Genomic DNA, 243891 nt, shown 5'->3' with positions numbered 1-243891 from the left:
GGTAATCCAGAATAATTTCTCCATCTCAAAAGAATTTTAGTATAAAGGAAATAATAAAAGTAATTTTCATTCTTGAGTGCCTACTATATGTTAGTCACTTTTTAAACATGATCTTATGTACCTGCTGTTTGGCTGTGGTACCTCTGTGCCTTGGCTTTCTCATCCTTAAAACAACAGTTTATAATTTTAAGGGGTACACCCTGCTCCACAGCACTCAGTAAATATTTTATATGTGATATAGAAATCATTCTGGGTTCTGCAGCCTGTTACTGTCTCCCTTTTGCTTAAAATATTAGAAGAGGGGTGGCATCTGCCAGATGGGGGAATAGAAAGTCCCAGTCCTCATTCACTGCAGAAACACCAGCTTATCAGTAATATATGGACTAAAATAACTTTATCAGAACTCCAGAACCAGTTAAAAAGTTGCAATACCCAAGGCAAGCAAAAGTTAAAAATGGCTGCATTGAAACAGGTAAGAAGAGCTGTCTCATTTTACCCACAATTGCCCCTCTGCCAAGCTGACAACTCAGCATAATTGGGCAAAAACCATCAGCTCACAGCTTCTGGGTGGGTGGAAGAGCAGAGAAGCGTGGAATGTGCATCCAACATTCTGGCTTATTGGAGGGCTGCTGGAGGACTGGTTTCTGTCTCAACTGACTTGGGGTGCTGATGAAATTGACATAGTTTAGATGGCTCAAACCACGAAAAGCAAGGGAGAGCAGGAGTGGCTTGCTGCAGCAACAGAGCACCTGCAGTGCTGCAGACAGGCCTGTGCAGCTCTGCCCAAGTGGGAGAAGGCACCCAACTTGCAGCTTCTCCCTCAGGAAGGAAAGAATGAATTGTGGATCCAGCATTCCAACTTTTCAGAGGGCTGCCTGGAGGAATGCTATCTGTCTCACCTGACTCAGTGCAGACTGGGAGCCAGCATACCCTGGATGCTTGGGGATCACTGAGAACAACAGAAAGTGTGGCATCTTGCTGCTGCAATACCAGAGAACCAGCAGTGCCATGAACAGACACCACAGAGATAATGAACTCCTGAAAAAGAAACTTGCCAATCTCTAATTGGGAAATTTTACTCACAAGCCCAGAGAAATTGTATCCTCCAAAGAGGGTTTTAGAGGTCCCCAGAGTTTCTAGCTAGGCCGATTGGTGAAGGTCTTCCCTGTGAGAAGACAGAGAGGTGGGTGTTTCATCAAATGAGTAAAACTCAGCAAAGAGATCACAAGGCACAAGAAGAGCAGAACCATGGCTCAAAGGAACAAAGTAAATCTCCGCAAACCCATCCCAAGGAAACAGATTTATGAATTATATGACAAAGAATTCAAATTAGTTGTCTTAAAGAAGCTCAATGATGTACAAGAGAACACATACAACTATGAAATCAGGACAATGAATGAACAAAATGAGAATATCAACAAGGAGAAACTTAAAAACCCATACAGAAATTCTGTAGCTGAACAATACAATAACTGGGGCCAGCCCTGGTGGCTTAGTGGTTAAGTTCAGCATGCTCTGCTTCAATAGCCTGGGTTCAGTTCCCAGGTGTGGACCTAAACCACTCTTCTACCAGTGGCCATGCTGTGGTGGTGGCTCACATAGAAGATAGCAAAAGACTGGCAGCAGATGTTAGCTAAGGGCGAGTCTTCTTCACCAAATAAAAAAAGAAGAAGAAGATTGGCAACAGATGTTAGCTCAGGGTGAATCTTCCTCAGCGGGGGAAAAGAAAAAAATACAATAACCAAGTTGGAAAATTCACTACAGGGGTTCAACAGTGGTCTTGATCAAGCAGAAGAAAGAATCCACAATTGTAATAATTGAAATTATCATCACAGGAATAAAATGAAAAAAATGGAGAAAGCCCAGGAGACCTAGAAAACAGCATAAAATGGACCAATATATGCATCATGAGAGTTTGAGGAAGTGAACAGAGAGAAAGGGACAGAGCTTATTAGATGAAATAATGGCTGAAAACTTCTCTACTCTCAGGAAGGAAATGGACGTCCAAATTTGAGAAGCTCAAAGGGCTCCAATAGAATGAATCTGAGCAGCCCCACACCCAAGACACATTATAATAAAAAAAGCTGTCCATTTCAGAGACAAAGAATCTCGAAAGCAGCAAGAGAAAAGTGACTCATCACATACAAGTGAGCTCCCATAAGATTAATCAGCAAGTTCTTCAGCAGAAACCTTAGAGGCCAGAAAGGAGTGGAATGGTATATTCAAAGTGCTGAAAGGAAAAAAACCCTGCCAATTGAGAATACTATCCAGAAAAACTGTCCTTCAGAAATGAAGAAGAAATACTTTCTGAGATGAACAAAAGCTGAGGGAGTTCATCACCACTAGATGTGCCTTACAATGCTAAAGGGAGTCCTACAAGTTAAAACAAAAAATGGTAGACAATAACATGAAAACATACAAAAATATAAAGCTCTGTGGTAAAGGTGAATAGACAAATACAGAATCCTGTGATGCTGTAATCGTTGTGTAAAGCATTTTAAATTCTGGTATAAGAATTTAAAACACAAAAGCATGAAAATAACTAAAAGTATGTTAATGGATACATAATACATAAAGATGTAATTTGTGAATCAATAAAGTGAGGGATGTAAAAGAGAGATTTTGTATATGATTGAAGTTATCAGCATGCAGTATATTATCGTAGCTTGGAGGTATCTTATGTAAACCCCACAGTAACCACAAAATAAACACCTATAAAAGACATACAAAAGAAAATTTGAGGAAAACACCAAAGCATGTCAACACAAGAATCAAAGAAACACCGCAACAGGAAAAGAGAGACCAAAAAAACAAAAACGAAACCAGACAGAAAACAATTAACGAAATGGCAATAGTAAGTGGTTGGTCTGAATGTTTATGTCCCCAGAATTCATATGCTCAAGCCCTAATACTCAAAGTAATGCTATTAGGAGGTGGAGCCTTTGGGAGGTGCTTAGGTCATGAGGGCAGAGCCCTCATGAATGGGATTAGTCCCCTTATAAAAGAGACCTCAGAGAGCCAGCTTGCCCCTTCCACCATGTGAGGACACACTGAGAAGGCACTGTCTATGAGGAAGTGGGCTCTCACCAGACACCAAATCTGCCAATGCCATGATCTTGGGCTTCTCAGCTTCCAGAACTGTGAGAAAGAAATGTTGTGTATAAGCCGTATAGTTTATGGTGGTGGTGTTATAGGTGCCCAAACAAAGTAAGTTCTTTGTCAGTAATTACTTTAAATGTAAATATATTAAATTCCTCAATCAAAAGACATAGAATGGGTAAATGGATTTAAAAAAAACAAACAAACAAGATGCAATTGTGTGCTGTCTACAAGAGACAAACTTAGGAAAAAAAATAGACTGAAAATGAAAGGATAGAAAAATATATTCCATGCAAATATAAGGAAAAGAAAGCAGGGGTGGCTATACTAATTTCAGATCAATTAGACTTTCAGTCAAAACTGTCACCAAAGAAAAAGAGGAAAATTATATAAGATAAAAGTGTCAATACACCAGGCCAATACAACAATTATATATGCACCCAACATCAGAGCACCCAGATAAATAAAGCAAATATTGACAGAATTGAAGATAGTAGGAGATTTCAATGCTCCACTTTCAATAATGGATAGAACAACCACATAGAAGATCAATAAGGAAACCGAGGACTTGAACAACACTGTAGACCAATGGGACCTAACAGACACATACAGTACACTCCACCCAACAGCAGCAGTATACACATTCTTCTCAAGTGTACAGTGAACATTCTCTGGGATAGATCACATATTAGGCCACAGAGAAGTCAACAAATTTAAGAACATCGAAATCACACCAATTATCTTTTCTGACCAATATGGAATGGAACTAGAAATCAACAGCTGCAGGAAAACTGGAAAATTCACAAATAAGTGAAAATTAAACAACACACTCTTGAACAACCAATGGGTCAAAGAACAACTCACAAGTGAAACTAGAAACATCTTAAGACAAATAAAAATGAAAGACCAACATCCCAAAACGTATGAGATGCAGCAAAAGCAGTACTATGAGAGCAGCTTATAGCAGTAAACACCTACATTAAAATAGAAGAAATTTCTCAGGTCAACAACCTAACTTTACACCTCAAGGAACTAGGAAAAGAACAACTTAAAACCAAAGGTAGCAGAAAGAAGAAAACAAAGATTAGAGAAGAAATAAACAAAATAGAGAATAGAAAATATCAATGAAAATAAGAATTGTTTGTTTTGAAGAGATCAACAAAATTGACAAAACCTTAGCTAGAGTAAGAAAAAAGAGAAGACTCAAATAATTAAAATCAGAAATGAAAGACATTACAACTAATGCAATAGAAATGCAACAGATTATGAGATTACTATGAACAATTATTTGCCAATGAATTGGATAATCTAGAAAAAATGGATAAATTGCTAGAAACATACAATCTAGTAAGACTAAATCATGAAGAAATAGAAAATCTGGACGGACCTATAACTAGTAATGTGATTGGATCAGTAATCGAAACCCCCCCGACAAAGAAAAGCTCAGGACTAGATGACTTCATTGGAGTATTCTACCAAATATTTAAAGAAGAATTATCAATACTTCTCAGACTCGTCCTAAAATTTGAAGAGGATGGAACACTTCCTAACACATTTTATGAGTCCAGCATTACTCTGATACCAAAGCCAGACAAAGATACTACAAAAACCAACAGACCAATATCCCTGCAATGCTCAACAAAACACTAGTAAACTGAATTCAACAGCACTTTAGAAGTATTATATACCATGCACAAGTGTGATTTATCCCTGGAATTCAAGGATGGTTCAACATAAGAAAATTTAAAAATGTAATACACTAGGGGCTGGCTCCATGGCCGAGTGGTTAAGTTCACGCACTCTGCTGCAGTGGCCCAGGGTTTGGATCCTGGGCGTGGACACGGCACCGCTCGTCAGGCCATGTTGAGGTGGCATCCCACATCCCACAAGTAGAAGGACCTGCAACTAAGATATACAACTGTGCATGGAGTGGGGGGGGGGGGGGGTGTTGGGGGAGATAAAGCAGAAAAAAAAAAGTAATACACTACATCAACAAAAGGACAAAACTCACATGATCATCTTAATAGATGCAGGAAAGGCTTTTGACAAAATTCAACACCCTTTCATGATAAACACACTCAAGAAATTCGAACAAAAGGAAATTACCTAAACATAATAAAAGCCCTTTATGAAAAGCCCACAGTTGACATCAGAGTTAATGGTGAAAAACTGAAAGCTTTTCCTCTAATGTCAGTAAGAAGGCAAAGATGCTCACTCTAGCCACTTGCATTCAACATAGTCCTGGAATATCTAGCCAGAGCACTTGAGCAAGAAAAAGAAATAAAAGACATCAAAACTGGAAAGGAAGAAGTAAAATTATCTATTAGCAGATGACATGATCTTGCATGTAGAAAACCCAAAAGATTCCACATATAAACTGTTAGAACTAATAAATTAGTTAAGCAAAGTCACAAGATACAAAACCAACATTCAAAAATCAGTTGCATTTATGTACACTAACAATGAACAACGAAAAAAGGAAACTAACAAAACAATTCCATTTACAATAGCATCAAAAACAAATAAAATACTTAGTGATAAACTTAACCAAGGAGGCAAAAGACTTGTTCAGTGAAAGCTATAAAACATTACTGAAAGAAATTTAAAAAGTCATAAATAAATGGAAAGACATCCTGTGTTCATGGATTGAAAGATTTATCAAAATGTCCCTATTACCCAAACCAATCTTCAGATTCAATGCAATCCCTATGAAAACCCCAATTACACTTTTTTCAGAAATAAAAATAATCCTCAAATTGTTATTGAATCTCAAAGCAACTTGAATAACCAAAACAATTTTTTTTTATTAATGTTATGATAGATTACAACCTTGTGAGATTTCAGTTGTACATTTTTGTTAGTCATGTTGTGGGTACACCACTTGCCCCTCCGTACCCTCCCCCCAGCCCCCTTTTCCCTGGTAACCACCGATCAGATCTCCTTATCAATATGCTAATTTCCACCTATGAGTGGAGTCATATAGAGTTCGTCTTTCTCTGACTGACTTATTTCGCTTAACATAATGCCCTCGAGGTCCATCCACATTGTTGTGAATGGGCCAATTTCGTCTTTTTTTATGGCTGAGTAGTATTCCATTGTGTATATATACCACATCTTCTTTATCCAATCATCAGTTTCTGGGCATGTAGGCTGGTTCCACGTCTTGGCTATTGTAAATAATGCTGCGATGAACATAGGGGTGCAACGGACTCTTGAGATTTCTGATATCAGGTTCTTAGGATAGATACCCAGTAATGGGATGGCTGGGTCATAGGGTATTTCTATTTTTAACTTTTTGAGAAATCTCCATACTGTTTTCCATAGTGGCTGTACCAGTTTGCATTCCCACCAACAGTGTATGAGGGTTCCTCTTTCTCCACAACCTCTCCAACATTTGTCGTTCTTGGTTTTGGATGTTTTTGCCAATCTAACGGGGGTAAGGTGATATCTTAGTGTAGTTTTGATTTGCATTTCCCTGATGATTAGCGATGATGAACATCTTTTCATGTGTCTATTGGCCATATTCATATCTTCTTTTGAGAAATGTCTGTTCATGTCCTCTGCCCATTTTTTGATCGGGTTGTTTGTTTTTTTGTTGTTAAGCAGTGTGAGTTCTTTGTATATTATGGAGATTAACCCTTTGTCGGATAAGTGGCTTGTAAATATTTTTTCCCAATTAGTGAGCTGTTTTCTTTGTTTCAATCCTGTTTTCCCTTGCCTTGAAGAAGCTCTTTAGTCTGATGAAGTCCCATTTGTTTATTCTTTCTATTGTTTCCCTCAACTGAGGAGTTACAGTGTCCGAAAAGATTCTTTTGAAACTGATGTCAAAGAGTGTACTGCCTATATTCTCTTCCAAAAGACTTATTGTCTCAGGCCTAATCTTTAGGTCTTTGATCCATTTTGAGTTTATTTTGGTGTGTGGTGAAAAAGACTGATCAATTTTCAATCTTTTGCATGTGGCTGTCCAGTTTTCCCAGCACCATTTGTTGAAGAGACTTTCTTTTCTCCATTGTAGGCCCTCTGCTCCTTTGTCGAAGATTAGCTGTCCATAGATGTGTGGTTTTATCTCTGGGCTTTCAATTCTGTTCCATTGATCTGTGGACCTGTTTTTGTACCAGTACCATGCTGTTTTGATCACTGTAGCTTTGTAGTATGTTTTGAAATCGGGGATTGTGATTCCGCCGGCTTTGTTTTTCTTGCTCAGGATTGCTTTAGCAATTCGCGGTCTTTTGTTGCCCCATATGAATTTTAGGATTGTTTGTTCAATTTCTGTGAAGAATGTTCTTGGGATTCTGATTGGGATAGCATTGAATCTGTATATTGCTTTAGGTAGTATGGACATTTTAACTATGTTTATTCTTCCAATCCACGTGCAAGGAATGTCTTTCCATCTCTTTATGTCATCGTCAATTTCTTTCAAGAAAGTCTTGTAGTTTTCATTGTATAGATCCTTCACTTCCTTGGTTAAGTTTATCCCAAGGTATTTTATTCTTTTCGTTGCGATTGTGAATGGGATTGAGTTCTTGAGTTCTTTTTCTGTTAGTTCATTGTTAGTGTATAGAAATGCTACTGATTTATGCACGTTAATTTTATATCCTGCTACTTTGCTGTAGTTGTTGATTATTTCTAATAGTTTTTCTGTGGATTCTTTGGGGTTTTCTATATATAAGATCATGTCGTCTGCAAACAACAAGAGTTTTACTTCTTCGTTACCTATTTGAATTCCTTTTATTTCTTTTTCCTGCCGAATTGCTCTGGCCAGCACCTCCAGTACTATGTTGAATAGTAGTGGTGAAAGTGGGCACCCTTGTCTTGTTCCTGTCCTCAGAGGGATGGCTTTCAGCTTTTGTCCATTGAGTATGATGTTGGCTGTGGGTCTATCATATATGGCCTTTATTATGTTGAGGTACTTTCCTTCTATACCCATTTTATTGAGGGTTTTTATCATAAATGGGTGTTGGATCTTGTCGAATGCCTTCTCTGCATCTATTGAGATGAGCATGTGGTTTTTGTTTTTCATTTTGCTGATGTAGTGTATCACGTTGATTGACTTGCGGATGTTGAACCATCCCTGTGTCCCTGGTATAAATCCCACTTGATCATGGTGTATAATCTTTTTGATGTATTGCTGTGATCGGTTTGCCAAAATTTTGTTGAGGATTTTGCATCTATGTTCATCAGTGATATCGGCCTGTAGTTCTCCTTCTTTGTGTTGTCCTTGTCAGGTTTGGGGATCAGAGTGATGTTGGCTTCATAGAATGTGTTAGGGAGTTCTCCATCTTTCTCAATTTTCTGGAACAGTTTGAGGAGAATAGGTATTAAGTCTTCTTTGAATGTTTGGTAGAATTCTCCAGAGAAGCCGTCTGGTCCTGGACTCTTATTTTTGGGGAGGTTTTTGATTACCGTTTCTATTTCCTTACTTGTGATTGGCCTATTCAGATTCTCCATTTCTTCCTGATTCAGTTTGGGGAGATTGTAGGAGTCTAGGAATTTGTCCATTTCTTCCAGGTTGTTCAATTTGTTGGCATATAGTTTTTCATAGTATTCTCTTATGATCTCTTGTATTTCATTGGTATCTGTTGTGATTTCTCCTCTGTCATTCCTAATTTTATTAATTTGCGATTTCTCTCTTCTTTTCTTGGTGAGTCTGGCTAGGGGTTTGTCAATTTTGTTAATTCTTTCGAAGAACCAACTCTTTGTTTCATTGATCCTTTCTATTGTCTTTTTTGTTTCAATATCGTTTATTTCTGCTCTTATTTTTATTATTTCCCTCCTTCTACTGACTCTGGGCTTTGTTTGTTCTTCTTTTTCTAGTTCTGTTAGGCGTTGTTTGAGGTTGCTTACGTGAGCTTTTTCTTGTTTAGTGAGGTGAGCCTGTATTGCGATGAATTTCCCTCTTAGGACTGCTTTTGCTGCATCCCAAATGATTTGGTATGTCGTGTTCTCATTTTCATTAGTCTCCAGATAAAATTTGATTTCTTCTTTAATTTCTTCAATGATCCATTGTTTGTTGAGAAGCGTGTTGTTTAGTCTCCACATTTTTGCACCTTTCTCTGCTTTTTTCTTGTAGTTGATTTCTAGTTTAATAGCGTTATGATCAGAAAAGATGCTTGATATTATTTCAACTCTCTTGTATTTATTGATGTTTGCTTTGGTTCCCAAAATATGGTCAATCCTTGAGAATGTTCCATGTGCACTTGAGAAGAATGTGTAACCTGCTGTTTTTGGATGAAGTGTTCTATATATATCTATTAAGTCCATCTGGTCTAATTTTTCATTTAATTCTATTATTTCCTTGTTGATTTTCTGTCTGGATGTTCTGTCCATTGGTGTTAATGGTGTGTTGAGGTCCCCTACTATTATTGTATTGTTGTTGATGTCTTCTTTTAGTTCTATTAAGAGTTGCTTTACAAATTTTGGTGCTCCTGTGTTGGGTGCGTATATATTTATAAGTGTTATGTCTTCTTGGTGGAGAGTCCCTTTTATCATTATATACTGTCCCTCTTTGTCTTTCTTTATCTGTTTTGCTTTGAAATCTACCTTGTCTGATATTAGTATAGCGACACCTGCTTTCTTTTGTTCATTATTAGCTTGGAGTATTGTTCTCCATCCCTTCACTCTGAGTCTGTGTTTGTCTTTGGGGCTGAGGTGTGTTTCCTGGAGGCAGCATATTGTTGGATCTTGTTCTTTGATCCATCCTGCCACTCTGTGTCTTTTGATTGGGGAGTTCAATCCATTTACATTTAGAGTGATTATTGAGACGTGGGGGCCTACCACTACCATTTTGTGTCTTGTTTTCCGGTTTTCTTCAGTTTCCTTTGTTTCTCGTCCCATGGTTTAATCTGTTCTGATGTAGAGCTGCTACTCTCTGTTGTTGTCCTTCTACTTATCTCCTCTGCTCTTGGTTTTGTAGCCCCTTTCCTTTTTTGGATTTTTCAGGAATGAGGGTTTTCCTGAGGATTTCCTGAAGAGGAGGTTTTGTGGCAATGAACTCCCTTAATTTTTGTTTATCTGGGAAAGTTTTTATTTCTCCATCGTATTTGAAGGATATTTTCGCTGGGTAGAGAATTCTCGGCTGTAGGTTTTTGTCCTTCAGATTTTTGAATATATCATTCCACTCTCTTCTAGCCTGTAAAGTTTCTGCTGAGAAATCTGCTGATAGCCTGATGGGGGTTCCTTTGTAGGTTAGTTTCTTTTGCCTGGCTGTCCTTAATATTTTCTCCTTGTCGTTGACTTTTGCTAGCTTCACTACTATATGCCGTGGAGTTGGTCTTCTTGCATTGATAAAGTTTGGAGATCTATTGGCTTCTGTCACCTGAAGATCCATCTCCCTCACCAGATTTGGGAAGTTCTCAGCCATTATTTCTTTGAATAGGTTTTCTGCCCCTTTCTCCTTCTCTTCTCCCTCTGGTATACCTATAATCCTTACGTTGCATCTCCTAATTGTGTCTGATAATTCTCCGAGAGTTTCTTCATTTCTTTTTAGTCTTGCTTCTCTCTCCTCCTCTGCCTGCAGCAATTCTATATTGCCATCTTCCAAATTGCTAATTCTTTCCTCCATATTATCGGCCCTACTGTTCAGAGCATCTAGATTTTTCTTAATCTCCTCTATTGTGTTCTTCATTTCCAATATTTCTGTTTGGTTCTTCTTTATCGTATCAAACTCTTTTGTGACATAGCTCCTGAACTCGTTGAGTTGTCGGTCAGAATTCTCTCTTAACTCATTGAGAATTTTAATGATGGCTGTTTTGAAGTCATCATCATTTGGGTTATATATCTCATTTTCTTTGGGATTGTTTTCTGCGTATTTGTTACTTTCTCTCTGTTCTGGAGATTTAATGTATTTTTTCATATTGCTTAATGTTGTTGATTTGCGCCTCCGCATGGAGATAGAGTTTAGTTGCTCCTTTCACTTGTTTCAGCTGCTGCGGTAGGGGAGCAGCTGTTTATACTGCACCAACCAGGAACCCTGTCCGCAGTTGCTAACTGGGCCTGGGCCCCTCCTCGTAGCCACAGTGGCCCTTTGGATTCCCTCCTCTGCCGTGGGGGCCGTCACAGGGGGGCTTCAGGCTGCTGGTGCCTACTGTTGCAGCCCACCTAGATGTGCTCTCTCCTTGGGGTCTGCAACGGTGTTATGGGCTTTTCCAGCGGCCAGGGGTGTGATCACTTATATTTGTCGCTCCGTTGCTGTCGGCACCCACAAAGTCTCACTTGTCCTCTATGGGTCGCAGGAGAGCTATTGGCATCTTCTACAGTCTGTGGTTAGTTCACCTAGCTATGCTGCTTTTGCCCTGGGGTCTTCCAGCCTTATGGCTGGCGGCTGGGTGCCTTCTACTGGTGCTGAGCAGAGGCTTTCCCTAAGGCTGCTGTGAGCCTGTAGGGTTTCCCCCTAGGCTACGAAGCTGGGTCTCTGGAACTCCCCCCAGCCCCAGTCCTCTCTGAGATCTCCGGCTATACCTAGTCCCACGGGGCGGGCAACAGCTGGGGGTCGCCCCACCCTCTGGGATTCTCTCCGGGCCTCTCCCGGAGCCTTGAATGCTGGGCGTGGCCCCTCTGCTAATGGCAGACAGAGAGTTTTGTCTGCTGCCCGGGCGGAACTCCGGCGCTTCCCCTCCGGGTCGCAGAGCCAGCCTTTGAAACTTCCCCCAGCCCCGGTCCTCTCCGAGATCTCCGGCAATCCCTAGTCCCACGGGGCGGGCAACGGCAGCTGGGAGACCTCCGTACCCTCAGCGACTCTCTCTGGGACCCTCCGGGTGCCGCGAACACCAGGCGGGGTCTCCCCGCCAATGGCGGGGAGAGACTCTCCCCGTGGGCTCAGGTGTGCAACTCCAAAGTTTCCCTCTGCGTTTAGGAGTAATTGTGGGGGGTTTAGGTAGGGTTCTGGTCGCCTGTTTCCACTGTCGCTCCTCTGTTGTGTGCTCGCTCCTGCCCTAGATGTGTGTAGATCCTCTGGGGGCGTCCGTTGGAAGAAAGCCGCTTGCGGGTACTAGGCTGCTCGTCGGGGTCGGAGAGTTTTCACCTATTTCCATATCCTCCCGGAGGAAAGTCCGTCCGCCTTCCAATGTATAGTCGCGTGGGTATCTCAGACGTCCTGAGATGCTGTCTGGATATCCTTTGTCAAGCGATAAGTGTCCAAATAATTGTAGACTCGAAGGGGGAGAGACAAAGAGGACTACTCATGGCGCCATCTTGGATCTTCCTCCTAACTAAAACAATTTTGAGAAAGAACAAAGTGGAAATTCTCACACTTCCTGAGAAGAGTTCCTGGACCCAGTTCCAGTGTGTGTGTGTGGAGGCTTCCAAGCACCAAAAGCAGTTCTTGGATGCCAGCAGGATGTCTGAGAATTCACCTCAGCTCTGGCACTATCTACCTGGAGATAGAATCAGATTCCACAGGTAAAGGGCTCAGTCCCACAAGACTGCCCTCTACTTCAGACACCCTGTGCTTGTTACCTGTGCTTCTGACTGACCAGCTCCAAATTGGATGTTCCAATGACCCCATCCAACTCAGGATGCCAATGCAATTCCAGGTTGTTTACTTGTACTTCTGACTGGCTGACTATATATCAGAAGTTCCCACGACTCCCTCCTTGGGTTTGATTAATTTGCTAGAATTGCTGATGGAACTCAAGAAAACCTGTTTACTCACTCAATTACCAATCTATTACAAAAGATATTAAAGGATACAAATCAACAGCAAGGTGAAGAGATATATAGGAGCTTCTGTGCTCATGGAGCTTGGGGCCCAGTACCTTGGAATTGTTCTGGTTCCCCAACATGGAAGCTCTACAGCAAAGAAAAGAGCCAACGAGCTGTGCTTTTGTGTTTTTATGGAGGCTACATTACGTAGTCATGACTGATTGTATCATTGGCCAATGGCAATTGATTCAACCTCAAGCCGCCCTACATGTCCCTGACCCCAGAAATCAGGAGCTAGGACTGAAAATTCCAATCCTCTGACCACATGGCTGGTTCTCCTGGCAACCAGCCCTCCACTCTCAGATAGGGTCCACAAGTCACCGTCATTAACACAAACAAGGTACCCATTTCTCCTTTATCACCCTGAAGCATTTTCCGGAACTAAGGATAAGAGACCAAATATTGTAACAAAAGATGTTCTCACTGCTCTTATCACTCATGAAATTTCAAGAGTTTGGGGAGTTGTGAGCTAGGAACTGTGGATGAAGACCAAATATATCTGAGAAATACATTTCAGTCATTGAATGGCCATATATATATATATATATATATATATATCTTATAAATCACAATATCACAAAAGCATATTACAAAACTACAATAATCAAAACAGTATGTTATGGGCATGAGGACAGACATATAGACCAATGGAACAGAACAGAGTGCCCAGATATTAATCTACACATTTGTGACCAAATGATCTTCAATGAGGGTGCCAAGACTACACAACAGGGAAAGAATAGTCTCTTCAACAAATGGTGTTGGGAAAACTGGACATTCACATATGAAAAAATAAAGATAGACCCTTATGTAACACCATATACAAAAATTAACTCAAAATAGATTAAAGAACCAAAACTAAGACCTAAGACTATAATAATCTTAGAAGAAAATGTAGCAGAAAATCATCATGACATTGGAATGGGTAGTGATTTACTGGATATGACACAAAAGGCACAGGCAACAAAAGCAAAAATACACAAATGGGACTGTATGAAGCTTAAAAACTTCTGTGCAACAAGGGAAACAATCACAGAGTGAAAGGCAATGTATGGAATAAGAGAAATATTTGCAAACCATGTATTAGATAAGAGGTTAATATGCAGAATGTATAAGGAACTCCTGCAACTCAATATCAAAAGAACAAATAGCTTGATTTAAAAATGAGCAAAGTATTTGAATAGACATTTCTCCAAAGAAGATGCACAAATAACCAAAAAGCATATGAAAAAATGCTCAACATCTCTAATCATCAGGGAAATGAAAATCAAGACCACAATGAGATAACAATTCACACTCAATTGGATGGCCACTATAAAAAAAAAAAAAGAAGAAAAGAAGTTTCTGTGAAAATATAGAGAAGTTGGAATACTTTTGCACTGTTGGTAGCATTGTAACATGGTGCATCCAGTATGGAAAATAGTATGGAAGTTCCTAACAATATTAAAAATGGAGCTACCAGAGGGGTGATGTCAGCATCATGGAGGAGTGAGTTATTCCTTTAGTCTCTCCCTGCTGAGACACAACAGAAAGGACATTCATAAGCCAACAGAAGACATTCACACAACACAACAGATGACTGAGAGATCCACACAGCCATAAGTCTGAAGGTGGGTGTGCTGGAACCCCCTGGGAGGAAGTGGAAGGAGGTAAGTGGAAGGAAGGATCTACTCTCCCTCCCGTGCAGCAGTGATCAAGGGTGCAAGACCTCACATGGCAGCTGGTGTGTGACTATGAGAGGAGAAGAGGGAAAAGGCAGCCCTCTGCGGGAACAATTGCACACTCGGAATTGCCTCCAAGCCTGTAGGAACTCTCCATAACAAGGTAGCTAAGCAATGGTGGGGGCGTACAGACCAAACCAGGTAGCCCAGCCAGGTAGACAGCGAAAGCAGAGCAGGAGTGTGCAAGATTGTGCATGTGAAAGAAAGCACCCCTCTCCCCCTGCCTAGTACACCAGTTCAGCCGGTCAGCCAGAGCAGGGGATCCCCAGCAGAACACCTGCACCTACAGGTGTAAAGCAGCAGTGGCCAGCAGGGAAACACAGGCAGGCCCTGTCAACACAGCTTTCAAAGATCAGGCACATCTGCCAGGGGTCATAGCAGGCTCAGAAAACACAGCTGCTGCTTGCCTCAGTAGTGGCAGGTGGAATTTTCAACCAGATACCACCACTATGCGATGGCAAAAGTCCACTCCATCAAATAGCATGAAGAAGTATATGAACACTAGACCAGAAGGAAACTGACAAGTACCCAGAAATCAATTCTGAAGTCACAGAAATTCTCAATCTAAATGAAAGAGAGTTCAAAATACTTATCATAAAGAAACTCATCAAGTTACAAGAAAACTCAGAAAGACAGTTTAGTGATCTCAGGAATAAAATTAATGAACAGAAGGAATTCTCCGTGAAAGATATTGAAACTACAAACAAAAAACTAATCAGAAATGTTGGAGATGAAAAACACAATGACTGAGATAAAGAAAAATCTGGAATGCTTAAAAAACAGAGCTGACATTATGGAGAACAGAATTAGTAATTTAGAGGACAGAAATATAGAAACCTCACAGTAACCATGGCAGAAGAGGAGAGAGAACTAAGGCTGAAAAGAAATAAAGAAATTCTCTGAGAAATATTGATTTGATTAGGAAATGCAACATAAGGATTATAAGTATTCAAGAGGGAGAAGGGAGAGAGAAAGGAGCAGAGGGCTGGGTCAAAGAAATAATAGCTGAGAACTTCCTAAACCTGGGGAAGGAGCTGGAAGTACATGTAAACAAAGCTAAAGAACTCCTAATATCATCAATGTAAAAAGACCTTCTCCAAGGCACATATTAGTAAAACAGGCAAAAGTCAATGACAAAGAAAAAGTATTAAGGGCAGCAAGGCAAAAGAAAATAACCTACAAAGAAACTTGTACTGGAATTTCAGCAGAATTCTCAGCAGAAACCTTACAGGCTAGGAGACAGTGGAATGATATATTCAAAATTCTGAAAGACAAAAACTTTCAGCCAAGAACACTCAATCCAGTGAAACTATCTTTTAGTTATGATGGAGAAATAAAATCTTTCCCAGATAACAGCTGAGGGAGTTCATTGCCACAAGACACTTCTTGATAAATAATCAAGAAGGCCCTTATACCTGAAAATAAAAGGAAAGGGCTCACAAGCCTTGAGGAAGAAAGTAAATAGATGGAGAAAATCAGAAAATTGCAGCTCTCTAACAGAACAGGTTAGCAAAGAGTTAATTATAACATTAAAAATAAAGGGAAAGAAAGCATCAAAAATAACTATAATCACTTCATTTTAATCACGAACTTACAACACCAAATGGTATAAGTTGTGACGACAATAACTTAGACAGGGAAGAGCAAAGGGATGAAAACCACTTACACTAATGAAATAAGAGGCTAGCAGAAAATGGACTGTCTCATCTACGAGGTCTTTTATATAAACCTCACAGTAACCACTAAACAAAAAATCAGAACAGAGACACAAATGATAAAGAGAAAATGATCATAGAAATAGATCAAACTGGAATGGCGGTCAGAAATACACAGGGTAAGAAACAAGGGGACTATAGAACAACTAGAAAACAAGTGGTAAAATGGCAGTATTATGCCCTTGTATATCAATAATCACTCTAAATGTAAATGGACTGAATTCCCCAATCAAAAGACAGAGAGTGGCTGGATGGATTAAAAAACAAGACCCAACATTATGCTGCCTCCAGGAAACACAGCTCTAAAGAAAAACACCTGCTCGGACTAGAGGGAAGGAAGATGATGCTCCAAGCTAATGGAAAACAAAAGAAAGCAGGTGTTCCCATGCAAATATCAGATAAAACAGACTTCTGGATTAAAAAGGTAATGAGAGACAAAGAGGGCCATTATATAATGATAAAAGGGACACTCCACTAGGAGGACATAACACTTATAATTATATATGCACCTAACACAGGAATACCAAAGTACATAAAGGAAGTATTACCAGGCCTAAAAGGAGAAATCAAAAGCAACACAATAATAGTTGTGGGACCCCACCACCCTACTTACATCAATTGATAAGTCTTCCAGACAGGAAGTCAACAAAGAAATAGTGGAATTAAACAAACTACACCAGATGGACTTGATGGATATGTATAGAACATTCCACCCCAAATCAGCAGAATACACATTCTTCTCAAGTGCACATGGAACATTCTCAAAAATAGACCATATGTTAGGAAATAAGGCAAGCCTCAATAAATTTTAGAAGATTGAAATCATATCATGCATCTTTTCTGGCATTAATGCTATGAAACTAGAAATCAACTACAAGAAAAAAGCTGAGAAAGTGACAAATATGTGGAGACTGAACAACCAATGGATCATTGAAGAAATTAAAGGAGACATCAAAAAATACCTGGAGACAAACAAAAATGAAAATACACCATAGCAACTCATATGGGATCCAGCAAAAGCAGTCCTAAAAGGGAAATTCATAGCAATACAGGCCCACCTTAACAAGCAAGAAAAATCTCAAATGAGCAATCTTAAACTACATTTAACAAAATTAGAAAAAGAACAAAGAAAGCCCGAGTTCAGCAGAAGGAGGGAAGTAACAAAAATTAGAGCAGAAATAAATGAAATTGAAACCAAACAAACAGTAGAAAGGATGAATGAAACAAAGAGCTGGTTGTTTGAGGAGATACACAAAATTGACAAACCCTTAGCCAGACTCACTAAGAAAAAAAGAGAGAAGGCTCAAATAAAATCAGAAGTGAAAGAGGAGAAATTACAACAGATACCACAGAAATATAAAGGATTGTAAGAGAATACTATGAAAGACTATATGCCAACAAATTAGACAATCTAGAAGAAATTGACAAATTCTTAGACTCATACAACCTCTGAAAACTGAATTAAGAAGAAACAGAAAATCTGAATAGACCAATCACAAGGAAAAAGATTGAAACAGTAATCAAAAACCTCCCCAAAAATAAAAGTCCAACCAGATGGCTTCTCTGGAGAATTCTACCAAACATTCAAAGAAGATTGAATACCTATCCTTGTCAAACTATTTCAAAAGTTGAAGAAGACAGAACACTTTCTAACACATTTTACGAGGCTGACATTTCTCTGATCCAAAAGCCAGACAAGGTCAACACAAAGAAGGACAATTACGGGCCAAAAATACTGATGAACATAGATGCAAAAATCCTCAAGAAAATATTGGGAAACCAAATACAACAATACATTATAAAGATCATACACCATGATCAAGTGGGATTTATACAAGGAATGCAGGGATGGTTCAACATCCGCAAGTCAATCAATGTGATACACTACATTAACAAAATGAGGACTAAAACCAGACGATCATCTCAATAGATGCAGAGAAAACATTTGACAGATCCAACATGGATTTATGACAAAAACTCTCAGTAAAATGGGTATAGAAGGAGAGTACCTCAACATAATAAAGGCCATATAAGACAAATCCACAGCAAACATCATACTCAGTTGGGAAAAACTGAAAGACATCCCTCTGAGAACAGGAACAAGACAAAGGTGCTTACTCTCACCACTCTTATTCAACATAGTACTGGAAGTTTTGTCCAGGGCAATTAGGCAAGAAAAAGAAATAAAAGGAATCCAAATAGGCAATGAAGAAGTGAAACTCTCACTGTTTGCAGAAGACATGATTTTATAGATACACAATCCTAAAAAATCCTTTGGAAAACTACTAGAAATAATCAACAACTACAGCACGGTTGTAGGGCACAAAATCAACTTACAAAAATCAGTTGCATTTCTATACTCTAATAGCAAACTAACAGAGAGAGAACTCAAGGATACAATCCCATTTACAGCTGCAACAAAAAGAATAAAATATCTAGGAATAAATTTAACCAAGGAGGTGAAAGACCTATACAATGAAAACTATAAGACATTATTGTAAGAAATCTGTGATGACATAAATAAATGGAAAGATATTCTATGCACATGGATTGGAAGAATAAATATAGTTCAAATGTCCATACTACCTAAAGCAATCTACAGATTCAATGCAATCCCAATCAGAATCCCAATGACATTCTTCATGGAAATAGAACAATAAATCCTAAAATTCATATGGGGCAACAAAAGATCCCAAAAAGCTAAAGCAATCCTCAGAAAAAAAGAACAAAGCTGGAGGCATCACAATCTGAGACTTCAAAATATACTACAAAGCTATAGTGATCAAAACAGGATGGTACCGGCACAAAAACAGACACACAGATCAATGGAACAGAATTGAAAGCCCAGAAATAAAACCACGCATCCATGGACAGCTATTCTTCAACAAAGGAGCCAAGAACATACAATGGAGAAAGGAAAGTCTCTGCAATAAATGGTGTTGGGAAAACTGGACAGCCATACATAAAAATTAACTGGAAGTGCATCAAAGACTTGAAGGTAAGACCTGAAACCATAAAGCTCCTGGAAGAAAATAATAGGCAGTACACGCTTTGACGTCAGTCTTAGAAGGATTTTTCAAATACCATGTCAACTCGGACAAGGGAAACAAAAGAAAAAAATAAATGAGTATGACTTCATCAGACTAAAGAGCTTCTGCAAGGCAAAGGAAACCAGGAACAAAAGGAAAAGACAATTCACCAACTGGGAGAAAATATTTTCAAATCATATATCCAACAAGGAGTTAATCTCCAAAATATATAAAGAACTCATACAACTCAACAAGAGAAAATCAAACAAACTGATCAAAAAAATCTCAGAGGATCTGAAGAGACATTTTTCCAAAGAAGTTATACAGATAGCCAATAGGCACATGAAAAGATGTTCAACATCACTAATCATCAGGGAAATAAAAGTCAAAACTACACCAAGACATCATCTTATACCCATTAGAATGGCTATAATTATCAAGATAAAAAATAACAAATTTTGGAGAAGACGTGGAGAAGAGGGAACCCTCACACACTGTTGGTGGAAATGCAAACTGGTGTGGCCACTATGGAAAACACTTTGGAGATTTCTCAAAAATTAAAAATGGAAATACCATATGATGCAGCTATCCCACTACTGGGTATTTATCCAAAGCAGTTGAAATCAACAATTCAAAGAGATTTATGCATCCTTATGTCCATTGTAGCATTATTCACAATAGCCCAAACATGGAAACAACCCAAGTGCCCATCGTCTGATGAATGGATAAAGAAGATGTGGTATATATATATACAATAGAATACTACTCAGCCATAAAAAAGACAAAGTCATCCCATTTCCAACAACATGGATGGATTTTGAGGGTATTTGTTAAGCGAAATAAGCCAGACAGAGAAAGACAAACAAATGATTTCACTCATATGTGGTACATAAACTAACACATGGACAAAGAGAACATATTAGTGGTTGCCAGAGGGGAAGTGGGTTGGGAGGTGGGCATAATGGGTAAAGGGACACATATATATCGTCACTGACAAATAATAATGTACAGTTGAAATTTCACAATGTTATAAACTATTAATACCTCAATAAAATAAAAATTAAAAAATAGAACTACCATATGATCTAGCAACCTCACTTCTGGGTACGTATCTAGAAGAATTGAAAATAGAATCTCCAAGAGATATTTGTCCACTCATGTTCATTGCAGCATTATTCACAATAGCCAAGATGTGGAAGCAACCTAAATGACCATGGATATAAGAAAATGTGGTATATGTACCATGGAATAGTATTCAGCCTTAAAAGAGAGAGAAATCCTGTCACATGCTACAATATGGATGAAACTTGAGGACCTTACGCTAAGTGAAACAATCCAATCACAAAAAGATGTATACTGCATGATACCACTTATTTGAGGTATCCAAAGTAATCAAACTCATCAAAACAGAAAACAGAAGGTGGCTGCTTTCTGCTGAGGGGAGGGGGACCAAGGAAGTGTTCCTCAATACGGATAGAGTTTCAGTCATGCAAGATGAAAAAGTTCTAGATATCTGTTGTATTACAATATGCATATAGTTAACAATCCTATACTACCCACTTAGCTATTGTTAAAAGGGTAAATTTACGTTATGTGTTTTTTTTTACCACAATAAAATAAAGTTCTGAGGGAAAATGAAAAATAATAATTACCAAAAAAAAGGGTGGGATATAACAAATGCCTTGTATGCACACCCAAATTTTTAAAATAAAACATATGATTACCAAAAAAATAGTTGAAGAACCACAGAAGCTTTTCAAATCTAGTGAAATGCCTCTTTTTTACCTAAGGATTTCCCTTTCTAGTATATTCACTTTTTTATCCTTCTTTTGATATCTGTCAGAGAGATACTTAGATGTACATATACCACATTTTCTTATATCCATGGTCATTTAGGTTGCTTCCACATCTTGGCTATTGTGAATAATGCTGGAGCGAACATGAGTGTGCAAATATCTCTTGGAGATCCCATTTTCAGTTCTTCTAGATATGTACCCAGAAGTAGGGTTGCTAGATCATATGGTAGTTCTATTTTTTTATTTTTATTTTATTGAGGTATTACTAGTTTACAACATTGAGATTTACATGATGGTTAGCATTTTTAGCAATAAATTATTTTTTAAATTAAGGTCTTTACATCATTTTTTAGACATAATGCTGTGGTACACTTAGTAGACTATGGTATAATGTAAACAGAACTTTTTTTTTGAGGAAGATGAGCCCTGTGCCAACATCTGCCACCAATCCTCCTCTTTTTGCTGAGGAAGACTGGCCCTGAGCTAACATCCGTGCCCATCTTCCTCCATTTTATTTGAGATGCCTGCCACAGCATGGCTTTGACAAGGGGTGCGTATGTCCGCACCTAGGATCCAAACCAGCGAATCCCAGGCCAGGGAAGTGGAACGTATGAACCCAACCACACAGGCCGGCCCCTAAACATAACTTTTATATGCACAGGGAAACCAAAAATTATGTGACTCGTTTTATTGAAATATTCGTTTTGTTACAGTTGTCTGGAACTGAACCCACCATATTTCCAAGGTATGCCTGTAGCTTGCTAGAAACTATGTGTGTGTGTCTGTGTGAGGAAGATTGGCCCTGAGCTAACATCTGTCGCCAAACTTCCCCTTTTTCGTTTGAGGAAGATCGTCACTGGGCTATCATCGGTGCCAATCTTCCTCTAATTTACATGAGATGCTGCCACAGTGTGGCTTGATGAGCGGTGCCAGGTCCGCACCCAGGATCTGAGCCTGCAAACCCTGGGCCACTGAAGTGGAGCAAGCGAACTTAACCACTATGCCACCAGGCCGGCCCCTGGAAACATTTTTGTAAGAAGTGTCTTTAAACCCTTCACTAGTGCATTACAGAGTGGGTCTTTATTCTGTTAACTGAGATAACACTGTTTAACACGTCTTTAAAGTAACTTGTTAGAAACGCCTTTATAAGCAGTGTTCTTAACTTCACTACATGCATTACAAGTGTGTTTACTGTGTTTACTTCTGTTCACTGAAATAGCTGCTCTGCTCAACTCATACTGCAAGTAGCTAATTAGAAACATCTTGTTTAAATGTATTTCTAATAACTTTAGTACATGCATTTCAGAGTGGCTGTTACTTTCATTCACTGAAATAACAGTGTGCTGAACACATCCTGCAAATAGCTTGATAGAAACGTCTTGTTGAAATGTGTTGCTAATAACCTCAGTACATGCATTCTGGGGTGGCTATTACTTCCATTCACTGAAATAACATTCTAGTGACCACATCTTGCATGTAGCTTGTTAGGAACATCTTTATGAGAAGTATCTTTAAACATTTCACTGCATGCATTACGAAGTGGGTATTAATTCTGTTCACTGAAATAATACTGTGTCTAAGATATCTTTAAAGTAGTTTGTTAGAAACATAATGATAAGAAATGTCTTTAAACCCTTCTCTACCTAGGCAGAACCAACCTCTGAAGAAAGACTACAACTTTAATAAACAATCTGAAGTTGATTTTTTTTTTAAAGATTTTATTTTTTTCCTTTTTCTCCCCAAAGCCCCGCAGTACATAGTTGTATATTCTTCGTAGTGGGTCCTTCTAGTTGTGGCATGTGGGACGCTGCCTCAGCGTGGTTTGATGAGCAGTGCCATGTCCGCGCCCAGGATTCGAACCAACAAAACACTGGGCCGCCTGCAGCGGAGCGCGTGAACTTAACCACTCGGCCACGGGGCCAGCCCCTGAAGTTGATTTTTAACAGTCACGAACGGATTCATCAGGTTTTTGTGCACGAGCCTGAATTTGTTCCAATCAACAGGCTTTGGGAAAGCCCTCGGAATTGCCCGATGAAGTCGTCCAGCAGTCGCCTGAGCCTGATGGTAGAGCAGGTCAGCAGGGTGGTCTCCAGGTTGTAATTCTAGAGACTTTCAGGATTTCCCATCAGCAGTTTTCATCCTTGCGGGGCCTGGCCTTCGCTGACAAGCATGTGCACTAGCTGATGTCAGTCAGAGACACCGGGCGGATAAGTTGAAGGACTGTATTAAACTCCTCAGCAAATCTCTGAGGATCTTTGATTACGTTGGGAAAATCTTTGACCACAGCTTGCACTCAAGCTTTAGTCCAGGGAGTATGAGAAATTAAGGGCTTAGCCTATGGGCCCTCAGAAGGCTTAATTTAAAGGGACAGGTTCTGCTGGGTTCAGAGGAAGAGGGAGTGGGGAGAGGTCCAGGGAAAAGGGCATTTCGGTGAGAGAGTTAGTGTCGGGGAACAGAGTATAGAGGAGGTGTGGGCAGTATAGAACGGAAGGAGGAGGATGGCGCTGAAGAAGGGGCCTGAGAGTGAGGAGCTGGAGGAGAGGAACATGAGGCTTCAGAAGCCATTTTATCTTTCTTTAATTGTTTGTTTGCCTCAGTGAATCTTAAAATCTTATTTTGCATAGACGCAATTTTAGACTCTTGGTTACGTTTGAAAGCCTCAAAATGCCAATCACAAATAAGCTTATCAAAATAAGCATTCTATTCAGTTTTGAAAATTACAGAAATATGGTTGTCCAATTCAGTTTTAAGAAAAATAAGTTTGGGGAGTTCAGATGTTCCCCCCCCAGTGGCCATTGGTGCTCTAAATTACTTTTGGTTGAATTGGTCCACTTAGAAACGTGCATGAAGAACCACCATGGCTTCTAAACATAAAATTGGCTGGGGTCCCTGTAGAGGGGAGCACCTTCAAAATATTTAGATAACTCGTATCCCATTTTTAGAGATTTTTTCTCTAGAAAAAAGGAATAATTTTCAAACAGCTAAATAGCTAGAACAGTTCACTACTGAAACAGCTTGAACAGCTTAAATGGGCCGCAGGCTTAATACCAGCCACTTCTAATAGGAACAGTCTGATTTCAGTAAGGTAGACCAAAGGTTGATCACCAGTCCCAATGAAACAGCCTGATCCCAAGGGAGTCAGACTGAAGGCTGGATCAGCACAGTTTCAGCTGGAACAGCCTTCTCCCAAAGAAGTCAGGCTGAAGTGCCAGCTCTCTTCCAAGTAGGAGCAGTCTGGTTCCAAAGGAAGTGGACCAAAGGCTTTGCACAGTTTTGGTAGAAACAGCATGATTTCAAAAGAATCAGGCCAAAGTACTGAGTACTCACAGACAAATAAGGTCTTAACTAGAAAAGAATGAAGCCTTAAAACACATCTCTAATAAAGCCTGGAGAGCCTCAAAGTCAAAGAGGGCAGAAGCTCAGATCCGGGCACAAGACTGGCTCTCAAACTCCAGTGTCAGCAAGAAAAGCAGCAAGCTCAATGGGCTCTGTTGTGGGTACTGCACCTGTTTGCTCTCCAGCCTTGGAGTTGTAGGGGTCTTCTCTGCATCCCTGAATGGGCCACCAAAATGTTGACCTTAAACAAATAGCCAATTGTTTCTTCAGCAAAAAATTGGTTTATTTGAGATAAGCAAAGAATTGCAATTTGGGGTCTGCAAACATGGTGAACCTTGTGCAAGGCCGCAGCAGCAAGGAGAGGAGAAACTTTTTTATAGAGCGAAGAGGAAGTTGGGAGGGCTACTGTAAACACAGAGTCCACTGGAGGAGCCTGGGGGTTTGCAGGGTAGTCACTCATCATTGGCTGAGATGTGACGGTCTCATTGTCTGAACTTGCTGGTCAAGAAGAGGAAGTCTTGCTTCTTCCTGTTGGGCTCTGCTATCAATGGAGGGCATGAGAGCTCCACCTTTTGGCCTCTTGACTCCAGTTTAGTGAGGTTTCTGTTTATTCATTTCCACAATTGGTTTTACTTTGGTTATTTCTGAACACTTGACATTATATGTCAGTAAGATTATATGTTACAGTGATTATATGTCATGTAATCAGAAGTGCAATCTGAAGGAGACAAATCCCTGAGGAACTAATGACCCCCAGAACTGGTGTATGATACCCCCTTGAGCCTCTTGCATTCTCTTCTTCCATGAATCATCTCTTTCTTTTTGGTGAGTCTCCCATCAGATTCAAGCTCCCTCCCTGGCTGAGCCTCTCCAACTTTATTATGCACAGTTGCTTTCTGTTTCTGTTTTGCTTTCTCATATGTTTTTATTTGTTGAAGCTTCCTGGTAAGTCACCCATTCTATTCAAAAGAGGGGAAAACACGTGATACCTAGTGTTTTAGAACAACTGTTAGAAAATAGGGCCCCTCATAGTTACTACATTTTAGGGAATCCAAAGGCAAGATAGGTTCCACCTGGTCCCCGGACAGGGATCTTGTGCCTCTCTGGCAAAATGAATAAACTTTGGATAATTTGGAATTACGATGGCCATTTTGGGGAATCTTTGTTTTAGATAAGTCCACCTTAAGCAGAACTCTTAAAGAGAGGATTCTAAACCTCTCAGAGACAATGGAATGCATTCTTTGATATGCAGAAACTTCTAAAAAACAAAATGACACCGAAAACAGCTCTAAAAGGATCCTTGTAACATGCAAATAAAAAATCTTTACTAAAAAACTCTTTGGCCATCTGAGCCAGCAACCTTAACTTATCTTATCTGCCAGAAATACGACTTGGATCCAGCTATTGTTTTAAGTTTCGTATTATTCTACCTGAGACATAGCTAGAGTTTTAAGTTGAAAGCTGTCAGATCTCTGTCTGCGTTCATCTGCATGCTATACATGCCTGCGTATGTATGTTATAGATATGTGGTATTTTCAGTATCTCTGGATGGCATTGCCAAAATTAATATGTAAAGCTCTATTTAATTGGCTTAAAAATAAGTGCTTATGTAAATTAAGTAAACTAACCCAAATGTTTTTCAAGTTCACATAATCTGGGATAATCTTTGAAAAAAAAAAAGCAAATTTAAGTTTATTGGTTTAAAAAAAGTCATGTCTTCAAAATTTGTTGACAAGAAAAATAACTTAAAATGATGGCTAACTGTTTTAATGCCACATGAAATCTTCAGGAGTAATATAAATATGATTGTTAAAAATAAATGATTTAAATATATATAAATGGAATAAGAGTTTCTAAGTGAACTTCTCAGCAAATAATTTCCAAATCTTTTGGTCACTTGAAACCTTAAAATTTTGCTTAGTTAAGTTAAATGATAAATTGAGTCACATTCATTGGATATCTAGATCGTCTCCAAATAAAATAAAACATTGAAATATTACTAAAAATAGGTTTATCCACTTGTGGCTTCTTTTTACAGAGGGACAAAACATATTTGGGTCTATTAATAAACATGTTTTGTGCCAAACTGAAAAACTTGCTATGAGGAAGAGCTGAAATTAGAGAAGGGCGTGCAGTCATCCACTACTGTGCCAGCTTTGAGGCTGTCACACAAGGTTGGAGAGTAACATAATAAGTTAGAGAACTTCGTGTGCAATTTTGCAAAGGTGAGAGGGCACAAGGCACCATGGATTAAGATTCAGGTGCTGGTGACAAAGCCTGAGTAGGATGCTAAGAGATGGAATCTCTGGCAAAGTGAGGAGAGCAAAGGAGAGGATGTTATGGTGGTTGACAATGAAACAGGTGGAGTGTCCCATGCCATCTGACCCCTAAAACAAGGGAAAAATTTAAGCAGTAATTACCCTAGACTTCTGGTAATAGAAAAATATACCCCAAACTCTTAGGGGAAAACTTGCATTCCTTCTCTATCTCTTGAAGTTGTAAATCTTATGTCTGTGAAATGTAAACATTACCCATAAAGACTGTAGGAGAAAATGGGAGAGGAATAAGCTTTTAAAATACAGACTGCTGTAGAAGTTGCTTTGCAAAAATTGATTTGTAAAAGATTTAAGCTTTTTTACAAAACTACTAGAAATAATGAGGATGAAAGAAAATGACTGTATATGAAAAGTAGGATTGTGCTTTTAGTAGAAGAAGGTTTGCAGAAGACGTGGAAGGTTTATGGAAGTTGCAGAAGGTTTGTGGAAAAAGAAGCTTGAGAGAGGAATTTTATGTTTAGTTAAACTGACTAATATTGAAATGCATTTAAGTTATAAAGAGAAAAAAGGAAAGTTTTAATATCAAAAGCACACTGGTGTAAAATTAGAATCTAATTTTCTCTCTGTTAAAAGGACAAAGTGTTTTTAGATTTATTGGGCTGCTCTTAACAAGAAATGATGCTAAACTTTCTTTAGGTTATATTTGTATGAAATTCCTAAAAATCTGATAAATCCTGGTATAATGTTATCAGTCACAATTTTAAAATGTATATCACAAAAATAACCAAATTTACTTGTCAATTGCATCTTTTTTTTTTTGTATGTATATATATGAACTCTGACCAGATCTTTAACCATGGCTATTTTTAAGTCTTTTGTCACTTACAGACAGTTATTTTTTCCTCTTGATTCATCTTTGAAAACATTTGCAATCATCTACAGGCAAAACCCCTTAATTTATTAATTTCATACAACTAAATGAAATGATGAAGATGATTGTAGTTTTCATGACTTCAGTTAAAACATTGCTGGTTCTTCCATGTTTTGTTTTCCATATCTAAAGGACTCCTTTTTCTCCTCTCTTTGAAACTATCTATAATTTAAAGCATATTGGTAAAGTGTATCAATGAAACAAAAGTTGAAACAGTATCTTTTCCTCCTTACCTGATCCCTCCAGAATGCTGAAACTCTTATTAAATATTCTTATTTTTCATGACAATGTATTCATTTGCGTAAATTCAATAAGAGTCTCCTCTCTTGGGGCTGGTCTGGTGGTGTATTAAGTTCCTGTGCTCCACTTTGGTGGCCTGGAATTCACAGGTTCAGATCCCAGGCACAGACCTACACACCACTCATCAAGCCATGTTGTGGCAGCATCCCACATACAAAATAGAGGAAGATTGGTGTGGATGTTAGCTCAGGGACAATCTTCTTCACACGCACACACACAAATCTGTTTTCCTTATAACATGACACAACTGGATGAGTCTTTAGCATGTTTCTTAGCCTAAAGAGACTTTAAAACTCTAATCTGAGATTCCTTATGAAAAGTTCCAGTAAAGCAGATATAAAAGAGCCTACATGATCGATCACTATTCTTGCTGCACTTGTATAAACAATAAGGCCAAGTTTATTGAAACTAGACTTAATTTGCAAGCAAATTAGTCTTCCTGTGGTTATCTTAGGTAGAAATGAGAATAATTATAAAGAAAAAAATTATGTTTCAGTAATACACCTTTATGGATAACAGATTCTAGTACTATTAGTGTCTTCAAGGTTTGTTTTCTGCCTATAAACCAGACTGGACCCTGAACTTTTCTAGTTTCCTCCAGTATTTGGCTAGAACTCTCCAAGCAAACATTTCCAATTTTCTCCCACTCATTTGACTTAGAATCACTATGAAAGTAAAACTGCCCTTTCCCCAAAGCCAAGCAAGCTAAAACTGGACAACTTAACATAATCTTCAGAGATGTCACCACAACAGTTCATATGTGGGCAATCTTCATACCTGTTGCTATGTGGCCACTGAGAAAGATCACTGGAGACATTCAGACCAAAGCAGGAAAATCTATCAGATTGCCACTGCTGGCCCTCACTCCATCTGAAAATGCTTTGAACCTGATAGTAGAAATTTTCTCAATCGGCTCCTCTCCAAACTCACAAACTGAATTTATAATTTGCTCAAACTATTAACTTTGTTTTTCTTTCGTTTCCATAGAAATGTCTCTCATTAAAGTACCGGATTGCTCACATAACATAGAGGCCTAGTTTAGATGAAAGCCCACCTTTAATACCACCTCCTAAAATGTAACACCTTCAGGCTTGTCCTGTTCTGAGTAGTCATTAGGATACCTGTTTTGCTAATACATCATGTTGTGCCAATGTAAATAAACTTTAAAAAGCATAACCCTTTTGAGTTATTTAATTAGTTAAATCTTGACTCCTGGGAATTTCTGCTCTGGGGAACTTTTCCATCTTTGGCTATTATCCTCCTTATGGTCATCATATTAACCTCTCTAGTGTGTTGTATACTCTCAAGGGTTTTAAATGCCTGTTGGCAGGCACTCACATGCCAAATGGTGTCCATAAGCATCCAACAACTGGATGAAATCAACAATAAGCAGGCTGAGAGAATGACCAAAAGAGGGATATTGTCAAAATCAAAAACAGAGACCAACGTTGATGGAAAGTTTCCTGGGCAGACAGAATCAATATAGTTACACAAACAAAGCTTAATTTAGCTTATTTTGCAAGACAAACTTGACCTGGATCATTTCTTGCTTCTTCCTCTAGAAATCATAAGCAAAACTTGTTTCCCAAGGTTGTTATGAGGTAATGAAAATTCTAATATAGTCAATCACTGAGAAGAATAAACAGTCATTGCTTTCTCACTATACAAGCAGCTTTAGAACAATATACCCCTGAGACTCATTCCGTGTTTTGGTTTGAGTGCTCCTGGTTTGCAGTCTGTCTTTTTGGTACGTGCACAATAAACTTTTACTAATTATTACATCAGGGAGTCATTGGTTTCACTTTGGCTATTTCTGAACCCATTGTCCTGAAGATGAGAATTTATGTTTTTTCCAGTTTGGAGTTATTGTGAATAAAACTGCTATATTTTCTGTTACAAGTTTTTCTGTGGACACATATTTAAATTTCTTTTGGATAAATACCTAGGAGTGTAGTTGCTGGGTTAAAGGATAAGTAAATGTTTAAGTTTATAAAATAAAATTACAGAACTGTTTCCTAAAATGGTTGGACCATTGTACTTTCCCACTTGAAAGTGTTCTTGTTTCTCCACATTCTCACCAACACTTGATGTTGAGTGTCTTTTTAATTTGAGCCATTTTAGTAGATGTCGTCTTAATCCGCATTTGGCTGATGACTAAAGATGTTGATCACTGCTTCATTTGCTTATTGGCCAATCATATCTTCCTTCATGGAGTGTCTGTTCAAGTATTTCACACATTTTTGACTTGTCTTATTTTTGTTGGTTTGTGGGAGTTCATTGTCAATATATGTATTGTAAATACTTTCTGTCTACTCATTTTGATAGTATCTTTTTATGAGCAGTTTTTAATTTTATGAAATCAAATTTGTCAGTTTTTAATTTATGTTTATTTTTTCTGTGTCCTTCTCAAGAAATCTTTGTCTATCCCCATGTCATAAAGATATCCACTTGTGTTTTCTTCTACCAGTTTTATAGCTTTAGATATTATAGTTAAGTCTGTGTTCAATCCCAATTCTTTTTTGTTTATGGTGTGAGGTAGAGGACAGGTCCATTTTTTTCTAATGTGGACATCCAGTTGTTTCATCACTATTTGTTGGAAAAAATTTCTTTCATTAAATTTTGGCACCTTTGTTGAAACCCAATAGACCATGTAATTGTGGGTCTATTTCTGCTCTCAGTATTCTATTTCGTTGATCTATTTGCCTGTCCGTATGAAACACACTATCTGGATTACTGTGACTTTACAGTGAGTTTTGAAGAAAGATAGTATAAGTCCTCCAGCTTTAGTCTTCTTTACCAAGATTCCTTTGGCTATTCTAGGTCATTTATATTTCCATATAAATTTTAGAATCAGCTTATTAACTTCTATGAAAATGGCTTCTGGGATGACAAGTGATATTGCATTGAACTATACATTGATCTGAGGGAAATGTGCACCCTAACAATACTGAGTCTTTCATGTTATACCTTTCCATTTATTTAGGTCTTTAATTTCTTTCAGCAACGTTTTGTAGCTCTCAGTATAGAGGTTTTTCATATATTTTATCAAATTTATTCCTAAGAATTTTGTGGTTTGGGATTCTATTGTAGATGAAAACTTTAATTTTCATGTTCCAATTGTGTTGTTGTTATTCTTAATATATAGTAATATAATTTATTTTTGTATATTGGCCTTGTATTCCAAGACCTGGCTAAACTCACACATTAGTTCTAGAATGCTTTTAAGGTCATTCCCTAGTATTTTCTACATAAACAATTATGTCATTTGGGAAAACAAACCATTTTACTTTTTCCTTTTCAGTCTTTATACTTTCCTTTTCTTGCCTTATTGCAATGGCTAGGACCTCAAATGTAATGTTGACTAGAAATGGTGAGAGCAGACATCCTTGTCTTGTGACCAACATTAGGAGGGACGTTTTCAGTGTTTCATCCTTAATTATGATGTTAGCTGCAGGATTTTAATGAATGTCCCATTTTCAGAAGTTTATTTCTATTCCTAGTTTGTTAAAAGTTGGGTTTTTTCCCCCACAAACCACTATTAAATTATTTCAAACATTTTATTGCATCTATTGAGGTGATTATACCATTTTTCTTTAACATGTTAATATGGTTAATTGCATTGATTATCAAATGTTAAATCAACCTTGCATTATGGGAATAAATCTCACTTGATCATGGTGTATTATTATTTTTCTACATTGCTGGCTAGTATTTTTAAAGATTTTTGCTTCTACATTCCTGAGAAATATTGGCCTAGAATTTCCTGGTTTTATATTTTATCTGTCAAGTTTTTGAAGACAAGTCACAGAGTTGTTTTTCCCCCCTTATACTCTGAAAGAGCTTGTATATGATTGTTACTATCATCTTCCTTAAATATTTTATAAAATTCACCAGTAAAGTCATCAAACCTGGAGTTTTCTTTGTGGGGACACTTTTAGTAACAATTTCCATTTATTTGCTCAATGTACCTCTGTTCAGATTTTCTGTTTCTTCTTGTGTAAGTTTTGGAAAAGTATGTTTTTCAAGTCCATTCCATCTAAGATATCAAATGTGTTAATATGAAGTTGTTCATAATATTTCCATTTATAATTTTGAAGTATGTAGTCACTGTAACAGTATTCCCTCTTTTATACCTGATATTGGAAACTGGAATTTTCATTTTTTTTTTTTTTTGAGGACATTTAGCCCTGAGCTAACATCTGCTGCCAATCCTCCTATTTTTGCTGAGGAAGACTGGCCTTGAGCTAACATCTGTGCCCATCTTCCTCTACTTTATACATGAGATGCCTGCCACAGCATGGCCTTCCAAGCCGTGTGTAGGTCTGTACCCGGGATCTGAACTGGTGAACCCCAGGCCGCCGAAGTGGAACGTGCGAACTTAACCACTGCACCACCGGGCTGGCCCAGAAATTTCTCTATTTCTTGGTAGGAATTTATTAATTTTTTAAAACTTTTCAAAGAATCGGGATTATTTAGAAGATTGTTGTTTAACTTACAAATATTTGGGGATTTTCTAAATACTTTATTGTCATTGTAACTTAATTTCATCATGGTCAGAAAGCATACTCTATAAGATTTAAATGTTTTATAATTTTTTGAGATTTTTTTGGCCCAAGATCTGTTCTATCTTGGTGGACATTCCACTTGAACTTGCAAAGAGCATTTTGCGTTAGTTGGGTATAATGTTCTATAAATACTAGGTATATTTAGTATATATAGTACCTACCTATACCTAGGTTAAGTAGAGGTGGCTTGTAGTGTCATTCAGACCTTCTAGTTTTTCTGTTAGTGAGACAAGCCTGTTAAAAGATCCAGCTAAGATTACGGGTTTCTTTGCTTCTCCTTTAAGTTCTGCCATTTATTACTTCATGTAATTTGAAAGATTTTTTATTTTTTCCTTTTTCTCCCCAAAGCCCCCCGGTACATAGTTGTGTATTCTTCGTTGTGGGTTCCTCTAGTTGTGGCATGTGGGACGCTGCCTCAGCGTGGTCTGACGAGCAGTGCCATGTCCGCGCCCAGGATTCAAACCGACGAAACACTGGGCCGCCTGCAGCGGAGCGCGCGAACTTAACCACTCGGCCACGGGGCCAGCCCCTTACTTCATGTACTTTGAAGCTCTGTATACACATTTATATTTGTTATATCCTCCTGATGTGCTGACTCTTTCATCATGATGAAATAGTCCTCTTTATTTCCAGTAAATCTCCTTACCTTGAAGTCTACATTGCTTGATGTTAATATAGCCATTCCAAGTTTCTCGTGATTAATGTTTCCATGTATAGTGGGTTAAATAGTGTCTCCCAAAAATTTATGTCCACCTGGAACCTTATTTGGAAATAGAATCTTTACAGACTGTAATTAAAGTAAGGATAGAGATGAGATCATATTGGATTAGGGTGGGCTCTAAATCCAATGAGACTGTGTTTATCAGAAACAGAAAAGGACACACAGATTCACAGGGAAGAAGGCAAGTGAAGACAGAGGAAGAGATTGGAGTGATGCTGCCACAAGCCAATGAACACCAGGAGCCACCAGGAGCCACCAGAAGCTGGAAGCGGCAAGGAAGGATACTCCCCTGAGCTTCCAGAGGGAATATGGTCCTACCAACACCTTGATTTTGACTTCTGGCTTCCAGAACTGTTAGAGAATGAATATCTGTTGTTTTAAGCTTGCTAGACTAAGGTAATTTGTTACTGCACCACTAGGAAACTAACACATCATCATACATATTTTTCCTTCTTTTTACTATCAACCTATTTGTGTCTGTATTTAAAGTATATTCCTTATAAACAGCATAAAGTTTGGTCTTTTCTTTTTTATCCACTCCGACATTCTCTGCCTTTTAATTGGAAGGTTTAGTCCATTTACATTTAATTATTAAAATGGTTGGATTTAAATCAGCAAATTTGCTATGTTTTCTATTTGATTCATTTGTTTGTTTCCCTCTGTTCCTTCTTTCTTTGGGCGTATTGGAATATTTTTTGGTATTTCAGTTTTATTCCCCTATCAGCTTTTTAGGTATTCTACTTTTCATTATTTTTAAGTCGTTGCTCTAGGGCTGCATTGTACAAAATGGTAGCCACTAGCCACGGGTGGCTATTTAAATTTAAATTTTAGTTAACTAAAATTAAATGAAATTAAAATTTAGTTCTTCAGTCACAATACTCATATTTCAAGTGCTCAAAAAGTACATGTGACTAGTGGCTACCTTATAGGACAATGCAGATATAGAACATGTCCATCATGCAAAAAATTCTATTGGTAATATCACAACCCAGTTATAGTTAATATTAAAGTACTTTACACAAAATATTGGAACTTTGTGAGTTTATAATTCTTTTACTCCACCCGCATCCTTTTAACATTTTCATATATGTTTCACATATATTTCATCTGCACACATTATAAACCCACAATACACTATTACCATTTTTCCTTAAATAGGCATATGTTTTTAAAAGAAATTTTAAAAAGAAAAAATATATATAGTCTTTATATTTACCCACATCTTTACCATTTCTGCTGATCTTTATTTTTTCTCTAGATCTGAGTTACCATCTGATGTCATACCCCTTCAGCCTGAAGAGTTTCATTTAGCATTTTTCATAGTGAAGGTCAGCTGATGCCCAATTCTCTCATATTTTCTCTAAGCTTTATTTTTTTCACCTTTATACTTGAAATATAGCTTTACAAGATATAAAATTCTGGGTTGATAGCTTTTTTCTGTATTTCAGCACTTCAGCTGTGTTGTTCTGTGGCTTTTTAGCCTCTCTTGTTTCTGATGAAAAGACAACATTCTTCACATGTTGCTTTCTGTGCATAATGTCTCTTTTTTCTTTGGTTACTTTTACAATTTTCTCTTCATATTTGAAGTTCAGTAGTTTTATATATGTGCCCATGCATGTTTTTCTGTGTATTAATCCTGCCTGTCGTTCATTGCATTTCTTGGATCTGTAAGGTAATGTCTTTCATCAAATTTCAGAAATTTGAGGCCACTATTTCTTCAAATATTACTTCTACCCCATTTTCTTTCTAATCTCTTTCTAAGGCTCTAATTACAGTAATTTTAGATCAGATAATATTGATCAACAGGCCTCTGAGAACCTGTCCATTTTCCTTCAATTGTTTTTTTTTCTCTCTCTTCTTCAGATTGGGTCATTTCTATTGCTCTATTTTTAAATCCATCAATTTGTTCTTCTATCTTCAGCATACTATTAAGCACATGCAGTGAATTTTATATTTCAGTTATTGTACTTTTCAGTTTTATTAATTCCATTTGCTTCTCTTTTACAGTTTCAATTTCTCTGCTGAGATTCTGTTCATTCATTATGTGTACATCTTCTTTTAAATCTTTGAGCCTATTTGTAATAGCTGCTTTAAAGTCCTTGTCTGCTAATTGTTACATCTGGTTCATCTGGGCATCAATTTATATAATTGCTTTTTTTCTTATCTATGGGTCACATTTTCCTGTCTCTGTGCATGTCTAATAATTTTTTATTGGACACTGAACATTATGAACTATATGTTGTAGAGACTTTATTTTCTGTTACATTTCTCTGAGTGATTTTTATTTTGTTTTGTTTTGTTCTATAAACCCGTTAACTTGGCTGGACTCAAACTATGTCTCTTCTGAAGGGAGAAAACCCTGAAATCTTTGCTCTATTCTTTTAACTTTTTTAGGTGTTTTTGTCGGGCTACCAGGGTCTTCCCCATACATTCTTGTTTAGTAGTCAGCCAAACATTTGACTAGGTTTTATACACAGATTTATGGGGCTTACACTTCTAAACTTCCCTCCCTTCTGGATTTCACTGCTAACTTTCTGGCTGTTCCTCCAGCTCCAAATTCTATTCTCTGACATCTCAAGCCAGTAAGCAGGGCGAGCTTCATGGCATGTGAGCTGCAAAGTCGCACAGGGACCCATGCCTCGTTTAACATTCTGCTATCTTTGTCTTGAAATTCTTAATTTTTTGACAAGGGGCTAGGATTTTCCTTTGCACTGGGCCCCACAAATTATGTAGCCAGTCTTGCCAGTAATACTGTGGCTTTATGCTGCCCACTGATTGCAGATTAGGGAATGTTCTCAGGCAAAAAGCCATAAACTCACGAATCTTATCCATTGTACTTATCTTTCAAGGGTAGACTCACTCTGGTTGCTCTCAAGTGCGTTCAAATAGGAAATAAAAACATCAGATTTTTAAATTGATCAGTCCAACCGAGCTACTCTGCCAATCTATTGCCGCCATGGTTCTCAATTGGGGGCAATTTTGCCTAAGGGGACATTTGACATACCTGGAGACATTTTTCTCTTGTCACCTTTGAGGAAGGGTGCTACTGGCATCTACTGGCTGGAGGCCAAGGATGCTGGTAAACATCCTGCAACACACAGGACAGACCCCGGCCAAAACAAATTATCCAGCCTCCAAGGTCAATAGTGCCAAAGTTGAGAAATCCAGCATGATGGAAATCAGCCCTCCTTCTTCATTTTTAATAGCTATATTATTATTGCAGTCTTGAGGATGTATCGTTATTTGATAAATCCTCTGTGACTCCATATCTTAGTAATCACCTATAGCTCCAATTTTGTGGAGGAAGAAGCCAAATTGGTCTTAATGCCTTTCTATAATTTTACTTAAGTTTCCAATGGAACAGTGTCAAAATGTGCCCAAATGTGCAATAATAAAGTGCCACTTTCATCAATTAAGCAAGGTTTCCATACAAAGACCTTAGACATAAACTTTCACTGTGTCATAATTCTGTTTGCTCTTAGAAAGGAAGTTCAGAGGAAGATGGATTCAGAATGAAACAGTTGCATTGGCAGCAGTTAAGATTAAATATAAAATTACACCTTGAATTAACATGTTATAATTTTACAGTTTAGAATCTCTTCATGATTTTTATGTTCAGATTCATAATCATTCTTTGACATTAGAAATTGCTTAGTTATATGACCCAACAATTTGGAAATTAAAAATCACTCTTTATTTTTTTTTGAGGAAGTTTTAGCCATGAGCTAACTGCTGCCAATCCTCCTCTTTTTGCTGAGGAAGACTGGCCCTGAGCTAACATCCGTTCCCATCTTCCTCTACTTTGTATGTGGGGTGCCTACCACAGCATGGCTTTTTTGCCGAGTGGTGCCATGTCCGCACCCGGGATCCGAACCGGCGAACCCCAAGCCGCCAAAGCAGAACGTGCACACTTCACCACTGCGCCACCAGGCCCGCCCCAAAAATCATTCTTGAGTAAAGAGAAAATTTTAAATTTAACTAACAGTGATATATAAATATTAAATATTTTATTCTAACTTATCCTATGGCTATACCACATAATCCAATTTTTTAATAATAGGTATGTAATTAAAAGTGTTTGAAAGAAACTGAAATGTGGGCAAACGGTCAGAGCATTTTTTTCCCTAGAATTCTTTTAATAGGATTTTAAGAGTTTTTTTTAGTTTATTATGTAGGGTACCAACAGAGAACATTGTCTTCTATTTCTTCTTCTAAGTAAATTCCTAAATGTGAGTGAATTCTCATTTAGATACACTTTAATTTATGTACTTAAAAATTCCACACTATGTTTCTATTTCCAGCTGGATTCAATATATAAACAAAATGTTATCCACCTCATATGATGCTAGTTGATAAAGTTTAGCTAATAAGTTATAACAGAAAAGGAATTGGTATGGGTCCCTCGGGTCTCAGTGGAAACTGGACCTTTCCTTATTATTTCTCAGAAACCCTATTTTTTCTCTTCACGGCACCTGGGTAATTTGCAATATATAATAAATATATTGACGTGTTTATATGATTGGACATATTTCTACCTCACTAGTGTATAAACTCCACAAGGACCAATGTCTTTTGCCTCACCCAATACCAACCAAATAGCACATTGTAGGTGGTTGATAAATATTACATAAATGAATGGATAAATGGAGGATGGGTGAATGAACGAATGTGGAAATGACAGTGATATTTAGTAACTTTTTCTGTTTTCCCAAGTTAGATTTTCTATAGTCCTCCTTTTTTCTACTACTCAAAGATAGAAAGCACAGCATAATGTTGGCAACAATTTTGGGAGAGAGTTAGGTCCAAAACATTGCATGGTGGATGCATTTGTTGTTAACACGGCTCTAAAATAAATGTGAATTATGACTCTCCAACTTCTTTATTTAAAAATTTAATCTAGTGTAATGTTTACACCAAGTGCCAAGTGGTAAAGTGTACACTGTTCTGTGCTGTGTTGCATTAAACAGCCCAATCTGCTGTATGAATGGGATTTATGTTAGATATATTCATCTATCTGTTATAATATTCCATGTCATTTTGCTTCAAATTAAGGAACATGTGTTATAGCAGATTTCTTAAAAGCTATGTTGAAATTTTCATCTGTTGCTAAAGCTCTATGATGATGGATGTTAAGTGGGAACCAACCAAGAAAGTGGGGCTTTCTGGTGGGTTGGTAGCCAATAGGAAGCCTGGAGAGAGGGCACTCAGTCTGAATACACCTTTGTTCCTCTCTGCGCTATATTGTGGATTAAAAATAGGATACAGTGTGCAATTTCATATTCTCGTCTTGTAAATATAAATAGTATATAATAATTATTTGTGTTCGTTTTCAATTTTTTAACGTGTGGAATTGTTGAAAATGATGTCATGGACCTCCCGATTTGGAGATTTTGTTGAGATCAAAGGTATAATAGTATTAAGGTCAGGATCAAAAGTGTGTGGACGTATGTACGTGTGTGTAAGATGTAAGTGAGCAGAAAAAGGAGCAGCAAGGCGCAGAGATCTCTGCAGATGTACATTCGGGAATTCAAAATCTTAAAGCTAGTATCTCTAGCCCTTCACTCGGCTTTCCTTTCTTATTTACCACTGTCCAAGATCAAAGCCATGGTGGTTTTTTAAGTGTTGCAATGGCATCACTGGGTGGCGACGGCACTGCTACCGCCACTGCGGCACTGGCCGCAGCTGCGCCCCGGGCTCTGGCAGTGGTATTTACGGTATCAAAGACCCGCACGCGCGGCCGTGTCTACCGTCTTGGGCTTCGACCCAAGAGGCGATATTTACGGTAACTAGAGCTGGACCAGGAGCCAGTATTTACAGTAGCGGGGACCAGCCAAGGCTGCGGTATTTACGGTAACGGAAGCCAGCCCTGGAGGCGGTATTTACGGTAGTGAGTGCCGGCTTGGGCGGCGGTATTTACGGTAAGGGGGGCTGGGCAGGCGGAGGCCCGTCGGCGCGGCCGGCTCTCCGCGTTATCAGGTGATCTCCAGACCAAGCGGCCGCCACCCCCTGCACCCAGCGGAAAATGCAAAATGGCCCTCCGGGCCAGTGAGAGGTGGGCCTCGGCCGGGGCCCGCCGCACCCGCGCCCCGCAGCCTGCGGGCGGTCGCGCCGCGCCGGAGCACGGGGCAGCCTCCTGCCCCTCCGCCGGGGCCCCGGCCTGAGCCCGGCGCCCGGCCCGTCCCGCGTCCCGCCGCGCCCCCCGCGCCCGCGCCGAGCCCACATGGGTCTGTGCTACAGTCTGCGGCCGCTGCTCTTCGGGGGCCCGGAGGACGCCCCCCGCGCGGCCTCGGAAGCGCCCGTGGAGGGCGCGCAGCCCTGCCCAGCTCCGGCCCCGGCTCCGGCGGCCGGGCCCCTGCTCCCTCGGGGCGCCGGCGGGAGCCCGGCGTGCACGCGGCCCAAAGCCGACCCGAAGAAGGAGAGTCGGCGGCGTCCGGAGCAGCTGCGCGCCGAAGAGCGCGAGGCCGAGCGGGAGGCGCGGAAAGTGAGCAGGAGCATCGACCGCATGCTGCGCGAGCAGAAGCGGGACCTGCAGCAGACGCACCGGCTCCTGCTGCTGGGTAGGTGCCGTCGGCGCGTCCCCGCCCCGCGCGCGAGCCCCGAGCGGGGCCCCGCGCGCCGCGCCCTTCTCTGCGGGCCGTCCCCAGGCTGAGGGCCCCTGGTGCTCGCACGGGGGGCGACGGCCGCGGACGTGACCCAGCGCGGCTTGTCAGGCTTACATCCTCAGTGGAATGATTTTAACCCGACAGTATTTACTTCGGCGATTTGGCCGAAAACACACTACCAGGTGATTTCGCTCTTTTCCACACCTTGTGATTTGGGCCAGTTGCACATTTATTACTAATTAATGAGCTTTTCTGGGAATTTTTCCCCCTCAATTGATTTATTTCCATAGTACATAATCCACAGGGATGGCTAACTCGAGCATCTCATTTCCTGCAACAGTAGTGTCGTGCTGCCCTTTGTTTTAAGAACACAAATGAGAGGAAATTTATACGGTCTTTCAGCTGGACCACAAAGCTTTTATTCTAATCACAGAATAATAGCAGAGTTATTCGTAGGTGTGGCTTGTTCTCTTGAGAAACAACTTCAGCAGCTGAGGATACGGCACTTCTGTTTCACTGAGTTTACCCTGGGGCTCTCAGAATGCGTGCTCCTTTTTCTGAAGCAAGAATGGCTGGCAAGCTCCCTAGAGCTGTTCGCTGTGCTGACTGCGTGCAGGAAGGAGAGCGCAAAATCACCAGCGTTTTAAAGTAATAAGCCACATGGTTTGCTGGTATTTTCTCAGAGCTTTGGCTGTACAAAGCATAACAGTGCTTCTACAAGTTAACAACCGGAAGACATTTTCTATGCACTCTACTGTAGAATCAAAGAAAATAAGCATGAATTCCTGATGCTACTTGTTGCTTTTTAAATTTTAAGGCAAAAAAAAAAATTTGTGTTTAGGATGTGGGCCTTTGACCCAAATTTTGTGAAATAAGGAAGAATAGTTGTTCAGTTCTGTGCTCTGCTATGCATTAGGAAATAACCTATTCCATGATTTGAGTAAGATACCTGCTTATAAATGAATGTGACTTTTATTTAAACTCTATAGAGCAATTAGGTTTTCAGTTTGAAAGAGCTCACCCACGGCAAGAATGTATAATTAAAACAACACAAACCTAGCTGCTGTATCCTGGTGAAATATCTGAATTCTGAGATAAAGGAAAATTTGGGGGGAGAAACAAAGAAAAAAAAATAAACAGGTTACCTGAAAACAGAAGAGGACTGAATCATGAGCAGCGTTCTCGCCTGCAGTGCTAACTTCTAGAAGATGACAGAGCAGTGTTTCCAGAAGTCTGAAAATACAGAATTGTAATACTGCAATTTCATACCTTGTGAAACCATTGTGTGTGAGGGTAAAACAGATTGTCAGATATACAAGCGCCTGACGTATACCCCATTCACTTATTTTTCTTGAAAGAAATTAATTAGAAATTACTCCAGCCAAAGTTTTTTTAATGTATCAGATTAAAGTAACTCAAAAAGGAGAGGATTGTGGTGTCAAGAAATAAGTGAAGAATAAAATAAATAAGGTCTAGAGTTCTGGCAGTGTAATGTTGTTTTAATGTGATTGTGTGGCTGAACAGAAATATTGAAAAACAACCGATATGTGAAGCAGAACATGCTTGATATATCTAAACATTAATAAACTTAGGATTCTGTGAAGGGAACTGGAAGATCAGATCTAAACGGAATGATGGGCTCTAAAGAACCGGCTTCTGGTACCACATGTTGAATGTCCTCTTCAGACGTTTTTTCATAGCCTAATATAGCTTGTAGATCAGCATCATATCTGAAATAACATTGAATCAGAGACTCACACTTTAGGGGGAAGGCGTATTGTATCTTCCACCCAATGATACCAACGGTAAAACACATATCGTTATATCAGTTGACATTGTTTATCGGATTTTGTGTAGATTTGAATTAAACACAGAAAGGTTCTTGGTTTTGCTAGGATTTAGAATGGATTAAGCTAGAAAGCTTTGAATCAGAAGCATGATTTACTGACCATTAATATCCTCAAATGCTTGCTTCTGCTGCCATTGTGTTTAATAGCCATTTATCTTGCTCACTGACCTTATCATTTATTTATTCTGGAAATGTGCACTGAGGGCCTGGCATTGGGGGCAGAGAACTGGCAGGCTCAGGAAGGACACATCGCTTCTGGGCCCTCCCTTACTCCATGCCCACTAGCTGGAGGCTAGTCCCATCTCCACGATGATGTCTTCTCAGGAGACCTGCCCAGAGTCCTCTGGTGGGAATAAACATTTAACTCCCTTGTGCCCGTATTGAATTCTATTTGCACCTCTCATATAGCACTTTGTTACAGCCTGCAGAGCTTCATGGCGGCCTTGATGTCCTCTGACTCCCCCATGGGTCCATCCCAATGACCTGAGCTTTGTTTCCTGTGCAGGCCATGGTACCCCACACAGTGCTAAGAGCACAAGAGTCTGGGAGCCACCATGACAATGCGAGATTAATAGCAAAAGTGATAGGGCCCCATTTTAATTTTCAGATGGAGCATTCTTTCAGGCATGGAGTGGCTGAATTTTAAGGAGGTGCAGAGGTGGGGTGGAGATGAGATGAACGTTCCAGTTAGAAACCAGCAGATCCAGATGGGATCGTGGAGTTGGAACTAGAGCAGTGTAGTGGGAATGGGGAGGGAATGTGCTTGGAGAAGTGGTCAGATGACAGATGTGGAGGACGCACCACAGGGAGGAATTCTCAGATAGCTCACATCTGGAGCATGAGCTGTGCATTAGTCACCTTGAGCTGCCAGAACAAAATGCCACAGACTTAACAGGCTTAAACAACACACATTTATTTTCTCACAGTTCTGGAGGCTGGAAGTCCAAGATCAAGGTCCAGCAGGATTGGTTTCTGGTGAGACCTCTCTTCCTGGCTTGCAGGCAGCCGCCTTCTTGCTCTGACCCCACATGGCCTTTCCTCTGTGCAAGTGTGCACAGGGGGAGGAAGGAGAGATGGAGTTAGGGCCCGACCCTTATGACCTCATTTAATCTTAATTACCTCCATAAAGGCCTCATCTCCAAATACAATTATATTGGAGATTAGAGCTTCAACATCTGAATTAGGGGGAAGGGGGCACAGTTCAATCCACAACAGGTATAAGAAGGAGAGTACATGCCCTGTCAAAAGGGGACAGTTGCTTTCTAGCTTCATCCCATTGTTGCCTCTTGAGAACGCAGGCCCAATGTTGCCAGGTCTTCTGAATTTTGAGAATAAGATGGAAATGCCCATTTTCATCTGAAACCTACTTATTTTTAAGCATTGGCTCAAGTTAATAAAGCACAAGCTATGTGCCTGATTGGTCCACTGGCTGTTGATTCTTATCTCTGATCTATCCCAAGCCACAGACACTTCTGCAGGCTGTGTGCTGGGCTCCAGGGGCGGCAGCCCTGGGTCAATGCCACTTAAAAGCAGAACTGACAAGACTGGGTGTGGGATCCCAATGTTTCATCTGTCCAAACACATCGAGCAAGCGAAGCTACATTTACCATTCTTCAAGTGAATTTTTCTGCCACTGAGTTCATGGAGTTATAATGTAGTAGATGCCATTGATGTGACTATGATGTCAATTCCCTGTCCACTGCATTCTGATTGGGGAAGAGTCATCATCCACCCACTAACCATTCATTTGATATTATCCTTTTTCCAGATAATTATTCAAATGTAAAATGGCCAATTGTGGGTAAGATTCATGTTTTCTGCTTTATTCACTTGTTTCCTGTTGTATTTTGTGTGTTTGATATTGCTCTGCCAGGAATACTCTTCTGAGAAGGAAGCAGTCTCTTGGGGACATTTACTGCTTTTCTTTTGTATTTGGCTATTAGTATAAACCGGAATGCTGGCATGGTCTCCATCTGTTCTTTAGTCCTCAAAGAGGAAGTACTTGGGACAGTTACAAAAAAAATGGAATAGTCTCCACTGTGGGATTTTGATCACTTTATTTTTCAAATAAATGTCTTTTTCTCTTAATTAATGGTAGTGCATACAGTGACCAGGACAGCTGTTTTTGAGTTGCGCAGTAGACTTGAGCAGGGTTGACATGTGGGACACATCCATATCAATTTACTGCCTTTGTCTTGCCACAGCCTCCTGTAGTACCATGGCTTCTAAAGTCAGTAGGAATTCCAGATACTCTGGCTATGCCTTAAATTTTCTTTCTTTTTTTTTTTTTTAAAGATTGGCGCCTGAGCTAACAACTGTCGCCAGTCTTCTTTTTTTTTTTCCTGCTTTTTCTCCCCAAAACCCCCAGTCCATAGTTGTATCTTCTAGCTGTGGGTCCTTCTAGTTGTGGCATGTGGGACGCCACCTCAACATGGCCTGATGAGTGGTGCCATGTCCGTGCCCAGGATCCGAACCAGCGAAACCCTGGGCCACCGAAGCAGAGCGCATGAACTTAACCACTCGGCCACGGGGCCAGCCCCTAAATTTTCTAAACTCACAAAAGCATAACATTTCCTTACAGCATTGGAAGAGGATGTGGGCAGTTGTTGCATTTTAGTCACCACTTCTGTATCATTCTATTGTATAAACTATTATCCACAATTTTGTAGACTTGAGGCTGCCATTGTTTACATGAAATCGAATTTCAGGCCAGGAATTCAGGTTGTTCTTTGACCTGTTAAAACACCGAAAGTTTAGAGCGCTCTGTCAAGGCTGCTGTCTTTGACCTGTGTCTTAGGCAGCTCAGGCTGCAGTAACAAAATACCACAGACTTCATGGCTTAAACAATGATATTTATTTTTTCACAGTTCTGGAGGCTAGAAAGTCCAAGATTAAGGTCCAGTAGGGTTTGGTCTCTGTGGAGAGCTCCTTTCCTGGCTTGCAGACCGCCACCTTCTCATGCATCCTCTCATAGTGGAAAGAGAGAGCTCTGGTCTCTCTTCCTCTTCTTATGAGGACACCAATCCTGTTGGATCAGGGCCCCACCTTTGGCTTCATTAACCTTAATTACCTCCTAAAGACCCTATTTTCAAATACAGTTACATTTGGGATCAGGGCTTCAACTTATGAATTTTCAGGGGACCCAACTCAGTCTATAGCAACTTGCAAACCCATTCATGATTATACAGATGATTATTACTGGCCCTGAAAACAGACTCAAGCTGGATGTCAACTACTGGTGGCTAAGTGTGTCACTGGAATATATAATCATTTTATGAATACTCTCAAAATTTGGGGATGTACCTGTGACCCACTAAAAGATGCAAAAGGAGCATGGGGTTAGGAATATGGCACTGGAGTCTGACAGACCTTATTTGAAATCCCAGCACCCCCATTTACCAGCTACAGGACCTTAGGTAAACTCTCTGAGCTTCAGTTTCCATATCAACAATAATCCTGATGCCACGTGCTTACTGAGAAGAGTAACTGAAATTAATTGAAATAATGGATATAAACTTACTTAGCATAGAGTTTTAGTACATGGTAAACACTTAGTAAGTTGTTACGGTTTCTGAATCCTGTATTCAACTAAACCACTTCTCTCTGTGATACCCATGCTCCGAATTGTAAACTAAATGGTTACAAGAGATCACACAATCTTAAGAAGCTAATCCCAGTCTAGTCTTACAACCACTCTGTGATGGAGCCAGGATTCAAACACAGGCAGTCTGGCTTCGCTGCACAAAATTGGCAAATGACTGAGTGGCCAGCTGGAGACAGCTGCAATGGTCAAGTCAAAAGATAGGGAGAAAAAGAAGAATTGGGGTAGGGGGTTGGGGAGAGAAAGTCTTAGTGAACTCTTAGCTTTCTTGCTTAGGTAAAATGATGATGACATTCCCTAAAATAAAGAATTTAAGAGGACGAGGCAGGTGGAGTGAGAGGAGAACAGTGAGTTCAATTTTGGAATTGTTGAATGTGAGACACCCATGAGAATCCAGTGGGCAAAGTCTGGAAGTGGTTGGGTGTCTGCTGGGGGCCTGGAGCTCAGGGAGCTTACTGAACTGGACATGTACCCGTAGGAATAACCCACTGGCAACGGGTGCTGGGGGAATGGAAGGGCACCCCGGGAGAATGTGCAGAGTGAGAAGAGAAGAGGACCTAGAACACGGAACCCCAACCTTGCAGAAGAGTGTTGAAGGAAGAAGAGTATGAAGAATATTAAGATAGCTGGGAGAAACCAAGAAGGGGAAGAGTTTTGGGGAGATGGGAGTGGTCAGCAGTTTCAGCCAGGAGTTCAAGGATAATAAGGACTGAAAAGAAATCCATTGGGTTTTCCAGTTCAGGGAATGGCAGGTGCAAGAGGCTGAAGATTGAAAAGCATGTGGAAACAGTGAAGCAATCATGGTTCCTAGTCTTGGGAGGACTTCGGCTGTGAGAGGACAAAACAGCTGTGATCACACCTTTCAAACTGGGCCTCAAGGAAGCAGTTTGCAGGGATACAAATGAAACTGTAGAAAGTGTAATGGTGGTTGCCTCCTGGCCGTGAAGAGAAGAGATTGGGAGCGGAATTATCAAATCTTTCCACTCACACGGGTTCCTGGTAAAGCACTGGCTTGTTTGACACTTGTCTTGAATCCGCTCTCTAAGCATTCAGATGTGTGGACTCAACCTCAGTCCCTCTACTGCAAGTAACTTTCCTGTTGACAAGGTCAGACAAATTGGTAATTTAGAGTGAAATTCTTCAGTGGCAAGCAGACTTTTTAAGTTGAGACCAAGAGATCTAGCAAATTCTCTAGCTAATTCAGTTAGTCTATGAAAAGTTTGCAGGCATAGGCATTTTCAAAGATAAGACCCAACTACTAGGGCCTTGAATCAGCTCATGACACTGAAAGTGATAATCAGGAGATTGTCAAAACCCCACTACATACATACATACGTAAATAGGAATAAACAAAGAAGCCGAAATGATTGTTCCTTACCTCACAGCACCCAGGATAGTTTACTTCATGTCTACATTTGTTAATATTTAGTTATTTTTTTAGTTGTTTCAAACTGAAACTCTAACTGAAAAAGAAAGGGGAATTAGACCCGTCAGTTGAAGCAGTATCTCTGTGCTTAGGGGTCAGGTGAAAACTGTCCCCTTTTGTTTTAAAATTCCCTGACTAAGTTAGTGATGGGAGAATGGGCAAAGCACAGAGGACGTGTAGGGCAGTGAAACTACTCCGCATGGTACTAGAAAGGTGGCTCTGTGTCATACATTTGTCCAGATCTATAGGATGAACCACACCAAGAGTGAACCCTAAGGTGAGCTGTGGATTTGGGCTGTCAGTGTAGGTTCATCAATTATAACAAATGCACCACTCTGGTGGGGGCGTTGATAGTGGGGGAGGCTAGAAGGGAGGCCAGAATGCTTATGGGAAATCCTTGTACTCTCCACTCAATTTTGCCATGAACCTAAAATTGCTCTAAAAAAATTGTCTGTTTTTAAAAATAATCCCTTACTAGGAAAAGAGGCGAATTTTTATCCCGAGAGGAGGAGCTGGTGGGAAGAAGGGTGTTGGGTTCCTCTCTGAGCAGATCTCAGGGCTGCAGGCATCAGCCCTTCCTCTTAAAAAGCCCAGGAAAGTTGAGCAAAGCAGGAAAAGTAGTGCCCATTATCGAAAGCTGTGGTTTATAAATAAAAAAGCATCACTTAACGACGTTTCCAACTGTAGTTCTGAGAGGTAGATTACTCACGATCAAGAAGGCTTTTAGACTCGCACTGCCAGACTAGCACCTCTCCAGTGCTGGTGAGGGGCTGGCTGTCTCTGTTCCTCCAGGCTGCCCCTGCATCTGTCCTGTAGGGCCGCCCGGTCTCTGCACCTTCATCAGGAGGAGTCACTGCATCGTCGCACTGCTGCTGTTATAAGGGCTCATAGCTAATGCCACTGAAGACGAGACATTGCCCCCCACCTCCCTGCCCCGTCGGTTCTTCCTGCTACTGTCATTTCACTTGCCCTTCTGGGGGAAATGATGATGCAAGTGTCAGAAAGTAAGTGTGGGCCATGGATACAGCTGCTGACCAAGAGAGGATAAAAGAAGCATGCAAGACCACCGCCGGCACAGCTCTCCTTTACTCCTAACAGCAGACGCAGGGAAGGCCCACGTCTCCACGCCTTGGAGTAGCGTTCGCTTGGTGTGTTCTTCTGCAGTTGAAAAGTGAGCTTTCACTCCGGGGAAGTGAAATACGACCTAAAAGTCTCCCGGGAAAAGCTCAGGAAGATGATATTTGGCATAACAGGAAAATAAAGAGCAATTATATCCATACCCTGAGCTACAAGGGAAAAGGTTATTCATTGAATCATTTGTACTGCTCACCAGCCACAAACATTTCTTTGAGAGTCTGCTGTGTGCCAGGTGCTTCTCTGGGTCATACGGAGAGTCCAAGGGGAAGAGGACACATCTCAGCTCTGGAGAAGTTTACAGCGTAGTCGAAGAGAAATGACATGAACCTAAAAAAGAAACAGCAGTGTGAGTGTGCCTGTGTGATGTGGAGAATGGCAACAGTACAGGCCAATACTGTTATTACAAGGGTCCACGGAGAAATCTCTTAATCACGTGACATCACCTCTCTTAATGTTCCTTGGGATGTGTTATTAGTGAGGGAGTACAGGGAAGCTAGGAACTTAATCGTTTAGAGGAATTTTGACGTTTGCACATAAATGCCTCTCTTGATCCTGGGTGCAAACCATCAGCAGAAGCATTGTGAAACCTGCTGGAGGCACACCCGGCAGCCTGCTTTCCCTGTTCAGCAGGGAGCCTCGAAGGAACCCAGAAGTGCTCACAGCTCCCAGGATGTAGCAGAGCCCTGGGGTGCTTTGAATGAAAGGTTCTAGAAGATCAGAAGAGTGTGAGTGACAGTATCTAGCGGCATGAAATGGGAAGGAGATTGCTCCTTTTGTCTCCAGCCATCGGAGTGCTTCACAAATCAATATTAGAAGCTGCATTTTATAAATTATGCCATCATGGGAGATTACTGTAAATTGGCATGAAGAAAAAAATAAAAGTTTATCTTTTTTTTAAGAAATATATTCATTGTGAAATTCAGGAGCTGTTATCTGACCCTCCCCCCAAAACCGTCCACATTATAGCAGGGAACACTGTGTATTCGCTACTGTCAGAGGAACAGCATCAGATTTTTAAGTTTTGATGAAAGTAGTTTTAAAACATTTGGGGGTGGAGGGAAGAGCTAATCCGGAATCCAGGCGTCAGCTGTTCTTCCGTGGACAGCAGTGCAGAAGGAGTTTTTGATGGTAAGAATTCTACACTCTTGTTTTGTATTCCAAAAGGAACTAATTGTGAGAAAGGTAGGCAGTGAAAAGTGCCAAGCCACCCCCGGGACCTTGACCTTGACTGCAGAGGAGCGACTGTGTTTTACAGGAACCTCAAGGCGCATCTAGAAAGTGCAATTTTGCATCTCCCAGCTGGGAGGCCAAGCACCACATTTCTGACTCTTTTTTCCCCACAAATGGGTTCTCGGTAAGAGGTGTCGGCTCAGACCAGAATCATAAGGCACACGTGAACCTGGACTCAAGCTGCACCTCCTCTTCAGGGAAAGATGGTTCACTGGAGCCGGGCAGCTACCAAAATCCGTGGACACTAAGCTCTCCATTTTGAATCAGCAGAGCAGGACTAGGAAAGCAGGTATGGCCCGAGGGATGGAGCAGGACAGGATGGGAAGGTGGGCGCTGATCCCTGGGAGTGCTGAGGCCCCAAGTGCTAGTCAGCCTCAGAGGCCAGTGTAGACGAATGGTAAGCCCACAGCTCTCCTGAGAAGGAGCCTAGAACGAAGCCAGCGCCAGCATACCCCAGCAGAGTATATGGTGCAGATCACTCAGCTGTTTGATTTGGGGAGCAATTTGTATGCTCAGAAGGATGCTGTGTTACCAGCTATGAATGACGTCTGCTCTGTGCCAGGTTCTGCCTGGGTGTCAGTATAGGAGGATGTCCTCAGGAACTCGTGGCCTGTGGAGAGTCAAGGGCATAAAGCAGCTGCCACGACACAGCGTGGACTAGCACCCACACTACACACAGGACAGAGGGGCCAGGGGCCTGGAAAAGATGGGGAGGCGGCACACAAGCCTTGAGGGGGAGGTTGGCTCCTCCACACAGCTTCCTCACTGAAAATCAAAATACATTTGTGGAATACATGTCAGTTTTTAAAGTTGTCAAGTTTTTTTTTTCCATTTTGAGGGGTTTATTGGAAAACAACATATTAAGGTTTCGCTTAGAGCAAATGAAAAGCAAAACACTCACACCTTTTCCCTAGTTGCCTCAAAAGTCTGCATCTGCGGTAAGCCCGCTTCCGAAGCCCAGTGCAGATATGCCTGACTGACGGACGTGTTTCTGTGCGATGCGAGGGAGCATCCTTCTTCTTTTGGTTATTATAGGTTTTCATTGTACAAAGAAATTCAATGTGCTGAACAGAACCCGTAAAATGCCGGGGAGGAAACCCGCCGTTTAGTCTCTTTCTTTCCTTCCCATGCCAATAAGGGAGAGTCACGTAATTCTGAAATTGTTTTAACTGGTACTCTCTTTTAGAATTATTCTTTAATGTAACAACATTCTGCGTTATCAATTGTGGATGAGTGCTACATAGAACTAAAAAGCGTGCGCAGATGCAGCTGGTTTAATATACTTCGCTGTGCCTAATGGAGAATGCCTACTGACTACTCAGATCCACTCCCCTCTTCCGGTCTAATGGTATCTTCTCAGAAGAAACCTCTCCCATTTGGGCTTGGGTACCGTAATGAGCTCATAATGGGGTGCGGGAGGGCCAGGTTGATGGCCTCGCTCCTGTGCAGAGCGCCAGAGCTCGGTGCCGAGTTAGCCCCTGCTGCCTGTGGATGGAGGAGAGGGGTTATCTGGTGAGTGAGCCCCCAAAGTAGATACAGGGAGGTGCGCTTCACCGGATCCTGTCGCCTCCCCAGGACAGCCTTTTATTTCTGCCTCAGCCTCTCCCTTTACCTAAATTCCTATAAATTATCCTAAGTGCAAACAGTCCTTGATTTTCATCAAGTATAGCCAAATGTTCACTTAGGAAAGTAGATGATGAATTTCTAGAGTAACTTCAAAATCCTGTTAGTCAACCCACAATGGAAAAGAAGCAGCATAGTCATCCTTCAATAAAACCTGAACACCGGGATCACAGTAGGTCACATGGTGGGTCACAGCTGGATCCCATGGTGGATCACACAGTGGGCCACGCAGTGGGTCACAGCTGGATCACACGGTGTATTTGGAGTTATAGCTTGGAGTACCAGGAACAGTATTTCCCCTCCCCATACAACTAACCCCCCATCAGAGCCCTTGGCTGGTCCCACTATACCCTGAGGCTCAGTAGGGGTGCAGGCCGTAGGGCAGAGGGTGGGAGCAGTGAGGAACAGGTCTAGGGATGACCAATGAGCAGTAACAACAGGCGCCCCCCACATTAATATGCCCCTACTGCTAACCCACAGATGCAGAGGGATACTGCAGGACCAGTGTGGCCGGAGGTGCCCAGGGAGGAGCTCCAGCTGCCTGGCCCACTTACTAGCTCCGTGCCCCGTTCCCAGAACCAGCCACGTGGCCTGCTATGTGGTCTTTGGATTCCATGTCCTGCATTTTTGTCTCTGCTCCTCTTAATATTTTCTTTCAGTTTCTGCTTATAAAGGCTTGCTCTGAAATGGGGCACTGTAGTTATTCCTGTAACATTAAATGAGGTGAAGGTTAAATCCATTACCAAAAATAACATTTTATTATTAGATAATATTTAATTCAAATGGAGGCCAAAGGATGGTACAAGGACACTTGTAATTTTTTTCTGTAGAGGTACCAGTCCACTTGGAAATCTGGTCTCCTTCCCTGGTCTGTGTTTTACCCCTTGCCCTCATCAGCTGTGCTGGCCCTCACTCCCTGGCTTTCCCTAGTCGAGGCTCTGGAGAAACCCATAAGCGGGTGAACAGCCTTCCAGGGCCGACAATACCAGCGTCTTTTAGAGGCTGCATTCCCGTGTCATTCACTCAACAGTCTCTGTTTTCTCCGTCCCACCTGAAGCCCCGTCCTGTCGGGGATAGATAGGTGGGAAGAAAGAGGGAGGAGGAAGGCCCGTCCCAGGCTGCTGAGAGCAGCCCCTCTGACGTTCCTAGCCCACGGTGCCCTGGGACTCGGCGTGGCACTCCACGTGACCACTGTGCCTCCTCCAAACGCTGAAACCCTGATATATATTACTCCTGCATGCTAACCAGGAGCAATTTTATCAACCACGAGCATCCACAAGCTTTTGTACACACCAGGCAGTTGCTTCAGTGGGCACGCTGTGGGAAGACACGAGGACCCCCCGGATGAGAACAGGCAGAGGCCGTTCGTTCAGAGCTGGTGACAGCAGCACCGTCACTTGATCTGGTGGACGGTCGCGAAGGCAGGTGGCGGGGCGGGAAGCTTCGGAGTGGAAAAAGGAGAGTGCTCAGGCGTGCCCTCCTTGGGGGTGGCGGGCGTGGGCAGGCCGTAGGCGGCTGATAGAAGGCTCCTGTTTGATGGTTGGGGTTGTGTGTTTGCCTTCTCCAGTTGGTCCTAAGTTGGAGGTGGGGGCACAAACTAGGGAAGCCGTCAGTTGTTTGTCCAGTCCTGAACGTGTGGGGCCAATTGTTATGGGGGTTGCTGTTTGGCTTCCAGGACAGGTTGCTGGAGATCGTGGTCTCACTTCCCGGGCGGGTTACTGCAGAGAGTGGGTTGGCCTCCGGGGCTGGCTGCTGCGGGTTGTGGGTCCGAGTGCGATTTTTAACATGCTAGAGCTTTGTGTGTTTATATGTTCAGTGTCTCCGCACGTGTCCCTCGAGAAAGCAGCCACTGTCTGAACTGGCAGGGAGCCCCTGCTGTGCAGGCTCCAAGGCCAGGACCTGTTTGGAATTCTGGCTCTCCCTCCTCTGGAAGGTCATCTAGCTCCTCTGAGCTCCCTTTCCCTGAGTATAACAGGAAGTGAGAGTACTTTCCAGAAGGATCATTATGAAGACTGGGTGAGGCGAAGCACCATGACACAGAGCGGGGGCTGGTGACTGCGTTTTCCTGCCTGCCTGTTCCTGTCATGACCCGTTCACACTGAGGCGTGAGGGGAAGGTCCCACACGCTCTCCTTCCAGGACCTGCTGCGCTTTAGCGGGACAAAGCCAGGGTTTGATCTGAAGGAAGATCTCAGAGTTGTGAGGTTTTTTTGGGGGGGCACTTCCAGTGCTAGCAACTAAACAACTCAAAAAATAAGTGAAGCTAGGATATTAGTTCCTCCCAGCCTTTCTGTAAACACCTCTCTTCCCAGGGATCCGCCGGCTAGGTACATCTGTCGTGTTCCATCATTGCTGCCAGCTAAAGGATCACTAATGAGCACAGGGATCACTGAGGGGGTTGAAGTTTTAAATAACTTGGTCAGGAAGGTTTCATTGAGAAGGTGGACATTTGTGCCAAGGCCTGAGGAAAGAAAAGAGAAGAGCAGATAACCATCTAGAGAAGACAATAGGATATGGAGAGGCAAGTACAAAGGCCCTGAGGTTTGCATGAGCCTAGTGTGTTTGAGAAATAAGCTGAGGGCCAGTGGCCAAACACATAGGAACAGATAAGGCACTGAAAAGTCCTTGAGTTTTACTCTGACTGTTTGTAATAAACCAAATAGCCAGTGGAGGCTTGGGTCAGGGCGGTAGCAATGAAGTGATGAGAGGTGGTCAGTTTCTAGATAGATTTTGAAGGCAGGTTAACAGTTTGAATTGGATGTAGATGGAGAGAAGGTGAGGAGTCAGAGGTTATTGTTACTCCTGGGGCAGAGGTGGGCTAAAGTTTACTGAGCGCCTCCTGTGCCTACTTTAAGTTCTCAAAATAAAACTTTGTAACAGAATACATGAGGCTGTTGTATCTGAATGTAGAATTACTGAGAAGAAGTATCCTCACCATTTAAACTGAGATACCAGTCACTTGATTGTGGAAGGTTGAAAGAGCGGAGGTGTTTGATTTAGATTTTTTGAAATCTATCTTCTTTACATACTTGAGAGAAGACAGACAGCAGCAAAGCTGTGTTGCAAAACCCCATGGGGTGACCAGAGTCATGTCATTACAGAAGGTACCCAGGACTGCTGAATGTGAGTCTATACTGCTCTTCTTCCTAAACAATCGGGCGAGGACCCCATGGGGACCAAGACAGCTGGCTGGTGCACCAATGCTAGTGTGAGAGGAGAAGCAGGAAAACCTGGATTTCCCTTTTTGGAAATCGTGCGCTGTGTTGGGATTACAGTGCCTGAGCCCCAAATGTGTAGGTGCGTTGTCACTTTGGGAGAGAGGTCCAACACTCCTGATGCCGCCCTGTATCATCGGGGTTCTCTGCAGAAACACACACTAGGACATGTATATAGAAAGAGATGTGTTATGAGGAACTGGCTCACACACCTATGGAGGCTGAGAAGTCCCAGGGTCTGTGGTCTGCCGACTGGAGACCCAGGAGAGCTGATGGTGTAATTCAGTCCGAGTCCAAAGGCCTGAGAGCCAGGATCTCCACAGGCAGAAGATCAGTGTCCCAGCTGAAGCAATCAGGCAGGAAGGCCGAATTCTTCCTTCCTCTGCCTTTTTGTAATGTTCATGTCCTCAACGGATTGGACGGTGTCCCCCCACATTGCGGAGGGCAAGCTGCTGTACGGAGTCCACCAATTCTAATGCTAATTTCATCTGCAAACACCCTCACAGACACATCTGTGCACCCTGTGATCCAGTTACATCGACACATAAAATTAACCATCACTCTCCCCTTGGGAGGGTGGAATCAGGCTGCTGCGGACAGCCCAGACCCGCGCTCACACTGTGCTGCAGGAGCGACATCGACATATGCCCAGCGGCCCCCGTGCGTGCACAAGCAATAGAGCGCCAGCAAAGATGTCATGTGAGGGCTTTGCAGTCGGACCCAAACAGGGTGTCTGCTCACTGTTGTTTGCGGGTGTCCAGGCAGGGCTTCTTTAACGTGCATATGGATCAGCTGGAGATGTTGGTAAGATGCAGATTCTGATTCAGTGGGTCTGAGACGGGGCCTGAAAGTCTGCATTTCCCGCAAGCACCACTTTGTGCTGATCATGCCGGACTGTGACTCCACTTTGAGTAGCAAGGTGAGTCTAGGCCAGGAGTCAGCAAACTGTTTCTGTACAGTGACTAGTTTCAGACCTCTGTTAAGAAGAAACAGCCTCAGGTACTGGATGTGTGTAGAGGCCAGAATCCTAGGCCTGTGGAGTGTCCCCCCCAAATGGCACTATTTGGCATGTTAGGCTGTTCATAGAGCCGGTAGAGAATTAGGGCTCTTGTCTCTTCAGTATACAATACAGTAACACAAATGTTGGAAGGAGGAGTCCATTCTCATCTACAGCAGTATGATGGCTTAGCAATGGTAAGGGTTTATTGTGAATTTTTGAGCCCCGGACTGATTGAAATTTTCCTGAAAGAGAAGAACCTTCCACAAGTACCAGACAGGTACTTTGTTGTGGCGGCCCTAGCAAACTGAGACGCCATCGGTTTGCCTTTTCCAGAACATCATATAGTTGGAGTCATACAGTACATAGCCTTTTCAGATCGGCTTCTTTGACTTAGTGATATGCATTTAAGATTCCTCCATGTTTTCATGGCTTGGGAGCTCATTGCTTTTTATCACTGAATGATATTTCATTGTCGAGATGTCCATAGTTTAGTTATCCATTCATCTACTGCAGGACATGAAGGAAGCTGCCTTCATGCGGTAGTGTAACAACTAGGCCTTAGACAAGAACATTCCAGTTCAGCCAGGAAAGTATTCTTATTCCTCTTAAGAAAAAGCCATCTGGTTAGTTTCCTTATCTATAACACGGGGTCGTAACCTACCTCATAGGATTTCTTCACGCATGTGCAAGGAAGTGGAATGGAGTTTGGGATTGCTGAGGTGGTGGGGTTTGTAGAGCAGGCTGCCGGTAGGCCAAAGGAAGCCCCAGAAGTCCTTATGGGAATTTCTGGGCTACGCGTGTGCAGGATGAGACTCTGGCCTCGCAGGAGCCTCTGCGCAGGACTGAGGCTGCACTGCAGTGCTGGAGGGAAAATGTCTGCAAACATTATCTGCAAAGCACTTGTTTCCAGAATGTAAAAAGGAATCCTAGTGACTGGCCATTTAAAATGGGCAAAAGACCTGCAGCAGACATTTCGCAAAAGAAGATGCGTGAAGAGCCAGTCAACTGCCAACATCATTGGTCATCAAGGAAATGCAAATTAAAATCCCAGAGATAGAAATTCACACCCACCAGGGTGGTTTAAAGGCCAACAATACCAAATGTCTACCAGGATGAAGAACAGTGGTCAGCAGACTTCCTCAGTTAGGGGCAGATGGTAAATGTGTTACGTTTTGCAGGCCATCGGATCTCTGTGGCGGCTACTCAGCTCTGCGTTGTACCAGGAGAGCAGCCGAAACCGTCCGTAACTCATGAGTGTGGTTGTGTTCCAAGAAAGCTTTATTTATAAACACTTAAATTTGAATTTTAGAGAATGCTTGTGCCATGAAATATTACTGTTCTTTTGATTTTTTCCCCAACCATTTAAGCTATTCTTAGCTCATGGATTGTACAAAAACAGGTGGCAAACTGAAGTTTGCTGAACCCCAGTCTCGAACCGGAACCTCAGCCTTTGTTGTTGGTATGAGTAAAATTGTACAATTACTTTGCAGAATTATTTGGTAGCTTTTTGTGAAGTTAAACATATACCTATCCTATGACCCAGTAATACCACTCCTAGGAATTTACCCTAGAAAAATGAGAGCATGTTCATATCAAGACTTGTACAAAATGTTTCATCAGCTTTATTCAAGATAGCCCCAAACTCAGATTTTCATCAAGAGGAGAATGAATAAACACATTATGTATAGTCATACAATGAAATAGTCAACAATAAAAAATAAACTACTGATTGATAACATAGATGAATTTTTTAACATTATGTACATATACAAAAGAGTGTGTACTAAAATAAAGAAAAGAGTGTCTACTTATGATTCTATTTATATGGAATTCAAGAACAGGTAAAACCAATCTATGATGGTAGAAGTCGGAACAGTAGTTTCAGGGGCAGAATTCCAGAAAGGGTCAGGAGACACCTTTCTGGGGTCCTGGAAATATTCTATCCGTTGTTTGGGGGTGGTGATTACACTGGTATAAACGTGTCAAAACTTATTGAATTGTCCTCTTAAGATCTATGCATTTCACTGTATGGAAATTTTCCTTCTTTTTTTTCTTTTTAAAAAAAGAAGCCCTTCTCACCTAGCGGCTGGTTAAGTTCACACGCTCCAATTGCAGGGCCTGGGGTTCGCTGGTTCGGATCCTAGGCACGGACCTACACACTGCTCATCAAGCCATGCTGTGGCAGGCCTCCCACGTATAAAAAAAGTAGTGGAAGATGGGCACAGATGTTAGCTCAGGGAATCCTCCTCAGCAAAAAAGACGAAGATTGTTGGCTGATGTTAGCTCAGGGCTTATCTTCCTCAAAAAAAAAAAAAAAGGGGGGGGAATGAAAAAGGAAGCCCTTAAAAATAATGCCTGGAATGTAGTAAAGGCTTAAAAAAGGATTTTTTGAAAGGACAGATATGTTAAAACTCTAAAGAGGGACACCTTCTAATTATATAATGAGATAATTATGGCTTGCTGCACCATACCTAAATTTAACATGTTTAATACGGAAGATCCTTGCCATTTGTTGGATATGTGTTCTAATGATCCCAAAGATCAAACACAAGACTCTGAACTGGGACTTTGGGATGTGAGAGGGGGTGAGGGTGGGGTAGCTAATCTCTCTGTCATGTAGTCAGGATGAGAGAGGAGTTTTGTGTTCAGATTAACTGCCTATTTCAGCATTTTTTGAGCTCCTGCCTGATGCCAGGCACTGTGGGACTATGTCCAGACGTGTAAATCGTGACACTATAAACTGCTTATTATCTGTCCCCTCCTGCTTCACTACTCTTATGTTCTGTTCCCCTCTGTCTTCTCTCTACACCAGCTCCCCAAACTGAAGTTATCAACCTGAAACTCAAAGGCAGAAGGCAGGCTGTGAAGCCATTCACTGGGTCAACTGAGCAGGGAAATTGTACGTTGCTTGTTTTAGTCCAGACTCTTTCCATTGTAATCCAACTCAAACTAGTGTAAGTTAGAGGCTCGTGTGACCAGGAAGTCTGCATGCCCTGGCGAGCAGTGTCGTCCAGACTGTCTCCCCCAGGTCTTGATTCTGTCGTGTCCTGGCCGCTTTTTCACATGGGCGCCAGCGACCCCAACATCACCGTCTCAGGAGCCCAGTGGAAAGAGGCTTTGGAGACTCGTAACAGTTCTGAGCTGGACAGAACAGCTCGAGTGAGAGCTTAACATTGTTTCTAACTGGTATTTGTTCTTGTCCCAAACCTCAAAGTTGCTTTTTAAAATAAATTCATTTAATATTTTCTAAAATTATTTCTGAACTTGATTTTACCATTAATCTTTGATAAGAGACATTAATTTCTTCATCGTTTTCTTTTATTTCCTTTACAGTGATGAAACAGACAGAAACATAGGTGTTTGCTACATTACTGTAAGAAAGTGAAAATATTCCTGGATTCCTGTCTTAGACAGTGAGTTTTATGATGTTTAATACCAATCGGTATTGCAAGCTGAAGACACTTACACATTTTGAAGGCAGATTGTTTCCTTGGGAGCCTACTGATGAAGGACCGGTTTCTCTCTTGGGAGAAATCGTAAGGTGTCACTTCAGGTTCTGAGAGTTTGAACACATTGGCACGGGTGGACCAGCTAGTAGATGAAGTCTCAGGGAGAAACATCAGACCCTTGGGGGAAAAAGACTCTGGCGTCATGTTTTTGACTTGCTATTTGGTCTTTGTATGGTAATTTGGTGTTTGGCAGCAAATAAGATATTTAAACCATATTTCCAAAATCCTGGAAATGACCTTCAGGATGTGACGTTTGTGGGATGGAAGGTTCAAGGATCTGTTGGCCATCACGTTGTCTAACACAGAGAAATGCACCTGTTCTTCCTGAGAGGTTAGAAAGCAAACGGGCTTTCCAGCCTGGAGTCGGGTGGTTTTAAGGCTCCTCATGATCCGATCACACTGTTGACCACTGCCCTTTGTGTGTGTGTAAAGCACCACCCATGACGGCCATTTCAGGTGCACTTTATATCTCTCTGTCCCTCTCTTTTTTGTACTTCTCCCACATGCCGTTCCCTCTGCCTGGAGAACTTGCCCTCTTTCACTTTACCTGCATGAACTCCATCTTATTCCTGACATCTCAGCTCAGCAGTCACTTTCTCTTTGGAGAGGCCTTACTTGATGCTCATTTTATTCTTTCCCTGGGTAACTGTCTCTTTTCTTCATAGAACTTACCACATTTTGCAATTTTGTTCTCATTCATGTGTTGCTTAGTGTCTGACTCCAGTAAGCTCCTGGGACCAGGGACGCACCCTTCATGCTTCCCCCTAGAGCCCCAGTGTCCTGCTGGGTGCCTGAAGGAATGTTCTCAATAAAGAGATGGATGTCAGAGTAAGATGAGAATGGTGATAAGCAAGGAGGGTCCTCAGCACCCAGAGCAAATGCAGGTGGGTGCTCACCCGTCCCTTGTGGTCCCTTGTGAGCCCCAGCAGATGGTGCTGTAGGTCACGATGCTCCAGAGCGAGAGAGCAGGGATAAGATGGCAACCTTTTCTTTTTTTTGGAGGCTACTTTGTTTTAGTATTTTGTTAATTGAGGTATAATTGACATGTAACATAATGGTTTGATATTTGTATATATTGTGAAATGATCACCACAATAAGTCTAGTTAACATCTGTTACCACACATAGTTTCAAAAAATTTTTTTTCGTGTGATGAGGACGTTTAAGATCTACTCTCTTAGCAACTTTCAAATAGACAATGCAGCATTGTTAACTGTGGTCGCCATGCTGTGCATTACACCCCCAGGACTGACTGACCTATTGTATAACTGGAAGTTTGTGTCTTTTGCCCCCTTCACCACTTCCTCTTTCATACACAGAGTGAACCCACCGGAGAGACTCTCCGTGCCCTCTGCTTGCTGGCTGCTTAGCTTCACCTGATCCTTTGCCCCCGAACTCGCCTCCCGCACACCGTTAAATGGCCAGGTCCTCCCTATATTTCAAAGGCCGTCTCACGTGTCACCTCCTCTTTGAAATCTTTCCTAATCCCCTCTGTTGGAAGTGTCTGCTTGTTTTAGATGTGCTTCCCTATAACACCTTTATACCTTATCTTGTAGATATTTCGAAGTTTAGCTTAAATCTATTATCAGATTATACGTTCTATCAGAGTTGTGTCCATTCTGATTCATTCATCCTCCATAGCACCTGGCAGAATCTGGTATAAAATAAATCAGAAATAATCATTGACAAAACAAATAAGAGCTTGGAATCCCACTGTGCCTTTTAATTCCAATCCAGGTTGCCATGTTCTTTTCTTTTCTTCATTGAAATATAATTCACATACCGTGAAATTCACACTTTTAAAAACTGTACAATTCAGTGGTTTTAGTGTATTCACAGGGTTGTGGAAGCATCACCACTAATTCCAGAACATTTTCATCATTCCGAAAAGAAGCCCCCTACCCATTAGCAGTCACTCCTCATTCTCCCCCACCCCTGGTCATCACTAATCTATCTTCTGTCTTTATGGAATTGTCTATTCGGGACATTTCATGTAAATAATCACGCAATATGTGATCTTTTGTGTCTAGCTTCTTTCACCTCGCGTGACCTTTTCACCCATGTGTAACGTGTATCAGTACTTCATTTCTTTTTATGACTAAATTTTATTCCACTGTATGGCTATGCCACATTTTACTTGTCCATTCATTCAGTTGATGGACATTTAAGTTGTTTCCACTTTTTAGCTGTTATGAATAATGCTTCCATGAATCTTCATGTACAAGTTATTGTCTGGACATATGCTTTCATTTCTCTTGGGTACAGAGCTAGGAGTGAAATTACTGGGTCATGTGGTAACTCTGTGTGTGTGTTTTTTTATTGCGTTCATAATAGTTTACAACATTGTGAAATTTCAGTTGTACATTATTTCCTGTCTGTCACCACATAAGTGCTCCCCTTCATGCCCTGTGCCCTCCCCCTAGCCTCTTTCCTCTGGTAACCACTGAACTGTTGTCTTTGTCTATTTTTTTTTTTTTTTTTATCTTCCACATATGAGTGAAGTCATACAGTGTTTGTCTTTCTGTGTCTGGCTTATTTCGCTTAACATAATACCCTCAAGGTCCATCCATCTTGTTGCAAATGGGATGATTATGTCTTTGTTATGGCTGAGTAGTATTCCATTATACATGTGTACACCATGTCATTTTTATCCAATTATCAGTCTATTAGCACTTACGGGTTGGTTCCACATCTTGGCTATTGTGAATAATGCTGCAGTGAACATAGGGGTGCATAAGTCACTTTGAATTGTTGATTTCATGTTCTTTGGATAGATAGCCAGTAGTGGGATAGCTGGGTCATACAGTATTTCTAATTTTAGTTTTTTGAGAAATCTCCAAACTGTTTTCCATAGTGGCTGCACCAGTTTAAATTCCCACCAGCAGTATATGAGAGTTCCCTCTTCTCCACAACCTCTCCAATATTAAATTTTTTGATTTAGTGATTATAGCTATTTTAACAGGCGTAAGGTAGTCTCTTAGGGTAATTTTTGCATTTGTCTGATGATTAGTGATGTTGAGCATCTTTTCATGTGCCTATTGGCCATTTGTGTATCTTCTTTGGAGGAATGTCTGTTCATTGTCTCTGCCAACTTTTTGATCAGCTTGTTTGTTTTTTTGTTGTTCAGTTGTGTGAGTTCTCTATATATTATGGAGATTAACCCCTTATCAGATAAATGGTTTGCAATTATTTTATCCTAGTTGGTGGGTTGTCTTTTTGTTTTGATTCTGGTCTCCTTTGCCTTGCAGAAGCTCCTTAGTCTGATGAAGTCCCATTTGTTTATTTTTTCTTTTATTTCCCTTGTCCGAGAAGACATGGTATTCAAGAAGATCCTTTGAAGATCGATGTCAAAGAGTGTAATACCTATGTTTTCTTCCAGAAGTTTTATGGTTTCAGGTCTTACCTTCAAATGTTTGATCCATTTTGAGTTAATTTTTGTGTATGGAGTAAGATAATGGTCTACTTTCATTCTTTTGCACGTGGCTGTCCAGTTTTCTCAACACCATTTATCAAAGAGACTATCTCTTCTCCATTGTATGTTCTTAGCCCCTTTTTTGAAGATTAGCTGACTGTAGATGTGTAGTTTTATTTGTGGGAACTGTGAAATGGTTTTCCAAAGCAGCCGAATCATTTTGCATTTCCACTAGCAATCTGTGAGGGTTCCAATTTTTCCGCATCCTCACCAACACTTCTTCTTGTCTGTCTTTTTTGTTCCAGTCATCCTAGCGGGTGAGCAGTGGTATCTCACTGTGCTTTTGATTTGCGTTTCCCTAATGACTGTCTTGAGCATCTTTTCATGTGCTGATTGGCCATTTGTATATATTCTTTTTTTTTATTATTGAGTTAATGATAGGCTACAATCTTGTGAAATTTCAGTTGCACATTAATGTTTGTCATTCGTGTTGTAGGTGCACCACTTCACCCTTTGTGCCCACCCCCCACCCCACCTTTCCCCTGGTAGCCACTCATCTGTTCTCTTTGTTCACATTTTTAAATTCCTCATATGAGTGGAGTCATATAGAGATTATCCTTCTCTAACTGGCTTATTTCACTTAACATAATTCCCTCAAGGTCCATCCATGTTATTGCAAATGGAATGATTTTGTTCTGTTTTGCAGCTGAGTAGTATTCCCTTGTATATATACACCACATCTTCTTTATCCATTCATCTGTTGATGGGCACTTAGGTTGCTTCTATGTGTTGGCTATTGTAAATAATGCTGCAATGAACATTGGGGTGCATAGGACTTTTGGGATTGCTGACTTCAGGCTCTTTGGATAGATGCCCAGTAGTGGAATGGCTGGATCGTATGGTAGTTCTATTTTTAATTTTTTGAGGAAGCTCCATACTGTTTTGCATAGTGGCTGCACCAGTTTGCATTCCCACCAGCAGTGTATGAGGGTTCCATTCTCTCCACAACCTCTCCAACATTTGTTACTATTAGATTTAGGTATTTTTGTCCTTCTAATGGGTGTAAGGTGATATCTTAGTGTAGTTTTGATTTGCATTTCCCTGATGATCAGCGATGATGAGCATCTTTTCATGTGCCTATTGGCCATCCGTATATCTTCTTTGGAGAAATGTCTGTTCATGTCTCCAGCCCATTTTTCGATCGGGTTGTTTGATTTTTTGTTGTTGAGTTGTGAGAGTTCTTTATATATTATGGATATTAAGCCTTTGTCAGATATATGACTTGCAAATATTTTTTCCCAGTTAGTGGGTTGGTTTTTTGTTTCAATCCTGTTTTCATTTGCCTTGAAGAAGCTCTTTAGTCTGATGAAGTCCCATTTGTTTATTCTTTCTATTGTTTCCCTTCTCTGAGAAGACATGGTGTCCAAAAAGATCCTTTTAATACTGATGTCAAAGAGTGTACTGCCTACATTTTCTTCTAGAAGCCTTATGGTTTCAGGTCTCACCTTTAGGTCTTTGATCCATTTTGAGTTTATTTTGGTGAATGGTGAAAAAGAATGGTCAATTTTCATTCTTTTAGATATGGCTGTCCACTTTTCCCAGCACCATTTGTTGAAAAGACTTTCTTTTCTCCATTGTATGCTCTCAGCTCCTTTGTCAAAGATAAGCTGTCCATAGATGTGTGGTTTTATTTCTGGGCTTTCAATTCTGTTCCATTGATCTGTGCACCTGTTTTTGTACCAGTACCATGCTGTTTTGATTACTGTAGCTTTGTAGTATGTTTTGAAGTCAGGGATTGTGATGCCTCCCATTTTGTTCTTTTTTCTCAGGATTGCTTTAGCAATTCGGGGTCTTTTGTTGCCCCGTATGAATTTTAGGATTCTTTGTTCTAATTCTGTAAAGAATGTCCTTGGGATTCTGATTGGGATAGCGTTGAATCTGTAGATTGCTTTAGGTAGAAAGGACATTTTAACTATGTTTATTCTTCCAATCCATGTACATGGAATGTCTTTCCATCTCCTTATGTCGTCATCCAATTCTCTCAGACAGGCCTTGTAATTTTCATTATATAGGTCCTTCACTTCCTTAGTTAAATTTACCCCGAGGTATTTTATTCTTTTTATTGCGATTGTGAATGGTATATTGTTCTTGAGTTCTTTTTCTGTTAGTTCGTTATTAGAATATAGAAATGCTACTGATTTATGCAAATTGATTTTATACCCTGCAACTTTGCTGTAGTTGTTGATTACTTCTAAGAGTTTTCCAATGGATTCTTTGGGGTTTTCTATATATATAAATCATGTCGTCTGCAAACAGCAAGAGTTTCATTTCTTCCCTCCTTAGTTGGATTCCTTTTATTCCTTTTTCTTGCCTGATTGCTCTGGCCAGGACCTCCAGTACTATGTTAAATAAGAGTGGTGATAGAGGGCATCCTTGTGTCGTTCCTGTTTTCAGGGGGATGGTGCTCAGTTTTTGCCCATTGAGTATGATGTTGGCTGTGGGTTTGTCATATATGGCCTTTATTATGTTGAGGTAGTTCCCTTTTGTGCCCATTTTGTTCAGAGTTTTTATCATAAATGGCTGTTGGATCTTGTCAAATGCTTTCTCTGCATCTATTGAGATGATCATGTGGTTTTTATTCCTCAGTTTGTTGGTGTGGTGTATCACATTGATTGATTTGCGGATTTTGAACCATCCCTGTGTCCCTGGTATGAATCCCACTTGATCATGATATATGATCCTTTTGATGAATTGCTGAATTCTGGTTGCCAAAATTTTGTTTAGAATTTTTGCATCTATGTTTATCAGTGATATTGGCCTGTAGTTCTCTTTTTTTGTACTGTTCTTGTCAGACTTTGGTATCAGCATGATGTTGGCCTCATAGAATGTGTTAGGAATTGTTCCATCCTCCTTAATTTTTTGGAATAGCTTGAAAAGGATAGGTATTAAATCCTCTCTGAAAGTTTGGTAGAATTCCCCAGGGAAGCCATCTCGCCCTGGGGTTTTATTCTTTGGGATGTTTTTGATTGCTATTTCAATCTCTTTCCTTGTGACTGGTCTGTTCAAATTGTCTGCTTCTTCTTGAGTGAGCTCTGGGAGATTGTAGGAGTCCAAGAATTTATCCATTTCCTATAGGTTGTCCATTCTGTTAGCATAGAGTTTTTCGTAGTATTCTGTTATAACCCATTGTATTTCTGCAGAGTCTGTTGTTATTTCTCCTCTTTCATTTCTGATTTTGTTTATTTGAGCTTTCTCTCTTTTTTTCTTTGTAAGTCTGGCTAGGGGTTTGTCAATTTTATTTATCTTCTCAAAGAACCAGCTCTTTGTTTCATTGATCCTTTCTACTGCCTTTTTCATTTCAATAGCATTTATTTCTGCTGTGATTTTTATTATTTCTCTCCTTCTGCTGACTTTGGGCTTTATTTGGTCTTCTTTCTCTAGTTCAGTTAGGTGTAGTTTAAGATTGCTGATTTGGGATTTTTCTTGTTTGTTAAGATGTGCCTGTATTGCAATGAATTTTCCTCTTAATACAGCTTTTGCTGTATCCCATATGAGTTGGTATGGCATGTTATCATTTTCATTTGTTTCCAGGTATTTTTTTGTTTCTTCTTTAATTTCTTCAATGATCCATTGCTTGTTCAGTAGTGTATTGTTTAGTCTCCACAACTTTGTGCCTTTCTCAGCTTTTTTCTTGTAATTAATTTCTAGCCTTATAGCCTTATGATCAGAGAAGATGCTTGTTATTATTTCAATTTTTTAAAATTTGTAGAGGCTTGCCTTGTTTCCCAACATATGGTCTATCCTTGAGAATGTTCCATGTGCACTTGAGAAGAATGTGTATTCTGCTTTTTTAGGATGAAGTGATCTATGTATGTCTATTAAGTGCAATTGTTTTAGTTTTTCGTTTAGCTCCACTATTTCCTTGGTGATTTTCTTTCTGGATGATTTGTCCATTGATGTGAGTGAGGTGTTGAGGTCCCCTACTATTATTGTGTTGTTTTTAACATCTTCCTTTAGGTCTGTTAATAGTTGCTTTATGAACCTTGGTGCTCCTATGTTGGGTGCATAGATATTTATAAGCGTTATTTCTTCTTGATGAAGTGTCCCTTTGATCATTATATATTGTCCCTCTGTGTCTCTCTTTACCTGTCTTATTTTGAAATCCACTTTGTCTGATATAAGAATTGCAACACCTGCTTTTTTTTCCTTGCTATTAGCTTGAAGTATTGTCTTCCACCCCTTCACTCTGAGCCTGTGTTTGTCCTTGGGGCTGAGGTGTGTTTCCTGGAGGCAACAAATTGTTGGATCTTGTTCTTTAATCCATTTTGCCACTCTGTGTCTTCTTATTGGAGAGTTCAATCCATTTACATTGAGAGTGATTATTTTTTTTATTGAGTTAATGATAGGTTACAATCTTGTAAAATTTCAGTTGTACATAAATGTTTGTCATTTGTGTTGTAGGTGCAGCACTTCACCCTTTGTGCCCACCCCCCACCCCACCTTTCCCTTGGTAGCCACTAATCTATTCTCTTAATCCACATTTTTAAATTCCTCATATGAGTGGAGTCATACAGAGATTATCCTTCTCTAACTGGCTTATTTCACGTAACATAATTCCCACATTGAGAGTGATTATTGATGCATGTGGACTTAAAGCTGTCAATCTATTGCTCATTATCTGGCTTTCCTGCCTTTCTCTTCCTGTGTGCTTTATCCTACCCATTTGATACTGCAATTTCTTATGCTGGGTTTCTTAGATTTTTCCTTATTTATGTTTTGTGGCTCTGTTCTGTTTTTTAGTTTAGTGGCTACCCTGAAGTTTGTATTTAGAATCTCATGTATAATATAGTCTATTCTCTGGTGATCTCTTACTTACTTGGCCTAGACTGATTTAGTCCCTTTCTTCTTCCCCTCCTAAATTATTATTTTCATTTCTTATTCCAACTCGTGTTATGAGTTTGTAGTTAGAGTGATAAGATCGTCTTTGCTTTGGTAGTTTCCTTACCTTTATCCTAATGCTATAGTTGAATATTTGCTCTCCTATTCTGGTTCTATTTATCTATCTCCCTACTCTGTGGATTGTGTCCCCTTTCTCCCTTTTTTCTTTTTTCAGGTATGAGAGCCTTCTTGAGGATTTCTTGTAGTGGAAGACTTTTGGTTACAAATTCCCTTAACTTTTGTTTGTCTGGAAAAGATTTAATTTCTCCCTCATATCTGAAGGATATTTTTGCTGGATAGAGTATTCTTGGCTGAAGATTTTTATCTTTTAAAGCTTTGAATATGTCACTCCATTCTCTCCTAGCTTGTAAGGTTTCTGCAGAGAAATCTGCTGAAAGTCTGATAGGAGCTCCTTTGTAGGTTATTTTCTTCTGTCTTGCTGCCCTAAGTATTCTTTCTTTGTCTTTCATTTTTGCCATTTGTACTACTATGTGCCTTGCAGTAGGTCTTTTTACATTGACAAATCTAGGAGATCTGAAAGCTTCCTCTACACACATTTCTCCCTCAATCCCTAGATTTGGGAAGTTCTCTTCTATAATTTCATTAAGCACACTTTCTGCTCCATTTTCCTTTTCCACGTTCTTGGGAATTCCTATGATCCTTAAATTCTTTCTCCTCATTGAATCTGCTCTCTCTCTAATACTTTCCTCATTCCTTTTAATCCTTAGTTCTCTTTCTTCCTCTGTCTGGTGCCATTCAGCCCGTCTATCTTTGATTATGCTAATTTTCTCTTCTATGGAGTCTCCCCAGGCATTCAGGGACTCCGTATTCTGTCTTATCTGGTCCATTGTGTTTTTCATTTCTAGTAATTCTGTTTGATTCTTCTTTATAATTTCAATCTCTTTTGTGAAGTAACTCCAGAACTTGTTGGTTGTTTCTCTATCTTTCTCTCTACCTCATTGAGTTTTTTTATTATAGCTGCCCTGAACTCATTTTCACTTAGTTTACCTATTTCCAAGTCTTTAGGACTTAATTCTGTGTTTTTATTGTTTTCCTTCTGGTCTGGGGCTTTTATAAATTGCTGGATGTTAGAGGAGCGGTTTTTTCGCACGATGGTAGATTCGGTTGCAGTTACAGCCTGTCGCCACTAGATGGGGGTTGAGAGCCGCACGTTCTGAGCGCTCTGCCTTCGGGCAAGATGGCGGCACCCAGTGCGCTTTTCCATGAGGGAGGGGGGTTTTTCCTCACACACCGATCTGGATTCGCAGCAGTTCTGTTCTCTGGTCTCCTGGGGCCCTGGGTTTATGGGGTCCCTGTGCACGGAAGCTTTTCCCGGCAGCGGGTTTCCACTGAACCAGCGGCGGGAGTCCTGGATGATCCCCTGGTCACGCGGCCCCTCCCCCACTCCTTCCCGCACCCACTCAGTGATCCCAGACTCTAGGGGATGGAGGGAAGTTCTCTCCTACCCCCTTCCAGCTCCTCCGAGGCTGGCAGCAGGGTCTCTGTCCTCCGTCTTTTGATATTGTAGGTCTCTGAGTCCTGGCATTAGGTTTATTAGCTGAAATTCAGGGTTTTCTTCGAGTCCTTTTTTGTTGTTTGGAGCAGAGAGAGTCCTCGGTTGGCTCACCCCGCCATTTTGCTCCGCCCCTTCTACCTGTATATATTCTTTAGAGAAATGTGTATTAAGATCCTTTGTTCACTTTTTTAACTGGGTTGTCTTTTTCTTGTTGAGTTGTCATAGTTCCTTAAATATTCTAGATTCTAGAGCCTTTTGTTCTGAACCACATGTAATTTTGTACTTTGTGTCCTAACTCAGAGGATATCTGTTTAATAGTGAATAATGTCAAGTTTTGCCTCTATTTTTATAATTTTAATTGTGTTGTAGGTTAGCAATATCAAGAATCTTAATTCCAAGTTTCTAAGTATGGACCTTATGAACATTTCCAAATTTAGGGGGAATATATGGAACTTTTGAAACAAATTAAGATGTCAGTATACTTAGAAACACTGTTTTATCAGTGTAAACGTTACGTCAGCAGAACACAATAACTGATGATGAACACAGCAATTTAACAGCTAACAGGAGTGACGTAAGCAGAAGTACAGGGCCGTTTAGGGAGACGGAGAACAGCAACATTAGGAAGAGGGGAGAGAGAAGGAGTGAGCAAAGGCGATGCTATTGTTTTCTGAGTTTTGATTAACTGGCATGTAAGAAATAGCACCTAGGGAGAGAAGAAGAAATAAAACTGCGCCGTCCTGCTGAGAAGGTAATGACGGTGGTGCCTGGTGGGCTGTTCACACTTGAATGTGTTAGAAATGCCGAAGATCTGTGCTGGTGCTTGATTATTCCGCGAACCAGCCACCAGGTGGTGCTGTCACATAGGAAACCTGGGTCGTCTCCCTGCGCGGCTGGCGACGGGAAGGGGCGCTTCCTGCAGTCTGACAACTGTGAGCCCGGGACGCTCCGTGTCAAAACTGATAACCTGGAGATGGCTGCCGTCCTAGCTTGTGTTTTGTTAGAAAACTAGCATTTATTAAGCTGCTGGATGTGACTGATGAGTGCTGGGCGATTTCCTCTAGTCCCTTGTTTGTAGGGGAAGTTAAAGCGGTCCGTCTGTCTGAGGAATTCCGTTCCAGGTGGCCGAGCTGCTCTGCCCTTAGGTTGAGGGGAGCGCACTGATGAGGCCTGGCCGGCGCTCACCTGGACACACAGCAGCTTTCTCTAGTTGGAGTTAAAGCGGCAGCAGAGTCCCGTCCCCTCCTCTGTGTGTTCTCTTTGGGGAATATTTTTCTGTGTTAAAGAAATGAAAATCCAAGCCCGGGACTTGTGTGCCTGTGTGATTCTGTACATTCCTGGAGTCCATTCACTGCCACCTGATTCCAGCTTTGTCCACCAGTAATCTGTTCTCCACCTGACAGAATTATTCTGAAACCAAAACGTCCCTGTCACTGCCCTGATTCGGACTTCCCGCCATCCTTGGGATAAAGAATAGAATCCTTAACAGAACCCACAGCCCATCAGTGTGCGCGTCCCTGACTCCTTGGGACGACACCTGGCATGTCATCAACAGTCCATACTTGGGGGGGGGGGGGGGGAATACGTGGTAAAAGCCACACAAACAAATCCAGCCGTCCAGCAGGTGAAGCAGGTGAGAAGGTAAAGAACTGCACCAGAGTTTAGAGATGAGGAATTCACAGCACCTGCTGTGTGAAGAGACTGCTTTGCCACGTTGTGGGGAGGTTTGCATGCATTTTGATTTGCAGATTATCGCCATTTTCAAGACTTTAGTGTTCCCATTTCTGGGAAGGCCTGGAAGTGGCCTCGTCTTCTGCAACAGCTCTGGGTTCAGAGGAAGCCATCTTTCCAGCGGCTCAGTGGTTTCTTGGTGGAGTTGAGGGGTTAGGGCAGGGCAGTAACCTTTTCTTTACACAAAAGGATCAAATCACACAGATTGGATGAAGCTGAAGCCATCATCACTGGAGCTCCCAGGGCCGGAGCATGGTGGTGTGGCCCAAAGGAATTGCTCTCAGGGAGCAGCAAGCTTGGGGAAAATTAGCAATGGCTTGATAATTTGCATGTATAGTAAAAACACGATTAACTAGATTAGAAGAAATCAGATTTTTCTTTTTATTGTATACTCAGCTTTTAAAGGAAAGGGGGTGATGACAAAGAAATGACCAAATCCCTAGCATCACAGCTGGGACCAATAAAGAGTCTGTCAGTTTCCTACTCGATTGTACATCTGGAGTTTGGTGGGATTGTTTTTTTAAGCATAAGATGAATTTTTAATTTCTGTTTCAATAGATCCAATCAAAGAATACCAGGAGCCAGAAAAGTCACACTCTCCGTATCACTAACACTTCACCAGTAAATCTTGCAGCAGTAATTCCCAGCTTGGGTTTGGTGAGAGGATCCATATCCAGAGGTCCTTGAAACATCCGGGTCTTGGAACTAGAGTCTGGACCTCTGAATGAAGCCAGGCCCCCTCCAGAGGCCCGGGCTCGAGAGCCTCCTCACACCCAACTGCATATTTGATGACGCTAAGGAATGACTGTCACTTATTTCGGGGACAATAATGACATTGTGAGTGTATCACTTTAAAAGAGCCCCTGTCTTGGAGATATACTGAGAGATGTATGGGTGGGGAAGGACATCTGAGAGATGCGTCAAGTAATACAGGAGGAGGCAGCGAGATGGGGACCGATGAAATAAGACGAGCCGTGAGTTGGTAACTGCTGGAGCTGGGGAGGGTGCGTGGGGCTCATTAGACTGTTCAGTTTGCTTTTGTGTATGTTTGAAATTTTCCAAAATAAAATATATTTTTTAAAAAGCCTCCTGCATGCAAGCATTTCGCTCTCATATGAAAGAAAACACTGGAGAATGTAGAGATTTTATTGTTTCTTTTGTTTTCTATGAGAGCCTATAAAATCAAGGAAAGATACTTTGAAAACACTTTATTTGGTTAAACAGGAATATAAAATGTTTTAGAAGTATATTCAATAAAGGGAAAAAATATTTCCTGTTATTCTGAATTTTTTTTGGAGAGTAATTCTGCTATCCTAGGAAAATTCACATGCAATCATAAATTCTTTCCTTTATGGATTATAGATTTTAAAAGGATGACAGTGTTCATGGAAAATCTATGTCCATAAATACATTGCTTCAGATTCTTAATATCATAGGATCATTCGTTAGGATAGAGAAAACAAAGGATTGTGAAGCATGAATGAAGGTGAAATAGCTGAGTGTTGGGAGTTTTCTGTTCCCATTGGTGCTGACAGGTATGACACACAGATCAGCTAGATGTGGCCCCGTGCAGAGCCTCCCAGGCATCATGGAGAACACGGTGACATCGTGGGCTAGCCGAGGACCCCGGCCACTTCGTGGCATCGGCTCTAGGTTCCTGATGCAATGCCACCTACCAGCAAGTGGAGGCTGCGTGCAGAGTCTTTCTTTCATTCGCTCAGTGGAGGTTGTAGGAAACAGCCTTTGGAGGGGTTTCTTCTAGTGGAGAGACGGCTTCACGAAGGACCCCAGCAATGAGGCAGGGAGGGGGTTCAGGGGCCAGAGGGATTTACATGAGGCGAGTGGCTGGAGGACCAGGGTCCTCTCTGAGCAGGAGTCACTGAATTGAGTCCAGGATTGCAAGAGGATCTGCACAGACGTGCAGAGACGCCCACGAGAGAAAGCGTTTCAGATAAAGGGAAAGGCTGAACTAAAATGCGGAGCGGAAATTGCTGGGCCAGAGCGAGGATCAGCAGACACTTAGCAAAGTATTGACAAGTGGTATTAATAAGAGAGTTGGATTAAATGGAGAGAGGGCGACTGTGAGACAGGGAAAATTTAAATAATAGTTGTCCATTGGTCTCTTTAATTAAAAAGAATACAAATTCATTGTGAAAAGTTGAGGGAATGCAGAACAGAAAGGAATAGTGAACGCCTTCCCTTCCGGGGTGCCAGCAGTGTGTTGGGGCCCCTCACGCCCTCTTCCTTTTCCTCTTCACAGACGGGAGTCTGCACACAGGCAGCTCTGGACCAGCAGGGCGATACTGTCTCTGTTGTTCTGCAGCCTACTTGGGACTAACGTGGCAGCACATCTCCAGATCTATTCTAGTTTCTTTCCATGGAGGGGATAGATTTATTAAAGATATTTCTGTGTGGTTTTATTTCTTTTTAATGTAGAGGTACTGGTTTTATTTTTAACTAATTAGAAAGTTAAATAATAATACCACAGGCAATCTCATGCATGAGGATTAAACGGAGCACCGGCCACCCGTACGATGCCTTTGTGCAGCACTCGTTTTAAGAGACGGGCGGGAATCCTGCCGCCTCTTGGCAGAAGGCGCTTGGGGACAGGCACGTGTCTGAGTAGATTTAGCCGTATTGTTTAGAAGCTGCTGGTGATGACAACAGCCTCTTTCAGCGCATGAAGAGCATCCTTAACAGCAGTTTTCCCACGTCAACTGCAAGGTGAAAATTTCCCAGTTGTGTTAAAAGAGAGATATGACAACTGAATGCTGTTGTGACGGTGGATTGGCTCCTGGAAGCAGGATGGGGCTGCCCTGAGGGTCGTCATGGTTCTGTTGGCAGACTTTGAGGATGGACTGTAGAAATGTTTGTGGTTGTGTAAGACAATCTCATTCCTTGGAAATACACATGGACAAGGGCCTAATGTCTGCCACTTAACTCTCATATGTCTCAGGGAAAAATGTGTAAATATGAAACATGAAAGCATAGATAGGGAGCATACATAATAAAGCAAATGTGGCAAAATGCTAACAATTGGAGTATCTGGGGGAAGAGTATGTGGAAGATATTTACACTATTCGTACAACTTTTCCGGAGGTTCGAAATTACTTCAAAATTAAAGATTGAAAAACATATATGTGGCTGAATATTTATCTGGTGACTACATACAAAATTAGCTTATTGTACATGTTTTAATCATCTTTGTAGAAGAAAAATAGCCTGTGTCTTTGCAATAATGACCTACAAATGCTTTATGTGTGTATATTGTCTTCTGAAATTCTAAGAATTCTAAGAATCTCGTGCCATTGTTTCATTCTCCCTCTCCCCATCCCACCAAGTTCTTGCAAGTTTTTCTGAATGTTTCTCCCTTCCAGTCTTCTTTTTAATGTCTGTTATCTTCACCACACTGGCCGGACCTTGAGTTCTCTGCAGTAGATTTAACTGCCCACTTGCCCCTTCTCCCATCTTTTCAGTCCACAGATTAATCTTCCTTCTGAAAGGATAGCCCATGTCAGATCACAGCCTGCCCAGAACCTGACAGTGTGCCAGGGCTGCCGAATACAGTTGTGCGGGTTTTCAACTGCACAAGGACACTTGACCAAAATAGCAGTGGGGACTGAAATCTAGATGGCTCTGCTTCCCAAACCATGGGCCCAGCACAGGGACATATCAGCCCAGAAAAAAAGGACACTGTTTGGGTCAGGATCCTGGCAGAAAACAAATCCCCATTCAAACCTGGTTATTTAAGAATACTTGATGAAGGTATTATTTATAAAGGTGTGGGGAGGGTTAGGGAACCCAGTAAGGGATGGTGCCACATCCCAGGGCTGGCAACAGCAAGGAGCCATTGCCACCTCAGGCCTAAAGCACAGGAGGCCTGAGCAGCTATTGGAGCCAAGCGAGGGGCCTCCGGCCAGGAGCTGGTGGCTTTCAGTGAAGGATGAAGCCACGGCCAGTCCACAGCCTCACAGGCGGGGAACTGGGGGGAGTACCCTTACCTCTATCTGCACCCTTCCATCCCCTCTGCACCCGTGGGAGCCGAGGCCAGGGAGCCCAGATGAGGTGGTCTGCAGAGGCCAGCCTCCTGGGCACGCGGGGTGGGTCTGCAGGGCCGGGAGAATACTCAGCATATGGTCCTTTCTCCTTCACAGAAGATAGTGGACAAGGCTCACAGGTCTGGGGGTACCTCAGCATTACCAGATAAAGGCCTGACTTGCATTTAGTATTTGAATATTCAAAATCTCCCACAGACCCAGCTTTCCAGCTACCTGGCTGCTCCTCCACCTGCACACAGCCTGTGCCTCCCCACACACCTTTGTTAGCAGTGGTCCCTCTGTTGCCTGCAGTGTTCGGGGCCTTCTGCAGGCTGTCTGCCTCCCAGCAAGCTTTTGCCCTGCCTGAGCGCAGCCCCACCAAACTGCCCCCAGTTCTCGGCTTCTGAGGCTTGATGCCTGTAAAATGTATTGTTGCATCTGCTGGGGGCAGTTATGTCTCCCCACGGGGCTGGATTCCAGTCTCCCCGAAGGGAGGGATGGCATCTTGGAAGGTCTGAACTCCCATGGGCAGAGCTCAGCGTGGTGCCCTTCACTGCCCATCCCATCCCCACCTCCTGGCTTCAGAGCGCGTTCCCCTTGGACCAGTGACTCCAGAGGGAATTAGAGACAGCTCCTTCCAGGCCAAATGGGAAAACTGCATGGTGTGAGTCCTGCATTGAACAGTTGAGGATGAGTGTGATGGGCACCGTTTCCCAGGAGATGGCCAGTGGTTTGCCAGACTCAACCACTGCTAAAGGAGCTCTAATAACCACCGTGGCTGAGGATGGTCAGACTTGCTCTTAGCTGCCAGGCATTAGAGCCATATTCCATGCGCTAGAGGTACCTCTAAGGCCATGAACAGGAGCCTGTGAGTGTGTAGGTCGTCCACTGAACAAGGGTGTGCAGCCGGGAGAGTGCAACACTCAAACCTAGATGCCCTGGGGCACTTGATTTTTAATGCACTTGTGCACCTTTTGTAGAGCAGAGAATCCCTGTGGTGGTATTTTAACTGTTTGACTTTTCATTTGGAAATAATTTCAAACTTAGAAAAGTTTCAAGAATAAGAAGAGTGCCAAGAGCTCCCGATGACCTGTCACCCATGCTCGCCTGTTACTAACGTTTTCCTCGTTTGCCGCGTCATTTGCTCTCTCTCTAGATATGAGGTATAGAGGTCGACATATGAGTTTTTTTCTTAATCATGTGAGAGATAGTTGTCAGCATCATGGCTCCTCAGAGACTTCAGTATGTACTTCTTAAGAACAGGGATATCTTCTCACATAACCAAGGTACAGTTAGCAATCTTGGTGAGTTTAACATTGAAATGATGAATATATCCGATTTACCATCTGTATTCCAGTTTTATCAGTTGCCCCCATGTCTTCTATTGGATTTTTTTCCCCTCCATTACAGGATCAAGTCTAGGGTCTGGTCTCTCTCTTCAGTTTCCCTTAACCCAGAACATTTCCACAGCCCTTGTTGTTGTTGTTTATATAACAGTACCATTTTTGAAGAATACAGTCTCCCTTCCTTTTTTTCTTTTTAATTTTAGGTCTGCCTGATGTTTTCTCCTGATTTAAGTTCAGGTTATGCCTCCCTGGCCAGAATACTACATAGACGCTGTGTGTCCTCCCTGGGTCTACATCTGGAGCAGACGATGTCCATCGCCTCCCCCTTTCATGCTGTTTACTTTGATTACCCAAATTGTTGTGTAGTTCCTCCACTGTGTGGTTATTATTTTTCTCTTTGCAACTAATAAGCAGTCTAGGGGGAGACGTGCAGATATCCTGTTCCTCATGAACATTTTTCCCTACAATTAGCCTCCGTTGCTGAATCTTGCCTGATCCAAACTTCACTCTTCTGGTTGCAAATGCTGATTCTCTCCTTCCAGGATTCTCCCGTTCCTTCCACAGTCACTAGTTGCCAGTGGGCAACACCCGTCCCTTCTCCCCATTTATTTATTTATCTATTTGTTATGGTCACGGACTCAAGATATCCCTATATTTTTCAGTGGTTTAGAATTCACTACTGTACTTAAATATTGTGGTGCTGAAATCACCCCAGATGTGGCCAAATGAGAGGCCCTTCAGTCTGGCTATTGTGTCCTCATGACATGCCCCCGACCTTTCTTAAGCACTTTCTTACTTTCTGGCATAACAATGTTCCAGGTTTATCTCGTAGTTCCCCTACCCCAATGCTGGAGCCAGCCATTTCTCTGAGGAGCCCTGCTTCCTTTTGGTGGTGAGTAACACTAAAGACCAAGATGTGGGCACTGGGTATGCTCTCTGCTGCTGGAGTGTCTTACCTTCTTGGTCATTTCAGCAGACAGCACTAGGAAATATATGCATGTATGTACACATATACATGCATACACGTGTACACAGCACACATGTATGTGCACATAATCATGGACATATAGCATGAACAAACATACTTTAGAAATCATGAGTTTATACTGATGGCTGCAATTCCATCCATCCCCACGGGATTTTCCCTGCCTTCTCTCATTCCACATTTGTACATCCTTTCTTCCCTCTTAAAATCCTGACTCTCACTAACAACATCAATACATTTGTCCATTTTCTCAATCCCATGATACATCTAAGATGGTTTGGGATTTGTCTGCAATCAGAGACTGCCTTTAAATGTCAATATTTAATTTATTTATAGTTTAAATCCATCAAATGGCTCCTACTTAATGGCAAGTGCAAACAAACCATGTAGTGGCAAATATAGACAAATATAAGCTCTTATCTCCCTTATTCTTTATCAACAGCCTTGCAAGCTTTAGGAAGAGCCATTCCAACTTTTCTGAGGAAGACACATAGTTCCCACCTGTGATAAAAAGAGTTTATGTTCTGTTTCATTTCATATACAATTTGACATTCTATTATAAGGAATACTGTTGCTTTAAACTCTGTAACTAAGCCAAATTCTAAAAGAAACCAGTTGCTAAGGCAACTGGGCAAAGAGTTAATTAATTCATCAGTCATTATATGGAGATTAATCTGCCTAACTGAGTTAGAAAGGAGGTGGGCTTGTTTGATTTTTCCTCTTGGAATTAGTAGAAGAGAGAATGGTGCGATTTTCTTCACCCTATAAGGGCCTTAGAGTTCCTTCTGGAAAAGGCACAGGCTTTGAGATCAGACAGGCACCCCACCCTTTCAGGCCACTGTGGGACCGTCAGACCAACAGCCTTATCTGCAAAGTGTGGATAATAATGTGCATCTTGTAGCTGTTGTGATGATCAGATGAGATGCTGGAAATAAAGCACCTTTCGGTGTCTTTTTAAAATTAAGATGAAGGGTGACTTACAAAGATTAGCATACCTTGCTGTAGGAGAGTGAAGGTTATTTTTTCTTCACTTTTATCATTGACCACACACATGACCCCCCGCCCCCCAACGTGTTCCCGCTGTAATGTCTATGGAATTCAGAGAACTTGTTCCCATTTACTTGATTGCATGTCTGTCCCTCTCTACTAGACTGCTTGAGATCAGAGCGAACGTCTAATTCATCCTTGTAATTCCAAGGCTGTGTGTGTGTAGGCATTCAGAAAATGCTTTATGATGGATGAATGAATGAAATACATTGCTTTGAAAGCATCCTCAGAGCCTCCGTCTGTCCTTCTGGCTCTACATTGCCACCTTCTGGTAAGAAACTATAATTGCAGTAAATGTTTCTAAACAAGGAATTGACGTCACCTAAACAAATAGCCTGAAACCAAAAGAGAGTTCTCTCTTCCACCATTGTCACAACGAAGAGGCTGCATGTGAAGTCTATTCTTGTTTTTATTGTGACAAATATATATAACATGAAATTTGCCATGTTAATCATTTTTAAGCGTACAGTTCTGTGGCGTTAAGTATATTCACATTGCTGTGCAGCCATTGCATCTATCCGTCCACAGAACTTTTTTATCTTCCCAAACTGAAACTCTACAGCATTAAACAATAGCTCCCCGTTCCCCTCTACCCCCAGCCCCTGGCAACCACCATTCTACTCTCTGTCTCTATGAATTTGAGTACTCTAGGTCCCTCATACAAGTGGAATCATACAGCATTGGTTCTTTTGTGACTGGCTTATTGTATTTGGCATAATGTCTTCAAAGTTCGTCCATGTTGCAGCATTTCAGAATTTCCTTCCTTTTTAAAGCAGAATAATATTCCACTGTATGTGTAGACCACGTTTTGTTTATCCATTCATCTGTCACATGTGCATTTTTTATGATTTTAAGCATGTCTCACACATTAATGTTCCCAACTAGCAGCTAGTACTCTGCTCAGCTGAGTGCAGGTGGACACTCAGCAAGTCTTTGTTGACTAGACTACAGTTCTTTGTTTGTGTGTCTGCCTGGTAGAAAAACTCAGGAGCTCTTCCAGGACATCAACATGCTGCCTCGTGGAGGAATAAAATGGATTTGTATTCGTTAAATTAACATTGAATGATAATAATTGCTACCTTTACTGAGAGCTTGCTACATGCCAGGCACTGTGATAAGATGAACTGATTCGTATAATTGTCACCACCACCCTCTGAGGTGAAGGCCATTGTCCTCACCCATTTACGGAGACAGAAGCTGAGAATCACAGAGAGGAAGAGGGCTTTGAGCCCAGGCACTCTTGCTCAACAACCCATGCTCTTCACCACTGAGCCGCACACTTGCATTTTTCTTACACCCTAAGAAAAATTGCTATACCGGGGATGTGTGTTTTCCCCTCGCTCATCTGGTTCACCCGACCTCTGAGGCTGAGCTGTCACCGTTTGCCCCTCTCCCTCCTGTGCAGTACCACTTCCGTTTCTCTTCACTTACTCAGTTCTTTCTCATCTGAACTGTGCACCTTTGTTCTACACATTCCAGTCCCAGCATCTTTCAAGACAAGCCTCAGGTCCCTCCTCCTCGATGAAGCTTTTCCCAATTCCATGGGCCCTCACATCCCCCTGAGTCCCTACCACACCTTCCAGCCCTTGTTTCCTACAGATTGGCAACGCTGCCCTCTGAATGGCTGGAGTGTACTTGTCTTATGCTCCCAACTGCTCCAGAATGTAAGAAATCGGTCTTAAGAGTTTGCTTATCCTTTTTGTAGTGTGTCTCTCTAGATGACAGCCTGTGGGTAGAAATAAACATGTTCAATGATAGGAAGCTACGTTGTGTAGATGCAAAATGAGGTTCTCTTAACTATCTTTTCTTGCAGTATATGGGGACATGATTGCTTCACATGTGACAACAGTTGTGAGGCAGGCGGGCATTGCTGAAGTTCAGCATCAGATTAGGGTGTTAAGACCAGGATTCATATCACCACACCTCTCACAGCCGTGACATCCCACAGGGGCACCTCGCTGATACCAAGAGAACATTGCTAAGCATTTAAAATGCATCCACATTGCCTTCCTTTTTGTTCCAAATGAGGGGACTTTATGGCGTCTGATTCACTTTCACTTTATAAGAAAATATGTTGGAAGAGAACTCTTAATTACTGGACACACTGTTATCACTCCAGAGACTGCATGAGATTGAGTCTAAACAGGAAAAGAAAAGATGTTAGTGAGTATAGTTATCTGAGAACCAGAAAACCCTCGTATCTAGAACTGAGTGCTGAAACTTTTGTTTATCGTGAAGTATTTGTTAGGGTTTAGGCTGTGTTCATCTATGTAGATTTGTTTGCAATTTCTACATTTTACTTCGTCTTATGTTTGTTAGGAAAAAAAGAAATATCGTTAAAACTAGTTAGACAATTTTTGAAACTTCACGTCAGTATTAAACATATTAATTAAACAACACGTGTTTGACAGTCTGCAGTGGTTCCATATCTTGTGAGGCTATTTGAGGTTAAAGAGCAGGATTAAAAGGACAGGGATGCTAGTCTGTGCTGTCCACATGTTACTCTTCAATCCTCCTCTGGTCCCTGAGCCCCTCGTTTGATTTCTGGATAGTAAGCTGTGTTTTCAGTGCGCCTTTGATGCGTGTGTGGTTTCTCTTGCAATACGCTAACCGTCCACACACGGCCCTTCCCGCGTCTCTGCCTCACAACCTGGTTGGTGGCTTTCCTTGATTATTTGAACTGCAAAACATTGATAGTTTCATTCTGTTTGCAGATTCCTCATTCTGCACAAATTGGTTTTCATTGTTTTGTTTTGTTTAAATGTATTCAGCACCATCCCACTTCATGTTCGTGCCGTAACTAAACTCCCGCTGTGACACTGAGTTGTGTATTCCCACGAGGATATCTCAGTCCTGGGTTTTTGGACGTGGGGCAGAGTCAGAGACAGTTAACATAGCTTTCCTTCTGACTCGCTGCTGTTGTGGCTTTTAAAGCTGTCAGTTGAACGAGACTGCATCACTGCCCTTTATGGGTGGCACTTCCGAAAGCTACTTCCTATTATTTTGCTGTGGGGGTAAGAAAAAAAATAAGAGAAATTATTTCAATAAATTGTAAAATATTTGAATGCAGAATATTATGTACAGAAAGGGAACACTGAAAACATTTCCCTGTTTTTCTATAAAAATGTGAAAAATTGACCACAATATTTTTAGAGTGAGCTTTGTGGAGTGAGTGAGCTCTGCTGCTAAGAATGGAAAATAATCTACACAGGTTATTCCCAGCAAGACACTAAGAAAGAAAGGAGATACAACAGCGGCAAGTTGTCTAAAATGGCACGAACTGGAATGGCAGCTGTGCACACACCGGTCACTTTGCTGGCTGCGTGCTGGCACCGCCAAGTTTGTTTGCAAAACCGGCTGCAGCTTTTAGTCCCTTGGAGCATTCTCATTGCGTTGAATTAGTGACTGTTCACCTTTCCTAAACTATTTTGTTTTTCTTCTTTTGAAATTTTTGATATATCTGTTCCAAAAGTCCTAGTGCAGTTTTAACATTTAGTAGCTGCTAAAGTATAAAATGCTACTGAAAGCATTAAAGTTTTTGAATACTGATTTGTTTTTCTTGAGGAACCTTTTCCCTGAGCTAACATCTGTGCCAGTCTTCCTCTATTTTGTACGTGGGTCGCCGCCAAAGTGTGGCTGCTGACAAGTGTTATAGGTATGAGCCCAGTAACCAAACCTGGGCTGTGAAAGTGGACCACACCGAACTCAACCAGTAGGCCATGGGACCGGCCCCTAAATATTGATTTTTTTTTAAAATTAAATTCAGTGTATCCACTATCTTGTGCTATATAGCACTCTAGTCATTTTTCAGACTAGCTTGGCATCTCCTGGATCTAGGCTGTCATGAATTGAAACAATTTCCTTGAATTTTTTTATCCAGCTGTTAATTAAACTTCTGTGGGGAGCCTCCTTACAACGAGAAACGAATTTCCTCCTTATTGCTAACATGGACTTGAATTCAGCTAACCAGAGAACAGGTGCAGTTTTTTTCAATATTTGCCAACTGCAATCAGAGAGACTGAAGCAAAAACAAATTTTAAAATCATTATTCAAAATCCACAAAACTAAGTATAAAAGAAATTTCAATAATTAAACTTTCCAATGCATTAAGACTTCCGAAACACCCTATCTGTCTTAAACATCAACAAGAGTGAGGAAAACACCATTTTGTTTTACCTTTGCCTTTTTGCCCCAAACTTTGTGTCTTCCCAATTCTCCTTGACGTGAGCAGGGCCTTCCCTGGCCCACCTTCCCTGACCCGCTGCCTCCACCTCCTCTGCTGACACCCGGCTGCAGGACAGCCCTTGGGCTCTGCAGGTGGGAATGCGCTGCTGGTCTGGGGCAGGGCGCTGCTGCTGTACTGCCGTTGCCTGGCAACAGATGCCTCCACTGCCATCGGCTCCGCTCCTGCTGCTCCAGGTGAGCCAGTTGGGATTCTGGATTCTGATCCTCTGGTTCGAAACACGAACAAGGATCGGTTTCCCAAACCAGACTAGGACAAGGCCAGGTGACTGGGTTTAAAAAAAAATGTCTTGAGCTCCTTTTGATAATAGGCTATGTAAAGATTGGCTTCGCATTTCTCCTAAGAAATGTGGCATCACTGTATAAGGACATCGCTTTTATGTTAGGGTGTTTAGCAGTGTACTGTGGGACACACTTTAGGTTGTTTGGAGCAGCCAGTGAAGCCAGGCTGCGAGGGTTTCTATCTCAGATAGACCTCTTCTTCACCCCTCTAAGCTTCTGTAAAATAATGGTGACAATAGTTTCTTTTAGGATTATTGCAAATACTAAATAAACTATTCCATGGAAAGGATTTAGCCCAGTGCCAGCGCTCACTGAAAAACTAGTAGAAGCAATTTTACAGTGCATATATGTTAGTATTATTGATATATTAACATCCTGGGTATATGATGGTATGTGTTTTCATCATATCAGTTTATCTAATCCTTATCAAATCCCACATATAAAACGTTATCTTTAACCCTAACTTCTAGATCTGAATAAGTGGAAACCTTTTGCTATGTTTTTAGGGTAACTGACTGTCAGGCTGCCTTAAAGTGTAGCTCCTGGGTTCTAACTTAATTCTTCCTTCATAAGTTTTCATGGGATTTGTTTTGTCCCCTTCTCTTCTAATTAACCATTTATGGAAATCTTGGTATTAAAAAAAATGACAAATCCTTGTAAACATCCCACTGCACTATGCTATCTTCATATACCTTTTCTCGCCTCTGACTGCCTGATTAGCCACAGGATGGGCTGAGCTGACATTGCCACGTGTGAATATAAGAGTTGGTGCTCACAAGGTGTGAGGCCTGACAACTGTGCTAAATAGTGTCCTTCCACACACTAGGACTCTTAACCCAGCTGAGAACATAGCATGGCACCGTATGTTTGCCTGTGTCAAGAAGAGTAATTTACTGCTTTTGTTTTTAAAGAGTATTCTTATGTTCAATATAGTACTAAACTGGACAAGTGTTTTATGAATTCAGAATTTGTTTGAGAAACTCCCTTCATGAGAACCCACACTTTGAGCAGGAATTTTCTTTGGCTTTTGTGATTTCATTCATCCATTTGACAGAGGTTCAAGGGGCATCTCCTCCGGGCCAGACACTGAGCAGGTGCAGGTGTGGCAGCTGCGGCAGCTGCGAAGGACAGACTCAGCCCCGGCCTCAGGGACTCTACAGTCAGTGGAGTTTTGAAAGAGCAGTAAACAAACCGTTACAATGCAAGGTGACAGATGATGGGACACGGAGAAGGGGTGCCTGCCTGTGACTGTGGAGGGAGTGGCGAGGCTAGAAGGATAACCAGGAGTTGGCCAAGTGAAGAAGGGGCCACAGGAATCCCAGAGAGAGGAGCTGCACGTGCAGCAAGGATGAGCCAGAGTGTTCAGGAAGTACAAGCAGTCGAAAGGACGGGTCGGGGTGGGGAGAGCTGGGAAGTGGAGAGACCTGTGAGCTGAAGCCTCAGAGTTTACATCCACCCAGTCTTGAAGGACTGTGGCCGAGCGCTTGTAGGTAGTGGGGACAGTGACACAGTCAGATTTGTATTGTCACTGTGGCAAAATTGTGCAGGGTGCACTGGAGCAAGTAAGCCGGAGGCCACAGCCACAATCCAGATTAGATTAGGGATCTAAGACCATGGTAATGGCAGATGGAGTGCAAAGAACAGGGCAGATATTTAGGAAACAGACCCAAAGGACCAGAGTAACTGCTTAGGTTTGCAAGAAGGAACAGGAGCCAGGAATGACTCCCATGCTCTGATTTGGAGAATTGAGGGCCTATGCACAGAAACAGGGAGAAGAGCAGGTTGCAGGTGTGGAGGTGGGCCCGGGGGATGAGCTCAGTCCGTGGCAGGTTGAACTGGAGCTCTCTGTGAGGTGTGGAGGTGGAGGTGTGCTGGGGACAGCAGTGGACAGGAGGGCGAGCTGGGCTGGAGATGTGACGTGGATACAGTCAGAGCTGTGTACAGTGAATGGAGGATGCAGTCAGCCCCGCCAGGAACGGGCATGCGGGGAGACAGGCTGCGCTGGGACTGAGACACCTCCACTAGCCAGGAAATCAAAACGGCCATGTGGAGGAAGCCAAAGGACAAGAGCATCTCAAGGAGGGTCAGAGCCAGCTCCACAGAGAGGTCAAAGAAGGTAAAGACCAAAGTTCACGGAGGAGGTGTAGCCCCTGGGAAGCCACTGATGACCCTGGAGAGAATAGTGTAGAGGGATGGGCCAAAGCCAGGGCAGCAGGTGCTGAGGGGTGGACAGGAGGTAAGGAAGGACAGGCCAGAGTCAGATTCCCTTTTTAACCCTTGGCTGCAGTGGGCAGGAGGAAAACTTGTGGAAATAAGGAGAGGCCTGAGACAGTGCTGTTGAAGGAGGTGCTGTTGGTTTTCAACAGGACAGAGTGGAATGTTTGTCTGCTTGAGGGAACAAGCTAGTAGAAAAGGGGAGGCTGAAGAAAGAGGGGAGGGCCAGAGGAGACGGCTAACCGGGTGAGGGAGACGGTGTCCCTGAGAAGGGTAGGACAGGGACAGCAGAGTGGGGAGCCCCGGCCAGGTGGCGTTTGCTCTCTGTGAAGAAGCCCAGGCCATGCTGAAAGTGAGGGAAACGTTGTGGGTCTGGAGGAAAGTGGAGCACTGGCAGACAGAGCTGAGCAAAGGCGTGTAAAGAATCGGTGTGCAGCGCTGAGGGCACCCCGAGCCTGGAGACCATCGCACACTTGTAAGGGCAACGCACGCGCAAGTGCTGGCATCCACGACTCCTTTCGGTCGCCTCTTTTGCCCTCCTTCCCCCAAGTCCAGCAGTGCGAATGCAACGCGGCTGGCGGCCTCTGTCGTGGCTGCAGCAGTCACAGACGGCTCCAGCTCACCCCCAGTCCCAATAAATGAGAGCACAGCCCAGTCTGCCCTCATTTGTTCCTCGGCCACAATGCCAAGTTCGAGGCCACAGTGTCTTGTAGAAAAGTAGTAGAGCTGTTCAGAGAACTGCAAAGGAGAAACGGGGGCTGGAGGTAAAGACAGGAGCCTAAGGGAGGCGGTGGCGTGGGTGCGCTGGAATAGTCTAGAAAATGAACGGAACAAAGGCAGTATGACTGGTGAGCCTCTCACAGATCCTCCTCCCTGATAGAATATGCATGATCCTGCGCGAGTCCTCGCCTGCCGGGGAGCAGGGAGGCATCCGAGGGATCGGCGGGGAGCGCACGCCCAGACCCACTCTCCCGGGCTCGGGGTGCGAGAGAGGCACGCGGCCGCAGTCCGGACCGCTCGCGGGTGAGCCTCCCGAGGGCCGGGCTCCTAGAGGTCAGCTTCCGACCCCTCTAGTACCGTTAGCGCCAGGGCCCTCCGAAACCCCGGGACAAGCGGCCCGCCCCCCAACCCCCCAGCCGGCCAGCTCCCCTTCCCCACGGTGCGGAGGTCCCAGGGTCCCTGGACCCGAGAGGGGCGCGCGTCCGACGGCAGGGGCAGAGCAGGGCGCAGGCTGGCCGGCAGGGGCCCACAGTCGCCCTGCGGGGACCCAGCGGCGCCCTCCATCTCTCCGCGCCGCGCTCGCCCACCACCTGGGGGGGTCCCGGCACCTGGCCAAGAGCGCCGCCACCTCTGGGTCCCCGAGGGGCGCTTCCAGCCCACGCAGCTGGGGGCGGGGCTGAGCGCGGCGCTGGGTGCGAGCGGCGGGACGCGGGGCGAGTCAGGGCGCAGCGCCACCAGGGCTCGCTCCAGCAGAGCCCGGCGCTCTGGGCTCCTGTCTCCGTTCGTTGTACGCTATTTATCCAGAAGATAATTCTAAACAATTATCTTTAAAACGCACTTGACTCTGCGCGTCTTCCTTGCATCCTTTTTAGTTAGGAGTTTGCGGTGGGCAGGGGGAGGGAGAAGAAAAGCCTGTTCGGATCGGAAAACACCGAGAGACCAGACCATCTCTTTCAGCAGCGAGGAAGAGGAGCCGTCGCGGGAACCACACACATCTACAACTCTCCATTGCTTTTTGTGCAAATTCCTAAGTGTGCCTGACCTCCATCCAAGCGGGCAGGCATGGGGTGTTTGGGCAACAGCAAGACGACAGAAGACCAGGGCGTCGATGAAAAAGAACGACGCGAGGCCAACAAGAAGATCGAGAAGCAGTTGCAGAAGGAGCGCCTGGCTTACAAAGCGACTCACCGCCTGCTGCTACTGGGTAAGGCCGGAGGGCGCGCGGCGGCTCCCGGCCCGAGCGGAGCGCACGCCAGGAGCGCACCGCCGGCCACTGAGCAGCCGCCAGCGACTAGGGCCAGCTCCTCCAGCCGAGAGGTGACGAGTGTTGAATATGCCTGCGTTGGGGTAGGATAATTGCTCAGTCTGGGTTGGCGTGAGAGATGGCAACGGTATCGGGGCTACAGATCACAGCATTCTTTCTGTTTATTTGTAGGGGCTGGTGAATCTGGGAAAAGCACTATTGTCAAACAAATGAGGATCCTGCACGTCAATGGATTTAATCCCGAGTAAGGAATGATCCGTTTCGGTTTTGACCAAACTGCATGCAAACTTTGCCACTTCTCTCCCAGCCTTCCCAGAAGTGCTTTCTCTAAACAGTTAATTTGATCACTGAGTACACCTTTTAGGGAGAGAAATATGGAAGTGTGTTGTCGAATTTGATATATTTACGCAAATCCTTTTTCTGGTAGAGTCTAGATCAAAAAATAAAATAACTTGCGTAGCAAAATATGACTTATTACGTATTCTTGAAGTATTGATCTGTATTATTGGTATTGCTCTGAGCACACTTAACCAATATGTCAATGTATACTTTTCTCTATATCATTTGTCTGCATGGATTTCAATTCATAAGTATCAACATATGGTTAGAGTCAAATAAAATATATTTACAAGTGTAGCTGTTTAGTTTTTATATGCAATATTCATGATGATTTTGCCATGTTTTGTATACCCTGTGTGGTTATTTAAAGCTATATAGATTATAATGTGTGCATTCAGGTTTGTTTAGAGTACAAACTAGAAAAGGGGGATGTTTCCTTTTCCAGATAAAAGCTTTGCAGCTGTGTCCTGGGGTTGATGTTGACCTTGACCTCTTGTAGAACCTTAGTCTAGCCCCATGCTGAGCTGGAAATTTAAAATCCCACTCGATTGATTCAAGTAAGCGCTAAAGGTAAACTAAGTAACAATTCTCTTTTAATACAGGGAAAAGAAACAAAAAATTCTGGACATCCGGAAAAATGTTAAAGATGCTATTGTGGTAAGAACTATTTTTTAAATATTTGTTGACTAGAAAGGTTAAGTACTCTGCTCTCTGAAACTATGTACACAGAAATTATATATTTTAGATTATCATACATGGAGCCTAAATGTGATGTTTATCCATATATATATATTTTTTGTCTTCATTCCGTTTTAGACAATTGTTTCGGCGATGAGTACTATAATACCTCCAGTTCCTCTGGCTAACCCCGAAAACCAATTTCGATCAGACTATATCAAGAGTATAGCCCCTATTACTGACTTTGAATATTCCCAGGTAAGTAAATGCTTATTGAAATAGTCTAAGTGCTGCAAGATGGAGCCATTTTTAATGAGATGGCTTACTGAGACTCAATGTTAATGTTAACTCATTATTAACTTCAAAATCGAGCTCTGCTTAAGAGAAATGCTTTCCTCCACACCAAAATATTAACATTTGTTAAAAATATTAGACAATAGAATTGTGAGAAATGCTTTTATGAATATATTGGTGAGGTTGATAATCAGGAAGACAGAATACCTTTAAGACATATTGATAGTACACTTGGCTATATGTGTTTCTAAATTAACAAGCAGTTTCCCAGATAACAAAAGAGTAGAAATTACGTGAGTAGAAAGAAATCCTTTATGGTATGTGATTGCCTCCATGGGAATAATAGAAAGAATAGAATTCAGTTTATTTTTAAGATGCGCATCCTTCAGATCAGAAGAGAAGAGAATGCGTGCTGTAAATGATAACACATATACTGTGTGTTATTTCTCCATATTTACTATCACGGGAAAATGTAGTTTGCTTTACGTCTGCAGGATTTAGGGCTGTTTTCCTGATCACTTGGATGGCAGTATTGCTTAAGGATGATATGAATATTAGTTTTCTCTTGTTTGGTGGATATACATTTCTTTTAAATATTGTTATTTGGTAATTTAATTAAGCATGTTTAAAAGAAAAATGTATTTGTTAAATTTCTCAGAAAATCATTCTTACAGTTGTGCAAAAAGAGCCTACTTGTGTGTGTGTGTGTGTGGTGTGTGTGTACCCGTCAACAACAGTATTTCAAAGCCTGGCATGGTGGTCTTGAGACATTTTTCATTCTCAGAATCCTTTCTTCGAAGGGAAAGGGATGAGAACGAGCGTGTGAAATACGTAGATGCTGCCCTGACTGAAGTTGGGGCAGTGTGCGCCTCCCTCCCCACCCCTCTCTTCAGCAGCACGCGGTTGTTCTATAGGCCTGTATCCGGATGGCTGATAAGAATTCCTTTTCCAAAAAGCTCTTATTTGCATCCTTTCATGTGATTTTTGCTTCTGATAAGCATTCCCATGCAGCCAGTGAGATCTCTAGAATTTCTAAAAAGGAGTTAGGAATGGCAGACTGGCTAGAAAAAGGGGCTAGGGGCGGTGGGCACACTTTTTTACTACACTGTGTCTTTAACTGGCTGGCTTGGAGGAGGGTAAGGGAGATGATGTGGGGGTAGGGCCAAGGCAGTGATTCAGCCCACTAGAGCTATAGGATGCCCTCCGGGTGCTCCATGATGTTTCACGTAGTGGAGAAGTCGTCCCAGACTACAAGGTCCTAGCTGAAATCAGGAGTGGCCTTCCATTCAGTTTCAGATTTAGTCATTCATAGGCGTATATTTGAATTCTTGAATTTGTCCTCTTATGTTTGCCTAAAAGGAATCATAAAACATCTCATATATGGTTCTGATTATTCTTAGCATATAAGGAGAATTAGAATGAAGATGTGTTAATCAGTCACGTCTTCTCTCTTCTCTTCTCGACAAACTCACACATAACAAGGGGTCCCATATTCTATCCGAAATTCGGGAGCAGTCAGTAACTCCACATGGATTACTAAGGAATCCAAAGCACCTAACTTGTTGGAAGTGTTTTTTGTGCTAAATCATGAATATTTTTAATAAAAAAATAAAACTCAAGAGACCACTTCCTTTGAGCACATATGTTTTCATATAGATCTGTTTAGGCTACTTAAAAGTGATTACCAGAAGCCCTAATTAATTATCAATAAAATGGAAGAGAATTGGGAACCAGCAGATGCAAATGCAATTATAATGCTCTTTCAGAGGTAATACCTTTTTTTCCGGTAGTTTTTAAGCCTAACATTCTGTTGTCATATGTGTCTCTGTCCGTGTCAAATGAGACTATGTTTGTAATAGACCTACATTTACATAAATTAGGAAATTAATATCTAAATATATAACTTTCTGAAAATGCAATTTTTTATTTTAATATGCACAAAATTTTCGGTAACATTTGTTCCATAGTGCTCTGAAATATTCATGCCACTTATATTATTAGATTGAATAGGTCTTGGATTTGCATTTTGAGGATCCTCGCTAAGAATGATATTAGGTCAAATCTCTGACTTATATACTAATAACACTTGGTACATTTGGAGAAAATTAGCTTTTATTTAAAGAAAATATATACTGTAAAAATCATAAAAGTAGAGCTCAATTAAGTATTTTAATAGTAAAGATAACACTAATTTACTAAATCTAGTACTTTTTTGAGATTAAATCTTTGAGGAAGGTTTTCAGTGTCATAATCCAGTTCCTTGAGGGTCTTAAGTTTATTTTCCTATAGATAAAAAATAATTTTTGAACCAGATATATCCTATCATTAAAAGTTAACTTCAGAGTTCTTTAAATAGGAAAAAGTTGGAGAATGTTAATTTAAAATTCTACTTGAGATTGCTCATTATAATGAAATCTAAACTTGCCTTCGAGGTATCTTAAGAATTTCCTCTAAATTTAAAATTCTACATGAGATTGCTCATTATAATGAAATCTAAACTTGCCTTCGAGGTATCTTAAGAATTTCCTCTAAGAATCTCACACACGGGTTTACCTTTTGTTGTTTTGTTCTTCATATTGCCTTCCATTTGAATTTCAGTTGAATTATATGAAATTTAGGTTGTAGCAGAAAGAAGGCCAATGTGGATAGCAGATGACACCCATGCAGCCAAGGGTTGCTATGGGAGAGCGTAGAAAGCACTGGGGGCCCGACCTTGTTGGCCTCATAGGCCAAGTCTGTCCTGATCTGGAAGGCTGTGGAGCGTTCCAAGCAGTGAGTGGAGTTACGTGATCTGATTGTGTTTTATCAAGATCGCTCTGGCTGTGAGTGGAGAATGGATTGTAGGGAGGCAAGGGATGAAGTAGGGCAACCATTCTGGGGGGTGTCGCAGCAATGCAGCTGAAGGATCATGGGCAGCTTGGTTTGGGCTGGGGTGGTTAATTGGCAGTTGCTGTTTGCAGTTTTTTCCTCACGTATACATCCAGATGGTCTTGGCTGTGGACTGGCTCCACTCAGGACCCCCTTCACTGGTTGGCACCATGTCTTTGCATCCAGCTCATCCACACATGAAGTGATAGGAAATAAATGGTCTTAGGAGATGCTCATGACAGAATATAGATCACTTCATTGTTTAGAAAAATATTGTGGTTACCCCCCCTCCTCCCCAAAACTCTTAGCACAATATCAAACCAAAACCACTACTGAATTAAATTGAATTATTCATTTGTTTGTGTGATTTTTTTCTTCTCAAAACGTGGATGTTTTATTAGCTCTCTTCAAATTGTGTGTTGCTATATTTTTTGAGGGGACGAGGATAAATAAGGCTTAATAAGAAATGCGAAAGCAGTCTGATCTGAAAGCAGTTTGATCAGTACCACCCGATATTTCCAAGGTTGACGTTTATGAGAATTGCATGTCAATATAAACCCAGAGAGCGAGAATTATTCATTCCTCTCCTCCCATGTGAGAAAATACCAAGCATTTCATTAGGATACAGGCTGGCTCACTGCAGTGGACAGGGGTGAGGACCTGGGAGCCCAGCTGCTCTCTGTGGGTCTTGGCTCCACCACTCTTCTAAAGAGGTGACCTTGAGGCACTGGCCTGCCACTCAGTGGAGAACAGGGCCGGGAGCTGGGCTTCCTGGAGCTGCTCTTAGGAGGGTGGACGAGCATGTCCGTGGACGGACTAAGAGCCGTGCCTGAGCCAAATGGCTCTCAGCTGCTCCCGTCTGTGTGCTTGTCCTGTGTCTTCTAGGGAATGTGTGCAGAGCTCTAGAATTCATATCATCCAGGTTAGTGGTCGTCTTTATGATTTTTTAACCAACAGAATCCCGCTGCCTCCTGCTCAAACAGTCTTTGAAGCCCCCAATGTAAATCAGGCAGAAGTGAGTTCTCCCACGGGAGCCCCAGCTGCAGCCCCCATGTGGGTCCCCAGCATCTGCCCCTCAGCCTCATCAGAGCCTTGGACCCAGCACTGTCAGAAAATGACAGGCCAGTTGTATCAGCTCCCAGAGCGACAGGCCTCTTCCTCTCTCTACCGCCCGCCTTGCTCTCCCCACAACTCGCACGTCACTAAGTGCCTGTTAGAGTATAACGGAGTTCTTTGTCCATTTCAGTAAGGAGCAGTGGGAGGAACAAATCGGGGGACTGGCTGGCTGGGACGTGACCAGTGTTGAAGAAAGGAGGGTTCCCATTCAAGCACCAAAACAGTCAACCCACCCTTCCATTCAAAATGGCATGTAAATCCATCTCCCAAGCAGCCTCTTGTTCTTGGCCTTTTGAGGAGGTGAGATTTAATGTGTGTGTTAAAAGCGAAAGGGGTGGCCCCGTGGCCGAGTGGTTAAGTTCGCATGCTCTGCTGCGGGGGCCCCGGGTTTCACTGGTTCGGATCCTGGGTGTGGACATGGCACCGCTCATCAGGCCATGCTGAGGTGGCATCCCACATGCCACAACTAGAAGGACCCACAACTAAAAATATACAACTAGGTACCCGGGGGATTTGGGGAGAAAAAGCAGAAAAACAAAAAAGATTGGCAACAGTTGTTAGCTCAGGTGCCAATAAAAAAAAAGAGAGAGAGAAAGGAAACGGCAAGTGTAAGAAGCAGGAACTGCAATGTACGTTCCACAGTCGTCTGAAACTCTTATTTAAAGATTTTTATCTATGGCATCAGAGAAAAGTGTCATCTTAGATCATTTCAGATGTAGTTCATAACTGGAGATTACTCTACGGGGCACCTTGGGGCCTTGCTCTGAGTGTGCTCTTCTCGGATCTCGGCTGCACTGGCCTAAACCACCCCTGGGGGTACTGGCTGCCTTGAACAGGAGCCCTCGGGACAACAGCCCTGCGGGCTTGGGACTGTCTCTGTGCGTTCAAGGGCCAAGCCAGGACCTAGAAGGAGCATCCGCCTGGGGAAAGAAGTGGACAGCATACTCCAGAGACACGTGGACACTGAACCCTCCAGCTGTTCCACCCCCAGCCAACCCCACGCTGCAGCCCTGCCTTAAAACTCATTTATAAACCATTTTCCCTATCCGTGTCAGGAGCTGATGTCCCCAGCACCTCTCAACATGCCTGCAGGGAGGTGTCTGGAATTATCCCCAAAGGACTGTCAGGCTGTCGCCTGGCCCTAACTGCTCCGGAATCTGGGCCTTTGTGCCTCTCAGAGCACAGGTGCCCAGGTGAGCGCTCTCCCAGGTAACCTCCTTCCTGGTCTCTGTCACCAGCAGCCCCCGATCTCAGCCCTCTTCCTCTTTCTCCACCGTAGTTTCAGTCAGCTTTTCTTAAACAGACTTTGCTCTTCCTCCTTCCACCATCTCTGCTGTCTTTGTCCTGCCCTTCCATTCTGTGCCTCACTAGCAGCAGGTTCTCTGAGGCCACCTGGACCTCCCCTGTATTTGCTAGAGAACTTGCCGGGAGGCGTCTGCCTTGGAAGTTTGCTGATTTCCCTGACTGTGTATGGAGCACCCTGGCAGTTGGCAAAGATGGAACATGGCTTCCCTGGCTGACTGTTTCTTTCCAAGGAAAGGTTTTTGTAACAGAGTGGACTACAGACAGCGGTCTTCAGTGGGATAGCATTCATGATCCCCACGGCTTTTTCTGCCAAAACCATGTGAAAGTGCCGCTCGGGGGAAGGTAGGAGGAAGTGCAGGAGGTCACATTAGCTGCTCTTGCTTCCTCCGTGTTTATTCGACGAGCTTATTAAGGGTCTGTGGATACCAAGATGAGTAAGGTCAGGTGTGTAAGGCTATGGAGAAGGAGTCAGCGATTCTAGTCAGGGAGCGGTGAAATGCAAGGTATCTTTGGAAAAGCCATTCCTGAGTTCATAAAGAGGCCACTCTTCTGTTATCTGCCCTTGGAATGGCACTCTGGGAGTTTGTCATTGGGCAAAGGCCACCTCCTCCGTCAGCAGCTGCTTCCAGGCCTGACATTGCTTATGTCAGAATGCTCGGGAGGAGTGGAACCCCACGGAGAATTGATGCTACACTTCATTCTGGACACCTGGTATACTAATAAAGGGACTTGCTATCGTTTGAATAAAATATTTCAGTTAGATACAGTAACCATACTAGAGCTGCAGTGAAGACACTTTTTAAAAATTCCATTTTTTTCTTTGAAATATTATTGTAAGGAATATTCCTAATAAATAATAACTTTTTATTTGGAAGTATTTTAAACTTATCCCCCCAAAATGCAAAAATAATACAACGAACTCCCATATACTCTTCACCAGATTCATCAGTAGCTAACGTTTGGCCACATTTGCTCCCATTTAATTTACACTGATGCACATTTTTAATGAACCACTTGAGAGTTGGTTGCAGACATCATGCTCCTTCACTTCTAAATACTTGAGTGTGTGTTTCTATGAACAAGGACATCAGTTATGTAACCACAGCACAGTTATCACAATTAGGAGACTTAACATGAATACAATGTTGTTGTGTAATCTACAGATGTTATTCAAATTCCTCAATTGTCCCAATAAGAATAGAGTGAAATTATAGTAATAATACTGATGATAACTCTGGTCAACAGTCCACGCCAGGATGAGGACTACATTTAATTTCCATTTCTGCTTTACTCTAGAGGAGTTCCTCAGCCTTCCTTTTCTTTCATGACATTGACCAGACATTTATTTCGTAGAATGCCTTCGCTGTGGTTCATTTGATGTTTTTGACTAGATTCCATTAGTGCTTTAGCAGCAAAAGCACAGAAGTGACCTTGTGTCCTTGCCTACTATGTTGGTAACGTTAACTCTGATCGCTTAGCTAAGGTGGGGTCTGCCACGTGGGGTCCTCTGTAAAGGTACCTTTTCCTCTTTGTAATTCCTAAGTACAATTTAGGACTGTCCTTTGAGACTGTAAAAATATCCTGTTCTTATGAAAACTTTCACACTCTAGTTTTTTAGCATACTGATAAATTTTACCCACAGTAAATATTTAAGGGGGAAAGCTGTTGCAAATTCTTTTTACTATTTCTAAATACTGTAACAAAAACTAAAGAGAATGTGGATCATGATGCTGCTTTTCAGATGATAAAAGCACATCGTTTTGTGCTTTTAATAATATAAGCATGTGAAGGATCAGCCAGACCAGCGACCTCTCGTCCACACCATCATGCCAAGAAATCTGGGCTTCAGCCGCATGACAACTTTTCCCTAAAGTGTTTTTCCCTATAGAATATACATTTTAAGGGCCACAAAGTAAGGCAATGCATTTTTTTAAATTCCTTCGATAAGATGTTACTGAAACTTCCAATCCTTTGAAAGTGTGAGATTTTGGTTGTTGAGGATCACCTCAAATTTGGATGTATCGGCAGTTTGTCACTTGGTTTACCAAAGCAGAAGTTCGCTTCTGAGGGTACTTGCTCCGTTCAGAAGAATATGACATTGAAAATACCTTAGTATTAGAGCATTTTGTCCTTATCATTGCTAGTTTTATGTAACCCTGGGGGAAAACATTTTGAACTTTTCAGCTCTCTTGGGAAATCGTGGAAAGAGCCGCAGAGTTGGCTATTGTTATGTCAGATTAAGACTCGAGTGAGTCAACACGTGGTTTGTGAGAAAGGTACCCTGAGGTTGAAGAGGCAAAATCGTCAAGCTGCTCCTGAGAAGATGCTTTTGAAACACTGGTTTTTAAATTTTTTTTTTTAGTTTTGCATGAGAATGTCATCCTGGATATGTGGGTTTTTGTTTTTTCATCAGCTCTTAAAATAACCCCATACATTTTAAAAATTCTGTCTTTAGTTATAGCATATAGACTGAATTAAATCAACTTTATGTATAATGTTCTCACTACACAAAACAGTTTCATTTTTTAAGTTGTATTTGTTTGGATAGGAAGTATTGTGTGTGGCACAGAATCCAAAAGCTATAAAAGAGTGGAAAGTCTCTCTCTTACTCCTGCCCCAGGCACCCAGGTGTCATCCCCAGAGACAGCCAGTGTGGCGTGAAACTGACTCAGGGTCCTCAAAGAACAATCTTTTCAACATATTTTTATCTCACAGAGAATAGAGTCAATTATAAAATGCAATTGCACTTAATCTTATCAGTGTGGAGAAAACATCTACCCTGAACTGCTAAGTAAACATTTTTCAAAGGAGATTTCATATTGAAGTAAATTGTATGGAAACTGTTTTGGTGCTGAGACAAAATGCCAGAGTATGTGATTATGAAAATGTAGAAAGATTTTATTAAGCATCCATTAAATATGGAGCTCTTTTAAAGTGTAAAAGCTGCGGACTTCATGGTTGGAGGGAAATCACAAATTACGCAGCTAACACAAGCGGGACACTGGAGGGCATTTGACCTTTAGGTTCACGGCACTAATAACCTGTCAGTGTTTGGCTCTTTGGGACGATTTCTCTAAGCGTTTAGGTCCGTGCCATGTGTCTTCTCTCCCACCTGAGTTTGCTGTTCATTGTGTACTCATCCTGCATTCTCTGTCTCGCCTTTAGGACGTTCTGGGCCCACACCTATTTTTCTTTCACAGATGTAGTTTAAAATTCTCACCCAAGAAAACTCTAAAAAGTATTTTTAATGTCATAATCCTCTGAGAAGAGCACATGTCCTTGGATGTGACCTGCTGACCTCCACCTGCACATTGTCCACGTGTCCCTCCGTCCCCCCAGTTCCTGTTCTTAGCACCTTCAAAACCTGCCTGCTGGTTCTTTCTTCCTCTCCCTGAAAAACTAAGATTCCCAAGAACACAGTTTGCAGGCTGTGTATTTGTCCTTATTTAAATACAGATTTGCCAAAGATCAATCTTAAGCACTTAGTAAGTACTCAGTTAATGCTGAGTGATTGAAATAACTAAAGAAACAAGTTATTTTCCTCTTTTCAGTCCCTCCAATTAACAGGGCCAGACTTACTTAGAAAGCAGATTTGTGGCATGATTTCAAATGTTCAGCTTTTATGCCTGTCCTTTTATTTAAAGTTCACATCATGGTTAGTCGTGTTGAGTTTTGCTGCTAAACGTCCATTTATTGGGGGTAGGAATTACCTCCTCCTTGCTCACACCTCATTTGGTGTATAGTTCTGCTCGAAAAATGTGTGCCGAAGTCAAGCATTTGCCATGTGCTCAGCAATGTACTTAGGACCCTGAGTTACACAAAGAAAGTCTAAGTTATGACTTCTAGCCTCAAGAAACTTATGACTTAATGAAGAAACAAGGTGTATGTATTATATGATATGTAATACGTAATTTAGAATCGTGAACAACAAAGTATCATGTAATTTAATGCTGACTTATGTAGGATAGACTAGGAATTCTGTAGCCATTCAGAGAAGATTTGTAAGGGCTGTGGTGCCCAGACTGAAGTCTTCCTGACAACACCTGATGGAGTGGGGCTTCCTAGGAGAGTCGTGTTTTCATCAGCAGAGCAATAAGAACTGAGGACCATGATGGAAAGAACCCAGCCTAGCTAAAGTCAAAGGTGGGTGTAGAAAGGAGTTTGAAAGTCAGACAGATAGGACATAGACTACCAAGCCCAGTGGAACACTTTTTATTAGTTTTATAAAAAATGGGCATACTGTAGGTTTGGAATATGGCTCCAGGAAGATTAAAAAGGAGAACACAGAAATGGGAAGGAACACTGACAGACTGTGGAATTATGCCGGACTCACCTGGTCAGGAAGCACACCCTCATCCCAAAATCCAGATCCGTTTTCTCACGTAGCAGCATCGGTCCCCTTCAGGACTGTGGGGCAGTAAGCTTGGCTAGAACTCAAGGTGAGCCCGGAGACTACCAACTCACTTCCATGGCCTTCAGAAAAACGGAGAATGTCATCTTTTAGCTTAAATAGTGAATTCACAGTTGTGGCATTTAATTTATTACACATGCACATAATTAGTTAGTGTTTAAAGAATGTTAGTGGTGAAAAATATGTTCAGGAGGATTGTATTTTTTTTTTTAAGATTTTATTATTTCCTTTTTCTCCCCAAAGCCCCCTGGTACATAGTTGTATATTCTTCGTTGTGGGTTCTTCTAGTTGTGGTATGTGGGACGCTGCCTCAGCGTGGTCTGATGAGCAGTGCCATGTCCGCGCCCAGGATTCGAACCAACGAAACACTGGGCCGCCTGCAGTGGAGCACGCGAACTTAACCACTCGGCCACGGGGCCAGCCCCGGATTGTATTTTTTTTTCATCCTATAAAGCAGGTATATAGTAAAAGAAGAGATAAATGTATCGGTTGCTTCATTCATTTCTATTTGACCTTGCTCACTCCAAAATAAAGTAAAATGAAACTTAGCAAAATCTTGTTTATCCTACCTACTTACCCACATACACATCTAAACATACACACACACACGCACCCACCCCGAGGCTGAATCATGCACAAAATATTATCTAAATTATGAACATTGTTTTAAACATATTACCTAAATAGTACGCTTAGTTCAGTGGTTATCTAAAATTATGAAAAATATCTAAAAAGAATGAAAGATCTTATCATAGCAAAACTACTTTTAGAATCGTCTCTGAAAAAGAAAAAAAGGAAAACAGATAATTTCTCTTGGTTTTCCTCTAGGACTACCATCCATCAGATATGAGGATGAGGTCCAGTTTCAAAAACGAGTTTCACCACCCATTATTCTCGATTGATTTCTAGAACCATTCGTGCAATCTCAATCGAATGAGTACTGGTAGGAAAATAACTATTGTTATTTGAATTTTCAGTTTTACCAAAAATAATGTTAAAGGTTTTATGGCGTTATTATCAGGTTGCACTTATTTTTATCCATAGCAGTGTATTCCTTACTCTAAGGAATACCTTTTTCGAGAATACTGCAAGTTGATTGATTTGAGAAATTATTAGGAGTTTCTTACTCCTCTTTCCCACGCCTCTACTGCTGACCCAGTCTCTTAAATGTTGACATTTATCTAAATGTTCTATTGCTTTACATATTAAATGGTGATTTATCATTTCAAAGTGTTTGGTTTTAAATTTCTTGAGGGTTTTTTTTAAATAGTTGTTAAACCATTGTAGTTTTATTAGTTTTTTTTGTTGTTGTTAAACTATGTAATCACCTACCAAAGAAACTAAAATGGCACCAGCTGGCATCTTTAACTGCTTGAAAGAGTTAAGTTGATAAAGATTATCATCAGTGTTTCTTGTTTCTACCATTAAAAAGTTATAATTAATAAGTAGTACATCATATCATCATGAGAATTTCTTCCATTTACTAGAAATTAATATCTTTCAAATTAACCCTTATGAGTTTTATCTGAATAGGCATTCAATTCAATTTTTTAAAGATGATTACCTCATATATGCTGGGAACTGTGTAAAGCACTGGAAATACCGGCGCACCTCAGGGATATTGCGGGTTTGGTTCCAGCCCACCACAGTAAAGCTAATATCTCAATAAAGTGAGTCACGTGAATTTTTTGGTTTCCCAGTGCATATAAAAGTTATGTTTCGGGCCGGCCCATAGCCGAGTGGTTAAGTTCGTGTGCTCCACTTTGGTGGCCTAGGGTTTCGCAGGTTTGGATCCTGGGTGCAGACATGGCACTGCTCATCAGGCCATGCTGAGGCGGCGGCCCACATAGCACAGCCAGAGGCACTCACAGCTAGAGTATACAAGTATATACTGCCGGGGCTTTGGGGAGAAGAAAAAGGGGGGAAAAAAGGAGATTGGCAATAGATGTTAGCTCAGGGGCCAATCTTAAAAAAAAAATCATAAACTCCTTTAAAAAAGAAAAAGTTATGTTTGGGGCTGGCCTGTTGGTGTAGCAGTTAAGTTTGCATGCTCCACCTCAGTGGCTTGAGGTTCACAGGTTTGGATCTTACACACTGCTTGTCAAGCCATGTTGTGGCAGCATTCCACATACAAAATAGAGGAAGGTTGGCATAGATGTTAGCTGGGCGATAATCTTCCTCAAGCAAAAAGAGGAAGATTGGCACCAGATGTTAGCACAGGGCTGATCTTCCTCACCAAAAAAAAAAAAAGAAAGAAAAAAAAGTAAAAAGTTTTGTTTACACTGTACTGTAGTCTATTAGGTGTGCAATAGCATTATGTCTAAAAAAATGTACATACCTTAATTAAGTACTTTATTCCTAAAAAACCCTAACCATCACCTGAACCTTCAGGAAATTGTAATCTTTTTGCAGGTAGAGGGTCTTGTAAAAAATGCAGTATCTGCAAAATGCAATAAAATGAGGTCTGCTTGTACCAAGATGAACTTTTGTGTACTTATAAGGAGTAACAGGGTGCACAGAGTTTAGATAAATCATTAGGACACATTGAAATGTCCATGCAGGGGAAGGTGGGATTAGCCCGAGAGGGAGCAGTGGGTAGTGCTGTCCCAGGGAAGGTGAGGCATGGACTGGACTTTGAAGAATAAATGAGTGCCGCAGGCAGACCAGGGATGGAGGGCAGTGCAGTCAGAGCAGCACTGTGTACAAATTGGTCTGCATCCAAGGGGTCCTTCTCACAAATCCCCTGCATCATATGAAGAATTTAGAAAGAGAGTCTAGCCCTGCAGAAGTATCATGGCAAGACATTCTTAGAGTCAGGGCTCTCTTGAAGCTAATTTTTAGGTAGTTCAACTGGAGACTTTTAAATTTATTGCAGTACAAAATTTTATAGTATGAATATTATGGTAGAAACACATAAAAACACCAGTACAGATAATAGAAAAGAATTACAAGAGACTGGCCCAGTGGTGGAGTGATTTAAGTTTGCACGCTCTGCTTCAGTGGCCTGGGGTTCACTGGTCCAGATCCCAGGCACAGACCTACACACTGTTCATCAGGCCATGCTGTGGCAGCATCCCACGTACAAAGTGGAGGAAGATTGGCACAGGTGTTAGCTCAGGGCCAATCTTCCTCACCAAAAAAGAAAAGAATTACAAGAAATATAGAAAATGTATGTGCTTCAATAAAAAGATTGCTTTAAATTGCCCTAGTTGATTTTATTGAGGGTAAATTTAAAACTATTTAGTATTTAAGCCAAATTACTGTTCATGCTTCCCTTGTGGTTCTCTTTACCAAGAAATCTGGAGACTAAATCTTGGCAGGTTTTCTACTTCAAGAGCTTGCTCCATACCCTTCAGCTTGCTCCCAGCTCTCCTCCTGTTCCAGCTGAGCATGAGTCAAATGCAATTGACTTCGTTGCCTTGTTTTGACCATGCCTCCTTATCCTCACTCTTATGCCAGCTTCTCCTTGAATCTTAGCATTTCAGCTGGAAGCGCACTTAAGTTTGTCTAGTCCAAGACTTACTTTATAGATGAGCAAGGTGTGACAGCAGAACTTTAAGACACTTGCCTAGGGTCTTCCACATGCGTTGACCTGGAGGTCAAGTCAGGACTGGAACACAGTCTCTGAATTCCTCAGTTAGTTCTCTTCTTGTCAGTTTCATCCACATATGGTTCAGAGCCACATTTAGATAAAGGAGTTTTAGTATCTGTTGGATTGAATCATAAGAAATTGCCAGTATGTGACCATTTTTGACTTCCAACATGGCAGTTTCATATGGTTCAACCTTATGGATTGACTGCCGCCCATCTTTCCCTCCTCTCCTGTTTCCAGAAGACTGGCTGGCATTTGTGGCCAGGTGCTTGATGAGGCGCACCGTGCTGGCACGGCTGCAGCAGGGCAGGCTCTTTCTTCTCGTTCCATAGGTCTCCCTTCCTCCCACCTGCCTTTCTGCTCCCTTCCTGTCAGTGACATCTGCTCGATCCCCGCCTTCTGCTCACCTCTCCCCTCTGCGGCACTTCTCCTCACAGCCTCGCTCTCGTCATACCTTTGGGCAGAAACCTTCCAACGAGCCCTGTGTCCTGGGAGCCTTCCCCTACCTGAGAGATGAGAGGTGGCAAATCCCCCCGAAGCCACACACGGACTGCACAGCATCACCTGGTTACCCATTACCACAGTGTCCCCTTGCTTGCACATCCCATTTCCCATCCCATTTCATTTAATTGGTGCTTCTCCAGTGCTTGTTTAGTCAAAATTACACATTCTTGGTGGCTGAGCATGTGACATGTTTGCTAATCGGCAGTTGGAGCAACTAGACGTTCAAGCAGTCTGGTTGAAGGATGTGGGGTGCGATCGCTCTGAGGGAGGCTCAGCATGTGTTGGGGGTGAGGGGTGGACAGGATGGCGCTCTGTATAACCAGTCTCCGGAGTAGTTCCCTTAGTCTGCTTTGTTTCCTTTCTTGAGGCTCTTTTTTGAAAAGAAGGGAAGCACAGTAGTACCAAAAATCTAATAATAATAGCTTTCCATATTTGTTTATGTTAGTGCTGTCAGGTCAGTTCTGACTCCTGGTGACCCTGTGGACAGCAGAGCAGAACCCCGCCCTGTCTTTCTGTGCCATCCTCTCACCTTGAGACGCTGTATCAGACAACGCTCTTCTGCTATTCATAGGGTTTTCATGGCCAGTTTTTCAGCACTGAGTGGCCAGATCCTTCTTCCTAGTCTATCTTAGTCTGGAAGCTCCACTGAAACCTGTCCACTGTGGGTGACCCTGCTGGTATTTGAAATAATACTGGTGGCATAACTTTCAGCATCACAGCAACACGCAGCTGCAACAGTATGACAACCGACAGACAGACAGGTGATGTGGTTCCCTGACCAGGAAACAGACCTAGGCTCCAGGGGTGAGAGCACAGAATCCTAACCACTAGAGCACCAGCTTTTCATGTGTAATTATATAAACGTAATTGTATCTGCGTCATCTTGGTGGCTAGAGTAAATGTGTCTTACCATTATGGCTGAGAACGCAGCTTGTGTAGCTCTCGTCTCATCTCTGCCTCCTGCTGTCTATATAACCTTGGGTAAGTTAAAGAACATCTCTGTGCTCAGTTTTCTCATCTGTAAAATGGGGATAATAATAATAATTCCTATCATGCGAAGTTGCCATGGGAATTAAATACAATAATGCATCCAAGTCTTGGCACTTTGCCTGGCGCATGTCAGCATTCACCAAATGTCAGCCGTCAGCCTGGTTGCCCTTTCACATGACGTTTATAATGTACGTATGTGGCCTTTTTGGATGTTGCCAAGTGCTGAAGCTTTGGAAACTTCATTTATGGATTTTGCCATCAAATACGTGTGTGCCAGGAACGTGCAAAGAGACTTGTTGCTCACGGAGGACGTGGTGAGACCCCCTCCCCTCTCTCCTTAGACTGGCAGTGCACCTCCTGGGGTCCTTGCTGAATCCCTGAGACCCACAGGGCATTCGGGAGCAGGGAGATGGGAGCCACCATGGAACTGGGACAGCGCCCTGCCTCCCCGCTGTCAGAGCTGCACTGTGTGCAGGCTGCTTAGTTTGACCCAGCACCACTTGGAGTGACCCCAGAACAAGCCTGGCTCTGAATAAAGGCCCAGGCCACAGTGTTTGCAGGGGACTCTCTGTCTTCTGTAGCTTTTCAAGGCTTGGAGTTGCATGAAAAGAGTCAAAAATACTATATTTGGTAGAAAATGTTTTGATCTAGAATAACATATAATTTAGATAAAAATATAAAGAAAAACCAAATTGAGATTTTAAAATGCATGAGAGTCTATCAAAAATTTTGGGGAGGCCAACCCTGGTGGCCTAGTGGTTAAGTTTGGTGCACTCTGCTTCGGCAGCCTGGGTTTGGTTCCCAGGCGCAGACCTATACCATTCATCCATCAGTGGCTGTGCTGTGGTGGCGGCTCACATACAAAAAGAGGAAGATTGGTAGTGGATGTTAGCTCAGGGCAAATTTTCCTCAGCAAAAAAACAAAACAAAACAAAGCAAAACTACTCAGTTTTCATCTTTTTTTTGGTGATGTTGGTAAATTAGCTTGATTCTAATGAAAATAATGACTAATGCTCACATAGCACCTCATGCTTAGTACTGTCCTAAGTTATGTGTTCACAGTGATCCTCTGAGGTGGGTACTGTAGTCTTCATTTTACTTGAGAAAACAGCAGCACAGAGAAAGTGATTGATTGTCCAGGGTCATGGAGGTGGGGAGTAGATGGTTCAGGATTGGGGCCCAGGCGGTCTGACTCCAGGCCTGCTATGTGGCCTCCCTGGGCTCAGGAACCACTCGTCCATGTTGTGCGCCAAATCGATCTTATTTCGGCTACAGGGTGAGGCATGGTCAGCTCACTGAGCATCCCTCATCCTGACCTTTGTGTTCAGAGCTCAGGTCAGTGGAAATCACTGACTCATTTATATGTCCTAGGTAAGAAATACCCGGTACATGAGTGCAGTCCTGAGTCTGCTATATGGTGGTCTGCCTGGGGGTAGGAGGGTGCACCCAGCTGGGGCCATCTCTCAGTTTCTCATCTGAGGGACAGCTCTTCCCTCAGCAAACGGGCCTGGCCGCCATCTGTCGGGAGAGCTCCTTGTATCGGCAGAGTTTCTACAGAATCTTCCCTTGACTGTGGCTTCTTTCTGATTCCTGATTCACCAAAGACAAACCTTCTGCCTTGAAGGAATTGCTCTGTGGCATTTCCCAACTCTGAATAAGCAATTCTGGAGGGGCCAGATTAGAACACTTTATTCTGGGGGACGAATAACCAACTGCTGACACTTACCATGCACAAGGGAGACCAGACTCGTCTTGATCCAAGTCCTCGTGCCTTGTCCACACTCACATAAGCTCTCACTTATGGAAATATTTATAAATCATTGGTGTGAGTAATCACTGAACGCTTAGCTGTGCCGCTCATACCATTCTGAGCTTTTGTGTGGATTATGTCATTTCATACACGTGCACGCTGCCATGAATGGATGCTTATAATCTAGATGCTGGGGCTTCAAGAAGAAAGAAGTGAAATTCCAGATTTTTTCAGAAGGCAGGGGTGTATGGAATGCTTCAGAAAGATTTCCATTCAAAAGTCCTCAATATGGAAAAGAAAGTTTTATTGCTGAAAGAATTAAACCCATGAGTATCTAGAAATCCTTGATTTGGATTGATCTAGAATGTAGATCTAGAATCTCATTAACTATTGGTTTCCCTAGGGTTTAACTGTATTAATTAACACACAGAGAAGAGGAGTCTCGATGGAAGCAGCTTGTAAACTCTCCATCGTTGTCGTGATCCAGTGCTGCCCTACGTGCCCCTAAATCAACAGTCTCAGTTTCTGGAGTTACTCTTTGCGCAGTAGGGTCCTGCAAGTTTTTCAGTACAATTCTGGGGGCTTCACGTTTTTGCTGCCACTTGGCTTGTAACACACTTTTCTCCTAGAGGAGAATTCAGCTACCCATGATGCTCTTTTGGTTTCTCCAGCCACTCTTGTTTTGACTGTACAATTGTTTTGTAGATAACAATGCTGTTTCAGTTAGCTCATTAGAAAAAAAAATCCATACCCCAGAAAAGAAGATTTTTTAAATGTAGAGTATGTTAATGAAGAGAACGTTCAAATCCTGTAAGAGCATCATATTTTCTGATGTTTATATGAAGAAGTAACTCATCATAAGAATTGAAAACTTACAAGTACTACAGTCTTCTCTCCATCCTTTGGTTTTGTTGAAAACCTTAAAGTTATTTTGTTGAAAATTTACTTTCTATTCATTATTAGGATTTGTCCTGAGATTAAGTGCTGCAGGTCCCCTTTTCCATTTGTCAAACTTCTCGACTCTTCATGCTAATCGTCATTTGTGCACTTCAGATCACCCCAAAAATGAAACCAAAACATACATAAGTCATAAGAGCATAAAGGTTGTATCAAAATAAAAAGCCATTTTCCTTTTCCTCAACGTTAGGTGTCAGAAGACCAAATGCGTTTTTACTGTTCTTCTTTCCTTTGGTCCTCTTTTAAAAAATAAGTTTATGATGCGTATGAATAAGTTCAGAGGATATTAGAGTGATTTTATAGATGAGGAGCAAGAATCCCAGGGAAGCACTGGGATTTGTCCAAGTTCACAGCACATTAGGGCAGAACCACGACTAGAAGTGACATCCCTTTCTTCTGGGACCAGTGTTCTGACCACTCACGCGTCGGATGACATGGAATTCAGTGAGCATGTCTCACTTTTAAGGTACAGTGAACCATACAACCTAAAACCATATTGAACTCCCTCTGTTACTCCAGCTGACCTATGTCAGGATCTCTGCCCAGGCTGAGTCTTCCGTATCTGGGAAGGCCTGGCAACAGGTGTTTAGACTAATCCTGACTTCGTTTCATAGTACCGTGTGTGCAGAACACAGCAAACGCATGCTGCTTGTCCTGAGAACGTTATAAGAGGCATGTAAGCAGACAGATATAGTAATCTTTTAAGCCACATCTTTAGTTGAACAGTACAGTTGGAATGCAAAGAGTTTGCTGATGAGAAGAGGCTTCAAATCTTAATAAGGATTACAGGATTAGACAATAACATATCCTTCTGCCTATAATATAATTAGCACTTTGAAATTTTTCACTTCAAGCCTTTCTTCATGCTCTTTTTTACCAGTTGTTTAGTCACCCTCGAGTAGGTGAGGTAGATGGGCACTCACACGTGTTTTGAAGGTTACCGAGGATTTCGGCCTTCCTAGAAGAGCAGCTGCTCACGTAGCTCTCATTGCTTACTAGAGCTTTAGAAGGAAGGGCTCACTTCATTCTTGAAACACCCCAGCAAAGGCGGGCGTATGTTAGTGTCCCCATCTTATAGACAGGAACCCGCAGGGCAGAGATGAAGGCCACACGACTAGTCAGTGATGGGTTCAGGTCCAGAGTCTGGCTCTAGAATCTACACTCTTCATGCCCTCACTCATCTGCCTCTGGGCCCCAGGATCTACACCTTCCTGCCAGCTTCTCCGGTACCTAAAATTCCCGTTGCTGGCTCTCTTCCCGCAGGTTACCTCCCAACAGGAGCTATTTGGACAGGGAATCTCCTGACCACCCATCAAGTATCCACAGTGGGACGGAGTGGAATAGCAATTGTTTGATTACCTGCCTTAAGAGGTGAAATGTTTGACTTTTGACCCATTATGATTTTCATCCTTGGAACAGATGACCATAGTTGAATATCAAAGAAGAATTAAATTCTCTGGAATATCTGAACCATAACCCCTTCGTGGTTCTATAGACAAGGTTACTTATGTGTCCATGTTAAGTCCCACTTAGTTCTCTTATTGTCAGTTATTTCTTCAAAACTGGTGTTCACTGCAGACCGAATGAGCATCCACTATATATAATAATAACATCATTCTTCAGGTCTTCAGAGCCTAGAGTCACATCTGAGAGGCAGGGTGATGTCACAGAGAAACACCATAGGAAGAGTCTTAGCTTCTTCTCCCCTTGATGTGTACTAGTGGTGACAGCTAGGAAATGTCCCTTGATATCTGGGGATTTTGTTGCATCATCTGTAAAAGTGAATGGCAGGCAGGATGATCTCTGAAAGGCCATTCCAGCTCTGAGAACCAGTAGAATTATGACAGAGGTATTATTTGATCAATGCATGGGTACATTGATGAAAATTCCTATAGAAAATAAAAATCCATTTTCTCAAGAAGCTATTTTTATCAGTTCCCGTCATGGATTGGGAGCTACATTCCAGTAAGAACACTTGGAGACTGTTGAAAGAACTGGAAACAGTATGTAGATGTCACGAAGGGACCAACTCTTCCCAGTCCGGTAACAGTGCGTTAGTGGAGTGGAGAAAAACACACTGTGGGTTGGAGAATGGGCCTCATGGTGTTGCCAAACGGAGGGCAAGAGATGACAAGCAGTAGTTATAATAGAAGTAACTTTCTTGTTTACCAAGTCTGTACCTTCCTAATAGTTTGTCATTGCACCTAAAATTTTCATTATTAGATCTCTTCCCATAGCTTGCAAATATGTGGTATCCATATTATAACTCGTAACGGCACATTACATATATATGGTGCTATTGATGGCGGACGTAGATGGACTAACAGTCATTTGATGAAGTGCCTTGAGATTGATGAATAAACTTTCCTACAGAGAGGGGCCTCTTACAGAGCTTGTGTGGGACTCAACTTCATGGAGCAGCCTGAAGTTACCCTGGAAATTTCCTGGACTCAGAAGGGTTCTTTCAGTTCACTGTGGTCTGCCTCCAGCTATTCTGTAAACAATCAGATCCAGTAGTCACTCAGTTCTTTTAGGACCAAGAATGCAAGTAGGTGAAAATGGAAGTATGGGAATTATTGGATCATTCACTCATTCAGGTAGAATTTCCTGACCCCCTAGGTGAAGTCTAGGTAATCTGGAAAATGGAATATCACAGCGAACAAGACACAGTCTCTGCTCTGAAGGAGAGTTTATCGGCCAAACTTGTGCTGAAAGTCAGCCATTTTCGCTTGAATACTCTTGCAGTTTTATTCACTTCCTTGCATCATACTGTAAAAATGTAATTGTGTGGTCATTAAGAAAAATCAAGATGGAAACTATCAACCAGGGATTACTTTTTCCACTCCCTTGAAGAAGAGTTCCGCAGCTTACTGAGCCAGTGAAAGACGTCTTTAATTATGTTTTGTTCACTGTGATGTGTATACCACTGAACTTGGCTCAGGAGCTCATTTTAAAGCTTTTGGTTTTACCTACTTATTCTTTCTTAGGGTCTCAGATGGTTTGTGTTACATTTCTTAGAAGTAGTATAAAAATATCTTTATGATAAGTTTCTATGTTTAATTGTTTTAGCTTCTTTTCATGTACTGTTACCTGAAATTATTCTATAGGGACTTGACATCAGTCCCTGAAGTAGAGGGCTTTTTGCATAGTCACATTCATGCTCTCTTGTCCAGGATTTATCCTTGTGTACTGTTTTTATATGTTTGAATCCTAATACAGAAGGGCTTTCTTTCAGAGCAAATATGTAGAATTTTTTATTATGCCTCTTATTTTTAAAAAAGAGTGAGTTTTTGTCAAATTTAAGATGTGCTAACTCTGGATCTTTACGTGTTTTAAGGTCTTCAAAGAAACCAAACACTTATGGTTTTGTTGTGGGAACCTCTTTGGCTCTTTAAAAATATTTCAGCTTTAAATTGGAGGATGAATCTTCTAGCCAAACAGTCTTTCACGGTGATTGCAGTCAGCCCCAGTGAAGTGTGGGTGGTGCCATGAGCCCAATTCTTGGCCAGACACAGTCTCTTAGCCGACTTGCTTTTGACTTTTCCCGTCTGCAAAATGGGGAGAGTAATACCTACTTCATGGGGTTGCTTTGAGAAATGAGTTAGATCACATCCAGGAGAAAGCTTGGTAAGTTAGAAAACACAATAAATGTGAGCTATAACTGTTACTACTGTTGGCCAGGTTCAAATACTAGAACCAGAAGGGGACTTGAATTACAGTAAAAACTAACAGGAAACACGACACTTTGAAGTACACGTTCCTGACAGCTCCATTCCTAAGACGTAAATCACACCAAGGTGTAAATGACTGGTAGTAGACTACTCAGGTGTTACCCCCACCAGGTGTCTCTGAACGACTCTTAAGGTTCCTTTTTGTCACCCAAGCCTGGGAGCCCAACCTAGGATTGAGAGAGTCTTACTATACACCTTTAAAAAATGTAGAATTTCTGAAACTGCCATGTATCTTATAATAGATATGCACATTTAATGTGATAGCATTCTTCTCCCATACACCCCCACACCCTCAAAAATCTATTATTAAAACAGTACTACATCAAGAATGGGAAAAATACAGCATTTTGTGGAAAATTAAACATCATATTGCTTCAAAAAAAGAAAAGAGCAGTTGTAGACATTTCCTTGGCTAATTTCATGAAAACATCATTTTACATAATGAACAATTACTGAGTTCTTTGACGGTAAACCTTGTCTTTTGTGAGAATGGTAAACTACTTCACTCCTATATATAGGACTGAAAAGCTGTATTTGGTAAGTAATATGGAAAGGAAATTGTGAACTGCACACAATAGAAGCATTACGCTCCTGGGTCTTTGTCTATTCCACCATTTTTGAGGAAAACCTAGGAGATGCTACGGCCAGAAGGGCACGGATTACAGTGGATTTCAAAGTTAAATTTGTTGTAATAAATAAATAAGTGTTATCATTAGGAAAGTATAACAGGAGGAATATTCATAGTGGCATTGTTTATAAGAACAAAAGCCTGGAAATAACCTGAATGCCCATTAACAGGACAATGGATACTGATATGTGAAATGCCCACACCGTGAAGAATACAGCAGCGAAAATGACTGAGTTACACCCACACCACAACATGGGTGGCTCTCAGTGTCTTAACTTTGAGTGAAGAACTAAAGTGTTGAAAGGGTATACACAATACAACACCCTTCTGTAAAGTTCGAAAACGAGCAAGACTAAATACTGTATTGTTTCACCATACATATATTTCTGATAAATTTTTTTAAAAGAGAAGAGAATGATTGTCACAATATTAAGGTAGTGGAGAGGAAGCAGAGAAAGGGCATGTGGAAGAGCACGTAGGTAAATGTCAGTTATTGATCATGTCTAGTGTGGGGGATGGGAGGTGGTTCATGGTGTTCATTGTATTATTAAACAAATAAATAATAAAATAGAACAAAAGAGGACCATGTGAGGACCAATGATGACTATGTGTCACTACCCAATTTTATTGACCTGCAGGCCATGTTAAAAAGAAATTAGAGTTTTCTTTCTTTCTTGAGGAAGATTGGCTCTGAACCAACGTCTGTGCCCCTCTTCCTCTATTTTATATGTGGGATGCCAGTCACACCATGGCTTGATGAGTGGGGCTAGGTCCACACCCGGGATCCAAACCGGCAAACCCTGGGCTGCCAAAGCAGAATGCGCAAACTTAACTGCTGTGCCACCAGGCCAGCCCCTTAGAGTCTTCTAACTTTTTAATATAGATTCTTCTTTGTGTCATGCCCTCTCTTAAAGGAAAATTTTACATAGATAATATTGAAGGGGCTATGTGAGCTTAATGTATAATAAAGAGAATCATAAATCCCAAGAATTTTATTTGAGATTTATATTTATTGTGATAGATGACAGTGCTTTAAGATTCGCACAAAGTTATCGAGGGTATTACCTCCAGGAGGACAGATTCTAATTATGCAGAAGATGTGGTAGAAGATCAATCAGTGCTGGTAAAATTAGTTACCTATCAGTCTGTAAATTTTATATCACATTCTAGCAGCTATCCTTGCAGTTAATCAGACTATAATTCCAGAGATGGATGCCTCTCCCGTTTCTTTTTTATTATGAATATAATCCCAGTTATTTAAAAAATATTTTAAACATTCAATGTCAGCAGAAATGGGTGTGGAAGGAAGGCCCCTCCCTGGAGCTAGGCTGCCTGAGTTCAGAGTTCAGCTCTGCCCTTCCACGTGGCAGCACCTCAGTCTGTTCCTCTCTAAAATGGGCGTGATAACGCTACCTGCCTCCCTGGGTTGCTGTGAGGATTAAATGCGTTAGTAGACATAAAAGCGTAGGCTCCGTGTTTGCACGTCCTAACTACTCTATATTAGCTATTCAGAAGAACAACGTTTTCAAATCAAACTTCTATGTTGTGTGTTTGCAAAGTGAAGATGTTCTGCTGATCTCAGAATGACTGCATCGATGCTTGTAACTGGGGCCTTCTCTAGACCAGCACTGACCAAATACAGAAAATGGAAATAGAGTGTGAGCCGCAGATGCAAACCACATATGTGATCTTCCATCTCCTAGGAGCCACATTTTTAAAAAGTAAAAAGAAGCAAGTGAAATTTAATAACATATTTTTCTTAATATATCCAAAAATTATTTCAACATACAATTTCTAGAAATCATTAATGAGGTAATTTATCATCTTTTTTCCTAATCAATCTTCGAAATGCAGTGTGTATTTTACACGTACAGTGCATCTCAATTTGAGCAAGCCACATGTCAGGTGCTCAAAAGCCACCTGTCGCAAGTGGCTGCTGTATCAGACAGGCAGAGCTGGACAAGAGGATGTGAGCAAAGGAAATAATGATTTCTTCTTAAGCAGCCTCAGCATCAGTGGTACTGACACGTGCAGGGCCAAGTGAGAAGCGCCATTTGTGGTTGTTCATTGTGCTTCTCTGAGCCCCCACTGGTACCTTCACGTCCTCGTGGCCCTTTGAGCCCGTGTTGGGTGGAGGGTGGTGTTCACTGAGAGATGGGCGCTACTTTGGCCTGGCAGCCTTGCTTCCTCCTCATGGGGGCCAGGCACACTCATCTTTGCCCTCCCAGTGCTTACAAGAACCTTCTCTGCACGCTTTTCTGTCTCCGGGTCAGTGGGTGAGAGGTCCGTCTCAATGAGCAAGACCCCTAACTAGCTGACTGCTTCTCAATCTCCTCTGTTGTTCCCCACGGCCTGACATTGGGACTGAATCCACCCACATGGCCCTTTCCCATATTTATAGGTGGTGTTGCAGACAGCCGTGTTCTCTGTGTATACAGCAGGTGTAACAGCAAAACTTTACCTTGCCCCACCTTGCCGAAGACACCCCTGCAGTTACTGAAAGCTGCCATAAGCCTAAAGCTGTGCTTTTAAAACATGTTCTTCTTAATGCCTTTGCCTAAAAAGAGCCACGCAGTTGTGTATTGGTGGAGCCGAGGCAGATTGTGTAATCTTGTTCTTTTTGTTAGCATGCACATTTTAGGGCATTTAGTAATTCACTGAAAACATACAAATTAGCATTTTACTTCTGAGCCAAGAAATTGGCTCTGGTCTGTGTGTGTTTAAAAAGACTGTATTATGAATCTGAACAGGATACATAAAAAAACCCAAAAAAGGACTCTTTTTTCAGCCTCAGTGGAATTGGAAAAAAAAACCCTGGTAACTGATTTCTGAGCCTTAAAGGAACTCCCTGTGCATGTTCTGCTGGATTATGAAAGCCCTGCACGGGCCTGGGTGTCCTGTACGTAAGGGACTCAGAAAGTGGGAGGAAGTATATGATTCATGCTGTATGAAGAATTAGAGTTCAGAAAAGGGGAATAAACAAGAGGCATTACTCAGTCACTACTATTTAAAACTGGGAACCAGAAGACAATTAGCGCAATAGTGTTTGAAGACAGCAAGTTCCAGATATTGTAACATTTTTAGTTTCTCCAAAGTCCGGAGTTACTGTGATTCATACTTTTTGTCAGTCCCACACTCAGGTTTCATCCCCTATCCGCCATTTGAAATGAGCATCTTTCTTCCCCTGCTTCAATCCGGTAAAGTCTTCTAGATAGTATCTTGCAAGATTTTGCCCCAATGGAATTTGGAAATCAAGTCTAGGAAGCTGAAAGCTGGAAGGTGAGAGGATATGTGAAAGTTGAGACAAAGCTTCGGAAGGTGGACCTGGATTCTGCCCATTCTCCATGATGTCGTCCCTTAGGGAACCTGCAGAAATGTGGAGTGGGTATCTGTAGGGCAGGTGGAGGTGTGTGGTACCCTGTAGTCAGCTGTATGCCACAAGCCTTGCAACAAATAGAATAAATGGAAAATATACATTTAAAGCGCTAAGAGTTAGAGGAAACAAGGATGCTGGGTCACACGGAATTGCCAGCACTGGTGCCCAGGAAGACAGCTTTTCTCCCCTCTAGCCCGGGCCCAGCACCTGCCTAGGACAGACCGGGTGCAGGCCATGGACCTCTTAGAACCCTCGTCCTGGGGAGCAACCCCTCCAACCTTTCTAAGGGTTTTCATTTTTCTCTCTCAAGTGTACAATTAATTATCTTAGGGAGAAGAAGTCAGTGCCAGTGAATTTAAAAGCGAATTGCATTGTTTTGTTTCTTTGCAATGTGTCTTTCCTAAACTGGGTCCCGGTTGGTGTATGTAAGGCCATAAGGGGTCATTCTGACCAGAGCTCTGATTTCGTTCTCCTCTTCCAGCAAAATATCAAAGATGATCTCAGCTCTGAACGGGTTACAGTGCCAGCTCCTCCAGCTCAGTTCCGTGTCAAGCTGTTACTGAAGGTCTTTAAAGATTTCCACCCACCTTCCTCCCACTCTCCTGGCAAGTGAAAGACGTTTGAATTCCTCTCTCAAGGGAGGAAATTATTAAAGTAAAAGAAAATGACTGTTCCCTGTTCTAAAAAGGAGAGAGAAGAAAAGTAGGTCCTGCCCCTCCTTTGTTATTCCTTACCTGTGAAGGATAGTATCGGGGACAGGGGAAGACTTCTGGCTCCCAGAAATTAGGAGAAGGGGAAGTTTATCTCATCTGCCTTTTTGTGCTATTTCAGCTTATAATGCAGTGTCCTAGAATACAGAGCACGTTCTCATATGGAGCACGTGCTCGCCCTGCGGGAGACACCCACGATTAGTAGGCATATGTCCTCACAGACCAATTTTACTGGAAGACACCAAATAACGGAACTGTAGAGAAGACTATGAAAGGGAAATAGAGACTCTGTTTATTTTTCATGCCCCTTTGAACACTAGAACTTCCACTGAAAATAAATCCATTTTGGGGGTCAGATCTGAATGAGAAATAGTGTTTGGTCATGATTCTTGCACATGTGAAAGAAGTGTAGGGGGTGGATTTTAACAAATTTCCGTTTAAATCTTCTTATATTTTATGGCTGTCATTTCATAATTTCTCTGTTAATTCAACTCACCTTGGTACATCCCAAGCTAGTGAAACTATTCATCATATGTTCACTGAGTTCTGGCAGTGTTCAAGGAATTGGGTTAGGCGCTCAGAGGGATATGGAAAAGATTTTGAAAATAATCCCTGTTCTAGGGCTTATGGTCTAATTAGGAAGGTAAGACCAACACTCATGAAAGTTAAAGATCAAGAGATCATAAGATTTAATTAAATCCTAGTTTAAAATTGTCTCTACTTCCCATGAACAAATGGAAAGGAAAATACAAATCTGACAATGGCAAAAGTCTGTTCTCTGCAAGTTTCAAGACAATGCAGTTTACATCTTCTAAAGGTGTATAGAAATTAGAACTAGAGCCTCTGCTAATAACACATCACTTTTTTGACAATAGCTCTTGTGCCTGGAAGCAACGATAGGATATTCAGTAAGATGGGCCGAAGCTGTTCTCAACATTGACAATATTATCTCATTTTATCATCAGTGACTTTTTGCAACATTGACGTAAGGTACGGATATAGAACATTTCAGGCTTTGGCGTCTTTTGGCAGCCATCATTTGATTAATAAACGTCAAAGCTGATTGGATGATTTCCTGTATTTGAGATCTGCCTGCCGTGATGAATTTTACTTCGTGATGTTTTCGTGTGTATTTAGGGAACATCTGCTTAAGGGGATCCCTGGCAGCGTGGATTGGCTTGGGAGTAGAGAAAGGCACAGGTGGATCTAGCACTTGGTTTCACTCCCTTTGCCAGTTTCCCGCTTCCTTCTGCAAACCTCCCTTTTTTATTACCTGCTGTCCCCAGTAAATTAATCCTTGATCAAACCTGGAGCCATTCCCATCATTGGGCCTTTGAGGTCTTAAGCAGCCCTGAGAACTTCTCCTCAGCTGCAGGATCAGTGCGTTATTCCCAAATCAGGCTGCACCTCAGAATCATCTGGGGAGCTTTTAAAACAAGAGCCTGAAGTCTACCCTGAGAGACTTTGATTCAGGAATCCTTGGGGGAAGATTTGAGGAATCGGTCTATTTTAAAGCTCCCCAAAGGTTGTTGCTGCACCCTCAGGTCTGGCAGTAATGACAGAACACCTGGCGTGGCTCTCAGAGCTGAGCGGAGGGAGGCCGTGGTCGTCAGCGTTCAGTGGACCTGCAGTGACTCTGGTTATGTGCTGAGTGGTCCCAGTGTGGACTGTCTTACTTACACATGTAGCCCTGCTTTCTCTGCCGCCACAGTTGATATAGCAGTCATTGCATTTTCTGTAGCCCTTTTTATATTTGTAGTTCAAAGTCAATCTTGATCCATTAAAAGTCAACGATAGTATATTTGCTTAAAAACAGAATGTGTAATGGATTGGTTAGAAAGAGGACTTGATACCACAAGTACTGCCGCCAGACCTGTCTCAGTTCAGGCACCTGCCCCTTTCTCTAGCTGGTCGCCCAGCTCTGTGTAATGTGACCAGTGCTGTCGTCAGCCTGTCCTTTGCCCCCTCTCCCCCCTCCCCGCCCCAGCCAGGCCTGCTGGGACACGGGCAAGCCGCTGGAGCAGGGTTTGGTGGGAAGCTCTCAACAGTGGCCCTAAGCGCTGGGGTATTGCTTTCCTTGCCAAAAGGTTGGTCAGGGCTAGCCCCAGGCAAAACTGTGGTGGCCGTGAAAACTTGGCCTTTGTCCTTTTCTTTCACGGTGTATTGAAGCTCTGGGGAAACAGCGATTAAAGCAGCTTAAAATGGTGTTAGAAATGCTGGCATCAGCGAGGTTCTCCAGAGGTAGAGACTCTGAGTGGGATAGTCCCACCTTGTCGGCTTTGTTTGAAGGTGGTTTGCAGACCTGTTTTCAGCTTGGAGACTCCATGCGCAGGTAATGCAAGGTTATGGCAGCTGCAAAGCATGTTTGGTGGAGAAGATTGCATCTAGACAACCAGATTCCCCACAGACCAAATGGTACAGTTATGCATCTTATGGATTACAAGCATAAGCAAAAATATCCCTTTTTTAAAGTGGATTTTTTAAATAAAGGACTCTGTTTCTCCTTTTATCCTACTTATATTTTATCCTCACTTGTATCTTGGCATTTACTACCATAATTGGGAAACAATCTTAGATTGACACAGACTTTTGCATGCTATTTATACAAATATGCTCATCTGACTTTGAGGAGGTTTATGAAAAGTTTAGGCCCAGGAGCAGTAGGAAAGCCTCGTTACGAAAGCCAGTGCCACAAAAGGGAGCCTGCGACCCACTGACGATGCTGTGTTTCAGAGTAGAAGTCTCACAGTAAATGTTTTGTTTAAAGGAAATATTTTGTTTCAAGTACGTCACAAATCTGATTACTTGCAATAGACAGGAGTACTTGAAGTAGGAAAGGCTCGCTTGCAATATATGTAAATATTGAATCAGTGTGTTGTCCACCTGAAATTAATATAATGTTATACATCGGTTATACCTCAAATAAATAAATAAGAAGGAAAGGTTCAGGTCATTGACATTGAAAATAAAAAGAAAATTCTAGGACACCGAGTCCCAAGTTTCTGTTTTCTAGAGATCTCCAGCGGCCCAGGAAAGGAGCTCTTTTTTAAAATAATGAGATGTCAGACGTATTCAAAGTAAAACGTAAAGTGGGAATTTGAGTACAACTCACTCAAGCCATTGCTCCGATGAGGAGCTGAGCGCTGCGTCTTGGTGGGGTGGGGTGGGGTGCGGCTGCTCAGAGCCCTGGTTTGTGCGGTTTGTTTTCCTGGGACCTTACCACAGCCTGGCCGGGACGGCAGAATTCTCCAGGGCGTCTGTTAGTGCACCGCGATTCCCCAGCTTCCAACGCTGACATCATGGTGTCCCTGAGGGTGGGTGTTTACGATGGTGCAGCGTTCGAGAGAGACCTCATTGTTGGTACAGACCCACCGAGAGTTTGGTAACACTTATTTTAATTCAGCAACCTTAACACTACAGGGGGGTCAGGGTACCTACTGGAGGTGGAAACGAGTCTGTTAACATGTTTGAGTTTTAGTTCTGAGACCCCTTTTGGCGCTTAACATAATGTAAAATTCTGTGGTTTGCAGCCTTTGGATTTTTCTATCAAAATTATTTCAATACTTGGTAAAAGAAGTAAAACTACTACTTAGAATTTACAGAGCAGGGTCCCCTGATTTGGGAAGGGGAGGTTCTCTACGTCAGCTGTCCCTTTAGTGTCTGTGAGGGAAAGCTCAGAGTTGGGGAGCTTGCACAGATTCACAAGCCATTGCTAGGGTCCTAATGAAGGTTTCCAAGAAAGTGATGCTGAAACTCTAAAGAGATCTCCTGGCCACAGTTATTTTCAAATTCCCTGTCTATTTGTATCTCGGTTGCCAGCCACAGGAGCGGGATCAGCGAGGTGTTTTTCTGTAGCCACAGCAGAACAGGCTCGCTTGTTGCGCGATAGAGACACCCAGGCCAGAGCAGGGCATCCGAGAAGCCATAAGGGACTCTATTTGCCTTCTAAACAGAAGGTTGATTATCAAGAGATCATGCTGTTTGTTTGAAATAAATGAGCTGGTTTCTCTCCTGGGTGTTTTTCTTGGTAAAACATTTTAAAAGCTTTAAAAGGAAAAAGACCAAACAAACAACTATAACCAACTCCACGCTGTCTAAATAATATACTCAGCTCATACACTAGCCGGAAAAAAAAAAAATCAGTGTACCCGTACCTGTGATACATTTAGGTAAAACATTATTATTAGAGAATAACAAGGTTAGCTTTTAGGTGCAGTCACCTAGATGCATGAGCTGCAGCAGCAACACGCATGTATGGAGCTTTCTGCTCCTTTGGGTTTAGTCATGAGGATGCAAAAAAGCCTGAGACAAAGGACTTTGGACTCAAGTTGCTTTCCTGTGTCCATCTCTGCGGTAAGCCAGGTGTGCAAGGACCTCCCCGCTCAGGGCCTCCACAGCAGCACCACCAGCCTCTCCCTCATGGTTCCTTGGGGTCGATTTCTACCACCCAGTAAGCTAAGCCAGTCCGTTCAAAGGCTCTTGACTGTTATCGCCTTCCTTTTTCATGCCCTGCGGATTCTTTGGGTTCAAGCCCACCTCCTTTGGAGGACTTTCCAAATTGAGCGATCTCTCCCTTTCCTGAGTTCCTGCAGTTTTCACCTCCTCTGGCTTTCCTCATTGGCACCGTAGCTTTAGTCACCATATTATATTCAGGATTTACTGCCTTTTATTGTTTTTTGATTATTTGGTATATCTTAGCCATGGTCTCCATGCTACAATGTTAACTTCTTGAGACCAGGAGTTGTGGCTCATACTTGTGTCCGTCTCCCAGGCCCTGGCCTCATGCTGGGCACATAATCTGCAAAATTACAGACCCTTGAGGACAAGGACCACCTCGTTCTCATCCACTGCGGTCTCCTCACTCGTAACGTGGCACCCAGACAGATTCATTGCTGATTATAGATTAGTGGATTACTGCAGAGAGGAGCTCAATAGCCGAGGTGGAACTCTGTAAATACTTGTTGAATGATTGATTGTTGGTGCTTAGGGAATCCTTGGGCATTGATGACAAATTGTGAGGGAGAAGGTAATCCTTGTTTTAAAACGTCTTTGACAAACTACCATCACAGTGACATGATGATGCAACTACCATAGGAGATTATTCATAGTCTATTTGGGGAAAGGGGGCACTACAAAATTCCTTCATAAAATTAGGAATGTTTAGGTAGTATGGACTTGTTATGGTATTCAAATATGTCATTTTCCAACAAAAATTCATGTGAATTTGAGAAAATAATATAGATTAAACTAACTCTAAACAACATACGTAACCTCACACCGTATATAAAAATTAACTCAAAATGGATCAATGACCTAAATATAGGGGCTAAAACTATAAAACTCTTAGAAGAAAACATAGGAATAAGTCTTTATGACGTTGGATTTATCAATGATTTCTTGGATATGTTATCAAAAGCTCAAGCAACAAAAGTAAAATAGATAAATTGGACCTCATTAAAATTTAAAACTTTCGTGCATCAAAGGACATTGTCAAGAAGGTGAAAAGACAACCCACAAAATGGGAGAAATATTTGGAAATCATATATCTGTTGAGAGCCTAGTATCCAGAGTATATGAAGACCTCTTACAATTCAACAACAAAAAAAACAGCTCAAATTGAAAATGAATAAAGGACTTGAATAGACATTTTTCCAAAAAAGATATAGGAATGGCATTAAGCACATGAAAAGATGCTCAACATCATTACCACTGGGGAAATACAAATCAAAACCACAATGAGATACTACTTCACACCTACTAGGATTATTATAATTTAAAAAACCCAGAAAATAACAGTGTTGGTGAGGATGTGGAGAATTGGAACCTTCATAGTTCTGGTGGGAATGTAAAATGGTGCAGCTACTGTGGAAAAGTTTGGGAGTTTCTCAAAAGGTTAAACAAAGAATTACCATATGACCCAGCAATTCCAAAATAATTGAAAGCAGGGAATCGAACAGCTATCTGTAAACTAACATTGATAGCAGCATTATTCACAATAGCCAAAAAGGTGGAAACAACCCAGCTGTCCATCAGCAGCTGAATAGATAAACCAGAGGTGGTATGTACATAAAGTGGAATGTTACTCAGCCACACAAAGCAATGGAGTACTGACACATGCTACAAAAGGGATGAACCTTGAGAACGTTATGCTGAGTGAAAGAAACCAGTCACAAAAGGCCACAAATTGTTTGATGCCCGTTATATGAAACATTGAGAATAGGCAAATCCATAGAGACAGAAAGCAGTTGAGTGGTTGCTGGTTTTGGGGGGGAGGAAAGAATGGAGATTTACTACCCAATGAGCACAGAATTTTCCTTTGGACTGATGAAAATATTTTGGAACTAAGCAGAGGTGGTGGTTACACAACATTGTGAATATACTGACGACACTGTAGTGTACAGTGTAAATGATTAATTTTATATCATGCAAATTTCACCTCAGTTTAAAACATTTTTTTAAAAAACACAACGTTAAACAGGCATCTAACAATGTTGTCAGGAAAAAATAGCTTTCTTAAATTTCTGCTTAGGGAAAAATAGATTAAAATAATTTATAAATATTGCATTTTTTTCTAACTATCCTTCATGCTAAACAACAGATTTAAGAATAGTGACAAAAGATCAGTGTAATGAAAGCCTTTGTACTTGATACGGATTCCATTATGAGAAAAGTTTAGCTGAGACCTTTTTTAGACAGGTATTTCCTTGAAACTCGAGCATGATGTTGTTCAGGCCTCCATCTGCACGTCTGGGCATCGGGCTATGTCATGACCTGAACAACGGTGGGACTCTGCCACTGCCAGCCAGGCCACCGGTTCCCCTGGACACTTTGGTCCCGTGGCCCAGAAGCACTTTCTGTGTTGAAGGCCTGGATTTCACGTGGGTCCTTTGGATCTCCTCAGCCTCCAGGGAGGTGGAGAACAGCCTTCCCTAAGGAGAAGTGGCCTCCCCGTGGGTTAGCTCCGGGTGACTGGGGAGCTGCAGGAATGAAGGGCCCAGCTGTGAGGTTCATCAAAGCTGGGGTCAGCTAAGAGACAACAGAGCGTTCCACCAAAAGGAGAATGTTATTGCACTAGAGGAAAACAAGCATTCCATTCTATCCCATGAGTTAATTCTAGACAGACATGCCGTATATTGAGAGTTGAGCGTAATAAGCAGAAAGCCAGTGAAAGGTGGCCCCTGGGCACCATCGGTGCGTGGAGTAGTGTGATGAGGGTACGTGTTTATGGTAGGATTTTTATTTTTAATTTAGAGAAGTACTGTGAAAGAAAACAAAGTCTTTCCATAGTCCCATCCCCAAGAGAAAAACAGTACAAACCGTGGGTGATATCCTTCCAGCATCTTACAGAGAGCCTACCTATGTTTTACTAAGTTGGCATCTTAACATAGCTACTGATTTAAAACCTCCCTTTTAAACTTATTAGAAACATTTTTCATTTAATAAAGATGCCTCTACAACCTGAGTTTTAATGGCTACCTAGTAGTCATCCTATGAGTAACCCATTACTCATTTGGCAAACTCTATTGTAGACATTTAACTTTTTGCTATTATATATAATACTGCATGGACATGTAGTTTTTTACAACTCGATGACCTTTTTTTCCTCTTAGGATAAATTCTTAATAGAACCACTTAGTTGAAGACATCCTTTTTAAGGCTTTTGATTTAGATTGTCATATCACTTTTTTGGACTCACCTAATTTTAATTCTTCTTTGCAGTCAGAAAAAAATGTTTTATTTACAGTATACAAAGTTACATCTCTTAAATTGCTTGATTGTTTAGTATTCCTTTTTCTTAACTCTTTCGGACAGTGTTATCAAAGAAGCAAGCTTCCTGTTGAGTTAGGAATGAAATAAATTAATTAAACTGCATTTTAAGAAATGCCAAGCACTGTAGAGACAAGACCACTTAGGGTCAGCTAAGGGGCATGGGAGTGGAGGAGGAGGGGATAGGGTTTTAAAGAGGATGGTCAGGGAGGGTCTCACTGAGAAGCGGGGGTTGAAGGAGAGACCTGAAGGAGGTAAGGCAGGATCAGGGAAGACAGTCCAGGCAGCCAAACAGTAGTGCCGAGGCACTGCCCCGTGGGGAGCACCCCTGGGGGTTCAGGGAACACCAGGAGGCCACTGTGCTCGGAGCATTGAGCAAGGGGGAGAATGATACTAGAGAGGGCCTAGAGAGAGGGCCACTGAAGAAAGAGGGGCCTGGAGTCATTGTAGGGCCTCTGAGTGAATAGCCCCAAGGAGGCTTTGAGCACCGGGGTGACCTGAGCTGACCTCCGCCGTGGAGGCGGCCTCCTGGCCACAGTTTCAGAAGACACTGTGGGGTGGAAGCAGGGAGACTGGGTAGGGAGCTCTCGCGGGAATCCAGATGACAGGTGTTGGTGGGTAAAACCGTTCAGGTGGTAAGATATCCAACTCTGGATGCAGTTTGAAAGTAGAATCGTACTGATGGATTAGATACAGCCAGTGAGAGAAAGAGAAGCATCGGGGATGACTTCACAGCTTGGTCTGAGCAACTGGAAAGACCGAGTTGACCTCTTCTGCTGAGAGGTGAAGGCTGCAGGCAGGGCAGGTTTAGGGGAATCAGGAGGTCGGCTCTGGCCGTGTTGAGTTTAAGACATCGCTAGACATCCAAGGAGAGAGGTCGGAACTGCTCTCCTCTACAGTCTTTAAGTAGCAGATTCTTCTGAGGAAGGGGCTCTGTGGTCAGAGACTAGGGAGATAGTGCTCAGGTAAGTGGTCCCAAGTAGGTCCTTATAACAGTCATAGCAATAATCAGTGCAATACATAACCATCATATATAGTGTTTATTTTTTCAAAGCTTTTTCAAATATTGAACTTGGTTACCTGTTTCCCTGAAAGTTTAGGAGTACTTTTCTTGGGGTAAGAAGAAAGGTAGATGTCGTCGGATAAAGACTACAAGACAAATATTTCTTTTTCCTGTAATCTGTCAGATGCCTTAATTTATTCCCTCTCGATAGACCACTTGCCAAGGAAATAACTTTTTTTTTTTTTTTTTGGATATTTAGAGTCAAGTTAGCAAAAAACTTATAAAGATCCATACTTCTTAGGGACTTGCCCCGAAAATCCTATTGCTGCCCACTAATTTTATTGTTTGGCTCTAAAAGATTAATTGTGAGAGTAAGAACTGAACCCATTGTGTTTGTGGGGTTTCTTATGTCGTGCATGGCCCCTGGAAGTTGTTTGAGTTCTTATTGGAATAAATGAGCTGATTTGAAGGAAGTAGTCTGTCTAACTCTTTGTTACTCCTAATTTTTTACTTTTAATTTGGTGATTGGTTGAATTCCACCTCTGCGATTGCCCCGCCCCCATATTACTTCTTCATTTTCATTTCACTTTACTTTTTTGTTTCTTCTCTTAACTCTCCTCTTCTTCCTCCAACCCTCTAACCCTCCAGATCAAGGTGTTCTAAGGTCCCTTCCTTGCCATTCTATTCCGCTTTCTCACCACCTCTCTCTGCAGGTTCATTCAGCATCGTGACTTCAATCAGCAACCTCCTAGAGATCCTTCCCCAATTCGTCCAGTCTCCAGCGTCAACCCCGAACTGAATTCCAGTCCTCCATCTGTAACTCCCTACTAGACATCTTTCTGACCATTTCACTAGTGACTCGACTTGTCTAAATTAAACTTATCATCTCTTCAAAAACACCCGACATCGTAGTGTCCTTCGGACTAGTCTTGCTGCGTACAATGGTTTATCTCTCTAGACCATGTCGTCGTCGGCCCTGGATGCACATTCCTGAAGCAGAGCTCTGGGATCCAAAACCCCAATGACTCCCCATCCATTCAGAGATTCCAAAAATAGCTGTTGAATGTTTATGTGCCAGGCCTGATTCTAGATGCTGTGGATGCAGCAGCAGACAGAAGAGTCAAAGCTCCTCATGGAGCTTCCCTTCTAGGGGAGCAAACAGGATCACAACCAAGAAATAAGTAAGCGTGTGGTGGACTGATGCCTGGGGGAGGAGGGTAAGGCAAGTTAATGGAGAGAGAGACTTCGGGGGCAGTTGGAGTTGCTGTTTTGTGTAGGAGTGCTAAGGATACTGTGGCATGTGAGCAGAGACCTGGAGGGGTGTCCTGCAGAGGGAAGAGCGTGAGCGGTGCCCCGAGGTGGCAGTCTTGGCCTGTTCCAGGAACACCCAGGCCCATGTGTCTGGAGAAGAGGGAGCCAGGCAACAGGTGGGGGGAGAGGTCAGAGGGAATGGGGGGGTCAGATAATGTGGGGACTTTGGATTTTGCTCCTAGATGGGAAGCATGGGATTCTTTTTTTTATTTCGTTTGTTTTCTTAATAAACTTTTTTTATTGTGGTAAAATGTACAAAACATAAAATTTACCATTTTAACCATTTTTAAGTGTATAGTTCTGTTGCATTAAGTACATTCACATTGTTGTGCAACCATTGCTACCATCCATCTCCAGAACTTTTTCGTCATCCCAAACTGAAACTCTGTCCCCATTGAACCCTAACTCCCCATTCTTCTCCCCCAGCCCTTGGAAACCACCATTCTACTTTCTGTCTCTATGAATTTGACTACTCTAGGTGCCTCATATAAGTGGAATCATGCAATATTTGTCCTTTTATGACTGGCTTATTTCACTTAGCAGAATGTCCTCAACATTCATCCATGTTGTAGCACACGTCAGAATTTCCTTCCTTTTTAAGGCTGAATAAGATTCCATTGTCTGTATATCCCATATTTTGTTTCTCCATTCATCCGTCTAGGGATGCTTGGGTTGTTAGCATTGGATTGTTTGAGCCCAGTTATAATGTGGTCTGATGTGTTTTCAGGGAGTCACTGGCTAGTGAGTTGAAAAGACTGTTTGAGGGGGCCGGCCCGGTGGCACAGTGGTTAAGTTCACACGTTCTGCTTCTCGGCAGCCCGGGGTTCGCCAGTTCCCATCCTAGGTGCGGACATGGCACCGCTTGGCAAAAGCCATGCTGTGGCAGGCGTCCCACGTATAAAATAGAGGAAGATGGGCATGGATGTTAGCTCAGGGCCAGTCTTCCCCAGAAAAAAGAGGAAGATTGGCAGTAGTTAGCTCGGGCTAATCTTTCACACAAAAAAAAAAGAAAGAAAAAGAAAAGACTGTTTGAGAAAGGGTGGAAACAGAGGCCAGTTGGGAGTCTGTGGCAGTAACTTCTGGTCCGAGATGACGACTTCCATCAGGAATGTAGTGGTGCAGGTGTAAGGAATGATCAGAATCTGAGTGTATTCTGAAAGTACAGCCAAGAGGATTTCCTTAAGGATCACATGTTGGGCATGAGAGAAAGAGAGGGGTCAGGGGTGACTCAGGGGCTTTTGGCCTGAGCAACTGAGTGGTGGCCTTACCATCGACTGGGCAAGACTTCAAGTAGAGCAAGTTTTAGAGGGGAAATTAGGACTTCCCTTTTGGACTTCCCAAGTTGCAGGTGCCGGTTAGAATTCAAGAGGTGATATCAGGCAGGCAATTGGATATGCAAGTCCAGAATTCAGAGAGAGGTCTGAGCTGGAGATGTCAATTTGAGAGTCACTAGTATATTTATAGCATCTAAGCTGCAGAATGGAGGAGATCACCAAGAAAGTGGGCTTAGATGGAAAAGAGGATCCAGGACTAAGCCATGAGGCCGTCCAGTGTTAGGAGGCTGGGAAAAGAGAAGGATCCAGCAAAGAACACCAAGCAGAAGTGACCATGGGTGAGGAAGAAAAGCAGGGGAGAGTGATGTCTTGGAAGCCAAGAGCACAGTGTTTCAAGGAGGAGGCAGTGGTCAGCTGTGTTAGATGCTACTAATAGGTCAGGTAAGACGGACTGAGAATTAACCGTGGAACTCAACAGCCTGGAGGGCGTGACCTTAATCGTTACCTGCAGAAGAAATCCCACACTTTCTTACCCAGCCAGGCCTCCGTTTTTTTCACTTTGTTTGTTCTTACTGCCCCCTCACAAATCTTACCCATTCCAGGCCCTCAGTGACATTTGCTGAGTGAATCAGTGAATGACATGCCTTACTTTGATTGAGTCCACTGTAGAGGGTGTGGAAGGAATAACCACTCCCCGACCCCAGACACCTCTCTTTCCAAACACTGACTTGGTCGAAAAGAGCTAGCTCTGCCTTTTTCACTGCTGTCTCGTGGTCCAGCACAGTGTGGCCCAAAGGGAGCTCAGGAAACGGCTGTCTTGAGCTCTTGGAAGAGCAGGTGGGTGGGGCTGGTGGAGAAGGAGCTGGGCTGTGAGGTTGCCTTTGAGGCTTGCTTATGTGTTTGGAATTGTCAGGAATTCCAAGAATGTCAGGTCTATCTGTCCTCAAATTTAAGTCTGAAATAGACTCAAAAGCCAGATGCAATTGACCATCTTGTAATATCTGCCACACTATCTGCTTCCATTAGGATAAATAACCAAGTGTTTAATAAAGTTATTAAATGTTGAGGTGAATTAAGCATGTTGAATCAAATTCCAACTAGTAACTTTTGTAACATAGTTCCAGATGTTTCTCTTGGGAAAGAAAAGAGGCGCATCTCCTAGGTATATACCCAAGAAAATTAAAAACATACATCCACACAAAATCTTGTACACAGATGTTCATATCAGCATTATTCATAATAGCCAAAAGTACAAACAACCTAAATGTCCATCACATGATGAATGGATAAACAAATGTGGTAGATCCATACAATGGAATCTTATACAGCAATAAGAAGGAATGAGGCACTGATACACGCATGTTACAGCAGAGATGAACCTTGAGAGCATTATGCTAAGCAAAAGAAGCTAGACACAAAAGGCCACATACTGTATGATTCTATTTATACGAATATTCAGAATAAGCAAATTCATAGACAGGAGATTAGCAGTTGCCAGAGGCTGAGAGAAGGGAGAATGAGGAGTGACTGCTGATAGGTATGAGTTCTCTTTTGGGGGTGATGAAAACATTCTAAAAGTGATTGTGGTAATGGTCGCAGAACTCTATGAATATGCTAAAAGCCATTGAATTGTACATTTAAATGGGTCAAGGGTATAGTATATGAATTATAGCAATAAAAGTGTTACATACAAAATAGAAAGACAGAAAATATAAAACTTAAAATCCGAGAGTCCCAGAACTAGGAGAAATCTTAGAGATTATCTTGTACAAACACACAAGTATAGAATTGCAAGGTGTTTGGGTTTTTTGGACAATTTTCTTTCCCTTTTATGTCAGTTGTCTGTTGCCAGATTCGCAGCTGCTGCAGAGTTGCCCAGGAGCTCAGTGGTTGCCTTTGAAATCTTTTCTTTTATATCTACATAGAAATCTGAACCACCTAATTCCTCTAACATGTCATGAGGTGTTGAGGTTCTTGTAGCTGTTTGTTACCTCTCGGAGAAGGCTCTTGCTGTTCCGGTGCCACAGGGCTGCAGGGCTGCACTTTACAGAACGAAACCCCTGCATGATTTTGCTCATTCCCACTGAGGACACCATCAGCTAGTTTTAGGGTATTGGGTATACATGCAGCTGCCCCCTAATAAGACAGGGATTATTAAGGGGATCACCCTTCCAGCTGCCTTGTGGGGTGAGCTGTTTGTCTCAGCAGACGGTCATTGGCACCCCAGGCCGTGCAGAGGATTTCAAAGCCCAATTTACAGCACACAGCCATTACTGCTCATTTCCTAGTTGTGGCACGCATTCTTCCATAAGTGTTCTGCGCCCCTTTTTTCTAGTAATCGGATGAGTTATGTACAGCCAGGTTCACTCCCTCACCAGCTGTTGAGTGTGTAAGTCTGGACAAATCACAGTAGCTTGGGGGCCTTCCCAGAAGATCTGAAAGCCTAGGGCAGATCCAGGAATCGGAAGCACAGTGTCACAGATGAGTGCTGACAACAGTGCCCCTTGGGGCTCCTGTCCACGTTGTCCCTTCTTTTCCACACCGTAACCTACCTCATGCTGGTGATCGGAGCTCACCCTTCTCATTACGTTCAGAAACCTTGTGTCCTCTCTTCTACTACACCCAGCACCTACTGTGATGCCTTATGCCAGCAGGTGTTTGGTAGATGTTTCTAGAATTCGGTTCTCAAGGCTACACGACTTCTGTCTCCTCACTATGTGCTTCTCTCTTGGCTTGTTGGAATCTGGCAGGCCTTGCCACAATTTTACCAAAACTACAGTGTTTTGGGTGTCATGTTCTGGGCACTGTCCTTGTGTCCAAGGACGAAGGAATCTCCCAGACCCCCTCCCCCCACCAGCACTTCCCGTGGTTGATCATCATGCTCTTTACTGTCCTCAGACTGAGTGTGCCCTCCCTGATGTGCACCTCCTCACCCACCTGCCTCCACCTGTCTACCTTATACTGGTCAGTCCTGGCTGATGTGTCAACATCTGCCCAGAAGGGCTGTCATCCCCATGGAGCAGGGCACAGTAGTCAGAGTTAAGAAGCCCCCCGAGCTGGGATTTGAACCTAGGCACTCAAATACCAAAATCCATGCTCAAACCATAAATATTGTCTTATGATTCCTCATTAGGCACCTTTAGTATGCAAGGAAATATGTCTCTAGCTGTAAACATTGTCAGCAGGAATACAGCAAACCCACTTTTACAAACATTTGCTTTAAATCTAGCTTTATTCCCCAAAAGAGGGCCTTCTTCCTCGTTTTAGCCTCTCAGCACATAAAACAGAAAGGATTCAGAGTGACTAAGAGGATCAAGAATAATACCTTAAACTGTTGTATAATGCAGGCTTGATGTTCAAGGGAGAATTTTTGTCAGATAACTTGATAGAGCCTTGTCTGGAAGCAAAGACTAAAATCGTGATTCCTTGAGTCTCTTATCCCTAATGAAAATACCTAATTATTTTATTTCTGTTCCCACACAAATAAGTTTCTCTTTTGAGCTTTTTTGGCATTCTCCAAGTGCACAATTTTCTCAGATAATTAGAATTTTAGAGAAAGAATCTTAGGTGTAAGAGTGGGAGTATTGTGAAGGAGAAAATCAAAAGCTAAAAAATTAATTTTGCTGAAAAAAATACTGAAGCAAAATTGTATGTTCCCATCCCTATAGGGTAGGTTTATTTAATTCTCTATTGTAGGTCATGGATCTGATTACTAAACTTTATACTTATCAGTTGTTTTGTGAGATTATAATTTGGAAATAAAAGATAGAATCTCTAGGCAAATCTTACTGTATCTTTAAAAATATTTTTTTAAACCAAGTATAAGAGTGGCAGAACCCATGCATCCTGGCACTGTGGGCAGTGAAGGTCCCTTGGCTCAGTCCCAATGCACTTTGGAACTGCAGGGAATTCTAATTCTGCCCCAGGCCTCATGGGTCATGCTTTAGGGAGAGAAAAGGAGAAGCCAGAGCTATGTAGTAACTTTCTGGACACAGCTACATGGGAAGGAATTGAAAACGACTAGAACTAATACATGAAGTTAACAAGGTTGCAGGATACAAGATCAAATACAAAAATCAGCTGTATCTCTAGGTACTAGCAATGGAAAAAATCCAAAAATGAAATTTAAAAGACCATGTACGTTCAAAATAACACACAAAAAACTACTTAGGGAAAAAAATCTAACAAGCAATGCAAAAGAGCTGTACACTGACAGCTATAAAACATTATTGAGAGAATTTAAATAAGACATAAAGAAATAGCTGTATCATGTTCATGGTTTAGAAAATGCATTATTGTTAAGATGGCACTTCTCCCCAAAGTGACCTGTAGATTCAATGCAATCTTGATCAAAATACCAGCAGGCTTTTTTATAGAAGTTGACAATCTGGCAATTCTAAGATGTATGTGGAAATTCAAAAGACCTGGAATAGTCAAAGTGATGTTAGAAAAGGAGAACAAAGTTGGAGGACCTGACACTACTAATTTTAAGATTTACTACAAAGCTTCGGTATTCAAGACAGCATGGTGCTGGCATAAGGACGGACATATAGATCAGTGGAACAGGATTGAGAGTCCAGGAATAGACCCATATGTAGATGGTTAATTTCAACAAAGGCACCAAGGTAATTCAATGGAGACAGGATAGGTTTTCGATAAGTGTGCTGGGGAAGCTGAGGGTCCATATGGAAGAAAGTGGAACTTGACCCTTTCCTCCTACCATACCCCAAATTAAATCAGATGGATCATAGACCCAAATGGAAGAGCTCTAACTATAAAACGTTTAGAAGAAAACTTTGAGGAAATATTTTTTACTTTGGGTTAGGCAAAGATTTCTTAGAAACCAAAAATGTTTAAATGGGAAAAGGAAAAAATGGATTAATTGGACATCATCAAAATTAAAAACTTTGCTCATCAACAGATACTTAGGAAAATTAAAATGCAAGCTACATTTTGGGAGAAAAGATTTGCAAAAGCTATAGCTGACAAAGAATTTGAAGGCAGACAATTATTTTAATCTCTTATCCTTATTAAAAAAAAGCCTCAGTAGTAAGAAGACATACAACCCAGTTTTTTAAATGGGCAAAATATTTGAAGAGATACTTCAGAGGGAAGATATGCAGGCAGCCAACAGTCACATGAAAAAGTGTCCAGCATCATTGGTCATTAGGAAATGCTGACCAAAACCACAATTGGATGCCACTTCACACCCATTAGAATAAGGAAAATTAAAAAGACTGAAAAAACTAAACATTGGTAAGGTTGTGGAAGAACTAGAACCCTAGACATTGCTCTTGACAATATAAAATGGAACAGCCAATTTGGAAAACAATTTAGCAGTTTTTTAAGGTCAAACATTCACTTGCCATGTGACCGAGCAATTCCACTCCTGAGTATCAACCCAAAAGAAATGAAAATAAAAATCCATACAAAGACTGGTACAAAAATATTCCTAGCAGTACTATTCATACCAGTCAAAAACGGGAAATAACCCAAATGCCCATCAACTAGTGAATAAACAAAATGTGGTCTATCCATAGAGTAGAACTCAGCAATTAAAAATAAAACTGCTAATATACATAGCAAAATGGATGAATCTCAAAAATACCATGCTAAGTGAAAGAAGCCAGACACAAAAGACTACATGACTTCATTTATATGAAATTTCTGGAAAAGGCAAAACTATAAAGACAGAAGTAGATGAACAGTGTCTAGGACCGGGCCGGGGGCAGGGCTTGGCTCCAGGGGAGGGTGAGGAGTTGATGGCGGTGTTCTAAAACTTGGTTGTGTTGGTGTTTGCAGGACTGTATAAATAAATGGGTGAATTTTATGCTATGTAAAGTATACCTCAAAAAGCTGTGAAAAATGATTCTACTAATAGTTAAAGTAGGCTGTCCTAAGGGGAAAAAATAGACAAGGGTGGTGTATATGATAAATTTGCATTTGTCCTCACTGGTCTCGCACGCACAAGGAGCTGCTATGGACCAGAGAGTGGGGAAGCCAGCTGGATTCAGAGCATGCTTTCAAATCCGGGTTTGATGACTTCTTAGTCAAGGGAGCTTGAGCAAATATAAAGTATCCTTAATCATTCTCATTTTGTCATCAGTAAATGGGAATTGAATCACCTACATGGCAGGGCTGTTTGAGACTCAAATGAGACCTGACATCTGAGACCCTTAGAAGATTGCTGGGGGCACACTTGGCCTCTTTCTATATTTGGGTACTTGCTGAGATTGTTGCCCATGGTGGTCATGCTTCTTGCTAGGAAAGGTAGGAGTTTGGAGACTGCTAATGATTTTTAATAGTTTGTTTGCTTTTTTTTAGCATAGTTTCTGAAAGCTGTCCTTAAGTAGAATTTTAGACATACTGTATAAAATTAGACTTGAGGGTGGACAGAGATTATAAATAAAATGATAGCGCTAACCAGGCATGATAGATCCCACACAGACTTTTAACTTGATAGCCACCAGATAGCTGAAAAAAGAAACGACAGAAACCTATTAGATCATTCTGTTATCCAAGGGATAAAATGGAGTGGGTGTATTTTAGATGAATCAGACGGGAATTTGAGCTTTAGAAAATTCCATTTAAATGACTACTAGCCTGAGACTGCCTATTTCTAAGGTCCATTTGATCATGGTTGTGGACGTTGTTCACTATGTTACCATGAAAAGTAACATTAAACATTTATTTATACTAAAATTTGTTTCAGAAAGCATTTAGTGCTGCTCACAAAGTTATAATACAAGTTAATAAAAGAACTAAAAATGGGGGCTGGCCCCGTGGCCAAGTGGTTAAGTTCGCGTGCTCTGCTGCAGGCAGCCCAGTGTTTCGTCAGTTCGAATCCTGGGCACGGACATGGCACCGCTCCTCGAGCCACGCTGAGGCGGCATCCCACATGCCGCAACTAGAATGACCCACAACTAAGAATATACAACTATGTACCGGGGGGCTTTGGGGAGAAAAAGGAAAAAAAATAAAATCTTAAAAAAAAAAAACTAAAAATGTAGGAGAAGGAAGTTGGGAGAGTAAGTTACGTAGAACCAGAAGTGAAGTTGGTACTCAGAGCATCAGGCAAAGCCCTACACACTTGCTGGGACTGACCCCCAAATGTGATTTCTACACTTTTATGCAGTCAACTGACTGATGTAAATAAAAACGGCAGAAAAGTCAGAGGGCCCATAAGATTAAAAATGAAGAATAACATTTAAAAAGCAATTGCTTGAGAGATGCAAAGTATTCCTGACACTGAAATGAAAGAGGAATATTTTCCATCAGTCATCCTGCAAAGAATATTGTGCCATAGGAATAAGGAATAACATTTTACACTCAACCCGGTAGCAGTTTCGCCAGCCTCAGCACAGGGCACCCGAAGCAGCTCTGCCTGAGACCTGTGAGTGTGCTGAGCTTTGACTCCACAGCACTGGACCACGTTCAAATTCAAGAGATACAAAGTAGGCTTTTGATTCTTACTTCAAAAGTGAAAAATGTACTCAAGTGTCAGTGTAACCAAAAAGTTATTGTATTATATATTGTTATTTTATTGTATTATATTAGCAGAGAAATCATGCAAGAACTTTTTATTTTGTTTCTTGTCATATGTTTATTTCTGTTTTAAAGCAGTCATGAAGAATTTAAAAGCAAAAAAAATGTTTTATTACTCCTCTGAGAATTCCAAGTTAGCTTTGAATGTACTTGGTGTAGAAAGGAAGATGTAGACAGCAGTACTAGAAGGAAAATGTTACAATAGGAAATGGAGGAGTTAGGTATTTAAATTTTTTTAAATTTTAGTTTAAATATTGATTTAAAAATCAAAATTGTGCTATAAAAATTTAAAGCCTTGCTTTTAAAAGGCAGGTTTAAGTTTGGTATCATTTAAATTTTTGTTTTCTATAACACAACTCAAATTCCTTTGAATAAGAGTAACATAAATGTTCATGTATTCCAGTTGCTAAATATGTAAAGATCACAAGGCGATTCTCATATTTCCTAATACAGAAAAAATTAAGAAGTGTCACTTAGTAGTATTTTTGTGTTCTCAATTTCCCTATATTCTCAGATGTGAAAAACAGGTTACATTTCACTGTGAATCACTCTTCAGACACATGCACACACACACAACACTGAAATTATTTTTATCTAGTATTATTCATCCAAGTTGCTAATGGAGACACACTAAAATTATTCCTCATATTTGTTTCCCAGTTGTTTTAGCAAATGTTTGAGAATTCTAGCCTGGCTGTGGACAAATGTTTAATTATAACTAAAGAAGCTGCACTAGCTGACCGAATATTTAATGATTTTACTGAATCATTTCTTTGTTTATTTTTTTTAAGATAGTGGCATAGTGGCTACAATTTTTAAAAGCCTTTATCTTTTAGAAATGATGGTGAAATGAAAGAACATGGTGTGAGTGATTCATTGTGAAGATGGGAAAAAGGCGTGAGATACAGATAAAAGAAAATTGGCTGTGTGTTGGTAAATGTGGAAGCTGAGTAATGAGTGCCTGGGAAGTCGTTCTCTCTGCTTTTGTAAGTTTGAAATTTTCCCTAATAAAAAGTTGAAGAAGCAATGGCAGCAGCAGCCCTGGAATTTTCCATGAAGCTTTTAGAACCCCTTAAAAAGTAAACATGGAGAATCCTGGGGACCTCACTGTATTCTAGTCCAACTTCTTTGTTTACCAGTGAGGAAGCTGAAGCAGAGAGAATGTTGTTGCTTTTGTGTTTCTTTGGTGTTGTCCAAAGCATCTATTTTAAACGCGCAGTGCCCACAATGCCTGTTTTACTACTGCTATCAACATGTACCCCAGAAATCGTGTGTCTTGATTCTCAGGTCAAGCTCTCCTCTGTAATTCTGTCTCAAAGGCTTCGGCTCAGACTGTTAAAGAAAAACTGATTCTGACACTCGTTAAAGACAGTAAGGAACTTTAGTCAAGGGACGACTGCACTGGGGCTTTGCAGTAGGGGAGAGAGGTGGGGCTCAACTCTGAGTATAACCATGACACGGGGTTATCACCGTCTTCCAAGACCATTGCAATGATAGTGTGATAAGAGTGTTTCTCTGTAGATGTAGGGGGGTGTGTGTGTCTGTGTGTGTCTTCAGATGGCTCTTAGAAGAAAGTTTTCTTAAGGAGGCCTACAAACTCTTTTACTGGAGTGATAGGAGCAGCAGTGGGAGATTCCAGAAGGAAACACAAATCTAAGGAGACAAGATAAAAACTGAGATGTTCAGCTACTCTCTTTCATGTGGAGATTGTGGCTTCATTGTCAGCTGTGGACAGTTTGGATTTGTTGATGATGGTGATAGACAGACGATAGACATAGAGACTTGTGGCATAACTTTAATAATTGTTCCTGATCCTGGGACGTCAGAATTGGATGTACTAGAAGCTGGTGAAGCTTAAGCTCAGGGACCCTCATGCCTACTCCTACTTTCAAGGTTTTGTGCCTAATTTTTTTTTTTTTTGGTGAGGAACCTTGGCCCTGAGATAATATCTATGCCAGTCTTCCTCTGCTTTGTATGTGGGATGCCGCTGCAGCATAGCTCGATGAGCAGTGTATAGATCCACACCTGGGATCCAAACTCATGAACCCCGGGCGCCGAAGCACAATGCATCAACTTAGCCACTGCGCCAACGGGCCGACCCCAGTTTTGTACCTAATTTTGTATTCATAATTTTGTTTTTCTTTTTTCAAAGAGCCCCCCACCCCCCCGCCAGTTGTGTAAGCATCAGGCCCCACAATACTTGTATCCACCCTTGTATGGAGTTGTGACTCTGTAGAAGTACCAACCCTTTATTTTTTTTCTCCGAAGAATGTATGGTGATTCTTGGGGACTGTGGCAGCCACAGTGAATGGATGAACATACTGGCATCGACTGCTCACTGGCCCTGTAGCCCGCGAATTCTTCCATGCAGATCAAAGACAGAAATGGGTGTTTCCTGGGGTTGCCATGAGGGGCTAATGACTGACGTGGGAAGGTATATAAATATTCTAACGAAGTGTTTTGTGAAAATTTACGTAACTTCTTTTATATTTTATGACTAATCTGCAGTCATTTGCTTCCGCAGCGCTGTTGATTTAATTTGGGTAATTTTGGAAATAATGAATTCATAAAGCCACCTTTTACTTTGAGATGAAGGGTCTTGTTTCAGAGGGTGCTACCTGCTGTAATGATGAAACTGAGCTCTCTGCCTGCGCGCGCTTGAACGAAGCAAAAATCACAGTCCATGCTTAACTCATAGTTTTTAAACACTCAAAAAAACAGTAAATTGCTATCCCCAAAGAATGTCATTTTAAAGATTTCTTTCTTATGTACCTGATGCTTCTGGGCCAAATTAACCCATCTGCTCAACCACGTCTATTCATAATCATGATTCACATAGGAAATTTAAAGAAACAGAACTTGCCATGATAATAAGCGTGTTTTTTCATTGCTGAAGTGGCAGTTCTGCTAGTTAAGTTACTGAATGCTAAGAACTTTAAAGTTGTGCTTAGTTGTATTTGTAGTTAATGAATGTCATTAACTTTTGACTTGTAATTTTCATTTGGGGGAACTTTCTGGAATGATAAGAATGTTTGACAAGTTGACTTGAGCGATGATAACACAGATGCATCCATTTTTCATCACACTGAGTGCAAGATCTGTGTATTTTACTGAGTGCAAAGTAGACTTTCACAGAGAAAACAATTCATGTGCTACCTGCAGATTTTTTTTTTGGCAGTTTCTTTTTACTTTTAACTTTTTGAAAGTTTATAATGCCTGCGTTTTCTCATTTGTAACTTTCAAATTTTAGGAATTCTTTGATCATGTGAAGAAACTTTGGGATGATGAAGGCGTGAAGGCGTGCTTTGAGAGGTCAAATGAATACCAGCTGATCGACTGCGCACAATAGTAAGTCTGTCCCCGCGCAGGGCCCGGACCTCTTTGAAGACAGGCCTGCACCCACAGCTGTGCTGCCCTCCCAGGGTTACTGACGTTTCTTGAATGCAAGGAACAAATAATTAACATCTCACTGCAGAAATCAGCTGTTAGACTGGGATGTGGTTAGTAGATGGAAAACTGAAAATCCAATAGCAGTCAGTGTTTCGGGGGAGAACCAGAACCAGTTGTACTCGTTTTATCCGGATCTCTGTTTCCAGTTCTGTTCATTTTTTGCTTTCTATAGAGTGGTAGGCATATTCATAAATTATAACATATTTAGGTATTCCTTATATTTTAATTATGGAGCAGGGGCCCCCAAATTAAATTTTAAAATAATATCAACATCTGCAATCAAGCCCAAGCTCTTAAAGTAATAAGAGATCATCCTATACACATCAGAATTAGACTAGAACCTTGAAAGTTGATGGTATTAATAAGTAAATATTTGGTGAAAAAATGTTACGAAGAGAAATAAGAATAAGGAAAGGACTGTGGTGCCCAGGCTGGCTCATTGTTTTTCCCTGAAATGCTCATTTTTCCCATTTTCTTTTGCTATTTTAGATTCATTCTATAACTATTAGAGAATAATGGTCCCCAGAAGAATGTTAAACAAGAAGTTCTAGATATGTTTGCTATTTTGATAAAACTATATTTAACAAGTTGTCTTATATAACTCTTTGGGCAGCAGGAAATGAGCATTTTTACATTTTAAGTCTGTAAACTCTAAAAATTCATGCTTGTCAAAGAGATTCCATAGCATAAAATCTGGGAATTCAGAATATTTGGAACCAACTAATGAAGCTACGTCGTGAATACTCATTTCGAGGAGAGAGTAGTTGTTGGCCCCCCCAGCCCTTCCTCATCCCTAGGAGTTCAGACACCATCACCTGTGATGGGTACTGAGTGGGGCCAATGGCCAGGGCCAAGGAGGGGGGTGCTGGCTGTGTCCCAGGCACTGACACGAGGCCACTCTGGGAGCCGGTAAGTAATGAAAGAGTGGCCGTAAACAGGTGAGAGAGGTCAGTGGGGCCAGACCCTCCTGAGCGCTGAAGGTCATACCAAGGAACTTGGATTTTCTTCCAAATGCCATGAGTGCCCATTGGCTGGATGAGTGAGGTTGTGGGGCTCACCCTGGCTGCAGCATGGAGAATTAAAAGGAGGAGGCAGAGACCCCAGGGGCATGCCTCGACTCAAGTGGTAGCCATGGAGGTGAGTCTGGGAACCGGAAGACAGAAGTAGCTGGTGGATCGTATGAGGGAGGTGGGGGGAGGGCGATCAAGGATGACAAAGGGGTGGGTCATGGTGCCATTTGTTGAGATAGAGAAACCCCAGAAATGTTGTATATGGGAGGACAGAGGAAGATACCAAGCCTTGATTTGGAGAAGTTAAAGTGTGTGATGCCAAAGGGAAATCCAGTTGGAGAGAGCGAGCAGGGGGTCGGCTGTAGGAGCCGGAGCTCAGAAAAGAGACTGGCAGTAAGAGATCGGATGTTATCAGCCCACTGATGGGCTTGGAAATGCACGAACACAAGTGGAGCCAGTGAAGAGAGAGGAGAAGGTCCTGGACTGAGGGAGTTCAGGCCTTAGATGTTGGTTCCAGGAGGAGGAGCCTAGAATCACATCTGGAGAGAGGGAGGCCTCCAGAGGACGGAAGAGGATTTCTGGGCCAAGATGGGGGAGACTGATTTACTTAACCTTCTTCTTATCATGCCCAAGAACTGGCTACACCCACCTCAGTCCGTGAGCATTTGATGAGCAGCAGTTGTATCTAGAGAGCGGCGCTTGGCAGGGCAGGGCGTAAACAGAGATGGCGCACGGATCTGCTCCACACGCCCTGAAATGACCACTGAAAGCTTTAATGATCCTCCACCACATCTGCTAAAGAAACTATTTACTAACTAAAAATTTTTATTAACTAGAAAATTATTTAAAATTTCTCACTTCCTGCCATGTTTAACAGTTCCTTCACAACTTGCCTTAAATCAACGTTCCCTTTTTAAGTTTGCCACGCCCCGTTGTTACGTTTGTGAGTACATTCCTGTGGTTACTCTCCTGTCAGCTGGTGAGGACCTTTGCTTTCCTTCCACAGCTGGGTCGTGAAGTCCAGAAAGCCAGGCTGGTTTAGATTTGGATGTGGGAGTGGCGATCGGGTTCCGGGGGAGCTGACACGCAGGCTGAGAGATCCCGGGAGGCACACCACTTCCTGAAGGGCCTTTACTGTTCCCTCTTACTCTCTCTCGCTCTTTCTCTAACGTGTCGTTTCACAATCGTTTAAAAGCCACAGCAGAATTACATGTTAAATCACAATGTTTTAGAGATGGGAAGGATATACTACGAAAATGTTAGCAGCTGGAATTTCTAGCACAGCTCGTAATAATATTAAAATTCACATACATTTGTATTTGAAGTTGATGTGGAATATGTGTTTTATCCTACTTTTCCAGTATTTCTTGAGCAAAGGTGTGGCGAGGGGACGCCACAGTGCCACTCAGTGTCAAACTCGGAATTTCTCTTTTTTAAAAAAAAAGAGACAACTGATTCTTACAGCACTATAGTGACAGAATTAACGCTTTAATTTAAAATAGAATATGCAAATTAAAATTTTTAAAAAGAAGTAGTATGAACCTTGACAGTAGGCAGTTAGGATTCGGATCTTAGCTCAGCCACCGACCATTGTGTGAGAGTTTGGGCAAATTACTTTAATAGGAAAAATTATGGGATCTATTCTCATGCAGCTGTTCTAGGATTAAATAAGTAGATATGCAGAGTCCTCACAATAGTGCCTGGTGCATGGTAGGCCTAGATAAGCTCTTGCTGTTATGCCACCGATGTGGCAACGGAGGCCCAGGGAGGTCAGCTAGGGTGCCGAGAGGATCACGCTTTCCCACCAACAGGCGGGACCACAGCCAAGATCTGCTGTCTCTTTCAATTCCGTCCTTTCAGATTACCGAGCGCCACGGATGAAAACCGTCTTGTGAGTGAGACTCTGGGGCGTGAGGTCCAGATTCCCTTTCCAGGCTTGTCAGGAATGAAACCAAAGCTTCGATTATACTTTAGCTCTGGGCCACGCAGAATCACAGAAATCAGTTCCCCCTCTAAACGTCACTATCTAGGTTAATCCTAACTTCTCCAACTTTGCTTTTTTATCCATTTTCATATGCATGGGAATCGAGTTGGATCAATAATCTTTGCCTCTTAATAACTATCTTGTTTTTCCTCAACACTCAGGTTTTGAGATTGGAGGAGGTGAGGGGTTTGAAAAACAAATAACATTTTAATACCATTTGTTAGACCATGTTAGAACATAGGGCTGCCAAATTTTCTTATGTTGCCAAATAAGATGTTAAAGGAATATAAGCTGCTTCCATCTCCCATCTCTCTCCCTTCATAAAAGAAATGACATTTCAATGTCAAACCAGTGAAGGGACATGATCTTGGAGTAAAGCCCCAGGACCACAATACTCAGGCCATCTTGTCCAGCCCCCTAGATTCTGAATTCCTGAGGGAATGTGTCTTATCCATCCTCAAATGCCGAGCTCTCAGGTGAGTGTTCCTGCATAAAGCTGGTGCTCATTAAGCGCTATTTGAAATAAATGAATTCGCAAAACAGGGGCCCCGTATTCAATATGGTACTGATAGGAGAGGCTGACCCTGTCCCTTTAAAAGCGCACGCCACACCCCAGACTCACTCTCTGTGGGCCCCCTCTCCCCCCACTTTCCGATTCCAGATTCCTGGTGTTCTGACATGTTTTCTTTTTTCCTCTCTAAATTGCGCTGAGAAAAGATCTGCTCACATCTTGGTGTGAATCGAAGTCACTCTGTTACCTTGCTCAACAGTATTGCACTTTGAACCTTAATGGGTATTGTGAAGGAAGTAATTCTAAGCCCTGTTAAAGTAATTTCTACGATGGCGGAAACCATGGGAATATTTGGGGGGAGAGTGCTTCTCAGTGATGCTGAAATTCTGTTAAGGCTGAGCTGCCAATCAAGAACCTAGGGACATTCTTGCAGTTTCTCAAGAGCTTAAACACAGAAGTTTCCAGCAATTCCCCTCCTGGATATATACCTGAGAGAATTAAAAACATACATCCACACAAAAACTCATACACAAACGTTCATAGCAGCATTATTCATAATAGCCAAAAAGTGCAAACAACCCCAATGACTATAAAATGATGAATGGATAAACAAAATGTGATACATTACACAACAGAATATTATTTGGCAATAAAAAAGAAAGTGCTGAGATATACTACAACATGAATGAACCTTGAAAATATTATGCTAAGAACCGTGACACAAAAGGCTGCATATTTTATGATTCCATGTATATGAAATGTTCAGAATAGCCAAATCCATAGAAACAGGAGGCAGACCAGTGGTTGCCAGGGCCTTGGGGGCAGGCGAAGTTGAGAGTGACTGCTATCGGGGCAGGGTTTCCTCTGGGGATACTGGAAATGTTCTGTAACTGGATAGTACTGATGGTTGTACAATCTTGTGAATACACTAAAAACCACTGAATTGTACACTTCAAAACAGTGAATTTTATGGTATGTGAAATTATATGTTATGTGAATTATATCTCAATCTAAAAGGAAAGATTACGGAGTAGGGAAGGATCCAGGGCAGGAAAAGCAATGGGAACAGCAGTCATGATTGGCCAGGGGGCGGTCTCCTCACTGAGCCGGGGATCCTCTTGTCAACGACAGATGAAAGTCTAAACGTGTGTTTCTCAGGCCTGTTTCTTCATACTCAACCCACCACAAATGCACACCGCTCTCCAAGCCTGCAAAAACACCTGTGCGAATGGGAGCCCCCAAATTATAAAGTGCCTGTGGTTGTACAATGAAAAAGGCCATTAAGATCTACGTTACGCTGTTTGGCAGGCAAGGAATGGAAACTTGCTCAGGATACTTGGAGAAAGGGGAATTTGTTCTGAGTCTCTCGAAGCCACTGTTGAGTCAGGGACACTGTGGGGACCAGCTCTTCCTGCTCTCTGGGCATTTCGACTTCGCTTTCCCTGTCTGCTCCTCTCCTCCCTTGCTCCTGAGTGGCAGGTCCACTCCATAATCTGCAGGTCAGATCCCAGGGGAAACAGGGGAGATGAGTTTTGCTAACAACCAGGCAGCCTGTCCGCATCTAGCCTTGTCCCCATCTAGCCTAGTCACACCGCCCCACCGGCCGGTGCCTGGAACCCACAGGCCAGGTCCGTGGCCACTTCCCCATCCCTGAGCAGAGGCTGCTGTAAGGCTGGGTCAGCTCCACTGCGTGTCCTGCGCCAGGACTGCCTGGGCTAGAGGAGTGTGGGAACAATCGTCATAACATAGCTTTAAGTAAAGTATTGTACTTTTGGTAAAAATCAGTGCCTTTGAAGCTTCAAGCAAGCTGTGCAAATGACCAGGGATTGTATTTTATACACAATTCCCCAGTTCCCACTGTGAAAATTAAAAAAGAATCTCTACTGCATTATCCCCACAAATGCATTTCCTCTAAGTCCTAATAATAAGTGACTATGTAGCCGTGGAAACAGCTATTTTGGGAGAAAGAAAATCAGAGAAAGTTGGGTCTTTATAACAGGTTTATAAAATCAGACTTTGGTTAATGTAACTTGAAACTCTACAGCTCAGACTGCAGGTTCTTATGCTTCTACTGATTTGTTTACATAGAAGGCCTCCAGGAGTATATCCGTTTGAATAATTGGTTTCAGAATACTCTCAAAGGCAGAGAATATCCCAGAAAAAAAAGAAAATAGCAGTGAAAAGGTAAAGTGATTTTCTGCTGCATCCCCTGTCCGCCTTTTGCCAACAGTCAGGAGTCTTGGTGACATGGTGACCCCTCTCTAGCACTGGTTTCCATCTCGTGGCCCCGAAGTCCTTGAATACTAAGCTTTCAGAACAATCTAGAAATTATTAGCAAAAATGAAGTTTCAAATTCACAGCTGACTTTTTGCAGCTCATTTTAAGATAAAAGAAACTATATTTTAAAATACGCATGTTACTAAATACTATTGCATTCATTAAATATATATTCAGCCACCCAGGGGCACATACGTGTTCTCCTTAACTCTCATCTTGATCCTTATTTCTAGCCAAATTTATTTTCTAGATCTGCAGAATTGGAAATGTTCCTGTTTATGTGCAGTTCAGTAAAAATTTTTCTTCACATATGAAGAATAAATTTAGAGGCAAATATCTCAGTGTAAGTTGGTCAGCCCCTGGTTATCCATTTCTTCACTAATTTGGAGACCCTCGCCCTGAGAAGGAATTTTTGAGAGGGCTTAAACAAATGTTTCTGTGTGAGTAGGAAAGCTACACTTCTCCTTTGTGTCTCCTTTACTCTCACACCACTACCACACTCACAACACTTCTGACACCAGCTGTGGTGGGGGGAGGGGTTCCCCCACACTGAGCAGTTCTCTGTGACACCAGCTGGGGGTCCTACAGTTGAACTCAATTCTGACACTGTCAGCCTGGAGATAGCGTCAGATCACATGGGTTAAGGGCTCAGTCCCACGAGACTGCCCCGAATTCAGATGCCAATTGCAAGTAGTATATCCCCAGGTTACCTGCAACTTTGGTCCAACTTGGCTACAGGTCAGAGGTTCCCAGGGCTCCTTCCCCTTGGACTTGATTATTTGCTAAAACAGCTCTCAAAACTTATGGAAACACATACTTACATTTACCAGTTTATTACGAAGTGAAGGATGCAGTAAAGGATACAGATGAACAACCAGATGAAGAGATACATAGGGCGAGGCCTGGGAGGGGCCGAGCACAAGATCTTCTGCTCCCGTGGAGTCGGGGGGCGTCACCCTCCTAGTTACATGGATGTGTTCAGCTGGAAGCTCTCCAAACCCTATACTTTTGGCATTTTACTGGAGGCTTCATCACATAGGCTGATGGATCATCAACTCCATTTCTAGTCCTCTCCCCTTCCTGGAGGGTGGAGGTGGGACTGAAAGTTTCTAGCTTCTCATCATGGCTTGTTCTTTCTGGTGACCAGGCCCCATCTAGGAGCCCACCCAGAGTGATCTCATTAGAACAAAAGACACTGCTATCACCCAGGAAATTACAAGGGTTTCAGGAGGTCTGTGCCAGTACCCGGGGTCAGAGACTAATATATATGTTTTCTATTATTTCACATTGTGTAAACAGAGTGTTTAAATCTCTCAGGAAAACTGCCCCCTTGAGTGGAGAATGCTGGTGGATTCCATGCGTTGTCTCACTGAATCCTCAGACTTCTTACAAAAGAGAGGACTCTGGGACCACGTGGGGCTCCAAGGCCTTGCCCCGCTAGCATGTCACCCTAGTTCTGATGATGTTTCCCATTCACTGTGTATTGCTAGATTCGTTTTGAAAGCTGTGAAATTCGGGCCCTTTTAACTATATATACTTTTTTAAAAAACATGTTTTTGATGCCTTCGAGCTGTATTTTTCCACTATTTCTTAGAAATAGAACCCTTTGTCAAACAGAGGCCTGTGTGGGGCACCAGTAATGAAGAGCCTGCCCTGGGCAGCAGTGGCGAGGGGCCCAACGCGTCGCCCTTGGCCTCTACCCTGCTCCTTTGTGGCCCCTCAGTTGGCACCAAGAAATACAGGGCTCCACGGAGTCCAGTGTAGAACCCGTGGCCAGTTTCCAAAATTTGTACCCACAGGACCAAATGGAGTTTATATCAAATACCAAATCAAAGTGGTGCTTTATTAGAGTGAAATTTATTTTAGATGTTCACATTGATTTACCTATCATAAGATCTCTGTGACCCTTTGATTAAAACAAAATTGAAATTCAGTGCTCATAGATGACGTTTGAGTCTTTCACGAGGTTCAACATCCAGTTTCCTCCTACTGGGGGAGGGGGTGTCTGGCAATATTCTGGTTTATGTAGATGAGTAGTTGCAAATGGTAGCAAAAATGGGTTTTGTTTGTTTGTTTGCCTTATAATACAAGAAACATTTTAAGTTAAATTATGCAGAATTGTGGAAAGGAGAACTGTAAGAAATGTTCTTCCAAGTTGAATTTCTAATAGCCTCTAACAACTCCTCACATTCCTTAACATAAATGTGAAGTCTGATGCTTAAATTTTTAAAAGCACAAGTACCGTCTGTAAGAGAGTGACTCTGTGACAAGAACTTGGGCCCCACAGGTGAGCCCACGCTTCCCTGGCATGTGAAGAAGCAGGCTGCTGTGTCCTCGGTGCCTCGGGGGACTTGCCCTCACGGTTTGCTCCTGGACAGGTGCTGCGTCACCTGAATGATGGCCAGTGCACTGCTACAACCTGCCTTCCAAACAACCAGACATCTGCAAGAAGGCGAACTAGATGCATAATACCTGGGTAGGAGTTTGAGTTATACAGGTGTACACATTTGTCAAAACTCGGCAAATGGACACTTAAGATTTGTGTTTCAGTGGATCGAAATTTACTTCAAAAGAGAAAACTGTGAACAAATATTGATTTCTAGATAATGACCTACATGCTGAAGTATTTAGGAGGAAGTGTACTGGTGTCTGCAATTTCTTTGAAATGCATCAAAAATAAGATGGGTAGATATGTGATTTTTTAAAAGTACAATAAAATAGTAATGGCAGAATCTAGATGGTGGGTATTCAAGCATTCACTATAAAATTATTTCAAATTTATTGTATGTTTGAAATTTTCATAGAAAAATGTAGGGGGAAGAAAAATATACCTATGTAAAGATGTGCTCAGAAGTCTACAGAAAAATAAGTAACAGCAGCACAAATTAACACATTAATGGGACCCCACAAGTTACAACATGGCCATAAGACATTTTTGTGTGTGTGAGGGTTTTTATTACAGTTCTTTTAAGTGTAATTTTTGCTGAATTCTTTGAAACACTTTCAAAGAACCCAGGGAACTCAGATTGAAAACCACTAAGAACCACCATTAATAAAGTATACAGCTTCAAAATAACTTGAGATGTGTCTCTCATTTGAAGCTGTCTCTCTCAGCTTTCAAATTGTAGCTGCAAAATAGCTCATCATTATTGAAACTTACCATATGGGGGCGCTGTTCTAGGCACATTATATGAGTAAATGTATTAATCCTCACGCAACTCAGTCTATCATCTCCATTTTACAGAGGAGAAAACAAAAGCACCTAAGATTACACGGGACTACACCATGCCAGATTATTTTTTATTTATCCAGGATTTCAAATTTGAAACCTAAAGATAGTGAGAGTTTACTGTAGGTTAAAAGTTCAACAAACATTATGTGAGCATCAGTTGTGCACCAGCACTGCCAGGTGCTACATTATACAGATGATGAGTCCTGGCCCTAAGCTTATAATTAAGTGGATTGTCATAACAGCACTCGTTTTCCAAATTCTGAAGTCGCTCTCATCAACTTTCCATTTCCATCCAATTCATATCTTGAACATAATTTGCAACTGAAAGCCAGGATAGTTGTTTTTCTATAGAGGTCCTCATTGTTCAAGAAAGTAAAAAGACAAGTCACAAAAGGGGAAAATATTTGTAATTGTGTAACCAATAAGACACTTATATCCAGAAGAACTCTTACAAGTCAATAATAAAGAGATAAATAATATTATCTTTAATAATAATAATTTTATCAATTTTTAAATGAACAAAAGATCACAATAGTCATTTTCTCAATAAGATATAAAAATGGCCAATAAACTCACAGATAGATGCTCAGCATCATTAGCCATTAGGGTTGCAAATCTGAAAACCGTAAAGAGACAACACTTCATACCCTCTAGGATGGCTATGATCAACAAGTCAGGTGAAGCAAGTGTTGGCAAGAATGTGGAGAAATTGGAACCTTCATATGCTACTGGTGGGAATGTAAAATGGTGCAGCCACTTTGGAAAACAGTCTGGCAGTTAAACATAGAGTTACCATGTGACCCAGCAATTCCACTCCTAGACATATACTCAAGAGAACTGAAAACATACATCCACACAAACACTGGAAGACAAATGTTCAGAGCAGCGTTATTCATAATAGCTAAAAAAGTGGAGACAACCCAAATGCCCATCCACTGATGAATGGATAAGCAAAACGTAGTGTATCTATACAATGGAAAATTATTTAACTATAAAAAGGAATGAAGCACTGATACATGCTACAACGTGGATGAATCTTGAAAACATTATGCTAAGTCAAAGAAGGCAGACACAGAAGGCCATGTATTGTATGATTCCGTTTATATGAAATGTTCAGAATAGGTCTGTCTATAGAGACAGAAAGTAGATTAGGGTTGCATAGGGCTGAGGCAGTGGGGGGTTGGATGAGGAGTAACTGCCTAATGGGTACGGGGTTTCTTTTCGGAGTGATGAAATGTTCTCAAAGTGATTATGGAGATGGTTTCACAACTCCAAATATACAAAACTCCATGGAATTGGGCACCTTAAATTGCAATCCCCCTTTTGCAACTCGCGTGTTAGATTTTAACTTGGACATCACAATAAAATTAATTTGGAGACTGCTGATCCTTTGAATCTGCCTAATTTCAGGCCCTTTCTATTTAATTCCAAGTGAAAAAGAGAGACTCCCTTCAAAAGTGGTGAACAATTGCTCAACAGAAGTTAATACTCCTCACCCAATAAAATGAATTCTGTCTCATCCGTGTGCTTGAGTCCGGGTAAGGTGACAGTATAGGTATGCTGCTGAGAGAGAAAAGGGAAGAAAAGAAATAGGAAAGCAAAAATGCTGATTCAAAATATAATTCCCATACTGAAAATATGTTGTAATATCTTTAAAGAATAATATTTATGGAAATTGGAAGGTAATTTTATAAGAAGTTTTTCCAATAGGATTTTTAGTTGTTCTTCTCCGTGCAGTGCCTGACACAGTAACATCTCAGTAAATATTTGTTGAATGAATAACTAAATCTCATCAAGTTTTTAAAACTCTTCATTATGGATAGGTTAGTGAGCTGTTGTTGACTGCTCACATGGAATTGTTTACCACTGTGCCTGGAACCATGCAACCACATAGTAGGTGTTCAAGAAATTTTTGTTAAATGATGGATGTTTATATTATAACTTCTTTTTCTGCTTTCTCTACCATTCATTGTCTACCATTCTCATTAAACAAAATTAATTTTTCTGTAAAGCTTAGATAAAGGCACAATATCTGTTCATAGCAGCATTATTTGAAATAGCTAGAAAGTGGAAACCAGCCAAATGTCCATCGTATGTTGAGTGGAGAAACAAAATATGGGCTGTCCATTCAATGGAATATTATTCAGCCATAAAAAGGAATGAAGTACTGATAGCTGCTACTACATGGCCTCCTTTAGAGCAAAAGTCTTCACTGTCTCAGAGAAAACTAAATACTATGTAGAATTCCCTCCTCCCAAGAAACAATGAGATTGTGTTCACAATATCTAGAAATGTAAATAAAGCTTTAAAAATAGGATTTAGGGAGTAAGGAAACTGCCCTTTGGTAATTTCATATCAAGGAAAGAATTCTAAAAAGGAAGAAAGAAAAACTTTGCTGAGGATATTGTATGCATTGGTGTTAAAATTAAATATATTTCTTATCCCAAACTCTATTGATCTCATAATAATTAGGATCCATAATGTCAACAAAAAGCTACTTTCAAAATACAAGCTTTATTCTATTATAATATTAATTCAAGGAAATCTAAGAACAAATAGAATTTCTGTTTGATACTAACAGTTTTATTCATATGACAGCAGTTAAGTGCATGCTATGCCATTGCTTTTTATTCTACTTGATATTAACGTGAATCTGGAGTGTTATGCATTATTTCTATGAAGAAAGAATGAAAGATTCCTCATACCAGTTACCTGAGGCAGGAAGTAATTCCTAGGAAAGAAACTGCTTTGCTGTGACTCTCTGCTAAGATATATTCAGTAACTAAATATATCTTCTAAAATTGACAAGATTTAATAGATCGTTTTTCCATAAAAGGAAAATTTTTATCTTCAATCGAGCATGTTTAATAACATCACAGATCTCTTGAAGAATCTCACCACAAGGTGAACACAGCTTGGAAGGTCCATTTCTTATTCTGGTTCTTCCTCTGACACATGGTGTGATCTGAACAAATCCATGTACAGTCATGCATCGCTTAACAAAGGGGATACATTCTGAGAAGTGTGTCGGGCGATTTCGTCATCGTGTGAACATCATAGAGAGTACCTTACAAGCCTAGATGATATAGCCCACTACACACCTAGTTTGCATGGTACTAATCTTTTGGGACCACGGTCGCATATGTGGTCCCTCATTGGCCAAAATGTCGTTATGTGGCGCACAACTGTATTTCGTCTCTGAAAATAGAGCAGCCCATGGGGCACCCCCTCTCAGGAGGTTCTCTGCCTCTAGGAATCCTCAGCGCTCCCCTCTCCACCCTTGGTTCAGCACATGCTTCTCATAGTTAGCCTGCTTACAGTCAGTGTCCTTGTAAGGACCTAGGGGAGATGGTGAGACCTGCTGGGAAATGATGCTGTGACAGACACACAGTGGGGGGCCACTGCGGAAAGAGGAAACAGCAGAATGCTTCCAGTGAGCAGGAACCATGCTGAATGCAATTTGTGCTTGTCTCCTTATTTTATTTCATGTAAAGGCCATTGAAGTATTTGCAATGTTTCACACATTAGTGTAACTGAAATTCAGCGAGCTTTGAATTCTCTTTTAACTCCTAAACTACTCTAAAAATACATTTTCTTTCTCCTGCAGTATGCTAAGATTTACTATTAAGTATTGTTTTCCAGATGTTTGTTTATTATATTTAGAACATGGTTAATCATGTCCCAAAGCAGCCTAGCGGTTCCTAGGAAAGAAATATCTGCTAGAATGCCTCACTTGTCAAATTTATTGGGAAAGCTTCGCCAGCGCCTCTATGTCCCACCTGTGGAGGACCTTCCAGGAGAAGAAACGCTGGGGGAATACACACCTGTGCTTTATGAACATTATAAATGCATCACGTTTGCGCATTACTTGCCTGTCCCCCATCGTGTTCCCCCCAAGCCTTGAACCCAGTAAATATTTTTGGAATACAGGTGTGAGCTGGAAGAGTCTAGCCCAACTCCATCAAACAGTACAACAAGAATGCACATCCGTTATATTTTGGTTCCGATATCTCGTATCTGATGACTTAGTTCAAAACCATTTTAAAGTTAAAACGTCTTTTAAAAATACGTATCTTTGCCCTCCTTTCATCCTCAAATGTTCACTGTCTCAGAGAAAACTCAATACTATAATAGTACATTACAGAAGTATGAAAGTGATAAGAAATATTCTCTGTTATAGGACTTTTTACATTCTAAATAGAAGTGTTAAATTATTTCTAGTAGCGCTCATTGAGTTAAGTTATATTTGAGTTCTAATACCATTTTGCTTTCTAACTAAAGATACCGGCTTAAACTAACAAAATCTGTATGTTTTGGCTCAAAAGCTTAAATTGCAGCTCTTTCTTGACCAAAAGAAATTGCCAAGCTTAGCCTTGCATGGGCACTAATGGCCAAAGACTCCTTCCTTTACGTATATAGTGTGGATTAAACAAAAATTGAAAAGACTTTAAATGGTTTTCAGAATATGTGGTTGTTAGAACTAGTACTCTCTATTCCATGACCATGGGTATTTTAAATCAACTGACCTCCTTAAGTTCAATTTAACTGCGACCTTATGCTGCTTAAAAGCTGTGTCTCGTGGCAGATCAAATACAGCATCGATCAAGGATATGAGTGTGTCAGCTGCACACACTTTTTCCCAGGAGCAGCAATAAGAAACACAAATACTGTTTCCCTCCACCACCATCTCCCAGTGCTCAACCAACCAGCCCTGGGGAAGCTCCCAGCTTCTAACGAGCTGTTTCCATTATACACAGAAGATGCTGCAAGAGGAGGACGAGGGAAGGCTTTAACATGCAACAAAACTCATAGGCTAGCGTGCACATTAACTATTTTTAACTCATGGGTTGTAAGCTTAATGCTCAAGTTAAAAACTAACTTATGTGAGAACAGTCAGCTTCCAGACTCCTTCAGAGGGGTCCCACATGCAGCCTGGCTTGACCACTGTACAGTCCTATCCTGTCGTCCCATGTGTGTAGTCATGAAATTGCTTTCCATCCAGAAATGTGTCTACAGGATGACCTATTTCCCATTAGACAACCAGGCAGCCTAGATATTGCAACATGTTTCTATTGCAGGGGAATAAGTTTTTCGAAAAAAGCATAATAAAGATTTCCAGTGAAGGATGAGAAGAATGATTGGAAAGAGAAATACATCACACGTTTCATAGACATGAAATATTTCAGCCTTTGTTTTCCTTCCCTAGTTCTTTAGTTTCTACTTATATTTTTCTCTCTCACTGAGGCAGGGACCCCCACCAAAGGAGTAGATTTTCTTTCTACAGAATATTCCGTAAATGCAGGAGTAATATAGAAATAGACACAGTCTACCTTCTCTGTTTTGCTGGATGTACTCTGCATGTTCCATGTGAGACTTGCAAACATCCATCGCAGACTGCCGAGGGAAAAGCCATTTAAATAATACATTTTTTTCTCATAGTAAATTTTACAATGAATCTCTACAGATTGTCTCAGGGATTTTTTTAAATGAAATTATGTAGTGTATACCATTTTGGTCTGTTTCTTTTACTCAAACTAAGTTTTTAAGATTTATTCATGTTTTGAGTTTGGTTGTGTCTAATTATTTTCATTGCTATATAGTAGTCGATTGGAAAAATATACCACAATTTATTTTCTGTTCTCTTGTTGGACAGTTGGGTTATTTCCAGGTTTTGGCTATGACAGATAATGATGCTCTGAACGTCTTTTTTGCAACCTGGTACATGTGCTAGCGTTTCGCTAGGGAGGATAAGAAGTGGAATTGGTGCTCGTAGAGGATGCATATTTTAACTTTATTAGATAATGCGATATTTTCCCGAGGAGGTTATATCTACTAACACTCCCACCAATAGTATATGGGAGTCTTCACTGCTTCACATTTTTGCCAAAACACATTGAGACTTTGCTGGAATTAGCTTAATTCAGGGATTTTTTTTTTAATTTAATGATTTTGAGCAACCTCTCCTGGTGCCAAGGCCTGATGAAAGCATTATCACCTGTTGTTAGATTGCAGGTCTTCCCTTTCCAATTTTATAAATGAGGAAACTGAGGCCCGAGAAGAGAGTGGGCCTAGTCTAGGTCACACAGTAATAACACAGCTTTGCCCATGATGGACCAGAGCCCAGTACCCTGATGCCCGGTCAGGACCACACTGCACGCCCCTCCCTCTGCTTTCATGCTGTTTCCTTTGTTGGGAAAGTCCAAAATCATCCTAAAATAAGACTGAACTGAAAAGAATCTGGAGTTATGCTTTAACATAAACCCAAACAGGAAAATTAATATTTAGAGACTACTTTTCTTTAAAAGAATTACTGCCATTGAATTTTTCAAAATCCAGATAGTTCTTTATTGCAAGGAGGACTGGGAAGGAATATGGGGCTCCTCTTCTGTGAACGACTAGGGCAAGATGGTCATTGCTTTACTCAGGGCCAAGAGAAAGCCTGGACTGTCTTTAGAGGGACAGAAGTATTTAGATTTAATTTTCAGCCTGTCATCAAATTGGTAAGTTATTCAGTGCACAGAAAGAGCAGGAGAATCCCTATGTAACACAAGAGTGGATGTCAAATTAGACCATGAGGACACGGAGAAGACAGGGTTCTCCCAGCAGTATGCACTCCCACACCACAACGAGGACTAATAACCCAGACGTTTACCAGCTCGCACGCAGGGCAATGCAGAAGCCTACTCAGGTGCTACTTGTCTGTTTCCTTCTAACTCTTTCTTGTTTTCATTTTTAAAACTTAACATCATGTTAACATAATTTGACAATGACTTTGCAATTTCCCAAGGTTTGAGGAGTCTCAGAGTTTTAAATTATAGCTGTGTTCCTAAATATAAAGGTGATGGAGAGAAAACTTGTATATATGTAATATATTCAGTAATGTACGTCATCTATTCCTTGAAATGGTCACCAAGTGGATATATATCCAATGCCATTTCCTTTGGCTGCATTCATACATTCAACAGAAATTTATTGAGTATCTGTGTGTTCCAGGTGTGAGGTAGCGAATCAAAATGTCACATGGAAAGATCTAAAAGGACAGACTGCTACCGAGCAAAACAGCATAAATATAGACGTAGATACAAACTGTGGTAAGCGAGGAGGAGCTCGGAAAGAGAATTCCAGGTATAACATTTCAAAACCACTAGAAACCTGCCTATGAGGATCCAGTAATATTTTAACACACCCAATAAAATTATTTTTCATATCTACTTCTTTTCTTTTTTTTAGACTGTCTTTAGATTTAGCAAATGATTTATTGTCCAGTGAAATCAAGCCACATGTTCTGCTTAAATGTTTCAGTTTAACCATTTGTATTGGTTCAGAGGAAGGAAAAAGAAATAGGCCATATGTGCCATATTATAGCATTTTTTCTTCCTCATTTTATGATAAGAATAATTAACTGGTTTGACTCATGCCCCTTTCTAGAAATGTGTGCACTCTAATCAAAATTTTCTTACAGTCCCTAAAAAGCGTTCTACTTTGGCTATGGGTGTTGTAAGGTAGAGTTCCAGTGATTATAAACTGTATGTTCTTTTTTTATACCATGAATTGAGTCCAGAAGGTTCTCATGTGCAATCAGAATTGTCCTAGGACCAAAGTCTCCTTTGACAATCTTTCATAAACATAATCTCCCCTTTGCTAGATACATGAAAAAGAAAGTATACAAGTCTGACACATACCCTGAAGGTTTTCACCCTTGATGGAATGCAAAGAATGGAAAAACTCAGAGATGGGGTGTAGACGTAGAGAAGGGAGTCATCCAGGCTTATTCCTAAGCATCTCACTTGAACAACTAGGTGAATGAACGGACGTGCCATTTAGTGGGTAGGGATGAGCAGCTTTGGGGGAGGACTGAGAGTTCAGTCAGTTGGAGGAGTTGCCAAACGGTCTTGCACCTCAAATTCTCCAGAGTCAGGAGACAGTTGGGTATATTGGAGCTCAGAAGAAAACTTGCTCTAGAAATGTAAAAGTGTTAGCTACAGGTCATACTGAGCACAGTGGGGATAGTTGAGGGGTGTCTAGAAGGAAGAAGAAGGCAGGGGCCTGGGAATGCTTCTCCCCTGAGCTCGGGGAGGAGGGGCAGCTGCCAAAGGCCAGGTCAGCCTCCTCTTCTGCGTTCCAGTCTACCCTGCTGTCTGAAAATAAGGCTTCTGGAACTCACTCCATTCTCTAGACTGACCGGTCTAGAGACCTGCCATCAGTCAGTGAATGTCAGTCCGTGAATGCAGTTTCAGGGGATGTTAACTTCTTTTAGTAACCTTGCTTTAGTGCAAATTTACCTTGCAGTCAATGCAACTCCTCAGTCTTCTCACAGAGCGGCTGCTAAGTCACCTTCTTCTTTTAAGCCAAAGATAATCGGTCTTTTATTCTTGTTAACTTATTGAACTTCCCGTTGTTTTATTACTGGTCCTGGCTATATCCATGGAATCCTCTTTCTAACACTTAGCAGATGTGTGGTCGTGGGCCAGTTGCTCAGCTCTCTGTACTTCAGTTTCCTTATCTGTAAATTGGAGATGTATCTACTTCATAGGTTTCTAGGATGAGATGAGTTAATTCATGTAAAGTGCCCAGAACAACGCCTGGCATGTCACTACTTAATAAATGTTAGTTGTCATTATCCTCATCATCTATCACAGTTTCTCCTGACTATATTCCAAACCCTCTCACCTAAGTAGAGTTTGTCATTGTGCAAACTGTGCAACATGGTCAAAGAACCAGCTTGCAAACACTAAGGAATCCAAAAGAAAGGGAGGGTATTTTGTGGGGTGAGCAGACAAGAGGGTCTATCCCCTCTATCCCCACTTCAGATTTCTTCCCTATTATTGGCTTTTTATATTCTGTTTTTAGAAACATCTCATTTGAAGAAACAGTTCCACTACTTTAGGGAAAAAAACGTAATGTTGGCTAAGCTGCTAACTAGAGTAATGTCCTAGCACCTCTCAATGACAATTCAATTCAGCAAAGCCTTATGGGAGTCAGTGCCTACTGTGCGCAGAGCGCTTGCTGGCTTCCATGGGGGGAAAGGAATAAGCCTGTCATCTGCTTCCACGTGGTTCCTAAGATAATAGGTGACAGAGGAGAGGGTCCTGGGAGGCTTCACGGAGAAGGTGGCTTTTGAGGAGAGGCATGCACAATCTGAATAGGCAGAGATGCATGGGATGTAAAGCCAGGAAGCAGGTAAGCAGGCAGCGGTGTGCACAGAGGGAGGAGCATAGAGACCATTCTGCACACACATCAAATGACACAAATTATGGTCAACTTCCATGCTTCAGTCTGGTTTGACTGGCAAGTCGGGGAGGGAAAGAGAGGAGAGGGTGGGGACCTAACATGCCGCATAGCGTTCAGTCGTTATGCCCGTTTTGGAGCAAGAGAGTCATATAATCAGAGCTGTATTCTAGGAAGATGCCTGTGACACCACCACTCCTTTAATCTGTGGGGCAAGACCATTGGCAACTTACCCCAGGAGGCCCCAAAGGATGGGGAGGCTCTGGATTAAAATGATGTCTAAACAGAGTTAGCTCTCAGTATTCATTTTCAACCCAGATCATTAGGCCAGGTCGGGCTTTCTTATATTTTGTTATTTCTTATCTGAGGAATCTTTCTAAAAGAAAAAAGCTACAGCACACATTGCTGCCATTTGAAAGCCTACCTTTTAAAGGGTATAAAATACATAGTGACAGTTTTGATGTATCCCAGTGGGTGCGGGTCCCAATACTTCACCATTCTCTGCCTGCATAATTTAAAAATGATAATTTAGCCTGTCAAACTTAATGTGAGTGAAGTTCCTTGGATATTTATAAAACATCAAATAGATAGAATTGTACCAGCAAAAAATGGGTCCTTTTATTACTAAACCATAGAAGGATTTTTGGATGACAGTTGCTGGCAGCTCACCTATGAGCTGAACTTCTGGCGACGCTATAAATGTGGTGGTCCACGGTTTTGAAGGTATTTTCACCCACTGCAATAAAAGGATGTCACAAGACTCCATCCCAAATTGTAGTCAGATTGAGGCGCAGGTCAATGATACAGCTTTTGTTTTCTTTTATTTTTTAGAGTATTAATGATCCATGGTTTCAGGTTCCCCTGAGAAAGTGGAAGTTAACCGTGCATGTAAAGGCGCCTTTAAGTCTGCCGACCTAGGTCACGGTCCGCTGGTTTTTAGCCTTCTGGCCACCCACCTTAAGCCTGCCACGTTGGAGTTCGGGTATTTCTTACGTGTAGCTCTAAACATAGCCCGTCCACTTCAGTAGGTATATTCCTAAGAAGCGTGTGCGGACACTAATTTTCGTGAATTTACTAACGCTTAAATACTTTTAAAACCGGGTGGACCTCGGTGTAGAGAGCGAGCGAGCACCGTGCTCGGCTGCGCGGCATTCAGCGCGGCGGGTCCAGCTTTGCGTGGTCCGGCCCGAGCCCCGCCCCTCGGGCGTCCCCGGCGACGTCCGGCCCGCGGGCCCCGCCCCTCGGCGCCTGACTTAACGTCATCGTCTGCGCCGCGCAGGTAGAAACAGGAAGTAGGACCAAAACAAAGGAGCGGCGGCCGGGAGCGGACCTCTCTCTTTCTCTTTCCCTTCTGCGCGCCTCTTGGCCCGGGCCGCCGACCCCCAAAGAGCCGTCCGACTATGTCCAACATGGAGAAACACCTGTTCAACCTGAAGTTCGCGGCCAAAGAACTGAGCAGGAGTGCCAAAAAATGCGACAAGGAGGAAAAGGCCGAAAAGGCCAAAATTAAAAAGGCCATTCAGAAGGGCAACATGGAAGTTGCGAGGATTCACGCCGAAAATGCCATTCGCCAGAAGAACCAGGCGGTGAATTTCTTGAGAATGAGTGCGCGGGTTGATGCTGTGGCTGCCAGAGTCCAGACGGCGGTGACGATGGGCAAGGTGACCAAGTCGATGGCCGGTGTGGTTAAGTCGATGGATGCGACGCTGAAGACCATGAATCTGGAGAAGATCTCTGCCTTAATGGACAAATTCGAGCACCAGTTTGAGACGCTGGATGTCCAGACGCAGCAAATGGAAGACACGATGAGCAGCACGACGACGCTGACCACTCCCCAGAACCAAGTGGATATGCTGCTCCAGGAAATGGCAGACGAGGCCGGCCTAGACCTCAACATGGAGCTGCCGCAGGGGCAGACCGGCTCCGTGGCTACGAGCGTGGCTTCGGCCGAGCAGGATGAACTATCCCAGAGACTGGCCCGCCTGCGGGATCAAGTGTGACACAGAACCCACTCTGAGGTTTCCTGGCCGTAGCCACCTTTTGAAATGCTCTCTGTATATTAGAAAGATACTATACACTAGAAACTCTGAACGTGCCAGAATGCTGAAATGCTCTTTACTTAAAATGCTTTTACCCATGGGTTTTCAGTGCTCTCCGGATACATTAAGAAATTCCAGGCTTTCTCCACTCTTAACTGCATTTTAAAGTTTTCTATAGCTTGTAATGATGTGTGTTATTATAGCGGCCTTTTAACAGTAGTAGTTAATTTGGTGTATGTAAATCTTTCTCCAAAATTTCGTCAAAACTCTCGTTCCTGTGTATTCAGTTTTCTGCCCGAATTATCAAAATTGGTTATTTTTTAAAATTTAGTGTAATTGATACTATCTAGAATTGACAGGTGGCACGTAAAAATTAAAGAGAGAATGATTGGGTTGATTACAGAGCTGTCAGTACCTCAATTCAACTTATTTAATGGACTGTGCTGTTTCTGTATCCTTTGTTTTTTGCCGTCAAATCAAGACTACAGTTGACTATTAACCTGTTTTCCTAACTTAACACTAAAATTACCTTAGGACAGTCTTGCATAATACTCTTTTACTATTTATGTTCTATAAATTTTTCCCATTGTAGTTGTCTTATAACTGGAAAAAATGCCACGTAACTTCCATTTATTATAAGAAAAAATTGTTCATTTATCTTTTTACTTACTAAAGAGTTTTTAAAAACACTTAAAAGATTTAACACGACAGTTTCTTCAAATGAACTTCTCTAACACATTTCTAGTCATTTTCCTATTTCAATACTTTAATTAGATTTCTTGTAAAGTATGTTAATTAGCACAGCAGTCATATCACTCACTCTTAACATTGCCAAAGAACTGTTGATTGATTTGAGAGAATCCAGGACTGTGTGTTGTTGGTTTTGTTTTTATTTTAACAAAAATAGAAATGAAATTAGAACCACATTTTAAGTTCTGATTATTTGCATTTATTATTTTGTCTTAAAGCAACAACTCTTTAAAAGCCTTGGAGATATATGGTGGAATGTTTTACCTAGCCATGCAAATGACTTAAACATACACGCAGCCAGCTGGAAGTCTGGGAAAACGGAAAAGATGCAGGATTGGACAGCAGGCTTGGCCCTCTAAAGCTAGAGCCCAGCTGTGCTGCCTTCCATCTTTCTGGAGTGGCAGTGTATATTCTCTGGCTGAAAAGTAAAGCCTGTAGCCATCACTTTCTCATAGCCTGAAAACATGGAGAACAGGGACTTGCTTTTGTCTTGGCAGTTATATTAGTATAAGTTAAATATTTAAGGATATTTTAAATTCCCCCTTTCCTTCACTGGAAGATTTCTCCATAAGAGAATTCCAGTGTTTCAGAAAATAATTATAGGGACTCTTCTAAGCCCTTTGAAAGATTGATAACCAAGTCTTCACTATTATGTTTTCCAGTGTGAATGAGTGTGTTTAAAATAAATAAAAGTGAACAAGTGTATGCAGATGAGGACTGATCCTCATATTTAAGTGTCTTTACATCTGACTGGATGTTGTTCTGAAGTCTTCTCTAAGGGACACTGTCAGTTCTCTGCCCTGCATCTTTGTAGAACTCGCCCCTGTCATCTGCATGGCTGTACAGAGGCAGCTGTGTGTGAGTGCAGCATGATTTGTAACCCCTCTTTAGACTGGAAAAAATAATTGCAACTTAAAAAATAGCTTAGTGTTGAATCCTTTGGTAAATTGAAGATCCTTTTATAGTGCAAATATTCCCAACAAAATAATATATTTTGTGAGATTAAACAATGCTTGAACTTTCTTAAAATATGTTGATTTCAAACAATATGAATGTACATTTTTATGAACCATAAAATATTATTTTCAAAAGCACACCAGGCCCATGAATTATTTCCTCATTTTTGCAGTTAATGAAATGCTGAAATGTAAACCACAGAAGTTTGTCAAATAAATCATTTTAAACTGCATGTCACTGCCTATGAGTGTGCATCCTGTTTAAAAAGCTATTTAAGAAAAAGAATTCAGAGGTAGACTTGGTTCAGAAGGCATGATATTTTCCCAAACTCACCCTTAACCACCTGAATTTCGGTTTGGTTAGCGTGGAATTTTCATATGTGTTTCTAGAAGCCCTAACTATTACTTCTTTACTGTAATAGTTTCTTCATGGCAACAAGATTCTTCCTCACATTGAAGCTTCCCTGGGCTAAAGATAGATATAATTTACAAAAGGATCCAATTCAAATATACCAAGGAAATAGTTAATTTTCATGCAACTACCAGTACAACTTTTACTCTTATTTCTCGTTTTTGTTTTTCTGCCTTCAAATATACCATTTCTAACAGATTTAGAATAAAATTTTAGTTTATTTTAAGGATTGTTATTTTATTTCAGATCAGATGATAAGTGCACTATTGGAGAACTTTCTAACAACCTGTTTGTTCCTGAAGGATTGTTAACGCACGTGTGTGCCTTTTAGACAAAGGTGTGCTATAGGCTTGGGCCCCACGTGCCTGCCCTGCTGTCTTTGATATAGGAAAGAGCCACCTAAAATAAACAGCAATCTGATAACCTTATTAGCTGAACATAGTCTTAGAGTCAGCCAGACAGTCTCACATTGTAAAGCAGCAGTGAGGGACCTTGTGTTCTAGATTCCTCTGCAATACGCACAGCACCCTTTTGGAGGCGTCTGTAGCTGAAATCCAAAGCTCAAGACCTTTGGTACTAAGGGCAAAAAAGCTACAAGTCAGTGGACATTAAACAGATTGGTGAGCAGGCCGTCGTAATTTTTTTTTTCTTTTAATCAACTGACTGGAATTAGGAAAATGTCTGTCTAGTTTGCCTAGATTCGTTTTCCTACCACTAGATGGTAAGTTCCATATGAAGCAGGACCAGACAAGGTCCGTCTCGGTCACAGTTACTGGGCCTGGGGTGGTGCCCAGCTCAGCTGGCTCCTGGTAGTGTGTCGGCATGAATGCACACCTCCCTTGGGTGCTGTCACTCGTGATCGTCCCGAGAGCTCTCTAATGACAATGGACACGGTGGGTAAAGTGGATGCAGTGAGCCCTGGGCCGGAGACCCATTGTGAATCCTCAGAAGCACTGTAACTTTTCCTTCATAGCATTTCTCCAAAGTGAAACGTTTGCTCCTGCTCCCTCTCTCCTGAAGAGTGTCAGGACAAACAATTCAGCAGTGTTTATTCAGAATGGCTGAATAAGAGATTTAGACTAAGTATATTGGGTGCTGGCTCTCTGGGGCTTCTTTCTAGAAATAAAAGACACGCTTCTACCTTAAACAGTGCTCAATACAGTGAGGTAGACACATAAAGAGAAAAATGGACATGAGTGTATCCAGATGTAAAAAGGTCATCAAGATGAACACTTAGGATTAGTGCACTTTACACACTGTGTATTTTATACCCCAACTTTCAAAAAGGGTAAATCTCAATATAAAGCAGTGTACAATCAAATCATGTTGTACAATGATTTCTACGTGTTGTACAAAGCAGTTGACAATCAAATCATGAAACAGTAAGTCTACGTGGGGAACAGGATTTCAGTGTCCGTGGTGCTTAGAATTGGCTTCTTGGAAGAGGTGGGGTTTTTAATCTGGGGCTTCAAAGAAAAAAAGGTGGGAATTACACAAAGGTCTGAGAGGCCAAACGCTACATGGGGATTTGACTGGAATGGAGGGTTTACCATCAAAAAGAGTGATGAAGAGATCGGACAAATTGTAAAGGGCTTGGAGGCCAGATTAGAAGCGTGAACTTTACCCTAAAGACAGGAGCAGGAGCGTGAGCCATCAGAAATGCTATTGTCCAGGTGAAGAGAGATCAGAGCCTGGAGTGTGGTGGCAGTAAAAACGGAGAGGCCAGGCACAGTGCATCGCACACTTTGATGTGCACGTGGGTCACGGTTTCACCAGGGGATATGGTTCAGCTGTACATCCTGATTCCTGAGATCTGCAGATGCTGCCTCTGCTGCTCTGAGGACCACCTCTCAAGTAGCAAGGATCACGACCCTGCTGCACCCGGCACTGCCTGGGGCTTTGTTACTATATAGGTAATAGTTTTCTCCATAGCATTGTTGTATCATGTAAATACGCATCATGAGTAAATTTTAATAACACACTGAGAAGAGTTCTTGACAGAGTTCCACCTTGCTACATTTTACACAAAAGAAATAATTTTAATGACCTTTTAATTAAATTTAGTTGGTGCATTTTCTCAGACCCAGCTATTTAAAGGCACTTAACCGAAGAGTTTTCATCATTTCATGATCCCTTGTCCCTGTTCATGATCAACTCAGTAACTTTTGACTTATTTTAGTGGGGTTGCAGACAGCAGATGAGAGAGAAATCAGGAATCGCCATTTTGTGCCAATATCAAACAGAAGGGGGAGTCTAAATGATGAGAATAAAAATGCTTCTGCAAACATGAATATCCTCAGCTGTAGCAGGAAAGAATGAAAAAAAAAAAGTAAATTGCTTTTTAACTACTCTTTTATAGTGTCCATAATGAGGGTATTTTTCATAATTGTCATTTGGTATTGTCTTGCAACTCTGTGTCTAGTGTGAATGAATGGTCTACAAGGGAAATTCTTTAATCTGGTTAATTTTTTGGCTTAACAGACAGTGCATATTTAAGAAGACAGTGTTACTAACCCTTTAAAATGTAGTCACGTGAAATTCTGTGTATGATTGGGAAGACTCTTAAAAGTCATCTCTAGATATCTTAGGAGCCCCAATTTGAAGTACTTCTACAACATGGTAGGAAATATGCTGACTGAACCAAAGATTAAGGCAAAAGGCTGACAGAAATCTACTGCTATAGATTTTTACATTATTCCTTTATTCCTTAGAGAGTCTTTCAAAGAACTGGGGGACACATTTACATCCAGAGGGGAATTTTCCCATTTTATTTTCATGGCACACGCATGAAATCCAAGAACTCAGAATACCATTCAGCATCAGTAACAATCCAAAAAGAGTGCCAAAAGAAGATACTTTTGGAAATGCTCCTTGATACCTCTCAGTTCTCAGTTAGATGGTTAAGTATCAGAGCTGGAAGGAACTTTGAATACCCATCCTGGAGATTAGGGATGGAAAAGAACTTGACATCTTCGCCTTTGTCATTGGCATCTCAGAACCACTTATTTTACAATAAGTGTTCAGGAAGGTACTCCCACTGCATCCTTCAGAAGGCAGTCTTTAATCACACCTATCAAGAACTTCTGATGTATTTTTTTAACCACATTTCATTGTTTCTACTTATACTTGTAATTACCATCTGAATAAATTCGCCCACCTCCCTCCACCCCATCTGCATCCTGTTTGAAATTCATTACTTCCTAAACCCTCACTTAGCCAAAGGCTTCATATTTAGTTTAACTTTCAGTTCCTTCCAGCCCTTTCAGTCAGAAGTGATTGGGTTCCGTATCACATGTGCAGTATTCTATGTCCCCTGCCAAGACGACAGAGCATTTCTGAATCAAATTATTGTAGCCTACCCGGGGCGGGGAAAAGGGAGGAGCAGCTCACCTCCCCACGGAGACCTGCCTGGTTGTCGGGGCCCCAGTCCAGCGCTCCCTTTCCAGGAGCAGAAACCTCCCTCACTTCATCCCAGTCTTTTTGCTCCTTTCCTGCTAGATGGTCAGGACTCAGTGTGTGCTTCTGAGGCACTCTCCACTCCACTGAATTCAAGGCCGGCAGGGACTGAGCCAAACTACACTGTGGTTTTCAAACCAGGCCTCAGGCCAGGGCAGGGCCCTCCCCTCCCTGGAGCCTCGGGACCCTGGGGCCTCCCGTGATTCTCCAGCTCCCAGGCAGCCCCTCCAGGCGGCACTTCCAGGGTTGTTTGCATTCTGTCCTAACTCTTCCTCCTCAGGTACCAGCTCTGTGCCCTGGGCCAATTCACCCACCTTCTGGTACACCGCAGCACCTACCAGGGCTCGTAGTGCCCAGAGAGGCTGCAGGCAGGTAGGAGTCCCTTTGGCTGCTCAGTGGCCTTGCCACCTGGCCATAGCCCTGCAGTCCTTCTCCAGGAGCAGTTTACTTTCTTTGACAACTCCCAGGGCAGGCAGTGCAGTCACAGACACCACCCTCCACAGCTGCCTTCCCCTTGGGTGAGATGGCCCTGTCCTCCAGCTGAAACAACCTCATTCCTGATGCTGCCCCACCACTTCCTGTCTCTGAAAGGACATCCCTAACACCAGCAGCTCCGCTCTTGCCCCTTCCTACATTCTGCTTGTGGCTTCCCTGCTGTGGAGGTGCCCCTTGTTGTAGCTCTGAGGTAGGTCTTGATTCTGGAGCAGCTGGGCCTTGTGCTAAATCAAGGGCATGTAGATGGAGGGCTGCCAAATTGTCACCCCAGCACCAGGCCGCCATCTCGGGCCACCTGGGGCTATCTTTAGCTTTCCGGTAGGAAAGAGTTAAGATGGCCAAGGGAATTAAGCGGCCTTCCTGTGTCTTGGCCTCCCTCCTGCCTGAGCTGAATGCCACTCAAGGGCCAGCAGTGCAGGCTGGTGATGTGTGGAGATGGGGGTGGGGGGGCGGTGAGGGGGTGACACCTCCTCTGTGCTGTGCCCAATGCCCACAAGCACACGGGCTTAAAGGAAGGCTGGGTCATTGCTCACTTCAGCTGCCCAGTGATGGAACCCAAACCATCCAGGGGTGGACAGGCAGGGGGTCGGCTGCTGTCCCTCTAGGTCACATTCACCCTCCCCAGTCCCAGAACCTCACCCTGGCCACACGGACACCCAAGGCCTGGGGAGCTTGGGCCATTGAGACCCTCCCTCTCCTCACATGCCCTGCTTCCATTCGGAAGCCCCTGTGCCCCTCGCCCTCCGGAAGTGGTCCTTCCTCACTAGTTTACCAGCCCCTCTCTTCCTGTGTCTTGACAATCAAGTGTGGCAGCCGCTGTGGCCCAGCCTCTCGGGCGCGCTTTTCACCTCCCCAGGCTGTGGGCGAGGAGGGGGCGGACGCGCGTTCATCCGGCAGATGTTCAGGGCCCACCAGCGCTGGGTCCGGGATACCTGGGCCAACAGGACAAAGCCCTGCCCTGTCGGTCTTCCATTTTGGAGGAAGATACAGATAATAAACAGATGGATGGATGTAAAACATGCGGGGCCGTGGCGAGCGCTATGCAGAACAAAGCGGGGCTGGCGCGGAGATGGACGCGGGCGCTCAGGCGGCTGGAGGCCCAGCGGGGGTGAGGGCGGTCCCCGCGGAGGGAGAGGGGCCTGCGGGGCCTTCGGCTGCGGCCGGTGCGGGACCTGCCGGTTCCTCTCCCTTGGGCGCCGCCCTCCCGCTGGTCGGTAACACGCAGGGCCTCGGCCGGGTGTGCACGCGGGATCCCTCCCGCTAGCACGCGGACACGCTCACATCGCTTCTGCATCATCTTCAGACTTCTCACGCCCCGGGAACATCCTCGCCCCTCCTTTTGCACTGCCGTCGCAGCATGGCCTTCTGCTAGCCTGGCCTTGGAAGGAGGCCCTGCCCCTTCCCCAGCTCTGAGCGGCCCCTCACCCCGACCTGCGGCCGTGGGCACGAGGGAAGGGGCCGCAGAGAGGAGAGGAAGAAGGATCCAGTCCTAGCCGCTCCGTGAGGAGCCGTGTGCTATCCAGGCAGATGCTTTCAGGAGAGACAGTGGGCCCCTCCCTCAGCCTCCCCCTGCCCTGTCCTCCCGTGGCGTGTGACTCTCCCCGTGCACTACTCCACAACCCAGGAGAAAGTCCTCAGAGAACCTTCTGAGCTCGTGCTGGCTTTCTTTTCAGCTTCCTGGAAAGAATCGACAGCGTCAGTTTGGTGGACTACACACCCACAGACCAGGTATGTGAAGCTAGACCTGCGCCCGGCCGGCGGAAACTCGGGAGGTTAGAGGGACTGCCAGTGCTGTTCGGTGGTTATTTACACGTAGATTAAAGGAAAAATCCTTAAAATAACTACCGTTTGCTAATTGTGTTGTCCCTGCTGTGCACGTGGTGTGTTTGCCCCACCCTGTGATTTGCCCCTGACTTAGCTCTCTGAAACTTACTAGATTTCTAAATTGCCAATATTGAAATAATTTTATCTGTGGAATAGCAATATGCAATTCCCATTTCTAGTGGAGATGTCAACAGAAAACTAAACCTTTACTTCTCCAGCTTCATAAACTGTGCCCATTCTGCTCTTGGCCCCGGTCTGGGTCACAGACCACAAGCACACTCTCCAGGTGTAACCCAGAGTGTCTCCTTTGGGTTGAGCTGGAGAAAAGCGCCCCACTGCACATTTGTTAGGTAGCAGAGAGCAACCTTCCACCCTCAGGTATCTGCAGAGACTCAGTGATCCTGAACTGCTCCGCTTAGGAGCGCCCCCAGATGCCTCTAGAGCTAGTGAACTCCAAGGAAGTTGGGGGGGGGCTCCATTGAAACTGCTTCTGCAACGCTCCCCAGTGTCTGTGTGCCCTGGAGGGCCTTGGCCGTGGGCCTCTGCTGGAGGCTGTCTCTTCTCTGCCTCCCCTGGAGGACTGAGCTCCTCTCTCCCCCGAAGTCAGTTTCTCTGAGGCTGACTCCAAGAGCTCGAGATTATCAGACAGAGCAATCAAGCCTTCCTAGTCTTGTGCCAATCCCTTGGGGCCGTCCTGAACACTTCTCTTCAGACTGAGAGGGGAGGACCGCCTCCCATCTTCCAGAATTACTGCAGAGCAGCCGCTTAATTAACATCATAATGGATTTGGTGATCAGAAAAAAACAGCCCTGACATCTGACAGATGTACGAGTCGTCAGCTGTGTAAAACTGAACGGCTTTCACATCCCCTCTGGCCTGCATCATCTATTATCCTACAGAGAACAGGAATATGCAGGCAAGAAAGAGAAAATCTAATCAACCAGCATCCAGTCCAAAAAAATCTATGATTTGTGAATGCAGAGTTACGCTTCCTTTGGTTTGTCACCAGATGGTTCTGAACCCATGGCCGGCAGCTCTCCTGTTGTAGCCGCAGAGCGCGGCAGTGTCTCTGCCCCAAACACTCAGCATGTGATTTGGTTCTCAGATGCCTGACAGTCAGTGGGATGCATCCACGAATGATAAAAAAAACTTCCTAAAGAAAATAAAAGCACAGCTCTCAAGTCTCCAAGGTCAAACCAATACATTAATTGTGACTTTCTCTGAGGAGTGGGACAGAACATTTGTCTGAGTTTTTAATTATTATTGTTTCTTATACAATGGAAGAAATTGCTGTTGGAAAAACTCAATTATTATGGTTGCATCCAGGCTTTCCTTCTGAAGGAGAACAATGACGTCATTTGTTTTGCTTCTCTCTTCTTGCTCCCAGGACCTTCTCAGATGCAGAGTTCTGACATCAGGGATTTTTGAGACACGATTCCAAGTGGACAAAGTAAACTTTCAGTAAGTGTGTTGAGAGCACGGCCGGCTGCAGAGGTGTGGGCAGGAAGCCATGCTGCCTGCTGGGGCCCTGATGGGTGTGTGGTCAGAAGGCCCAGCCTGTGGCCCACGGGCACCAAGATGGAGGGAGTGGGATCCCGAATGTGCATCACTACCCTTTCAGATAAGTAAATCCAGACTGTGTGGTCCTAAAGTACATGCAAGAAGTTTAGGGAAGGAAGGAATCTGAGAGCCAGAGATGCCTGACAGGTGAGAAAGATTCGTGGCATTTGCGTAGGTGGAGAGAAACTGCAGCCAGGAGATGCCGCTCGGGCAGAGGGCGCTGCGCAGGCTGCCCTGAGAAGAGGGGCCGAGCCTGCCTGGTGAGCACGGGCGAGTGGTGTGAGCCCAAGAAGCCAAGAAGGAACTGGGTGTGGACACCCAGGCCGGGTGAGGTGGTGCGGAACCTCAGGGCTCACAGCAGGCAGTGCCGCAGGCCGGCTTGGGAGTGCGCGTGGCTCCACGAGCTCCTAAGAACTGTCGTCCCGTTGTTCTTCCGCAGCATGTTTGATGTCGGTGGCCAGAGGGACGAGAGAAGAAAATGGATCCAGTGCTTTAACGGTGACTTCTATGCTCTCTCAAGAAAATGGGGATGAATTCTCACACTCGCTCCTGCTGCTATGTCTAAGTAGCTTTGAATTAATCATCCATAAATTGCCTTAGATATGAATCTCGTAAATAAAGAATTTAAGCATCCCGAATTTACATTCCTCGTTTGCTAGTTTGGGTAGACCCCTGGTCAGGTGCATTACTGAAACAGTTATACGCGCGGTGCTTATTTAAGTCATTCTTCTAATCATGGAATGAAAATTTCTGTGGAAATAAGTAGCCCTTGGATGTGTACTTTATCATACCCCCACAACCACTGTCTGTCTAACTAGCATGCTTCCCTTTTGCCCTCTTGTCCCACAAAGACGTCACGGCTATCATCTACGTCGCGGCCTGCAGTAGCTACAACATGGTGATTCGGGAAGACAACAACACCAACAGGCTGAGAGAGTCCCTGGACCTTTTCGAGAGCATCTGGAACAACAGGTTATACAAATAATAAAGTCAGTCTCACCGCTGGATACAAATTTTCGTTCATTAGAAATACCACTTAGCTCACTTCCATTTTTATTCTCCATATATATTCATTCTTGCCTTACTGATAAATCCAAACCATGAGAAGCATCTCTTCTGGTCCATCTAATGTATACACACACTTAACGTGGGAGCATTCCTTGATGGGGCTCTGATAGTGCTTTGTCAAGAAAATGTAAATCTGTTTTGAAAGCATAAGGTAATACGTAGTTCAAAATTGGTTTTGTTGGGTTTTTAAAATTTAGAAAGTACCAGTTTTAAACATCCACAAGTGACTGGATGATCTCTAAAGTCCTTACAGCGCGAAAGCACGGCGTAACCACGTCTGAGACTGCCGGTGCTTTGGAGGGTGGAGGGGGTGGTTTTAGAAAGGAGCGGCCAGCAAACACACACACAATACATTTAGACAGAGCTAAAAATCAAAGTTTCTTCTGAAATATTTAGGGGGAAATATCACCAAGGAGGACAGGAAATGTAAGTTGACCTCGCAAAAGGTTTGGATTATCAGAAAAGTATTTCTCTATCAAGTGTGCAACAACTATTCTCAGTTTTATAGTATTAAACAGTTAAGGGGGAAAAAAGCGTGTCAGGAAATAGTGGGTATACAAAAGAGTACTTTGGAGTCATTAAAAATGTCTACGTAGGGGCCAGGCTGGTGGCGCAGCAGTTAAGTTTGCACGCTCTGCTTCGGTGGCCTGGAGTTCACTGGTTCAGATCCCAGGTGCAGACCTATGCACCACTTGTCAAGCCATGCTGTGACAGGCATCCCACGTATAAAGTAGAAGAAGATGGGCATGGATGTTAGCTCAGGGCCAGTCTTCCTCAGCAAAAAGAGGAGGATTGGCAGCAGATGTTAGCTCAGGGCTGATCTTCCTCAAAAAAGAAAAAAAGTGTATTTTATATATGTATAAATATATACATATTTATATGTGTGTGTACACACACACTCACAAATATATATACAGTCACATGGGACAATGACTGCAATATTGTTAAATGAAAAAGCAGATTTAAAAACAGCATGATCTTAGTTTTATAAATATCTGTGAGGATAGAAAAACAAAGCCTGGAAGTAAAAACATAAAAATTCTAGAGCCAGCCTGATGGCCTAGTGGTTAAAGTTTGGCGCTCTTACTGCTTCAGCAGCCCTGGTTCGTTTCCTGGGTGCAGAACCACACCACCCATCTGTCAGTTGCCATGATGTGTCAGTGGCTCACACAGAAGAACTAGAAGGACTTACAGTTAAGATATACAACTAGGTACTGGGGCTTTGGGGAGGAAGAAAAAAAGAGGAAGATTGGCAACAGATGTTCGCTCAGGTCGAATCTCTCCCTGCAAATAAAAGAAAAGAGTTGTTAGAGATAGTTGATTTTTAAAAAATTCTAATAGTGAATGTCTCTGGGTGCAATTTGATTTTTTTCTATGTATTTTTCTATAGTTACAGATTCATTTTTAGAAGGATTATGTGTTTTATAACTACAGTTTAGAAATAGTAAGGCTATTTCCATTTGGGAGGAAAATGGATTGTGTTTCTGATTCATCTAGTCCTGCACGCTAATCATCAGCTGATTCCTTTGAAGTAATAGAATGTCCGAAAGCTTTGCCGATCAGCACGCCTGCGCTGTCTTAAGCCAGTTCCCAGTGTCTATTTAATGAAACACAGAGAGAACGCTCCTTCCTTCACCCTCACCGCCACTGAGCCCCTCCCTTCAGCTTGTCCAGTGCGGTGATCTGGAGCGAGATCTGGTTAACATCCTGCTCCACATCTGGAGAACCTCCAACCTGCTCAGAGGCAGAGGAGAAAGACCCACGCCAGCCACGCATTACATTCTGTGCCATTAGCTAAAGAGTATTTGTTATTGTTGTTGTCAATGCCTTAGCTTCTTCTTGTTTTCTGACCCTTTATTAGTAAACTACACCACAAAAATCCAAGTGTATCTATTCCAGAAGTAAACCTTGGCTTTGGTACCAGTGAATTTATATCCCCAGTGGAGCTGAATTAGAAAGTACTGCGCTCCAGATCACCTGCCTCCTGTGTTTACTTGTTTGTCATTGTAAGAATGTCTTGCTTGAAGATGGAGGAGGGAACCAAGATATTGGTCTATCAAATAATTCTAAATCTTACACAGTGTCAGGAAGATGGCAGTGTTGTCCTTTTCAGTGGAAAACTCCTACACTAGAGGTACTTTCATATACTAGTGGATGTGACATTTGTGTTTCCTTCTTTTCAGGTGGTTACGGACCATTTCTATCATCTTGTTCTTGAACAAACAGGATATGCTGGCAGAAAAAGTCTTGGCAGGGAAATCAAAAATTGAAGATTATTTCCCAGAGTATGCAAATTATACTGTTCCTGAAGATGGTAAGATTTTAAAACAAATTTCTCCCAAAGAAGGGAAAGAATTCTTCTTTCAGTAGCCCTATAACTATAATTCAAACACTTCTGATGAATCTTGGAAATTTAATTAATTTAAATCAATTCTCTTGGCTACTGCCCCATCCTCAAGTACTAGAGTATTAAAATGTCCATTTAGGATTCCATTTATAGACATTTCAGTTTGACTTTCTGTACAAACTGTGCTGCAGGAGAAAGGGCAGTTTTGGGTGTGCGTATGTCATTTGCTGGGTGAGTTCTGCCTCTTGGTGGCTTGGTTGGGTCTGTTGTGGACTGGGCCCGTGTCAGCCCTTTACAGCTGCCCTCAAACTGGACCCCCACAGTAACCTATGTGGGAGGTTCCGTTAGTCTCATGTTTTCCTGTGGAAAGTGAGGCTGAGAAAGGCAAAGTCACGTGTTCAAGCTCGCTCAGATGGAACCTGGGAAGGAAGGCACTCTTGGAACCCTTCAGCCCTGAGCCCACACTTTCAGCTGCCATATTTCCATCTCATCTCCAGTGATGGCTTTGGCCGCAACACTGGGGATTTCTGTCAGACTGACCAGCCATCCCAGGCCCCCAGAGACTGCGTGGGTTGCCAGGACGTGGGACTTGCAGTGCTAGAGCCAGAATTCCTGTCCCGGGCAAACCCGAAGAGTTGGTAATCCCATTTCCCACTGCCGCTCTTCCGTTCTGACCATACGCTGGGCCACAGGAGTCTTGTAGGAGGGATTTGTTTACAGCGAAGTAACACCGCTTCTCAAAATCCAAATCCCAAACTAGATAAAGCAGAATGAAAGGGACTTCCCTAGAAACTTGGGTTAGGAAGTTGAGAAAATTCTTCATCATCTCGCACTAACCTCATCCAGCCTGGTGGTGTCCTTTCCGAGGCTGTAGATAGTGTGCCGCCCGCCTAAGGGAAATCATCAGCGCACCGCTTGTGTTGCCCTCTCTGTTGCTGGATTACCAGTCTCTCAGCAAGCCGCGTCGTCTTTAACTTTCCCAGTAGCCAGCCCCACAATCCCCTCACACCCGTCAATACTCAAGCTCAGCGGAGCTTACCTCCAAAATGCCCACTATGACGTGCTCCTCTTTCTTTCCTTCCTCACGGCCTTGGTCTTGGCCCTCCTTTCCCTTATCTCAGCTGTAGTTCTGGTCAATGTATCTTCCTGCCCAGGCTCCCTGATTCTGGTCACTCAGCTTTCCGGAACATTCTCTGAACTTCTGCCAAAGTCATCGTTCTGAAACACAGCCATAACTCTGCTATGGTCCCTACCAATGTTGGCTTCATCTCACCACAAGTTGAGGCCAAACCTAGCCTAGCCAGGAAATACTAAAAGCTGTCCTCCCCACTCCTCTCAGTGGATATTGTGCTGCCCTCATTGGTGGGTCCTGTGCTCCCCCTCCCACACTTAGTGGATCCTGTGTTCTCCCCACCCTCAGTGGATTCTGCCCCTCCCCCAGACGCTCAGTGGCTGCTATGCTGCTCCCCGGCCCCACTCCTCCCCCTGCTTCTCCTCTCTCCCCTCTGCACACCAGGCTCCTGCCCTAGGCCGAGCATGGTGGGTCTCCAGGTCAGGCCTGACTCAGCGCTGTCTCCCCATCTCCTGCTGCACATGCATGATGATGTAGTCACAGTAGTGGCAACAGAGAAGGAAGAGTTGGAGCCTAGATTTTAGGAAAATAGATTTCATGGAATCACAGAAAATATTGAATGATCCCGTGAACTTAGAATCTATGTGGGAGGAAGACTCAGAAAGGGCTAGGGTCAGAATAGTCACTACGGTTGATTTCAGTTAGGGGCTGCAAATGCCTGAGTCTGTGGGAGGGGCAGGGAGGAGGGGGTCTCCCCAGGAACAAGGCTGATGGAATGAGAACGCAGCCCAGATGAGCGCAGCTACTCCTGAAACCACCGCCCTGGGCCTGGCGCCCAGCTCCTGGGGGCTGCCGAGTCCTCTCTCCTTGGGAGGGCTCTGAAGGCGAAGCCAGTGTGCTGATGGGCAGTGTCCAGTGAGATGCTTTCATTTTATTTGAGTGGAAGTTATCCCCCTGCACCACCAAAAAACAGTTTCATCAGAGCTATAACGGTTAAAATTACAATGACTTGGGAGAAGGGGGGAATGAGAGTTCCATTTTAGCTTTTTGCCTTGCCATCTGTGTGTTTCAATGCTGAGTGTACAGCAGTCTGACTTTGGGATTCCCTCTATATTTTCCATAGAGTTGTATCTTTGTTTCACGTCACTTAAATGAAATTCCACTTGTAATTTCTACAGCAACACCAGATGCGGGAGAAGATCCCAAAGTGACAAGAGCGAAGTTCTTTATCCGGGATCTGTTCCTGGTAAGCGATTTTATTAACCTTTGCTCTCCTACCAACTTAGAGTTAGTGTTGTTCTTTGCAATTTGCAAGTGACGTACCCTTTCAGGATCTCATTTCATCTCATTTCATCTCCCCTAAAATGATAAGAGACAAGAGAAGGCATCGTTGCTTCCTCTCCCAGCTGAGCACCCTGAGGTTCCGCGAGGTTAGACTTCTCACCTCGGGCCACACGGTTTCCAAGCAGAGACAGGCAGCGCCATGCTCTTGCCCCTGTGCACAGGCCCCCGGGACCGACGCTCAGGGGAACCGGATGCTGTTCACTTGTACTTTCTAAGAAGGAAAGAGTCCTTCCGCAGAGTCTGAAACACCAGCACCCTCCCCAGGGGTAACTCTTCCTCCATTCAACATCAGAGGCTAACGGTTCACGTTAAGGTGGACCAGCTCAAATCCAGACAGTTCCTTTTTTATGTTTTTTTCTTTATTTTGAGATAATTTTAAACTTACGTAAAAAGTGAAAGACTCATACAATGTACTCTTCACCAAAATGGGCCAATTGGTATAATTTTGCCACATTTGCTTTATCTATCTGTCTGTCTGTATTTTTTTCTTTTGAATAACGACCATGTTTTCGAGTTTTCCTAGCTTGAAACTAGTAGATGCCAAGACATACCCTACGGCATGTTCCGGGTTGTACCCAGACAGCTCTTGGCGTGTGTAGACTCTGCTTCTGGAGACGTGGGGATCTTAGCCCAGTCTGCAGAGGGAGGGCCAGGCGCTTCGGTGGGATCCCATACTCCGGAACCCCTTTCTCCACCCTCTTCCCGCCACACCCCCTTGGATTGCCTCTTGAATCCTACATTGAAGTAGAAAGTAACAAGGATAAGAAATCATGTCCCCAAAGTGAGTTCTGAGGAACAAGAGTTTCCAGAAAGTTGGCAGGTGGCACCGGGGAAGGGCTCTGCAATGAATAACCCTGGGAAATGCTGTGCAGAGAAAGTGAGAGGGTCCCTGTCCCCAGACCCCTCGGGACCTGGCTCTGCGGCTGCGCACTGCGAACCTCTTCGGTGAGGGAGATGAGCTTGTAAATCAAGGGCTCCCTTTTGCGAGGAGCATCTTGCAAGACCATAAAATACAAAATCGTAAAAAGTGATCCACAAAATGCTGTTCTAGTGAGAACGAGAAGTTAACTAAGTGTGCAAATCGGGCATTTCGATAAAGAATAGAAAGAGAGCTGCGCCATCCCCCCAAATGAAGGGCGTGCCTCCGCCGTTCAGACCTTGAGCAGAAACCGGTTATCCTCCAACAGTGCACAAAGCCTGGCTGGTACGCAGTTTGCAAATCAGGGAAATAAAGCCATGGGGTTATTGATGGACGTGCTTTATTGTGCAATTTGCCTGGGCCAGTCTGAGAAGTTTTGGGTGGGCACGCCTAACCCCAGATTTAGAAGGCAGCCAGGGCAGGTTGCACAATTGGTTATTTATCAGTATTTAGTCTGGATAGGAGCAAATCTTGGGTGAAACAATAACTTTGGTAATACAGGGCCCCAAGAGCAGAGTGAGGAATGAACGATACAGATGGAGAGGAGGAGGTGGTGGGAAGCCCTGGCCTTGAGGAGGGTGAAAGTGGGTTTGGGCCAAGAAGGGAGAGGGCATAGTGAGACCCTCTCTCTGAGAAAGGCCTTCTCCTTAAATGTCGCCATGGAGGGTGCTGACCACCAGAGGTTCATCCCAGACAAGCTCACTTCTTCCCATGTTGGGGAGGCATGGACTGTCTCCAGAGCAGGAGGAACTTAAAACAGAGAAGCTAGGAGGAGGGAAGGCCAGGTGGTCAGCCCCAGTGTCCCGCCAGTTACCGTCACCCAGTCCTGTCCCTCAAACTGGAAACCAGCTGCAGGCCCCAGCCCAGACCTGAGCCCGAGTCCCCCCCAGGACCAGTGACACCCAACCGTTTGTTTTGTTTTTTGCATTGTGACCTTCAAGTAAATTCTTTGGTTTCTTTTTCCATTTATTTATTTATTTATTTATCTGTTTATTTTTGTTGAGGTAACATTGGTTTATAATATTATACAAATTTCAGATGTATATCACTGTATTCAATTTCTGTGTGGACTGCATCACGTTCACCACCCAAAGACTAACTATCAACCATCACACACGTGCCTAGTCACCCCTTGAGCCCTGCTCCTTCGTCCTTCCCCTCTGATAACCACCAATCTAATCTCTGTGTCTGTGTGTTTGTCTGTTGTTGTTTTTATCTTCTACTTATGAGTGAGATCATACGGTATTTGACTTTCTCCCTCTGACTTATTTCGCTTAGCATAATACCCTCAAGGTCCATCCATGTTGTTGCAAATGGCAAGATTTCATCCTTTTTTTATATCTGAGTAGTATTCCATTGTGTATATATATATATCATGTCTTCTTTATCCATTCATCCATTGGTGGGCACTTAGGTTGCTTCCAAGTCTTGGCTGTTGTGAATAGTGCTGTGTGAACATAGGAGTGTGTGTATCTTTACACATTTGTGTTTTCAAGTTCTTTGGATAAATATCCAGCAGCAGAATAGCTGGATCGTATGGCAGTTCTATTCTTAATTTTTTGAGAAATCACCATACTGTTTTCCATAGTGGCTGCACCAGTTTGCACTCCCACTAGCAGTGTATGAGGGTTTCCTTTTCTCCACAACCTCCCCAACGCTTGTTATTTCTTGTCTTAGTAATTATAGCCAATCTGACGGGAGTGAGGTGATATCTCATTGTAGTTTTGATTTGCATTTCCCTAATAATTAGTGACGTTTAACATCTTTTTGTGTGCCAGTTGGCCATCTGTATATCTTCTTTGGAAAAATGTCTGTTAAGTTCTTTTGCCAATTTTTTAATTGGGTTGTTTGTTTCTTTGTTGTTGAGATGTATGAGTTCATTATATATTTTGGTATATTAACCCCTTGTCAGAGATATGGTTTGCAAATATCTTTACCCAATTGTTAGGTTGTATTTTCGTTCTGTTGGTGGTTTCCTTTGCTCTGCAGAAGCTTTTTAGTGTCATGTAATCCCATTTGTTTATTTTTCTTTTGTTTCCCTTGCCTGGTGAAACGTGGTATTCAAAAAGATGCTGCAAAGACCAACGTTGAAGAGCATACTGCCTATGTTTTCTTCCAGAAGTTTTATGGCTTCAGGTCTTACATTCAAATCTTTAGTCCATTTTGAGTTAATTTTTCTGTATAGTGTAAGATAATGGTCTACTTTCATTCTTTTACATGTGGCTGTCCTGTTTTCCCAACTCCATTTATTGAAGAGACTTTCCTTTCTCCATTGTATGTTCTTAGCTCCCTTGTCAAAAATTAACTGACCATAGATGTGTCGTTTTATTTCTGGGCTCTCAGTTTTGTTCCATTGATCTGTGTGTCTGTTTTTGTGCCAGTACCATGCTGTTTTGATTACTATAGTTTTGTAGTATATTTTGAAATCAGGGAATGTGATACCTCCAACTTTATTCTTTTTTCTCAGTATTGCTTTGGCTATTTGGGGTCTTTCATTGTTCCATATAAATTTTCAGATTCTTTGTTCTATTTCTGTGAAAAATGTCATTGGGACTTTGATAGGAATTGCATTGAATCTGTAGATTGCTTTAGGAAGTATGGACATTTTAACTGTTAATTCTTCCAATCCATGAGTGTAGAATATCTTTCTGTTTCTTTGTGTCTTCTTCAATTTATTTCAACAACGTTTTATAGTTTTCAATGTACAGGTCTTTCATCTCTTTGGTTAAATTTATTCCTAGTTTTTTATTCTTTTTGTTGCAGTTGTAAATGGGGTTGTATTTTTTTTCTTTTTTTGGTGAAGAAGATTGGCCCTGAGCTAACATCTGTGCCAGTCTTCCTCTATTTTGTATGTAGGACACCACCACAGCATGGCTTGATGAGCAGTGTGTAGTTCCACATCCAGGATCCAAACCCACTAACCCTGACCCGCCGAAGTGGAGCATGTAAACTTAACCACTACACCACTGGGCCAGCCCTAGGATTGTATTCTTAATTTCTCTTTCTGTTACTTTGTTGTTAGTATATAGAAACACAAATGATTTTTGTATGTTGATTTTGTATTCTGTAACTTTTCTGCTTTCATTATTTCTAATAGTTTTTTGGTGGATTCTTTAGAGTTTTCTACATATAAAATCATATCATCTGCAAATAGTGACAGTTTTACTTCTTCCTTTCCAAGTTGGGTCCCTTTTATTTATTTTTCTTGCTCTATTGCTCTGGCTAGGACTTCCAATACTATGTTAAATAAGAGTGGTGAGAGTGAGCATCCTTGTCTGGTTCCTGTTCTTAGAGGGGTAGCTTTCAGTTTTTCTCCATTGAGAATGATAATAGCTGTGGCTTTGTCATATATGGCCTTTATTATGTTGAGGTACTTTCCTTCTATACCCATTTTATTCAGAGTTTTTATCATAAATGGATGCTGTATCTTGTCAAATGCTTTCTATGCATCTATTGAGATGATCGTGTGATTTTTATTCTTCATTTTGTTAATGTGGTGTATCACATTGATTGATTTGCAGATGTTGAACCATCCCTGCATCCCTGGAATGAAACCCACTTGATCATGGTGTATGATCTTTTTAATGAATTGTTGTATTTGATTTGCTAGTATTTTGTTGAGGATTTTTACATTGATGTTCATTAGTGATACTGGCCTGTAATTTTCTTTTTTTCCGTTGTCCCTGTCTGTTTTGAGATCAGGGTAATGCTGGCCTCATGGAATGAGTGAGGAAGCTTCCCCTCCTCTTCAATTTTTTGGAAGAGTTTGAGAAGGATAGGTATTACATCTTCTTTGAATGTTTTGTAGAATTCACCAGGGAAGCTGTCTGGTTCTGGACTTTTGTGTTTTGGGAGGTTTTTGATTACTGTTTCGATCTCCTTACTGGTGACTGGTCTATTCAGATTCTCTATTTCTTCTTGATTCAGTTTTGGTAGGTTGTATGATTCTAAGAATTTATCTGTTTCTTCTAGATTATCCAATTTGTTGGCATATAGTATTTTTGTAGTATTCTCTTATAATCCTTTGAATCTCTGAGTCATCCATTGTAATTTCTCCTCTTTTGTTTCTGGTTTTATTTATTTGAGCCTTCTCTCTTTTTTTCTCGGTGAGTCTAGCTAAAGGTTTGTCAATTTTATTTTTCTTTTCAGAGAACCAGCTCTTGGTTTCATTGATTTTTTCTGTTGTTTTTTTAGTCTCTATTTCATTTATTTCTACTCTAATGTTCATTATTCCCTTCCTTCTACTGATTTTGGGCTTTGTTTGTTCTTCTTTTTCTAGTTCCTTTAGATGCACAGTTAGATTGTTTATTTGAGATTTTTCTTGTTTGTTGAGGTAGGCCTGAACTGCTGTAAACTTCCCTCTTAGAACTGCTTTTGCTGTATCCCATAAATTTTGGAATGTCATATTTTCATTTTCATTTGTCTCCAGGTATGTTTTTACTTCTCCTTTGATTTCTTCAGTGATCCAATAGTTTTGCAGCAGCATTTTGTTTAACTTCCATGTATTTGTGGCTTTTCCACTTTCCTTCTTGTAGTTGATTTCTAGTTTCATACCATTGTGGTCATAAAAGATGCTTGGTATTATTGCAGTCTTCTTAAATTTATTGAGACTTGTTTTGTGGCCTAATATGTAATCTATCCTGAAGAATGTTCCACGTGCATTCAAAAAGAATGTATCTTCTGCAGTTTTTGGATGGAGTACTCTGTATATATCTACTAAGTCCTCCTGGTCTATGGTGTCATTTAAGGCCTGTGTTTCCTTATTGATCTTCTGTTTGGATGGTCTATCCATTGATGTTAGTGGAGTGTTAAAGTCGCCACTATTATTGTGTTACTGTCTATTTCTCCTTTTATGTCTGTTACTAATTGCTTTATATATTTAGGTACTCCTATGTTGGGTGCATGGACATTTACAAGTTTTATATCCTCTTGTTGGATTGTTTCCTTTATCATTATGTAGTGCCGTTGTTTGTCTCTTGTTACAGATTTTGTTTTAAAGTCTATTTTGTCTGATATAAGTATTGCTACCCCAGCTTTCTTTTCATTGCCATTTGCATGGAGTATCTTTTTCCATCCCTTCACTTTCAGTTTGTGAGTGTCTTCAGGCCTGAAGTGTGTCTCTTGTATGCAGCATATATATGGGTCTTTTTTTTTTTTTTATCAATTCAGCCACCCTATGTCTTTTGATTGGAGCATTTAGTCCATTGACATTCAAAGTAGCTATGGGTAAGTATGTACTTATTGCCATTTTGTTACTTTTTTTCTGGGTGTTTTGGTAGTTCTCTGTTCCTTTCTTCCTCTCTTGCTCTCTTCCCTTGTGATTTGATGGTCTTTAGTATTATGTTTGTGTTCCTTTCTCTTAATGTTTTGTGTATTTATTATAGGTTTCTGGTTTCTGATTACCATGAGGTTCATATATAATAACTTATGTAAATAGTAATCTATATAAAGTTGATGGTCTGTTAATTTTGACCTCTTACTAAAAGCCCTACTCTTTTACTCCCCTCCTCCATTTTATGTTTTTGATACCGTATTTAACCTTTTTTCTGTGTGTGTATATATCCCTTAATCTCTTATCATGGAAATGGGTAATGTTAGTACTTTTGTCTTTTGACCTTCCTATTAGCTTTATAGGTGATTGATCCACCACTTTTACTGTTATATTTGCCTTTATCAGTGATTTTTTTTCTTTGATAATTTTCTTATTCCTATTTGTGGCCTTTTCTTTTGCACTTAAATAAGTTCCTTTAACATTTCTTATAAGGTTGGTTTATTAATGATAAACTCCTTTAGGTTTTGCTTGTCTGGAAAACTCTTTATTTCTCCTTCCATTGTGAATATTAACCTTGCCAGGTAGTATTCTTGGCTGTAAGTTTTTTCCTTTCAGCACTTTGAATATATTGTGCCACTCCCTCCTAGTCTATAAGGGTTTTGCTGAGAAGTCAGCTGATAGCCTTATGGGGTTTCCTTTGTGTGTAACTTGTTGCCTTTCTTTTGTGGCTTTTAGGATTCTCTCTTTATCTTTAATTCTTGACATTTTAATTATAATGTGTCTTTGTGTGGGCCTCTTTGGGTTCATCTTGTTTGGTGCTCTCTGTGCTTCCTGTACCTGGATTTCTGTTTCCTTCCTTAGGTTAAGAAAGTTTTTAGCTATTATTTCTTCAAATAGATTCTCTGCTCCTTTGTCTCTCTCTTCTCATTCTGGGGCACCTATAATCTTGAGTTAGTATGCTTGAGATTGTCCCAGAGGTCCTTAGACTCTCCTCATTCTTTTTAATTCTTTGTTCTTTTATCTGTGCAGTTTGGGTGATTTCCTCTAGTCTTTCATCCAGCTCAGTGATCCTTCCTTCTGTGTCATCTTCTCTGCTGTTGATTCTCTCTAGTGAATTTTTCATTTCCATTATTGTATTCTTCAGTTCTGATTGGTTCCTTTTTATATTTTCCAATTCTTTTTTGAAGTTCTATGTTCATCTATTCTTCTCCCAGTATCAGTGAGCATCCTTATGACTATTAGTTTGTACTCTGTATCAGGTAGATTGTTTATCTCTGTTTCATTTAGTTCTTTTTCTGAGGATTTGTCCTTTTCCTTTGTTTGAAACATATTCCTTTGTCTCCTCATTTTGCCTCTTTCTCTGTGCTTGTATCTATGTAGTAGGTAGGTCAGCTACATCTCCCCGTCTTGGAGAGGTGGCCTCATCTAAGAGATGCCTTATGGGGCCCAGCAGTGTGCTTCCCTCTTGTCACCAGTTCCAAATGTTCCAGGAGTGTCCCCTGTGTGGGTTATATGTGCCCTTCTGTTGTGACAGGATTGCTCTTGCTGCAGGTGCCCTGGGGTTGGGGGCTAGCCTGTCCCCCTGGCCAGCTGGTTCTAAGTCTCAGCTGTGTGCAGCTTCTACAGTCACTTTAGTCACTTTATTGGGTGTGGGGAGCCCAAGCACAGCTGGCTGCAAGATCTAATAGCACTCACATGCCGCTGTTTTGCTGTTAAGTGAGTAGGCCCCCAGTGTGGCTGGTTGCTAGGCTCAGGGGCTCACAATTGCTGTAGGCCTCTGGCCTATGAGGCTGTTATCAGCTCTCTCAGGAGTGCAGCTGAGTGGGGCCAGCCCCAGGCGTGGCAGCACACAGTTATTTCAGGCATTGGAATGTGGGGCAGATCCTGCATGTCATTTGAGAAGGCCAGTGGCACAAGTCAGCTGCAGCCAACAAGCCCCACCACCCACAGGCCCACACACCCCATCAATGCAGTCCTGTTCTGCATGCATGCCCCACCCTGCCAAAGCAGACCCACTCACCCTTCTGCAGGGGTCCCACACAACCCGCCAGTGCAGGCCCACCCCTCACACACACCCTACCCGACCAAGGCAGACCCACTCACCCTACTGTAGAGGTCCTACATACCCACCTAAGTGGGTCTGCAAGTTCCCCGCACACTTCCTGGTGGGTGCAGCCAGTCCCTAGGGTGAGCTGCCTGTCCTAGCTGAGCTGGATTAAATCTGTGCTCTAGTGGATGGGGCCAACCCCTGTGCTAACAGACCAGGGGAAGAAATCCAATGGTGTCTGCCAGCATCTGTCTCAGCACACCTGTACTAGGTCACAGTAATGGCTGCCACCAGTGTCTCAGTCCCTGGGGAAGTGGGCCCAGCCACCTCCTGCCGCCCTGAAATGCACTCAGAGCTGATCAAGTGAGTCTCTTTTACCAAAGGACTGTGCACCTTTCTTTCTGGTGATTTTGTGTTGGTTTCCAGAATGGGTAATTCTGCATGTGGCCCTTTAAGAGCAGGCTTTTCTTTCTTTTATGTTCAGTAGTTTTTCTGTGTGTATTCTCCGTTAGTTTTAATAGCCAATAAAGCCAAGTGTTATGGCAGTCATCTCAGTTTTGCTGAATTCAAAGGCTGCTTATTGTGGCATAGATGTCCCACTCCTCCAGGAAAAGGTTTGCACCTTAAGATTGCTCCTACCTGTGAAGCACCGTGGCTGGAACATGGTTTTTTCCTCAGCAGAGGAGTATTTCTGCCTCTTCCACCCCTGTCAGTGTTGTCCCTTGTTGTGGGGATTCTCTTTATCCAGTTTCCAGTTCTCTCTCAGAGGTGATTGTTCCACAGGTAGTTGTAGATTTGTTGTGTCTGTGGGAGGAGGTGAGTTCAGAGTCGTCCTACACCACCATCTTCCCAGCAATACCTGACACCCAGCCTTTTAAAGCAGAAGGTGCTGAGTGTGAGGTCAGCTCCCTGTGTCTTGATGCTCTTAGCACCTGTTAGAAGAAGCCCGTATTTTTTCTGGGCTATCTTCCTAGTATTTTATGAGCTCCCCTCAGATTTCTTTTACCTTTAACATTATCTCCTACAGAGAGGCCTCAGAGAGTCGGGCAGCAGCCAGGTGACCCACCCAGGCAGAGTCTGGAACTGCCCAGTTTTTCTTGATAAGCTTATTTCTGTCATTGTTAATGAAAATTACTGTGTTTAGAGATTTAAACTGTTTGAAGTTTGCAAACTGCAACAGTCTTTGTAATGAGTCCATTCCTTAAATGTTTGTTGCTCCAGGCAGGGACAAACTCATCAGATTATTACAGAGCAAAGCCTATTTTTTCATTCATTCACTACGCACTTACTCCATGAGTGCCGTGTCCCTCACCTGGTGCTTTAGAACTAAAAAGATATTCAATCTACACATTTAAGGGTCCATAAGTTTAAAAAAATGTTTAAAAATTGTTCAAGAGAAGCCCAACTATTGCTAAAAACAAGTCTCTCCTCCTAGGAGGAGTTTCACAACGTGATGAACATTTTCACAACACCCCTGCAAGGGCCCTGGCATTTCTCCAGGGGCTGTTTCCCAAGATGCTTTGCAGAAAAAGAAGGTGGGGGTGACTAGAGGACGTCCGGGGAGTCCTGTGAGCACCTATGAGGAAAGTTGCATATGACCTCTGCATTAGTCTGGTCAGGCTGCCATAACAAAGTCCTGCAGACCAGGGGACTTAAATAACAGACATTTATTTCTCACAGTCCTGGAGGCTGGAAGTGTGAGATCAGGTGTCAGCAGGGGTGGTTTCTCCTGAGGCCTTTCTCGGCTTGTAGATGGCCATCTTCTCTCTGTGTCTTCACATGGACTCTGCTCTGTGTGTCTCCATGTCCTAATCTCTTCTTATGAGGACACTTGTCTTACTGGGTTAGAGCCCACCCTCATGACCTCATTTTAACTTAATTGCCTCTTTAAAGACCCTGTCTCCAAATACAGTCACACTCTGAGGTGCTGGGGGTTAGGACTTCAGCAGATGAATGGGGGTGGAGGGACACAATTCAGCTTATGACAGCCTCTCTCCACAGTGCCCCACTTAGCTTCACAATGCACATGAGCATGTCACACTAAGATGTCCTCACAAATCATGACTGATAACGTTTAACTCTGTGTTTCCCAGTTATCTGGCCACAGAGCATCTCTCTCCCAGAACACCCATGAACCTTCCACTGGTAGCCAAGGGACACCCCTAGGAACCTGAAGTTCTGTGTGGAGGAGGAGGCAACATGACCAATGCACTATCCATGCAGAGCCACTAACCATACCTGGATATTTAAGTTTAAATTATTTAAAAGAAAACGAAAAATTCAGTCTCCCTGTCTCATCAGCTCGTAATCGTGGCTACCAGTATGGGCAGGGCAGATGTAGAACATTTCTGTTATTGCAGAAAGTTCCACTGGAAGGCACTAGTTTAGACCTTCATTTGTGGAAAATTGTACCCTGAATTCTGCTTCCAGTGGCTGTCATTTAAAGGTACGTCCTGTTTCAACTGAACTCTGAGCTTCTGTGGGCAGGAGATGAGCATCAGGTTCTCCAGCAGCGTGTTCAGGGTTTCGTCAGTCCCTACGGCTGTGTTCCTGTGTCACACGAACAGGACAGCCACCCCAAACCCTCCAGTCTTTGATCCAAGTGTTGCCTAAATTCTTCTCCAAAAATTAACGGGGTAGGGGCAGTGTTCCCCTGTATCCCTGGGTGTGGTGGCGAGAGCCCCACAGCACAGCCGGCTCTTTTCTTGCAGAGGATCAGCACGGCGACAGGGGATGGGAAACATTACTGCTACCCACACTTCACCTGCGCTGTGGACACGGAGAACATCCGCCGGGTGTTCAATGACTGCCGCGACATCATCCAGAGGATGCACCTCAAGCAGTATGAACTCTTGTGAGGCGGCCCCGGGGCTGGCCGCCTCAGGCCTCCCCAGCCGCCTCTCCTCTCTCGGCCACCGGACCAGGTGGAGCATTTATTCCAGAACTGCCTGTCAGACCCAAGCCATGGTAGAAAGTAGTGAGTTCCCAGTTTCCTCCAGCTGCCATGTGTCCTGCTCTGTGTTGGCTCCGTGTATGTCCACCAAGCCTCTGGCTACCTCTGTCCCCCTCAGGTTTGGTTTGTAGCTTTTGTTTTCATTGAACACGGCCTTCCACGGCCTCCCCAGCTCCACCAACTTGTGTCACTGCAAACCGTCCGTTCTCCCTTGGGTGAAATTTCTCTGGGTGGGGGCCCCTTTTATTCATCCATTCAGTGATTTATTGATTCATCAAGAACTTGATAGATGGGAGAGAAACGCATTTTTCTGAGTGAGCAAGCGTGATTGTGGAGGCCTATGTATGATGTGGTGGGCCACACGCTTTCCAGTTTTGGCTTTAAGCTGCAGGTGGCTGCCCCTTCTGATCTGTGTTGGCCCAAGACTTGAGTAGACCCCAAGCCTCAGAGTGGAGGGAAACCCTTTCTCAGTCATATTTAGAGTCACTGCCAGCCTCAGGCACCTGAATTAGAGCTACTTTGAGCCTTTTACATTTAGGCAGAAAACCTGCCACATTCACTCCTGGGAAATGTGTCCTGGCTAAAAATGATTCTCTAGACAGTCACAATGCTTGAGCAATAGTCTCCTTTCATATGTTCTTTTTGTTGTTTTATTCATGGTTTATTATACTGTACAGACCACAAAATGTAATATTATTTTGTATAACTACTAAAGAAAAACCCTTGTAGATCTTTGTGCCTTGATTATGGCTGTACCTGTAAAAGACATGTGTTTTTATTGTGCTAAACAGCTAAATGTCACCATTACCTGCTGCTTGCTCAGAAAAGGGGAATGAATGGTATCTGTAGAATTTAGGATATTTTATCAGGTTGGTACTTTTAAAAATGCTCCTTGATAAAATATATATGTATATATAAATTATACACATTAATTACATCTTACAAACAATGCTGTACCAACATCATAAGTTTCTTTCAGGGAACCAAGGATATTTTCTCCCTCCAGACAATAGGTTTCTTGATTCCTTTGCTATTTAAAGCCTTTTCCAAGTTCCCTGAGTAGGACTAGGTCAACCATTCCCTTGCTCAAAGCTTTGAACCACTTACTTGACCACAGATTCGACTGTAAACAAATAGCAAGAAAAATACAAAAGGATGTCAGTGTTTGCGTCTGGCCCAGGAGAACCAAAGGATGGCATCTTCATCTGCCTTTTGAAGAAGAAACATTACAAAACCTTTATTTGAAATATAAAGTCAAAATATACATTATAAAACCTTTACTTGAAAAGCAAAGTAAAAATATATGGCTATTTCTCAAACTTGAAAGATTTGCAAATGCAGCCTCAAAAGTGCTGGTACAGTCCACTCTCTGGAGAGCAAGAAGCACCGGAGCAGTGATGGTTCATGTTCGACCCACAGCCTCCGCTTCCAAGGTAGTTCTCTTAGGTCGAAAATAATCTGGAAAGATGTCCAAAATTATATTTCAACAATACAACTCCCGAGAAGTGACAACCTAGCCTACATTGCTTCATGAATTTCCTTTTACTCTTTTATTTAATAGTTTAAAGTTTACTCTATAAATCAGCATTGTATAATCCTTTATAAACTTATCCACATTTACTTCTCCATGAAAGAAAGGATAAGTTTATAGACAATGCAACAAACACATATTTTATCTCATTTTCACCAAATTCCTGTTCCTCCCATCCTTAACTGTTTCATAGAACTCTCAGTTGAACTGAGACAAAGTGGAAAATATTTTCAGTTTCCATTGCACTTTCAAAGTAAAACATGAAGAAAAACTGGAGATACACCCCCACACATACACAAAAAATGAAACTGTGTATTGTTACGTGCATTGTTACTCAACAACTCCCCTGTAACTATACCTCCTATTTAAAAGCTTAATTAAAGAGCGAGCCAGACACTTAGAAAAAACACAAAAAGAATACATTTGATCTGGCTTAAAATTATCAAGACATATTTACTTTTAAATACCAAAAGCCACTTCCAGTCCATTTTTCAGGTTTCTTTTAATCATTGACAGGCATTAAATTCAGATTTAACAACCTGGTCTGCTAGAGAGACAATTACACATATCTAAAAATCTGATTCCATTAATTTAGCACAGAAGTACAAAAGACTCTGAAAACAATTTATTCCTGCTTGTAGCATCTGTACTTTTATTTTGAGTGTACAGCTTATAGTATATAGGAATTTGAGAATCACGTCACAGGAAGATAGAAGCAATCCCATGGTCTGCGTCCGCCTAATCGCAAGCGTGTTCCGGGCTGCGGCTCCGTCTCGCGGAGGAAGGACTGTCTAGTGCATGCGAGTGATGCCATCGGTAGCTTTTACATCTTGTACAGAGACCATCTTTGATTATACATATATTTGATAAAATGAGAAAACAGACTTGTTGTAGAGGACGTGGTCCATTTTTATAGCATGAGAACAGTACAATCAACTATTCGTTCTGCAGTAGTTTGCATCAGTGATTTAGAATTTCTATGATGCGCATAAAGACAGCCTACTTTGGTCTCCTCTCACCTAAGCACTGCCCAAAGTTCAGTTTCTTTGGTTTTGATATTTATTACTGAATGCAAAAAGTCTCCTGCTCTTCATGTTGTCTTAAATTTCCTGAGCAGCTTCCAGCCAAGAACAAAAGGTGAGCCTAGAAGCCCAAGGTGAACTAAGATGAGGACCACAAGGAAGCCGGCCGCTCCGCAGTACACGGTCAGAACGGTGTGCTCGAACGGGAGGTAGCACTTGGCGAGCGCGTACTCTGTGGGCGTCATGCTGCCCTGGAAGGGAGAGGAGAAGGTTAGGCTGCGCTCAGAGCTCCGTGCACAGCTCCAGCTCACAGTCTGACTTAGAGACAGCAGAGGAAGGGCAGCCTCCTTGCCTTACTCGGTGAGGCAGGGAAGCGGCTCTCCTCACGGGACACTGTGGGGGCACGGCACTCAGCCTGCACAAGCCACCACCCACCAACCACAAGCACTAGTGAGAGAAGGAAGTCCGAGTGTGCTGAGTGGCGACGGTCTGGGGCTGACCTCTCCGGTGAAACCAGCCCCTGGCACAGTCACGCCTCTAAAAGAGAGTGAGCACATGCGAGAGACGCAGAGAGGCCTGGAGATGTAGATCAATGGTCATCGAGGGACAAGGAGTACTAGGCTATTTTCATGCAGTTGAGGCTAAAATAAGCACTCTGTGACCTAGAAATACATGTGCCAGGGGCATCTCGGTGGGCTTTTTTCTTCTTTGGCAGACATTTTTGCTATGTGGGATGACAGTGGCGAATGTTTTCATTCACTTTGCATTTGAAAACATGAGTTTTTCCCCATCTTTTTAAAAGTAAAAGTACCTGACAGAAAAGCATTGTGAACTGGATGCTGGGACCATGGGTAAAAGAAAGCAGCTGAAACATCAGGCGGCCGCTAAGTGAAACAACACCTCTGATCACCTTGCAGGAGTGGTAGCATTGTTCTGCCAGGGCAGATGCACATGCTGGGAAAACAAGGTGACTGAGTGCAGCTAATGACTAAACGATCCTGGCTCCCTTGAGGATCACACGCACGGAGCCTAAGATCAGAGGACGCTGCTGTCCCTGAGGGAGCAAACGCTGTAAGACGCCCCTCCCCTCGGGCCTCCAGTAATAAAGGCATGTTTACTTGTCCCCAGAGCGGTGTTGAGACAGAGGGCAGTGTGTCAAGCTCAGTGTGCGTGTGGAGTGGGGGGAGTTTACTTATGGCTTTGGCATATTTTTACAGATTGCAGCAATTAAATAGTTGATTACTGTGTTGACTTAAATACTTATGAAAGCTTTCTGATGAAAATAAACGTTCACATTACCATGATGAAGCTGGGGTTGTTTCTGTTCCTCCAACTGAAAGACGGCACGCTGAGCTCGGGGGTCCCGGCCCCGTGGAGCACCTCGCAGGCGCTGTGCGTGTGGCCGCTCAGGACCAGGCGCGGCCGGAGCCACCACAGCAGCTGTCGCGCCCAGGGGACAGCAACAGACAGTTAGTGCTTGGAGGGAGCCCTGAAAGGGCCCAGAGCCAAGCCCTCACTGATGTCCTTAAGTTAAACGTGAAATCCCTACCGGGTAGGATGCTTTATGTTTTCCTTGAAATCCTCCGCTTTGTTTAGACTCTGTCAAAACTAAGTTCAGGCTCTCAGGGAGAATCTATTCTTCTTACCCCCGATTTTATACTTTTTAAATCTGTTTTATCTTTATAAATATTTTTATAAATTTATCTCATAAATATATTTATAATTTATTTTACATAAATATATTACATTATATATTATATAAATATTTATTTAAGAAAGCACATTTTAATTAAGTCCCTAGAAATTTAACTGTAAGTTCCATTCACATTTCCAAATACATTTAAGTTAGTGGAAAAACTTTGAATAAAGAATAGCTGAGAATATTATTAACTCAATATTAGGAAATAGAAGTGGATTTACTATGGGGGGAAAGGAAGAAAACGATGACGTGAAAATCTGAGATACTGCCAACACCCTCCCCTCCGTCCTCGGGTCAGTAACTGTGAAGGTCGTCTGTTTTCTGGCCAGCAGCCGGGACAGGAGCAAACCTTTTGTGAGGCCTCCCGAGAAAGCACGTCGTATCTCTCCTTAAAGGGGATGTCCCTTTCATCTGCAGGGGCCGCATCCTCCCCGGAACAGTTAGCATCGCTTCTCCGGTAAAGTGGAAAATGCTGCCCAGGGTTTAGAGAGGAGTCAGGTGTGACTTCATGAGGCCCTGGGTGGTGCTGCCAAATACTGGGGCCACTTTCTCCCCCGCTCACCTGCACAAGGACTGGGGCTGACGCTGGCAGTGGCGGTCCATCTCCACACCGGCTGGAGCGATGCTCCTGCTGGTCAAACATCAGTTAACCTGGGAAACCCAGCCTGCACTGAGTGGTAGGAAGGGCAGAGGGAGCTGAGAGGTGCACAGAAGCACCAAGGGCGCCTACTGGCTGTACTCAGAAGACGCAGGAACAGAGGGCACCTGTGCTGTTCGGAGGATCTCCTACCTCTCGGGAGCAATTCAGTTTGTGAGAAATTTCGATGAGTTCAGCTTCCGCTTCAGAGCAGATGTTGCAGCTGTCCCCTTCCAGTGCGACACTGTTGACCATCACAAAGCTGAGGCAGATGGGAGCAAGAGTCAGGGCCACTGGGCTTCCCGTGGATCGTCTGCTCGCAACATTGTTCCCGTGGAACAAAAGCTAAGCATCCACAGTAGGAAGAAATACGGCCCAGAACAGCTTTAAATCTCAACTAATCTGTGTTTTTAGGCATGAGTTGATACTAAGACAACAAAATAGCATTCCTGGGAGTGGAGTCCAGGATACGGTAAAAGGATTTTTAACCCTGAACTTGTGAAAAATCCCAGATTACAGAAGCTCTGAGGTCAGACTACCACTACTCAGCATCTAACTACACATCTGTGCCTCATCTGTAAAACAGGGATGTAACAGTACACCCACGCCATCAGCTCACTGTGAGGATAAAGGCAATACTACAACACAAGAGAGCCTGCCACTGGAAAGGACTCAGTAAGTGTTAGATCCTGTTATCACCAAGTAAAGTGAACTGCGGGCACGGGCACGGTTCAGTGACATCCACACACTCAGCAAACATAACAGGGCGGGGGTGGGTGGGCATTAGAGCTAACTGGTTTGGATAATCCCAAACTAGATAATAACAAAGTCAGCTATCCTTTGCAATCACTTTACCTTAATCGTATTTTTATAGACTCCCATTAAATATGCTTTTATTTCCTACACATCTATCAACTGGGCATGAAGAAGGTACCTATTGGTAAATATTGGTTGAAATTTAAAGAATTTTAGAGATGAGGAGCTCACCAATCAAATGATCTGAAATATAAGTGTGTTTCCAGTTTCTTAAACTCTCTGCCTGGGGAGAGACATAACTCAAACCGTGTCAAGTCTCCGCCTGACTTAGGAAGGAGGCTACTAGGGACTCGCCCTACAGACAAAGGGAGGGACAGCACGAGCATCTTTGGAGAACCCACTGCATATTGGTCTCTGGGAGCTTCAAACAGGTTGTCTCAGTTGACGGGCCTAGTGAGCTGCTACGGCACAAGTCAGCGGGGTACCAGGCACCCGCAGGAAGGATATGATCAAAATAGAAAAAAACCTCCTCTCCCCCCTTTTCTTCCTCCACTTGGTCTGCAACTAGAATAGTGTGTATGGTCTTGTTCACTGTGCTGCCAACACACACACGGACCAGAAAGAATCCAGAGAAGGATATGGAAATGGCCACACAGAGGGGGAACTGGTGCCGATGGCGAGACTGCAGGGTTGGGATGCTTTGATCTAAAAACCAGGGCTGATGGAAGTTGGGGGTGGGTGCATAGCTACAGAGCATGATGAACACACTTGCCACCAAATCCTAGGACACCATAACCACAGGAACATCCTTGATAAAGGAAAATCAGTACATTTTGAGTAAATAAAAAATACTCCTTTACAAAATGAGATGATGAAATTTCCATCACCCAGAGACAGCACAGACAGAACAAAATTCCCTCCGTGGCTAGACAAAGTCATAGACTAACCAATTCACTGTGGGTTGTTAGGGAAAACCACAGTGACAACTCCAATGGTGACCATCAGCGAGGACAGCCTGAGGTACTTTATTCAGAGACCGTAAACCAAGCCAGACAGAGCATGAGTTTGACCCGGTATGGCAGTCACCCTTGAAGAATTGAGTTTCCAAGGACTAAAGGTCTTCATAAGAATTCACAAATAATACTCACTTAACTCCTTTCCAAGAAAACAGCCTTTCAGGGTTGAAAACCTTCTCAAATCGTTTTATTTTATATGTATTCATCCTACATTCAATTGCAGAAAGAAACATTTTTCAGAACAATCCATTTTAGAACCTCTTAAGAATTATCGAGAACATGGAAAATGACTGTCAGGATTTGAGTGCCAGCCTTGCATTGTTAATTCAGAGCTCCAGCTGGCCCCAGGCTATCAAGGTGCAACTCTCAGCTCCACTACTGACTAACCACGAGGCCTGGGGCAATTGACTTAGTCCCCGGGGCCTCAGTTTTCCCATTGGTACGATGGATAAAATAATCAGGTCGTGGTAAAGATTGCATGAGATAATATATGGAAGTAAAGTGCTTAAAACAGGTTAGCACATCATAAGCACTATATAAATACTAGCTATTAAAGTCTAAATTGTCTTGTTTCCTGATTCCCAAAGAAAATAATTGCCATTAAATGAAAGTTTCAAGTTAGAATCACCCAAGGGCACATACAAATCATTCATTAAACAGAGATTTGTTGAGAATGTACAATGCACCAAGAGAGAAATCCTTGCCTTCATGGAGCTTACATCCCAGAGCTCATGTCTTTCAAGGAATACAAATTTCCTCCATACAGCACAAATAAGGCTTTCGCCTGAGTTATAGCAGGCTTAAAGTCATAGTTACCAAAGCTTTCGTGGTGCAATGCTTTAGTGAACTACTTACTGGTAGTGGAAGCCAATGTCATGGTTGCCAGCAACTACCTTCAGCTGCACATGCTGTGGGTGTCTGAACATTTTCTGAAACCGCTTGACATCGTCTGCCCAGGCCTGTGACAGAAAAGGGTCACTGCTGAGACCCAAAGAACCTTCTCTTCTCTGTGGCTAAAAAAATGCTCCCTATTTTGAAGGTGAGAAGTTAATTCCCCCGTCCAAATCAGATGTTCATAAAGCTAATGCAGAACTTACTTAGAATTTCTAATTCTATGTCATACTTTTTTCCAAGACTAACAATATTTTAATTATTTAATTTCATGATAAACTTTGATTAAACGGTATCCTCCCATCTTAAAACATTCACTGGTATCCTCAAAATATTTGGTTCATACACCTATTATCATACCCTTAAGACCGTGCATGGAGCCCAGGTTGAGAATCACTTCAGATCTGGACATGTTATAAGAACAGGTTCTGAGGAAATGTCAAGCAAATTCTCGTGTCTCAACCAAGATAAGTATGAGCACGTCCCTCAGCATTGGCATTTCCCTGTGACTACGACTGTGGGCATGAGAACTGATGACACATGGGAGAAAGACAGACAAAATCCAACAAATATTTCAAGATTATTCTGACATTTGCTTTAACAATTAAAGCTTGAGAATTGTGTTCATATAGTTCTTATTTTTATTAAGCCAAAAACATCAACTGGACAAACACTCTAGGGTAGATAATACCTAGTTAAATAATAATCAACCTAAAACTTTTAAATCTGGCCTAACCTGGGAAACACACTGGATAGAGAATCCTTCAATACATTTACACAGACTTCACTTTAACAAATAATATTTAAAGTTGGAATAACATAAAATCAGAATATAAGCTTAGAAAAACACAAAAACAAACTGTTGCCCTTAATTTGCAAAAGCAACATATATATACAACCTCATTTTATAACAAGTTGCTTTTTACATATAGCATGTCCATGATCTCCTATTTAATTATGGACTAGATTATAACAAACATGCAATCCTATAAACTGTCGGTTTCTATCATATTTGGACTAAGACTTTCTTCGTACAGCTTTTGGATTGTCCTGGGAAATGCCAATGAATTTTTTTATTGTCTTCCAAAAACTATTAGTAACTGAACATTTTTAACTAAGTAGCAAGAATAGCTCTTTTTTTTTTTTTCATTAATTTCGGGAATGTAATAAGCAAAGCATTCTGAAAGCAAAGGTGAAAACAGCCTTTCTCTTCTTTTTGTGGAAAGGCTCACATCACCTCATCACCCAGGCAGAGGTGAAGCGCCTGCTGAAGGCAGAGGAACCTCATGCCAAGGCTACTTGGCTCCTTCGACACCTCTCCCTCAGAAGAAAGAAACTAAGAGGAGATGAGCAAACACCTTTTGTAGCACAATTCTCATAATTCAGTGGCTGGATGAAAGTATAAAGTCAAGTTACATTTCAATATGTATTCTGTAATTCTGGTGACACATGAAATAGCATCCATCTTGCCTAATTTTTCCTTTTCTAGAGCAGTTCATGGGAACATGCATTCCAACAAAGTGATGTCTGGCTAATCCACACACTGCCTACATAGACAAATCAAGAGCCAATCTAACTCAAGATTGGTGTTAGACACAGACCCTAGTGATCTTCAAGACAGACTATACATTTTTAATACTGGTACTAAGTAAAACTTCCAACCCTAGCTGATATTGATTCATGGATTCTCTGGGCTGCCTGTGCCGGAGCCTCAAAGCAGGATTAGGGTGCCTGGATCACACTCACCTGGGAGGAGCTCCACTTTCCTTCATCAAAGATGTCCCCCAGAATGAAGATGACTTCTGGCTGCAGCAACCACAGAGCCGTCTGGAAGGCTCTCTCCATTTGCCATTCCCTTGAGGACAACAGGAAAACGTACGGCATCAGTCTGTTTCTTGGGTGGTGCTTACTATTGTCTTATGGGCCATTTAAAAAGTTAACTAAATGATCCCATTTTCCTTTCATGGCCCCACCCATGCATTCCCATCCTCTGCTTGGAAGGGCCAGAGTCTATATCCAATAAAATGTGGGGAACAAAGGCACCAAAGGAGAATAGGGCTGTCCCTCCCACACATCACCCCTATGTAGTACCCGCACATCAGGCACACCAAAGCCATCACTCAGTCATGAGAGCCCCAGAGGTCTGAGAGAGCTTAATGCAGCTTCCAAAGATGCCCATTGTGGACTAATTGTGTAGCACATCGAGGAGATGATAGCATCTGGCTTAAGTTTCACTTCTTGAAGGGACCTCAACTTCCTTCCTGCCTTCAGAGTTGGGGGGAATCAGTGACAGAAACAGACTAGCCAATATCAAAACTATACATCCTTTAGGCTTCAGACATACAAGTAGTCATCCTGTAGGTAAGACAAGCAAATGGAAAGAGCCTGGGATCTGGAACCTGAGAGGCAATGGCTTAACACCCCAGCTCCACTCTCTAACCAGTTGTGTGGCCTCGAGAATATGGCCTAGTCTCTCCGAATCCTAGTTTCTTCATTGACAAATGGAGATAATAAAAGCTACTTTCACAAGATAGTTATGGGATTCAAAGAGACAGTATTTGTAAAGTGCCCAGCACAGCACCAGCACACAGTAGGTGTTCAAAAATATCAATGCTTTCTCAACCCTTCCTCTTCTCTCTAACCAACTATGACCTATGTCATTTTCCTAAGGATCCCAATTCTTCCTCCTTTTTAAGGGATGCTCCTGGCTGCTTCTCCCCTACGAAAGAGCAACGTTACGTCCTGGGGCATATAAGAAGGGGAAGGTAATTTCTGGTTAGAGGAGACTTTTTCAGCCCCCACCTAAAGCGCTGCATGTACACATCTTCACTCAGGATACCTCTCAAAACACGTTTCTCAGTTTTTCTTTTTTAATGTTATTCACCCTGCAGAAGACAACACCTGAAAACACCAGCAGCAAGAGGGCAGAGAGGACCGCTTGGGACTGGTCATAAATAAAGCTCAGTTTGTAAGGCTCAAACAAAGCCAAAAGAACCCAAGTCTCACCCTGGCCCTTCTCTAGCTCACACATCTTCTGGTTCAAAACTCTGAGTGAAAACATAGAGCAGCCCCTCCATCTTCCCGTCTTTCATCTTGCCCTTTTCACCCACCCCTGGGACATTACGAATTTCACCCTCCCACCTGACATAAAGTTCATCCATATCCACAGCATTCTGAAGAGGTTCTGACTCACAAGAATACAGACCTGTTCAGAGAGGCACAAGTGAAGCCATGGTGAGGAACAGGGGTCAGGGTGCCTGGTCAGCAGGGGCAAGAAGGGGGCTCTGCTGACGGTGGTTGAAAGCCCCCATCAGTCACCTCTTGGACATTATTCACAATGGCCAAAAGGTGGAAGCAACCCAAATGCCCATCGACTGGTGAATGGATAAACAAAATGCAGTCTATACACACAATGGAATATTATTCAGCACTAAAAAGGAAGGAAATTCTAACACATACCACAACATGGGTGAACCTGGAGGACATTATGCCAATTGAACTAGGCCAGACACTGGGGCCGGCCCGGTGGCACAGCGGTTAAGTTTGCACATTTCACTTCAGCAGCCAGGGGTTCACCGGTTTGGATCCCGGGTGCAGACATGGCACAGCTTGGCACGCCATGTTGTGGTAGGCGTCCCACATATAAAGTAGAGGAAGATGGGCATGGAGGTTAGCTCAGGGCCAGTCTTCCTCAGCAAAAAGAGGAGGATTGGCAGCAGTTAGCTCAGGGCTAATCTTCCTCAAAAAAAGAAAAAATAGGCAAGACACAAAAGGACAAATACAGTAATGATTCCACTTATATGAGGGAACTAGAGTAGTCAAATTCATAGAGACAGAAAGTAGAAGGGTGGCGGCCAGGAGCTGTGGGGAGGGGGATTGGGGAGTTAGTGTTTCATGGGGACAGAGTTTCCGTTTGGGATGATGAAAAAGTTCTGGAGATGGATGGTGGTGATGGTTGCACAACAATGTGACTGTACTTAACGCCACTGAGCTGTACATTTTTTTTTTTTTTTTTGAGGAAGATTAGCCCTGAGCTAACATCTGCTGCCAATCCTCCTCTTTTTGCTGAGGAAGACTGGCCTTGAGCTCACATTGTGACCATCTCCCTCTACTTTATATGTGGGACATCTGCCACAGCATGGCTTGCCAAGGGGTGCCATGTCCACACCCAGGATCTGAACCAGCAAACCCAGGGCTGCCGAAGCAGAGTGTGCACGCTTAACAGCTGTGCCACGGGGCTGGCCCCTCTGAGCTGTATACTTTTAAATGCTTGAGATGGTAACTTTTATGTTATGTGTATTTTACTACAATTAAAAATAATTTTTTAAAAAGTCTTCTGGTGGGAAAACAGACAGTCTATGCTGGGCAGCTCTAGGCTGGAGAGACCAGACCTGATCCTCTCCCCGGGAGACAGCCACAAGTCTGCTCTGCTCCTCCTGGCACCCAGAGCAGGCAAAACCCAAGTGGGCTCAAAATGACACACCAGTGACTGTGGGAGGGGGCCACCAACCCAGCTCTGTTTCCTCCTCTGCCCAGGGGAAAGGGAAATCTACCTCCGCTGACCACGCCCATGTGCCGGGCACTGCTGTGAGCATTCTCTTCACACAGCCTGTGAAATCCTCATATTAACCCAGTTACAAACAAGGAGCAGAGAGAGGCTCCGAGGGGCCTAGTAACTTGCCCAAAGTCACAAGTCTCAAACCCAAACCTGCCTCCTGAATTCCAGGTCCTTGTATATAATAGATGCTCAGTAAACAGTAAGTTCAAGGGAAAGTCAAATGCCCCATATGTCCTTCTTTGAGAGGAAAATAACTAATGACTCCTCATTAACTCAACAACTAATGAAGCCATTAAGCCTGACCTATGGAGAGAGGGTTATACTTTTTTGCTTACAGAATTTCAGAAAGATTCCTGATTTGGGCTCCTACCTTCGTAATTTGTCTAGCCAGTGGCCTCTTACTTCCCCAAGCAAGTGGGTATCAGCCAAAAACATGGCTTTCAGCACAGGGTCAAGAGTCTCTTGTTTGCCATCATAGGCTGGAGTTTTCACCTCAGGCCAATTACACCGAAAGATCACTACATAATAGATTAAAAATTCACAAAATAGAAGCACGGCAAAGACAACAGCTATGAGCTTCAACAGCAAGAAACTCCTCTTCTTTAACAGACAGAAATTCTGCCTTCCAAACCACAGTCTGATTGTAGCCATTTCTCCTGCCCAGAAGTTGCCAGCAACCAACTCAAATCCATCAATAATTCACCACGAGAAAACTGTAGAATCCTGGGTGAGGTGCAGATGGTGTCCAGGTCTTAGCCATGTACCTACAGGGAGAAGGGAAAAGATTGGGTTATGTTCCTTAATAATGCCACTGTCGGGGCCAGCCCGGTGGCATAGTGGTTAAGTTCATGCACCCTACTTTGGCGGCCTAGGATTTGCGGGTTCAGATCCCAGGCGTTGGACCTACACACCACTCATCAAGCCGTGCTGTAGTAGCGTCCCACATACAAAGTAGAGGAAGACTGGCAAGCATGTTAGCTCAGGGCCAATCTTCCTCACCAAAAAATAATAATGCCACTATCACCAGCTCCCTCTATTAAGAACTCATGAGTTAAGAATCCTATCTATAGTCCCAAATAAATTGTCCTGCACTTTTACAATGATAATATGTCAGATTACTGATAAGGAAAACAATTGGTTTCCTCGGAGGTCTCTATATGCCAGAATAACGCTATTAGAATTATGTCCCTACTAAGATGATAAAGCTTTATTACCACTTTGGAAATCATTAGATGGGAATCTATATCCATCAGAAGGATGTTAAGGTAGGAGACATAAGAGGAAAAGTCCACAAATAGGATGTTGGTGTAATTTGACTCCCAAAGGATTCCCTACCACCCCTCCTGGATGTTAAACATCAACAAGTCATAAGCCCCCTGTAATGTGTTGCCTTTGGTGTGAGTTCATCACTTTTCCATACTCTTTTCCACAAAAGAAGTGAATATTCACGGACAATGGGCTTCAGAGATCTGAGCACTGCATTCCACTCCGGGTCAGAGGCCGGGGCTGACGGAGCCACCATCTGTGACCACTGCCGGCAGATTATATATGTTTTCACAAAAGTGGGTTTTCACCCACAAATTAGCCTTAAAACTCTGGCCAGCCGTCTTTTATAAGACATTTACCTGCAGGGCTTTCTCTATAGGAACCTTTAAAATGTTTGTGGATTCATCTGAATCGAAGATGAACTTTGCATCGTATAAAGAAAGCATCTATTTTTGACACATCTGAAGAGAAAGGTTGGTAAAAGGATGGCCTGAGATAGGCCATAAGATGTAGCATTCTGCTTAAGGTTCCTCAACTGACGCTCAAGACAAGAATCTTAAAATAGGTGGTGACCTGGAGGCTACCGAACTCAGACAGGGGAGAAGCTCCAGAAGTCTTGCAGGGGGTGGGGGCTGTGAGAGACCCTGGCCACACATCCTAATTGAGCCAATAAAGAAAGAAAATCCTTTTCTAAGGAGATGACTTTCTAAGATGAATCTAGGAAACTTCATATGGTTGATAGGCAAGGAGTCAAGAACACTCTCATTTCTATAGGAGTTAAAATAATCCCTGTGAAATTTAGTTTCCAGAACTATTCACATCTGCACATCCAAGTCCCTATAAAGACCCTAGCTTACTTCACAGTGGTGTTCTGTCATAAGCAACCATTCAGATATAGACAATTTCTAAAACCTTACCTAAAGAAAAAGAAATAGGAGTGAACATGTATTTTGAGCCATTATCAAAAGTCTAAAACATAACCCCAGAAGTGGAAATACCTTCAGAAAGTGATAAATGAGGAAACCTCTTCGTGACTATTCAAATGTGGCGCTGGCAATTGTTATGCTGTAGTCTTAAGTACTTACTTCCATTTGTGGTTTTTAGGAAGAAGGTGAAATGACAGCATAGGAGTGAAATAAATGGCACTATGCCTCAAGTCTTCATCCTTCCTCTGTCTGCACTGGAATGGCATTATTTATCTTAAGTTCTTGATTAAAGAGGGAACAGTATACAGAACAGTGCTAGATTTTAAATACAGCTGGCCCTCCATATTTACGGTTTTCACATCCCCGGATTCAACCAATCCTGAATGGAAAAGCCCACGATGGTTGTGTCTGTACTGAACATGTATAGACATTTTTTTCTTGTCATTATTCTCTAAACAATACAGTATAACTATTTACATGGCATTTACATTGTAATAGGTATTATGAGTAGTATAGAGATTATTTAAAGTATACGAGAGGATGTGTATAGGTTAAATGCAAATTCTACACCATTTTATATAAGGGATTTCAGCATCCATGGATTTTTATATCCGCAGGGGGTCCTGGAGCCAATCCCCCACAGATACTGAGGGATGACTGTATGTCCTTTCAGATAAAGAGGTCAAAAGCAGCCTCACATGTAATCTGGGATCAACTGCTCTTACTGGAATTGTACTCAGAAAATCCACAATATCTTTATCAACTGGGTATGGATCATCAGTGATCGAATACCATACAAAATTCTCTTTACTTAGAACTTCCTTGCCACCTCTGTTTTCTCTAAGGTTGAACCACATGTGCCACATAACTAGAATCACCATATACTTTATATTCCAACCAGGGACAACTTTGAGAGTCAAAAGTGGCTCTAATGATAATAAAAACAAGGCAATGATGGAAACCAGGACTATTTTAGGCAACTCAGGATGTGTAGTCACCCTCTGCATAACTCTACCCCATAAGGCTAGCACTTAATCAGATGAAAATGAGGAAAACATAACAATGCTTTTTTGCTGCTATCCATCAGTCTGCAATCAAACTTTAGAATAATTGTACAAATGCTGTTAGTAACCATTCACCAGTGTGGCTAAGAGTATGGACTCTCTCCTTGGCTAATATTCATAAAAGAGAAAAAAGAGAGACACTCTAAGGGATAATGAATATATTCCTTAAAACCATCTAATTTCCTTTGTTTTGACGCAATCTAATATATCAAAAGCAACCATTTGATCTTACTATCTCATTTTCTTTCAAGAGGCCTAGAATCTCCCAAACCCTAAAAGCTAAGGCCAAAAAAGCAGTTGAAACCTCCTAAAACCTTAATATTTCCTCAGACCACAGAGGACTAGCTGAGAACAATGGAACCACAATCTTCTAGGGTTGGATGTAGGGTTCTTCTAGTATGCAAACCCTTGCTCCTTATAGGTTCCAAGTTTCCCAGGATGAAAACCAGAATGACAACTTGATAACTGCTTTTCTACACCCACTTCTGTGAATCAGAGAGAACCTTGTTTCATTAGTGATGACTAAGATCTTGGAACAAGCAAGAGAGGAGTGGCCTGGAAACAAGGAAAGTGGACATGCCCTGGTAAGCGCAGCCCAGGGTAGGGTTCAGTGGTTGGACAGGACACAAAACTATGGTCCTCCAGCTTCTCTGGACCAAAAGAGAGCAGGGTGGATGACATGGAGAGACAAGCCATGGGTATGCACTCACAGGCAACAGGAGCTCTCTCTGACCTGATTCCCTGATTCCTGTGTCCATTTGATTCTGCTGAGCCCACTCAGGATGGCCTCACCTCCAGGCTGACTGCTGTGTAAACAGGACTAATTAGTCAGTTCAGATAAGGAGGGCGGAGCAAACAAACCAAAGGTTAGGGAGCCCTGCCCTTCCCTCAAATGTCTATGTTCTTTTTTCTACAAAGAAATAAAAAATATTCTCCACAGAGCCATTCAGATAGAGGAGTTGCTAAGAAAGAAGGAAGGAGGGAAGAAGGAAGGGAGGAGAAGGAGGGAATGTGGGAAGGAGGAAAGGAGGGGAAGAAGGGAAAAAAATAGAGGGAGAGCAAGGAAGCTAACTGGTGCTGTCACAGATTTTCTTGAGAAAACCCTAAGACCATGTGAATCAGCTCTCTGGTATAATGTGATCATTTTTAAAAAACAGAACTCCTCATCAGAGTGAAAACCCTATTTGACAACTTCTGACACCAAATCCTCACACTGACTTCTTTTTGCTCAAATCTTGGAAAACTACCGTTTTTCCTCTATTCAAAACTCTTTGTATTACTCATCAAATTAGGTATTTCCAATATTGTCTTCAACGTTATGGCCAAAGTACATCCCTTTTACCTTCTGAAATGAACAGAGTAATTTTTAGGGCTGATGGGGGTGGAGGAAGGGATCCATTCTCTCCCTAGAAATGGCACAGCAAGGCCACCATGCCAGGCACCATCTGAAACCAAACATTAGGTAATGAGATGTCACTCCTACCTGACGGCTGCTTCCAGAGGGGTATAAAGGGACCTTCTCCTTGTGCTCACTTCTTGCACTAAGTCTGAAGCCAACCTCAGGGACAGAAGTGCTTCCTCATTTTTGGACACAGCTGAAGGAAACTTGCTAACCACAAGCAATTGGGAGCCATGGAGACAGTCCTACCACCGGGACAGACATGCACAAACTGAGCCTGCCCTTCTTGGCAGGAAAGGGGAAAACCTAAGAGCTCTATGGGTAATTAGCAGTTCTTGTTCCTCTTCCACTATTTTATCCTGTTATGAATACCCACCCAGGCAGAGCAGCAGGGTTGAAATAAAAAGAACCCAATCTGCAGCTCTGCTCTGTGACCTTGGGCAGGCCACCTATCCTTTCTGAGCCTCATATTGGGGATCACAGTACTACCTCCACTGATGTCATGGAGATTGACAGAAATAATCTTTTTTAAAAAAAGTAAATCCTGAGTGACATGGTGAAGTGAGGTCACCGGGGACTCTATCCACTCCAAATTACCACCAAAAGGAGCAACTGCATTCCAACCAAAAAATCCTAATAACACAGAAATCATCAGAGACCCACAGTGGTCAAACTACGAGGGTGGAGAAGCTGGACCTGCCCTCGGAGGAGATGGAACAGGGTAAGAGAGAACTTCGCTCCCTCCCCTAGAGAAGGGGATCCCTGCCTTGGGTGAGGGAAGGAGCGAGAGAGGGGCCCGCACATTAGGGGGATCGTCCAGGACTCCCACAGAGTGTGTGGTAGAAACCCTCTAATGAGGGAAAGCTTTCCCATGGGGGAAGCCCAACAAGCCACAACCCAGGAAACCAGGGAGTGAGAACTGATCGGAGTCCAGGTCTGCACAGGAGAGAAAAGGCCCCTCCTCCCCTAACCCATGCTGTGCACTGCCATTGTGGCTGAAGGCAGAGGGCTCAGAACACGTGGCTCTCCACCCCTGCCTAGTGGCACAGGCTGTAACAGCAACCGAATAATAGCATTATGTGCAAAAATCACTCCTCTAACATCCAGCAATTTATAAAAGCTCCAGACCAAAAGGAAAACAATAAAAGCACAGAAGTATGTACTGAGGACTTGGAAATAGGTAAACTAAGTAAAAATGACTTTAGAATAGCTATCATCAAAAAACTCAATGAGGTAAAGGGAAATATAGAGAAACAAGTCAACAAGTGCTGGAGTTACTTCACAAAAGAGATTGAAACTATAAAGAAGAACCAATCAGAAATACTACAGATGAAAAATACAATGGATCAGATAAAACAGAATACGGACTCCCTGAATGCCCATGTAGACACCATAGAAGAGGAAATTAGCATGATCGAAGATAGACAGGTGGAATGGCTCCAGACAGAGGAAGAAAGAGAACTAAGAATTTAAAAAACTGAAGAAAATCTCTGAGAAATAGCTGACTCAATGAGAAAATGCAACTTAAGAATCATCGGATTCTTTAAGTTGAGGGCGTAGAAAAGGAAAATGGAGCAGAAAGTGTGGTCAATGACATAATAGCAGAGAACTTCCCAAATCTAGATATTGAGAGAGAAATATGTGTGGAGGTAGCTTTCAGATCTCCTACATTTGTAAATGTAAAAAGACCTACTCCAAGGCATATAGTAGTAAAAATGGCAAAAATGAATGACAAAGAAAAAATACTCAGGGCAGCAAGACAGAAGAAAATAACCTACAAAGGAACCCCTATCAGACTTTCAGCGGATTTCTCTACAGAAACCTCACACGCTAGGAGAGATTGGAAAGTCATATTCAAAACTTTAAAGGATAAAAATCTTCAGCCAAGAATACTCTATCCAGCAAAAATATCCTTCAGATATGAGGGAGAAATTAAATCTTTTCCAGACAAACAAAAGCTAAGGGACTTCATAGTCACAAGACCACACCTACAAGAAATCGTCAAGACGGCCCTCATACCAGAAAAAGAAAAGAAGGGAGAAAGGGGTCACAAAATACAGAGTAGGGAGACAAGTAGATAGAACCAGAACAGGATAGCAAGTATTGAACTATAGCACTAGGATAAAAGGAAGGAAAATCACCAAAGTAAAGACAATCTTATCACTCGAACCACAAACTCACAACACAAGTTGGAATAAGAGACGAAAATAATACTTTAGGAGGAGAAGATGAAAGGGACTGAATCAGTTTAGGCAAAGGAAGAAAGAGACCACCAGAAACCAGACTATATTATACACGAGATTCTGAATACCAACTGCAGGGTAGCTACTAAACTAAAACACACAACAGAGACACAAAACATAAATAAGGAAAAAGCTATAAATCCCAGCCAAAGAAATTGCAGAAGTCATTGGGTAGGCTAAAACACACAGGATGAGAAACAAAGGAAACGCAGGGAAACCAGAAAATGAGCGACAGAATGACAGCATTAAGCCCTCATACATCAATACTCACCCTCAATGTAAAAGGATTGAACTCTCCCAAATAAAGACACATATTGGCAAAATGGATTACAAAACAAGATCCAACAATTTGTTGCCTCCAGGAAACACACCTCAGCTCCAAGGACAAACACAGGCTCAAGTGAAGGGGTCGAAGACAACACTCCAAGCTAACAGCAAACAAAAGACAGCAGGTGTCACAATACTTATATCAGACAAAACAGATTTCAAGGTAAGGCAGGTAAAGAGAGACATAGAGGGCCAATACATAATGATCAAAGGGACACTTCATCAAGAAAAAATAACGCTTATAAATATCTATGCACCCAACAGAGGAGCACCATAGTTCATAAAGCAACTATTAACAAACCTAAAAGAAGATAACAAAAGTAACACAATAATAGTAGGGGACCTCAACGCCCCACTCACATCAATGGACAGATCATCCAGAAAGAAAATCAACAAGGAAACAGTGGACCTAAATGAAAATCTAAAACAGTTGGACTTAATAGACATATATAGAACACTTCACCCAAAACCAGCAGAATACACATTCTTCTCAAGTGTGCATGAAACATTCTCAAGGACAGACCATATGTTGGGAAACAAGGCAAGCCTCTACAAATTTAAGAAAAATTGAAATAATAACAAGCATCTTCTCCAACCATAATGCTATAAAGCTAGAAATTAATTACAAGAAAAAAGTTGAGAAAGGCGCAAACATGCAGAGACTATACAATATGCTATTGAACAAGCAATGGATCATTGAAGAAATTAAAGAAGAAATCAAAAAATACCTGGAGACAAATGAAAATGATACATGCCATATCAACTCACATGGGATACAGCAAAAGCTGTATTAAGAGGAAAATTCATCGCAACACAGGCAAATCTTAACAAACAAGAAAAATCCCAAATCAGCGATCTTAAACTACATCTAATTGAATTAGAGAAAGAAGAACAAACAAAGCCCAAAGTCAGCAGAAGGAGAGAAATAATAAAAATCAGAGCAGAAATAAATGCTATTGAAACAAAAAAGGCAGTAGAAAGGATCAATGAAACAAAAAACTGGTTCTTTGAGAAGATAAATAAAGTTGACAAACCCCTAGCCAGACTTACAAAGAAAAAAAGAGAGAAAGCTCAAATAAACAAAATCAGAAATGAAAGAGGAGAAATAACAAAAGACTCTGCAGAAATACAACGGATTATAAGAGAATACAACACAAAACTATATGCCAACAGAGTGGATAACCTAGAGGAAATGGATTAATTCTTGGATTCCTACAATCTCCCAAAGCTTAGTGAAGAAGAAGCAGACAATTTGAACAGACCAATCAAAAGGAAAGAGATTGAAATAGCAATCAAAAGCATCCCAAAGAATAAAACCCCAGGACCAGATGGCTTCCCTGGGGAATTCTACCAAACTTTCAGAGAGGATTTAATACCTATCCTTTTCAAGCTATTCCAAAACTTAGGGAGGATGGAACACTTCCTAACACATTCTATGAGGCCAACATCACGCTGATACCAAAGCTTGACAAGGACAGCACGAGAAAGGAGAACTACAGGCCAATATCTCTGATCAACATAGATGCAAAAATTCTCAACAAAATTTTGGCAACCCGAATTCAGCAATTCATCAAAAGGATCATACATCATGATCAAATGGGATTCATACCAGGGACACAGGGATGGTTCAACATTTGCAAATCAATCAACATGATACATCACATCAACAAACTGAGGAATAAAAACCACATGATCATCTCAATAGATGCAGAGAAAGCATTTGACAAGATCCAACAGCCATTTATGACAAAAAAATCTGAACAAAATGGGGATGGAAGGGAACCACCTCAACATAACAAAGGCCATATATGACAAACCCACGGCCAACATCATACTCAATGGGCAAAAACTGAGCACCATCCCCCTGAAAACAGGAATGAGCCAAGGATGCCCTCTATCACCACTCTTATTTAACCTAGTACTGGAGGTTATGGCCAGAGCAGTTAGGCAAGAGAAAGGAATAAAAGGAATCCAAATAGGGAGCGAAGAAGTGAAACTCTTGCTGTTTGCAGATGACATGATCTTATATATAGAAAACCCCAAAGAATCCATTGGAAAACTTTTAGAAATAATCAACGACTACGGCAAAGTTGCAGGGTATAAGATCAATGTACATAAATCAGTAGCATTTCTATACTCTAATAATGAACTAACAGAAAAAGAGCTCAAGAGCATGATACCATTCACAATCGCAACAAAAAGAATAAAATACCTTGGGGTGAATTTAACTAAGGAAGTGAAAGACCTATAGGATGAAAACTACAAGGCTTTTCTGAAAGAAATGGATGACGACATAAAGAGATGGAAAGACATTCCCTGTACATTGATTGGAAGAATAAAGATAGTTAAAATGTCCATTCTACCTAAAGCAATCTACACATTCAATGCCATCCCAATCAGAATCCCAATGACATTCTTTACAGAAATAGAACAAAGAATCCTAAAATTCATATGGGGTAACAAAAGACCCCGAATTGCTAGAGCAATCCTGAGAAAAAAGAACAAAGCTGGAGGCATTACAATCCCTGACTTCAAAACATACTACAAAGCTACAGTAATCAAAACAGCACGGTACTGGTACAAAAACACGTGCACAGATCAATGGAACAGAATTGAAAGCCCAGAAATAAAACCACACATCTATGGACACCTAATCTTCAAAGAAAGGAGATGAGGGCATACAATGGAGAAAAGAAAGTCTTTTCAAGAAATGGTGCTGGGAAAACTGGAAAGCCACATGTAAAAGAATGAAAATTGGCCATTCTTTTTCACCATTCACCAAAATAAACTCAAAATGGATCAAAGACCTACAGGTAAGACCTGAAACCATAAGGCTTCTAGAAGAAAATGTAGGCAGTACACTCTTTGACATCAGCATCAAAAGTATCTTTTTGGACACCATGTCTTCTCAGACAAGGGAAACAATAGAAAGAATAAACAAATTGGACGTCATCAGATTAAAGAGCTTCTTCAAGGCAACAGAAAACAGGATTGAAACAAAAAAACAACCCACTAACTGGGAAAAAATATTTGCAAGTCATACATCCAACAAAGGCTTAATATCCATAATATATAAAGAACTCTCACAACTCAACAACAAAAAAATCAAACAACCAATCAAAAATGGACGGGAGACATGAACAGACATCTCTCCAAAGAAGATATACGGATGGCCAATAGGCACATGAAAAGATGTTCATCATTGCTGATCATCAGGGAAATGCAAATCAAAACTACACTAAGATATCACCTTACACCCATTAAAATGACAAAAATAACCAAAACAAATAGTAACAAATATTGAAGAAGTTGTGGAGAAAAAGGAACCCTCACTGTTGGTGGGATTGCAAACTGGTGGAGCCACTATGGAAAACAGTATGGAGATCCTCAAAAAATTAAAAATAGAACTACCATACAATCCAGCTATCCCACTACTGGGTATCTATCCAAAGAGCTTGAAATCAGGAATTCCAAAAGTCCCATGCACCCCTATGTTCACTGCAGCATTATTTACAATAGCCAAGACATGGAAGCAACCTAAGCGCTCATCAACAGATGATTGGATAAAGAAGATGTGGTATATATATATACAATGGAATACTACTCAGCCGTAAAAAAGAACAAAATCATCCCATTTGCAACAACATGGATTAATCTTGAGGGAATTATGTTAGTGAAATAAGCCAGATAGAGAAGGACAATCTCTGTATGACTCCACTCATATGAGGAATTTAAAAATGCAGACAAAGAGAACAGATTAGTGGCTACTGGGGGAAAGGTGGGGTGGGGGTGGGCACAAAGGTGAAGGAGTGAACCTACAACACGACTGACAAACAATAATGTACAACTGAAATTTCACAAGATTGTAACCCATCATTAACTCAATAAAAATAAAATAAATAAATAAGTAAATAAAAATAGTAAGATGGCTCCAGAGAATGAGAAGACAAGCCCCAGACTGGGAGAAAATATTTGCAAAAGACACATCTAATAAGCAGCTGTTATCCAACTTATACAAAGAACTCTTAAAATGCAGTAAGAAAACATACAATCCCATTCAAAAATGGGCAAAAGTTAGAGAGTAAATGTAAGCATTCTCATCACAAAAAAATAAATAAATAAAGATAACTATGTGAGGCGATGGATGTATCAACTTGATTATGAGAATCATTTCATAATGTACCCTTATATCAAATCATCATGTTGTACACTCTAAAAATATATACTTTTATTTGTCAATTATACCTCAATATAGCTATGGGAAAAAATTAGGAATTAAAAATGTGCCAAATATCTTAATAGAGACCTTGCTAAAGAAGTATATTGGCAGGGCTGGCCTGGTGGTGTAGTGGTTAAGTTTGTGCACTCCGCTTCAGCAGCCCAGGGTTTGCAGGTTCAGATCCTGGGTGTGGACCTAGCATCACTTGTCAAGCCATGCTGTGGTGGCGTCCTAATGAAATAGAGGAGGATTGGCACAGATGTTAGCTCAGCAACAGTCTTCCTCACAAACACAAAAAAGAAGTATATTGGCAAATAAGCATATGAAAAGATGCTCCACATCATATGACACCGGGGAAATGCAAATTAAAACAATGAGATACCACTACACACCTATTAGAATGGCCAAAATCCAGAACACTGACAACATCAAATGTTTGCAAAAATGTGGAACAACAGGAACTCTCATTCATTGCTGGTGGGAAGGCAAAATGGTATAGGTACTTTGGAAGACAGTTTGACAGCTTCTTACAATTGAAACATACTTTTACCCTATGATCCAGCAATTGTGCTGCTTGGTATTTACCCAAATGAATTTAAAACATATGTCTACACAAAAACCTGCCCACAGATGTTTATAGAAGCTTTACTCATAATTGCCCAAACTTGGAAGCAATCAAGGTGTACTTCAGTAGGTGAAAGGATGAATAAACTGTGGCACATCCTGACAGTGGAATATAATTCAGTGCTAAAAAGAAATGAGCTATCAAGCCATGAAAAGACATGGAAGAATCTTAAATGCATAATACTAAGTGAAAGAAGCCAATCTGAGAAGGCTACATAATAAGATTCCTTCTATATGACATTCTGGAAAAGGTAAAACTATGCAGACGGTAAAAAAAGAGCAGAGGTTGCCAGGGGTTGCTGGGGAGGAAGGTAGGAACAAACAGATGGAGCACAGGGGATATTTATGGCAGTGAAAATACTCTGAATGATATTGAAATGGTGGATACATGTCATTATACGTTGTTAAAACCCACAGAATGTACAGCATCAACAGTGGACTTCATGTAAACCAAGGACTTTGGGTGATCACGATGTGTCACTGTAGACTCATCAATTGTAACAAATATATCACTCTGCTGAAGGATGTTGATAACAGGGGAGGTCATGCTACATGGGGATGGGGATTATATGAGAACTCTCTGTACGTTCTGTTAAAACTGCTCTTAAAAAATAGTCTATTCAAAAATTGGCAAGGAGGTGACAGAGTGAGCTCTTCCCTTGGACTCTCTCCTCTAAAACACAACCAAAAGGACATTCATACACCAACAGAGGACACATATACAACACAAAAGACGTTTGTGAGACCCACGCAGCCATATGTCTGAAGGTGGTGACGGGGCTGGATCCCCTGGAGGAAATGGAAGCTGACCGGCAGGAGCTCCTCGGAGGGAGAGGGGCCACAGCTGGGGGAGGTGTGCAGCTGGGGAGAGGGGCCCTGACCTCACCTGGCGCTCCAGTCCCATGACTGCTGGAGCATGGTGCAGAGAGACAAGGGCTGGCTGGGGGAGGTGTGCAGCTAAGGAGAGGTGCCCTGCCCTAGCCTGGTGGCCCAGGCCCATGATCACCTACAGCACGATGCAGAGAGAGAAGCAGTGGCTGGTGGAGCCCTGTGAGTGCCCAGAGCACCATGCAGAGAGAGAGGCAGCGGTTGGGGGAGGCAAGCAGGTGTAAGAAAGCACCCCTTCCCTCACCTGGCACTCCAATCCTGTGATCACACAGAAAGAGAAGTGGAGGTTTGGGGAAGCTCAGGTGCAAGAAAGCACCCCTACCCCTGCCCAGTGCTCCAGATCTGCCATCAGACAGAGCATCACACAGTGAGGAAGCAGTCAGTGGCTGGAGCTGGGGAGGCCCTGATCGTGCTGGGTCCAGAGTACACAGTGCCTGATCCCCAAGCAGTGGAGGCACTTGGCAGGAGCAACCAGATAATAACACCATGTGGAGGCAAAAATCCACATCATCAAGCAGAATGACAAAGTATATTAAATGTTCAGACCAGAAGGAAAATGACAAGTACCCAGAAACCAACCCTGAAGACACAGAAATCCATAATCTAAATGACAAAGAATTCAAAACAGGTATCATAAAAAAACTCAACTAGTTACAAGAAAACACAGAAAGACAAATTAACGAATTCAGGAGCTTCTTCACAAAAGAGATTGAAACTATAAAGAAGAACCAATCAGAATTGTTGGAGATGAAAAACACAATGGATGAGATAAAGAAAAACATGTACTCCCTAAACAACAGAACTGACAATACAGAGGACCGAATTAGCACTTTAGAAGATAATACTATAGAAATGCTTCAGAGGAAGGAGAAGAGAGAACTAAGACTAAAAAGAAATGAAGAAGCTCTCGGAGAAATATCTGACTCAATTAAGGAAAAGCAACATAAGGATCATAGATATTCCAGAGGGGGACGAGAAGGAGAATGGAGCAGAAAGCTTGTTCAAAGAAATAATGGCAGAGAATTTCCCAAACCTGGAGAAGGGAGATGGAAATCCACGTGAAAGAGGCTACCAGAACTCCCAACTATGTTAATGCAAAAAGACTTCCTGCAAAACTATATATACATATAGTAGTAGCTGGTAAAACACAATGACAAAGAAAAAATATTAAGGGCAGTAAGGAAGAAAAGAATAACTTACAAAGGAATCCCTAGCAGGCTTTCTGTGGATTTCTCAACAGAAACCTTATAGGCTAGGGGAGAGTGGAATGATGTATTCAAAATCCTGAAAGACAAAAACTTTCAGCCAAGAATACTCTATCCAGCGAAAATCTCCTTCAGATATGACGGAGAAATAAAAACTTTCCCAGATAAGCAAAAGCTAAGGGAGTTCATCACCACAAGACCCTCCTCTACAAGAAATCCTCAAGAAGGCCATTATACCTGAAAGAAAAAAAACCAAACAGGAAAGTGGCTCCAAAGCCCTGAGCAAGGAGATGAATAGGTAGGTAATAATCAGAAAATGGTAGCTATCAATCAGGTTGGTAAACACTTAACTTTTACATCAAGAATAAAGAAAAAGAAAACACCAAAATAAAAATTATCTCATCATTTTAACCACAAACTCACAACACAAGATGGAATAAGATATGACAAAAATACCTTAGAAAGGGAAGAGGAAAGGGATAGAATCAGTATAGCCTAAGGAAATAAGAGGCAATCAGAAAATGGACTGTCTCATCTTCAAGACTTTTTATATGAACCTAATGGTAAGCACTAAACAAATAATTAGAACAGAGACATATACGATAAACAAGGAGAAAATGAAGAAAACCAACATAGAAAAATATCTAATCAAGTCAGTAGTCTGAAATAACACGGGACGAGAAATAAAGGAAATGCAGAAGAAGAGGAAAATGTGGGATAAGATGGCAGTATTAAGCCCTCATATATCAATAATCACTCTAAATGTAAATGGATTGAATTCTCCAATCAAAAGACACAGAGTGGCAGGATGGACTAAAGAACAAGATCCAGCAACATGCTGCCTCCAGGAAACACATCTCAGCTCTAAAGATAAACATGGGCTCAGAGGAAAGAGATGGAAGACAATGCTCCAAGCTAATGGCCAACAAAAGAAAGCAGGCATTGCCATATTTATATTAGACAAAGTAGACTTCAAGATAAAACAGGTACAGAGAGACATAGGCAGTATATAATGATAAAAGAGACTCTCTACCAAGAAGACATGACACTTATAAACATATATGCACCCAACACAGGAGCACCAAAGTACATAAAGCAACTATTAACAAACCTAAAAGGAGATATTACCAATAACATAATAATAGTAGGGAACCTCAATATCCCACTTACACAATGGATAGATCATCCAGACAAAAAGTCAACAAGGAGATAGTGGAATTAAATGAAAAACCAGACCAGATGAACTTAATAGATATAGAGAGAGCACTCCATCCAAAACCAGCAGCATACATATTCTTCTCAAGCACACATGGAACGTTCTCCAGGACAGACCATATATTGGGAAACAAGGCAAAGCTCAATAAGTTGAAGAAGTTTGAAATCATATCTACTGTCTTTTCAGACCATAATGCTATGAAACTAGAAATCAACTACAAGAAAAAAGCTGGGAAAGGAACAAAACTGTGCAGACTAAACAACATGCTACTGAACAACCAATGGGTTGTCAAAGAAATAAAGGGAGAGATCAAAAAATATCTGGAGACAAATGAGAATGAAAACACCATACCAACTCATATGGGATGCAGTAAAAGTGGTCCCAAGAGGGCAATTTACAGCAATATTGGCCCATGTTAACAAACAAGAAAAACCTCAAATAAACAATCTTAAACTATACCTAACAGAATAAGAAAAGAAGAACAAACAAAGTCCAAAGTCAGCAGAAGGAGGGAAATAATAAAAATTAGAGAAGAAATAAATGAAATTGAAACAAAAAAAGACTGTAGAAAGGATCAATGAAACAAGGAACTGGTTCTTTGAGAAAAAAAAAAATTGACAAACCCTTAGCTAGACTCACTAAGAAAAAAAGAGAAGGCTCAAATAAATAAAATTAGAAATGAAAGAGGAGAAATTACAATGGATACCATGGAAATACAAAAGATTATAAGAGAATATTATGAAAAACTACATGCCAACAAACTGGACAACCTAGAAGAAATGGGTAAATTCTAGACTCTTACAACCTCTAAAAACCGAATCAAGAAGAAATAGAGAATCTGAATAGGCCAATCACAAGTAAATAGATTGAAAGAGTAATCAAAAAATTCCCCCAAAATAAAGTCCAGGACCAGATGGCTTCTCTGGAGAATTCTACCAAACATTCAAAGATTTATTACCTATTCTTCTCAAACTATTTCAAAAAATTGAGGAAGATGAAAATATTCCTAACACATTCTATGAGGCCAACATCACCCTGATACCAAAGCCAGACAAGGACAACACAAAGAAGGAAAATTAAAGGCCAATAACTCTGATGAACATAGATGCAAAATTCTTCAACAATATATTGGCAAATCGAATACAGCAACACATTAACAAGATCATACACCATGATCAAGTGGGATTCATACCAGGGACACAGGGATGGTTCAACATCTGCAAATCAATCAACGTGATACACATTAACAAAATAAGGAACAAAAATCACATGATGATCTCCATAGATGCAGAGAAAGCATTTGACAAGATCCAACATCCATTCATGATAAAAACTCGAAATAAAATGGGTACAGAAGGAAAGTACCTCAGCATGGTAAGGCCATATATGACAAACCCACAGCCAACATCATACTCTGAGGAAGACTGAAAGCCATCCCCCTGAGAACAGGAACAAGACAAGGGTGCTCACTCTTGTCACTCTTATTCAACATAGTACTAGAGGTTTTGGCCAGAGCAATTAGGCAAGAAAAAGAAATAAAAGGAATCCAAACAGGCAATGAAGAAGTGAAACTCTCACTATTTGCAGATGACATGATTTTTTACACAGAAAACCCTAAAGAATCCATCGGAAAACTATTAGAAATAATCAACAAATACAGCAAAGTTGCAGGGTACAAATTCAACTTACAAAAATCGTAGCATTTCTATACTCTAATAACAAACTAACAGAACAAGAACTGAAGAATACAATCCTATTTACAATTACAACAAAAAGAATAAAATATCTAGGAATAAATTTAACCAAGGAGGTGAAAGACCTATACAAGGAAAACTATGAGACATTACTGAAAGAAATCTATAACGACATATGAACTGGAAAGATATTCCATGCACAAGGATTGGAAGAATAAACATAGTTAAAATGTCCATACTACCTAAAGCAATCTACAGATTCAGTGCAATCTCAATCAGAATCCCAATGACATTCTTCACAGAAATAGAACAAAGAATCTTAAAATTCATATGGGGCAACAAAAGACCCCCAATAGCCAAAGCAATCCTGAGAAACAAGAACAAAGCTGGTGGCATTGCATTCCCTGACTTCAAAATATACTACAAAGCTATAGTTATCACAACATCATGGTATTGATACAAGAACAGGCACACAGATCAATGGAACAGAAGTGAAAGCCCATAAATAAAACCACACATCTATGGGCAGCTAATTTTTGATAAAGGAGCCAAGAACACACAATGGAGAAGGAAAAGCCTCTTCAATAAATGGTGCTGGGAAAACTGGACAGCCACATGCAAAAGAATGAAAGTAGACCATTATCTTTCTCCATACACTAAAATAGATTCAAAATGGACCAAAGACTTGAAGGTAAAACCTGAAACCATAAAACTTCTGGAAGAAAACATAAGCAGTACACTCTTTGACATCAGACTTAAAAGGATCTTTTCAAATACCATGTCTACTCAGACAAAGGAAACAAAAGACAAAATAAACAAGTGGGACTTTGTCAAACTAAACAACTTCTGGAAGGCAAAGGAAACCAAGATCAAAATGAAAAAACAACCCACCAAATGGGAGAAAATATTTGCAAATCATATAGCAAATAAGGGGTTAGTCTCCATAATATATAAAGAACTCACACAAATGAACTACAAAAAAAACAAACAACTCAATCAAAAAGCGGGCAGAGGATATGAACAGACATTTTTCCAAAGAAGATGTATACATGGCCAATAGGCCCATGAAAAGATGCTCAACATCACTAATCATCAGGGAAATGCAAATCAAAACTACTCTTAGATATCATCTTAGGCCTGTTAGAATGGCTATAATCACCAAGACAAAAAACAACAAATGTTGGAGAGGTTGCAGAAAAAAGGGAACCCTCATCCCCTGCTGGTAGGAATGCAAACTGGTGCAGACACTTTGGAAAACAGTATGGAGACTTCTCAAAAAATTAAAAATAGAATTACCATATGAGCCAGCCATCTCACTACTGAGTATTTATCCAAAGAACTTGAAATCAACAATACAAAGAGCCTTATGCACCCCTGTGTTCACTGCAGCATTATTCACAATAGCCAAGATGTGGAAACAACCCAAGTGCCCATCGACTGATGACTGGATAAAGAAGATGTGGTGTATATATACAATGGAATACTACTCAGCCATAAAAAATGACGAAATTCTCCTTTGCAACCACATGGATGGACCTTGAGGGTATTACATTAAATGAAATGAGCCAGAGAGAGAAAGACAAACACCATATGATTTCACTCATATGTGGAATATAAACAAACTTATGAACAAGGAGAATAATTTAGTCATTACCAGGGGGAAGCAGGGTGGAGGGTGGGCACAAGGGGTGAAGGGGCACACTTATATGGTGCATGACAAATATTAATGTACAACTGAAATTTCACAATGTTATAAGCTATTATGACCACAATAAAAATAAAAATTTTTAAAAATTGGCGAGATGGTCAATTTTATGTGTATTTTACCACAATTAAATTTTTTTTTAATTTAAAGCAATGAAATTCTGATACACGATACAGCATGGATGAACCCTGAGGATATTATGCCAGACACAGAACGACAAATACCATGAGATTCCACCTATATAAGGGACCTGTAGTCAAATTCATAGAGAGAGAAAGTAGAAGGGTGGATGCCGGGGGCTGGGGACTTATTATTTAATGGATATCGAGTTTCAGTTTGGGAATAGGAAAAAGTTCTGGAAATAGACAATGGTGATGGTTGCAGAACATTGTGAATGTATTTAAAGCCACTGAACTGTACATTTAAAAATGGTTAAAATGGTAAATTTTATGTTACACAGGTTTAGCACAATTTTTTAAAAAAGGAACAAACACACGCACACACAGGACCCTACAAGCTAACGATATCCTGTAACAAGGGCCTCCGTTTAGATCTAAACCCACTACTTTTATATTTAAAGAAAAGAAGGAGTCTTGGGAGCCTGGGTTTAGGGGGACACCCGTGAGTCACCTCCTCACCTTTCAGAGAACGCGACTGGTAGACAGCTGGCCGAGAAGCCTCGAACGCGGCTTGTGCTCCCCAAAATCAGAGCGGCTTTACCTGAAATGAAACAGAAAATGTGTTTTGTTGTTGAATAATCCTTCACCAGTTAACTGTTAACTACAGTGGAAACACATCACTTCCTAGAGCGCACAGTGGCTGCTGCCGGGTGGCACACAGAGAAGGAACCTAACCAAAGCTGAAGGTAGAAAAAGAAGCTGAGAACCACACAGCCGAAGGAAAGGACTGATACTATGTTATTGTTCAAGAATAAGTCTTTTAAATTATCTCATAAAATATTTATATATAAAACATGTATCCAGCATTGTTCTATCTTGCCCAACACATAAGAACAGTAGCTGCAATCCACAATTGGGAGCAAAACATTTTATCCATTGACTGATGTTTAACTTCAAAACTATTATTAAATATCTAAATTCCTTCCCCCAAAAAACAGCACTAAAAAAAGTTTAATATGCAGTGACCTGGAGGTTTTTTCCCCTTACTTGTTTATTATCTTAAATATATTACCGTCAATGGCCATTTGCATGTTAAATTTTTCATCTTAAATGGAATTTTAAAATAAGACGGTTTCTTTTTGCAGTCTACATCAGGAAACTAGGAAATGAGAGGCCCCTACGATTTAATATGTGGGCCTGAAGTAATGGTGATTTTCTAGCAAATAAATAATTTCCAGAATACCGTTTTTTTCAATAGGTTAACCTGCAATCCTAAAATGGCAAGGAGGTTCCAGTTTTCAGCGACAAGAAATAACAATTAACACAGAAGCATAAATCCTATAACACGGCCACAAGGATCCACGTGAAATCCCGCCTGCCCCAGGCGCTCAGCACCGCGCAAGGCGGATGGAAAGCACAGCAACCCGGGGCGAGCGGGGCCGCCGTCGCTTCACCTGCCCTCCGCGCCCGGGCCCGGCATCCTCGCAGCTTCCTGTTTCCGCAGCGGCGGCCCGGCGAGTCACAGTGGCTCCTGCAACCCCGCCCTGAAGGCCTCCGTCGGGCGGGGACAGCCGGAGTCGCCCCGGAGAGGCCCGCCCCGGCCCTGCCCGGCGCCGGCGTTCTGGAACGCGGCCTGCGGCCAGGAAGATAGCCACAGGGGGCTCGCCGGGCAGCTCCAAGCAATACGTCCGAGGAAAGGCAAACACGTACACTCGGCTGCATCGGCTTCAACGACTCGGGCCTGTGCGCCATCCTCTCTGCTTGAGTCTAGCACTGTCGCTCATTGGAACCCCCGGGAAGTCGTTGCAAACGGTGGAGGGCGGGAGACGAGAACAACATCCGAGAAAGGCGAGGGGAGCGCACGGAAGGGAAGTCGTTGGGGCATGGAAGGGCCCGTTAGGGAAGGCGGCCGCCGCCAGCTAACGGCGGGCTCGGGCCCCGCGCGCTCAGGCCCCCGGCGCCCGCGCCCCGCTGGTTGGCAGGGCCCCCGCCGTGCTGGCGCGGAGCGGCGGCTTCTTCCCCGCACGGCCGCGATCGGCCCCGGAGAGGCGGGCTGCCCCCGGCGCCCCAGCCGAGCCGCCCCCGGGCCCGCGCCGCGCTGCAGAGGCCGACGCCGAGCTGGGGCGCACGGCCCGGGCCCCGGCCGGAACCGAGGGCGTAGGCCGGCGGGGCTGAGCAGGGCCGCGCGGAGCTGGCCGCCCAGGTGACCGGGTTGCCCCGCCTCGGGGATGCCCCGCCTTGGGGTTGCCTTCTCGGACGGCGCCGGGGCGGCTGCTCCCCTCTGCCTGTCCCCTCTAGACCGCGCGCCTGCGGGACCCGCTGTGCCTGCTTCGTCTTGTCTTCTGCAGGGCCTGGCAGAGTGCCTTCAAGAAATGTGTGATGAATAAATGAGACGGTCAGTGTGACTATCGATTACGCGTTTTCTTTTCTTTTAACTAGCATTACTAGTGTTAGTACAGCATAGCATGTTCTACTTCACAAAGTGCTTTCACATCCATCACTTCAAATAATCCTAAAGATAAGCCTACATTAAGAGCGGGAATCATTAGCCCGTGTTATAAGAGTAAACTGAGGCTCAGAGCAATAACTCACACAGAGGCTTCCACCCGACCAATTCTGGTCTGTTTTTTGCCAATCTGTGAGTATAGTTAATGTACTGAGATGTAATATGAGAAGTCATGCAGAAAGCAACCAGCAGAATGCCTGGTATATGGTAAGTAAGCGGTGACTGGTAAATATTATTACTAAGACTATCGTAATCTGGAAAAGGTAGGGAAATGGCTTCTCTCCAGAGCCACCTTGATAAATTCAGTGAGAAAGCGGCCCCAGTGAGGCCGACTTGCACTGCTGCCCTACAGAACAGGAAGATGATAAATTTGCGTTGTCACTAAATTGATGGTAATTTGTTATAGCAGCAATAGAAAACCAATGCAAGCTTCATTATATTTCTCTCTACTTTTGTGTAAGTTTAAATTATTTTGTAATGTTTGTTAAGTGTATAAAACATAGACCTAAGAAACACATTTTTTCTTTTCTTTCTTTTTTTTTTTTTTTTTTTGAGGAAGACTAGCTGTGAGCTAACATCTGTTGCCAATCCTCCGCTTTTTGCTGAGGAAGACTGGCCTTGAGCTAACATCCGTGCCCATCTTCCTCTACTTTATATGTGGGACACCTACCACAGCATGGTGGGCCAAGCGGTTGGTAAGTCTGCACCCGGATCCAAACTGGCGAACCCCGGGCTGCTGAAGCGGACGCGTAAACTTACCCGCTGCGCCAGCCGCTGGCCCCAGAGACACATTTTTAAATACTTAATTTACACCTGAATCGTGACAGAATCTGACCTAACAATTATTCAATGCATTTTAACTAGCAAAATAATATGTGATAATTCCCTTTTTGAAAGCACTATTAAGAGTATAGTTAATAAAATAACATTGATTCTCAAAATCACAGATATAAAAGAGCATGGTGCAACCTATTCCCAACTTGAGAATTGGCTGATTTCTATCAAAATCTTCATATTGACATGGCTTCAAGAATGCTAACATTTATTACAGTAATTTTCCTATTAAAATATATTTCAAGAAAGATTTAAAAATGAGTAAAATTTATAAAATAGAATTTAAAAGATGACAAAAATCTCCCAAAATATGCAAACGCAGGCTAGTTTTAAATAGTACCCAATATTTTTAATATAATTTTTAATTTGAAAATAAAGTCTATAAAGCATTTTCTATCACATGAATGTTACCCACATTTAGTCAAATTTGTTAAAACACATAAGCTCTATTAAAGAAAGTCTGTATTTTGAACTAATTGTATTAGTTGATTTTTAATGCCGTTAACTAATTTTAATGCTATGGAGCACCTTTAAGTAATTGGTTTCCTCTCCAAACACCTTAGGTTTTATATTTTACTTCGCTGTCTTTTTTTCGTTTTCCCTGTGGGAGCAGCTACACTCTATAACATCGTGGTGGCTGTTTAAGTCTCCTTGTCTTGGTAGAAGGTGCCCACTCATGCTAAGGAAGCCCTGATTCTCCCCGGTTTCCAGTATAAACTGGTGTGTGAGGGCCTCAGAAGACAGAGTTGAGTGACCGTTCTTACGTTTCAACCACGTTTGCCCAATAGTGAAATATTTACCCGAGTCCTGTCAGTACACACACCAGGAAAAGCAAAGCATATGAAGCAGAGTGCTCCAGAGTTTCCAGGTGTTTACCTTCTTGACCTCATTCCCTCACACAGCAGACATGCATTGAGCCTTTCTCTACCCTAGGTACTAAGCGGTCTTATCTACTTGGTGTTTTCAAAGATCATTCTAGGAACTGTGCTGTGAGATAGAGACAAAGCCAGGGAAAGGGAGAGTAGGAATCCTGAAATTCACGGGGAGGACTTTTGTGAAGACTTGGTATATTAGCTTTGTATTGCTGTGTAACAAATTACCACAAATGTAGCAATTTACAACAGCCCACATTTATTAATCTCATGGCTGCCATGGGTCAGGAGTCCAGGCTGGGCTTAGCAGGGTCCTCTGCTCAGGGTCTAGGCTGTACTCTAGGTGGCAGCCAGGCTGAGTTCTTACCTGGAAGCTCCAAGTCCTCTTCCAGCTCAGTGGTTGTTGACAGAATTCAGCTCCTTGCAGCTGTAGGACAGAGGCCCTCACCTCCCGGGGGCCGCCTGCTGTGCCCTGCTTTGTAGCCCTCCCCACAACATGGCAGTTGCTTCTTCAAGGCCGACAGGAATGTGTCTGCTCCTGCTGCTTTGAATTTCTCTGATTTCTTCTGTTTCTTCTCCGGACCCTCTTAAAGGACTCATGTGATAAATCAGGCCCACTTAAAAGAATCTCTTTTGATTAACTTAATGTCAACTCCTTAGGAAACTTGATCACCTTTGCAATATCCCTTCACTTTTGCCGTAAAGCATAACCTAATCACAGGAGGGATGCCCCATCCTATCGATAGGTCCCACCTTCATTCAAAGAGAGGATTCAACAGGGTGCATACCTAGGGAGACATCTTGAGGGACAATGTGGAATTCTATCTACACACATGGTATTCCACCCTCATTTCAAGAGAAAGCCAAAGTCCAAGTCCCAAGGTCTCTGACAGAGCCGACTTATGACCTGGTTGTATGCTGTTGCTAAAAGAAAAAGATAAGAACGAGGCCACAGTCGACATGAGGATTACCATGACCACCTCCAGGCCGAACTATGGGTGGAAATAAAATATTACACTTTAACCTTGACTGTCACCAGATGGCTGGAAAACAATGCAGTAGTCTTTCCTCGAAGTTAGGACATTTAGAAAGCACAATACACTGTAGCTGGGAAGGACGGCCACTCAGAACTGGGCTCAGTTTTAGCTTTGCACACTCTGCACTTTTTGCCTTTAAAACCCAACCACTCACAGACCGAGGAGAGGCTCACCTATCAACCTGAGGATTGGGGTGTACTTCCCTGGTTTGCAAACCTTTTAATAAAGCCTTGCTTTTCTTTAAAACTTGACTTTGCCTCATAAAGCTGCTCATTTTGGCTAACACCGTACTGAACTTTTCATAGAAAATCACCAGGAAATCAAATAAGACACCAAAACCACGTTGTGATGGGGCAGAGGGGATGTAATTTTGCGCAAACAGAAAAAAAAAAGCAAGTCAAATACAAAAGCTCACTATCCAAAGGGAATGTCTAATAACAAATTTACAAAGAATTCTTTTTAATGTAAATTACTATTCCCAATTTATCTGTTTTATAAATCTTGATTTGACACGTTGTGTTCTTGCTTAAGGTGGCGAAAGACCTTAAAGGAACTATTTTTCCTCTCTCAGGCGTTTGGAATTTAGTTTTGGTTCTTAGACCTTTGCAGTTTTTTCTTAAGGTAAACATCCTCTGTATCCTGTTTTAGATTATGATGTCAAAGGTCAAAAATATACCTGCTCCATCCATTTTCCTTCTCTCCAAGTAGTGTGTGCAATGTGCTGTTAAGAAATTGCAGAGAACTAGGGCAAGGGGAGTTGTCTCAGATACATTACAGTCAATCTGCAACAGAGGTTAAATGATTGGTACATTCTATATCACTGCAGTTTACAAACTACCCTCCTGCGTCATGTATCCAACACAAAGTCAGCTAGACTGGAAACTTCTTAAGGGGAGTAGTCTATGATTCAAAATTATTAATATCAAGAATAGCAATTAGGATAGGCGGAGCAAAATGGCGGGGTGAGATGACCCAGGATTCTCTCCCCTCCAAAATACAACAAAAGATTGGAAGAACTGAATTTCAGAGAATAAACATAATGCCAGCTCGTTAGAAACCTACAATACCAAGAGGGCGGAGATCATAAACCTTGCTTACACCCTCGGAGGCGCTGGAACGGTAGGAGAGAACATCGCTCCCTCCCCTAGAGTCTGCAATCGCTGCGGCGCTGGTCGGGAAGGAGCGGGGGAGGTGCCGCGCGACCAGGGGATCATCCAGGACTCCTGCCGCTGATTCAGTGGAGACCCGCTGACGGGGGGGAAAGCTTCCGTCCGTGGGGACCCTATAAAGCAAGGGCCTTGGGAGACCAGAGAACAGAACTGATCTGAACCCAGACCAGGGTGTGTGAGTAACAGCCCCTCCCCCCCAACAAAACCAGTGGGCGCAGCCATCTTGCCCCAAGGCGGAGAGCTAACACGCCGCTCTCGACCCCCATCTAGTGGCGACAGGCTGTAACTGCAACTGAATTCTACCACCATGAGAAAAAACCGCTCCTCTACCATCCAGCAATTTATAAAAGCCCGAGACCAGAAGGAAAACAATAAAAGCAAAGAAGTAAGTCCTGAGGACTTGGAATTAGGTAAACTAAGTGATAATGAATTCAGAGCAGCTATAATAAAAAAACTCAATGAGGTAGAGAGAAAGATAGAGAAACAAGCCGAGTTCTGGAGTTACTTCACAAAAGAGATTGAAATCATAAAGAAGAATCAAACAGAATTACTTGAGATGAAAAACACAATGGACCAGATAAAACAGAATACGGATTCCCTGAATGCCCGTGTAGACAACATAGAGGAGAAAATTAGCATAATCGAGGACAGACAGGCTGAATGGCGCCAGTCAGAGGAAGAAAGAGAACTAAGAATTTAAAAAAATGAGGAAAATCTCCGAGAGATAATGGATTCAATGAGGAGTAAGAACATAAGGATCATAGGAATTCCCGAGAATATGGAAAAGGAAAATAGAGCAGAAAGTGTGCTTAACGAAATTATTGAAGAGAACTTCCCAAATCTAGGGATCAATGGAGAAATGTGTGTAGAGGAGGGTTTTAGATCTCCTAGATTTGTCAATGTAAAAAGACCTACCGCAAGGCACATAATAGTAAAGTTGGCAAATAGGAATGATAAGGAGAGAATACTCAGGGAAGTAAGGAAAAAAAAGAGAATAACCTATAAAGGAGCCCCTATCAGACGGTCAGTGGATTTCTCTACAGAAACCCTACAAGCTAGGAGAGAATGGAGTGATATATTCAAAGCTTTAAAGGATAAAAACCTTCAGCCAAGAATACTCTATCCAGCAAGAATTTCCTTCAGATATGAGGGAGAAATTAAATCTTTTCCAGACAAACAAAAGTTAAGGGAATTTGTAACTAAAAGCCCTCCATTGCAAGAAATCCTCAAGAAGGCTCTCATACTTGAAAAAAGAAAAAAGGGAGAAAGGGGACACAATCCACAGACTAGGGAGACCGATGGATAGAACCAGAACAGGATAGCAAATATTCAATTATAGCATTAGGATAAAAGTAAGGAAACTACCAAAACAAGGACGATCTTAGCACTCTAACTACAAATTACTAAGACGAGTTGGAATAAAAAATGAAAATAATTATTTAGGAGGGGAAGAGCAAAGGGTCTAAATCAATATTGGTCAAGTAGGTAAGAGACCACCAGAGAATAGATTATATTATACACGAGATTCTAAATACAAACTTCAAGGTAGACACTAAAATAAAGTACAGAACAGAGTCACAAATCATAGATAAGGAAAAATCTAAGAAACCCAGCATAAGAAATTGCAGTATTAAATGGGTAGTCTAAAGCACACAGGAAAAGAAACACAGGAAAACAAGATAATGAGCGACAGATTGACAGCATTAAGTCCACATGCATCAATAATCACTCTCAATGTGAACGGATTGAACTCTCCAATAAAAAGACACAGAGTGGCAAAATGGATTAAAGAACAAGATCCAACAATTTGTTGCCTCCAGGAAACACACCTCAGCCCCAAGGACAAACACAGACTCAGGGTGAAGGGGTGGAGGACAATACTTCAAGCAAATAGCAAGGAAAAAAAGGCCGGTGTTGCAATTCTCATATCAGACCAAGTGGATTTCAAAATAAGACAGGTAAAGAGAGACACAGAGGGACAATATATAATGATCAAAGGGACACTTCATCAAGAAGAAATAACGCTTATAAATATCTATGCACCCAACACAGGAGCACCAAGATTCATAAAGCAACTATTAACAGACCTAAAGGAAGATGTTAAAAACAACAGAATAATAGTAGGGGACCTCAACACCCCACTCACATCAATGGACAGATCATCCAGACAGAAAATCAACAAGGAAATAGTGGAGCTGAATGAAAAACTAAAGCAATTGGACTTAATAGACATATATAGATCACTCCACCCTGAAAGAGCTGAATACACATTCTTCTCAAGTGCACATGGAACATTCTCTAGGATAGACCATATGTTGGGAAATAAGGCAAGCCTCTACAAATTTAAAAAAATTGAAATAATAACAAGCATCTTCTCAGATCATAGTGCTATAAGGCTAGAAATTAATTACAAGAAAAAAGCTGAGAAAGAATAGCAATTAGTAGAATACAAAACACATAACTGATTTTCAATAAAAATGTATTGGATGAGTTGAAAACATTAAGACATGTTAAGTAGTTGTCAGAGGTTCTGGTTCAGGGAACCTTAATTACTTCTAAGGATAATTACTTTTTAAAAAATATTTTATTGAGTTAATGATAGGTTACAATCTTGTGAAATTTCAGTTGTACGTTATTGTTTGTTAGTCCTGTTGTAGGTGCACCCCTTCACCCTTTGTACTCACCCCCCCACCCTGCCTTTCCCCCAGTAGCCAATAATCTGTTCTCTTTGTCTGCATTTTTAAATTCCTCCTATGAGTGGAGTCATACAGAGATTGTCCTTTTCTATCTGGCTTATTTCACTTAACATAATTCCCTCAAGGTCCATTCATGTTGTTGCAAATGGGACGATTTTGTTCTTTTTTTTTTTTTTTTTACGACTGAGTAGTATTCCATTGTGTTATATATACTACATCTTCTTTATCCAATCATCAGTTGATGGGCGCTTAGGTTGCTGCCATGTCTTGGCTATTGTAAATAATGCTGCAATGAACATAGGGGTGCATGGGACTTTTGGAATTGCTGATTTCAAGCTCTTTGGATAGGTACCCAGTAGTGGGATAGCTGGATCGTATGGTAGTTCTATTTTTAATTTTTTGAGGATCTCCATACTGTTTTCCATGGTGGCTCCACCAGTCTGCATTCCCACCAACAGTGTATGAGGGTTCCTTTTTCTCCACAGCCTCTTCAGCATTTGTTACTATTTGTTTTGGTTATTTTTGTCATTCTAATGGGGTGAGGTGATATCTTAGTGTAGTTTTGATTTGCATTTCCCTGATGATCAGCGATGATGAGCATCTTTTCATGTGCCTATTGGCCATCCGTATATCTTCTTTGGAGAAATGTCTGTTCATGTCTCCTGACCATTTTTTGATCGGGTTGTGTGATTTTTTGTTGTTGAGTTGTGAGAGTTCTTTATATATTATGGATATTAAGCCTTTGTTGGATGTATGACTTGCAAATATTTTTTCCCAGTTAGTGGGTTGTTTTTTGTCTCAATGCTGTTTTCCTTTGCCTTGAAGAAGCTCTTTAATCTGATGAAGTCCCATTTGTTTATTCTTTCTATTGTTTCCCTTGTCTGAGAAGACATGGTGTCCGAAAGATCCTTTTAATACTGATGTCAATGAGTGTACTGCCTACATTTTCTTCTAGAAGCCTTATAGTTTCAGGTCTTACCTTTATGTCTTTGATCCATTTTGAGTTTATTTTTGTGAATGGTGAAAAAGAATGGTCAATTTTCATTCTTTTACATGCGGCTGTCCAATTTTTCCAGCACCATTTGTTGAAGAGACATTCTTTTCTCCATTGTAGGCCCTCAGCTCCTTTGTCAAAGATTAGGTGTCCATAGATGTGTGGTTTTATTTCTGGGCTTTCAATTCTGTTCCATTGATCTGTGCACCTGTTTTTGTACGAGTACCATGTTGTTTTGATTACTGTAGCTTTGTAGTATGTTTTGAAGTCAGGAATTGTGATGCCTCCAGCTTTGTTCTTTTTTCTCAGGATTGCTCTAGCAATTTTGGGTCTTTTGTTACCCCATATGAATTTTGGGATTCTTTGTTCTATTTCTGTAAAGAATGTCATTGGAATTCTGATTGGGATGGCATTGAATCTGTAGATTGCTTTAGGTAGAATGGACATTTTAACTATGTTTAGTCTTCCAATCCATGTACATGGAATGCCTTTCCATCTCTTTATGTCGTCATCCATTTCTTTCAGAAAAGCCTTGTAGTTTTCATCCTATAGGTCTTTCACTTCCTTAGTTAAATTCACCCCGAGGTATTTTATTCTTTTTGTTGTGATTGTGAATGGTATCGTGCTCTTGAGCTCTTTTTCTGTTAGTTCGTTATTAGAGTATAGAAATGCTACTGATTTATGTACATTGATCTTATACCCTGCAACTTTGCCGTAGTTGTTGATTATTTCTAAAAGTTTTCCAATGGATTCTTTGGGGTTTTCTATATATAAGATCATGTCATCTGCAAACAGGAAGAGTTTCACTTCTTCCCTCCCTATTTGGATTCCTTTTATTCCTTTCTCTTGCCTAACTGCTCTTGCCAAAACCTCCAGTACTAGGTTAAATAAGAGTGGTGATAGAGGGCATCCTTGGCTCATTCCTGTTTTCAGGGGGATGGCGCTCAGTTTTTGCCCATTGAGTATGATGTTGGCCGTGGGTTTGTCATATATGGCCTTTGTTATGTTGAGGTGGTTCCCTTCCATCCCCATTTTGTTCAGATTTTTTTGTCATAAATGGCTGTTGTCAAATCTTGTCAAATGCTTTCTCTGCATCTATTGAGATGATCATGTGGTTTTTATTCCTCAGTTTGTTGATGTGGTGTATCATGTTGATTGATTTGCACATGTTGAACCATCCCTGTGTCCCTGGTATGAATCCCATTTGATCATGATGTATGATCCTTTTGATGAATTGCTGAATTCGGGTTGCCAAAATTTTGTTGAGAATTTTTGCATCTATGTTGATCAGAGATATTGGCCTGTAGTTCTCCTTTTACATGCTGTCCTTGTCAGGCTTTGGTATCAGTGTGATGTTGATCTCGTAGAATGTGTTAGGAATTGTTCCATCCTCCCTAATTTTTTGGAATAGCTTGAAAAGGATAGGCATTAAATCCTCTCTGAAAGTTTGGTAGAATTCCCCAGGGAAGCCATCTGGTCCTGAGCTTTTATTCTTTGGGATGGTTTTAATTGCGGTTTCAATCTCTTTCCTTGTGATTGGTCTGTTCAAATTGTCTGCTTCTTCTTGACTAAGCTTTGAGAGATTGTAGGAATCCAAGAATTTATCCATTTCCTCTAGGTTATCCACGCTGTTGGCATATAGTTTTTCATAGTATTCTCTTATAATCTGTTGTATTTCTGTGAAGCCTGTTGTAATTTCTCCTCTTTCATTTCTGATTTTGTTTATTTGAGCTTTCTCTCTTTTTTTCTTTGTAAGTCTGGCTAGGGGTTTGTCAATTTTATTTATCTTCTCAAAGAACCAGTTCTTTGTTTCATTGATCCTTTCTACTGCCTTTTTTGTTTCAATAGCATTTATTTCTGCTGTGGTTTTTATCATTTCTCTCCTTCCGCTGACTTTGGGCTTTGTTTGTTCTTTCTCTAATTCAGTTGGGTGTAGTTTAAGATTGCTTATTTGGGATTTTTCTTGTTTGTTAGGATGTGCCTGTATTGCGATGAATTTCCCTCTTAATACAGCTTTTGCTGTATCCCATATGAGTTGGTATGGCATGTTATCATTTTCATTTGTCTCCAGGTATTTTTTGATTTCTTCTTTAATTTCTTCAATGATCCATTGCTTGTTCAATAGCATATTGTATAGTCTTCACATCCTTGTGCCTTTCTCAACTTTTTTCTTGTAATTAATTTCTAGCTTTAAAGCATTATGATTGGAGAAGATGCGTATTATTATTTCAATTTTTTAAATTTGTAGAGGCTTGCCTTGTTTCCCAACATATGGTCTATCCTTGAGAATGTTCCATGTGTGCTTGAGAAGAATGTGTATTCTGCTGTTTGGGGGTGAAGTGTTCTATATATGTCTATTAAGTCCAACTGTTTTAGATTTTTGTTTAGCTCCACTGTTTCCTTGTGGATTTTTTGTCTGAATGATCCGTCCATTGATGTGAATTGGGTGTTGAGGTCCCCTACTATTATTGTGTTATTTTTGGTATCTTCTTTTAGCTATGTTAATAGTTGCTTTATGCACTTTGGTGCTCCTGTGTTGGGTGCATAGACATTTATAAGTGTTATTTCTTCTTGATGAAGTGTCCCTTCGATCATTATATTTTGGCCCTCTATGTCTCTCTTTACCTGCCTTAACTTGAAATCTGTTTTGTCTGATATAAGTATTGTGACACCTGCTTTCTTTTGTTTGCTATTAGCTTGGACTATTGTCTTCCATCCCTTCACTCGAGCCTGTGTTTGTCCTTGGAGCTGAGGTGTGTTTCCTGGAGGCAACAAATTGTTGAATCTTGTTTTGTAATCCATTTTGTCACTCTGTGTCTTTATATTGGAGAGTTCAGTCCGTTCACATTGAGGGTGAGTATTGATGCATGAGGGCTTAATGCTGTCATTATATCACTCATTTTCCAGTTTCCCTGTGTTTCCTTTGTTTCTCATCCTGTGTGTTTTAGCCTACCCATTGACTTCTGCATTTTCTAATGCTGGATTTTTTAGCTTTTCCCTTATTTATGTTTTGTGTGTCTGTTCCGTTTTTTAGTTTAATAGCTGCCCTGCAGTTTGTATTCAGAATCCCGTGCATACCATAGTCCATTTTCTGGTGACCTCTTACTTCCTCCCCTCCTAAATTATTATTTTCATCTCTTATTCCAACTTGTGTTGTGAGTTTGTGGTTCGAGTGATAAGATCGTCTTTGCTTTGGTGATTTCCCTCCCTTCATCCTAGTGCTATAGTTGAATACTTGCTATCCTGTTCTGGTTCTATCTATTTTTCTCCCTACTCTGTATTTTGTGACTCCTTTCTCCTTTTTTTTCTTTTTTCAGGTATGAGAGACTTCTTGAGGATTTCTTGTAGGGGTTGTCTTGTGACTATGAAGTCCCTTAGCTTTTGTTTGTCTGGAAAAGATTTAATTTCTCCCTCATAACTGAAGGATATTTTTGCTGGATAGAGTCTTCTTCGCTGAAGATTTTCATCCTTTAAAGTTTTGAATATGTCATTCCAATCTCTCCTAGCTTGTAAGATTTCTGTAGAGAAATCTGCTGAAAGTCTGATATGGGTTCCTTTGTAGGTTATTTTCTTCTGTCTTGCTGCCCTGAGTATTCTTTCTTTGTCATTCATTTTTGCCATTTTTACTACTATATGCCTTGGAGTAGGTCTTTTTACATTGACAAATCTAGGAGATCTGAAAACTTCCTCCACACACATTTCTCTCTCAATCCCTAGATTTGGGAAGTTCTCTGCTATTATGTCATTGACCACACTTTCTGCTCCATTTTCCTTTTCCATGCCCTCAACTTAAAGAATCCGATGATTCTTACATTGCATTTTCTCATTGAGTCAGCTTTTTCTCAGAGATTTTCTTCAGTGTTTTTAATTCTTAGTTCTCTTTCTTCCTCTGTCTGGAGCCATTCCACCTGTCTATCTTCGATCATGCTAATTTCCTCCTCTATGGTGTCTACACGGGCATTCAGGGAGTCTGTATTCTGTTTTATCTGATCCATTGTATTTTTCATCTGTAGTATTTCTGATTGGTTCTTCTTTATAGTTTCAATCTCTTTTGTGAAGTAACTCCAGCACTTGTTGACTTGTTTCTCTATATTTCCCTTTACCTCATTGAGTTTTTTGATAATAGCTATTCTGAACTCCTTGTCACTTAGTTTACCTATTTCCAAGTCCTCAGGGCATACTTCTGTGTTTTTATTGTTTTCCTTTTGGACTGGAGCTTTTATAAATTGCTGGATGGTAGAGGAGCAGTTTTTGCGCATGATGCTATTATTCAGTTGCAGTTATAGCCTGTCGCCACTAGATGGGAGTCAAGAGCTGCGTGTTCTGAGTCCCCTGCCTTCAGCCGTGATGGCAGCTCACAGTGGGGTTGGAGAAGGAGGGGTGCTTTCTCTCACATAGACCTCGATTCCCCTCAGCTCTTGCTCTCTGGTTTCCTGGGACCTTGGCTTGATGGGGTCCCCCAACGGGAAAGCTTTCCCCTGTTAGAGGGTTTGCATGCATGGGTGGTGGGAGTCCTGGACGATCCCCCTGATGCACGGCCCCTCCCCCACTCCTTCCCTCACCCGCTGCAGCGATCCCAGTCTCTAGGGGAGGGAGCAAAGTTCTCTCTCACCCCGTGCCAGCTCCTCTGAGGGCAGCTCCAATCTCTGCGCCCTCCCTCATTTGGCTGCTGTGGGTCTCTGACGATTTCTGTGTTATTAGGATTTTTTTGGTTGGAATGCAGTTGTTCCTTTTGTTTGTAATTTGGAGCAGATAAGAGTCTCTGGCGAGCTCACTCTGCCATGTTGCTGAGTCACTCTAAGGATAATTACTTTTAATCAGCTTGGTTGCTAGGGCTTTCTTGAGAGGGTTACTTTGATTTTTTCTGCACTAATGTGTTTATTTCAAGTCAGAGTCTGTAGCACAAATTATTGTGATTGACTCATTAAAATTTTCTTTTTTTTTTAAAGATTGATCAGGGGACATTTATCCATTGTGGACTGAGTAACTAGATAGCAAAACCAAAACCCATGGGCCGTGCTTGGGACAATACTGATTGACAAGGTATCCCCACAAAACCCAAAATGCACAGGGAGTGAGGATGACCCACAGACAGCTGCAAGACCTGCTGCTATCAGCCTGGGTGCAGGCAGAAACAAGGGAACAATAAAGCGTCTGATGCACCTGAAGGCAGGGAACCTCAAAATAGCAGCAAGTTTCCCCAGGAAAGCCTGGAGAGAACAGCAGCTGAAAACAGGCAGAATTTTTCCCCATCCAATAGCGAGTTAGTGCAAGGGGCCCCCGATGGACCTGAAGGGCTAGAGCAGTCCTTCCTTCTGGGACGATACCCCACATGAAGGGAAACTCCCAAGACAGAATAAGAATTTTGTTGATATGGACAAGAGAAACGTAGGAAGACAAAGTGCAGATAAAAGTGGGAAAGGGGAAGGTTCAGAAGGCAAGCTTCCATATTTTAGCCCACTAATGAAAACAGAAGATGTTACTACGTGAAGTGGCAAAGGCTATCCTGAACTCTGCTCCTTTGTGATGTTCAGGAAAAGTAAATCCACATAGGAATAAGCGTTAGAAAAGAAGTAAGGTCAAATGCCATACAAAGCTATCAGAAAAAAACAGGACAAGAAGTGGAATGACAGTCCCACAGACAATAAAAGTAGGCCACAAAGACATGCCCACAAGACAGACCAAAACTACAACCTATTATTTCAAAACAAGCTAAAGACATTAAGAGAATGATGGAAGATATGTGTGAACAACATAAATCTCAATTAGGAAAACTCAGAAACGAAGTGACAACTTGGAAAAGAATTAGAAGTAAATGAAAAAAAATTAAGAAATGAAGACAAACGGAACAAAAGAGGAAATAAATGTAACCAACAACACTTTAAGAAGAGGGAGAGATTTTTAAAAATCAGAAAGAAATGAATGATAAAATGAGTTTAAGAGGATATGGCAAATATCAAGGATAGGCAAAAATATCCAATGGATAACAGGAGTCCCTGAAGATGGAAAGCAATATGGAGGAACAATTCTAAAACTCGTCAAAGCAAATAATCCATAATCAATTTATAAATCAGAATTGGGGTGAGTTCATTATGAGCCAAGTTTGAGGACTATAGCCCAGGGCCTTCCTTCCTCAAGAAAGGAACCAAAGAAGTGGGATGTACAGAGTGGTTACATACTGTCTTGGAACAAAGAGCGTGCATCACATATGACAGAAATATCTCTTTTACCACTGTCACGAGGTGCTTAGCTGGCACAGCAGATCAGTGGTCAGCAGGTGAGTGGTCACAAGGTGAGCATAGCAGGTCAGTAATTAATCCTTAGTTTCCAGGAAGAGATGCTTATCCTTAAAGAAATGCCGATATGAGGGGAGTTGCATCCCTATCTTTAAAGGCACCATTCTTGGCTTTGGGACATAGTAAACGCTTAAAGCAGAAGTACAATGCATGCTCAACAGGCCACATCAGCCCCTTTGGGAAAAACAAGGTCAGACCAAATTAGTTTTAGACCAAATGCCTTCCTCATATACTCCAATATATCCTATTGCTTTTTATTTATTTATCAAACCTATAATTCAAGAAAGCTTTCCTGAAATAAAAAATGTTCATATTTGAAACATATTGAAAGAACACCCCTATGTACCTGAGAATATCACTTCAGAATGCTCAGCCCCAAGGCATATTCTAGGAAAATTATTGGATTTTTTTAAAAAGTGAAAAGAAAATATCTTTGGGCATCTAGGCAAAAAGAGCAAGTGACTTCTAAGGGAATAGAATTTGATTATTGCCAGACTTTGACAGCATGATTTTTATGGCAGAAGAAAACAGTACACATACTTAAGATTTCATAAGGAAAGGAAATGTGACCCAAGGATTTTACAAGCAGCAAAAGTGAATTTCAAGTTTAGAAGTCAATGACAACTGTTATCAACATGCAGGAATTGAGAAAAGTTAGCTCCCATGATTTCTTCTAGAAAACAAGCTTCAATCAAAATGACTAGGGAGAGACGGTGATATAAAAACCAGTGGTGAACATCAGAGATACAGTTTCTTTTGAACTAAGACCAAGGTAGGATTAAGAGTATGGTATGGAATAGCCATACACTCTGACAAAATAGATGTAGTGCAACTTTTTTTTTTAATGGGAGAAGAATGGAGAGCACAAAGCAAAAACAAATTCCTGTTTTCAGTAAGCAAACTGGCAGCAATATTGTTGTAGTAGTGTTATTCTAACACTGTTGCATGTATAACAGGGGATAAAGCAAATTAACAACTAGGGCACATTCTAATTTTGTCAGTCCCTGTGTACTGACACCAGGACTCTTGGTGTGGAAGAAAGGAAATACAGACAGCGGTGTGCTGCAGCCGGCTCAGGCCAGCTCAGGAAAGGCACTGTGTACACCTCTTCCCAACTCCACACGCAGTGACGTCACACTGGGAACGTCACTTGAAATCAGCCATGTGGGGGTATATACACCATGGAAATTTGTGAAGGGGATCAGAATATGCCATTCCAAAATATGCCACTTTGGCTTGAGGATTATTTTGATCTGAAAGCAACTGAGAAACAGCAGACACAGCAGGAGCTCTCTGCCCTCCCCATCTGCCTAAGAGCAGAACATAAATTCCCCTTCCATTTGTAAAGGAAATTTCCATTTGAAAAGGTGGCCCCCTCTCCTGTACCAGGAGGAGAACTAGAGGCAACTCTCAACTGCCTGAGATGTCTTGAGACTGCCTGACAAACCTTACTAAACAACCCTTGTTTACCACACATTTCCTAGTCACCTTCCCACAGCTACCAAAGCCCTCTTTTCCTTTGTCTGGTCTCTTCTCCGCAACTTATCACCCTTTATAAAAATGGTCTATAAGCCCCTGGGGCCTACCCGCTTCTCTAGGTTTTCACTTGTTTTCTGGGAAGCCTCTGTATGCAGGCAAAATAAACCTTGTCTCCTGTGAATCTGTCTTTTGTGGCTTCACAGGCCTCAGCCACTGAACCTCAGAGAGTAGAGGAAAAGGTGGGATTCTTCCCCCTCTGGAGTTCTGGTGACCACAAAAGGACAGCTGGGACACCCCAATCATTTCGTAGCTGAGAACTCAGGATGCTGGACAAAGCTTGCCAAAAGTGAAAAATCTTACCAAGTCAGCCTCTCGGAATTTTGCTTGGAGTCTGATCAGATGAGGGCAGTAAGAGCGCTCCTCGTCCAGGAGAAAACACTGGAAGGATCTACTTCTTTGGGTATTACTCTTGGGTGACTCTTGGTCTTGAGTACTCATGGGTCATTGATTCTTTCTTTCCCAGGGAGAGCCATTGCTTTCCTGTTTGCCTCGTTTTATGTCTGAAAGCTTGACTTGACTTTCTGCCTGCCGGGGGCACCGGGTTGTCAGGGATGCATCTATAGGCAGCCAACTATCAGGTTGGGGGACCCCAAAATTTGTAGTTAGCTGAACAGAAATATTGTGGCTGCCATCTCATTGATTGTTGCCAGCTCTCAGGGTGTTCATTGACATCTGTCTTCTGCGGCTGTCTGTGGGAGTGACTCTGGATCGTGTGGCTGCATCTTTTGCACTCTCTTTGGAGATGCCTCTTGCATCCATGGTTAAGCTAGAAAAAGGTTTATTGATATTGGTTTTGAGTCACATTTATAATAGGCAGACTTTTGGAAAGAGAATAAGAAAAAAAGGGAAAGGGTCAGGAACACTAACTGTTTGTCCCAGCCTAAACCTGATAATAAGATATTTGACAGGATTTTTAAAAAAGAGCTCTATGGTCAGAAATTAGCCCAAATGGAGGCCAATATTCAGGGCCTGATTTATGCTTGGCATCCTATCCAATTTTTAAGGCCTTCCCTCCTATGAATAACTGGCCTAAAATGGAATTATGTACTCAGAGGGAAAAGAACATGCTCAAACCTTTGTGGAAAGACTCATAAAGAAACATTCCAAAAGCATACAGCTCTAATCTAGAATCTAGGACTCTTTAGATAGCCACCTTAGTTGAAAACCTCCCTGATATAAAGAAGCAAATTCAAGATAATGTAATTGGATGAGTGGGTCAGCCCCTTGATGTTATCACTGAGGTGACCCAATTCTTTGAGGAATTAAAAACAAATGTCCCTGTCTTACTAATTGAGTCTTTACAAAAGCAGAAAATGTGGCTCAGAAAGTAATTCAAAGCCCACCCATCCTTCTTACCAACTCTCAAATCTCCCCTATTCATCTCAAGAGACTTGTGGGAACTGTAAAAGTTCACAGCATTAGAAACGGAACTGTTCTGCACTTAAGGAAAATAAAAAAGGGGAAAAACTTAAATAATAATTGCCCTGAACCTCTAATAATAGGAACGTTCTTCCCAAGGACCTGAAAACCAACTCTTTGAAATGCAAACTTCCAAGGCTCTTGACTCCCAGACTGAAGGGAACAAACTGGATATTTTATCCATTCATCTGAGCTCTAAAAATAGACAGCCAGTTGGTATTTCCAAAAGGTCTCTCGCCCAAAATATAGTACACGACCTGCATAACATTACATTATCATGGCAAATGAAAATCTTAAAAACCTTCTCCACAAATATTGGTAAAAAGCTTTAGCCTTCAATCAGCAGATAACCTCAGCCTGTTTCATCTGCCAAAAACAGTTTGGATCCAACTTATGTTATATAAACTAGTGAGTTTTGAATTACTATGTTTGCCTGACTCAGGCTAAAATTTTAGGATGAAAGCTATTTCTGTTTGTATCTGTCTGTGTGTTTGTATATGTCTGTGCCTGTACATTATGTACATGTGGTATTTTTTACCTCCAGATGGCATTGTCAAAATTAACTCATAAAATCCCATAAAGTAGATCTATTTTAATTGGCTTAGAAAAAAATAAACACATGTAAATTAGATATTCCTAAAACTCTCAGAAAAATAGGAACTAATCCAAGTACTTTTCTTTTTTCTTTCTTTTTCTTTTTTTTTTTTGAGGAAGATTAGCCCTGAGCTAACTACTGCCAATCCACCTCTTTTTGCTGAGGAAGACTGGCCCTGAGCTAACATCCATGCCCATCTTCCTCCACTTTATATGTGGGACGCCTACCACAGCAGGGCTTGATGAGTGGTGCCATGTCCGCACCCGGGATCTGAACCTGCAAACCCCGGGCCACCAAAGTGGAACGTGCAAACTTAACCCTGTGCCACCGGGCGGGCCCTCCAAGTAGTTTTCAAGTTCACATGATCTGGGATAATCTTGGGTAAATAAGGCTCATTCAATATTGTTGGTTTAATAAAAACAGGTATGTCTTCAGAATTGTCAACATTTAATACAGTGCAGACATACAATTTTTATTCTACCTGGGTTTGTTAGTCCAACAAGCTTATGCTATGTTTTCTAGATGTTTAAGATTGTTAAGTTAATTAAACAAGGAGGCCGTTAGACTGAGGTGGCGCTAAGGCTCTCGGCAGCCTACATAAGCAAACCAAAACCTAAGCCTGTAAATGCCTCAAGGTGGCAAAATCGAAACCTAAGGACAACCCATCACAAGCAGCCAGCCAGGCGTTAAACCAATCAGTGATTTCCTTGCTTGGCGTCTGCATCTTCTCTCTAACAGTCTTTCTGCAGGTCCTGGCCATGGAGCTCTTCTAACCACTTCTAGTTTGGCCCTGCCCAATTCAAATCGATTTTTGCTCAAATAAACTCTTAAAATTTTTTATATGCCCCAGTTTATCTTTTAACAAGATTCTAAAATTACTATTTATCCTAAAAACAAAATGTACAATAAAATTAATTGCTTGATGTATGTCAAGCACAGCAGTTAAAAAAAAAGGAAAAGTCATGTGTTTGACTTTTAAATTCTTCTGTGATTTTTGATACTTGCCTAACATGCATACGTTATAAAATTTGTCAACAACAACAACAACAAATAACTTAATAGCTAGCTTTCTAATGTCTCAAAATTTTCATGAGCAATCCAAACATAATTGTTAGGAACGTGTGAATTGAATAAATTTAAGTGGAGTAAAAGTTTATGCAATGAACTTTTTGATGATAATTATGTTTTATAATATGTCTGCTTAAAAATAGCTTCCAAAATCTTTGGGTAACTTTAAACCTTAAAGTTATACCAGGTTAAGTTAAATGATAGATATTCGTTGAACATCTAGATCATTTCTAAATAAGATCAAATACTGAAATGTTAAATACTAAGGGTTAATTTTGTCTACTTTTGGCTTCTTATTTTTACAGAGAAACTAAAGATAAATTTGCACTATAAGGAAATATATGCCTCTAAAAAATATGAAATGGTGTGTTTGGGGTAGGTCTCAGCCTATTGATAGTGATGCTGTGGGCTAGGAACGCAGAGGCCCTCGCCTGGGCCCAGCCACTTGTGGCAGCCCCCACATACATCTCCCTGACCAGAGCCAATGTTGTGGCTACACCAGCCCTTGAGGTTCTTGTTATGATTGCACGATGCACCTCAGCAACAACCATCAGGGAACTTTGAAAAAACAAGGCTTATTACTCACAGATCACGGAGGATACACAGCACACCTGGGGCCACACGGTGAAGTCGCAGCTGAAAGAGAAAGAGAGCACGTGCAGAACTGAGGTTCTGATTTATTCAAGTTGAGGTTGGAGTGCCTAAGGTTTTGCAGGTTCAGTCTTTATTGGTGAATTTAAAACATAAGAGTGATAATTAAGGTGCAGGAAGGGAAAAACAAGCGGTCAGTCAAATGGTCAGTTATCTAGGTCGACGAGAGCTTTCTAAACGGGGTAGGGCAGTGTGGCTCTACCTAGTTGGGTAGCGGGCAGTGTGTTTATTGGAGATGGATGTTTTTGAAGTGGATACCTTGGCAATCAAAAGCTTAATGTTGGACACTTACACTACATGTTGTGTTCATAGATTTGCTAATCTGCTACAGAAGACTGATGTATGACGGACAGGTCATAATTACCTACTACCTTTTTTTGGTCCTAAAGTAATTTTAAAACTAGAGTTTAGTTAAAAGGACAAAGATTTCTTGGATTATTGGTCTGTCCTTAATAAAAGATTGTAAAAGGTTTTTCTTTACTTTTGACTAATCTGACTAGGAGACAAAGACTGTTTTACCAGATTAATTTGCTGTGCATCCTGTTGTCTTTATCATGTCTTTGAGTACTAAAAAAAGGAAAATCAAGTCTTCTCAATATTGAAAAAGCTAAGTTGTTTGTTTTATTTTTCACAACCATGTCACCACCTATAGTTACCTTTGAAATATTTTATTGTCACTTTGGTTAAATGGATAGCTAAGCAGTGTTTCACAGTGGCCTGTGATCTTATTTAAATGAATGTTCAAACATTTTGACATCTTTGACAACTTCCCAGAGGGCCCCTGGAAAATCTTAAAGGATTTGTTCTCTCAACTTGTAAAAAGAGAAATGTTAAAGTAATTAGGTCTATTTGATATGCCTAATTGCATGGGAAACACTGTCAGATAAGAAGTGACACTAAACCTTCTTTAGATTATGTTTGTATAGGTATACATTATTAATACAAATGTTGCAGAAGTTGCATGAAGCTCCTAGAAGTTTGTAAATTACCTTGCCGTTCATGACGTGTCCTGGTATAATGTTATCAGTCATAATTCTACTTATTATCTTAAAATGTTGGATGTCACAGAAGCAACAAAATTTCCTTGTCAGTTGAGTTAAAATGAACTCTCATCAGATCTTCAACCATGGCCACTTTAAGTCTTTTGTCATTCACAGACAGTTATCATTTTATTCTTATGCTTTCCTGAAGGCTCTTGCAATCAGCTACAGGCCAAAGTACTTCACCTTAAAAAACAAAAAAGAATTTCCAGAACTTTAGCTGAGAAGTTGATGGGCTCATGAGACTGCTAACCCAAGATCAAGCAGAACAAGAATTGTTTATACGGAACTGAATGAACTGATGAAAAATCATCAGAAATTGATTATTTCTTTCACTATTTTTCTCAGGATATTACTGGTTCTTTAATGTTTTATTTTCCAGATTCAAGAAAACTTTTTCTCTTAAGCTGTCTATAACTTATAGGAATTTGTAGATTATACTTTTATAAAGAGAAACAAAACATTTATTTTTCTCCCTAGCTCACACCTCCAGAATTTGGAAACTCTTACGGTATATTCTTATTTTATGCAATATAGTTATTTGCATAAGTTTGGTAAGTCTATTCTCCTTATAACAGGACGCAGTTGGAAACAGTGGTTATATTACAAAGGCTTTGACTGGAACGTTGTATTTGAGAATGACGTGCATCAGATATGACCAGACAGCTTTAAGGAACTAAGGTTGACTTTATGGAGCCAACGTTTACAGAGCCCTTTGGAAAAACCAGCCTGGAACCTGGCTTGTATGGTTCCTAGTCTTACAGGTGAGTAAGGAAGGTCACTTCCTGGCAGATGAGAAACCTTAGGATATTTTGGGGACCTCAAGAAGAGAGGGACTTACCCAAATCTATAGGTACTGTAGGCAAAGTCTAATGGTGAGTTCTTGGGTTGTCTTTCTAGCCTCCAGAAACTTTTGAAAGTCTAGTCTGAGGTTCCTTATAAAAGCTCTAGCAAAGCAAACTTTAAAAGGTCTATAGGGCCAATTACTATTTTTGCTGCGCTTATGTAAATAATCAAGCTAAGTTTAATGAGACTAGACTTATTTTGCAACCAAAATAGTTTTACTTTGATTATCTTTGATAGAAATGGGGGTTATTATGGACAGAAATGTTGTGTTTCAATAGAAAATTATAACCCACCCTTGTAGGTATTCATTGTCTTTCAGCTATTTTCATTCCTTTATAAACTGGATCCTGTCATTTTATCCATTTTCTCTGTAATTAACATTTCCAATTTCTCTTTCACCCTCCTGACTTGGTGTCCCTAAAAACTAAAAGCTGACTGCCCAGATCCTTATTGGGACCATCTAAAGAAGCCCTCCCTGCAAGCTGAGGCTGAATGCTTCAGTGCTCTACTTTAAGAAATAATCGTGACTGTGACACTGATGTCTATGCCACCACCAAAGACATTTAAACTGCAAACCAGGAAATTCATCAGCTTGCCACTGCTGTCCTCACTCCACCATCTAAAGATGCTTCAAGCCCAACCTCTAGAAGTCTTCTCAACTGACTGGCCTCTGAACTCAAAAAGTAAGTTCATGGTCTGCTCTAATCATTAATTCTTGGTTTTTGTTTGTTTTCACAGAAGTGACCCTCATTAAATGCCTGATTGCTCACACCATATAGAAGCCTAGCTTAGGTGGGTACCTTCTTCCCTCCTGCACCGCTGCCTCCTGGAATGAGACACAGCTGTTTAATGGACTGACTTACTCCCAGGACCCAGAGACTGGGGCTGATTTCACGGGAGAGGGGGCATCTGCTAAGATTTGTTCTTTCCTGCTGATTTATTCTTGTTTCGGTTGATGTTATTCCCCCTTTGCAGATCTCTTGCCCTGCAACTTCTAGCGTAAATCTCTCTCCACAGCTACCAACTTGGCCTTTGATATGTGAAAGTTCCTGTAAAGATTCAGGCAGGGGAAACAAAGGAGATCAGGATGTGTCACCCCAAAATTTGTCACTTTGGCATAAGGATTATTTTGATCTGAAGGCAACTAGGAAGTGCCAAACACAGCAGGAGCTCTCTACCTTCCCCCATCTGCCTGAAAGCAGGCATAAGCTTCCCTTCCATTGATAAAGGTGCCCCCTTCTTTCATAGCAGGAAGAGGACCACGAGACAGCTCTTATCAGCTGAGATGACTTGAGACTGCCTGACAAACATTACTAAACAACCCTTTTTTACCATACATTTCCTAGTCACCTTCCCACAGCTTACCAAATCCCCCTTTTCTTCATCTAATCTCTTCTCCACAATTTATCACGCTTTGTTCAAATGGTATCTAAACCCCCAGGCCTAACTGCTTCTCTGAGTTTTTATTTCTTTTCTAGGAAGCCTCTGTATGCATGCAAAATAAACCTTTTCTCTTGTAATCTGACTTTTGTGGCTTTAATTTGTAGGCCCCAAGTACTGAACTTAAGAGAGTAGAGGAAAAGTTTTTTTCCTGCACTATATTTGCAAGTACTACAAATCTGGCCTTCAGATATTAGATTGTTAAGGATTTACCAACACACCACTGAACATACATGTAATATTAAGAGGTTAGACAAAAACCCCGGAATATTCATTTGGAAGTCTCTCTGTTAACTCATGAGGTATTTTGGGGTGTGTGTGTGTGTGTGTGTGTGTATTTGCTTGTTTCCCGACTCTGAAACCAGTGGACAGTTAGCCATTAATGATTAGGTAGCTAGTAACTAAAGTTTTTTAGGCAGTTATTAATTGTAGCTTTTAGTCGTTCGCCTGCCCATTGTTAAATGTGCTTCTTAGGCAATATATTATCTGACTCCCAGTAGGTTCCTCATAGATAACATCCCTGATGCTTGGGTCGCCATGGTAACAGATGCTTGAGTTGTTTTTCAGAAACTAAGAGTCAACCACTATCTGGTTCAGGCCATTTGAGACCACCAATCCACTAACTGGGATTCCACTAATAGGGCAGGTGTCTTAGGTAAACTCCTCATGTCAGGGGTCTAAAAACTCCACCTTGAGATCAGGCTAAGGCCACCATTTTGAGGACATGCATCCTATGAAGAGCCATGAAGCCTGACTATGCTTGCACAGATCATCAAGTACCTCTCTCCCCCTTGCTTCCAACACCTAGCCCCACACTTCAGACCACCTTGCCCCACTACCCCATAAACATCCCTAATCTTCATTTTTGGGGAGGTAGATCTGAGATTTGTTCTCCCATCTCCTCACTTGGCTGTCTCGTGAATAAACCCTTTCTCTGCTGCAAACTCATCATCTCAGTGATTGGCATTTCATGCGACAGGCAAAAAGAACCTGGTTTGGTAACAACTCTGTCACTGAAAAGGCCTATCCAAGATTGCTAGGGTGGTATCTATTACTAGGGGCCAGCCTGGTGGTGCAGTGGTTAAGTTCGCATGTTCTGCTTCGGCGGCCCAGGATTCACTGGTTCAGATCCCAGCTGTGGACCTATGCACTGCTTGTCAAATCATGCTGTGTCAGGTGTCCCACATATAAAGTAGAGGAAGATGGGCACAGATGTTAGCTCAGGGCCAGTCTTCCTCAGCAAAAAGAGGAGCATTGGCAGCAGATGTTAGCTCAGGGCTAAACTTCCTCAAAAATTAAAAAAAGACAGAGCCAACTTGAAAAGCCTCCCACAGGTCAAAGATTGGGATATTTGAATGTCAATAAAGATAATTTTAATGAATTAATCAATATGTTTAAATCCAAGGAGTTCATATTAATACCAAAAAACCCCTAATTGTTGAACTGCACCGTTAGTATACAATCAGCAAACCAAAAAATAAAGGGAAAAAATAAAACTTTATCCTGCCTTTCTTATATGGACTGTACACTGGGTTACTTAAGAGTTGATCATGGAATGCTTTATGGAAGTATTCCAACTGAATAGGTGAAAAAGACTGGATATAATGAGAATGTATCTACTCTGTAACTCCCGTTGAATTAAGTGGTATAGGCACTGAGCAGTGATAACTTCTAGCATCACACACCAGGCATTAGGCACTTTCCTATGACTGAGGAAAGAACACACCACCTACAACCTTGCCAAAGGGAAGAGTCTGATCAAGCCTCTGATCAAGTTGACAATTTGCATGACATACTGAGCAGAATGGAACGTGTTAAACTGTGCCATGAGTGTGCTGTCAGCCAAATCTAGACCGTGGGAATTTCATAGGGCAAACTCTACAAGTCTTCACCAGATAAATGTAGGGAAAGAGAAGGATGGAAAAGGGGGCTCTTAAATTGAAACAAATTCAAAAGGCATATAAAAAATGGGAAAGACCAAACTATGTTGTCTACTTGGGTAATAAAACTACAAAGAAACATAGTAGAAATGCTGTGGCGGCACCCCACATAAAATAGAGGAAGATTCGCACAGATGTCAGCTCAGCAACAATCTTCCTCACACACAAAACTGTGAGGATGGTGGTTCCTTTTGGGGGCAGGGTGACGTTGTGATTGGGATGGTCACATGGGTGGGGTTGTCTGGAGCAGCTTGCAAAGTTGCATTTCTCGACCTGGGTGGGGTTACAAGAGGGTTTGCCTTATAATAATTTATAAATACATACATTTGGTCTGTGTGGTTTTCTGTGCCTGTGTTTATTTTACAACAAAAATTTTTAATTCCAAAATGCAAAAAGGAAAACTGCAAAATTGAAGTTAATATGTTTCAATAACACTTTGTAAAATGTAGCAAATTTCTTCATTGTAAAATTGAGTATTCATAAAAATACTTTTGCCTTTGAAAATATTTTTCTTACTTTGATCTAACTCCTGCGTATGCTCAATGATTGCCAAGAAATCAGAATAAAATATAAACTAAACATTATTCAAAACTAAATCATTTCGGGGCTGGCCCCGTGGCCGAGTGGTTAAGGTTGCATGCTCTGCTGCAGGCAGCCCAGTGTTTCGTTGGTTCCAATCCTGGGCGCGGACATGGCACTGCTCGTCAAGCCATGCTGAGGCAGCGTCCCACATGCCACAACTAGAAGGACCCACAACGAAGAATATACAACTATGTACCCGGGGGCTTTGGGGAGAAAAAGGAAAAAATAAAATCTTAAAAAAAAAAAAATTAAAAAAAAAAAACTAAATCATTTCAAGAACAAAATTACTCTTTTTGAAATCCTTATGAATGTATTACAGCAAAAATACAAACACATATATAGTCTTTAATGTGGATGTGGGTGTATTTTAGTGTTTAATATAATGTGCAATGAGACCTTTAATTTGAAACAAGCGTGGAGCTTACAAAGTTCTTGAAATGGCCTCAGACAGGTGCCTTCTCGTGACTTGGAGCCGGATATAACTGGACGAGTGTCTAGGAATCAGGCACCCTTCTGTTCAGTGTAGTGGTTTGGCCCTTCAACCGTGGGACTAACTTCCTGGATTTAAGTCCCAACTCCGTCACTTGTTAACTGTGTGCCCTTGGATAGGTTACTTAATCTCTTTGTTCTGCGTCTGTAAAGTGAGAATACTAGCAGTACCTACTTCACAATATTGGTGTGAGGATTAAACACCTTACTAGATATAAAATGTTAGAGTAGGGCCTGGCACATAGTAAGTACTCCATAAGGATCAGCTATTATCATTATTATTATGTTGGTCGGCAGGAGAGATGACCATAAACAGGGCTGGGTGTCCCACACCGTGCACAATGGCATGGCGGCCTACTTTGTCTGCTTGTGCCTCTACTATCCAGAGCTGGAGAGCAGACTCCTGCAGCGGTGGGGAACAGGGAGCAGGGAAGCTGTCACCGTTTCCTGAGATGACCACTACTTGTCACCACTATGGCCTGGCCTCCCCACCCCCATCAGCCCCATTCAGCTTCCAGCAAATGCTAAGCACAAGTGTCTCCCCAACACCCATTTCCACAAAGACACGTGCACACACATACACACACCAATGGGCACATCCTTTTAAGGTGGTCATCAGCCCTTCCTCTACACTCTAACACATCCCAATATTCTGTTCTGAAGTTGAGAACTTAAGCAAAAATAGAGCACAATACATGTATTAGAGTTACAAGTGCAAAACCTGTTATGAAAAACAATAAAATTCCCACATATTTTACCCAACCCACAATGTAGAAACATGATCCCTACTTTGTTTTTACTTAAATTTGAAAATTGTATAAGTATTTTTGACTGCTATCTTAGTAGTCCTGTGAATTTTAAGATAGTACAAATATATACTTTTTTTTTTCTGCCAGGAGCTGTTACATGACTTTTTTTTTTTTTAAAGATTTTATTTTTCCTTTTTCTCCCCAAAACCCCCTGGGTACATAATTGTATATTTTCAGTTGTGGATCCTTCTAATTGTGGCATGTGGGATGCTGCCGCAGCATGGCCTGACAAGTGGTGCCATGTCTGCGCCCAAGATCCGAACCAGCGAAACCCTGGGCCGCCGAAGTGGGAGTGTGCAAACTTAACCACTCGGCCACGGGCTGGCCCCTTGTTTCCATTTTTTGCCAGTGTTTTCTACCACTCCGCATGAATATCCCAGCCATAGACGCATTGTCAGGACTTCTCCCACGGCCCTAGGAAAAAGTCTATCATATTATGAAAGTCCAAATTATATTCCTCAGTACCCTGGGTCAAAGAATCACTGTCATTTTAAGAATTCCATATATCCATCCCATGGGGAGGATTTCAAAGGCTTAGAAGAAACACAATGGCCTTTTGCTAGTAAGTACGTCACTGTCCTCTGGGACCCATCAGCCTGACAGTTATTACGTGAAGATGTTCTACTTTTCCTCTTGGAATTCACCTTCTTCCTCTTGTCTTTGAAGCCCACTCTAAAATGAAGGTCCCACAAATATTACTCCTGGTGAGTGGGTCTAAACTTGTTGGTACACAGTCTACAAAATTATTTCCTCATCAAAACTAAACTCATGAGAAAAAACAAAACAAAACTAATCTATACTACATCTCTACTATTGTGAGATGTATGGAATGGACTAAGGAGTTGGAAACCCTGAGTTGAAGTCCCAATTAGCAATGTAACTTTGAACAATTCGTTAACCTTACTGAGAGCTCCATTTCTGCTTCTTTAAAATGAGGGAGGAAAATCAAATAAGTAAGAGGGATGTGTCATGTGACCACTGAGGCCCCTTATAGCTCTTTAATAATCCCTTTTCAAGCATCCGCTCTTAGCTGCCTCTGATAGGAACAATTTCTCCACTAGGGTTTTCCATTTAAATCTAGGGTTTTATAAGCAAGAGGTCCCAAACTGCATTATGACATACAACTTGGTCTTTTGGACTGTGTTAATCGTTAACAATCCCTGAGGCAATCCCCAGTAATTAAAATGATTTAGATTAATTTATAGGCCTTGTCATAGTCCAGGTATTTTTCATATGTACACTCAACCAGAGTTTCAGAAGAAAAAAATGCATTCAACTACAGTAAATGAGTCGGAAGAAAAAATTATTACTAGTTCTAGAATTATAATTAATTCTTCCTTTTTTTTTTAAAGATTTTAGTTTTCCTTTTTCTCCCAAAGCCCCCAAGTACATAGCTGTGTATCTTTAGTTGAGGGTCCTTCTAGTCGTGGCATGTGGGATGCCGCCTCAGCATGGCTTGATGAACGGTGCCATGTCCGCACCCAGGATTCAAACTGGCGAAACCCTGGGCCGCTGAAGCAGAGCGCTCGAACTTAACCACTAGGCCACGGCGCCGGCCCCATATTCTTTTATTTTTTAATATTAGCTTCTTGTTCTG

General features: G+C 42.0%; 3 protein-coding genes and 1 long non-coding RNA gene across 40 annotated transcripts in view; 2 read left to right on the top strand and 2 right to left on the bottom strand.

Moving 5' to 3' along the window:
* The first annotated feature begins 39250 nt into the window (after positions 1-39250).
* GNAL (G protein subunit alpha L) lies at positions 39251-186328 on the top strand. 11 transcript variants are annotated; one of them, XM_070220703.1, is made up of 13 exons: positions 50481-50545; positions 85806-86052; positions 86284-86356; positions 87054-87108; positions 87268-87387; positions 135512-135609; positions 163735-163789; positions 165273-165346; positions 165885-165943; positions 166297-166417; positions 168697-168827; positions 171111-171178; positions 182226-186328. In XM_070220703.1, the coding sequence occupies exons 2-13, from the start codon at positions 85911-85913 to the stop codon at positions 182370-182372; spliced, it is 1143 nt and encodes a 380-aa protein (XP_070076804.1). In that variant the 5' UTR covers positions 50481-50545; positions 85806-85910; the 3' UTR covers positions 182373-186328. The 11 variants fall into 11 exon arrangements, with proteins under 11 accessions (XP_023503989.1, XP_070076807.1, XP_070076804.1 ...); XM_070220701.1 differs by lacking the exon at positions 50481-50545 and adding an exon at positions 84926-85151; XM_070220699.1 differs by lacking the exon at positions 50481-50545 and adding an exon at positions 84935-85151 and having other exon boundaries at positions 85809-86052.
* On the top strand, positions 154586-157931 carry CHMP1B (charged multivesicular body protein 1B). Its single transcript, XM_005615080.4, has one exon. The coding sequence runs from the start codon at positions 155354-155356 to the stop codon at positions 155951-155953; it is 600 nt and encodes a 199-aa protein (XP_005615137.1). The 5' UTR covers positions 154586-155353; the 3' UTR covers positions 155954-157931.
* On the bottom strand, positions 183678-215466 carry MPPE1 (metallophosphoesterase 1). Of its 27 annotated transcripts, none has more exons than XM_023648226.2 (12): positions 215183-215321; positions 213992-214073; positions 206109-206252; positions 194948-195341; positions 191766-191874; positions 189984-190087; positions 189261-189335; positions 187510-187618; positions 187282-187350; positions 187069-187191; positions 186320-186460; positions 184623-185271 (listed from the first exon to the last, which is right to left on the bottom strand). In XM_023648226.2, exons 4-12 carry the CDS (start codon positions 195226-195228, stop codon positions 185089-185091), a joined length of 1194 nt encoding a protein of 397 aa, XP_023503994.2. In that variant the 5' UTR covers positions 195229-195341; positions 206109-206252; positions 213992-214073; positions 215183-215321; the 3' UTR covers positions 184623-185088. The 27 variants fall into 27 exon arrangements, with proteins under 27 accessions (XP_070076797.1, XP_070076799.1, XP_070076798.1 ...); XM_070220688.1 differs by having other exon boundaries at positions 187282-187347; XM_023648225.2 differs by lacking the exon at positions 206109-206252 and adding an exon at positions 198567-198639.
* Positions 215467-228510: 13044 nt separating this feature from the next.
* The window catches only part of LOC138915250 (uncharacterized), a 25948-nt gene continuing 10567 nt past the window's right edge, over positions 228511-243891 (bottom strand). The window contains exons 2-4 of the long non-coding RNA XR_011420935.1: positions 236138-236374; positions 235084-235133; positions 228511-232181 (exon numbers count right to left, since the gene is read on the bottom strand). This is a non-coding gene — a long non-coding RNA (uncharacterized lncRNA). The remainder of the gene's footprint in view (positions 232182-235083; positions 235134-236137; positions 236375-243891) is intronic.

Source organism: Equus caballus, chromosome 8 (assembly GCF_041296265.1).
Source record: "Equus caballus isolate H_3958 breed thoroughbred chromosome 8, TB-T2T, whole genome shotgun sequence".
In the NCBI taxonomy this organism is placed as follows: Eukaryota; Metazoa; Chordata; class Mammalia; order Perissodactyla; family Equidae; genus Equus; species Equus caballus.
Note: the sequence above shows the minus strand (reverse complement) of the source record. Positions and strands in the feature narration are given on the sequence as shown.

What these genes read in the sequence shown, in the direction of transcription:
- GNAL (XM_023648221.2), top strand. Translation starts at nt 39,409, where the DNA reads ATGGGTCTGTGCTACAGTCTGCGGCCGCTGCTCTTCGGGGGCCCGGAG. An exon ending in GTCAATGGATTTAATCCCGA is followed by an intron (nt 86,357 to 87,053) that starts GTAAGGAATGAT and finishes CTTTTAATACAG; the next exon opens with GGAAAAGAAACAAAAAATTC. An exon ending in GTGGACAAAGTAAACTTTCA is followed by an intron (nt 165,347 to 165,884) that starts GTAAGTGTGTTG and finishes GTTCTTCCGCAG; the next exon opens with CATGTTTGATGTCGGTGGCC.
- MPPE1 (XM_023648226.2), bottom strand. Translation starts at nt 195,228, where the DNA reads ATGGCTACAATCAGACTGTGGTTTGGAAGGCAGAATTTCTGTCTGTTA. An exon ending in TGGCTAGACAAATTACGAAG is followed by an intron (nt 191,875 to 194,947) that starts GTAGGAGCCCAA and finishes GTTGTCCTCAAG; the next exon opens with GGAATGGCAAATGGAGAGAG. An exon ending in GACATTGGCTTCCACTACCA is followed by an intron (nt 189,336 to 189,983) that starts GTAAGTAGTTCA and finishes AATTGAATGTAG; the next exon opens with GATGAATACATATAAAATAA.
- CHMP1B (XM_005615080.4), top strand. Translation starts at nt 155,354, where the DNA reads ATGTCCAACATGGAGAAACACCTGTTCAACCTGAAGTTCGCGGCCAAA.